Below are 281,423 nucleotides of genomic sequence, written 5' to 3'. Positions count from 1 at the left end.
ATGCACTTCTAAAGTACTATATGGTTGTAGATTCATGATTTTTTGTGTGTTTATGTTTACTAGTTCTGAGTTAGTTTTTGTAATTCTTTTAAAAAGTCATGTTATTTGTCTTAAAATGGAAAAAATAAGTCACATTTATTAGGAGGAAAAGATCATATACAAATACGTTTTCTATGTTTGAAAATTAATCTCTGTACTAGTTTGATATGAAATTTTATTCAATATTGTTTGTGAATTAAATTGTAGAATACAGTAAGTAGAAAGTAAAAATGATACTCCCTCTGCCCCCGAGTAAGAGTTACATTTTTTCATTTTGACCCGTTCCTAATTAAGAGTCACTTCATTTTTACCATAAATAGTAAGTAGATCCCAAATTCCACTAACTCAATCCACTTATATTTTATTATAAAACTAATATAAAAAATGAGTCACACATTCCACTAACTTTTTTAACCAATTTTTCTTTACGTTTTTTAAAGCTTATGTCCGGTTAAAGTGTGACTCTTAATCGGAGACGAGGGAGTACTACATGATATTTATGTTTTGGAAAAATATATGTGAGACGTCTAAAAAAAATGAGTTACTCTGTTACTTTATAATTGAAGGAGTATATATTTTGGTTTTGTCTACTAAAACTAGTTCATACTCTTATGTTTCTCTCGGATAAGTGTGGATCTTATTTTTTTTGTACTCCTACTATCTTTTACTCCATTTTATTAATTTAGTATTTAAACATGCGTCTTTTATGATAAGATTATTTTTTTGGAAGGTGGAAGTATGAATGATTTTAAGTTTGGAATTTAGATGGAGTTTATTATTGAAATTGGAAAGGGTATGTACATATATATATCAGTAATCCACTTTTTGAATTAGACAGTAGTGGATCAAACAGTCAATGATTGATGTATCTAATCCTACGTGTTATCAGATAAGATTATGATTAGTGATTTGACTAGTTTGCCCTGCACAGACCATGGAAGAAGCATCTGGATTATTTGACCAAAATGGGCAAAAGTAGAAAAATATAAAGAAAAATGCAAAGGTCTAAACTGCCCTTCCCCCAAACCGAAACCTATTTCTTCCGTCCGTCAACAATTTTGCAGCTGTCTCCAAATTTCCGAACACCTCCTCAGCAATGTCTCGCCACAGCCCTCCGGCCGGCGCCCTTGCTTCCTTCACTCAAACTCTCGCCGCCGACGCCTCCATGAAACCGCCGCCGCAGAGACCGATTGTGTTGGCTGACCTCAACGTTGACCCGCCTGACTCCGAAAACTATGCTTTCGCTTCGCCTTCACTTCCTATTTCAAGGTCTCAATTTAGCGCCTCTGAAGTGTTTCAACGTTTCTTCGAATTTCAAATTCAGTTGTGTGTGTGTACGATTGAGCTGTGTTGCGCACGAATTATATTGAGATAGCTGTTTCAGGTTTGAATTGAGGTTATGTGTTTCGGAGTAGCGATCTCATTGTGTCGATATTTTTGTTATTTCGCCTTTTTAGTTTTGATGCATTGCTTACGTAAATTCGTGCAAGTGTCAGTTAATTGGGATAATGATTGGTAGAGTTAGTTACAGTGAGAAGATTGGGAATGGTGGCTTTGTGATGTCTCTTCGTCTTCAATTTTGGCTCCTGACGGATTATATTTTGACTCTTCGTGTTTAGTTTTTGTTTACGAGGTCTTATGTTATGGTATGACTGGAAATGTTGTATTGTATGTTGTATGCTATGTCATAACTTGAATACGGTTCATAACTTTGCTTTAATCTGATCCAGTGTGATCTGATTAGTGATGTGTGCCTTGGATTGTTCTGCTATTCCAAGAGATTCTAGAACCATTTACTGACATTATATGGAATAGTGATTGGTGAACAGTAAACTTGGGTTTGTCTTATGAAAAGTTCTTGTTGTCTCTGATTACCTGAAGTGTGTGCTTTAAGAATGTTTGTGTAGTATCCTTCATCAGCAAGAAAAAAAGAATACTCCGAATGCTCTTTGAAGTTGTGTGAGTGTTTACTATTATCTTGTGTCTTAAGGCTCTGTCAGTTGATACGACGAATGAAGTACAAAGAAGTAAGAATACAGTTTTATGATTTGAGGCTAAGCTGTCAACTCAATAAAAGAATACGTAGTACATCATAGCATCAACTTTTTGCAGTTTTTTGAATTCCTACTGACGGTTCTTTTGGTTTCTAGGATAGCTATTGATGAGACGGTTGTAGAAAAACCGGCCTTTATGGCCAAAGATGCTGATGCACTGGACATGGAGACTTCCTCGTCGAAGAAAGTCGGGAGGAGCCGCACGAAAAATATTAAGGTGGAGTTCCTTCCAGATTCCGTTGGAGCAGACACAGATGCTGACCAAAGTGGTCAAGGGGTCACTACCCGTGAGGAAAAAGTTAGCAGCCTTAAGACTGTAAGTTCTTTCCTCATTCTCATTCTCATCCTATTAATTGTCAACCATTGCATAAAAGACATAGATTGCAAGATACAAAAGCAGCTGGACTACATTGAGGAATACTCAAAACTGTTATGTTTCACATTTAAGATGACTCAGGTTTTTTTGATAAAATATACATGCAGCACCGTTAATGAGTTCACAATGTCCCTTCATCTCATCTTTAGAAAAGAGCATAAGACAAGAGACTTCGCGGATTGGTTTGGCTTTTCCCCTTAATGGAACTCTTTTAACGAAGTAGAAGGGCTCTTTCATGACTATGCCAGTTTCACTTAGATGCATCTTGATAAGCTTATAAGTTTTCAGGGTTTGGTACATGTTGCTCGAAAGATGACAAAGAATATGCATGCTCATTTCATACTTGGCTTGATGTATCAAAGGATGGGTCAACCTCAAAAGGTACTGATTTGGGACCATTGGTCATGTCCATTCGTCCAATTGATTGTATCTATTTTATATCCACTTCAATGACTATCACAGGCTATTTTGGCTTACGAAAAAGCCGTGGAGATATTACTTCGTTCTGAAGAAGAAATCGATAGACCAGACTTGCTTTCTGTGGTGCAGCTTCACCATGCTCAGGTGAATAAAGTTTCATTTGATGAATATACAATAAGCATCATGTAGAATTATTATTCCTGTCACAAAGTAACTTTGATTGACTTCACATTACATCTTGAGATTTTTTTGTGTTCAACACCTTCTTTGACTACTTTTCTCTTTGCTGATACTTGTTTATTTCCTTGTTGCATGCACAGTGTATACTTCTAGAAAGCCTGGAGAATTCTAGTTCAGATAAAGAACTTGAACCTCACGAACTTGATGAAATCTGTTCCAAACTGAGGGAGTCCATTGAATCAGATGTTAGGCAGGCATCTGTCTGGAACACGTTAGGTTTAATTCTTCTTAGAACTGGTCGCTTGCAGGTGCAATTTGTGATAAACTGTTTGTCAAATGGGATGTGTATTTGAACATAATGGCATTGTATATCTAACATGACTTGTGGTCTTCCTAGAGTGCTATATCTGTATTTTCTTCTTTGTTGGAGATTGTCCCTGACTACTTGGATGGGCTTGGAAACCTTGGAATTGCATATCTTCAAGGGTAAGAAGGAATATGTCGGGATATTCTGTTGTCTTTGGTGTATATTACAAATATGCAATATACCAATACTTGATGGTATATTAGTATAGTTGTTTTGCTACTTCTTCTGTCATCTCCAAAGTCAACAGGGGTCATATGTGTGCACATGAATTTTTCCAGTTTGCTGATACAATATTTGTTGCAATGTGTGCTGCAGTGGAGATTTGGAACTTTCAGAGAAGTATCTCCAGGATTTGATTTTAAAGGATCAAAATCATCCTGCAGCTTTGGTGAATTATGCTGCCCTCCTTCTAATCAAATATGGGTCAGTTATTGCAGGTATCACTTTAAATTTCAACTTAAATCAGCACTTTTATATCACAACCTTGACGTAAAAATGAAATATTAATTATTCCTTCTGCTATGTATAGGTGCTGGGGCTAATGCTGATGCTCAAACCTCTATGGATCATGTTTCAGCAGTCTGCATTGCTAAGGATTGTTTATTAGCAGGGGCACAATCGGACCCCAGAGCAGCTCATATTTGGACTAATCTGGCCAATGCGTATAATTTAATTGGAGATCATAGAACTTCTGGAAAATGCTTAGAAAAGGTACTTTTAGCTCATTGCAATTTTTGAACAGAATTTTAGAACTTCCATACTTTTACAGCGGCCTTCTGCAGAAAAAGGTACCATTGTTTTGTTTCTCATAGGTAGGAATATTCGATAATGGAGGATATAGTGTCTCCTTTTCTCCAGATGTTCCGTTTAGTGCATTATGGAGAATATTCAGTAAAGCTATTTGAACTTATTTTAACAATCCTACACATACTATGGCTGTTCCTTCTTACACTAGGCCGGAAAACTGGATCCAAATTGTTTGGCCACACGATATGCTGTTGGAGTTCACCGAATCAGAGATGCTGAAAGATCCCAAAATCCTAATGAACAGCTTACTTGGGCAGGAAATGAGATGGCTTCAGTAATAAGAGAAGGAGATCCGGTCCATATTGAACCTCCAATAGCATGGGCAGGTCTTGCTCTGGTCCACAAGGCTCAGCATGAGATTGCATCAGTGTTTGAAATTGATCCTAGGGAATTGTTGGAAGTTAAAGATCGTGCCATGAGCAGTCTAAAACAGGTTGTTATTTGCACCCTTACTCATTGGTGGTTTTAATGTCTCAAATCTCAATATGAATGTGATATTAGAACTTTAGAAGATTGAATTGGAATAGTTCACCTTATCTTTCCTCTTGTTGATTAATGAATGAAAGTGGTTTATGAAAATTAGGTATTTGCGTGGGCCACTAAAGAAGGAATACAATGCTAATATCTATTTTCATGTCCTGACATCAGGCTATAGGAGAAGACCCTGATGATGCTTTACAGTGGAACCAAATTGGGCTTCATTGTCTTTGTACACAGCAGCTTAAAATGTCTCAGACATACTTCAAGTCTGCAGTCACTCGTCTTAATGACTGTGTCTATACATGGTCAAATCTTGGTAATCATGCCTTCTGGCTTTTGCCTCCGCAGAATGCTGCTTGCAGTCGATTAATTCTTCCTTTCTTCATATCAGGCATCTCTCTTCAGCTTCTTGAGGAATCTACCCATGCTGAAGAAGTGTATAAGCACGCCCTATCATTAGCTACATCTCAACAAGCGCCTGCTATATTTTCCAACCTCGGGAACTTTTGTCGCCAGATGAGAAAATATGAAAGCGCAAAAGCAATGTTCAGCAAGGCTCTTGAACTGCGGCCTGGTTATGCTCCTGCCTATAATAATCTCGGTCTCGTGTTCATAGCTGAGGGTCAATTAGAAGAAGCTAAGTTCTGCTTCAACAAGGCTACTGAATCAGATCCATTTTTGGATGCTGCGAAATCTAACATGATTAAGGTGGCTACCTTGTATAGAAAGGATGTGAGCTAACATTCAGCCTGATATTTGATTAGGTAATGTACTATCAATCGATTTCCAGTTATCGTATATAAAGCTTGGCATCAATATACTGCAACGACACAACACTTGAATTATATAATAAATCTGCAAAATTATGTTCTTAACTCCTCTGGTTGCAGGTGATATGGAGTCGGAGATCCTCAGAGATGACCAGCAACTGGGGAAGTACAGACCCTTTTGTTTGTGCGCATCAACTATGTGCCTTTATCTCACCTTCATTGAGATCATTTATGCGACTGTATGCAAATCACTGTTCACGGCAGCTTTAAATGTGTTAACTACTGGCCGTTCTATCTTCTGCAATATTTGCCTCGCTTTCCGTCTGGATATGTTCCGGTCTGTGTTGTTGGTCTATTCAGATCGTCCAATTTGCTGTCCAACTTCAAGTTCATGCCCTAGCTTACTCTGCATTCACTGGCTTCTGGAATGATGAAATGGAAGTGTTGCTCAGGGAATTTCATTGACACGAAGAGATCAGACTACTGTCAGGGAAACACTGTTTCATTCAGCGACGGAGCCAGCTTAGGCCAAGCCGCCGCCGCTCCAGTGGGGTGCTGGACCACAATTGAGTGTGGGTGAGGTCGGGCAAAGAAGGAATGGAGCTTACGGAAAGTTTCAGTCATTATGGACTCTGATGAAGAAGAAAGAGAAGCAATAAATAACATCTTTAACATTTTTCACACTGTGAAAGTGATGTGTATTCTAGATAATCAAGGTAGAAACTCGACAAATTCGTGTTAATATTAATTCTTTATTTTCTATAAATATTCTTCTTTCTTTTTATTATTTTTTGTATAGATTTACTGTTTTAGACTTAAATAATTGTATTATTAAATCAACATATTTTCTTCTATATTATGATAGTTTGTACTTTGTACTCTTCTACGTCCGTTGTTAAAAGTCCTATTTCTTGGCGGCGAATTAGTGGAATTTTAGATCCTATTACTATTAATAGTAAAAATGAACCGGGACTCTGATGGATTAAAAAAAAATACATGACTCTAGACGGAGGGAGATAATTAGGTGTACAAATATTTCATTTAAATATATATTGATCTATTGATTATTTGATATTAACTTAATGGCGTAGTTAATTGACCGCTAACTTAATTATAAAATAAAGGTCATATGCCTAAAGATTCAATAGGTAATTAAGTAATTTTAGGTTTGTCTTACGCTTTTCAAAATTTATCAAATAAATTAGTATAAAGTTTCAAAAAATTATTAATTGTTCTTTTTGATGAATTTATATTTATATTTTAATTTTTTAATTTCTTAGACTGAAAAGTCGTTTAATTTTCCATATCATCGTATTAATATACTTTATATTATTATTCATAAACATTATTAGAATTTTATGTGTTCATCAAAGTTGGTGTGTTTGTAAGCTATTAACCCAATAAATAATTTATATATGTTGATTTTGTTGGAATAAAAGAAAGGTTTGATAAAAGTAAAGAAAATCTAGATATTTATGATAAATGTATCCAACTTTTTATAGAGAAAAATCTAGATATAAAATATAAGAATAAAAAAAAATCTATAATAGGAAAACAAGACCTATAAATATGTGTTGTAACCATTTTACTATATTGACAAGTTAAAATAAAGTGTTGTTGGAGAAAATTAGGGGTGTTTAACCGACTGGTTCCAGTTCTATCCGATTCGGTTTGATCGGGTATCCGGTTATAAATTTTCATGAATCCCATAATTGGAATCCGTTCCGGTTCGGAACCGGCCGATTTCGGTTACGAATTAGATCCGATTTATAGTTTTCATTTTAATTTTTTTAAATAATTCAACATCTAGAAATATACAATTAATATCTAAAATTCAAATAAACACAAAAAAAATACAAATCAACTAGATAACAATATTTATCATCCAATATTCCAATCCTTAAAAATAATAATTCAATTTAAACTTACAGTAAGATACTAAGATCCTATAAATATAATAATTATTATTTTTTAGGAAAAGTTAAGTACCATATTTATATTTGATATTCGAGGGTCTTATTCTAATGCTTATAGCATCCTAATCCAAAATCAAGACTAAATCTTCACCCTTGAATTTTAAAATGAGTGGATGAGATTAAAGTTCACAAATCTCAATAAATAGTAGACAAAATATCAACAAAAGGGTAATATCGTCATTATGTTATCATATGATAATTTTCGTGAGTGTTTTTTTATATCAACATTGTGTATTACAAATATCAACAATAAGACATTAGAATATCAATACAAGGACAAGAAAATATCAACACATTTTTATTGAGATTAGACATGCATAATATTGAGATTTTGCCTACAATATATTGAGATTTTTTGTTGCATTTGTTGATAAAAGCTGCTTATCAACATGTACGAAAATTGAAATATAATTTATCAAATTTCATCACTCGAACATCGTCGGAAGATATGCAATTGAGATCTCGTTGGAATCCTTATTAAATTATCTTTAATTTGATATATTTTTTGCGAAAAAATAATTTAAATTGAGAGAGTTACGTAAATTTAAAGATTTGAGATGATTTTGAGGAGAGAGAAAGTAGTTAGTTATAATTACTACGTATTAGATTTGACATTAATACTCTTTTAATTTAATTAATAATTATTTAAATTTAAAATATATTACACTTGACATTATATTAACCACAAGATCTTCTAATCTAATGGTTGAAAATTGGTCTCAATTTGTGATCGGTAATTAGTTAGCAATTGATTACATCCCTGATATTCGATTATTACTTATGAATATTATAAGGAAAAGGTTATGTATTATTAGGAAAAGTTATGTACTATATTTATATTTGATTTTCGTAATATTATTAGAATCTAATATTGATTTATTATTCGGTTCCGGGTAAGAACCGATCGGTTCTGGGTAGAACCGGAACCGGAACTTTTTAGAACATTAGAACCGGTACTGGTTTTTCGGTTCCCGGTTCCTTAATTATCCAGCCAATTTTGGTTCCGATTTCGGGTACCCGAGAATCGGAGAACCGATTAAGCTGGCCTAGAAAATATCAAATCTCTTAAATCCATTTCATATACTACTCAACTAGTCCGTCCTATCAAATACAGCAGTACTTTAGAAAAGTGAAATGTGTTTTGCTTATAATAATATAAAAAATTCAACATATTTCTAGTTTGTCATTGGTCATTTGGTACGTTGTTGCATTTTCAAAATTTTGGAGAAAAATGTCTATGCTCAATTTGAATAAGATACCATGTCTTGCTCAATTCCTACTACTATAATAATTGGTTTATATCGAACTATCATTCATCGCTCAATTTCTATGTTCTTCAACTTCTTTGATTCTGCCTGGTAGAATTATTAGCATATGTCTAATCTTTTAATTCTTGTGGGTAGAATTATTATTTCTAATTTCTGTGTTCAATGAATTTTTTGTTTAGCAATTGTGGAATTATTATCAAATTATGAATTCGATTTGTACCATATATTCCTTATGAACAAATAGTCTATAGGTTGTCTGTAATTTGTGGAAACTTCTTCACCGAAACAAAGAATCCCTCGTTTCATCCTGACGTTAACTTTGTCATGCTTTTGTAAAACTATTCTCAACTTTTGATAGTCCTATAACTTGTATTTTCATTTGATTGTTGAATGGATAAAATTTAAAGAAATAAATAACAAATATTGGCTATTATATTACTATGAATCTATGATTTTGTCTTGAATTTAGTAGAGGGGATTAATTTTGATTGCTGGAATATGAAGCTATTGTTTTATTTGAGGAAGTCAATGTTCTAATTCCTAAAGTTTATGGATCCAACATTTTGGTTAGATGACCCGATAAAGGGGACATTCAATTTCTTCATAACTGCAATTAGCCCTAAATAAACTAAATTTAATGCAACAAATATGCCTCTCCCAATTGCATACTATGGACACTATTTAAAAATAAATTACTATGCTCGTGTGATAATATATATGCAAATTGAATGTTTCATCCTCTAAATAGTCAATGTATTAATTTAAGGATAATTTCAATTTTATCCAAAACTTTGGTGAGAAATTTAAAATAGTAGTGTCTAGTATTATCTACTAATATTACTTGCAAACCATAATATTGAAACGTTTAAATTGATATAGTAATAAAGTGCATGAAAAAAATAAAATATTCACCCGAAACCACACCCACCAATAAAAGGAAAATAGAAGGAGTAGCAGGATTTAATTGAAGAAAATATGTATTGAAAGAGAATAAGAGATGGAGAGTTGTGTATACAGCTGGATGCAATAAAATCATGTTGGAATGCATGTGAAGACTTTCTTAATCTTGGAATAATTATTGTGTTTGCTCTATGATCTTATTATTTTTAGCCTTTTTATTAATGATTTGTTTAGTTTGCTTCCATGTGGAAACGACTAGAAATAATTCAAAATCATCAACCCATTGACCTACTTTTCTTATAATTTAGCTACTTTTGATTGGAAAATTATTAAATTAATTGTATTTATTTTTAATGCTCGAAAATTTTAAATCTATCCTTTTTAACGAAACTTAAATTATAAAAATTATCTAACATCTTAAAATATCTCAAAATCTAATCCATCTTAATAAATATAGAATGAGCTTATATTAACTTTATCTTCTAAATTAATCCCCAATAACAACCGGCACCATAATACAGTATTGTACTTATATGCTAAAGCTAGATTCATTTAATATATAGTAGTATAAAAATATTTCAATCGAGCTTCTTTGAAAGTCCAGAAGCTTGTAAATAATACTCCACCACCACTGCTATAATAATAATAATAATAATATTAATATTATTATTATTATTATTATTATTCCATCCGTCCACTATTAGGAGTCTCATTCCTTGGCAGCACGAGTTTTAAGAAATGTTAAAAAAAGTGGGTAGAAAAAAGTTAGTGGAATAGGAGTCCCGCATGTATATATTAGGTTTAAATGAAATGTGAGTGGAATGAGTTGAGTGAATATGAGACTCTATTACCATTTATAGTAAAAATGAACCGAGACTCTTATTTGTAGACGAACTAAAATGAAAAAACGGGACTCTTATTCACTGACATAGGGAGTAATACTTAATTGGGCCCATTTCACCACTTTCTTAATTGCCCCTTTCTTAGTGGTTTAAAATATTTAAAAAATTATGTAAATTTCAATCGAACTTTCTTGTGAAAGTCGAGATGCATGTAAAATATATATTGCTCTGTAATAATTATCACTCTTATTATGGGCATGATAAAGAATATGGATCCACTTTTTATGCTATTGGTGTTATAATAAAATTTGAGTGAAGTAAGTTAGTAGAATAGGAGACCTATTTATTATTTATGATAAAAATAAAGTGTGATAATTATTGTGGGAAGTAACAAAATAAAAAAGAGTGACAAATATTATGGGAGGAATGGACTAAATAAAATTAGTAGTACTACACAACTGTACAAGTCAAACTTATAATAATACTTGTGCTAGTGGAGTATTAAATAGTACTCCCTCTCTCCGTCCCTGAAAATTTGTCACTTGTTTTCTTTTTTGTCAATTCCTTAAAATTTGTCATTTTTCAATTTTTATTATTTTTTTAGTAGACCTCATATTCTATTAACTCATTCCCACTCACATTTTATTTTAAAATTAATATATAAAAGTAGGATTTACATACACTAACTTTTTCAACCAACTTTCTATTACATTTATTAAAACCTGTATTGAATCGAATGGTGCCAAATTTTAAAGGATGAAGGGAGTAAGGGTATCCACAATGGTGGCCTTCTTGGGCATGCCCAAGCCACCATTTCTTGGGCATGCCCAACAAACTTGGCCTTGCCCATGAAAACTTGGCCACCACAATGGTGGCCCTCTGGCCACCAATTAAAATTATTTTCTTATATTTTTTATTATATTTTAATTTAGCTAGAATAAAAATTATTGGACTATAATATTAAAAAAAATCTAAATTAGTTTTAAAAAATTTGACAATTACAAGTATATATATTTATTGAAAATTTGAATTTTAATTATTTCCGTAATTAGGATGTGAATTGAAATCACAATCCTTAATTAAAAAGTTGACCAATTTAATAGGGATTTAATTATTGAGATTGATTTTTTCCTAAATTAATGCAAATTTTTTTGAAAACTACTAGTATCATTTAATTTTCGTCTCATACAATCTCTCTCTCTCCACTTCATTTTCTCCAAAATCCTAAAATTAACACAAAAACTAAAAAAATAAAATAAAATTAAAATCGGTGGCCAAGGGCCGTGGCTCTCGGCCGTTGCAGTGGCAAGCCGAGTCGCGTGCCCAAAGGCCTCGGCCTGGCCGAGAGCTCGGCCCTCTCTCGTCCACCCCCCATGGCCCCGTCCACCTCTCGGCTCAGTATGGGGGCCACGGCCCTCCCACTGTGTACACTCTAGTAAACCACAATATCATTTTCTTCACGCAATTGCTTTAATTGGGCCCATTTCCTCCACTTTCTCCCTTTTCCCATCTTTAGATAATTATTTTTTAAAATAATTAATTTAAAAATACGTTACTGTTATCTGCTTGTTTTCCATTTCTATATAATCATCTCTCACACACACACACACACATACTCTCTCTCTCTCTTCTCTCTCTCTCACACACACTGAGAGATCACAGAGAGACACGCAAAACACACACAAAAAAAAACACATAATTTTCCATCAAAACGCGTATTTCAAATCGAAAATCCTGATTTCCCAATTGAGAGAGCTCCATGCACAATAACAAACCCTAACCAAAATCCCCAAATCACTCATGAAAACCGATCTCCAAAAACTCACCTTCATCATCCTCAAACCCTTCATCCTCTTCATCATCCTCTCCCTCTCCATCTTCGCCTTCCTCTCCATCCAAGCCACCACCCGCCGCCCCCCTCCCTCCCCCGACCTCCCCTCCGACCTCAAGATCCGCCCCGGCTACTCCTCCTACGACTCCTACCTCCAGCGCCAGCTCAACAAAACCCTCAACCCCAAGCTCCGCCACATCTGGACCACCCGCGATTGGGACCGCAAGGTCTCCAAATTCGCCCAATTCTTCTCCGATCTCCAGCGCCGCGACCTAATTTCAAACTCCTCCAGATCTCTCTGCATCGGCGCTCGCGTCGGCCAGGAGGTCGCCGCGCTGCAGCGGATCGGCGTTCAGAATTCGATCGGGATCGATCTCGTGCCCTATCCTCCCCTCGTGATTAAAGGCGATTTCCACCACCAGCCGTTCCGCGACGGCAGCTTCGATTTCGAATTCTCGAATGTTTTCGATCACGCGCTCTACCCCTGGCAATTCGTGGGCGAGGTCGAGCGCACGCTGAGGCGCGGCGGCGTGTGTGTGCTGCACGTGCTGCTCTCGCGGCGGGCGGATAAGTATTCGGCGAATGATCTGTTCAGCGTGAAGCCGCTGGAGGAGATGTTTAAGAAATCGGAGCTGATTGAGGTGAGAAGCATTGATGGATTTGGATTGGATACAGAGGTTGTGTTTAGGAAGATTAGGAATTGATTTCGATTGAATCTGTTTTTCATTTTTGATTATTCTTTTTTGTGATTACGAAGATTATGCTCTTCGATTCTTTCAAATTTTTACACACTGTTTAAAGATTATTGTATCAATCAATCAAAAGCTGGAATTCTAATGGTAAAAGAGGATTCTTCTTGTTCTTGCTCTGAAATTTTTTTAATTATTTTTTTTTTATGTCAAAAGATTCAGTTTTGATGAATGAAGCTTTAGGAATAGCTTAATGATTTAAACCAAAAATTAATACTCCATTGGAGTAATTATTTTGTATTTATGAAGTAGATGAAGTTAGATAGCAATCCAACTGTGGTGCATGAAAGAATGAAAATAATTTATGTAATCAATCAAAATAAGTGTAATTGTGATGATATATCAAGATGGGATGAATTTGGATTGGCGTGACAACTAATGTCACAAGGAATTTGGATTTATTCGAAAAGTCATGAGAAATCGATGTGTTTGGGAATTTTAAATTAGAGTTTTATGAAGAAGAGAATATCAAAATTAATTCCTCTATTGGACCCACTGTCACGGGAGAGATTGAATATATACTTGTATTTTTCGCTTTTGGAGAGAGAGAGAAAGGGACAATATTTCTACTATAAGAGAATAATGGAGTATAATATATAAGGCAAAATGAATTCGGCCCACATATTTAAATTTTCTGGTTTTTATATGTTTTGTCGTCACACTTTCTTGGAAAATGATTGTATTATTTGTTGTCTACATCTAAAAAATAAAAATACACGTACAACGGTTGGTTGCAAAAATGCTTTAATAATAGTCATTAATCATAAAACAATATCGTAGCAGCATATTACATTATCTTTCTCATAAATTGAAGGGCTTAATTAGACCATTTAAATTGAATGAAATAGTAGTAACTCACTTTTATAAACATTCCATAATCTACTTTAAATAATTTCACACATGTATATGTGTATATCTATTGAATAAAAGAGCTGGCAGTAACATGGTTCATTATCAATGCCAATCCATCCACTCTTTACGTCAACGGCAAACCTATCCAATTTAATGCCAGTTCGAAATTCGATGTCGGTATGCTTCCTTTGGCCTTCCACATTTAATTCTTCAAAATCTATTAAACCAACAATTTAATTAATTTTATATGCCTTTTTAAGTTTAGTCAAATTATCAAAATAAATCCTAAATTTTAGTCTACAAATGGGCACCTACCACATTAGGTAGAGGAATCAGTGTCGGGCCGGGCTGTCGGGCGCCGAAAATCCACATAGCCCATCATGTCCCAAAGCCCATCATGTGTCTTTATTGGGCTGGATAGGCCCACATGCCGAAGGAGACTTTGACATTTTTTTTTCTTTTTATCTTTTCCATTCCTTTTTTTATTGACACTTTTATTTCATAAATCTCTGGGATCATAAAAGTAATTATAAATTGCAACCAAATCTAAATAGCTGAAAACAGTCACAATCATGTAATGTTATAGTCTTGAACATGTAAATCTATATTAGATTATGCTATTTTTTTAATTCTATGTATTTTGTTTAAAATTTTAATAATTTATTTTTATATTGTGAAACATAATTTAAATAAATGTATTTAATTAGAGATGGATAACAAAATGTATAGACTATGAATAGGTAAAAGTCCGGTCTTGTTTGTGGTATGTAGTCACGTGGATTATGAGCGTTCGTGCTCTCGCCTTGAAATATGATGCGACACGTGAATAGTATAGGTCTGACCTGAATTTATCGTTAGAATAACTTAGTAATTTCCCTTCATCTAAAGATTTAGTTACAAGCCCCAAACATATAAATTAAACCCCATTGCTTTCCACCAAAACAATTATTACAACTCGGCCATGTTTATGTTCAAGAAATACAAACTCAAGCAATGAATGAAGAAGACTTTGAGTTTTCTTTAACTAACATATTGTTTCTCAAGGAGGCTTCCACAGAATGCCAAGTCAAACCGCTCCTCCGGCGGATCTCCGATGAAGTCGAAAACGGCATCCGCCTTCTCAAAATCCTCGTCACCCGTGTACCTAAAAAGCACACGGGTGTTATTATTGTTTATTTCAAAAACGCGTCAAAACAAGGCTACGTTATTTCAAAATACCGTGAAAAAGAGTCGAGCTTACCCGCTCTTAGTCACGATACACGTCATTCCTGCAGCTTTGGCAGCTGCAAGGCCAATCCCACTGTCTTCAATGACAACACAACTACAACAACCACACCACCATTTTCGTAAATTCGATCAAATCCAACAATTTCAAGGCTCATCTTAGATGATGATGCGACAGCGCGTTTTTAGAGCGAAGGAAGTTGTCCGTTTTACCTTGAAGGTTCGACGCCTAATGTCTCTGCAGCTAAGATATAGATTGCCTAAAAAAATGCCATGGGTTAAAAGCTACAACACACGAGCTCGTGGCAGTTAAGTTGCCTTATGATCGAGTGATGAAGGGATGAGACGAGAGGCTTACTGGATCCGGCTTCTTACGAGGAACCACGTCTCCAGCAAATATCTGAATCTGCTCTGCTCTCTCAGCTCCTAACAAGAATGAAACTACAGCAGACACCTAAAACTCACCACATATATATATGTTTGATCATTAGTCACACATCAAAATTTCCTAACAAAATTAGGCCAAATTCCAAAACAAAATTTCAAATATCACATTTTCTTGTCATCTCAATAAATGAAACAGAACCGAAGAACCTGATAGTGCATACCGCCTTCTCATTCGATGTGCTGCAAACAGCAACCTTCACTCCATTCCCGAGAGCCTGGTCTACTAACCTGTCGGTTCTTTGAGTTCAGTATACGAATCTTGAAAAAGACAGCAACTAAAATGCTCCAAACTCGAACTTTGCACTATCAAGACTTGCTAATAATAGAGGAACCTTACTTTGCAACACCAGGTCGAAGAGGGAGCAGTTTCTTCTCGATCAGTGCCATAAATAGCTCAGTTTTTCGCTTGTGAAGAGATGCGATGAAGTCCTTCCTGTCCTGTTCAGTCGTTGGTGCCTTGTCTGGCCACCCGACCTTATTGAAGTAGGCCGTCATCCTGGATTCCAAGAACCACAAAAACAAGCCATTCATACCAATGGTTGATGATCACAGTCTTGAAAAATAACATTATTAGTGAATGTACCTCTCTTTTCCTCCCCCGATTTTCAGCAACTCGCCGTACAGATCCACGTCCCATGTTACTCCCAACTCTTTCTGCACAATCAAGAATCTCTTAATTCCACACCCTAATTTTATGGAAAGTTCCCAAATGAATAAATAGGAGTAGTAGATAAATAGCAAGAAAACAATGATCTTTCATCACTGATATCAATTCATGAAACAACACAACCATTTTTATCACTGTCTCCCTGATATGGGGAAGCCCCATTTAGTCATATAAGCAAATTGACATGATTCTCAATCCATTGAACTTAGAGAAACCCAATTCACCTCCTCTCTTCACAAATAATGAAAGATCCCACTCACACACACACACACAATAATTGAATTTTAAACATCAACAATGAAGTATCCAAATGAAATGGAGACAAATACAGGCTAACTAGCAAGAAATCAGTTGATCTTCCACGACACTGATATCGATCCTATGAAACAACACTACAATTTTAACATTGTTTTCCTAAAACTGGGAAGCCCTAATTAGTCATCACTACAACAAAACTAAACTTCTTTTCAAAAATAATGCAAGTATAATGGAGAAAGTGATATAGCAGCAAATACTTCAGCAAAAGTGTCGTTGAAAGAAACGCGATGGCCATCTTTCTCGGTGTCAACCAAGACACCATCACAATCGAACAAGAGGGCTTTTGGAAGAACAGACGGTGCAGCAGATGCCATGCATTTCACCACTCCCAATCTCTCGCAGCTTCTTTTCTTGATCGATATGCCAAATTTCGAAGCTCCCATTACAGAACATGATGCTGATGATGGTAAAAATGCAGTCTTTTTTGCAAAGATGAGATTTTTCGACGAAGATGATGATGAGACTGAAGTTGTGAGTGGAGGAGAACAGATGGCGTTAGCTGCCATTTCAATTGCAACTTCTCCCTTCCCTTTTCCTTGTCTTTGTTTGTTTCCTTTGTTGGTTGAGATTTAACGGCCATTTCTTTTGTTTTCATGTTTCAAAGTGTTATCCAATTCCAACCATGTTTGAGGCCTTGAGCTGATCACTGATGATAAAAGTTGGAGGGTATAATAGAGATTTTATCTGCTGCATGGATTACAATTTTGTGGGTCTAAGAAAAATCTCTACTTGTCAAGTCTTTCATACTAATCACCAAAACAGAACTAAACAAGATCACTAAAACATTAAAGCTTTTCTTGGCAGTAAACACTAAAACCAGAACTCATTTTAATCTCTCTCTACCTTGTAATGACAGCCTTGCTCAAGAATCTATGCAGTGTGCTCAAGAATCATCTTTTCAAGTGAGCTCCTCCTCATCTGGAGTTCTTCATCCACCACTCTTCCATCTTTCCATAGGTAGAAACTCGGGATGCTTTGGATTTGCCACTCTGCTGCTGCATCGAGCGCCTCATCAATGTCGAGTTTCAGGAACACCACCTTGGGGTATGTTGAGGCTAGGTTTGTGAATATCGGACCAATGTGAACGCAGGGGCCGCACCATGTTGCAGTGAAGTAGACTATTGCAAGGCGAGACGTCTTTGCAGCAGCATCCAGCTTGATCTTCAGGTCCTTAGCAGAGGCGACACGAATCACTTGCCCTGTAACACAAAATTATCAAATAACTAGAACTTTTTTTGCAATTTTCCTCTTGAGAAAGTACTGAACTGTAACACGAAAACCAGTAATCGTACCATCCTTAAGCAGCGAAGCAAATTCATTTTCAGCTTCCTACACCAAAACAGATCAATCTCATGATGCCAAATATGCTGCATTTAATCAACATATATATCAGTATATATACCTTCAACTTTCTTAGCCTTTGAAGCTCAGCCTTTATCTGCTCCCTTGCTTTATGAAGCTTTTCGTATTTTTGGCCGTGTTCTGCAATCTTCTTGCGATTGGATTCCACCTGAAAATGTTATAAGCAGCAATTTTCACCTTCATAATCCTTGAGATTATGGAAAAACTTTGCCATATTATGAAAATCACCTTCTTAAGCATCACAGTAGCCTCTCCATCGAAATCGAACTTTGATGCCATATGCAATCTCTTGTAGCATCTTCCCACAAGCCCAACATCCCTTTCGCCATACCTCGAGCTTTATATCCTTTACCTAATTCATCGTTGATCTGCCATAACATCGAATACATTAAAACAGATTATCCTTAAGAAACAATCCTAAATGTTCTATCCAATTCCTCATAACAGATATACCTTCACCGCAGCATCAGCATCACAGATTGCAGTAACGAACATACTAGCTGAAAAAAGAAACTTCTCAGATGATTCAACTTCACCCATGTTTGGACGAAAATGAGCTGTATATTGAAGGCACAACTGAGAAACTCTAGCCATCTGTTTTTAAATCAAAGCATCAGAATGATGAAAATGTATGAGACTCGACAGACAAACAAGTTATTTACCTTCTTTACTGCCTCGGACAGGTAGTCTGCTGCTTTAAATCTACCATCCACAGCCTTGTGTACCTTGTCTGAATCTAGCTGTGGTAATGCCTGGTGCAATATTGATGAATCCGTGCAGTGGAAGAGCCGCCTGATCGAAACATCGTCTGTCAACTGAGTTGGATTGCAACTAGAGGCTGCAAAAGCATTACATACAATACACACACTAAAAATGAATTCAAAATCATTCTCTTTCAGTTGAAACTGTTATCAATCATAAATGAGCGGTGTTGCTGAGGAAACATAGCTCAATTTTGATAATCATTGCAAACTAAGTAGTAGGAGTACTATTTTTGCGACGCCAATTTGCTTAATCGTGCTGTCAACGTTATCACTCTCCCAAAAATAAAACAAATGAAGCAATCGGCACATATCTTATCTTGTCTTCCTGCTTCAGCAATTAGCTGATTTACTATAGTAACAAAAGGACTTTTATCATTTTCCAGCAACTGAAAGTTGGATATGCAACACAAAATTCAAATAGTGAAGATCATAAATGAAGAGATATCATATTCTGAGGCATATATATACTACAGTAATAAGTCCATTTTCAGCAATCATTTACCAAATATACCTTTCCCAATCACACATTCAATTCACCACTTAAATCGTCTGAAATAGTTTCATAGTTTAAGTAACATTGTCATTTCTCTACGAAGAAAGGAAACAAAATCCAATGAAATGAATTGGAGCAAGCATGAAGAAATTTCCCTCATATACAATCTCAGTTGATTTCAGCTCCGTGAGTGTTGTGATTTGGTTTCACGAAGGCAAAGCTTGAGATCTTGTTCAACTTCAACCATCTTTGGACGATAATCTTCTTCATCTTGAAGGCATGATTTAGCAACTTTAGCCATCTGCTTTTAAAAGAAATCATTATAATCATGAAATCAAATGCAAGAAACTTATCAGATAAACAAGACATTTACCTTCTTAACTGCCTCGAGTGGGTAGTCTCCTTTTAATCTACCATCCACAATCTCGTGTACATATTCTAAATCCTGCCATCTCATTACCTGGTGCATATTATTTTTAAAACATCACAAGTAATATACACGAAACTAAGACACATAATGAAAGAAGTTGTACTGCATACCCTTGACGCAGACCTCCACTCTTCTTGTACCTTGTTATAAACTGTTTGATTACCTGTCAAGAGCTCGAAGAGAATATTACCAAAGTTGTAAACATCATTTTTCTGAGTGTGATTATGCAATAGATTAGGATGACACTCATCCACTTTCAAAACTGCCTCACACTCGGGGCATTGATTCCATAGAAAAGGATCGATTATCTTAGCAGTTCCATCATCACAAAGTAAAACATTCCTGGATCTTATGTTATCATGCATTAATCCCGTGCCATGAATGTAGCATAATCCCCTTGCGACATCAAGAGCGATTTGGGTTCTTTGGGACCATGATAGTACCGGATATGAGTTTGAGCTTGAGCTTGAGCCAATGCCCTGCTGGTCATGAAGAATGTCGTGTAGGGAGCCTCGTGGAGCAAAATCATATGCCAAGACCTGCTGATGGCCATCCAAATAGCAAACAACTAGTTCGACCATGTTCTCATGCTTCAACCTAGAGAATGGTCTTGAAACCTACAAAATCATGTGTTACAGCAATATTAGTCATTCCCTAATACTAAGCATTATCATCCAGACAAGGAAATATGTAATATAGCTATTCAAAACCTTAGCTACAAATTCATGCTTTGGCATGTAGTTGAGCCTTTCAATTGATGCATACCCTCCATATATCAAGACTCTTCTGAATCCATTAGACATAGGGCTTAAAAAATAATCAAAACAGCTCCGGGATTCACTGAACTTTGTTTCACCAAATAGAATGAAAGGAACATCTCCTTTCATGGCAGTGGCAGGGATGGCCTTTGGCAGCTTATCATCTTCAACCTCAGTTCGATCCTTTTCTGTTGAACCTGTGTCACCATGATTAACAAACACAAAGAATATCAGCTCATTCATCACAACTTCAGCATCCAATATTTGTGAACTATGTACACATACAAAGAATTCACATTTACCAGATGGCATATCTCTATTCCAAAATGGCCAAATTCGTAATCTTTGTGTTGTCGCCCCTTTCCTCTCCTGTTGTTCTAGGGCTAACTCAAGCTGCGCCACAACTCGAGTCATTGTGAGTCGTTTCTTCGGATCAAGATGCAAACATCTTTTTACAACCCCAACAAATGTCTTAAGGCAATCTTCCGAGATTTCTCCCTTCAAATTCGAAGCTACAATCTGATCAGCTTTTCCATTTCGAATATTTTCTTGAGCCCATATGCTCATACACACCTCATCCTCTGCAAGCCTTCCTTCAACAGCTGGTCTCCCACTCAATACCTCCAATAATATTATCCCAAATGCATAAGTGTCACATCCCTTTGTAAGTACACCCGTGGTAAAATAACTTGGATCAAAATACCCAAATGTACCCTTAACACCTGTCAAGACATGGCTGTGTAAGATATCATGCCCTAAATGTTTGGCCAACCCAAAATCCGAAACCTTAGCAGTGAAATTTTCATCTAAAAGGATGTTAGTAGGCTTGACATCACGATGTATTATGGAACAACCCGAGTGAAGATAGTCCAGACCTCGCCCAGCTCCAATGCATATCTTAAGCCATTCATTCCACGAGAGTGTCGACTTATTGTAGAGGTGATCAGCTAGCGTTCCATTAGACATGTAGTCATAAACAAGAATCATCTCTCCCTGTTCATCACAGTAACCGATTAGAGAGACTAGATTACGATGTCGGAACTTACTTAGTGTTTCAATCTCCGACGCAAACTCCGCCTGCCCTTGGCTGGGATCTGATGCTAGCCGACGCTTTATGGCCACAGCAATAGACTCATTATCAAGGAAGCCTTTGTATACTTTACCAAATCCACCCTTTCCAATCACATGCTCGTCGTTGAAATCTCCAGTGGCTAAGTAGAGTTCAGCAAGTGAAAATCGACGGCAGAGATTCTCAGACGTTGATGAATTCATCTTTTCAGCTCATGTTTTGCTTTACCGATAGAAAGTAGATGAAGGAAACGTAACAATAACCATGGAAGGTTGACTTGGTAGTCGAACATTTTCAACATAAAATTCAAAATTCAAAATCGACGGCACATGTTATGTATACTAGTATACCCCCGTGCTATGTACGGGCCATATATTTTTCACGTACTGATTAACCATTCACAATAAAATTATTGGAAACGTTTTTCTTGTTGGATTGTCCCATTAAAAATGAAAGGTTTCTAAAATGGGATGGTGAGAGTATCTAACATTTTACTCTCATACTTAACTCTCTCTGCATCAATTCACAAAACATCATTGCATAAAAACATGTGCCGATTTTCAAATATTGCATATTTAATAGGACGGAAGGAGTACGAAAAAACATTTTATTAGATAAACTAAAATCAAATTTTAATTATTTAAATACTTATGTACATTTGAAATAAAAAAAAATGAAAAAACAAATGCCGATTTGAACAAAACACGGGGTATATAATACAAACAGATGAATAACACTACAACCAAATACCAATACTAAACCACCGCCAAATTGATAGTTATTAAGATGAGTAATAATTTGATTGTAAAAAAAATATTGATAGATGTGAAAAATTAAAATGCATATAAACTATAAGCATCTATAACTATTTTTTCGTTAATAATTGTGAGTTTTAAATGCTTTAACCCCTAAAAGTATAATGTATTTCATTTTTAGTTCATTCCTTTAAATTATAAACTTTAATTTAGGAATTTTTTTTAGTGAAACTCATTCATTCATTAATAATACTCTAATCATTTTTTTATTTCATTAAAACTCATGATTTTTTAAAAGTTCATATTTTTCAGGAACAGATGAAGTACTATAATAAACAATTTCAAACAATATACTCATAATGTGATCTACATTTACAGGTGGGGATAAATACTGAAATAATAGACTTATTTTACCGAAAATATCAAAATATCAAACTTTTAGTGTACTATGATTTCATTATAGTATGATATATTCAGTGAGATAACATACATGAATTATTATACATCAATAGAATCATGAATTTTTTTCTAAAAAAAAAAGAGAAATTCATGATTTGTCAGCATTAGGTTGCATCGCCCTACGTCTTATATTATTAATATTTTTAAAATATCTATGTATTATTAATGTTATATGCAAAAAATAACACTCACTTCGTCCCTAAAAAGTATGCACTATTTTCTTTTTAGTTCGTCTCTGAAAAATTGAACATTCCAATTTTAGAAACTCTATTCTCTCTAATGAAGTAAGATCCATTTTCCACTAACAACACTTAAAAATTTTCTTTATCTATCTTTTTTTATATTACTAATTATGTATTAAAACTCGTGCAGAACATATTATATTCTTTAGAGACGGAGGGTGCAAGTAAATAAAATCCCCATTCTCGCCATCCCCGTTACAAATAGCATGTCAATTTGTAGCATGGAGAAAAAAGTATGGTCTTCTTCTTCTCCGTCTCCATTTTGTTCTTTTTGTTCTTCTAATAACATTTTGGCTTTTTCTGGAATGCAAGCACCATATTTGTGTAGTCTGCCATGAGAAATCGATTCTTCGATTCCTACATTAACTGATTTATTTTTAATTTCAGGATTTATAAAAATTAGCAGATTTTTTGGATGGATTATAACCTTAACCAGTTGAATAAGCATATGCCTATTCAAAAGACACCAATATGAAATTATTCAAAAAATATTTTAATACTCCAAGTTTTATGAGAATTGTTTATTTTGAGAAACTATCGCATATCATATGGAATTATGGACAGATCTTAAAGTATAAATACTTGTTAAAGTAGTCCATGATAATTGAATGGGCCTAAATCATGTTGGCTTAATTCCAAAATCACGGTCCATTAGGCATAAGAAAACAAAGCATTCGGACCACTCATTCTAAGAGCATTCCCAATGGAGGTGGCGAATTCTCGGCGATAAATCGCCGGTTATCGCCGAATTATCGCCGGCCATTGTGGCGAAGTCGGCGATAATTCGGCGATAATGTTGCCGTTGCTTCGCCGAGTGGCGTTCTAACGCCGGATTATCGCCGAGCGATCGCCGGCCACTGTGGCGACGCTCGGCGATAATCGGCGATAATTAAAATTTTTTTTTTTTTTTTTTGAACCCAACGGCTATTTTACATTCCACCCCTATAAATATTTCCTCCACTTCCTCCATTCATCACCCACAATCTTCATTCTCTCCATTTTCAATCTCTTCTCCCAATCTTCAATTTTCATCAAAATTATGAGCTTTTGGAAGAAAAGTTCCCGATCGGGTAAGGATAAGGGTAAGGGGAAAGAGTCGAGTTCACAAATTCCCAACACGGATGAAGCAAACGAGCAGTGGATGCAGTCGTTGTTGGCGATGGGTTCTCCTCCCGGCCAACTTCCATACGGGGGTCCGTCTCCTTTGCAGACTCCTCCGGCGCGGAGACTTTCTCCGTACTTCAACTCTGCCGGCAGAATGCCCTTTCCAGCCGACGATGTGTATCGGCCCCAGTTCGACACCCCCGGATCAACCCCAGGCGACCAAGAATCTCAGGCCGCGACACTGAGCGCGGAGGACTTCGAGGTGGAAGAAACGCCCACCGAGCCGCCTTCTAGGAGCGGGAGGGGGAAGGCGCCGGCGTCGTCGGCTGCGACTGATACGGGTTCCGATGAGAGGCCGAAGCGGGTAAGGACTACTTACACTCTGCAAGAGTCCGAGCTGATAGCCGACTGCTGGGCGGACACGTCACAGGACGCGGAGCGCAGCAACTACCAGACTGAGATCATATTCTGGGAGCGGATTGCCGCGAAGTACAGGAGCCACAAGACTGCCTCAATGAAGGACCATGGCAGCGAGGCGATCCGTCGGCATTGGGAGCGCCTCATGAGGGACTGCGGGCACTTCAACGGTATTTATTCTAACTTGATGACTCACATGACGAGTGGCCAGAACGAGCACATGGTCCGAGATGAGGCCATCCGGATGTATAGTAGCCAGTACTTGTCGACGAAGGGCTTCAAGTATTGGAACATCTACGATAAGCTGAAGGATCTCCCCAAATTCCGGACGGGAATGCACGACGCGCTGCACGGGAAATCGGTGCGCTCGCGACTTAGCGTTTCGGAGAGCGAGGGGAGCGCGGCCCACATCGACTTGAGTGGGGATGGTCCGCACGAGCGCCCGGAGGGAGTGAAGAAGGCGAAGGGGAGGCGGAAGGGGAAGGGCGCAACGTCGGAAGTCGCGTCGGAATCCGTCATCGACTTAGAAAAAGCCACTTATTCGAGCAATGTCGCCAATCTGACCCAGATGTACACGCTGTACTTCACCGGCGGCGGGACCCCTGAAGAAAAGGCGGCCCTCTGGAAATGCATCCAACACCTGCAGAGTACGCTGGGGCTCGATCCCGACGCCCCTCCGGCCCCTCCGTCTTAGATTTTTTTTTTTTAAATCTTTGTTTATTTGCGTTTTTTATTTGTAGTTTTTTTTTTCTCGTTGTATTATATTTTCCAATGATTAATACAACGATGAATTGTTCATTATTAGTCTATTTATTAAATACATTTGTAGGGAAAATTAAATAATATAAAAAATAATGATGTAAAAATGAAATGTTGAGTTAGGGAGAAATAAGGGAGAAATAAGGGAGAAACCAATGTAGCACTTGGCTAAAAACTGGGGATAAATTTTGGTGCTGATGTGGCGCTGATGTGGCAGGAGTTAGGGAGAAATAAGGGAGTTTTTAGGGAACTCCATTGGGAGTGCTCTAAGGTTTTAGTACTACCCAACATATCAACGCGCTGCACATTTTCACCGCCCCTCGCCCCCAAATGATCATTGTCGACGTCATGTTGATTTTATTATAGTGGTAGGAGTATTTATTAATTTACAAATATTATATTTATAATTTATAGTACTGTATATAACAAAACTTTAAATTAAATGAAATTAATAAATATTTATTGCTAGAAGTAAATAAATAAATTAACAAATAGTATTACTCCGTATTATTGTAATTTATTAAACATAAAATGATACTATTTCCTAGGCTAACCACGCGCTGCTTAATTTTATTTTCTATTGTCTCCATTCTCCATTTTTCATCTTTTCTAAAATTTTAAATTCTGCTCCACGGTGAAGTACTGAGATAGTAGTATGTATCGAATCTCTTTTACAATCCCACATAGGAACATTCTGCAAGTAATCTTTTACAATGGCATCTGTAGCATCAGTTTACATTTTCCACAATTGCGCATTTAGGAGGATGAAAGATTTTCAAGCAAATCGATGAAAGTGGGCATCGACCCAAACCGCCGTGGCTACCAGCAGTCGACCTCAGCCGCCGATGAGTTGGCATGGTTGTCCTTTTCCTCTTCTTCTTCAATTAAAGTTATCAATTTTATCTCTACATATCTTTTGATGAGCTTGATAAACCAAGTTTTATGGCTTTTTCTGGAATGCCTGCACAAAAGAGTAGCTCAGTTTCTTAGTATTGGACTCACAAAAATTATAGTAGTAACAAAATAAAAAAAATGAATATAGGTAAGTAAGAACATGAACATGAGTATCAAAGCTCATCAGAATATCCAATATTGTGAGAGAAAATAATAGCGGAGTACCAAAAAGCAGCTTACGTATTTTGAAGCTAACATAATATTATAAAAAAATACAATTAAAGAAAATGTTGTTGAAGCTACTCAATGCCTCAATCCCTGCCCAACATCTTGCAAACACGCAACACAAAACAGAGAAAGAAACAATATGTTCCTATGAAGAAGAAGAAGAAGAACGTTTTTCAAACATGTGAACATTTCTCATATTTATTGTTTGCTGAACATTTTCATCTTGTCAGTTCTCCTTTTAACCACTTCTTCATCTTCCTCTCTTTCCAAGTTCATGCTTTCAACATTCTTCTAACCTGTAAATCTTGGGAACCATTAATTTTTCCTACACCAAATTGAGAGAAAGGTATTTGATTTCTGATTTTCAAAATAGTGTATCTGAAAGCTGGTATTTATAGGTGAAGATTTAGTTATTTTACTTCTATTTTGATTTTAAATTTGATAAATCCAATATTTTTTCTGATAAACTTGTTATAATGATTGATATGAAGTTGCTCAGACCAGATACAAAGCACGTAGCTCAATATTGATATTTACTCATAGTAATCAATGTATTATCCGGGTGTTAATAGTGTATGCACATAGACTGCTATTTTTTTGTATTGATTTGACATATTTCTTTGATGTCAAACCAAATAGAAGCCAACTTTTTACATTATCAAAGAAGCCAACTTTTTATCCACACACGTTATCACAACCTGATTCCACCACAAATCTTTCCAGAAACATTAAAGAAATATTAAACTAATACATGAACAAAACTTTTTACCGCATGCATGCAAGCATATTTTATTAAACTGGGCGCCAAAATTAGCAAACTACTGTAGCTTTATATATTTATAGATTATACTCCATCCATTCTAAAGAAGATGACATACATGGAGATGTTACGAGATTTTAGGATATGTTGTTTTGTGTGTTAAGTGGTAAGAGATAATATAAAAGCATGACATTTTTTTTAGAACAATCTGAAAAGGAAAGTGTGACATTTTACATCTATTATGGTACGGAGTGAGTACTATTCACGTAAAATGATCTCTCTTCTCATTTATGTCGGATTAAATATTAGCAATTTTCAACTACAAATCATAACTTAAAATTGTTAGAATTTCCTTTTGACGTTGATGATTTCATCTTTTCAGCTCAAGTTTCCTCAAGTAGATTGATCATTTTCAACATAAAAATTCAAAATTTACAACTCTAACGGCCCACATTATGTATTATGCTATATATTCACATGAAAATGATGTTGTCGCAATATGACAATTTACAACCTTTTCTTTTCTTTATTAATCTCATTCATGTAAGATTAAAACTTAACGTGTTTTAGCTAAAAATAAAGGTAAAATTGTTAGAATTTCAGGTTTCTATCTGTCTAATTTAGTGTATGACTATTTTTGCATCTGGCCAACGAAAGTGATCCATTAGAGATTAAAATAGAGCGTATTTAATTACCATGTGGAAATTAATTTTTACATATTAATGTACTTATGAGTTATGATGTATCTGCTACATGGATTACAATTTTGTTGGTCTAAGAAATATCTCTACTTTTCTAGTCTTTCATACTAATCACCAAAACACAACTAAAAGAACACTAAAACATTAAACTTTTCTTGGCAGTAAACACTAAAACAAGAACTCATTTTAATGTGTATTTACCTTGGTAAACAAACAAATCAAGAATGTTATTATAACTAACAAGTTTGAAGATCTAAGCAGTGTGCTCAAGAATCATCTTTTCAAGTGAGCTCATCCTCATCTGGAGTTCTTCATCCACCACTCTTCCATCTTTCCATAGGTAGAAACTCGGGATGCTTTGGATTCGCCACTCTGCTGCTGCATCGAGCGCCTCATCAATGTCGAGTTTCAGGAACACCACCTTGGGGTATTTTGAGGCTAGGTTTGTGAATATCGGACCAATGTGAACGCAGGGGCCGCACCACATTGCAGTGAAAAAGTAGACTATTGCAAGGCGAGACGTCTTTGCAGCAGCGTCCAGCTTGATCTTCATGTCCTTAGCAGAGGCGACACGAATCACTTGCCCTGTAACACAAATTTGTCAAATAAACCAACTTCAGAAATCAGAACTAGAACCTTTTTTTTGCAATTTTCTTCTTGCGAAAGTACTGATTGTAACGCGAAAACCAGTAAACTTACCATCCTTCAGCAGTGAAGCAGATTCATTTTTTCAGCTTCCTGCACCAACAAATCAATCTCATGATGCCAAAACTGCTACATTTAATCAACATATATATGAGTATCAGTATAAATACCTTCGTCTTTCTCAGCCTTTCGAGCTCAGCCTTTCTCTGCTCCCTTGCTTTTTGAAGCTTTTCGTATTTTTGGCGGTGCTCTGCAATCTTCTTGCTGTTGGATTCCACCTGAAGATGTTAAAACCAGGACTTGTTTTACAGAGTTTTCACCTTCATAACCCTTGAGTTTTGGAAAAACATTGCTAGATTATGCAAATTACCTTCTTAAGCATCACAGTAGCCTCTCCATTGAAATCAAACTTTGATGCCGTATGCAAATCTCTTGCAGCATCTTCCCACAAGCCCAACATGTTTGCCATACCTCGAGCTATATATCCTTTACTAATTCATAGTTGATCTACCATGACATCAAATACAATAAAACAGATTATCCTTAAGAAACAAACCGAAATATTCTATCCAATTCCTTATAGCCTTATCACAACAGATATACCTTCAACGCAGCATCAGCATCACGGATTCCAGCATTTAGTTTCTTCAACTTAATGAACATACTAGCTGAAAAAAGAAAATTCTCAGATGATGCAAAACTATCACATAAAAACAGAGTTCAACATTTTTGGAGGTCAGGCACCTCTGCAAGCATACAGCATTGCTGATTTTGGATTCAATTACCGCTTCTGTCAGGAGACTTATAGCTTTATCGAGATATCCTAATCTTCGCAAGCATGAAGAGGTTAAACTCTAATTTTGTAATAGATCTGTGCAAAAATAACTACACTAATGTTGAAAAGGCACCTACCTTCAAGAAATGCTGCTTCCATTGCCATTGCTTTTTGCACTAGGGCGCCTTCCCGATCTGCTTCACTCACTTCAACCGAAGGATCGCCCATCTAGAACCACAACGAGAAAATGAACTCTATGACTAAATAACCATTAAATACCTAACATGCCTTTGAGTCGCTAACCTGAAGCGGAGGGTCATAGTCCGGCTCCACAACATCCGATCATCCAATTCAACATCAGATTCGATAATTTCCATCTCCAACGAATGCGCTTTGTCTTCATTAGATTCAACAGTCTTAAGATGCTTAGATCTCAACATTTTTGCGTTTTATCAACACTTATATACCTTGCAAAAAAATCTGATAAAGTAGATTTAGGATCAGCACATACGTAGAGAAGAGAAAATACTACAACACATAAAAATCGATGCTACTTACCGCACGAGCCAAAATCTAGGAGGAGCAGCGGCGGAAGGCTCAAGTGACGAAGAAATGTCGCGCACCCCTAACCCTAAAGATCATATATATATCCCGAAGTTGTCCATTGAATAAACGCAGACACTTGTCATACTAAGCCGAATAGGACAAGATTCGCGTAGCTCGGATTTAAGATGAGCAGGATTACATAAATCCATGCATATAATTATCGTATTAATGCCATAATCCAGCAAAGTTATTCCATTTCAACTAAATCAAAATGGCCTAGAAACAGAAATAAGTTAAGTGAACGTTTTCAGATTGCAAATGATCAGCAAAGCAAGTAGTATTACGTATACCAATTTTTCCCCTTTCACACAAAGATCCTAATTCTTTCCTAATATGCTTAGCTTAAGCTTAGATCCATTAACGGAAGTAAATGCTGTTACCTGAACTGATTAACTGAGAAATGAAATCAGTGTTGTTATCAAATTGCTCCAATAATTGTAGGGTTTACACACACACACACACACACACACACGAAGAGAGAGAGAGGATGTACTTTTTAATTGCAAATGTTACCCGCGTCTTCAACTCTCCAACTAACTTTTAAAAAGTAGTGCCTCTGCAATACGGTGTCGTTTGGGCAACTTATTCCTTCCAAAGTTATAAAATGATGAACACATATGTTCAAATTAGAATAGAGCGCATCAGATTTGGAGCAAAAATTGATGGGGAATCTGACCAAATACACATCCAAACCCAATTAGTAGTAATAGATGGAGCAATTAACTCGGGACCAAATACATATGCCAATTTCATGAGGCATACTGAGCAATCTTCTGCTCGAGCGCATTTTTGTCCACCGTGACGAGCTCATCCACCTCCTCACCATTTCTGATGATGATGAATGTTTCTGATGTCCCATTCAGCAGCAACCTCTCTAGTCTCGTCGATGTCCACTTTCAAGAAAACGACTTTGGGGTACTTACCAGCCAAGCTAGTGAAAACAGGGCCGACGTAACGGCAGGGCCCACACCACGTTGCGGTGAAGTAGAGAACTGAGAGCCGAGATGCCTTTGAAGCAGCATTGAGTTTCTCATCCAACTCGCTACCAGAATGAATCAGGATGACTTCTCCTGCAAGCAAACGTGACGAAATTGGCTAAGACGCGTATCGAGGCTAAGAGTTTAAGAACACTAAAGGGCTTGAGTTTTAGGCCGTAAGAGAACTTGAATAACAGAACCTAATGCAATTCATACAGACCGATCTTTATCATATGCCTAAGATCAGTCGCAGATGAGTATACGAAGAAACAAGATATAAACGAATCAGTATGAGAATATAACCACTGAGAAGAACACATATTCATTGATTAACAGTTGAAACATAATTACTTAAAACGAAAAAAAATTAGACAAAAGTAAATTGAATATACCATCTTTTAAAACAGAGTCAGCTTCAGCGATTGCTTCCATAGCTTTTGCTTTCGATAACTGAGCAGCTTCTTGATTATCTCCAGACTCAGCAATGTCGTCATTTGAGATATCCTCCATTGGTGCATTGCGCTTCCTTGAAGCAAACAGCGTTTTATCTTCATGGTCATCACCGTCATTGCTCTGCATCAGGTTTTACGTCATCAGTGAATATAAAATAACCACAGGTCATGTATATAGGAAACAACCGAGGCAATAATGTTAAGATGTGGCCTTCCAAATTTGTCAGATTATCGTCACTCTCTGATGTTACCGTGTATCTTCCAATATTAGAAACACATAAACAAACCCCGCAAAGATCATCAACGACTAGAGTCAAAAACTGCAACTAAAGATACTAGCAATCATGATTCCAATAGAGATATTTAATGAGACACGAAACATGTTCATTTATTAAGAGTAAGAATCAGTCTTCCAGCATCCACAGCATCACACGCTGCTTAGCTCGCTAATATGATAATTTTTTTATGTACTTTACACGTGGCTCTTCCACGTTGTCACCAACATAAATATCGAGCCAGTACGTATATAAACCTCATGCCATTTCCAATCTAATGATGAATAAGAATATAACTACTGCTCAATTTATCACCAATGAAATCCATATGCTCAGAGATTCAACAAACAAATTGGAAGTCATCAATGAGGATAACATTAAAGAGTACATTCGACTTCCGATTTTCACAAGTGAAAAAACCATCAAACCCTATTGTTAATAACATTAAAGAGTTCATTTCATTTCAAGTTGGCAATTCAATGTTTCAATTTCATCTAACATCAAACCTCAAAAAAATAAATTTAAACCAAACTTACTCCAAGATCCAATCCAACCACATAACTTAACATCCAAAATCCACAAACAAGTTTCCATTTTTAAAACTTAAAACACACACAACAATCAAGAAGTATTCTTTCAAATGAGCTTGATCAACTACAGCTTCATCAATACAGAAATAACAAAAAAAGGATGCTCATGAATCTAGCTCACCGATCCTCCAAACGCCGGAATTCGAGCTCCAAAACTGAAACAAAAACAAAAGAAAACAATGAAACCCTTAAACGATTCCTCAATTTACAGCAAAGTTAAAGTTGACAAACAAAAAAGTTTGCATCTTTGCAGAAAATTCTTGAAAAATACAAGAGATGGAGTGTGTAAGACATGTGGGTTTAGTTTGCAGAAATCCACCAAACCTTTCAATTCCTGAATCCTTTCCGCCTCCATTTTCTCTCCTTAGCTTGCGGAGTATGATAATCTTTTCTCCTTCAAAATGCATAGATTCCTATACACTCTCCATTTTTGTAAGTGTTGCCAGTCACTTGCCACAAAGCGGGTCTTCGGGTTGTCCGCTATCGGGCCATCGGGTAATTACCCAACTGTATCGGGTCTACTATTTTATTTTCAAAATAGATGAACTACAAAAATAGTCCCTGGACTATGCGTTTATCTCACCAATGAACCATGGACTTTAAAAATATCCCCAGACAACCCCGGACTAAGCGTTTATCTCGAAAATGGTCCTTTTTCACTGTTTCGTGACGAAAATACCCTTTTAGGGGGTTTTGGAGGGTTTGGGCAATTCGGTCTTTTTACATTTTAAATCTGATATTATTTCAATTATGTACTAAATCTGATATTATTTCAAAATTATCATTCTTCTTCCATTTTGGCATCCTTCACTTTGTTTCTTTATTTCAATATTAGATTTAATTTTATAAAATTATATTTTAAATTTTGATTTTTAAATATCAATAAATTTTTTTAATTATTAAAATTACTATGAAATAACAAATTAATAGTTTTAATCAATATTTGATAGTGACTAATATTTAATCAATAAGGTACGACACCTTAGATTTAATCAATATTTAATAGTTATAATCATAAATAGATCATATAACACAATTTATTCCGAAATAAATATGCATCTAATGTATATGAGAATTTGACTAAAAATATTATGAAGTTGACTAAATCGTGTTATATGATCTACTCCCTCCGTCCCAGATTTGTAGTAACATTTTGCCATAAAAGTCCGTCCCACATTTGGAGTAACATTTAGAATTTACCATATTTGCACATAAAATTTTACCCCATTATTCACTAAAATTACACTCAAATGCCATTATCTATATTAAAATAAATCAAAACAAAAATAAAAAACCAAAAAGTCAAAGAGGGACCCACCTTCAACCAACTCACATCATTTATTACACACTCCATCATCTCACTTCATTTATTACACACTCCATCATATCACTCTACCATCTCATTTCATTTATTACACACTCCACTCTCACTTCATTAATTACACACTCCACCAATTTCTTAAAACCCGTGCCATAACTAATTGTTACTACAAATGTGGGACGGAGGGAGTATGTAACGACCCGCCCATTTAGGGTATAATAAATGCGGCGTTCGTTAACTAGGTAGACATAAATGCAACAAATATCAAAGACTAGGGTTTCATTTTAAAAGAGGTTTTGACCAGAGCATTTAAAGAACAGTTAAGTAGAGAGAAAATAAAATAGCGCCTTAGCAAAAGAACTTTCATAAAAGATCATCGAACAAGACCTATCAATATTTTCTCAAAAATATTCTCAAATATTTCCCAACAATAAATATTTCTAACTGTTCATCATCCAAAATATACCCACAAACTTAAAAGTATTTATCCCAAACAAAGATCAATAGTTTTCATAAAAGTATAGCGGAAGCGACCAAGAATGAAGTGAGGCTGTGTATGAAGACACAACGACACTTAAGTACCAACATTTCATCATTTTTTTATATTCCCTTGCTCAACACCGCCGCCGCTCGTCACTGCTCAACCTGCACATAAGGAAAACACATGCAGGGCTGAGTACGATAATTCATACTCAATGGGCTCATTGCCGAAAACAGTTTTATCAAAATATAGTAGTTATCCATGCCATTTTCAGATGTCCATCGGGGTTTTAACTTTAGAAAGACCCGAGGCATCAAAATATCTTTCTTTCTTTCTCAAATATCACGGTCGCGCAACCATTTTTTTCTCATAGACGTTTACCATATCCTCATTCTACATGACAAGGAATGCGGCCGCAATCCAGGTCACTAGACCGGCCAACCCGTACGCTGACTCTCGGTCTAACATTGGTGTACACTAACCCAAGTAGAGTTTGCGGCTCTACAAGGATCCGAATTCGATTATAACAATAGTGGCATAGCCACGAGGGATAGGCACGACAAAACAAATCAAGGCATGATAACACATCTTTCATTCTCATCAATATCATTTTAGGACAATGTCCTTATTTTAAAAGAAAGCCCACCTCGTAGGTTTAGCTCGAAAGATTTCTCTTCTCCTCGTCTATCACGCTGAGAGCGCGTAGTATCACCTTTAAATTAGGCGTATCACAAATCAGTTTCAATCATGGATTTCAAATCATGCATGATCTCTCATTTTCCCTTTTTCCCATCGATTATTTTCAAAATCATAATATCAAAATCAAAGTATGATCAACATACTATTTTCATTCACATAATCATTCCAAAATCATCAATAATTCGTATCACACATGAGTGTTCCACATACACAACACATGCACACGATCACAACACATGTGCACGCCGATCGAGGCATGCACACACACACACGATCACGCACACACACGCATATTTCACACACATCCATGTATTCCCAAAATTCACCGATTAAAAACCCCTTTCACTCGTTCTAGATGCATGTGGATGCATGAATCACCGATTAATCGGTAGAAGAAGGAGAGATCAATAATTAAAGTACCTTTTTTCACAAAACGAACGGTAGAAACAATGAACTAGACTTGATTCTTCAATAAACTCTTGTATTTGGCTTGAATTCTTCTCAATTGATGAAGAAATCTTGAAGAAACTTGAAGAAAATATGGAGAGAGTGGGGAGAAGTAGTTTCGAAAATTTGGAGAGTGGGGAGGCGCCGATTTTTCTTCTCTAGGGTTAGGTTTCTCTCTTATTTATAGAGTCACCAATAATAATATCCAAATAATTAAATAAATAATTAATTGGAAGATATGGTAGAGATTTGAGGAGAATTTGTTGAGAAGTGGCGTTAATATTGTTGAGAAGAATGTAGGAATTCGAAATTTATAGGCTATTTAATTAGCCTATAATTAAATTCAAATATTTCACGGAGTAGAATAATATATCACGGAGCAAGAATAAAATAAAATACTCCCCAATTAAATAGGAGAAGTGGCGTGATTTTCCAATCTTCCAACAAGGAATAAATTCAAATCCTAATTTAATTAGGATATGGCAAGATATGGTAGATATATCAAGATATGCTAGGATATTTTAGCATATTTATATTTATTCATGGAATAGAATAAATAAGGGATCAATAAAATAATCAAAATAAATCCTTTCCTCAATATTTGAGATTTTCGAAAATCTCAAGGATAAATCAACATATATATTTCGAAAATTCCATGTAGGAATTAGAGTATTTGGACTTTGGATTTAATTTGGATAATTATCCCAAACAAATAATTAAATCCAAGAATAATAATATTTCTTCTCCAAAATAGCAATGGCCGAAAATTTCCACATGCATTAAAATAATATTCCTATTATTTTTCTCACTCATCCCTTAGGAAAAGAAATAATAATTTCCCCACAAATTTTATTTCTCCACCTCAAATATCAACATATTCAAATCAATCAATTCTCCACTTCCACATCACTTCCTTTTCTCATCGCATTGACCTTTCAACGGCCACGTCATTTTTCCACATCTTTGACTATTCAATAGCCACGTCAACATTTCAACAAGTTGACTATTCAACTCAATTAATATCCACATACGCAATTAGGTCACATAGACACTATGCAATTAATCAATCATCAAATAATTCACAATTCATAGCATTTAAGGCATTTAATGCAAAATTTCCACGTCACTAAAATTAGGGTTTGAAAAAGTGGGGCGTTACATTACACCACCCTTAAAAGAAATTTCGTCCCGAAATTTGGTACCTCATGAAAAAAGTTCCGGGTACAGTTCCTTCATCTTGTCCTCAAGCTCCCATGTGGCTTCTTCATACTCGTGGTTCCTCCAAAGCACTTTCACGCTAGCAATGGATTTATTTCTCAAATTCTGAACCTTCCGGTCCAAGATCATTTGGGGTTTCTCTTCATAGCTCAAGTCGGAATTCAACGCGACTTCTTCGTAATGGATCACGTGCTTCGGATCAAACACATATTTTCGCAATTGCGATACATGAAAGACGTTGTGCACGTTTGCAAGACTTGGCGGTAGCGCCAATCGATAGGCTACGGGTCCTATTCCTTCTAGAATCTCGTAAGGCCCGATAAAACGTGGTTTCAACTTTCCTTTAACACCAAAACGTGTTATCCCTTTCGACGGGGACACTTTAAGAAAGACTTTATCACCAATTTGGAATTGTAAGTCAGTTCGTCGGACGTCAGCGTATGACTTTTGTCTATCCTGAGCTTCCTTTATCCTCGCACGAATTTGTCGAACGACTTCTATCATTTCCTCGACTGCATCGGGTCCTAGCACCCGTCGCTCGCCAACTTCATCCCAGTAGAGCGGCGATCTACATTTTCTTCCATATAAGGCTTCGTAAGGCGCCATGTTGATTGTTGCTTGGAAGCTATTATTATACGCAAATTCGATTAGCGGTAGTACGGTCTCCCAACTTCCACCGCGGTCGAGTATTACGGCTCTTAACATATCCTCGAGAGTTTGAATCGTCCTCTCGGATTGCCCATCCGATTGTGGGTGAAATGCCGTGCTGAAATTCAATTGCGTTCCCAACTCGCGCTGTAGACTAATCCAAAATTTCGATGTGAACTTCGGGTCACGATCGGATGTAATTGTCTTTGGAATTCCGTGCAATCGCACAATCTCCTTTATGTAGATACGAGCCAACTTGCTCGATCCATGAGTTACCGGAATCGGTATGAAATGCGCACTCTTCGTGAGTCGATCTATAATCACCCAAATTGCGGTATTCCCACTTAGGGTCTTCGGCAAGGCCGTCACAAAATCCATGGCGATATGCTCCCATTTCCACTCGGGTATCTCCAGTGGTTGTAATTTTCCATGCGGTCGTTGATGTAGTGCTTTCACCTGTTGGCAGGCTAAGCAACGTTCCACAAATGCTGCGATATCTCGCTTCATTCCATTCCACCAAAAGGACTTTTTCAAGTCTTGGTACATCTTCGTACTTCCAGGGTGAGCAGTGTATGGAGTTTCATGAGCTTCACTCATAATCTCGTTCTTGAGTTCCTCGTTGTTTGGTACACACAACCTTCCTTCAAAGGTGAGGGCGTTGTCGGACTCCTCACTGAATTTTCCGGATTCGCCGGTTCTCACTTCAACTCGGATTTCCTCGAGTTCCGCATCCATTCGTTGCGCTGCAACGATTCTCGTCTTCAAGTCTGGTTTAACCACCAAAGTGGCAATTCGTCCCTCCACTGTTTCGGGTGCTCTTATCACTTCTAATCGCATTTTGCTAAATTCTCGTATCAAGCTCTCCTCTTCCGTTAGGAAGGTAGCTATTTGCGAATGATCTCTTCGGCTCAAAGCATCTGCCACTACATTTGCTTTGCCGGGGTGGTAGTTGATACCACAATCATAATCTTTCACTAATTCGAGCCATCTTCGTTGTCGCATATTCAAGTCTCTCTGCTCGAAGAAATACTTTAAACTTTTGTGGTCCGTAAAGATTTCACATCTCACTCCGTAGAGATGATGCCTCCAAATCTTTAGGGCATGTACCACTGCTGCTAACTCCAAATCGTGTGTTGGGTAGTTCAACTCGTGTGGTCTTAGTTGTCGCGACGCGTAGGCGATCACTTTGTTATTTTGCATCAAAACACATCCTAGTCCAACCTTTGAAGCGTCGGTATAGACTACGTAATTCACTCCTGACTCGGGCACAGCTAGCACTGGCGCGGTTGTCAACTTTTCTTTTAAGAGTTGAAAGCTTGCTTCACACTCCGGTGTCCAATTCACTTTGACTCCTTTCTTGAGTTGTTGCGTCATTGGTCTCGCTATCTTGGAGAATCCTTCGATAAATCTTCGGTAGTATCCTGCCAAACCTAGGAAACTCCGAATTTCGTTTGGTGTAGACGGCGTCTTCCACTGTTGCACCGCCTCAACCTTGGCGGGGTCTACTCGAATTCCTTCAGCTGACACAATGTGTCCTAGAAAGTTCACTTCTTTTAGCCAAAATTCACACTTGCTGAATTTGGCGTATAGCTTCTCGTTTCTCAAAGTCTCTAAAGTGATCCGTAGATGCTCTTCGTGCTCCTTCTCGTTCTTTGAATAGACTAGCACGTCATCGATGAATACTAAAACGAACTTATCCAAGTACGGATGGAATATCCGATTCATCAAGTCCATGAATACCGCTGGGGCATTCGTTAAGCCAAATGGCATCACCACAAACTCGTAGTGTCCATATCTCGTACGAAAAGCAGTCTTCGGTATATCCTCTCTTCGAACTCGTAGTTGATGATATCCGGACCTCAAGTCCATCTTTGAAAAGACTCCTGCTCCTCGAAGTTGATCAAACAAGTCATCTATCCTTGGCAGCGGATATTTGTTCTTAAGAGTCAACTTGTTTAACTCCCTATAATCGATGCACATCCTCATCGATCCGTCCTTCTTCTTCACAAAAAGCACTGGTGCGCCCCATGGCGAAACACTAGGTCTAATGAAACCTAAGTCCATAAGCTCCTGGAGTTGTATCTTTAACTCCTCCAACTCTTTCGGCGCCATTCTGTAGGGTGCCTTGGATACGGGTGCAGCTCCCGGTTCAAGATCAATTGTGAACTCCAATTGCCGATCTGGCGGTGGTCCAGGTAACACTTCCGGAAAAACGTCGGGAAATTCGTTCACAACAGCAACGTCTTCCATCCTCTCTTCGTTCTTCTCCTCTCCATGGAGGTAGACAAGATAGGCAGTTCGCCCTTTTCTTATCATTGCAGTCGCCTGAAGTGCGGATATGATGGCGGTTCGTCGATTCATCGCGATTCCGTGGTATACTGTGGGTTCTCTTCCCGGAGCTTGTAGAGATATTTGTCTCTCTTTACAACGAATCGTCGCATAGTTCGTTGCCAACCAATCCATTCCCAAGATTACATCGATATCCTCCAACTTTATGACTCGTAAGTCATGAGCAACTATCTTAAGTTCTCCCATAGCCATTTCTACGTTCAAGCATGTTCTAGATATTTCTATCATTCCTCCTACTGGTGAGGACACCATCATTCTACGTTCAGATTCGCTAGTAGGCAAGCTCAAAGTATGCACACATAGTTCAGATATAAACGAGTGCGACGCACCCGTGTCAAACAACACAACAACAGGGGTGTTGAGAATTTCGCCCATACCTGTCAAGTTCCCTTTTTCACGATCCTCTTGCTCTTTCTTCGGTTTCTTTTGTTCCAACGCAAATGCTCTAGCTTGGGGAGGAAGTCTGGGGCGTTGAGGTTGCGATTGTCGCGATGATGAGTCGCGATTTCCACCAACTTCATTTTGCGGTGCCCTCGCTGGCTGACGGGATCCCTGATCGTTCTGCCTCGATCCCGATCCTCTCTTGTTATTCGGACACTCCCTAGAGAAATGTCCGTTTCCTCCGCAAGTGTAGCACTTGACTACATTCTGATATCGGCATTCTCCGAAATGGTACTTAGAGCACACATTGCACTGCGGTGCCCTAGGTCGGTAGTCTCCTCTCTGGCTAGACGTAAGCTGTCCTCCTCCGTGCTGGGTTCGATGCTGACTCGATTGGTGTCGCTTTCCATCGTGCGAACTTCGGTGTTCATCCCACTTCCGTTTCTCTCTCGAGTAGTGCGGTGGGGGCAACGATGAGGTAGCGGTCTCCTTAGCTTTCTCCTTAGGCATTGCTGCCTCAATGTCCAACGCGAGTGCCAAAGCTTTGGCGTAGGTGAGTCTCCCTCGACTAGCCAATGACATCTTTATCTCGGACCTTAGTCCCTCACGGAACTTGTCCGACAGCTTCTCGTCTGTGTCAACTTGTTCGGGGGCGTATCGGGTCATGCTGTTGAGCGCTCGATCATACTCGGTCACCGTCATGCGTCCTTGCGTCAGGTTGTTGAACTCGGATGCCTTCGCCTTTCGGTAGCTTTTCGGCACATACTTGTTGTACAGCTCGGTCTTGAAATCGTTCCACGTCATTGCTTCCACTTGGCCTTGTGTCAAGGTCTTTATTCTCGTATCCCACCAAAAGTCGGCTGCTTCAGTTAGCTGATGAGTAACGCAACTCATTCGTTCTCTATCATTGCATCCCAAGATTGCGAAGATACGTTCTATCGCGCGGATCCAAGATTCGGCTTTTGCTGGTTCTCCAAGTCCATCAAACACTGGCGGTTTCTGTTCCAAGAACAGCTTTACTACTTCCCTATTAACCGGGGGTGGGGGAGGCGGTGGTGCTGGAATCGACTGCGTCACACTTTCCTCACTCGAAGGTGGAGGCGTTGGTTGACGGTTTCGGCGTCTTGGCGGCATTCTGATTTATCAACATACGAAATATTTCCATGATTCCAACAATTGTCACGTGGCATAGTTGAATAACAAGGTTCATGGGTCAATTGTCTTTGAGTATATGGCCAAGCACAAGATATCAAATACTCGCCACGTAGACGGATTTTCAAAGAGTAGTGTCAATCATGACTACAAACATTTGGTTGCATCAAGGTCAATCAAAGGTTCAATGTTTCATATCATCAAGGTAATGGCATTTATGAGACAGTTGCATAATTTCAAGTGGCAAGTACTGGGCATCATAAGGTACTCAAAAGTGGTGGTACGATAATAGGCATGATGGCATAGTTATAGATAATTTGTACCATGTACGATAGGCAATCCATTGAAGCAAAATAATATCTCCCCATGGCATAAAAAAAAACGTTGCCTCATAGAGGACTTAGTATCAAAACGGCAGAAACAGAGTAGCAAAAACATAAGGTAGGGAAAATCAACAATCAATCCAAAAACATGGGGGAAGCCAAAACAAATATCCCACGACCATCACTTCTAGTCGATGTCGTTCATGTTCTCCTCGGGATCGTCGTCCTCATCCATCTCCAAAGCAGGTCCTTCCTCGTCCGGTCCCTCATTCTCGCCATATTCATCAACATCCGGCGGTGGCGGGGTGATCGCACGCATATCTCCCACGTTCTCGTGGATAACCAAAGGATGAGCCACATTAGCCTTAAGCCTTGGCCTATTAGGGACACGGTCCACGTGCGGCTCCTTATCGCGTCGATACCTCCATCGGCGAGCTTGGCCTGGCGGATACTTGTGCGCCGGGGGACTAAGCGGCGGTCCATCCCTAGCAAGTGCCATGGCTGGGAGTAGCACTCCAATCAGCCCGATTATATCGCCTCGCGGCTTGTATTCCGGCGGACTAAACCATGTATATGGCAATGCAGCTTGGGCAGTCCATTCGCTCCAAGGACTCGGCAGAGTGTGGATCAGTCTAGAGATCCCCGCGTGATGGGTAACCCCTCCATACGCGTACGCATCCATCCACCGGTCGTAGAACTCGGTGACGTAGGTTAGGAGAAAGGACTTGCCGTCCCACTCGAACTCTTGATAGGTTTCAACGGGGAAAACCTTATTCTTAGCATAGCGATCGCGCATCGGTGCGTAGTAGTGATTAGTCATCTACAAAAGAAATCTCAGCATCAGAACACGGATCGAAGAAATATCAATAGTGTATAGGATTTCAAACTGATGCTGGGAGTACGATGGATATATATGTATATATGTGTGTATACGTCGAACGACGAAAGTATGGAGATAATATCATATCAAGAAATAACGGAATCTCTTTTCCGTGCCAAAAGGTGTATATATATATTTTCGCGTCTTAACGCTTCGTAATTCGTTCCCATATATAGCTCGCCTCGCATTCGGCGTTTGGTATCTCCAAGTTCGATATTAGCACACAAAATTTTCATTCACGACACGTCTTACAACTAAGTATAGCAGCGTGCTCAAGTTCATTCTCATAGATATCGTTCAACACATAATACGCAAAATCACAATCACATAGAAATTTTCATAGAGTTTTATTGTTCAACTCATAACAATCTCATCATATAATCAATCTCATAGCAACATTTATTTTTGCATAATCACATTTCGCAAATTTCCCATGCAAGCATAATCATCACAATTTCCAAATATATCAACAATCTCCCATTCGCTTCAACTTTCATATAATTCATAATTCATATCAAATATTCAAGAGATACTTGTTACCTCTTTCTTCGTGGTTGAGCGGAGACGAGTCGCGGTGTTGAGTCTTCGACGATTATCCATTAATCAATTTTATACGACTTTCAAATTTTATTTCAATAAGACTCTTGGGTCCAGAGCGGAAAGAACTGAGGCTCTGATACCAACTGTAACGACCCGCCCATTTAGGGTATAATAAATGCGGCGTTCGTTAACTAGGTAGACATAAATGCAACAAATATCAAAGACTAGGGTTTCATTTTAAAAGAGGTTTTGACCAGAGCATTTAAAGAACAGTTAAGTAGAGAGAAAATAAAATAGCGCCTTAGCAAAAGAACTTTCATAAAAGATCATCGAACAAGACCTATCAATATTTTCTCAAAAATATTCTCAAATATTTCCCAACAATAAATATTTCTAACTGTTCATCATCCAAAACATACCCACAAACTTAAAAGTATTTATCCCAAACAAAGATCAATAGTTTTCATAAAAGTATAGCGGAAGCGACCAAGAATGAAGTGAGGCTGTGTATGAAGACACAACGACACTTAAGTACCAACATTTCATCATTTTTTTATATTCCCTTGCTCAACACCGCCGCCGCTCGTCACTGCTCAACCTGCATATAAGGAAAACACATGCAGGGCTGAGTACGATAATTCATACTCAATGGGCTCATTGCCGAAAACAGTTTTATCAAAATATAGTAGTTATCCATGCCATTTTCAGATGTCCATCGGGGTTTTAACTTTAGAAAGACCCGAGGCATCAAAATATCTTTCTTTCTTTCTCAAATATCACGGTCGCGCAACCATTTTTTTCTCATAGACGTTTACCATATCCTCATTCTACATGACAAGGAATGCGGCCGCAATCCAGGTCACTAGACCGGCCAACCCGTACGCTGACTCTCGGTCTAACATTGGTGTACACTAACCCAAGTAGAGTTTGCGGCTCTACAAGGATCCGAATTCGATTATAACAATAGTGGCATAGCCACGAGGGATAGGCACGACAAAACAAATCAAGGCATGATAACACATCTTTCATTCTCATCAATATCATTTTAGGACAATGTCCTTATTTTAAAAGAAAGCCCACCTCGTAGGTTTAGCTCGAAAGATTTCTCTTCTCCTCGTCTATCACGCTGAGAGCGCGTAGTATCACCTTTAAATTAGGCGTATCACAAATCAGTTTCAATCATGGATTTCAAATCATGCATGATCTCTCATTTTCCCTTTTTCCCATCGATTATTTTCAAAATCATAATATCAAAATCAAAGTATGATCAACATACTATTTTCATTCACATAATCATTCCAAAATCATCAATAATTCGTATCACACATGAGTGTTCCACATACACAACACATGCACACGATCACAACACATGTGCACGCCGATCGAGGCATGCACACACACACACGATCACGCACACACACGCATATTTCACACACATCCATGTATTCCCAAAATTCACCGATTAAAAACCCCTTTCACTCGTTCTAGATGCATGTGGATGCATGAATCACCGATTAATCGGTAGAAGAAGGAGAGATCAATAATTAAAGTACCTTTTTTCACAAAACGAACGGTAGAAACAATGAACTAGACTTGATTCTTCAATAAACTCTTGTATTTGGCTTGAATTCTTCTCAATTGATGAAGAAATCTTGAAGAAACTTGAAGAAAATATGGAGAGAGTGGGGAGAAGTAGTTTCGAAAATTTGGAGAGTGGGGAGGCGCCGATTTTTCTTCTCTAGGGTTAGGTTTCTCTCTTATTTATAGAGTCACCAATAATAATATCCAAATAATTAAATAAATAATTAATTGGAAGATATGGTAGAGATTTGAGGAGAATTTGTTGAGAAGTGGCGTTAATATTGTTGAGAAGAATGTAGGAATTCGAAATTTATAGGCTATTTAATTAGCCTATAATTAAATTCAAATATTTCACGGAGTAGAATAATATATCACGGAGCAAGAATAAAATAAAATACTCCCCAATTAAATAGGAGAAGTGGCGTGATTTTCCAATCTTCCAACAAGGAATAAATTCAAATCCTAATTTAATTAGGATATGGCAAGATATGGTAGATATATCAAGATATGCTAGGATATTTTAGCATATTTATATTTATTCATGGAATAGAATAAATAAGGGATCAATAAAATAATCAAAATAAATCCTTTCCTCAATATTTGAGATTTTCGAAAATCTCAAGGATAAATCAACATATATATTTCGAAAATTCCATGTAGGAATTAGAGTATTTGGACTTTGGATTTAATTTGGATAATTATCCCAAACAAATAATTAAATCCAAGAATAATAATATTTCTTCTCCAAAATAGCAATGGCCGAAAATTTCCACATGCATTAAAATAATATTCCTATTATTTTTCTCACTCATCCCTTAGGAAAAGAAATAATAATTTCCCCACAAATTTTATTTCTCCACCTCAAATATCAACATATTCAAATCAATCAATTCTCCACTTCCACATCACTTCCTTTTCTCATCGCATTGACCTTTCAACGGCCACGTCATTTTTCCACATCTTTGACTATTCAATAGCCACGTCAACATTTCAACAAGTTGACTATTCAACTCAATTAATATCCACATACGCAATTAGGTCACATAGACACTATGCAATTAATCAATCATCAAATAATTCACAATTCATAGCATTTAAGGCATTTAATGCAAAATTTCCACGTCACTAAAATTAGGGTTTGAAAAAGTGGGGCGTTACAGAGTATTTATGATTAAAACTATTAAATATTGATTAAAACTAAGGCGTCGTCGTACCTTATTGATTAAATATTAGACACTATTAAATATGGATTAAAACTATTAATTTGTCATTTAATAGTAATTTTAATAATTAAAAAAATTTATTAATATTTAAAAATCAAAATTTAAAATTTAATTTATAAAATTAAATCTAATATTGAAATAAAGAATCAAAGTGAAGGATGCCAAAAGGGAAGAAGAATGATAATTTTGAAATAATATCAAATTTAGTATATAACTGAAATAATATCATATTTAAAATGTAAAAAGACCAAATTGCCCAACCCCCCAAAATCCCCTAAAAGGGTATTTTCGTCACGAAACAGTGAAAAAGGACCATTTTCGAGATAAATGCTTAGTCCAGGGTTGTCTGGGGATATTTTTAAAGTCCAGGGTTCATTGGCGAGATAAACGCATAGTCCAGGGACTATTTTTGTAGTTCACTCTTCAAAATATAATGTACTCCATTTTCTAAGATTTATTATATTGATTGAAATTTATAGTGCAAAATTAATACTCCATTTAGCACAAATACAATAGAAATTTATTTATTAAACCAATAGTCTAAGTTCTAAATTTCACCCACGAATTATATTAACAACTTTTTTATTACTGTCTGATTATGTCTTATCGGGCCAATTCAATAAAAACTCGATGGCTCTCGGTTCGGTCGGGTTAGGTCCAATTTATCCGTTAAGAAATAAAATTAACACCTCTGTCTAAAAATAAATAGACTAGTTTTACTATGTTAGACAATCTATCAAAATTTGATCAATTTAAAAATGGAAAGTTTTTACACTATTAACACTATTAATAATGTAATTATTATTTTAATTATTTTTATTAATTAATAATATATTATACTTTAATTTATTATTTAGAGATACATCATGATAAAGATTTAATCATCTTATAAAGGTTTTAATTGTGTAATATCAGGACTTTAATAGTTTAAATCGTGTAATACCATGTTACACAAAATTGGTCTTCGGGTGGTCTGCAATCGGGCCATCGGGTAATCATCCATATTGGGTCGAGTCGGGCCTTGCATAATCTTTTAAAAACTTCAGTCATGTTTGATAGGAGTAATAACTCATCTAGGGATGGAAAACTATGAACAAAAATATCACTTTTGTTCATTAATTTCCATCCCTAGATGAGTTATCATCCCTGCCAAAAATGTCATTTTTGTAACTAAGGTTTATCACATTAATATTTATCATTAATCTTCTAATCAAGAATTTGATATGGAAGAGCAAGTCTAAACGAAGGTTTCTTCAAATTTGCTGTAAACACTCTATATATAAAAAGGAGTAAAGGCCAAAACTGGTCCTGAACATATGCCTATTTTACGATTTTGGTCCTAAACATTATCTTTTAAATTTTTTGGTCCTGTACATTTCAAATCGGATCACAATTGATCCTCCGTTAACAATTTCATTAATTTTATGACGGTCAACGGGTTTAACTCAATTTTGACCAACTTAAGCTCTTAATTATGATATTTAATTCACTAATTATATCCTTAATTATTTTTAATAAATTATCATTTACTATATAAAATAAATAATATTAAAAAAATTAAAAAAAGAAAATGAATTTGCAGAACCAAGCTGAAGCGGCCAGAGGTAGATTGTGAATACTGGAAGAGAGACTTCACAAGGAATTACAAGAGCTGAGAGCTCTCAAGACTTCGAATCCACATGCAACTCCCTGCCACCACTCTCACCATGTGGCTCTTGTGAGAACGTGGTGATGAGCCTGGTTTAGCTGAGCCACCAGTGGTGCATCGTAGCTCGCGCACTATCAGACCAACTTGGAAGTTACAGTAGTAGCAAGCAGGTGGATGAAGTGGGCAACGTGGGAAGTGGATGCAAGAGTTGTTATGCTTTAGTTATTTTAGACTTTGTTTATTTAATTTTATTTGAGTAGCAGTTATAGAATAAAGGGATTGTGGCTTCAGTTAGTTTCTTTGCTTATAAGTATGTGTAATCGTCATTTTGATATCTTCATCTATCAAAATTATCAATACAAAAAAAGAGTCTTGGCAAGAGTTTTGCTGAAATTCATCTCGCTCCTTGTTCTTGATGTTTCAAACGATTACGTTCGACTAGTTCGATCCCAACACGTGGCCTCCACCACCACCACCACCGCCGCCGCTGCCGCTCCGCCCGCCGCTGCAGCGAAGGCGGAGTCTATTATCTCCAAGGCTATTCCGTTTCCGCTGGCGAGGCCCAGATTTTGCCCTTTTCCACAAGCGGCGGCGGCGGTGCATCCTTATCAACCGGCGACGTCTTGATTTTTTAGTGATGCAGATTTGCTTGTATATATACAAGAGGGGAAAAAGTAAATTAGATCTTGTTCTTGTTTTTTTTTTTTTGTTGTTTTGTGTTTGGTGTTTGGAATGAGGGGTTTTGTTTTGATTGTTTGATGGTGATGAATCTCTGCATCTTGACCAAATTTTTCAGTTCATCCTATGTTGATTTTGTGGAGAATGCAAAAATTAGTTTGGGACGGTGGAAAAATAGTTCTATGATTGATGTTGTTTTTTTGAATTTCTCATTTTTTTAATATTATTTATTTTATATGTTAAATGATAATTTATTAAAATAATTAAGGATATAATTAGTGAGTTAAAAATCATAATTAAGAGTTTAAGTTGGTCGAAATTGGGTTAAATCCGTTGACCGTTATAAAATTAACGGAATTGTTAACGGAGGACCAATTGTGATCCGATTTGAAATTTATAGGACCAAAAAATTCAAAAGATAATGTTTAGGACCAAAATCGTAAAATATGCATATGTTCAGGACCAGTTTTGACCTCTACTCTATAAAAAGCATATTTACTTCCTAAAGAGTCTTGAATGGAAGGTTTCTTGCATTAATAATAAGCATCATCGAATTCTTAAAATGCACTGTGACTAACAACTTTAAAGATCTAAGCAGTGTGCTCAAGTATCATCTTATCAAGTGAGTTCATCCTCATCTGGAGCTCTTCATCCCTCGGGATGCTTGCGATCTGCCACTCTGCTGCTGCCTCGCGTGCCTCATCAATATCGACTTTCAGGAACACCGTCTTGGGGTATTTTGAAGCTAGTTTTGTGTATATCGGACCAATGTGGACGCATTATGTTGCAGTGAATTAGACTATTGCAAGACGAGACATCTTTGCAGAAGCATTCAGCTTGATCTTCAGATCCTTAGCAGAGGCAACATGAATCACTTGCCCTGTAGCACAAATTTCCAACTAAATCAACTTCAAGACTAGAACTTTTTTTTTTTTTGCAATTTTCTTCTTGAGAAATTACCGAGGGTCAGTTCGTTCGATACACAGAATAAGAATTGTATTGAAATTAGCATTCTACGGGACTGAATTTGAAGGATTATAATTCAATTCCGAATCCTTTGTTCGGTAAAAATGATAGTATAATTATGGTGAAGTTTGTGTGTGCAGTTTTTGAGTTTAGTGTTTGTGTGCATGTGCAGGTTTTGTGTGTAATGTGTGTGTGTGTGTGCGCATTTTTTTTGTGTGTAGCGTGTGCAATTTTTGTGTGTAGTGCGTGCGTGTGCAGTTTTTGTGTATGATGTGTGTGTGTGTGTGCAGTTTTTGTGTGCAGTGTGCATTTTTGGTTTGTAGTGTGTGCAATTTTTGTCTGTAGTGCGCATGTGTGCAGTTTTTTGTGTGTAGTGTGTGCAATTTTTGTGTGTAGTGTGTGTGTGTTTGCAGTTTTTGTGTATAGTGTGCATTTTGTGGGTGTTTGTGTGAAGTTTTTGTGTGTTTGTGTGTCTAAAACCTGTAAACGTCCATCCTTCAGTATATATACCTCATCTTTCTCAGCCTTTCAATCTCAGTCTTCTCTGCTCCCTCGCTTTGTGAAGGTTTTTGTATTTCAGGCAGTGTTCAATAATCTTCTTGCTATTCGATTCCACCTGAAAATGTTATAAGCAACATTAGTTTTACAACCATTGAGATTATGGGAAATCATTGCAAGCTTATGCAAATCACCTTCTTAAGCATCACAGTAGCCTCTCCATCGAAATCGAACTTTGATGCAATATGCAAATCTCTTGCAGCATCTTCCCACAAGCCTAACATCCCTTTCGCCATACCTCGAGCTTTATATCCTTTAAAAAACTCATCATAGTCCGGCTACACAACATCCGAATCATTCAATTCAACATTAGACTCGACAATTTCCATATCCAACGAATGTGCTTTGTCTTTGTTAGATTCAACAGTGTTCACAGACTTAGATCTCAACATTTTGCCTTTCATCAACACTTATATTCCTTGCAGAAATAAGCTGATAAATTAGAATTAGGATCAGCACATATGCGGAGAAATCATTACAACGCAGAAAAAGAAAAATCCATGCTCCTACCGCACAAGCCAAAATATACGAGCAGCAGTAGCATCAGCAGGTAGAAGCCTTATTTGCTATGACAAAGAAATGTACGCACAGCCTAACCCTAAAGCACAATAAATTTCCCCAAAATGTCCATTGATTGCACGAGGACACTTGTCATACTAAGCCGAACATGACAAGATTGGCATTGCTCGGAGGATCATCCATTCTTCACTCACTTCAACCGAAGGATCGCCATTCTTGTGCGCCTCTTCAATGTCGACTTTCAGGAAATTTTGAAGCTAGTTTTGTGTTGTGTATATCAGACCAATGTGGACGCACCATGTTGCAGTGAAGTAGACTATTGCAAGACGAGACATCTTTTCAGCAATATTCAGCTTGATCTTCATATCCTTAGCAAAAGTGGAACGAATCACTTGCCATGTAATACAAATTTCTCAAATAAATCAACATCAGAACTAGAACTTTTATTTTTGCAATTTTCTTCTTGAGAAATTTTAGTTACTAAATACAGTAATTATGTTATTTTTAAATATAATGTAGTATCTTCTAAGATTTATTATTGATAAAAATTTTAGTACAGAGTACATGAGATCAGACTGGAGTAAAACTAGATGGAACTTAAGAAAGAAGTAGGTCTAGGAGGTATTGGAATCTCGACAGTTCCCTCCAACATAAGCAGAACTTTCTTCATAGTTGGACGTAGTGACGGATCATATTGTACACACCATATCCCTATCTTCACCATCCTCTCCACTTTCCTCTCCTCCACCATTTCATCCCTCACCAGACTCCCAATCTTCCTCGTTGCATAACATTCGTAAACCCATTCCTCAAGAACCGCCTCATCCTCACTCCCGCTCGAATCAACACACTTCCTGCAGCATATGATCTCCAGCAGCATCACTCCGAAGCTATACACATCTGCTTTCACCGTGATAGCCTGCTTGTGGTACCACTCTGGCGCAACATAGCCCTTAGTGCCTCTTATCCCAGTATAAGTATTAGTCTGATCCTGCTTCAGGAGCTTCGCCACCCCAAAATCTGATATCTTAGCGCGCCAATTCTCGTCCATGAGTATGTTCTCAGGCTTTATATCACAGTGAATGATCTGCGTCTCGCACTCTTGGTGCAGATACAATATCCCTCTAGATATATCACGGGCGATCTCCATCCGTTCCTCCCAGCTCGGCCGTTTCTCTTGATTGAAAAGTATGTCCGCGAGGGATCCGTTGCTCATGTACTCAAACACCAGCAATCTGTTGCCACCATCGAAGCAGTAGCCTAGGAGGCGGACTAGGTTCCGGTGATACATCTTCCCAATCGTCTTCAGCTCTGTCTGAAACTCTTTCTCTCCTTGTGCAAATTCCTTCTCCAACCTCTTCACCGCCACCATTTTCCGGCCATTCTGCATAACACCTTTAAAAACCGTGCCAGATGCTCCTCTCCCCACCTCTTCCTTGAAGCCGTTTGTGGCTTCTGACAAATGCTCGAACGTAAACACTTGCAGCGAAATGCCCTCCACAAAGCTAGCTCCATCTTCCTTACTGATCTTCATGTAGTCCTTCCGCTTCCGGTGAACAAAGATGAGAGAAATTGACAAGGCGAAGGCGCCTACGGACATGAGGACAACGCCGATGATGAAGTTGTCTGTATGCCGCTCTTTCTTGATGATGATTATATGGTCGGAATCGCCTCCCGAATCTGGTACCGTGTTGGTAGTGATGCGAACGAAAGCCACGTTTCTGCTCCCCAATGACCATCTGCCGAATCTCAGCGGAAGCCTCTGTTTTCTGCATTCGCTGCCTACATACATGGCTGCCTCGCAGTTGCAGTCATCCAGGCATGCTTTGCTGCACTCTTCTTCTCCACTCATTACCGTACTCTCATACCAGGTATCATCCCATTCGGTGATATCGACTCTTAACATTTCAGATTTCAATCTACCATCATTTTGGGGACAGCCCTCGACCGTGAAGTTTCTATAACACGGGGCTGTATTGTTTCCAGACTGAACGGAGACGAAACCCGGAAGACACTGACATGTGGGTGCATTACCCATTATAGTGCAGTAGGCGTTAACTCCGCAGAAACCTTTGGGTTCACACTCGTCAGCCGTGGAGGACCAGCTCCTGGCCAAGGTCATGTGATCACCGAGAGAGAGAGAGTAGATGCGGAAGATTCCTCCGACGTCCAGCCTCATGAAATTGATGGATCCCTGCGTAGGGAGTCCACCAGTGGATATGTTCCGCAGAGTCACTGTATCGTTGTGCAGCAGATAGAGTCGGCCGTCGCTGTCGAGGTTGAGAGAGACATTACTACCTACTCTGTCTGTGTCTGTTGCAAAGTAAGCATAAGGCCTTGTGTCGGGCGTGTTGATAGGATACTGCACCAGGTTTCCATCCTGCTGCATCTTTAGCCTGAAAATCCCTCTCCCGTAGTCGGTCTCAGAGGCGCTGGAGAAGAGCTCTGTAACAGGGCGGATGCGCTGGCCGGGGAGGAGGGTGTTGGTCGGGTGGTCGAAGCTCTGCCAGATGATTCTTGAATTGGAATCGAAGAGAACAAAGTTGCCGTTGTCGAGCATTGAGGCCGCAGCGATGGCTGTGGAGGGGTTGATGACGTCTTCGTCTTGGCCTTGCCTCCGGCGGAGGACTAGACGGCCCTCGTGGGATAGTACAAGGGAGACGGTGTCGTTGGGGACGGTTGGATTGGGGTCCCTATTTGCTGTCCAGACGACGGTTTTGTCGGGTAGAAAGATGCCGACGGCATAGTTGTTGATGTGTTGGGGGATGAATCCGAAGGCGTAGAGGCCGGAGGGGGAAGACCATGTGGAGTTGGAGTTGGGAGTGAGGGAAGAGCCTATGGTGATGTTGGAGGGTCTTCTTTGAGATTCTGCTGGTGTGTAAACGAGGAAGAGAAACAAGATTGTAAGGATGGACATTTTGTCGATGAATGCTAATAAGGGTTTGGTATCTTATAATAAAAAATTATAAATATGGGACTCAGAATTGTTTACTACTAGTATATATATATATATTTTTTTATATTCAGACTCAAACTATACATATGTTAATAAATTTTCTTTTTTTTTTACTTGGATACAGATAAACAGTATAGAGTTTTATTATTTTTTTTTTTGGGGAGGGGGGATTTGAAAAAAATAAGGCATATGCAATTACTTAGAGCATCTTCAAAAAAATAAGGCATATGTATTTACTTATAGGATCTTCGAAGGAATACGTAAATGAAGAGGTAAAATCATATAACTACTATATTTATTTATGAAAAAATCATTCTTTAAAGGGAGAGGTATTTGTGAAGAGGTATCTTTGCCCCTCCTTCAATGAAAGGTTATAAGATCTTATAACTATTATATTTTCCGTCTTTTCATGGAAAACCATTCTCGAAAAAGGTATTTGAGAATGTATACATTTTATATTTTTTTAATGCATTTTGCACTATTATTTTATTTGTAAAAAATAATTTACTTTTCTATATACCTTTTTTCTTTGGAATGTGTTACTTTTTGTAAGGGTATATTTCAATTTTTGAGAAAGTATATAGATGATATACACTCTCCGTTCCATAGTAGTAGAATCATTTTGTCATTTTAGTACGTTCCATAGTAGTGGAGTCAATTCCTTTTTTAGTAAAAGTCAACTCATTTATTCTCCCTTACTTTATTTTCTTTTAATCTATCTCTCTACCTTTTTCCTTTCCTACTTTATCATTTAACATAATTTTTTTTAATCTTCGTGCTGAAAAGAAATGCTCCCACTACTATGCAACAGAGGGAGTATATCTTTCATTTACCTTTCCTTGTTGGAGATGCTCTAAATGGAGAAGTAAACTAATATAACTACCATATTTACCTTTTTTTCATTAAAAATCATTCTTCAAGGGGAGAGGTATTTGAGAATGTATTATACCTTTTCCCATTTTGAAGAGGTATCTTTACCTCCCCATCAATGGAGAGATAAAATCTTATAACTATCATAATTACCTTCTTTTCATAAAAATATTCTCCAAGGGGAGAGGTATTTGAGAAGATATTACACTTTATGTATTTAATGCATTTTGTATGATTATTTTATTTAAAAAAAATTAATTTGCCTTTCTATATATCTTTTTTCCTTGGAAATTTATTACTTTTTGGAAAGATATATTTCACTTTTAAGATATGCCTTTTCTATATACCTTCCTACATTAGAGAAGTGAAAGTAACGTTTAACTTTCACTTTCATGAGTGGATTGAGAGTCTATTGCTGTCAATTTCAGTTAAAAGACTAAAACTATATTCCATCTGTTCAATACTAATAAAGTCATTTTTTTTTTCGATAAAAAAAGTAACATATTTATTACTCTTACTTTTTTTTTCTATCCTATTTTATTTCCTTTTTATTTACTATATTATATATATTTTTCTTAATCCCCGTGTCGTAAAAAAATACTTCCAGCATTATAAAACGGAGAAAGTACGATAATAGTATCTTTTAGCATTCATATGCGGTATTTATACATTTACCTGAAAGACAGCTTTATTAAATTTAAAAACTGATTCATTTATTATATAATCCCTCTATTTCAGCCTAAGTGATACATTTTTATTTTGACATATGAATTTAGTTAGTGGTGTTTAGTGAATTAAATACTTCCTACGCCTCCCATTATATGTCTAAGTTTTTCCTGTTCATTATTAATTGTTCAATTTCATCTTAGTTCAATTCTTTATTAATGTTTCATATATATTGAGACAGAGAGTATAAGTTATTGTGCTTTAAAATAAGTTAGCATTAATAATTAATACTACTTCGTATTAATTTCTTTGTTTTATACTTCATTTGTCAATGAATATATGTCTCTTTTTGACTCGCTCAAGTTTTGAGAAAGGTAGAGAAATGAAGTTGTAAAAAGTTAGCACTCCTAGAATATTAATTTTATAATGAAATAAACTAGTACTAGAATCTAAAGACCTATTCCCTCCGTCCCCAATACGTGTTCCACTTGACTTGGCACATATTTTTAAAAATATAAAGGAAAACAAGTTGAAAAAGTTAGCGGGATATAAGTCCTATTTTTATACTATATTATTGTAATAAAATGTGAATAAAAATGAGTTAGAGGAGGAATGTAGGGTTTACTATTAAAAGTAGTAAAAATAAAGTGGAACAATTAGTAAAAGACTAACAAAAATGAAAACTGATACACAAAATAAAGGATAGAGGGAGTATAAATTAGACGTGTAATACATGAAAGATGAAACACATATTCGAGGATGGAGGACAGGGGCGCATGAGAGAGTGTCACATAAGGACAGAATCAACCATTTTGACGGGCCAAAGAAAATATGAACAATTGTGGACCAAGCTTTTATGGAAATTTGTGTTGTTAAATTTGTATCTCATGGCTTGGCTTCTAAATCAAAGTAGACGTAATAGACATGAGTACGTAATTATATTGATAACAAGAACTTAAATAATTTTCATGACCCAACTATTTGCCATTTTTTTCAAAATTACGGTCTATATTTACGAGCGGGGGAGTGGAATCCATAAATAAAGCATGTAAACCATTAGATAGAGATAGTAAGGAGATGATTCGTCCTCCTTAATAAGTTTCAAAATTAAATTACACTAAGATTTCTTCTTTTTAGACAATTTATATATTTAAACAAACGTCAACAAGAATATGTACAATTATGGACCAAGCTTTCATGGAAATTTGTCTTGTCAAATTTGTATCTATTAGCTTGACTTCAAAATCAGAGTAAATGAAATAGACACGAGTAAGTAATTGAATTGATAACAAGGACCTAAATAATTAACGCGACCCAACTATTTATTCCAATTTGCGGTGATACTTACGAGAGGGAGAGCGAAGTCCATAAATAAAGCATGTAAACCATTAGATGGAGATAATATTAGAGGAGATGACTCCTCCTCCTTGATAAGATCCAAAATTTAATTACACTATGATTTCACAATTTCATGCCTATATATTTAATCAAATGTCCAACAAAAATATGTACAGTTGTCAGTTGTGGAAGCTTTCATGGAAATTTGTCTTGTTAAATTTATATCTATTATCTTGACTTCAAAATCAAAGTAAACGTAATAGACCAGCGTAATTAGTTGAATTGATAACAAGGACCTAAATAATTAACACGACCCAATTATGTGCCATTTTTTCTTCAAATTACGGTCTATACTTACGAGAGGGAGAGTGAAGTCCCTAAATAAAGCATGTAAACCATTAGATGGAGATGGTATTAAAGGAGATCGGCTCCCCCTCCTTGATAAGTTCCAAAATTAAATTACACTACAATTTCTCCTTATTGGATGATTTCATGCATGTATACTTAAACAAATGTCCAACAAGAATTATGTACAGTTGTAGACCAAGCTTTCATGGAAATTTGTTTTGTCAAATTTGTATCTATTAGCTTGACTTCCAAATCAAAGTAAACCTAATAGATTGGAGACTGATAACAAAGACCTAAATAATTAACACGACACAATTATGTGCCATTTATTTTTCCGAATTACGGTCTATACTTACGAGAGGGAGAGTGGTGTCCATAAATAAAGCATGTAAACCATTAGATGGAGATAGTATTAGAGGACATGACTCCTCCTTGATAATTTCCAAAATTAAATTACACTACGATTTCTCCTTTTTAGACGATTTCATGCTTGTATACCAAACAAACGAGGTTTCATGGATCTTCACAGCTCTTGTTTTGTCAAATTTGTACGCATCTCTTTGCTTGACTTCCAAATAGAAGTAAACGTACCAGACATGAGTAAGTAATTGAATCGATAACATGAACCTAAATGATTAACACGACCCATCTATGTGCCATTTTCCCCCAAATTCATGTCCTACAAATAAAATGCGTGAACTACGTACGGCCTATACTTACGAAAGGGGAGTGTAGCCTAGGCTTGTCAAAACGGGTATCAGGTGATATCCTACCCTACCCTATGCCTATCGTGTATTGGATACCCATTACCCGCAAAATCTTGTCGGGGTCGGGTACTATAAAAAGCAAAAGATCGGGTAATATATCCGATTAAATAGTAATTACCCTATTCATACTTAATTAAAGTAGGAATTTTTTAGTAGAATTTACTTTCATTTATAATTTCACACTTAAAATAAAACTCAATATTCACACCCTACATTACTAACACACAAACTTAAACCACCATCCACTGACTATCCAAGTGGCCGGGACAAACACTAATTCAGACTCACGTTTTTCATTAATGCGTATATAGAAATTTTTAATCTTCACAATAGAGAAGTCTACCCAAACATGAAACATGCATTTCCATTCTGGCTGCGAAATTGCATGGAAAAAGTTGCATGTTGAATTCAGTGTCAAGTGATGATTATCATCATGATATGAGTGACATAGTCTCGTATAAACGCACAAAAAATGAATACTCCCTCCGTCCCAGAAGAATATGCACTCTTTACTTTTTAGTCTCTCCCACAAGAATATGCATTTTCTAATTTTGATAATTATGTGACTCATTCTCTACTAACAATGCTTTGATTACTTTTTCTCTCTATCTCTCTCTTATTTTATCAATTTTGTATTAAAATTCGTGTCGAACCCAAAGTGCATATTCCATAGGGACGAGGGGAGAGTAATATTTATTCCAAATTTCTTCCAAAACGTTGATAAGTGAAATATCAAAATAAGTACACAGTTCATAGCACCAGTTTTTTACTTTATTTTTAAGTTGGTATCGCACTCTAAGTTGTGAGACGTGACATCTAATTTAACTTGAACTGGCATGAGTGTAAAAATACTCATAAATAAAGCATGTTAATCTTAGATACTCACTAAAATGAATACTCACTATTCATAGATAAATAAAAATAGTACTCTTTTTGTTCCATAGTAATAGAATCATTTATCTTTTTAGTAAAAGTTAACACATTTTTCCACATTTACTTTACTCTCTCTTACTTTATTCTCTCTTCATCTCTCTACCTTTTTCATTTTTCACTTTACTCTCTCGTTACTTAACTCACCTAACACAATTTTTCTTAATCTCCGTGCAAAAAAGAAACGCCCCCATTACTATGGAATGAAGAGAGTAGTAAGTATTGGTTAATATAGGAAGGTGAAGTCAATGCAATATCCCTTTAAATTGGTAAAAGGAATCATCTAATCTAACCAATACTCAAACAAAGAACAATGTCCAATATCATCACAGTCTTGTTTCTCCTTGTCATTTCAACAACAGCAGCAGCTAAAAGTAGATCATCCAACATCACCTTAGGCTCTTCCCTCACACCCACCTCCAACTCCTCCTGGCCTTCCCCCTCCGGCCTCTACGCCTTCGGCTTCTTCCCCCAACACGTCAACAACTATGCCGTTGGCATCTTTCTACCCGACCAAACCGTCGTCTGGACAGCGAATAGGGAAAGTAATCTGACCGTCCCAGAGGACGTCGTCTCCCTTTCACTAACCCCCGAGGGGCTAATCCTCCGCCAGAGACAAGGCCCGGACATAGTCGTCACCGGCCGATACTCAGCCATCGCGTCGGCGTCAATGCTCGACAATGGCAACTTTGTTCTCTACGATTCCAATCACACAATCATCTGGCAAAGCTTCGACCACCCGACCAACACCCTCCTCCCTGGCCAGCGCCTCTCTCCCGGCCAAGAGATCGTTTCCAGCGCCTCCGACACCAACTACAGCAGAGGTAGCTTCAGGCTGAAGATGCAGAAAGACGGTTACCTCGTGCAGTATCCTGTCGGAACAGAGGACGCAGCGACTTACGCTTACTATGCTGAGAATCCAGAAGGAGCAGTAAACGTCTCTCTTAACTTTGACAGCGACGGCCGCCTTTATCAGCTGATCAACGGCAGCTTGCCTCTGCGGAACATATCCAATGGCCGACTCCCTACAGAAGGATACATCAACTTCATGAGGCTCGACGTCGGAGGAATCTTCCGCATCTACTCTCTGTCACTCGATAATATGACCACGGCCAGGAGATGGTCCTCCATAGTCGACGAGTGTGCTCCCAAAGGCTTCTGCGGAGTCAACGCCTTCTGTATTCTTATGGATAATGTGCCGGAATGTCAGTGCCTTCCCGGTTTCGTGTCCGTTCAGCCCGGTAACAGTACAGCCCCCTGTTCTCGAACCTTCGCGGTTCAGGACTGCCCCAACGTTGATGATGGGTCGAGGTCCGAAATGTTAAGAGTCGAAAACACGGAATGGGACGAAACCTGGTATGAGAATAGAGTCATGAGTGAAGAAGAGTGCAGCAAAGCATGCCTGGCTGACTGCAACTGCGAAGCAGCCATGTATGTAGACAGCGAATGCAGAAAACAGAGGCTTCCGCTGAGATTCGGCAGAAGGTCTCTTGGAAAATCAAATGTCGCTTTCGTTCGTGTCAGTAGAACCGCAGTACACGGCTTGGGAGAACATAAAATCATCGTCGAGAAAGAGGGGCGGATTAACATCCTCGTCATCGGCATTGTTCTCTTGTCTGTAGGCGTCTTGGCGTTGTCCATTTCTGTGATCTTTGTTCGCCTGATCAAAAGGAAGGACTACAGCAAGATCGGTAAGGAAAATGGAGATAACTTTGTCGAGGGTATTTCGCTGCAAGTTTTCACATTCAATCATCTGTCCGAGGCAACAAACGGCTTCGAGGAAGAGCTGGGGAGAGGAGCATCTGGCACAGTGTTCAAAGGGGTTCTGCAGCAGAAAATGGTGGCAGTGAAGAGGTTAGAGAAGGAATTTGCGCAAGGAGAGATAGAGTTCAAGACAGAGTTGACGACGATTGGAAAGATGTATCACCGGAACCTAGTCCGGCTCCTAGGTTACTGTTTCAGCGGAGACAACAAACTGTTGGTGTTTGAGTACATGAGCAACGGGACCCTTGCAGACATACTTTTCAATCAAGAGAAACGGCCAAGCTGGGAGGAGCGTATTGAGATTGCTCGTGATATATCGAGGGGGATACTGTATCTGCACCAAGAGTGCGAGACCCAGATCATTCACTGCGATATAAAGCCTCAGAACATACTCATGGACGAGAATTGGTGCGCTAAGATATCAGACTTTGGGCTGGCGAAGCTCCTAAAACAAGATCAGACTAATACGTATACTGAGATAAGAGGGACTAAGGGCTATGTAGCGCCCGAGTGGTACCAGAAGCAGGCGATCACGGTGAAAGCAGATGTGTATAGCTTCGGAGTGATGCTGCTGGAGATCATATGCTGCAGGAAGTGCGTTGATTGGAACAGGAGTGAGGATGAGGCGATTCTTGAGGAATGGGTTTACGACTGCTATTCATCAAGGAAGATTGGGAGTCTGGTGGGAGATGAAATGGTGGAGGAGAGGAAAGTGGAGAGGATGGTGAAGATAGGGATATGGTGTGTGCAATATGATCCATCACTACGTCCAACAATGAAGAAAGTTTTGCTAATGTTGGAGGGAACTGTCGAGATTCCGATACCTCCAAGTCCGAGTTCTTTCTTAAGTTCAATCTAGCTTAATTTACTACCACAATGTTCTAATGTATTTCCTTCATCCATGATTAAATGTACCATAGTTAACTGGCTCGAGTTTTAAAAAATTGTTTGACTTTGTGAAGAAAAATGGATTGTAAAAGTTAGTGGATTGTGTGGACGCACCATGTTGCAGTGAAGTAGACGATTGCAAGACGAGACGTCTTTGCACCAGCATTCAGCTTGATCTTCAGATCCTTAGCAGAGGCCACACGAATCACTTGCTCTGTAACACAAATTTCTCAAATAAATCAACTTCAGACTTAGAACTTTTTTTTTTTTTTTTTTTTTTTGCAATTTTCTTCTTAATAAATTAGTGAGGGTCCGTTCATTAGGTGCACGGAAATAGAATTGAATTGAAATTAGAATTCTACGAAATTGAATTTGAAGGATTATAATTCAATTACAAATCCTTTATTTGGTAAAAATGAAGTAATTCATGTGAATTGTCTTTCAGTTTTTAAGTTTAGTGTGTCTCTGTGTGCAATTTTGTGTGTAGTGTGCAGTTTATGCGTGTAGTCTGTGCAGTTTTTGTGTGTACCTTCAACGCAGCATCAGCTTTACGGATTGCAGTGTTTGGTTTCTTCAACTTAACGAAAATACTGGCTGAAAAAAGAATGCGCTTTGTCTTTGTTAGATTCAACGGTCTTCAGATGCTTAAATCTCAACATTTTTGCCTTTTATCAACACTTATATAGCTTGCCAAAAAATCTGATAATTAGATTTAGGATCAGCACATATATAGAGAAATCATTACAACACATAAAATTCCATGCTCCTTACCACACGAACCAAAATCTAGGAGGAGGAGCTGCGGAAGCCTTATTTGCTATGGCTTGACGAAGAAATGCACCCTAACCCTAAAGAACATATATATTTCCCCAAAATGTCCATTGAATACACGCGAACACTTGTCATACTAAGGCGGACAGGACAAGATTCCCATAGCTCATATTCAAGATGGACCGGATTACCAAACATTGAATTTTCTCAAATATATCAACTTCAGAACTAGAACTTTTTTTCACAATTTTCTTCTTGAGATATTACTGAGGTCCCTTCGGTACACGAAATTGAAATTAGAATTCTACGGAATTGAATTTGAAGGATTATAAAGGAATTGAAATTGGATTCATTTCTCTGCTCCTTTGCTATGTGAAGCTTTTCGTATTTTTAGCGGTGTTCTGCAATCTTCTTTTGATTGTTATAAGCGGCACTGTTTTACAGTATTTTCACCTTCATAATCCTTGAGATTATAGAAAAACATTGCTATAAGGAAATCACCTTCAAGAAAAGCTGCATCATTGATATGCAGCAAAATTCAATCACTTGGGGGGAGCAGTGGCCTAATAGTAGAGAAGCCTTACTTTGCAACACCAGGTCGAAGAGGCAATAGTTTCTTCTCGGTCAGCGCCACGAACAGCTCAGTCTTTCGCTTGTGAAGAGATGTGATGAACTCCTTTCTGGCCACCCGTCCTTATGAAGTAGGCTGTCATCCTGGAGTTCAAGAACCGGAAAAAACAAGCCATTCATACCAATGGTGGATGATCTTATTCTTGAAAAGCATAGATAATACTTCATTTAGTATCAATCAAAACAACATTATAGAAAACTCAAACAAGTGCAGATAAACTTCACAAAATTAGTAGTGAATGTACCTTTCTGCACAATCAAGCAATTCAAGAATCTCCCTTAATTCCACACCCTAATTTTAAATCTTAATCCATCAACAATGGAAAGTTCCCAATTGAACAGACACACATACTAGATAACTAGCAAGAAAACAATTAATTCAGTGATCATTCACTACACAGATATCAGTTCATGAAACAACACCACAGTTTTATCACTGTTTCCCTAATATTGGGAAGCTCCATTTAGTCATAAACTACAAGAAAAGTTAACCTAATTCCCAATCCATTGAACTCAAAGAAACCCTATTCACCCCCACTCTTCACAAACAAACAATGAAACATCTCTCTCTGTCACTCACACACAAACACACACAATAATTAAATCTTAAACCATCAACAATGAAGGATCCAAATGAAATAGAGACAACAACAGGCTAACTAGCAAGAAATCAGTTGATCCCCACTCCCAACCTCTCGCCGCTTCTTTTCTTTATCGATAACTTGATAATGATGATGATGGTGGTGGTAAAAATACAGTCTTTTTTGCAAATATGAAATTTTTCGACAAAGATGGCGATGAAGATGATGAGACTGAAGTTGTGAGTGTAGGAGAACAGATGGTGTTAGCTGCCATTGCAATTCCAACCATGTTTGACGCCTAGAGCTGATTACTGATGATAACAGAGTATAATGGACATTTTACGGATTGGTCTATGAAAAATCTCTACTTTTCAAGTCCATTATAGCTAATCACCAAAGCACAACTAAAATGAAAACCATTTTTCCTCCCAACATTTATTGGCAGTATACTCGAAACAAGAACTCATTTTAAACATAATTAAGAAAGACACTGAAAATGTACTTTTACCTTCATAAACAAAAACCATTATGTTTCTCTGTCAACCTAAAGTGAAGGGACAAGAGGGGGTTTCTGGTGGAGAGAAGAAAAGGGTGTCTATTGCTGTTGTTTCTTTCAAGATTGCTGTAAATTTCTATAAAAAGCTAATTCATATCCTAAAAAGTTTTGAAATGAAGGTTTCTTGCATAGAATGTACTTCTTAAACTGCACAGAGACAACAAAATCTGAAGTTGTGACTAACAAGTTTGAAGATGAACTATGCAGTGTGTTCAAGAATCATCTTTTCTAGTGAGTTCATTCTCATCTGGAGCTCTTCATCCACCACTGCTCCATCTTTCCACAGGTAGAAACTCGGGATGCTTTCGATTTTCCACTCTGCTGCTGCCTCGCGTGCCTCATCAATATCAACTTTCAAGAACACCGTCTTAGGGTATTTTGAAGCTAGATTCGTGTATATCGGACCAATGTAGACGCAGGGGCCGCACCATGTTGCAGTAAAGTAGACAATCGCAAGGCGATACATCTTTGCAGCAGCATTCAGCTTGATCTTCAACTCCTTTGCAGATTCGACACGAATCACTTCCCCTGTAACACAAATTTGACAAATACAACTTCAGAAATCAGAACTAGAACTTTTTTTGCAATTTTCTTCTTGTGAGAGTACTGAATTGTAACGCGAAAACCAGTAAACATACCATCCTTCAGCAGTGAAGCAAATTCAGCCTTTCTCTGCTCCCTTGCTTTGTGAAGCTTTTCGTATTTGTGGCGGTGTTCTGCAATCTTCTTGCTATTCGATTCCATCTGAAATGGTTATAAGCAGCATTATTTTTACAGTATATTCACCTTCATAACCTATGGAAAAACATTGCTAGATATGCAAATCACCTTCTTAAGCATCACAGCAGCCTCCTCATCATAATCGAACCTCAATGCCATATGAAAATCTGTTGCAGCATCTTCCCACAAGCCCAACATCCCTTTTGCCAAACCACGAACTTTATATCCTCTAATTGATTCATCGTTGATCTAGCATAACATCGATTAAATTAGAACAAATTATCCTTTAGAAAACAATTCCCTATCAAAACAGATATACCTTCAACGCAGCATCAGCATCACGGATTGCAGCATTTGGTTTCTTCAGCTTAACGAACACACTAGCTGAAAAACGAAACTTCTCAGATGACACAAAATCTGTTGCATAAAAACAGAGTTCAACGTTTCGGGAGGTACCTCTGCTAGCATACAGCATTGCTGATTTTGGATTCAATACAATTGCTTCCGTTAGAAGACTAATAGCTTTATCGAGATTTCCTAATTTTAGCAAGCACAAAGGGGTCAAACTCTAATTTTGTAATAGATCTAACTACATCGATTTCGAAAAGGAACCTACCTTCAATAGATGCATCCATGGCCATTGATTTTTGCACTAGGGCATTTTGTTCATCTTCTTTACTCACATCAACCGAAGGATCGCCCATCTAGAACCACAACGAGAAAATGTAAATCCATGATTAAACAAACATTAAATACCTAACAAGCCTTTGAGTCACTAACCTGAAGCGGAGGGTCATAGTCCGGCTCCACAACATCCGAATCGTCCAATTCAACATCAGACTCGACAATTTCCATATCCAACGAATGTGCTTTGTCTTTGTTAGATTCAACAGTCTTCAGAGACTTAGATCTCAACATTTTGCCTTCCATAAACACTTATATTCCTTGCAAATATAATCTGATAAAATAGAATCAGGATCCCATCACATATGTGGAGAAATCACTACAACACAGAAAAAGAAAATTCCTTGCTCTTACCGCAAAAGCCAAAATCAACGAGCAGCAGCAGCAGGCGGAAGACTTATTCGCTACAACTTGACGAACATTTATACCCGCAGCCTAACCCTAAAAGAACAATAAATTTCCCCAAAATGCCCATGGGATTGCACGCGGGAACTTGCCATAAAGCCGCACAGAAGATTCGCCTAGCTCGGATTCTAGATGGACAGGATAAACGATTCAAGGCATATAATTATCGTAAAAACGCCATAATCCAGTTGAAATTTATTCCATTTTAACTAAATCAAAAGATCTAGAAACAGAAACAAGTTAAATTGACGGTTTCAGATTGCAAATGATCAGCAAAGCAAGTATTGCATACCAATTTTTCCCCTTTCACACAAAGATTCTACCTATTTCCTAAGATGCTTAGATTAATTATCAGATGCAGAAGAAATTGTTTCGATAGTTTCTCAATTAAGCTTAGATCCACTTTAACGTTAGTAAATGTTGTTACCTGAACTGATTAACTGAGTAATCAAGTCAGTTTCGTCATCAAATTGCTTCAATGATTGTAGGGTTGCGGAGAGAGAAGTTTTCAATTGCAAATGTTGCCCGCGATTTCAACTGTCCAACTAACTTTTAAAAAGTACTAGTACCTCAGCAATACGGTGTCGTTTTGGGCAACTTTATTCCTTCCAAAGTTATAAAGTAACGAACAAATTGATAGGAGTATTATGTTTAATTTAAAGCACATTATATTTGAAGCAAAAATGCATGCTGTGGAGTACATCACTACCTTAGTTAAAGAAAATATTTAAGTGACCAAGTCCTAATGAGGCTACATCTGAACCCAATTCACTCGATATTTAAGTGGATATTAAGATCATATTTTCGATGTAGGACAAGACTGTGAGTCTTTCATATTTATTAATATTTGAACAGGATCACCCATAACCCGTCACTTTAAATGGCACATTCAACTCGAGGAGGAGGCATGCTCTGATATCCGATTTATTTAAGCATACCTGCTACATGAAGGGTGACAAGCAGGACTTTAATGAGGTTCCATTCGAAATTTATTTGGTAATAGAAAAAGAATGGCTCAATTGGTATGTAATTAATTTCTTTTTTCCCTTCACATTTGTAAGGTGAGACATGTCACCACCGCACTTTGCTAAGGATAGCAAGCGCGGTTTATTGCGACTAGGGGAGGATTAAAGAAGCGGGGAGGAAAGGGGAATCTCCTCTTTCCTCTCTTTCTCCTCTTTCCTTCCCTCTCTTTCTCTCTCTTCACCGCCCCTCCGACAGGTAGGGTGGTCAACATATTTTGTTCATCTATTTTGTCTCTCTCTTTTTGTTTATTCACAAAGATTATATTTTTGATGACAAAGCTTTGTTAATTAAATTCAAATTTTTCAGATTCTAAGAAATGAAAACAGACGGATTTTTGGAGTGTCGAGCTTGCTGCCGGAAGTCTCTCAGGCAGATTTCTATGTCATTTGAAGCTAAGTTCCTATTATCCTTTGAGAATCTGCCATTTCTATGTTCTTGAGAGGCTATAGCAACTATGTTCTTGAGGTGCTAAATTTGCCTATATGCAATATCCGTTGGATGCTAAGTTGGAAATATTATTTTTGGGCAAAGGCTATGTTTTGCCTATATGAAACTGTTGCAATATGTGGAAGTATTTAGGCAGTATGTTGAAAAAGTGGGGTGTTGACGGTACTCACCTTTGTGTGACTGTGAAAAGGACTTGCTGAATTTGTCTCTTTTATGATATGAAGGTCTTGTTGGATTGCTTCCTCCTCCTGGGAGAATATTGTAGGAGTTATTGTTTATGTGGGGTGGAGGCATGAAAATGATTGGTGTACATATATGTGAGAAGGCAGCAATTTGGCTGACAAATCTCCCTCCAAATATTCTTATTAATTGCAGCATTTAATGCTTTGGCAGTCACTTGATCCTTCCAGGATACGCCCAATTCATTTTTATTTTTATGTATATTAGTTTAGTTATTTGGGAATTTATTCATCTACTCCATAAAATGGAATACACATGTTTGCGGAACGGACGAAAATGAAAAGTGTACATATTTTTATGGGACGGAGGGAGTAGTTATATAGAGCAAATGTAGATAGTTGTTCCAACAGAATCAATCAAGCATGATGAGCAATCTTCTGCTTGAGCGCGTTTTTGTCCACGGTGACGAGCTGATCCACCTCCTTACCATTTCGGATGAAGAAGAAGGTCGGGATGCTACTGATGTTCCATTCAGCAGCAACCTCTCTAGCCTCGTCGACCTCCACTTTCAAGAAAGCAACTTTCAGGTATTTACCAGCCAAGCTAGTGAAAACAGGGGCAACGTAACGGCAGGGCCCACACCATGTTGTAGTGAAGTAGAGAACTGAAAGCCGAGATTTCTTTGAAGCAGCATTCAGTTTCTCTTCCAACTCGCTATCAGAATGGATTAGGATGATTTCTCCTGCAACCGAAAGTGACGAAATTGGATAAGACGTGTATCAAGGCTAAGAATTTCATAACTTGAATAACGGACCTAATGCAACTCATTGATCAGTAGTTGAAACATAACTACTTGAAATGAAATACATTAGACAATAGTTAAGTGAGTATACCATCTTTTAAAACAGAAGAAGATTCAGCATCCTGCAACAAGAATTTTGAAAAAAAAGGAATTACTCATTCAGAACTAAGAGAATTAAGATGAATGAAATCAGGAAAATATATGTGAGGATTTAGGATGATAAACTATTAAATGGAGTACTAAATAACCAAAAAGTTTAGGACTCACTCGACGCATCTTCCTCTCAAGCTCGATTCGTCTCAATTTCTTCTCTTTACGCAGGCGTTCATATTTCAAAAAATAGAAAACGACGTCACTGAGATACAAGGGATAATTTACCTTCTTGGGCGCCAGTGCTACCTGAGCGTCAAAATCCAACCTTGATGACGCACGTAAATCACGAGCTGCCTCTTTCCACGAGCCCAACATTGCTTTTTCCAGCCCTTGTGCTTTGTATCCCATTTCCGAGACTGAGTTGATATATAAAAACATCACACAATAGTCTTCTTAAAAGGTGAGGTTTTAACCCTTGAAAGCATAACAAGTCGAGCTAAAAGTCACACGTACCTCTAAAGCTGCATCAGCATCTCGTATCGCAGCATTTGGTTTCTTCAATATGATAAAGACACTGGCTGAAGACGAGAACAAGAATATAGTTATTAAACAAGACACCTCCTATGAAAATCTCTACCGGTCACAAGCATGAGAGTTACCTCTACTTCCATAAAATATTGCCAAGTTTGGATTCAACGTGATTGCCTCAGTTAGGTAATCTGCGCCCTCACTTACCTTTCCTGAATTCAGTATAATTAATATGCAACAGTTATTCTCCTAGAAAATAGACTATCGACAAAAAAATAGTAAAAGAATTTCCATAAACTACATACCATCAATGATTGCTTCCATAGCTTTTGCTTTTGATAGATAAACATGCTTTCTATTTTCTTCAGTTACTTCAACGGAAGGGTCCCCCATCTGTAATAATAAAGTAAGCAATCGTGTAAAAGGGACAAATCAGACAATATGAAATCGGAGTTTTTTGAGCTACTCACTTTCTGTGGAGGATCATTGTCCGGCTCCACAATCATCCAATTACTCAACATCAAGTTCAACAATGTCGTCAGTTGAGGTATCGTCCATTGGAATATCGCGCTTCCTAGAAGCAAACATTCATCAATACAGAAAAACAAAAAAAAGGAAGCTCGTGAATGTATCTCACCGATCCTCCAAACGCTGGAATTCGAGCTCCAAAACTGAAAACAAAAAAGCAATGAAACCCTTAAACATTTGCTCAATTTCCAGCAAAATTGAAGTTGATAACCAAAAAAGTTTGCACCTTTGCAGAAAGGTCTTGAAAAATGCAAGAGATGGAGAGTGTAAGACATGTGACTTTGTTTGTGGAACTCCACAAAACCCTTCAATGTCTGAATCTTTTCCACCTCCATTTTCTCTCCTTAGCATGCTTGAGTTTACTTTGAGTATGTGAGAATCTTTCTCTCCTTCAAAATGCTTAAATTCTACATATGCTCCAGCTTTATAAGTGTTGGCACAAACGGGTCTTCGGGTTTGTCCTCAATCGGGCCATCGGGTAAAAATTATAGTACTATAATTAATGTGAACTGTGTGTGCAGTTTTTGAGTTTAGTGTGTGTGTGCAGTTTATGTGTGTAGTGCGTGCAGTTTTTGTGTAGTGTGTGTGTACAGTTTTTGTGTGTAATGTGTGCAGTTTTTGAGTGGTGTGTGTGTGTGTGCAGTTTTTGTTAGGGCTGACAATTTTTGATCCGACACGATAATCCGACACGAATCCGCACGAAGTTAACCCGACACAAACACGCACGTTTAAGATTTGGGTCCTTATAGGGTCGACCCAATAAGAACCCGAAAATTTTGGGTTGGGTTGGGTCGGATGCGGGTCGGGTTGGGTAATCCGTTAAGAAAAAAAAATTTTATTTTGATTATTTTTATTAATTAAAATAATATATTAAATTTTAATTTTAATTATTTTTATTAATTAAAAAATATTATAATATTAGTTTATTAGTAAAAATATGATTAAATACTATTATTAATTATTTTTTTATGATAAAAAAATATTACTGCATACTTATATTTTATTCAAAATTAATTATTGTAATTATTTTAACTTTATTTGTTATATTTTAATTTTAATATAATTTAATTTTATTATTTTGATTTAAATATTATTTAAATTAATTATTTTAATTTTGTAATATCTTATTTTATCGTGTAATATCAAATTTTAATTATATAATATCATATGTCGGTCGTTATCGTATAACATTTATATTGTGTAGTAACTTTCTAACATTAAAAGATGACAAATATTTTTTTGGATGACACGAAACCCGCACGAATCCGACACGACCGATATTTTTTTGAATAACACGAAATCCGCACGAATCCGACACGAATCTGTTTGGGTCGAACCCGATAAGAACACGATGATTTGGGTTGGGTTGGGTTGGGACCCGATAAGATTGGGTCGATATTGGGTTGACCCGATAGCGACCCAATCCGCACGATTTGTCAGCCCTAGTTTTTGTGTATAGCATGCATTTTTTTTTTTGTGTGTGTGTGTACAATTTTTGTGTGTAGTTTGTGCAGTTTTTGAGTGTATGTGTGCAATTTTTGTGTAGTGTGTGCAATTTTTGTGTGTATGTGTGCAGTTTTTGTGTGTAGTTTGTGCAATTTTTGAGTGTATGTGTGCAGTTTTTGTGGTAGTTTGTGCAGTTTTTGAGTGTGTGTGCAATTTTTGTGTGTAGTGTATGTGTGCGCAAAACCAGTAAATGTACCATCCTTCGGTATAAATACCTTCATCCTTTTAAGCCTTTCTCTGTCCCTTGCTTTGTGAAGCTTTTCGTATTTTTGGCAGTCTTCTGCAATCTTAGTGCGACTGATTCCACCTGAAAATGTTATAAGCATCACTGTTTTTACAGTATTTTCACCTTCATAACTTTGGAAAACATAGCAAGATTATGCAAATCACCTTCTTAAGCATCACAGTAGCCTCTCCATCGATATGCAAATCTCTTGCAGCATCTTCCCACAATCCCAACATCCCTTTTGCCATAACTCGAGCTTTATATCCTTTACCTAATTCATCGTTGATCTGCCATAACATCGAGTACATTAGAACAGATCTGAAATGTCCTATCCAATTCCTCATATCCCCTTATCACAACAGATGTACCTTCAACACAGTATCAGCATCACGGATTGCAACGTTTGGTTTCTTCAACTTAACGAACATACTAGCAGAAAAAAGAAACTTCTTTGATGATACAAAATCTGCAAGCATACAACATCACAGATTTTGGATTCAATACCACCGCTTCTGTCAGGAGACTTGTAGCTTTATCAAGATTTCCTAATTTTCGCAAGCATGAAGAGGTTAAACTCTAATTTTGTACTAGATCTGCGCAAGAATAACTACACTAATGTTGAAAAGGCGCCTACCTTCAAGAAATGCTGCATCCATTGCCATTGCTTTTTGCACTAGGGCACCTTCCCGATCTGCTTCACTCACTTCAACAGAAGGATCGCCCATCTAGAACCACAACGAGAAAGTGCAACTCTATGATTAAATAACCATTAAATACCTAACACGCCTTTGAGTTGCTAACTTGAAGCGGAGGGTCATAGTCCGGCTCCACAACATCCGAATCATCCAATTCAACATCAGACTCGACAATTTCCATCTCCAACAATTGCACTTTGTCTTTGTTAGATTCAACAGTCTTCAAATGCTTAGATCTCAACATTTTTCCTTTCATCAACACTTTATATTCCTTACAAAAGTAACGTGATAAATTAGAATCAAGATCATCACATATGTGGAGAAATCACTACAACACAAAAAAGAAAAGACAAATCCATGCTCTTACCGCACAATCCAAATTCTATGAGCAGCAGCAGCCTAACCTAAAAGAACAATAAATTTCCCCAAAATGTTGCATCCATGGCCATTGCTTTTTGCACTAGGGCACCTTCTCAATCTGCTTCACTCATTTCAACACATAAAAATCCATGCTCCTTACCGTACGAGCCAAAATCTACTAGCAGCAGCGGCGGAAGCCTTATTTGCTATGGCTTGGCGAAGAAATGTACGCTCATCCAAACCCTCAAGCACAGCCACATATAAATTTCCCCAAAATGTCCATTGATTGCACGCGGACACTTGTCATACTAAGCCGAACAGGAAAAGATTCGCAAAGACCGGAGGATCGCCCATTCTTCACTCACTTCAACCGAAGGATAGCCCATTCTCGCGCGCCTCATCAATGTCGACTTTCAGGAACATCATCTTGGGGTATTTTGAAGCTAGTTTTGTGTATATCAAAGCTAATGTGGATGCACCATGTTATAGTGAATTAGACTATTGCAAGACAAGACGTCTTTGAAGCAGCATTCAACTTGATCTTCAGATCCTTGCCAGAGGCGACACGAATCACTTGCCCTGTAACACAAACTTCTCAAACAAATCAACTTCAGAACTGAACTTTTTTTCGCAATTTCTTGAGAAATAACTGAGGGTCCCTTCGGTATACGGAATTGGAATTGAATTGAAATTAAAATTCTACGAAATTGAATTTGAAATTATAATTCAATAACAAATCTTTTGATCGAAAAAATGATATACTTAATGTGAAGTGTGCAGTTTTTGAGCTTAGTGTTTGTGTGTGCGCGTGCAGTTTTTTAGTGTAGTATGTGTTCAGTTTTTGTGTGTAGTGTGTGCAGTTTTTGTGTGTAGTGTAGTGTGTGAAAGTGACAATTTTATAACCAATTGGAATTCCAAATTATCTACTTTTAATATGAAATTAAAATTGTGGAATTGATAGAAATTGACATTTTAATTCAATTTCAAATCCAATTTTTTTGTGGTACCAAACATTGAATTTGGAATTGAATTCAACACCAGGTCGAAGAGGCAATAGTAGAGGAACCTTACTTTGCAACACCAGGTCGAAGAGGCAACAGTTTCTTCTCGATCGGCGCTATGTACAGCTCGGTCTTTCGCTTGTGAAGAGATGCGATGAACTCATTTCTGGCCACCCGGCCTTTTTGAAATAGGCCGTCATCTTGGAGTTCAAGAACCGGAAAAAAACGAGCCATTCGTACCAATGGTGGATGATCTTATTCTTATAAAGCATAGATAATACTTCATTTAGTATCAATCAAAACAACATTATTGAATCCTCAAACAAGTGCAGATAAACTTCACAAAGTTAGCAGTGAATGTACCTCTCTTGTATAACTCCCAACTCAAGCAATTCAAGAATATCTCTTGATCCCACGCCCTAATTTTAAATCTTAATCCATCAACAATGGAAAGTTCCCAATTGAACAGACACAAATACTAGATCTCTAGCAAGAAAACATTGATTCAGTGATCATTCACTACACTAATATCAATTCATGAAACAACACCACAGTTTTATCACTGTTTCCCTAATATTGGGAAGCCACATTTAATCATAACTACTAGAAAAATCGACCTAGTTCCCAATCCATTGATCTTTCACTACATTGATATCACTTATATGAAACAACACCACAATTTTAACAATGTTATCCTGAAATTAGGAAGCCCCAATTAATCATAGCTACAACAAAAATGAACTACTTTTCAATCAACTGTCAACTGATCCAAAAGAAACACAATTCACTTCACCTTGAGAAAAAAAATCCCTCTTTACACACACACACTGCTATCAATTCTATAAACAATACCATATTTTTATCACTGTTTCCCTAAAATTAGGAGGCCCCATTTAGTCATAAGTACAAGAAAACTTAACTACTACTACTACTGAAACAACTGAATTTAAACCAAAAGAATCTCAATTCACCTCACCTTGAGAAAACAATCACTCTTCGCAAACACAATGCAAAAACCTCTCTCTCTGTCACATACACACATACTATAATACAAGTATACTGGAGAAAGTGATATAGCAGTAAATACCTCAGCAAAAGTGTTGTTGAAAGAAACCCGATGGACATCTTTCTCGGTGTCAACCAAGACACGATCACAATCGAACAAGAGAGGTTTCGGAAGAAGACACGGTGCAGCAGATGCCATGCATTTCACCACTCTCAATCTCTCGCTGCTTCTTTTCTTGATGCCAAATTTTGAAGCACCCGGAACATGATGAGACACAATTTTTTGGTAGTAAACACTAAAACAAGAACTCATTTTAAACACAATCAAGAAGAGACAGTGAAAATGTATTTTAACCTTCATAACAAATACCATTATGCTTGTCTTTCAAGTTTGCTGTTTACTTTCTGTGAAAATATAATTTTACTTCCTAAAAAGATTTCAAGTATTCTTGCATAGAATGTAGTAATAAGCATCATTGAATCCTTAAAATGCACAGAGAAAACAAAACAAAACAAAAGTTGTGACTAACAAGTTTGAAGATGATCTATGCAGTGTGGTCGAGAATCATCTTATCAAGTGAGTTGATCCTCATCTGGAGCTCTTCATCCACCACTCTTACAACTTTCTACAAGTAGAAACTCGGGATGCTTGGGATTCGCCACTCTGCTGATGTCTCGCGCGCCTCATCAATGTCGACTTTCAGGAACACCGTCTTGGGGTATTTTGAAACTAGTTTTGTGTATGTCAGACCAATGTGGACGCACCATGTTGCAGTGAAGTAGCCTATTGCAAGGCGAGACGTCTTTGCAGCAGCATCCAGCTTGACCTTCAGGTCCTTAGAAGATTTGACATGAATCACTTGCCCTGTTACACAAATTTGTCAAACAAATCAACTTCAGCTAGAGAAATTACTGAATTGTAACACGAAAACCAGTAAACGTACCATCCTTCAGCAGCGAAGAAAATTCATTTTCAGCTTCCTGCACCAAAACAGATCAATTTCATGATGCCAAACATTGCTGCATTTAAACAACATATATATCAGTAACAGATTAAATACCTTCATCTTTCTCAGGCCTTCGAGTTCAGCCTTCCTCTGCTCCCTCGCTTTGGAAGCTTTTCATATTTTTGGCGGCGTTCAACGATCTTCTTTGTGAAGCATCAGAGTAGTCTCCTCATCGAAATCGAGCTTTGATGCCATAAGCAAATCTCTTGCAGCATCTTTCCATAAGCCCAACATCCCTTTTGCCATACCTCGAACCTTATATCCTTTCAATATTCATCGTTGATCTAGCACTACATCAAATAAATTAGAACAAATTATCCTTTAGAAAACAAGCCCTCATCACAACAGATGTACCTTCAACGCAGCATCAGCATCACGGATTCCAGCGTTTGGTTTCTTCAACTTTACAAAAACACTAGCTGAAAAAAGAAACCTCTCAGATGACAAAAAATCTGTCACATAAAGACAGAGTTCACCATTTTGGGAGGTACCTCTGCTAGAATACAGCATTGCTGATATTGGATTCAATACGACCGCTTCTGTTAGAAGACTTATAGCTTTATCGAGATTTCCTAATTTTTAGCAAGCACGAAGGGGTCAAACTCTAATTTTGTAATAGATCTAACTACATCGATTTCGAAAAGGAGCCTACCTTGAATAGACGCATCCATTGCCATTGATTTTTGCACTACGGCATCTTTTCTCGATCATCTTCACTCACTTCAACCGAAGGATCGCCCATCTAGAACCACAACGAGAAAATGTGATTAAACAACCATTAAATAAATACCTAACACGCCTTTGAGTCGTTAAGCTGAAGCGGAGGGTCATAGTCCGGCTGCATAACATCTGAATCATCCAATTCAACATCAGACTCGACAATTTCCATCTCCAACGAATGCGCTTTGTCTTTCTTAGATTCAACAGTCTTCAGATGCTTAGATCTCAACATTTTTCCTTTCATCAACACTTTATATTCCTTGCAAAAGTAATGTGATAAAATAGAATCTAGATCATCAATATGTGGAGATTATAAATCACTACAACACATAAAAATCCATGCTCCTTACCGCACGAGACAAAATCTACTAGCAGCGGCGGCGGAAGCCCTATTTGCTGTGACTTGACGAAGAAATGTACGTGCAGCCAAACCCTAAAAGCACATTAAATTCCCCCAAAATGTCCATTGAATGCACACGGACACTTGTATACTAAGCAGAACAGGACAAGATTCGCATAGCTCGGATTCAAGATGGACAGGATTACAGAAATTAAGGCATATAATTATCGTAAAAACACCATAATGCGATTGAAATTTGTTCTCTTTCAACTAAATCAAAATGATCTAGAAATAGAACCAAGTTAAATGGACAGTTTCAGATTGCAAATGTTATGTAAAAGCAAGTACTAAAACATATACATTTTTCACCTTTCACACGAAGATTCTAATTCTTTCCTAATATGCATAGGTTAATCATCAGATCCAAAAGAAATTGTTTTGATAGTTTCCCAAATAAGCTTCTATTATCATTAACGGAAGTAAATGCTGTACCTGAACTGATTTACTGAGTACTGAAATCATCTTCGTCATCAAATTGCTCCATCTGCTGTAGGGTTACATCCGACCAAATCAACTCGATCAAATCCTAGTGAGGCTACATCCGAAGTCGATTAGTGCTAGATGGAGCAACTCACTCAGCATATAAGTTAATTATTTAGATCATATTTTCGATATAAGACAATGATATATAAATATTTCAATAGGATCACCCATGTCCCATTACTTTTGATGGCACATTAAGCTCGACTCGAGGACGAGGCATGCTCTGATACCCTAGATACAGTCCGGTTTATTGAATCATATCTGCTGCGTGAAAGGAGACCAACCAAACTTTATTATATTCCATTCAAAAAAATTGGTGATGAAAAGAGTGGCTCACTTGGTATGTATTGATCTCTTTTTCCTTTAAATTTGTAATGTGAGACAACTCACATGTATTATCCCAACATAATAACACAGGAAAATTATTTTTAATGCATAGTTCCAAATATGTAGTTCTATAGGGATGTAAAGAATGTTTAAAGGGAAGAAAAATCACTTTATACTTTCTCTTCTAATGCTAAACACTCAAGAAATCAAGATTTATCAGCATGCTGAGCAATCTTCTGCTCGAGCACATTTTTTACCACTGTGACCAGCTGATCCACCTCCTCACCGTTTCAGACGAACAAGAACGCCGGGATGCTACTGATGTTCCATTCAGCAACAACCTCTCTAGCCTCGTCGATGTCCACTTTCAGAAAAAGAACTTCCGGGTATTGATTTTCTCTTCCAACTCGCTACCAGAATTTATTTCTCCTTCAAGCAAATGTAACGAAATTGTATAAGATGTGTATCAAGGCTGAGAATTTTAGAACACTAAGGAGAACTTGAATAACGGAAAGTAATGCAATCCATTCAGACTAACTTTTATAGTATGCCTAAGTCCGGTGACTTAAGTCGCAGTTGAGTATACGAAGAAACAAGATATAGACGAATCAGCAAATGTCCTGCAATAGTTGAAACATAACTACTTGAAACGAAATATTGGATAATAGTTTTGTGAATATACCATCTTTTGAAACAGAAGCAGCTTCAGCAACCTGCAACAAGATTTAAAAAATGGAATTATTCATTCAGAACTAAGAGAATATGATGAATGAAATCCAGTTAATCTACGAGAAGTTTTATGTTTTGATATATCTCGAGGAATGTACATGTTTAATACTCGCTTGTGTAGAAAAAAACCGTTGAGATTTCATGGACTATTAAATGCTACTACGATAAACAAAAAGGTTAGGACTCACTGGACGCCTCTTCCTCAGGCGCTTGATTCGTCACAATTCCTTCTCTTTGCGTAGGTGTTCATATTTCTGGTTGTGCTCTTCAATTTTATTTACATTGCGCTCAACCTAAAAAGTTTTAAGTAAAAATCATCTAAGGTAACTCTGCTTTAAGATTGAAGGCCAAAAATATAGAAAGCGGCGTTACTGAGATACAAGGGATACATTACCTGCTTGAACTTATCAAAATCCAAAATTGATGCAACATGAAAATCACGAGCTGCCTCTTCCCACAAGCCCAGCATTGCTTTTGCCAGCCCTCGTACTCTGTATTCTATTACCCCATGTGGGTTGATCTATACAAGAAATCGCACAATGCATGAATTATCCAACTCAACATCAGATTCTACCAATGCAGAAGAAATTGTTTCGATTCTACCAATTTTTCCGTTGAAGAAACAAGTTACTTCAACGGAAGGGTCCCCCATCTGTAATAATAAAGTAAGCAAACGTGTAAAAGGGCCAAATCGGGCAATATGAAATCGGAGTTTTTTGAGCTACACACTTTCTGCAATGCATGAATTATCCAACTCAACATCAGATTCAACAATGTCGTCATTGAGATATCGTCCATTGGTGTATCTCGCTTCCTTGAATCAAATGGCTTTACAAGATAAATTAATGCAGTTCATTGCATTTTAAAGTTGGCAACTCAATATTTCAATTCATCTAACATCAAAGCTCAAAATAAAAAAACAATTAAACTAACTTACTCTATGATCCAACCACACAACTCAATATCCAAAATCAACAAACAAGTTTCCATTTTTAGCTTAAAACACAAACAATCAAGAAGTATTCTTTCAAATGGGCTTAATAAACTACAGCTTTATCGATACGAAAAAAAAAGGATGCTCATGAATCTAGCTCACCGATCCTCCAAACGCCAGAATTCGAGCTCCAAAACTGAAACAACAAAAAAAATACAATGACACCCTTAACACTTGCTCAATTTACAGCAAAATTGAAGTTGATAACCAAAAACGTTTGCACCTTTTGCAGAAAGGTCTTGAAAAATGCAAGAGATGGAGAGTGTAAGACATGAGGGTTTTGTTTGTGGAACTCCACAAAACCCTTCAATTTCTGAATCTTTTCTGCCTCCATTTTCTCTCCTTAGCTTGCTTGAGTTTACTATGTAAGAATCTTTTTCTCCTTCAAAATGCTTAAATTCTATATATGCTGCAGTTATATAAGTGTTGGCACAAACGGGTCTTCGGTATTGTCCGGGCCATCGGGTAAAAATGATATATAATTAATGTGAAGTGTGTGTTCAGTTTATGAGTTTAGTGTGTGTATTTGTGTGCAGTTTTATGTGTGGTGTGTGTATGTGTGTGCAGTTTTTGTTTAGTGTGTGTGCAGTTTTTGTGTGTAGTGTGTGCAATTTTGTGTGCATGTGTGCAGTTTTTGTGTGTAGTGTGTGCAATTTTGTGTACATGTGTGCGGTTTTTGTGAGTAGTGTGTGCAATTTTGTGCGTATGTGTGCAATTTTTGTGTGTAGTTTGTGTGTTTTTTGAGTGTATGTGTGCAGTTTTTGTGTGTACTTTGTGCAGTTTCTGTGTGCAGTGTGTGCAATTTTTTGTGTACTTTGTGCAGTTTTTGTGTGTAGTGTGTGCATTTTTTTGTGTGTAGTTTGTGCAGTTTTTGTGTGTAGTGTGTAGTGTCATAGTGTGTGTGTAAAACCAGTACATGTACCATCCTTCAGTACAAATACCTTCATCCTTCTCAGCCTTTCTCTGCTCCCTTGCTTTGTGAAGCTTTTCGTATTTTTGGCAGTATTATGCAATCTTCGAGCTTTATATCCTTAAGAAACAATCCGAAATGTCCTATCCAAATCCTCATAGCCCCTTATCACAACAACAACAACAACAGATATACCCTCAACACAGCATCACGGATTGCAGCATTTGGTTTCTTCAACTTAACGAGCATACTAGCAGAAAAAAGAAATTTCTTAGATGATGCAAAATCTGCAAGCATACAACATCGCTGATTTTGGATTCAATACAACCGCTTCAGTTAGAAAGACTTATAGCTTTATCAAGATTTCCTAATTTTCGCAAGCATGACTAATTTTGTACTAATGGTTCTGAGCATACTAATTTTATTTTGAAGAGGCACCAACCTTCAAGAAAATTTGCATCCATGGCCATTGCCTTTTGCACTTGGGAACCATCTCGATCTGCTTCACTCACTTCAAACGAAAGGATAACCCATCTAGAACTACAACGAGAAAATGTGATTAAAATTCATACTCCCTCCGTCCCACAATTGTCCCTATTTTCCATTTCGGTTTGTTCCACAATAATTGTCATACATCATTTTTACATAAATGGTAAGTAGGTCCTACATTTCACTAACTCACTTCACTCACATTTTATTATAAAACCAATACAAAAAAGTGGATCCCACATTCCACTAACTTTTTCAACCAACTTTTCTTCACATTTCATAAAACCCGTGCTCACAATAAGAGTGACAATTATTGTGTGGCGAAGGGAATATTATATGAAATTTAGAGCACATTATGCTTGAAGTAAAAATGTACTATGTTGTGGAGACTCCAAAATGGAGTGCATCACTACCTTAGTTATGCAAATTATTGAAGTGAATTAAGGAAAAATCGACCAAATCCTATTGAGGCTACACCCACACCCAATTAGTGACAGATGGAGTAACTCACTAGGCATTTAAGTTAATAAATCATATTTTCGATGTAGGACAAAAATGTCAATCTTTCACATTTATTAATAATTCAACAGGGATATCCTAGGTAGAGTTTAGCTCAAATATCCTAGGTAGAGTTTGATTTATTGAAGCATACCTGCTACATGAAGGAAGACTAGCCAAACTTTAACGAGGTTCCATTCGAAAATTAATTGGTAATAGAATAAGAGTGGCTCACTTGGTATGTAATTGATCTCTTTTTTTCCTTCACATTTTTAAAGTGAGACAACTCACATGTAATATTCCAACATAATAACACACGACAATTATTTCATGGATAGTTCCAAAAAATGTACTCTGTCGGTCAATCAAGCATGCTGAGCAATCTTTTGCTCGAGCGCGTTTTTGTCCACGGTGACGAGCTGATCCACCTCCTTACCATTTCGGATGAAGGTCGGGATGCTACTGATGTTCCATTCGGGAGCAACCTCTCTAGCCTCGTCGACATCAACTTTCAAGAAAGTAACTTTCAGGTATTTACCAGCCAAGCTAGTGAAAACAGGGCCCAAACCATGTTGTAGTGAAGTAGAGAACTGAAAGCCGGGATGTCTTTGAAGCAGCATTCAGTTTCTCTTCCAACTCGCTATCAGAATGGATCAGGATGATTTCTCCTGCAACCGAAAGTGACGAAATTGGATAAGACGCGTATCAAGGCTAAGAATTTCATAACTTGAATAACGGACCTAATGCAACTCATTGATCACTAGTTGAAACATAAATACTTGAAATGAAATACATTCGACAATAGTTAAGTGAATATACCATCTTTTAAAACAAAAGAACATTCAGCATCGTGCAATAAGAATTAGAAAAAGGAATTACTCATTCAGAACAAAGAGAATAAATAAAATGTGAATGAAATCAGGAAAATATATGTGAGGATTTAGGGATGATAAACTGTTAAAATGGAATACTAAAATAACCAAAAAGTTTAGGACTAACTCGACACCTCTTCCTCTCAAGCCCGATTCGTCTCAATTTCTTCTCTTTACGCAGGCGTTCATATTTCCGGTTGTGCTCTTCAATTTTCTTTGCATTGGGTTCAACCTAAAATGTTTTTAAGTAAAAATCATCTAAGGTGACTCTGATTTTAAGATTGAAGCCCAAAAAAGTAGAAAGCGACGTCACTGAGATACAAGGGATAATTTACCTTCTTGAGCGCCAGTGCTACCTGCGCGCCAAAATCCAACCTTGATGAAGCACGTAAATCACGAGCTGCCTCTTTACACGAGCCCAACATTGCTTTTGCCAGCCCTCGTGCTTTGTATCTCATTTCCGAGACTGAGTTGATATATAAAAACATCGCACAATAGTCATCTTAAATGGTGAAGTTTTTACCCTTGAAAGCATAAACAAGTCATGCGTACCTCTAAAGCTGCATCAGCATCTCGTATCGCAGTATTTGGTTTCTTCAATCTGAGAAAGACAGTCGCTGAAGAAGAGGACATTGATATAGTTATTAAACACGACATCTCATACAAAAATCTCTACAGTTCACAAGCATGAGAGTTACCCCTACTTCCAAAAAATAATGCCGAGTTTGGATTCAACGTGACTGCCTCAGTTAGGTAATCTATGGCCTCGCTTACCTTTCCTGAATTTGGAAGAATATAATTTGCAACAGTTATTCTCCTAGAAAATACTATCGACAAAAAAATAGTAAAAGAATTTCCATAAACTGCATACCATCGACCGTTGCTTCCGTAGCTTTTGCTTTTAATAGATAAGCAGCTTTTTTATTTTCTTCAGTTACTTCAACGGAAGGGTCCCCCATCTGTAATAAAGAAAGAAAACGTGTAAATGGGACAAATCGGGCAATATGAAATCCGAGTTTTTTGAGCTACTCAATTTCTGTGGAGGATCATTGTCCGGCTCCACAATGCCTGAATTATCTAACTCAATGTCAGATTCAACAATGTCATCGTCTGAGATATCGTCCATTGGTGTATCGCGCTTCCTTGAATCAAATTGCTTTATATCCTCATGGTCCTCATCGTCTTTGCTCTGCATCAGGTCTTATATCATCAGTGAATATAAATAACAGTAATAACGTCAGGTCGTGCATATAGTAAACAACCAAGGTAATAATGTCCCATCAATGATTGCTTCCATAGCTTTTGCTTTTAATAGATAAGCAGCTTTTTTATTTTCTTCAGTTACTTCATCGGAAGGGTCCATCAACGTCAAATTCAACAAGGTCGTCATCTGAGATATCGTCCATTGGAACATCGCTCTTCCTAGAAGCAAATGGTCTTGAAAAATGCAAGAGATGGAGTGTAAGACATGTGGGTTCACAAAACCCTTCAATGTCTAAGCTAAGGAGTTTACTTTGAGTATGTGAGAATCTTTTTCTCCTTCAAAATGCTTAAATTCTACATATGCTCCAGTTTTATAAGTGTTGGCACAAAACGGGTCTTCGGGTTTGTCCGCAATCGAGCCATCGGGTGAAAATGATACTCCCTCCGTCCCACGTTACTTGAGGCATTTCTTTTCGGCACGGGATTTAAGTTGGGAGAGTTAAATAAAGTAAAATAAAGTAGAGGAGTGAATAAAGTAAGAGAGAGGGGAGGGAATAAAGTAGTTTTGATTAGATGTTTTGTTTTTAGCCAAAAAGAGAAATGAGTGAAGTAACTTGGGACAACCCAAAATAGAATACAACTCAAGTAACGTGGGCCGGAAGGAGTATATAATTAATGTGAAGTGTGTGTTCAGTTTTTGAGTTTAGTGCGTGTATTTGTGTGCAGTTTATGTGTGTAGTGTGTGTATGTGTGTGCAGTTTTTGTGTAGTGTTTAACACATGCGGGTTTTCTCCGCAAAAGTTTGCACCTTTGCAGAAAATTCTTGAAAAATGCAAGAGATGGAGTGTTAACACATGCGGGTTTTGTTTGCAGTACTCCACAAAACTCTTCAATGTCTGAATCTTTTCCACCTCCATTTTCTCTCCTTAGCTTGCTTTAGTTTACTTTGAGTATGTGAGAATCTTTTTCTCCTTCAAAATGCTTAAATTCTATAATTGCTCCTTTTGTAAATGTTGGCATAAAATGGGTCTTCGGGTTGTCTGCAATCGGGCCATAAGGTAAAAATGATGTATAATTAATATGAAGTGTGTGTGCAGTTTTTGAGTTGTGTGTGTGTGTGTGTGCAGTTTTTGGGTGTAGTGTGTGTGTGTGCTGTTTTTGTGTATAGCATGCAGTTTTTGTGTGTAGTGTGTGCAATTATTGAGTGTATGTGTGCAGTTTTTGTGTGTAGTGTGTGTGTGTAAAACCAGTAAATGTACCATCCTTCAGTATAAATACATTTACCTTTCTCAGCCTTTCGAGCTCAGCCTTTCTCTGCTCCCTTGCTTTGTGAAGACGAGCTCATCAACCTCCTCACCATTTTTGATGAAGATGAAGGTCGGGATGCTTCTGATGCCCCATTCGCAGCAACCTCTCTAGTCTCGTCGATGTCCACTTTCAAGAAAACTACTTTCGGGTACTTACCGGCCAAGCTAGTGAAAACAGGGCCGACGTAACGGCAGGGCCCACACCATGCTGCGGTGAAGTTAGAACTGAAATCCGAGATGCCTTTGAAGCAGCATCGAGTTCTCTTCCAACTCGCAAGCAGAATGAATCAGGATGATTTCTCCTGCAAGCAAACGTGACGAAATTGGCTAAGACACGTATCAAGGCTAAGAGTTTTAGAATAATAAGGAGCTTGAGCTTTAGGCTGCAAGAGAACTTGAATAACGGAACCTGATGAATTTCATTCAGACCAACTTTTATCGCACGCCTTCAATCGCAGATGAGTACACGAAGAAAAAAGATGTAAACGAATCAGTATGATAATATAAAACTGAGAAGAACATATATTCATTGCTAAATAGTTGAAACATAATTAATTAAAATGAAAAATATTAGACAATAGTTATGTGAACATACCATCTTTTAAAAAAGGAATTCCATAAACTGCATACCTTCAGCGATTGCTTCCATAGCTTTTGCTTTCAATAACTGAGCAGCTTCTTGATTATATTCGGATTCAGCAATGTCGTCATTTGAGATATCCTCCATTGGTACATCACGCTTCCTTGAATCAAATGGCTTTTTATCCTCATGGTCCTCGCCGTCATTGCTCTGCATCAGGTTTTACGTCATCAGTGAATATGAAATAACCACAGGTCATGCATATAGGAAACAGCGAAGCAGTAATGTTAAAATGTGGCCTTCCAAATTTTTCAGAAAACCGTTCCTCTCTGATGTTAGCATGTATCTTCCAATAGTAGAAACACATAAACAACCCCACAAAGATCATCAACGACAAAAGTGAAAAACTGCAACTAAAGATAATAGCAATCACGATTCCAATAGAAATGATACACGAAACATGTTCATTTATTAGTAAGACTCAGTCTTCCAGCATCCACAGCATCACACGCTGCTTAGCTCGCTAATTTGATACTAATTTTTTTCATGTACTTTACACGTGGTTCTTCCACATTGTCACCAACATAAATATCGAGCCAGTATATAAACCTCATGCCATTTCCGGTCTAATGATGAATAGGTATATAACTACTGCTCAATTTGTCACCAATGAAATAAATTATGTATATGCTCAAACATTCAATCAATTGGAAGTCACCAATGATGAAATCATATAGGCAGTGTCAACCTTACTCGATATTAAAGAGTTCATACGACTTCCAATTTTCGCAAGTGAAATCACCAAATCCCTATTCTTAATGACATTCTTTTGAAACTATAAGATAAATTAAAGCAGTTCATTGCATTTCAATTTAGCAATTCAATATTTCAAATCATCTAATATCAAAGATAAAAAAAAAATTAAACCAAACTTACTCCAAGATCCAAGATCCAAAATCCACAAACAAGTTTCCATTTTTAAACTTAAAACACAAACATTCAAGAAACATGGCTTAATTAACTACAGCTTCATCAGTACAGAAAAACAAAAAAAAGAATGCTCGTGAATGTAGCTCAACGATCCTCCAAACACCGGAATTCGAGCTCCAAAATTGAAAACAAACAAAAACTAATGAAACCCTTAAACACTTCCTCAATTTACAGCAAAATTAAAGTTGATAACCAAAAAAGTTTGCACCTTTGCAGAAAGGTCTTGAAAAATGCAAGAGATGGAGTGTGTAAGGCATGTGGGTTTAGTTTGCAGAAATCCACAAAACCCTTCAATTCCTGAATCTTTCCGCCTCCATTTTCTCTCCTTAGCTTGCTTTGATTATGTGAGAATCTTTTCTCCTTCCAAATGCTTAAATTCTAGACCTTTATAAGTGTTGGCACAAACGGGTCTTCGGGTCGTCCGTAATCGGGCCATCGGCTAATTACCCAACTGTATCGGGTCGGGCCTTGCACAATTTTAGGTTAATAAATAAGTATTTTATTTTTAAAATATAATGTACTAGTAGTACTTTCTAAGATTTATTATATTGATTAAAATTTATACTGCAAAATTAATATTGGATTGGATTTGAGTTCTGGGTCCATTCAATAAGAACTCTTTGAGTTGAGTCGGGTTAGGTCTAGTGTATTTATTGAGAAATAAAATTACTATCTTTGTCTACAAAAATAGACAAGTTTTACAATTTTGGGGCGTCCATCAAAAGTAGACCTATTCAAAAATGCAAAATTTTAAATAATACTAAGAGCATCTCCGGTGGCGGACTTCCCACTAGGACTTTCCACAAAAAATTCATGTCACGTCATCACTAGGAATTCCCCTGCACTAGGACTTCCCGCAATAAAATTAAAAATTCACAATTATTCAATTTACGGAATTAAAATGTCGACACGAAATACAGGATAATTTGAATACTTCATTAAAAAAATTACATAATACTTTAAAAAAAACATAATTAAGTTAAAAATTACATAATCATAAAAAGTCGAGAAATACAACCCTCGGCTCTCACTCCTCCTCGTCCACATCTCCCGTGCCGCTGCCGCCTCCGACGTCCCCGCCCTCAATCTCGACGCCATAATCATCAATGGGTGGCATTCCTAAATCGCGCCGACATGCGTCGATCACATCCTTGCACATCCTTTTGTATGCAGGATCGTTCGTGCTATACCACCTATGCATGTTCTGACTCAGGATCTTCGGTAGCTGCGCGCGGGCAAGACGGTCGTACTCATCTGGGGCCTCCGATTCGACCTCGAAGGACCGGCTGCGGCTGCCGCTTCCCCTCGCCATCCGTTGCGCAGCCTTTTGCCCCATCGGGCGACGACGACGGCGAGAGTCTGATCGTGGTAGCGGGGACACTTCCTTGGCTTCGGGGAGCTAGTGCAAATCAGCACTGCTGTTATACTCACCGGAAGAGTTGATCTTCGTCCGCTTCCAGCCCGAGTCGACACCGCACAAAACTTTTGCGAACCCCTGACCACGAGAAGGGCCTCCCATTGGTCAAAATTTTTGAACTTCAATTCTTTGTCGGGGTACTGGGACAAGGCCCAGTTCTTCACATCCTCCTCAGACATACCGCTGGTTGCCATGTGCAGGTTGTTTTGGTAGAGGGCGGCAAAACGACTACACCGACCCATCCATTGTTTCCGGCATTGCTCGGGACTGCGAGGCTTCGCCCCAGCCGGTTTGTGTGTGAGGAAGGTCTCACTACTGCGATGCCACAATCGGTCAATATACTGGTTCGCCCGGACATAGGGATCCTCGACTACACAGACCTAGGACTTCGCAAGCGCAGCGTTTTCCCACACGGTCCAGATCGACCTCTTCCCCCGCTCCTCCTCACCCTCCTCCTCCTCCTCCTCTGCCCTCGTTTGGGAGAAAGAGCTCAGGTCTTTCCCCTTGCCCTTGCCCATACCCCCGCCCCTACCCCTGCCCCTGGCCTTGCCCTTGCCCCTGCCCCTTGCAGCAGGCTCCGCCTCATCGGGAGTCTCACGGATCGGCGATAGCCCCAACTCCTCAAGAGAGAAAGTCTCGATGCCGGCGTACTGAGTCTCCGGAACAGTACTAGGGGAATCATCGAACAACAAATCTATATATGAGCGATAGACAGATTCCCTAGGTGTCTGAGGGCTCCTGTGCTGCATCATTCCACCCATCCCCGCCATATTTGGTGTCATACTCCCCATCCCTGAGGCACCGGGCATCATCCCACCCACCCCCGCCATATTTGGCGTCATACCGCCCATCCCCGCTGCCCCGGGCATCATCCCACCCATCTGACTCATCCAATTGTACATATTGTAGAATATTTGGGGAGTAATCCCCGCCATCCCTGCCATTTGGGGATTCATCCCCGCATTAAAGTTTCGCTCCATTCCGGCGGGAAACGTGGTTGTGTTTGATCCGCTCGTAGTGGGGGAGTTCCTATTGTACTCCATTTATAGTAGAAATGAAACTTGTAGATTAGAGAGGTTAACTTGTCAGCACAAGTGGCGTGAATGAAATGAAGTTCAACGAGCCGTATTTATAGAGTTTTAAAAAAAATTAATTTTAAGTCGGATGTCCGACCCTGACGTCCGACCCTCGCCACAATGGCGGATGTCAGTCGGCTCGTCGCGCGGATATCCGAGGATATCCGACATCCTCACGGGACGTCCGTGTCCAACGTTTTCTTTCACAATGGCAGACGTCCGATCGGACTTCCGCGACGTCCTACCGGGACGTCCACCGGTGGAGATGCTCTAACAACGTGTATTTCACAATCTTCTTACACTACTTCCACCACTTCTTCCCTCACTCACTCTTACTTTACCAAGCGCGCATGAAAATCCGTACCATCTACAATTTTATCTATTTTTTGTGGACGTAGGTAGTATTATTTTAATTATTTTTATTAATTAAAGAAGTATTATACTTTAAATTTATTACTCTATTTAGTTATAAATCATGATAAAGTTTTGAAAATGTTCTAAAGGTTTTAATCATGTAATATCAAGTTTAAATTGTGTAATATCATGTTCTAGTAAGTACTCTCTCTGTTCATTCCACAATAGTAGAGTCATTTCATTTTTTGCATTCGTTTTGAAAAAATAATTAAAAATAGTTAAAGTAAAGAAAAAGTAAAGAGAGAGAATACTATAGAAGAGTTTTATCTACATAATTCTCTCTTTTACTTAACTCTTTCTCTACTTTAGCTAATTATAATTATTTTTTCAAAACGAGTGTAGAGGGAGTACTTAATATTTACACAAAATGGGTCTCCAGGTCGTCCGCAGTCGGGCCATCGGGTAATCACCCAAATTGGGCCGGGTCGGGACTTGAACAATATTTGTTTAATAAATTTATTTTATACTGCATATTATTTTTAAAAAATAGTGTATTTAAATAAGGTTTGTCAGATTAATATTTATCACAAATCTTATAACAAGAATTTGATATGGAAGAGCAAGTCCTCAGCGAAGGTTCCTTTCAAATTTGCTGTATTTACTTCTTGTAATGAAGGTTTCTTGCATAGAATGTTAGCATCATTGAATCCTTAAATTGCACAGAGAAAACAAAAGTTGCTGTGAAGAATGTATAATTTGGATTGAGATCATGGAGAAACCTCCATTGGAGGAAAAAGAAGACGTCGGTAGAGAGAGACGAGAAAAGGGAAAGTTCATTTATGGACTATATTTTGTAAAGTGTCAATGCAAAATACAATGGAAAGCCTTATATATAGGCACAAAATAACAACTAATAAATCCTAAACTAATTCTTAATTCTATTTTTATTTTCAATTCTAATAGTTGTGATTAACAAGTTTGAAGATGATCTATGCAGTGTGCTCAAGAATCATCCTATCAAGTGAGTTCATCCTCATCTGGAGCTTCATCCACCACTCTCCCATCTTTCCACAAGCAGAAACTCGGGATACTTGTGATCTGCCACTCTGCTGCTGCCTTGCGCGCCTCATCAATGTCGGCTTTCAGGAACACGGTCTTGGGGTATTTTGAAGCTAGTTCTGTGTATATTGGACCAATGTGGACGCACTATGTTGCAGTGAATTAGAATATTGCAAGACGAGACATCTTTGCAGCAGCATTCAGCTTGATCTATAGATACTCAGCAGAGGCGACACAAATCACTTGCCCTGTAGCACAAATTTCTCAACTAAATCAACTTCAAGACTAGAACTCTTTTTTTTCTTTTTTGCAATTTTCTTCTTGAGAAATTACTGAGGGTCAGTTAATTCGATACACGGAATAAGAATCTAATTGAAATTAGCATTCTACGGGACTAAATTTGAAGGATTATAATTCAATTCCGAATTCTTTGTTCGGTAAAAATGATAGTATAATTATTGCGAAGTTTGTGTGTGCAGTTTTTGTATTTAGTGCGTGTGTGCAGTTTTTGAGTTTAGTGTGTGTGTGCATGTGCAGTTTTTGTGTGTAGTGTGTGTGTATGTGTGTGCAGTTTTTGTGTCTGTGTTATTTTTTTTGTGTGTAGTGTGTGCAATTTTTGTGTGTAGTGCGCGTGTGTGCAGTTTGTGTGTGTAGTGTGTGTGTGTTTGCAGTTTTTGTGTATAGTGTGCATTTTTTGTATATTTGTGTGCAATTTTTGTGTGTGTGTGCATTTTGTGTGTGTGTGTGCAGTTTTTGTGTGTTTGTGTGCAATTTTTGTGTGTGTGTGCAGTTTTGTGTATAGTGTGTGCATTTTTTGTGTGTGTGTGTGTTTGCAGTTTGTGTGTGTGTGTGTGTGTGTGTGTGTGTGCAGTTTTTGTGTGTTTGTGTGCAATTTTTGTGTGTGTGTGTTTGTGTGCAGTTTTTGTGTGTTTGTGTGTCTAAAACCTGTAAACGTCCATCCTTCCGCATATATACCTTCATCTTTCTCAGCCTTTCAATCTCAGTCTTTCTCTGCTCCCTCGCTTTGTGAAGCTTTTCGTATTTCAGGCGGTGTTCAATAATCTTCTTGCGATTTGATTCCACCTGAAAATGTTATAAGCAGCATCAGTTTTACAACCTTGAGATTATGGGAAATCATTGCAAGCTTATGCAAATCACCTTCTTAAGCATCACAGTAGCCTCTCCATCGAAATCGAACTTTCTTGTTGGCTCCACAACATCCGAATCATCCAATTCAACATCAGACTCCACAATTTCCATCTCCAACGATTGCGCTTTGTCTTTCTTAGATTCAACAGTCTTCAGATGCTTAGATCTCAACATTCTTCCTTTCATCAACACTTGTATTCCTTGCAAAAGTAATCTGATAAATTAGAATAAGGATCAGCACATATGTGGAGAAATCATAACAAGAAAAAGAAAATCTACGAGCAGCAGGCGGAAGACTTATTCGCCATGACTTGACGAAGAACTGTCCTGCAGTCTAACCCTAAAAGCACAAAAAATTTCCTCAAAATGCTGCATCTATGGCCATTGCTTTTTGCACTAGGGAACCTTCCAAAATCTACTAGCAGCAGCGGCAGAAGCCTTATTTGCTATGGCTTGGCGAAGAAATGTACGCTCATCCGAACCCTCAAAGCACAGCACATATAAATTTCCCCAAAACGTCCATTGATTGCACGAGGACACTTGTCATGCTAAGCCGAACTGGATAAGATTCGCATAGCTCGGAGGATCGCCCATTCTTCACTGATCACTTCAACAGAAGGATCTCTCATTCTTGCGCGCCTCATCAATGTCGACTTTCAAGAAACTTTGAAGCTAGTTTTGTGTTTTGTGTATATCAGACCAATGTGTTGCAGTGAAGTAGACTATTGCAAGGCGAGACATCATTTCAGCAGCATTCAGCTTGATCTTCAGATCCTTAGCAGAAGCGGCACAAATCACTTGCCATGTAACACAAATTTCTCAAATAAATCAACATCAGAACTAGAACTATTTCTTTTTTTTTTCAATTTCTTCTTGAGAAATGACTGAGGGTCATAGTCCGGCTCCACAACATCAGACTCCACAATTTCCATCTCCAACAAATGTGCTTTGTCTTTGTTAGATTCAACAGTCTTCAGATGCCCCGATGCTCTTGAAACCTCAAACAAGTGCAGATAAACTTCACAAAGTTAGTAGTGAATGTACCTCTCTTGTATAACTCCCAACTCAAGCAATTCAAGAATCTCTCTTAATCCATTAACAATGGAAAGTTCCCAATTGAACAGACACACGTACTAGATAAATAGTAAGAAAACAATTAATTCAGTGATCATTCACTACACTGATATCAGCTCATGAAACAACACCACAGTTTTATAACTGATTCCCTAATATTGCTGGTGCAGAGAAGAAAAGGGTGTCTATTACTGTTGTTTCTTTCAAGTTTTTTATAAACTTCTATGAAAAGCTAACTCACATCCTAAAGAGTTTTGAAATGAAGGTTTCTTGCATAGAATGTAATAAGCATTATTGAATCCATAAAATGCACAGAGACAACAAAAACCAAAGTTGTGACTAACAAGTTTGAAGATGATCTATGCAGTGTGCACAAGAATCATCTTACCAAGTGTGTTCCTCCTCATCTGGAGCTCTTCATCCACCACTCTCCCATCTTTCCACAAGTAGAAACTCGGGATGCTTGCGATCTTCCACTCTGCTGCTGCCTCGCGCGCCTCATCAATGTCAACTTTCAGGAACACCGACTTGGGTATTTTGAAGCTAGTTTTGTTATATCGGACCAATGTGGACCCAGGGGCCGCACCATGTTGCAGTGAAGTAGACTATTGCAACGCTAGACGTCTTTGCAGCAACATTCAGCTTGATCGTCAGGCCCTTAGCAGATTCGACATGAATCACTTGCCCTGTTACACAAACTTGTCAAACAAATCAACTTCAGCTTGAGAAATAATTGAATTGGTGGTGTTCAACAATCTTGTGATTAGATCAATGTTCACCTTCAAGAACATTGCTAGATTATGCAAATAACCTTCTTAAGCATCAGAGTAGTCTCCTCATCGAAACTGAGCTTTGATGCCATAAGCAAATCTCTTGCAAGGTTTGCAGCATCTTCCCAAATAAGCCCTACATCCCTTTTGCCATACCTCGAACCTTATATCCTTTCAATATTCATCGTTGAAAACAAGCCCTTATCACAACATCAAATAAATTAGAACAAACTATCCTTTAGAAAACAAGCCCTTATCACAACAGATATACCTTCAACGCAGCATCAGCATCACGGATTGCAGCATTTGGTTTCTTCAACTTTACAAATACACTAGCTGATAAAAGAAACTTCTCAGATGACAAAAAATCTGTCACATAAAAACAGAGTTCACCTTTCGGGAGGTACCTCTGCTAGCATACAGCATTGCTGATTTTGGATTCAACATGACCGCTTCTGTTAGAAGGCTCATAGCTTTATCAAGATTTCCCAATTTTCGCAAGCACAAAGGGGTCAAACTCTAATTTTGTAATATATCTAACTACATTGATTCTGAAAAGGAACCTACCTTCAAGAGATGCATCCACGGCGATTGATTTTTTCACTAGGGCATCTTCTCAATCGTCTTCACTCACTTCAACAGAAGGATCGCCCATCTAGAACCACAACGAGAAAATGTAACTCTGTGATTAAACTACCATTAAATAAATACCTAACACACCTTTGAGTCGCTAAGCTGAAGCGGAGGGTCATAGTCCGGCTGCATAACATCTGAATCATCCAATTCAACATCAGACTCGACAATTTCCATCTCCAACGAATGCGCTTTGTCTATGTTAGATTCAACAGTCTTCAGATGCTTAGATCTCAACATTTTCCATTCATCAAGACTTTATATTCCTTGCAAAAGTAATGTGATAAACTAGAATCTAGATAATCAATATGTGGAGAAATCACTACAACACATAAAAATCCATGCTCCTTACCGCACGAGACAAAATCTACTAGCAGCGGCAGCGGAAGCCCTATTTGCTGTGAGTTGACAAAGAAATGTACGCGCAGCCAAACCCTAAAAGCACATTAAATTCCCCCAAAATGTCCATTGAATGCACGCGGACACTTGTATACTAAGCCGAACAGGACAAGATTCGCATAGCTCGGATTCAAGATGGACAGGATTACAGAAATTAAGGCATATAACTATCGTAAAAACACCATAATCCGATTGAAATCTGTTCCCTTTCAACTAAATCAAAATGATCTAGAAAGAGAAACAATTTAAATGGACTTTTTCAGATTGCAAATGAGCTATAAAGCAAGTACTGAAACATACCCATTTTTCACCTTTCACGCGAAGATTCTAATTCTTTCCTAATACGCTTAGATTAATCATCAGATCCTAAAGAAATTGTTTTGATGGTTTCTGAATTAAGCTTCTATTAACATTAACGGAAGTAAATGCTGTTACCTGAACTGATTTACTGAGTATTAAGAGAGAGAACATGTCGTTTTCAATTGGAAATGTTTCCCGCGTCTTTAACTGTCCAACTAACTTTTATAAAGTAGCGCCTCTGCATACGGTGTCGTTTTGGGAAACTTATTCCTTCCAAAGTTACAAAAATGATGAACAAACTTATTCCTTCCAAACTTATTCAGATCACATTATATTTGGAGCAAAAATGTATGTTGTGGAGTTAATATTTAGATCATATTTTCAATTTAGGTCTATGATATATAAATACATTTCAATAGGATTTATCGATGACACATTCAGCTTTATTATATTCCATTCAAAAAATAAGTGGTGATGAAAAGAATGGCTCACTTGGTATGTATTGATCTCTTTTTTCATTCAAATTTGTAACGTGAGACGACTCAAATGTAATATGCCAACATAATAACACAGGAAAATTATTTTTAATGCATAATTCCCAAAAAATGTAAATAGTTCCAAAAATGTAAAAATATATCAAATGTAATATGCCAACATAAACACAGGAAAATTATTTTTAATGCATAGTTCCAATTTCCAAAACAATGTACGTAGATAGTTCCAAAAATGTAATTCTATAGGGATGTAAAGAATGTTAAAAGGGAAGAAAAATCACTTTATACTTTCTCTTGTAATTCTATACACTCAAGAAATCAAGATTTATCCGGCATGCTGAGCAATCTTCTGCTCAAGCACGTTGTTGTCCACGGTGACGAGCTGATGATCCACCTCCTCACCATTTCTGATGAAGAAGAAGGTCGGCATGCTACTGATGTTCCATTCAGCAACGACCTCTCTAGCCTCGTCGATGTCCACTTTCAAAAAAAGAAGTTTTGAGTCCTGGGTACCTCTTCCAACTCACTATCAGAATGGATCGGGGCGATTTCTCCTGCAAGCAAATGTAACGAAATTGGATATGACGCGTATCAAGGCTGAGAATTTTAGAACACTAAAGAAAACTTGAATAACGGAACGTAATGCAATTCATTCAGACCAACTTTTATCGTATGCCTAAGTTCAGGAAAAAAGATATAAACGAATCAACAAATGTTTTGTAATAGTCGAAACATAACTACTTGAAACGAAATATTGGATAACAGTTTTGTGAATTACCATCATTTGAAACAGAAGCAGCTTCAGCAACCTGCAACAAGATTTAAAAAATGGAATTACTCATTCAGAACTAAGAGAATATGATGAATGAAATCCGGTTAATGTACGTGAAGTTTTATGTTTAGATATATGTCGAGGAATGTAACATGTTTAATACTCGCTTGTGTAGAAAATAACCGTTGAGATTTCAGGGACTATTAAATGCTATACTGCGATAAACAAAAAGGATAGGACTCACTCGACATGTCTTCCTCAGGCGCTTGATTCGTCTCAATTCCTTCTCTTTACGCAGGCGTTCATATTTCCGGTTGTGCTCTTCAATTTTCTTCACATTGCGTTCAACCTATAATGTTTTATGTAAAAATCATCTAATGTAACTCTGCTTTAAGATTGAAGCCCAAAAAAAAAATAGAAAGCGACGTCATTAAGATACAAGGGATACTTTACCTGCTTGTACGCGTCAAAATCCAAAGTTGATGCAACGTGAAAATCACGAGCTGCCTCTTCCCACAAGCCCAGCATTGCTTTTGCCAGCCCTCGTATTCTGTATTCTACTTCCCCGTGTGGGTTGATCTATACAAAAAATCGCACAATAATCTTCTTAAAAGGTGAGGTTTTTACCCTTGAAAGCATAAACAAGTCACGCGTACCTGTAAAGCTGCATCAGCATCTCGTATCGCAGCATTTGGTTTCTTCAATCCGAAAAAGACAGTCGCTGAAGAAGAGGACATTAATATGGAGTAGTTATTAAACACGACATCTCATACGAAAATATCTACAGTTCACAAGCATGAGAGTTACCTCTACGTCCATAATATACTGGCGAGATTGGATTCAACATGATTGCCTCAGTTAGGTAATCTACGGCCTCACTTAACTTTCCTGGTATAATATAATTTGCAACAGTCAGTTTCCTAGAAAATAGACTATCGACAAGAAAATAGTAAAAGAATTTCCATAAACTGCATACCATCAACGCTTGCTTCAATAGCTTTTGCTTTAAGTAGATAAGCAGCTTTTTTATTTTCTTCAGTTACTTCAACAGAAGGGTCCCCCATCTGTAATAAAGTAAGCAAACATGTAAATGGGACAAATCGGGCAATATGGAATCCGAGTTTTTTGAGCTACTCACTTTCTGTGGAGGATCATTGTCCGGCTCCACAACGCCTGAATTATCCAACTCAACGTCAGATTCAACAATCTCGTCGTCTGAGATATCATCCATTGGTGTATCGCGCTTCCTTGAATCAAATGGCTTTATATCCTCATGGTCCTCATCGTCTTTGCTCTGCATCAGGTCTTATGTCATCAGTGAATATAAATAACAGCAATAACGTCAGGTGGTGCATATAGTAAACAACCGAGGCAGTAGTTACCAAAATTATCATAAAAGTGTTACCATTAGCTTTCAGTAGCAGAAATACACAAACAAACGTCGCAAAGAACTTCAATGACAAAAGTTAAAAAGTGCAAAACAAACTTAAAGATGCTAGCAATCACGAGACAAATAGCGATTAAATGATACGCGAAACATGTTCACTTATGAAGAGTAAGACTCGATCCTCCAGCGTCCAACGCTGCTTAACTCGCTAATATGATAATTCTTTCATGTACGTTACACGTGGCCCTTCCACGTTGTCACCAACTTAAAACGAGCCAATATATAAACCTCGCGCCAGTTCAGATCAATGATGGATGGGAATATAACTACTGCTCAATTTGTCACCAATGAAATACATAACAAATTGGAAGTCATCAATGATGCAAGCATAGAGACAGTGTCAACAGTGGATAACATTAAAGATTTCATTCGACTTCCGATTTTTGCAAGTGAAAAACACCCTCAATCCCTATGTCTTAATAACATTCTTTTGCAACTAGATCCAAACCATCAAAAACCAGACATGATAAATCAATGCAGTTAGTTCATTGCATTTCAAGTTGGCAACATCAAAGCTAAAAAAACAATCAAACCAGACTTACTCCAAGTCCAAGATCCAACCACACAACTCAACATCCAAAATCCACAAACAAGTTTCCATTTTTAAACATAAAAACACACAATCAAGAAGTATCCTTTCGAATCAGCTTGATTAACTACAGCTTCATCAATAAATGAAAACAAAAAAAGATGCTCATGAGATCTAGCTCACCGATCCTCCAAACGCCGGAATTTGAGCTCCCAAACTGAAACAAAAAACAAAAAAGGCAATGAAACCCCTGAATACTTCCTCAATTTACAGCAAAATTAAAGTTGATAAACAAAAAAAGTTTGCACCTTTGCAGAAAATTCTTGAAAAATGCAAGAGATGGAGTGTGTAAGACATGTGGATTTAGTTCGTAGCACTCCACAAAGCCCTTCAAAGCCTGAATCTTTTCCGCTTCCATTTTCTCTCTTAAGCTTGCAGGAGTTTACACTGAGTATGCGAGAATCTTTCTCCTTCAAAATGCTTAGAATAAAGATTCTATATATGCACCACTTTTATAAGTGTTGGCACAAACCGGGTTATCGGGTTGTCCGCAATTGGGCCGGGTTTGGATTAAATTCTATATATGCTGAGTTCTTTCTTATTGGGTCAATCCAATAAAAATTTGATAACTTTAAGTTGGTTTGGGTTAGGTCCAACTTATCTGTTCAGATATAAATTAATGTTTTTATTATTTTTTAAATTAAAAATATTATATGTAGATATAAATCATGATAGAGTTTTAGTATGTTATGAAAGTTTTAATTGTGTAATAGTATGATGTTTTAATCATGTAATATCATATTTAGATTGTTATCGTGGCATGTCAAGTTAAATTGTAGTAGTAATAGTAGTAAATTACTAACGTTAAAGATGGAGCTGATAATTTTTGACATGACACGAAAATTTGACATAAACTCAAGCTCTATCAAAGTCAAGAGAATAATTATTTTGTGGAAAAGCTCTATCAAACTCAAGCTAAAAATAGTAGGAGTAATAATTATTGATGATAAGAATTCTTCCATTTTTGTTGCAAAACTTAAAATCTACACAACGTTTTTCTGACTACATTCTTTAAACAGTTCAGCAATATAACAAGACTATAACAATGTTCAACAGACCAAAAACAGAACATAAAAATTCATACTAATATACACAAAGGTATAACACAAGCTGAAACTGGTTGTTTTTTTTTTTTTTTTATCTTGAACTGGACAAATATGTAGTGTATTTTAATTTATGATAAAATTAATGTAATAAACCTTAGAAGACTACATTAAAATTAGGGTAATTACCCATGGCCCAATTGCGGACAGCCCGAGGACCCGTTTTGTGGCAACCCGAAGACCCGTTTTGTGGCAACATATAAAACTGGAGCTGTGGAGCATATTCAGAATCTAAGCATTTTAAACCAGAAAAAGATTCTCATTTCTCAAGCAAGCTAAGAAGAGAAAATGGAGGCGGAAAGGATTCAGGCTTTGAAGGGTTTTGTGGATTTCTGCAAACTGAACCCACATGTTTTACACACTCCAACTCTTGCATTTTTCAAGAGCTTTCTACAAAGGTGCTAACTTTTTTGGTTGTCAACTTTAATTTGGCTGTAAATTGAGGAATTGTTTAAGGGTTTCATTGTTTTCTTTTGTTTTTGTTTCAGTTTTGGAGCTCGAATTCCGGCGATTGGAGGATCGGTGAGCTAGATTCATGAGCTTCTTTTTTTGTTATTTCTGTATTGATGAAGCTGTAGTTGATCAAGCTCATTTGAAAGAATACTTCTTGATTGTTGTGTGTGTTTTATGTTCTAAAAATGGAAACTTGATTTGTGGATTTTGGATGTTAAGTTATGTGGTTGGATTGGATCTTGGAGTAAGTTTGGTTTAAATTTGTTTTTTTGAGGTTTGATGTTAGATGAATTGAAACATTGAATTTCCAACTTTAAATGCAATGAACTCTTTAATGTTATTAAGAGTAGCGTTTGATGGTGTTTTCACTTGCAAAAATCGGAAGTCGAATGAACTCTTTAATGTTATCCAATGTGGACATTGTCTAGCTCTATGCTTTCATCATTGATGACTTCCAGTTCGTTGAATGTTTGAGCATATGTATTTCATTGGTGATAAATTGAGCATTAGTTATATTCTTATTCACCATTAGATATATAGATTGGAAATGGCACGAGGTTTATATACGTACTGGCTCGATATTTATGTTGGTGACAACGTGGAAGAGCCACGTGTAAAGTACATGAAAAAATTATCATATTAGCGAGCTAAGCAACGTGTGATGCTGTAGATGCTGGAAGAGTGAGTCTTACTCTTAATAAATGAACATGTTTCGTGTCTCATTAAATATCTCTATTGGAATCATGATTGCTAGTATCTTCAGTTGCAGTTTTTAACTTTTGTCGTTGATGTTCTTTGCGGGTTTGTTTATGTGTTTCTGCTGTTGGAAGATACACGGTAACATCAGAGAGTAACCATAATCTGACAAATTTGGAAGGCCACATCTTAACATTATTGCCCCGGTTGTTTCCTATATGCATGACCTGTGGTTATTTTATATTCACTGATGACGTAAAATCTGATGCAGAGCAACGACGGTGATGACTATGAAGACAAAAAGCCGTCTGCTTCAAGGAAGCATGATGCACCAATGGAGGATACCTTAAATAAGGACATTGTTGAATCTGACAATGATCCTCCACGGAAACTGGGTTGCGTTGAAGTAACCGAAGATGATCAGTTATCAAAAGCAAAAGCTCTGGAAGCACTGGCTGAAGGTATGCAGTTTATGGAATTCATTTTTTAAATCTCATTGCATGATGCTGAAGCTGCTTCTCATTACATACCTATTATCTAATATTTTTCATTTTAAGTAATTATGTTTCAACTATTGATTAATGAATATGTGTTCTTCTCAGTAGTTATATTCTCATACTGATTCGTTTATATCTTTTTTCTTCGTATACTCATCTGCGACTTAACTTAGGCATACGATATAAGTTGGTCTGGATGAATTGCATTAGCATCCGTTATTCAAGTTCTCTTACGGCCTAAAACTCAAACTCTTTAGTGTTCTTAGACTCTTAGCCTCGATACGCGTCTTATTAGCTAATTTCATCACGTTTGCTTGCAGGAGAAGTCATTCTGATCCATTCTGGTAGCGACTTGGATGAGAAGCTCGATGCTGCTTCAAAGGCATCTCGCCTCTCAGTTCTCTACTTCACCGCAACGTGGTGTGGGCCCTGCCGTTACGTCGGCCCTGCTTTCACTAGCTTGGCGGCTAAGTACCCAAAAGTCGTGTTCTTGAAAGTGGACATCGACGAGGCCAGACAGGTTGCTTTTGAATGGAAAATCAGTAGCATCCCGACCTTCTTCTTCATCAGAAATGGTGAGGAGGTGGATCAGCTCGTCACGGTGGACAAAAACGCGCTCGAGCAGAAGATTGCTCAGCATGCTTGACTGATTGTGTTGGAAAAAGTATCTACATTTGATCCATAGAACTACATTTTTTGGAACTATGCATTACAAATAATTTTCCTTTGTTAATTATGTTCGGATATTACATGTGAGTTGTCTCACGTTATAAATGTGAAGGGAAAAAAAGAGATCAATTACATACCAAGTGAGCCACTCTTTTTCTAATACCAATTAATTTTCGAATGGAACCTCATAAAAGTCCAGCTAGTCGTCCTTTAATGTGGATCGAAGCTTAATTGAGAAACTACCAAAACGAAGAAACTTAATTGTCGAGTCTGATGTTGAATTGAATGATTAAGATGTTGTGGAGTCTCGAGGTATGGCTAAAGCGATGTTGGGCTTGTGGGAAGAAGCTGTAAGAGATTTGCATATGGCAAGAAAGTTCGATTTGGATGAGGAGGCTACTGTGATGCTTAAGAAGGTGATTTGCATAATCTAGCAATGTTTTTGCCTAGTTCATGAAGGTGAAAATTCTGTAAAAACAGTGCTGCTTGTAACCTTTTCAGGTTGAATAGAATCGCAAGAAGATTGCAGAACACCACCAAAAATTAGTACTTGATGATAAATTTTTAACATAAATTAAAATAGATAATAAAAAACACTGGTCTAAGAAATGAAGTTACTGGTTTTATATAGTTAATCCTAACTCTCAAATTTTGATATTTTTATTATCTTCTTGGGAAATAATTAGTTAGTAGTATAACGTTAATGCAACCTGATTTGTAAAATAGTCTAACATGCCGAATAAAAGGTAAAATACTCCATTAGTGTCTTTTTCATGATAAAAATAGGCATGTTATTAATAATGTGTTGTTGCATTTTCTTTTTAAAATGCTGTTCATAATATAAGTGTATCTTGTTTGTTGGTAAAATTAATTGGTAAGACATCTCCCCTTTGAATAAAAAAAATCAAAGGAAAGTTTTGAAGAGAGAATTCCTAGCATTTTTCTACAAAGCAATTCTACCGGGATAGTTCCTGCATTTGATTGGATTGCACATGGACCTCAATAGTAGTGGATTCAACTTGCAGGATTCAATCGTAGAAGAAAACAACACAACAAGTTAGATTTAGTTTCGTTGTGTTTTACATGCTCAACTTGCAATATAATTATAAATCTAGAACTGTTATTCTTGTATGCAATTTCCGCTGCGCTCATTAGATGAATACAAGAATTCCTAACACAGTTTTCGTGCGTAGTGTGTGCAATTTTCGTGCATAGTGTGCAATTTTTGTTCAGTGTGTGTAGTGTGTGTGTGTGTGCAGTTTTTGTGTGTAGTGTGTGGAGTCAGTGGCGGAGTCACAGTGGGGCCAGGAGGCCCCTGGGCCCTGTTGGAATCTATGCCCGGTCAATGGACTTTGACCAATTATAATTTCAACGAGACATTTAATTTTGTAAAATTAAATGATATAGCGTCAATCTACGTTCGGAGTAGATGACCGTGGTATATTTATTTTCTCAAATCCGATTCCCGGTGAGTGAGAAATAATTGTTTAAAGTTGTGCAAAAATTGCAAACTTAATGAGCTATGAGATTAGGGAATAATTAAGAGAGTTAATTATCCCACATTGAAAGTTTCAACCTTATTAAACTAGTATTTAATAAGAAGGATTATTACATGGAATAATTATAGTGGACTAAGATGGGTTGTAGAGCCCACACGCGCGCACACGCGCGCGCCGCCGCCGCCGCCCGCCCGCCGCGAGCCGCGAGCCGCGTGCCGCGAGCCGCGAGCCTCGAGCCTCGAGCCCGAGCCCGCGCTCGCGCTCGCGCTCGCGCTCGTGCTCGTGCTCGTGCCCGTGTCCTTGTCCTTGTCCTTGGATCTTGGATCTTGGCAATTGGTCTTTGGGTGGTCTTTGGGCTGTTCTTTGGGCTGTTCTTTGGGCCTGGTCGTGGGCTTGGTCGTGGGACACCTCGTCAGTATGACGCGGTAAGCCAACGTGGCTGACACGTGACAGTCCACGTCATGGACGAATCTAGAAGCTTCTAGATTCAGACTCAGCTCTGTAACGTTTGTAACGCTTCGTAACCGACGACCGTTACGGTATGCCATTGATGACAGCCATCAAGGCTGGGTTGACCCCTGCAGTGGACTAAGCCTATAAATAGGCTAGCCATTCTAGCATTCTACACGCCAGAAACTAGAATACACTCTCTTCTCCCTCTGCATTGTTCTTCTGTCGAAGCTCTGCCCTCTCCTCCATCCAGTTCGCCGGAGCTCTGCTGATAGCGGTGCTGCTTCACCAGAGACGTAGCCGTTTTATCTTTGGGGACGAAACGCCAATCCGAAGAGCACTACCGGGGCGTATCTCGTCTTGCGGAAAGAGGACTCCTCGACTCGGCTCTTTATTCCTGTTCTAAAGTTTATAGTTTCGATTTCCGTTTGTAATTTTCATATCAGTTTTCTACTGTATTCCTTCTTGTAATCTCTAAATCTCTAACAATCGCAAGACGAGATATAACTTGCTTTTGAAGGAATTTGGACAAAACTGAACCTAAACCTTTCGAAACTTTAAACACCTTTGCTGGAGATGTCGACTGAATCCAACACCGCCGCTGCCACCACTCCGGCCACCGCCGCCGCCATCATTTCCTCCACCATGGCATCCACCACTATGATGCCTACTCCCGGGGTCTATCCATCTTCATCAACAACCCCTTGGGTGTATACTAATACCCAGGGGCTCACTGGTGGATCCACTTCGAGTGGGTCGGTTGGTTCCACTTTTAGTGGTTCCTTCGGATCCTTTAATGGATCGAGTGTTGGGGCCTTCGGGTCTCACACGAATGCGGGGAACATCGAGTCTCACGCGACTGCTGGGGCCTTCGGGTCTCATGCGAGTGTTGGAACCTTCGGGTTCAACACGGGCTTTGGCTCCTTCGGGACCAATGCGACCATGGCGGGCTCTATGCCCAACATGAATGGTGGGGGCCCTATGCCCAACCATGTTGTTGGCTCCTTCGGGGGCAACATGAATGGTTCCTTCCAAGGACCAAGTGCGGCACCTTTGGCACCAAGAATGATGCCACCCGCCGAAAAACCACCTAAGTTTGGAGGAGCTGACTTCAAGAGGTGGTACCAAAAGATGTTGTTCTACTTGACAACATTGGGCATCGCCAACTTCCTCACGGAGAACGAGCCGCCCGCGCCAAGTGATCAAGAGACAAGTGTTGAGGTCATGGCGGACTATGAAGCATGGCGCAAAGGAGACTATCTTTGTAAAAATTTTATTCTAAGTGCATTAGATGATAGTTTGTACAATGTATACTCCCTTGTAACCACATCAAAAGAGATGTGGGAAAGCCTACAAAAGAAGTATAGCATAGACAACGCTGCCGGTACGGAACATGTTGTAGTATCCAAATTCATGGACTACAAAATGGTCGATTCTAAACCGGTCATGGAACAAGTCCAAGAGTTCCAAATGATCATCCATGGACTCGCGGCTGAAGGGATGAATTTGCCCGACAACTTTGTGCGGTGCATACTCATTGAGAAGCTTCCTCCTAGTTGGAAGGACTTCAAGCACTACCTCAAGCACAAGCGAAAGAAGATGAGTCTTGAAGACTTGATAGTGAAGCTGCGCATTGAAGCGGATGTGCGCAAGATCGATCAAAAGGCTAAGGGCTTTAGCCCACTTGATGCAAAAGCCAACTTGTTGGAGCGGGGCGGTCCCTCCAACAAACGCCCTCGCCCAAATCAGAAAGACAAGGGGAAGGGAAAGCAGCCTACAAAGAAGTTTGAAGGCGAATGCTACAAGTGTGGCAAAACTGGCCACTTTGCCAAAGACTGCCGAAGTAAGAAGAAGAGGCCGGCAGCCCACGTCGTTGAGAAGGAGTTCAAGGACTGGAATGAAGATGACCTCGTTGCCGTGGTCACTGAAGAAGTCAACATCGTTGACAACAAGGGCGGCTGGTACATCGACACCGGCGCTACTGCTCATGTTTGCTCCGATAGGAGCAAATTTGCCTCCTACACTGCTGTTGAAGGGAGGAAGATCAACATGGGGAATCAAGCATCATCCGAGGTCCTCGGCATTGGCAACGTGATTCTCATGATGACCTCCGGCGTCACTATCACTTTGAAGGACGTGCTGCATGTCCCGGACATCCGCAAGAACCTAGTGTCAGGATCAATACTAGTTAATAAGGGGTTTAAACTTGTATTTGAGTCTGATAGGTTTGTTTTGTACAAGTTTGGGAAGTCCCTCGGAAAAGGTTATGTAACCGATGGACTTTTCAAGCTTAGTGTGGCTACGCGCCTTGTTCCAAAGCCTTTGGCTAACAATAATAATAAAGCATCTACTTCCTCTTATTTGACCGAGTCTTCAAATTTGTGGCATTGTAGATTGGGACATGTAAATTCAAAAGCCGTGAAAAGATTAGTAAATTTAGACTTACTAAAGGCAATTGAAGTAGATACCCAAGACAAATGTGAAATATGTCTTGAGGCAAAAATGACTAAGTTACCGTTTCACTCAATTGAGCGGAAAACGAAACCCCTTGAACTAATTCACACGGATGTATGTGACTTAAGGATGGTGCAAACTAGAGGCGGTAAAAAGTACTTTATCACTTTTATAGATGATTGCACAAGATATTGCTATATTTATCTTTTAAGAAGTAAAGATGAAGCAATCGAAGCGTTCAAAAATTATAAGAACGAAGTTGAGAATCAACTTGGTTGTAAAATCAAAGCGATTCGAAGTGATAGAGGAGGCGAGTATGTAGCCCCGTTTGAGGAGTTATGCAACGCAAGTGGTATAATTCATCAAACAACTGCTCCATACTCACCACAATCTAATGGTGTAGCGGAACGCAAAAATCGAACTCTAAAAGAGATGATGAACGCGTTACTACTAAGTTCAGGATTACCCCAGAACATGTGGGGGGAGGCTATTTTGACAGCCAACTATATCCTAAACAAAATTCCACTCAAAGGAAAAGACATCACTCCTTATGAATTGTGGAAAGGTAGGAAACCATCCTACAAATACCTCAAAGTGTGGGGGTGTTTGGCCAAGGTGATGGTTCCCCCGCCCAAAGAAGTTACAATTGGCCCTAAAACAGTCGATTGTATCTTCATTGGATATGCACTTAACAGTAGTGCATATAGATTTGTCGTTCACAAGTCTGAAATATCTACTATTACAGTAGGAACAACAATCGAATCAAGGAATGCCGTATTTCTCGAAAATACATTTCCTTGCAAGGACAAAGAAGAAGTCCCAATCAATTCCGAGACAAGAATTGAAAATGAGGCCACTAGTTCTAAAACAGTGGATGAAGCCACCAGTTCTAAATCCGCGGATAAAGAGCCTAAATCGCGCAAGCGAGTGAGGCATGATCCAAGTGATGAAGTACTAAGACGTGGTAGTAGGGTCAGAACACCAAAAACATTTGGTCCTGACTACATTGCTTTTATGTTGGATGAAGAGCCAACGTCAATAAAAGTAGCATTCGATGGCCCAGACGGGTTACATTGGAGAGAAGCTGTTCAAAGCGAAATCGACTCAATTTTGCTAAACCACACTTGGGTGTTGGTTGATTTGCCCGAAGGTGCCAAACCTTTAGGGTGCAAATGGGTGCTTAAAAGAAAATTTAAGGCCGATGGAACAGTGGATAAGTATAAAGCCCGACTAGTTGTAAAGGGTTTTAAACAAAAGGAAGGACATGACTTCTTCGATACCTATTCACCTGTAACGAGGATTACATCTATCCGAGTGCTTCTCGCGATTGCTGCATTGCACAATCTCGAGATTCATCAAATGGATGTCAAGACTGCGTTTCTAAATGGTGAACTAGAGGATGAAATCTATATGGAACAACCCGAAGGGTTTGTAGTGCCCGGACAAGAGAAGAAGGTATGCAAACTGGTTAAGTCCCTCTATGGATTAAAACAAGCGCCGTTGCAATGGCACTTGAAGTTTGATAATGTGATGTTATCAAATGGGTTTAAAATCAACGAGTGTGACAAATGTGTCTATATTAAGAGCACAGATAACGGGTACGTTATAGTGTGTCTCTACGTTGATGACATGTTAATCATGGGTAGTAACACTCAAGTGATTAACGAGACAAAAGCCATGTTAAAGAGAAACTTTGACATGAAAGACATGGGTCTAGCCGATGTAATTCTTGGAATGAAAATTCTAAGAACATCCGATGGAATCATCTTAACCCAATCTCATTATGTTGAGAAGATATTGAAGAAATTCAATGCCTATGATGGCGCGCCGGTCAAGACTCCAATTGAACTCAATGTTCACTTGAGCAAAAACAAGGGCGAACCCGTTGCACAAGAAGAATATGCACGGGTCATTGGGTGCATTATGTACTTAACTAATTGCACTAGGCCGGACATTGCTTGTGCCGTGAACAAGTTGAGTCGCTACACTAGTAATCCAAGCAAAGAGCATTGGAGAGCTCTTGTAAGGGTTTTGAGATATCTAAAACATACTCAAAATTATGGGCTACACTTTTCGAGATACCCCCCGGTACTTGAAGGGTACTGTGATGCAAATTGGATATCCGACAATAAGGACTCACTTTCAACAAGTGGATACGTCTTTACTATTGGGGGCGGTGCTGTCTCGTGGAAATCCACGAAACAAACATGTATAGCCCGTTCAACTATGGAATCAGAATTCATAGCTTTAGATAAAGCTGGGGAAGAAGCCGAATGGCTTAAGAACTTCCTTGAGGATATTCCAGGTTGGTGTAAGCCAGTGCCTCCCGTGTTGATTCACTGTGATAGCCAAGCCGCTATCGGGAGGGCGAACAATGGCTTCTATAACGGTAAGTCTCGACATATTCGTCGACGACATAATACCGTAAGACATTTGATCACAACAGGAGTGATTACAATTGACTATGTGAAGTCAATAGATAATCTAGCGGATCCGCTAACCAAAGGGTTAAACCGTGATCAAATGAATAAGTTGCTAGAGGGAATGGGTTTGAAATCCACAAACTAAAGAATTGTCATAGTGGTAACCCAACCATGATGACTGGAGATCCCAAGAACTTGGTTCAATGGGAAAACTAAGCTATGAGAGTTCGAGAGAAACACTCATCTACATCTATTCCCTAGAGAGCAATAGAGTGTTTGAAAACTTGCCTTGTGGTGAGGATAAGTCTATGACTTTTAATGATTCCTAAGGATCTCAAGGAGATTGAGTTCTCAAAGAGACCGAGTAGGGCAAGATACTCGAGTAGGAATCACCTATGTAAGTGTGAAGTGTGGCCGCTTCAAATTACACACTTATGAATCCAAAGTGGTGTCCAAGGCCGCAAAGGACACAAAACGTGAGAACGGATGAGGTTGAGGTGTTTAAGTGTTAACACCATTGTCTCGGTGCACGTCGTGGGGGACTAGTTCAAAGCATCGCGCTACTAGGCCGCCTGTGTATCCGATGGCGTTGACTATGGAAGGTTCAAAGCTAAAAGCTACCTATCCTTATGCTTATATACCTCTCGAGGGTTGAGCTTGTGTCTGCATGCATTTGCATTTGGCTATTTCCACTCATGTGGGGGATTGTTGGAATCTATGCCCGGTCAATGGACTTTGACCAATTATAATTTCAACGAGACATTTAATTTTGTAAAATTAAATGATATAGCGTCAATCTACGTTCGGAGTAGATGACCGTGGTATATTTATTTTCTCAAATCCGATTCCCGGTGAGTGAGAAATAATTGTTTAAAGTTGTGCAAAAATTGCAAACTTAATGAGCTATGAGATTAGGGAATAATTAAGAGAGTTAATTATCCCACATTGAAAGTTTCAACCTTATTAAACTAGTATTTAATAAGAAGGATTATTACATGGAATAATTATAGTGGACTAAGATGGGTTGTAGAGCCCACACGCGCGCACACGCGCGCGCCGCCGCCGCCGCCCGCCCGCCGCGAGCCGCGAGCCGCGTGCCGCGAGCCGCGAGCCTCGAGCCTCGAGCCCGAGCCCGCGCTCGCGCTCGCGCTCGCGCTCGTGCCCGTGTCCTTGTCCTTGGACTTGGATCTTGGCAATTGGTCTTTGGGTGGTCTTTGGGCTGTTCTTTGGGCCTGGTCGTGGGCTTGGTGCCTGGGTCTATTTCTTTTTAGACCACCACCGTTTCCACGTCAACGAGCCAAGCGGGATGACACCTCGTCAGTATGACGCGGTAAGCCAACGTGGCTGACACGTGACAGTCCACGTCATGGACGAATCTAGAAGCTTCTAGATTCAGACTCAGCTCTGTAACGTTTGTAACGCTTCGTAACCGACGACCGTTACGGTATGCCATTGATGACAGCCATCAAGGCTGGGTTGACCCCTGCAGTGGACTAAGCCTATAAATAGGCTAGCCATTCTAGCATTCTACACGCCAGAAACTAGAATACACTCTGCATCATACACTCTCTTCTCCCTCTGCATTGTTCTTCTGTCGAAGCTCTGCCCTCTCCTCCATCCAGTTCGCCGGAGCTCTGCTGATAGCGGTGCTGCTTCACCAGAGACGTAGCCGTTTTATCTTTGGGGACGAAACGCCAATCCGAAGAGCACTACCGGGGCGTATCTCGTCTTGCGGAAAGAGGACTCCTCGACTCGGCTCTTTATTCCTGTTCTAAAGTTTATAGTTTCGATTTCCGTTTGTAATTTTCATATCAGTTTTCTACTGTATTCCTTCTTGTAATCTCTAAATCTCTAACAGGCCCCTCACCATTTGACGTATTCCTATATAAAATCTATGTATGCAAAGATTTTCAATTGTTCTGGTAGCTGAGTTGGTGGGTGTTTCAGGCAAACCAATCTAACTGATATCGGTTTAACTATTTATTCTCTCTTTTATTTTATTATTTCTCCACTTTAACTATTTATTACTCCCTCCGTCCCAGATAATTCGTCTCAGTTTTCCATTTCGGTCCGTCCCACATAATTTGTCCCACTTCACTTTTACCATTTTTGGTAGTGGACCTCATATTCTACTAACTCATTCATACTCACATTTTATTATAAAACTAATATATAAAGATAGGACCCACATTCCACTAACTTTTTCAATTCACTTTTCATTACAATTCTTAAAACACGTGCCCGGTCAAAGTGACCCGAATTATCCGGGATGGAGGGAGTATCATTTTTACAAAACGAGTGCAGAAAAGTCAATGGGACTGCTAAAGCGGGACGGAGAGAGTAGCTAATAATTTTAGTTTATATCATATAGAAATTTTCATGTTAATTTTCTCTAGGGAGTAATTTTTAATCTTATACGTAGCTATTAATTTGTGTAATTACAATTAAATAATTTTCATTATTTAACAATATAAATGACTCCTATCTTTTTAATTCCATGAATATATAAATATTTCATATAATATTATTTAGAAATCACTTTTAATCATATCTTTTATAAAAATATAGATTAGAAGAAAATAATTCATTAATTAAATAAATACATAGATATATTATAGTAAAATCAATTTGAATTGTATGGCTTTGTTATAAAAAATCTATTCTTTAATTTTTTTAATTCGATGTTGTTACTATATTTTTAAATTTTATTATTCATGCTCTAATTATTTATCTCATTATCCATTTCTAGCATACACTACCACTTATGTCGGAGTTGTTTCTGTGTCGTTGACATAGAAAACACTCAACAAATTTTAGCAGTAATTTGCGCCTCCAGGATTAGAATCCTGGTTACGCCACTGTGTGCAGTTTTTGTAATTTTGTAATAGAACTAACTACATTGATTTTGAAAAGAAACCTACCTTCAAGAGATGCAATTGATTTTTGCACTAGGGCAACTTCTGGATCGTCTTCACTCAATTGATTAAACTACCATTAAATATTTAACACGCCTTTGAGTCGCTAACCTGAAGCTCAACAACATCCAAATCATCCAATTCAACATCAGACTCCACAATTTCCATCTCCAATGAATGCGCTTTGTCTTCGTTAGATTCAACAGTCTTCAGATGCTTAGATCTCAACATTTTGCCTTTCATCAACACTTATATTCCTTGCAGAAATAAGCTGATAAATCAGAATTAGGTTCAACACATATGTGGAGAAATCATTACAACATAGAAAAAAAACCATGCTCTTACCGCACAAGCCAAAATCTATGAGCCGCAACGGCAGGCGGAAGCCTTATTTGCTATGGCTTGACAAAGCAATGTACACGCAGCCTAACACTAAAAGAACATAAAAATATTCCCAAAATATCCGTTGAATGCACACGGACACTTGTCATACTAAGCCGAACAGGACAAGATTCGCATAGCTCGGATTCAAGATGGACAAGATTACAGAAATTAAGGCATATAATTATTGTAAAATCACCATAATCCGATTGAAATTTGTTCCCTTTCAACTAAATCAAAATGATCTAGAAAGAGAAACAAGTTAAATGGACTGTTTCAGATTGCAAATGAGCTATAAAGCAAGTACTGAAACATGCCCATTTTTCACCTTTCACACGAAGATTCTAATTCTTTCCTAATATGCTTAGATTAATCATTAGATCCAAAAAATATTGTTCTGATAGTTTCACAATTATGCTTCTATTAACATTAACGATAGTAAATGCTGTTACCTGAACTGATTTACTGAGTATTAAAATCATTTTCGTCATCAAATTGCTCCAATAATTGTAGGGTTAACACAGGAACAAGAAGAGAGAGAATATGTCGTTATCAATTGGAAATGTTTCCCGCGTCTTCAACTGTCCAACTAACTTGGTTTAAGATAGTTTCGGCTGCTGCTTTTTATAGTTGAGATAATGTCTTTGGTTGGTTTTTTTGTATGGTTTGATTTTATCTTGTCTTGGTTTCCTTATTGTACGATTTCTGGAGCAATCCACTTTTGGGATTGTTGAATGTAATAATGTTTTGAGAAGATGATATATATGGGATGAGGGTCCTACTTAACCTTCCGCCGGGAAGGCGTTAACTAAAAAAAAAAACTGTCCAACTAACTTTTATAAAGTAGCGCCTCTGCAGTACGGTGTCGTTTTTGGGCAACTTATTCCTTCCAAAGTTATAAAATGATTAACAAATTGATATTATCTTCAAAAATGTATGTTGTGGAGTTAATATTTAGATCATCTTTTCAATTTAGGTCTATGATATATAAATATATTTCCATAGGATTTATTGATGACACATTCAGCTTTATTATATTCCATTCAAAAAATAATTGGTGATAAAAAGAAGGGCTCACTTGGTATGTATTGATCTCTCTTTTCATTCAAATTTGTAACGTGAGACAACTCAAATGTAATATGCCAACATAAACACAGGAAAATTATTTTTAATACATAATTCCAAAAAATATTGTAGATAGTTCCAAAAATGTATCAAATGCAATATGCCAACATAAACACAGGAAAATTATTTTTAATGCATAGTTCCAATTTCCAAAAAAATGGACGTAGATAGTTCCAAAAATGTAATTCTATAGGGATGTAAAGAATGTTAAAAGGGAAGAAAAATCACTTTATACTTTCTCTTCTAATTCTATACACTCAAGAAATCAAGATTAATCCGGCATGCTGAGCAATCTTCTGCTCGAGCACGTTTTTGTCCACGGTGACGAGCTGATGATCCACCTCCTCACCATTTCTGACGAAGAAGAAGGTCGGGATGCTACTGATGTTCCATTCAGCAACAACCTCTCTAGCCTCGTCGATGTCCACTTTCAAAAAAAAGAAGTTTCGAGTCCTGGGTTCCTCTTCCAACTCGCTATCAGAATGGCTCGGGGCGATTTCTCCTGCAAGCAAATGTAACGAAATTGGATATGATGCGTATCAAGGCTGAGAATTTTAGAACACTAAAGAGAACTTGAATAACGGAACGTAATGCAATTCATTCAGACCAACTTTTATCGTATGCCTAAGTTCAGTGACTTAAGTCGCAAATGGGTATACGAAGAAACAAGATATAGACGAATCAGCAAATGTCCTGCAATAGTTGAAACATAACTACTTGAAACGAAATATTGGATAATAGTTTTGTGAATATACCATCGTTTGAAACAGAAGCATCTTCAGCAACCTGCAGCAAGATTTAAAAAATGGAATTACTCATTCAGAACTAAGAGAATATGATGAATGAAATCCGGTTAATATAAGCGAAGTTTTATGTTTAGACATATCTCGAGGAATGTAACATGTTTAATACTCGCCTGTGTAGAAAAAAACCCGTTGAGGTTTCAGGGACTATTAAATGCTACTACGATAAACAAAAAAGTTAGGACTCACTCGACGTGTCTTCCTCAGGCGCTTGATTCGTCTCAATTCCTTCTCTTTACGCAGGCGTTCATATTTCCGGTTGTGCTCTTCAATTTTCTTCACATTGCGTTCAACCTATAAAGTTTTAAGTAAAAATCATCTAATGTAACTCTGCTTTAAGATTGAAGCCCAAAAAAAATAGAAAGCGACGATACTGAGATACAAGGGATACTTTACCTGCTTGTACGCGTCAAAATCCAAAGTTGATGCAACGTGAAAATCACGAGCTGCCTCTTCCCACAAGCCCAGCATTGCTTTTGCCAGCCCTCGTATTCTGTATTCTACTTCCCCGTGTGGGTTGATCTATACAAAAAATCGCACAATAATCATCTTAAAAGGTGAGGTTTTTACCCTTGAAAGCATAAACAAGTCACGCGTACCTCTAAAGCTACATCAGCATCTCGTATCGCAGCATTTGGTTTCTTCAATCCGAGAAAGACAGTCGCTGAAGAAGAGGACAATAATATAGTTATTAAACACGACATCTCATACGAAAATATCTAGTTCACAAGCATGAGAGTTACCTCTACGTCCATAATATACTGGCGAGATTGGATTCAACATGATTGCCTCAGTTAGGTAATCTACAGCCTCACTAAACTTTCCTGGTATAATATAATTTGCAACAGTCATTCTCCTAGAAAATAGACTATCGACAAATAAATAGTAAAGGAATTTCCATAAACTGCATACCATCAACGCTTGCTTCAATAGCTTTTGCTTTAAATAGATAAGCAGCTTTTTTATTTTCTTCAGTTACTTCAACGGAAGGGTCCCCCATCTGTAATAAAGTAAGCAAACGTGTAAATGGGACAAATCGGGCAATATGAAATCCGAGTTTTTTGAGCTACTCACTTTCTGTGGAGGATCATTGTCCGGCTCCACAACGCCTGAATTATCCAACTCAACGTCAGATTCAACAATCTCGTCATCTGAGATATCATCCATTGGTGTATCGCGCTTCCTTGAATCAAATGGCTTTATATCCTCATTGTCCTCATCGTCTTTGCTCTGCATCAGGTCTTATGTCATCAGTGAATATAAATAACAGCAATAACGTCAGGTGGTGCATATAGTAAACAACCGAGGCAGTAATGTTTAAAGTGTGGCCCTTCCCAAATTATCATAAAGTGTTACCATTAGCTTTCAGTAGCAGAAATACACAAACAAACCTCGCAAAGAACATCAATGACAAAAGTTAAAAAGTGCAAAACAAACTTAAAGATGTTAGCAATCACGAGACAAATAGCGATTAAATGATACGCGAAACATGTTCATTTATGAAGAGTAAGACTCGGTCCTCCAGCGTCCAACGCTGCTTAACTCGCTAATATGATAATTCTTTCATGTACGTTACACGTGGCCCTTCCACGTTGTCACCAACTTAAAACGAGCCAATATATAAGCCTCGCGCCAGTTCAGATCAATGATGGATGGGAATATAACTACTGCTCAATTTGTCACCAATGAAATACATAACAAATTGGAAGTCATCAATGATGAAAGCATAGAGACAGTGTCAACAATGGATAACATTAAAGAGTTCATTCGACTTCCGTTTTTTGCAAGTGAAAACACCATCAATCCCTATTTCTTAATAACATTCTTTTGCAACTAGCTCCAAACCATAAAAAACCAGACATGATAAATCAATGCAGTTAATTAGTTCATTGCATTTCAAGTTGGCAACATCAAAGCTAAAAAACCTATCAAACCAGACTTACTCCAAGATCCAACCACACAACTCAACATCCAAAATCCACAAACAAGTTTCCATTTTTAAACATAAAAACACACAATCAAGAAGTATCCTTTCGAATCAGCTTGATTGACTACAGCTTCATCAATAAATGAAAACAAAAAAAGCTTCTCATGAGATCTAGCTCACCGATCCTCCAAACGCCGGAATTTGAGCTCCCAAACTGAAACAAAAAAGGCAATGAAACCCTTGAACACTTCCTCAATTTGCAGCAAAATTAAAGTTGATAACCAAAAAAGTTTGCACCTTTGCAGAAAATTCTTGAAGAACGCAAGAGATGGAGTGTGTAAGACATCTGGATTTAGTTCGTAGCACTCCACAAAGCCCTTCAAAGCCTGAATCTTTTCCGCTTCCATTTTCTCTCTTTAGCTTGCTGGAGTTTACACTGAGTATGCTAGAATCTTTCTCCTTCAAAATGCTTAGAATAAAGATTCTATATATGCACCACCTTTATAAGTGTAGGCACTAACCGGGTTATCGGGTTGTCCGCAATTGGGCCGGGTTTGGATTAGATTCTATATATGCTGAGTTCTTATTGGGTTGGAGTTCTTATTGGGTCAATCCAATAAAAATTTGGAAACTTTAAGTTGGTTTGGGTTAGGTCCAACGTATCTGTTAAGATATATATATAAAATTAATGTTTTTACTTATTTTTTAAGGTAAACAATATTAGGGTCATATTCTAATGCTTACAGCACCCTAATCCAAAATCAAGACCAAATCTTCACCCTTAGATTTTAAAATGAATGGATGAGATTAAATCTTACGAATCTCAATAAATAGTAGAAAAAATATCAACAAAAGGGTAATATCGTTATTATGTTATCATATGATAATTTTCGTGAATGTTTTTTTACATCAACATAGTGTATTACAAATATCAACAATATGACGTAAGAATATCAACACTAGTACAAGCAAATATCAACACATATTTATTGAGATTTTTACATGGTTTTATTAAGATTTTTTTATCTATTTGTTGATAAAAATCTGCAAATCAACATTTACGAAAACTAAAATAAAAAATATCAAATTTCATCATCCGAACGTCGTCGGAACATATGCAATTGAGATCTCGTTGGAATCCTTATAAAATTATCTTTAATTTGATATATTTTTTTGCGAAAAAATAATTTAAATAGAGAGAGTTACGTAAATTTAAAGTTTTAAGATGATTTTAATGAGAGGGAATCGACATTAATACCCTCTAATTTTATTTATTAATTTTCTTAATTAAAAATATAATCCATGTGATATTATTTCAACCACTAGATCTTCTAATCTAATGGCTAAGATTTAGTCTTAATTTGGGATTGCTAATTAGTTAGCAATTGATCACTCCCCAACAATATTATATTTTAATTTTATTATTTAGATATAAATTATGATAGAGTTTTATTATGTTACAAAAGTTTTAATTGTGTAATAGTATCATGTTTAGATCGCTATCGTGGCATGTCAAGTTAAATTGTAGTAGTAGTAGTGGTAGTAAATTACGATAGAGCTGGCAATTTTTGACATGTCAAGAAAATTTGATACAAACACACACGAAGCTTGTAACAGCCTGACATTTCTAGGGTATAATAAATGCGGCGACTGTTAACTAAGCGAACTTAAGTGTAACAAGAACATAGACTAGGGTTTCAATTAAAGAGATTTGACCAAGAATTTAATGAAGCATCAAGGCAATAAGTCAACGACTAACTCACGAGAATCAAGACTTAATAGAATAGGCTCAAAAGTCAAAGGTTTAGCATAATTCCAACAAAACGCAATAATTCCCCTCATTCCAAAACAAAGAATTAAGTTCACCACAACCAAAAATAATAGTTTCAAATATTCAGCGGAAGCATTTCCAAGAGGAAGCGAAGCCATGTATGAAGACACGACTACACTCAAAAACCCAACCATCCATATTATTCGATTCAATCTTCTCAACACCACCGACCGCCCATCGCCGCTCAACCTGCACATAGGGAAAACACATGCAGGGCTGAGTATTTTAAACATACTCAGTGGACTCATGCCAAAACGTTTTATAGTTATGCCACCCTTACCATAGTGAACTCGAGTTTTGCATTTATTTAAAGATAAGCATCGAGTATCACAAAAATATATCATGGACTGGCCAGTCAAATAAAACCTCCCATTTTCTCATCAATCATCATTTCATAGTGCGACGAAAGTGTGGCCACACTATTCGCCCACGAGATCGGCCGACTAGCAAGGACGGCTCCCGATCCCACCGTGTACACAGCCTGGTAGGGTTTGCGGCCCATACTCAGACCCGAATTCGTTTAATCATAGCCACTGTAGCCTAATGGAGAGTACTCACAATCTAGGCATCAGGCAATCACAATATCCAAAATAATTCATAGGCATGGCATAACAGTTTAATCCACCCTTATTTCTCCAACATCATATATTTGCTCATAGAAGAGAGTTTAGAATAAAGCCCACCTCGATTTCTTTCGAGTTCAACAAAAATGCACTTCTTCTTGATATCCCACCGGGAACGCGAACTATCACCTTTAGTTCATATTTTTTTCAAATAAGTCTCAAATCATGGATTAAAATTATGCATGATCTCACGTTTCCCTTTTCCCTTCGGTTATTTCTAAAATCACAATCAGAATGAATGTACGATTATCATATCGTTTTTATCACACAACAACTCCAGATTTATCATCAAATCGTGACACGCATGAGTGTTTCCCACACACAACACACGCACACACACAAACACACATACACGCCTACCGAGGCGTGCACACACCCACACACACACGGTTATACACACACATGCATCCAAATTCACCGATTAATTTCCCCCTTCACTCGTTCTACATGCATGTGGACTCAAGAACACCGATTAATCGGTAGAGGAAGAAAAGATTAATAATAGAAGTACCTTTTCTTGCAAAAACAAACGGTAGAAACAAGTAGAATCTTGATTCTTCAATGAATTCTTGAATTGCAGCTTCAATTCTTCTCCAAAAGATGAAGAATTAATGGAGAAAGTAGAAGAAAAATTTGAGAGAGTGGGAGAGAGAAGCGATCGAAATTTTGGGATGTGGGGGGCGTGATTTAGTGATGCTAGGGTTAGGTTTCTCACATGTATTTATAGAGTGCCAACATAATATCCAATAATTAAATAAATCAAGATTTGGAAAATTTGGAGAGATTTGATAGTTGAATCTGGCGTGATTTACTAGGAGAAAAATAGGGGATTTCAAATTCTAGGCTATTAAATTAGCCTATGATTTAATTTGAATATTTCACGGAGCAGAATAAAAATAATAAAATCCCCCAATAATAGCCAAAAGTGGCGTGTGATATCAAATTCCTACAAGGAATTTAATATAAATCCTAATTTAATTAGGATATGGTAAGATCTTCTTAGATTTGGCAAGATATGCTAGGATATTTGAATTTATTTATGAAAGAGAATAAACAAGGGATCAAATAAAATAATAAAAATAATCCCTTCTCCCATAATAAGGGAATTTCGAAAATCCCTCTAGACCAATCATAGGTTTCGAAATTTTCATCAATTAAATAGGAATAATCGGACTCTGGATTTAATTTGGATAATTATCCCAAGCAATAATTAAATCCAAGAAAAATAGGATTTCTTTCCAATAAATAGGAGGGTCGAAAATTCCACATGATTAAATAATGTTCCTATTAAATTCTCACTCATCCCTTAGGAAAATAATTCACCACAAATATTATTTCCTCCCACATCAAAATATCCACATATTCGGATTTCCACCTCCACTTCACATTTTCCAACGACTTTGACCATTCCACGGCCACGTCATATTTTCCACCAAATTGACTATTCAATAGCCACGTCACATATTCAACATGTTTGACTATTCAACTCAAACTCGACTCCATATCGCAATTAGGTCACAAGAATATTGCAATTTATCACTTATCAATTAATTCCACATATCATAGCATTAAAAGCATTTAATGCAAAAATTTCCACGTCACAAAAATTAGGGTTCGAAAAAGCGGGGCGTTACAAAGCTAGTGGGTTGAGACTCAATAAGAACCCAATGATTTCGAGTTAGGTTAGGATTTGGTCTTATTGGATTTGTTCGATATCATATTGACCCAATAACAATCTAATCAGTATGATTTACCAGGTAACCACCGGCTGCACTGGTCTAAGAAATGATTTCATATTGTTAATTCTAACTCTCAAATTTGATACTCCCTCTGTCCACAAAAAATAAGCAATTAGTGTATGGCACGAGTTTTAATTAGAATTGGTAAAGTAAGAGAGAAGGAGAAAAAGTAAGTGAGAAGTAGTGTTAGTGCAATGATGTGTACGGTTGTTATTTGTTGAAAACTTCTCATAAATGAATGTGCTCTATTTTTTATAGACGGCCAAAAATAGTAAATGTGCTCTATTTATTTTGGATGGAGGGAGTATTATTTTCTTCTTGGAATCTAATTAATTACTATTCCGATATATAATGTATAATCAACCGAACTGGTAAATAATCTAACATGCCTAATAAAATAGACATGTTACTAAAAAATGTATTGTTGGATTTAAAAAAAATGAAGTTCATGTAATAAATACTTCCTCCGTTTCATAAGAGTATGCATTCTTTCCTTTTAATTTGTTTTACAAAAATATGTACTTTTTGCCCGCAGGGGGTAGCGCAGTTGGCAACGGAGGGGCAGATCTTGCTGCAATAAGCCAGGGTTCGAATCCCACTGCTGTCGTGTAGTTGCTTCCATTTCTCAGGCACAGTGTGTGGCCTTGGGAGATGGGCTTCTGGTAGCTAGTCGGTTAAGGCCTCCTTCTTAACGGACTACTGCGTACCCTGATTTAACCCCCTCATGTGATGTCGGGCCGGAGTGTGGGGGCCGCCAAGGCGACGGACTCGCCTTTTTCTTGCTGCAACAAAAATATGTACTTTTTAAATTTGAAAACTATTTTCTCTTTTAATGGGATGAGACACATTCTTTACTAACAATACTTTAATTACCTTTTCTTTTTACATCTTTCTTATTTTATCAATTATACATAAAAACTCGTGCCCAACTAAAAGTGCATATTCTTGTAGATTATAGTAATTCAGTGTAAAATTTCGATCGAACTCTAGAGAATAATACTACTCCCTCCGTCCCACTTTAGGAGTCCCGGTTGAGTTCGGCACGGGTTTTAAGAAATACAAAGGAAAGTTGGTGAAAAAAGATAGTGGAATGTGGGTCCTACTTTTATATATTAGTTTTATAATAAAATGTGAGTGGAAAAAGATGAGTGGAATGTGGGGCCTATTACCAATTATGGAATATTCCAACCGGGACTCCTAAAGTGGGACACCCAAAAGTAGTACACCGGGACTGCTAAGTGGGACGGAGGGAGTAATAATTATTGATAGTAGTATTCATATTGTGGAAAATCTCTATCAAACTCAAGAGATCATAGTAATAAATATTGATAATGTTATTAATTTTGTGGAAAATCTATCAAACTCAAGAGAATAATAATTTTGTGGAAAATCTCTATCAAACTCAAGAGATCATAATAATAAATATTGATAATGTTATTAATTTTGTGGAAAATCTATAAAACTCAAGAGAATACTAATTTTGTGGAAAATCTCTATCAAACCCAAGAGAATAATAATTTTGTGGAAAATCTCTATCAAACTCAAGCGAAAAATAGTAGGAGTAATAAACCTTAAAATTAGGCCCAATTGCGGACAGCCCGAGGACCCGTTTTGTGGCAACCCGAAGACCCGTTTTGTGGCAACATATAAAACTGGAGCTGTGGAGCATATTAAGAATCTAAGCATTTCGAACGAGAAAAAGATTCTGACATACTCAAGCAAGCTAAGAAGAGAAATGGAGGCGGAAAGGATTCAGGCTTTGAAGGGTTTTGTGGATTTCTGCAAACTGAACCCACATGTCTTACACACTCCAACTCTTTCATTTTTCAAGAGCTTTCTACAAAGGTGCTAACTTTTTTGGTTGTCAACTTTAATTTGGCTGTAAATTGAGGAATTGTTTAAGGGTTTCATTGTTTTCTTTTGTTTTTGTTTCAGTTTTGGAGCTCGAATTCCGGCGATTGGAGGATCGGTAAGCTAGATTCACGAGCTTCCTTTTTTTGTTATTTCTGTATTGATGAAGCTGTAGTTGATCAAGCTCATTTGATTGTGTGTTTTAAGTTTTAAAAATGGAAACTTGTTTGTGGATTTTGGATGTTAAGTTGTGTGGTTGGATCTTGGAGTAAGTTTTGTTTAAATTTATTTTTTTGAGGTTTGATGTTAGATGAATTGAAACATTGAATTTCCAACTTGAAATGCAATGAACTCTTTAATGTTATTAAGAGTAGGGTTTGATGGTGTTTTCACTTGCGAAAATCCGAAGTCGAATGAACTCTTTAATGTTATCCAATGTGGACACTGTCTAGCTCTATGCTTTCATCATTGATGACTTCCAGTTTGTTGAATGTTTGAGCATATGTATTTCATTGGTGATAAATTGAGCAGTAGTTATATTCTTATTCATCATTAGATTGGAAATGGCACGAGGTTTATATATGTTCTGGCTCGATATTTATGTTGGTGACAACGTGGAAGAGCCACGTGTAAAGTACAGAAAAATTATCATATTAGCGAGCTAAGCAGCGTGTGATTCTGTAGATGCTGGAAGAGTGATTCTTAGTCTTAATAAATGAACATGTTCCGTGTCTCATTTAATATCTCTATTGGAATCATGATTGCTAGTATCTTTAGTTGCAGTTTTTAACTTTTGTCGTTGATGTTCTTTGTGGGGTTTGTTTATGTGTTTCTGCTATTGGAAGATACACGGTAACATCAGAGAGTAACGATAATCTGTCAAATTTGGAAGGCCACATTTTAACATTATTGCCTCGGTTGTTTCCTATATGCACGACCTGTGGTTATTTTATATTCACTGATGACGTAAAATCTGATGCAGAGCAATGACGGTGATGACCATGAAGATGAAAAGCCGTCTGCTTCAAGGAAGCGTGATGCACCAATGGAGGATACCTTAAATAAGGACATTGTTGAATCTGACAATGATCCTCCACGGAAACTGGGTTGTGTTGAAGTAACCGAAGATGATCAGTTATCAAAAGCAACAGCTCTGGAAGCACTGGCTGAAGGTATGCAGTTTATGGAATTCATTTTTTAAATCTCATTGCATGATGCTGAAGCTGCTTCTCATTACATAACTATTGTCCTAACATTTTTCATCTTAAGTAATTATGTTTCAACTATTGATTAATGAATATGTGTTCTTCTCGGTAGTTATATTCTCATACTGATTCGTTTATATCTTGTTTCTTCGTATACTCATCTGCGACTTAACTTAGGCATACGATAAAAGTTGGTCTGGATGAATTGCATTAGCATCCGTTATTAAAGTTCTCTTACGGCCTAAAACTCAAACTCTTTATTGTTCTTAGACTATTAGCCTCGATACGTGTCTTATTAGCCAATTTCATCACGTTTGCTTGCAGGAGAAGTCATTCTGATCCATTCTGGTAGCGACTTGGATGAGAAGCTCGATGCTGCTTCAAAGGCATCTCGCCTCTCAGTTCTCTACTTCACTGCAACGTGGTGTGGGCCCTGCCGTTACGTCGGCCCTGCTTTCACTAGCTTGGCAGCTAAATACCCAAAAGTCGTTTTCTTGAAAGTGGACATCGACGAGGCCAGACAGGTTGCTTTTGAATGGAAAATCAGTAGCATCCCGACCTTCTTCTTCATCAGAAATGGTGAGGAGGTGGATCAGCTCGTCACAGTGGATAAAAACGTGCTCGAGCAGAAGATTGCTCAGCATGCTTGACTGATTGTGTTGGAAAAAGTATCTACATTTGATCCATAGAACTACATTTTTTGGAACATGCATTACAAATAATTTTCCTGTGTTAATTATGTTCGGATATTACATGTGAGTTGTCTCATGTTAAGGGAAAAAAAAAAAGAGATCAATTACGTACCAAGTGAGAAACTACCAAAACAATTTCTTTTGCATCTGATGATTATCTAAGCATATTAGGAAAGAAGTAGAGTCTTCGTGTAAAAGGGGAAAAAATGGTTAATTTGCAATCTGAAACCGTCAATGTAACTTGTTTCTGTTTCTTAAGCATTTTGATTCAGTTGAAATGGAATATATTTCTATAGTGTTATGGTGTTCTTACTATAACTATATGCCTGGATTTCTATAATCACGTCCATCTTGAATCCGATCTACGCGAATCTTGTCCTTTTCTGCTTAGTATGACAAGTGTCCGCGTGCAATCAATGGACATTTTGGGGGAATTCATTGTGCTTTAGGGTTAGGCTGCGCGTACATTTCTTTGTCAAGTCATAGCAAATAAGGCTTCCGCCTGCTGCTGCTCCTCGTAGAATTTGGCTTGTGCTGTAAGAGCAAGGATTTTTCTTTTTCTGTGTTGTAGTGATTTCTCCACATATGTGATGATCCTGATTCTATTTTATCAGATTATATTTGCAAGGAATAAAGTGTTGATGAAGAGTAAAAAGTAAAATACTCCATTAATGTCTTTTACTTGATAAAAATAGGCATGTTATTAATAATGTATTGTTGCATTTTAAAAAAAAATGATGTTCATAATATATCTTGTTTGTAGAATCAATTGGTAAAATTAATTGGTAAGACATCTCTCCTTGAATGAAAAAAAATCAAGGAAAGTTTTATTTACATTTGTAGTTTTCAATTGGAAATGTTGCCCGCTGTCTTCAACTGCCCAACTAACTTTAAAAAGTAGTGCCTTCGCAGTACAGCGTCGTTATAGTCAACTTATTTCTTTCAAAGAGTTAGTACTAATAATGAACAATTTGATGAACATAATTTTTTTAAGTAGTGTAGTATTCCAAATTTTGTTTAATTTAGAGCACATTACTACTTAAGGGAAATGTTGAAATGAATTGAAGAGAAAATCGACCAAATCCTCGTGAGCATGGGTGGTTCCATTACAACAGAATCAACCATATCCCATCACTTTTGTTGGAACATTTAGCTCGAAAACAAGGCATGCTCTGCTACGATACTTTGACTCGAACATTCACGAAGTTAATCCAATACAAGCATACAATTTTTGGATTTAGGTCCTTAGAGGGTCGACCTAATAAGAACCCGATAATATCAGGTTGGGTTTGGGTTATTCGTTAAGAAATAATTTTTTTATTTTAATTATTTTTATAAGTAAAAAATTAAACTTTAATTTTATTATTTAGATTTAAATTGTGATAAAATTTTAATCATATTGTAACATGTTTTAATTGTGTAAAAAAAAAATTTTGCATGACACGATAACTTGCACGAGCACGCACAAAGTTATTGGGTTAGGACCCGATAAGAACAAGATAATTTCGGGTTGGATTAGGTCAATATTATTATTAGGTTAAACCAGTAACTACCTAATCTGCACATTTTTTTAATGAAGTTTCATTCCAAAATTAATTAGTGATAAAAAAAAAAGTGGCTCACTTGGAATTTAATTTGATATCTTTTTTACTTCACATTTCACATTTCCAACGTGAGAAAGCTCACTTGTAATAATATCCCAACATAAATAGCATCGCAATGTAATGAAGGAAAAGTATTTGTAATGGATAGTTCAAAAATGTAGTTCTATAGGTCAAATGTAGATAGTGCCAACACATTCAATTAGCCTGAAGGGGATGTCAAGATTGTTAAACGGGAAGTAAAATCACTCTGTATTTTCTCTTCTAAACATCGAGAAATCAAGATTCATCAAGCATGCTGAGCAATCTTCTGCTCAAGCGCTTTTTTGTCCGCCCCGACGAGCTGATCCACCTCCTTACCATTTCGGACGAAGAAGAAGGCCGGGACGCTACTGATGTTCCATTCAGCAGCTGCATCTCTAGCCTCGTCGATGTCCACTTTCAAGAAAACAACTTTCGGATATTTACCAGCCAAACTCGTGAAAACAGGGGAGACATAACGGCAGGGCCCACACCATGTTGCAGTGAAGTAGAGAACTGAAAGCCGAGATGTCTTTGAAGCAGCATTGAGTTTCTCTTTCAACTCACTACCAGAGTGAATCGGGATGATTTCTCCTGCAATCAAATGCGACGAAATGGAGGAAGATGCGTGTTAAGACTTACTACTATAATTTTAGAGTACACTAAAGATCTTAAGCCTTAGGCCATAAAAGAACTTCAATAGGAACCTAATGCAACTCATTGATCAATAGTTGAAACATAACTACTTGAAACGAAATATAAGACAATAGTTGTGTGAATATACCATCTTTTAAAACAGAAGCAGCTTCGGCATCCTGCAATAAGATATACAAAAAAAATGAATTACTAATTCAGAACTAAGGCTCCATTCGGTATCATGGAATGAAATTGGAATTGAAGCTTTCAATTCCAAATTCAATATTTAGTACCACAAAAAAAATTGGATTTATAATTGAATTACAATTCCAATTCCAATTCCAATTCCAATTCCACAATTTGAATTCCATATCAAAAAGTAGATAATTGGAATTCCAACTAGTTATAAAATTGGGCACCTTCAAACACTGCACACACACTACACATACACTGCACACACTACACGCACACTGCACACACTGCACACACATGCTGCACACATATTGCATATCAATTCCTTCGAATTCAATTCCTAGTATCATTTTTACTGGATAAAGGATTTGGAATAGAATTATAATACAATCCCTAAGAGAATTTGATGAATGAAATCGTGGAAATATTTGTGAGGTTGTGTTTAGATATATATAACTCGAGGAATGTAGCATGTTTAATACTCGCTTGTGTAGAAAAATCCATTGAAGTTTTTGGGGTGCCGGGTGATAAAAAACTATCAAATGCTAAATAACCAAAAAGGTTAGGACTCACTTGACGCCTCTTCCTCTCAAGCTCAATTCGTCTTAATTCCTTCTCTTTACGTAGGCGTTCATATTTCCGGTTGTGCTCTTCAATTTTCTTTGCATTGGGTTCAACCTGAAAAGGTTTAAGTAAAAATCATATAAGGTAACTCCAGTTTAAAATTGAAGCCAAAAAACTAGAAAGTGATGTTTACCTTCTTGAGCGCTAGTCCTATCTCCTCGTCAAAATCCAACTTTGATGCCACGTGCAAGTCACGAGCAGCCTCTTCCCACAAGCCCAACATTGCTTTTGCCAGCCCTCGTGCTTTGTATCCTTTTGCCGAGTCTGGGTTGATCTATACAAAATAACGAAGAAACAAATCAATAATCTTCTTTAAAGGTGAGGTATTTTACCCTTGAAAGCATAACTAGTCAAGCTCAAAGCCACACGTACCTGTAAAGCTGCATCAGCATCTCGTATCGCAGCATTTGGTTTCTTCAATTTGATAAAGATACTCGCTGAAGAAGAGAACATTGATATAGTTATTAAACACGTCATCTCCTACGAAAATCTCTACAGTTCACAAGCATGAGAGTTACCTCGATTTCCATATAATATTGCCGAGTTTGGATTCAACATGATTGCCTCAGTTAGGTAATCTATGGCCTCACTTAACTTTCCTGAATTGGTAGAATAGAAATTGCAACAGTTATTCTCCTAGAAAATAGGCTATCGACAAAAAATAGTAGTAAAAGAAATTCCATAAATGGCATGCCATCAGCGATTGCTTCCATAGCTTTTGCTTTCGATAGCTGAGCAGCTTCTTGATTTTCTTCAGTTACTTCAACGGAAGGGTCCCCCATCTGTAATAATAAAGTAATCCAGTGTGTAAAAGGGAAAAATCGGGCAATATGAAATCGGAGTTTTTTGAGCTACTCACTTTCTGTGGAGGATCATTGTCCGGCTCCACAATGTCTGAATTATCGAACTCAACGTCAGATTCAACAATGTCATCATTTGAGATATCCTCCATAGGTACATCGCGCTTCCTAGTATCAAATGGCTTTTTATCCTCATGGTCCTCACCGTCTTTGCTCTGCATCAGGTCTTACGTCATCAATGAATATAAAATAACCACAGCTCGTGCATATAGGAAACAACCGAGGCAATAATGATAAAATGTGGCCTTCCAAACTTGTCTGATTATCTCTCTGATGTTACCGTGTAGCTTTCAATTGCAAAAATACTCAAACAAACCCCACAAAGATCAAAAGTTAAAAACTGAAAAACAAAGGCCATGAACCTAAAAGATGCTAGCAATCACGATTTTCACAAGCGAAAACACCATCAATCCCTATTCTTGATGACATTCTTTTGCAACTAGTTCCAAATTATCAAAGCCATACATGATAAATTAATGCAAATCAATTTTTCAATCCATCTAACATCAAACCTCAAAAAAGCAATTAAACCAAACTTACTACACGATCCAACCACAACTAATTCAGCATCAAAAACCCACAAAAAAGTTTTCATTTTTAAACTTAAAACACACACAATCAAGAATATTCTTTCAAATGGGCTTAATTAACTACAGCTTCATCAATACAGAGAAACAAAAAAGGATGCTCATGAATCTAGCTCACCGATCCTCCAAACGCCGGAATTCTAGCTCCCAGACTGAAACAAACAGCATAATAACAATTAAACCCATAAAAACTTCCTCAATTTACAACAAAAATAAAGTTGAAAACCAAAAAGTTTGCACCTTTGCAGAAAATTCTTGAAAAATGCAAGAGATGGAGTGTTTAACACATGTGGGTTTTGTTTGCAGTACTCCACAAAACCCTTCAATTCTTGAATCTTTTCCGCCTCCATTTTTCTCTCCTTCGCTTGCTTGCTTGCTTGCGTTTATTTGAGTGAGGATCTTTTTCTCCTTTAAAATTCTTAAATTCGAGTACTAGAATAAATTCTCCAGTTCTAGAACTATTCACAAAATGGGTCTTCGGGTCGTCCGCAAACGGGTCGGGCCTTGCACAATATTTGTTTAATTGGTAACTATTTTTTTTTTAAAAAAGATAATATTTAATTGGTAACTATTTTATTTTAAAAAGATAATATATTTTCTTAGATTTATTATATTGATTAAAGTTAATAGTAACAAAGTACTTATAAAAAATATATAAAATAAACAATAAAAAGTATTTATTAACTTAATAGCCTACGTTCTAAATCCACCCACGAATTATATTATCAAGCTTTTTCTAAATTTCACCCACGAATTAAATTATCAAGCTTTTTTACTGGAGTAGTTGTTAGTAATGCAAGTTTATAGTATTTTTTTAAAATATTGTTCATGTAACTGTAGAATCAATTGGTAAGACATCTCTCCTTAAATAAAAATCAAGCAAATTTTAACAGTAGCACTGCATTTGAGGTTTGTGGGTCTTTGGAGATCATAGTACAGTATTAATTTTTATGGAAAATCCATATTAAGCTCAAGAGAATTGATAATAATAATTCTTCCATTTTTGTTGCAAAACTTAAGATTTATACAATGTGATTCTGATCATAAGACTACTACAATCTTTAAACAATTCAGCAAAAAAATGTAACTACATGACTACAGCAATGTTTAACAGACAATAAACAGCATATATAACACAAGCTGACACTGGAATTCTTTTTTATCTTGCATCTTAATTATCTCTATAACTTATTTGCAGCTTCTGCTAAAACCATCCCCTCAATTGGCTGCTGGTACTGGACAAGACCCGGACGAGTTCATTGACAAGCTCGTCCCACCAGATCCGGCCGCCCCGTAATCCCTAGACTGACTGATGTGAATCAAATAATGTTAGTTTTACTCCATAATTTCTCCTATTTTGTACATTAAAATCGTCTATCAATTAATCATTAAAGTTTGATTATTATATATTAGTCTGATTGAAACTGTTCATTGCCTATTAAGACGGTATCCAAATTCTTTTATCTTACCACCGTTATCTTCGTCTTTGAAATAACTCGGCGTGGGTACCTTGTACGCCTCAATCGGAGCTCAGATGAAGAAGTTACGAACATTTGAAAAAGGTTGCGCCGGGTCAGGCGTTTTCCTCGAAAACTGCCGATTTTTAGGTTTTAAATTGGTTACTGGGCGGTTTTTGGAGTCATTCATACATATTCAGACACGAGAAAAGGGAGAGGAAAAGAGAGAAAGAGAGGTGGAAGAAGAAAAGAAAGAAATTCCAGCCAACATTCCGACAATCCATCTCCAAATCCCAATTCCACTCAACGAGAGCATGCTTCTTATGATTTTTGTTGCAAATTCCACCATGTGTTTAGGCTAAACTCTCTATGTTGCTCCAAGTTGTAATCTAGGCTTTGTATGGATGTTTCTACATCATTGAATTCATGTGTTTGTTACCAACAATGTGTTTAATGTTTATACACTATGTTTTTGGCTAATAATGTAGTGTTGTTCTTTCATTTGCTATAGTCTCTTTAACATAGTTTGGGAATGTTTGATTGTTGGTATGCTATTAAATAAGAATTGTTCAGAGGATAATTTAATAGTGGATTAAGTAGGTGATTATAGTAGGTGTTTATTTCTCCAGTTCCGCAAGAGTTTATAGACATCGAAGATTGCTTCATAGGTTGTGTTCAGCTAATTGTGAACTACTCATCGTGTACATGTTCAGTGTATGTGATTAGGTTGATGTTTTAATCCCTTCATATTTTTCGTTGTTTTCGTTGTTATAGGTGTAGAACAATACAAGCCTAGTGAGCAACTTGGCACGGCATATTCTCTTGTTTGAATAGTCTTTCTTTAGGTAACTTTTAGCTTTATTTTATCAACATCTTTCAAAACCAAAAATCAAATCTTTATGCTACATCTTTTTAAATTTTTAAGCTTTAAACAATCTTCTACCTCGTGGATCGGCACTTGAAATACTACTAACGACGTTGTAATCTTGCAGTATCGTAGTATTATTAGAATTAATTAATTAAATTTGATATGCTGAATCAGATACTCTAAAATACACATCAGTGACAATCATCATAAGGTGAAACACTGATGACCCTACAATAGTGAGAGCAAGTATTTTTAGGCACTAAACAGATCACTTTGCAACATTTAAATCAAAAATCGCGGATTTTGAACGTCTAGATAGGTAGAACCATAGAAGAGTGCATTTACGTGCAATATGGAATGACGATAGGAAAGGAATGGAAATTTAATGTTTCAATCAAAGGCATAGCACAAAGAAAGCATATCTCCTATCATGAAAACGAAGACGAGACAATTGGACTCAAGCAATAACCACTCTACCGATTGAACAAGAATTTCACAGCCAATAAATGCAATCTAAGTTCAAATGAGGCTAGAGATCTACCTCTCCTTGCGCTTCTCCAAGAACCAGGCTAGAGATTTTCTGCGAAACTGAGCACAGTGTCTGAAAACAACACGACGCGGAAGAAGATATTTAACGACTATTTTGTTGCCGTGTTGTTATCGATATTTTGCCCTGCAAATTTTGGGCAATGAATGGATGCTTAAACTCAAGCCAACAATCAAGCTCCCAAAGATCATCCAAAACTATGAGACATCGCTTCTCTCTTTGTATCTCACGTAGTCTCTCTATCAATTCAGAGTCGCTCAGACTTGGAACCTCCACCCTTATTCCTGGCTCATCGTTCAGAATTGAAGTTGAAACACTCTTCTTCTTCTTTTGATTCTCTAGTTGCCTCAAAACATCCTCCCAAACTGATCGACTCTCACATTGCTGAGTAATGCAAACCCACTTTTTGAAGTAATGTAATAACAAAGTGATCCAGTGTGTAAAAAGGAAAAATCGGGAAATATGAAATCGGAGTTTTTGAGCTACCCACTTTTTGTGGAGGATCATTGTCAGGCTCCACAATGTCTGAATTATCCAACTCAACGTCAGATTCAACAATGTCTTCATTTGAGATATCCTCCATTGGTACATCGCGCTTCCTAGCATCAAATGGCTTTTTATTCTCATGGTCCTCACCGTCTTTGCTCTGTATCAGGTCTTACGTCATCAGTGAATATAAAATAACTAAAGGTCGTGCATATAGGAAACAACCGAGGCAATAATGATAACATGTAGCCTTCCAAACTTGTCTGAAAATCTCTCTGATGTTACTGTGTAGCTTTCAATTGCAAAAATACACAAACAGACCCCACAGAGATCATCAGCGACAAAAGTTAAAAACTGAAAAACAAAGCCCATGAACCTACAGATCCTAGCAATCATGAAACGGATAGAGATTAAATGATACAGAAAATGTGTTCATTTATGAAGAGTTAAACTCAGCATCCACAGCGTCACACGCTGCTTAGCACGCGAATATGACACGTTGCTCTTACACATTGGCCATTGCCACCAACTTAAAATCGAGTTAGTATATACACATCATGCCATTTCCGACCTAACGACTATAAGGAATCTAACTAATGCTCAATTTTTCAGTAATGAAATACATAGATTGGAAGTACCGTTGATGAAAGCATAGAGACAGTATTAAAGAGTTCATTCGACTTCCAATTTTCACAAGCGAAAACACCATCAATCCCTATTCTTGATGACATTCTTTTGCAACTAGTTCCAAATTATCAAAGCCATACATGATAAATTAATGCAAATCAATTTTTCAATCCATCTAACATCAAACCTCAAAAAAACAATTAAACCAAACTTACTACACGATCCAACCACACAACTCAGCATCAAAAACCCACAAAAAAGTTTACATTTTTGAACTTAAAACACACACAATCAAGAATATTCTTTCAAATGGGCTTAATTAACTACAGCTTCATCAATACAGAAAAACAAAAAAAGGATGCTCATGAATCTAGCTCACCGATCCTCCAAACGCCGGAATTCGAGCTCCCAAACTGAAACAAACAACAAAATAACAATTAAACCCATAAAAACTTCCTCAATTTACAACATAATTAAAGTTGAAAACCAAAAAGTTTGCACCTTTGCAGAAAATTCTTGAAAAATGCAAGAGATGGAGTGTTTAACACATGTGGGTTTGGTTTGCAGAACTCCACAAAACCCTTCAATTCTTGAATCTTTTCCGCCTCCATTTTCTCTCCTTCGCTTGCTTGCTTGCGTTTACTTTGAGCGAGGATCTTTTTCTCCTGTAAAATTCTTAAATTCTAGAATAAATTCTCCAGTTCTAGAACACAGAATGGGTCTTCGGGTCGTCCACAAACGGGTCGGGCCTTGCACAATTTTTGTTTGATTAGTAATTATTTTATTATAAAAAGATAGTGTGTTTTCTTAGATTTATTATATTGATTAAAGTTTATAGTAACAAGATACCTATAAAAAATATATTAAATAAACAATCAAAATTATTTATTAATTAAAAGCCAATTTCACCCCCTAATTATATTAGAGCATCTCGAGGGGAGAGGTAAATAGAGAGGTAAATTAATATAACTATCATATTTACTTTTTTTCATAAAAAATCATTCTCGAATGGGAGAGGTATTTGAGAAGATATTATACCTCTTCATCAATGGAGATGTAAAATCTTATAACTACCAAATTTATCTTCCTTTTATGGAAAATCATTTTCTAAGGAGAAAGATATTTGAGAAGGTATTACACTTTTAATTTTAATACATTTTGTATGATTATTTTATTTAAAAGAATTAATTTACCTTTTTATATACATTTTTCTTTCGGAATATGTTAGTACTACTTTTTTGAATGGTATATTTCTAAGAAGGTAAATATATGACATTGATACGCCTTTTTTTATATATCTTCCTTCGAGATGCTCTTATCAAGCTTTTTACTAGAGCAGTTGTTAGTAATTTATGTTTATATTTTTTTAATTATTGCTCATGTAATTATAGAATCAATTGGTAAAACATCTCTCCCTAAATAAAAATCAAGTAAAGTGTAATAGTACTAGTACTGTTTACATTTAAGTTTTCTGAAAATCCATATTAAGCTCAAGAGTATTGATAATAATAACTCTTCCATTTTTGTTGCAAAACTTAAGATTTATACAATGTGATGCTGATTATAAGACTACTACATTCTTTAAACAATTCAGTAAAAAAAATGTAACTACAAGACTACAGCAATGTTTAACAGACAAAAAACATAATATATAAATTCATAGTACTAATAAACAAAGGTATAACACAAGCTGAAACTGGAATTCTGTTTTATCTTGCATCTTAATTATCTCTATAACTTATTTGCAGCTTCTGCTAAAACCATCCCCTCAATTGGCTGCTGGTACTGGACAAGACCCCGACGAGTTCATCGACAAGCTCGGCCCGCCTGATCCGGCCGCCCCGTAATCTCCAGACTGACAGTCACCATAAGGTGAAACACTGATGACCCTACAATAGTGAGAGCAAGTCTTTTTAGACTAAACAGATCACTCTGCAACATTTAAATCAAAAAAATTGCAGATTTTGAACGTCTAGCTAAGCAGAAGAGTGCGTTTACGTGCAATATGGAATGACGATAGGAAAGGAATGGAAATTTAATGTTTCATTTAAAGGCATATGCACAAAGAAAGCGTGTCTCGTATCATGAAAACGAAGACTAGACATTTGGACTCGAGCACTAACCACTTTACCGATTGAATTTCCCAGCCAATAAATGCAATCTAAGTTCAAATGAGGCTAGAGATCTACCTCTCCTTGCGCTTCTCCAAGAACCGGGCTAGAGATTTTCTGCGAAACTGAGGCACAGTGTCTGAAAACAACACGACGAGGAAAAAGATATTTAATGCCTACGAAGATTATAGAAGTAAGATAACAACAAAAACACAAAAACGGCTAAGAAAAGTACCTGCTGATATGAAGCTTACAGATCCTGGAGGAGTAACTGTTTTCAGAGGCTCAGCATTGATAGGAGGCGACATACGAGATCCAGATGGCCTAGCAGCGCTCGCCTCAGTCCTCAGAGCAGCCCATCCCAGAGACGGGGAGGTGCTAACAGGGGTCACTGGGATGGGGCTGGAAAGGCGTGGCGTGGTTGCATAGGGCTGGCTTATGGTTAGCCTCTCGGGAACTGAAGATCTAGGAACGGCCGCCTGAATGTGAGATGCGGAAGGGGTGGCCGCCTTAGGAGTCACCGGTGGTGCATTTCCAGCCAATAGCATAATAGCTTGAGCCTAAACCCATCGATGAACAATGTTATAGGCTTATAGTAAGTGGACTAATGAGGTAGTCAGTGATAACAGAGGAAACAAGCATGTTCTGTACCTTCTCGGGAGAAATGTTGTCGAAGACACAGACTGAGCCGTTGTAGAAGATGGTCAACTGAGCCGGCGCGTTGGAGATCTTGGGTGAGTTCCTACACAATTTTAGCCTCATAGTTTAATCATCACCTCTCTTGATAAGGTTTTTGGTTCCTAATTTTCACGAAAAGGTACCTGAAATCAGTGGTTCCAACGACAGCGCTGTTGGAAGGCTTGGCCATTGGGACTACGGCCATGGGAGGAGCATAGGGCTGGTGGTGAGCCACACCCGGTGAAGTGGTGGTGATTGGACGACGGATGTTGTGTGATTCTCCATGCTGAGTCGGGTAATTTGTCACCGTGTAACGGACCCCACCTTGCTTCTCAACAGCATTGCTTTTCTGCACATCAAAATGGATCAACAAAAGGGATCCAAATCAATCAATAATCAAAAGTAATCACAACCAATTAAGCAAATAAATCAAACAAAAGGGATCCAAATCAATCCAACAACCAACTAAACCAATCAAAGAAACAAAACAGTTAAATAAGTGTCATCTAATTCATGAAAAGCAACAAAAGGAGGGCCATAACCAACCTGTGAGGCAGGAAACTGGCTGTGACTAGACTCGAAAACATCAGTAGTCAAGGTAACCAAACCAGATGATGCAAGAGAGTTGAAACCAGTCTTAGGTTGCTTATCTTCTTGACCACCTTGGAAAGACAAGAGATTAGGAAGGGCAGAGCCCTTGTTTGAGAATGACCACTGCATTGGTAAGCTTCTCACAGGAGCTACAACACAATGAATGAATATGAGATGAAAATATGAGTCAAGAATGGCTGAATATAGGGAACAGAAGCAATAGATTTTCTAGGTAAGAGAGGCCTTATTTAAGGACTTAATCACCTAATGATTAACAACTAATAAGTAATTTGGTGAAGTGTAGTTTCAAAAAAGCTGCATAAAAAATCACTCAGCTGCAGCCCTCTTACTATTTTAATCTAATAATAGCTAGGAATCCAAGATTAAATTAAATTAAAAATTTAAACTTGCAGCTGTATAAAAGGGGTGTGAACATAAACATTTTTATTAAAGGGAAGGGTTAATGGATTCTGCATCTCATGCAGATTATAATAAAGTTATTATTGTACTAGAGGAAAATAAATAAAGAATATGGCGTTCCATCTAGTCAAACAGTTCAAATAGACAACCTATTTTTTGGAATAATCAAAAAATTATTTTGAGTATTTTATTCCTCTTTTAAAGAGGTGGCAGGAATACAATATTTCAGCATGTGGGTGGGGGTGGTGAGTGGTGACTTCTTGGAGAGCACAACTTATATTAATTTAATTATAATAACAATCTCTATATAATAATGAAGGGGCTCACGAGATGCATGTTAGCATTGAACAAGTCTAAAACACAAGAAAGTGGAATATGAATAAAAAATTGTGAGAGATTTAAAAATTAAAAACAGGAGGAAGACTTGCACAATTAAGACCACAACCAATAAAAATACTATAGTGTAGTAGTTCTTATTTTAATACCCATTTTGATGATTTCTCACGAAACGTGAAGAATCCACCTCCCACATCATGACATAAAGAATAGCAATATTTAATTTAGCTACAGTTGACAGCTGGTGGCATGCCAAAAAAACTTATAACTAAATAATTTCTTTTTAAAAAGAAATGGTCCCTTTATCCTTACAAAAATAATCATTCTTGGATTACCATGTTGCACCCTCTAGTTGTTGTTTGCACTTTGCAATAAAGAAGAGATGAACTTATAAGAATGCAAAAATGATATAAAGCCATATGCAAATTTTCAATTCAAACATAATAAATAAATAAATAAAAAAGTTTCCTTTTTTACAAGCTTCATAGATTCTCATCTTCAAACAATCAAGAAACTAAAAAATTCTACAAAAAAACAAAAGAAAAGAATGATTACCAGCATCAATTATTTCATCAGGAAGCTCCTGTTTCACAGACAAGCCCATGAAATCTCTCTCCATCTTCAAATTACAGCAGAAATCAAGAAAAAGATCACTTTTTTATTATTGCAAAACCTGTGATTCTTGGAAATCAACCAGAGAAGGGGAAGGGTTAGAATTTTGGCAGTGAAGAGTGACAAAGGGCTGTTTGTTTGTTTGCTGCGGATGGCTTTTCTCTCTCGTGAATGAGAGAGAAATTGAATATTTGAGGATTTGAGAGAGAGAGAGAGAGAGAGGGTGTAGAACTGTTGAGGCTTTGGATTAGATGTGTAATGTAATAACTGTATATCATATACAGAGGTGTGATTGTGACGTTTTTCTGAATTTTATAATGTTAAACACTGCTTCTCGTGGTAATACTAATATACCGGCAACCTCCGGTCATCCAACATAGACTTTTTGTGAACCAAGAATTTTAGTATTTTAATTTTTATTTGGTGAGATAATAGTTTTTAGAAGTAGAGTAGGAGTATATTTTATAGTGGAGATATTATTATTTTAATTCGGTTAATATTTTAAAATCAGGATATTGGAGAACGGAATACTTAAATGGGGGGTAATTACTGTTATGAAGTCAATGCTAACGTATAAGATTAATAGTTTATGAGAATGAAAAAGATTAATTAGCTTTACGTTTATTATCTTCATCCACATGAAAAATAATTTTAGTAATAAACGATATGAGTTTTATCGTAAAATTAATCAAAACAAGTGAGTAATTGAGATACGAAGTGGTTGAAGTATTAATACTGAAAAATGTGACCTACATCGGATAGAGTTGCTACAGATAAATAAAGAGATAACGGTGGACGACCTAAAATGATAAAACATGACTATTTTTCGTAGAACGAAAGTAGTAATTTGCTAAGAGAACTATTAAACGTAAATCGCAGATACATATGGTTAAACATGCGATTTTTTAAATTTTTATACACAAAAATCAAATGTAAAAGGTAAATATTTTTACAAGATAATGGTTGTAACCAAAGCCAAAAGATAAGATCAGTAGTCCTCAATAAAGTAGATGTATGTAAGTGTGGCGTGATTGGTTAAAGCATAAATCGTAAAACTCGTGACATACGCAAAGACGGCGTGATTGGCCAAAGAATGAAATATAAAACTCGTGTTTTTATCACGAGTAGTATGTTTATCATAGAATCATGCAATCTATCCGAAAGGCCACTAACATTTTCATCATGATCAAAAGTTATCTGTCATCAGCAATGAGTCAGAAAATAATTTACTCTCATAAATATCCTCTTTTCAAAGTGCGATGTGGAGTAATACATTTGTAAAAATAATTTATTTAAACATAAGGTAGAATACTAAATACTCTTTTCGTCTCACTCTAAATGACACATAAATTATAATCATTTTTGAAATGTCTCACTTTAAATAATACTACATTTTTTACTATAAAAACATCACTCTATCTATTTTTTTTTTATCTCTTTTACTTTATTTCTCTACTTTATTCACAGAACAACATTATATAAAATCGTATGCCGAATTAAAAATACTCCACTTTCTGGGACCGAGGAATTAGTACTATATACTTGCAACTAAATGAGAGGAAGTAGGACTATATACTTGCAACTAAATGTGTCAAAACTTGCTAGTTGATGTCCAAATAAAAGATTACTATTTGATGATTTTTTTGACCATTTCAACCACAATTAGATTCGACCTTTCTTTAATTGAACAATTTTCGTTAATATTATAATTAGCATAAAGAAGAATATTTTTAAAGTGCCATCTTTTTAACCACTACCAAATTCCATAATTTAGATAAATTATGTTTTAAATTTTATGAAGAGTATCAGAACAAATTTTCAAATCATAAATTTTTAGATTTTTTTTTTTCAGCGCTATAAAAAACTATAGTAGGAGTACTACTAAAAAATTAAAGTTCTAAAATATACTGAAATTTGTAAAATAATTAAATACGGAATAAATACATAGGCAACCGGCTAAAGGAGTAGCTGTGATAAAACAAACACCACGTGAGACAACATGTTCCGTGAATCACGCTTTTAATGCCACGTGGTGAAAACGTGACAATTCTCGTGCACATTTATACTCCCGCAACCCACCTGATTATTATCCGCCACATCTCAAAACTGGATATGATAGCGTGACCGTTTGGTGACACGTAGTAGCCCCTCTTCTCCAAGTGTCACAAATATATTGGGCCTTCACTTGAACGTTAACCAATCTTCCTATCCTGTTTAATAATCTTACTTAGTGCTAAAGCAATTATGTTTACTAATAATAAATTTATTAAGTTAGTGGGACACATAAAATGTACTACTACTAATATTTATTTAATTAAAATAAGTTCTCTAAGATTAATAAACTTTGACGACTTTCATCTCATAATTACTTCAATGAGTTATTAACCTCAATATATGTGTTTCACATTTGAAGAAAAAATATCTCTTCTTACATAAGCATTGAAAGTTTGAAACTATTGTTATAGTATTAGGAAACTCAAATTAAATCCAATGGATAAGACTATATGGAAAAAGTCAAATTAGCTCTAAATTAGGTGATGTTATAAATATTTAATTTTATGCATTTCCAATATGTGAAAAATGAAAACTAGTGTTAAGTGGTTAGTGAATGTTCTAATTGGATACGTCTTTTCCACTTTATTTATTTAGTCATGTGAAGCATGATCTTATGTGAATAAAGAAGGGTCCCACTTCTAGTGGTCCTTTGTGAGTTTTTTAAATTGGTTTTAATAGTGCCATGGTCTTTAAATCTTTATTAGTTATTACTACAAAAATATTGTGAAAAACTAATAATTTTGAATTGACATAACACCAAGATTTTTGATTTATTATTGTTTGCTTTACATCTTTCATTCAAAAGCTAGAGTATCTTTCTAAACAGCTGTACAAAATTATGGGAGTAGTTAACTAACTAAAAAGGATGTTAGTAACAAGCTTTAAGTATCAACAATGGTGTTAAGCATTGAGCACTTCATGTAGTGTGCAAGCACTTTGTATAATGTGCAGATCAATAAAATATACAGATCAATTTTTTAAATAAGAATTGAATTGGCATTAATACTATACCATGTAATAAACTTGTAGTGTATGTGTAAATTTATGTGTTATTTATATCAACGTGTAACTTTTTATTTCAATTATATAATTTATATTTAATTATAATTTATTGTTTATTTGTAATTTAATTTAATCGGAATATATAAACCATAATGAAATTGAAAATGGTATGTAAAACCTATGAATAAAAGTGTAAGTAAATACTTCCTCCGTTCCGGAATATGAGTCTTATTTATATGGTACGAGTTTTAAGAAATGTAAAGAAAAGTGTGATTAATACATTAATGGAATATGGGTCTCGCTTACATATAGTATAAGTTTTATACTACTATAATATAATGTGAGCGAAATAAGTTGGTGACTTGGTGGAATGTGGGGCATACTTATCATTTGTGATAAAAGTAAAATAGAACTCTTATTGTGGGACAAACCGAAATGGAAAAATAGGACTCTTATTGTAGGATGGAGGGAGTATATTTCCAGTGTCGAGGCCTGTGGGTAGGGATGTCAATCGGGCCGGCCCATCGGGTTTCGGGCTGGCCCTACTCGGGTTGCGGGTTAATCGGGTTGTGATTTTTTTCGAGTTATAAAAGTTCAACCCTAACCCTAAAAGCTCGGATTTCGGGCTAGCCCAACGGGTTAATCAGGTTACTACCGATAAGATTAACATGCGATCAATCAAATAAATAATGATGAAAATTAGTTATATTCGTAAAGTATAAAATATTTAATTATGATAACTTTGAGATATATGCTTAAACTCAATCATAAACATGATAAAATACTAATTTTTGAGATATTTCGTGAAATTTTAATGCATGTTTTAGGAATTTAAATATTTTAAAGTGAATTTGAAGTTTTTAATTATTTATTAATTATTATATTATTAAAGATTTAATATATAATTTTTATATTTAATACTACAATATTGAAAGGTATTTTTTTAGTTATTTTTACTCTAAAATTAATCAATGAAGTGTCGAATTAGAAGTACGAAAATAGAATAATATAAACTTTATCGGGTTTTCGGGCTAGCCCATCGGGTTTTCGGGTCCGACCCTAACGGGTCGCGGGTTAATCGGGTGCGGGCTAATCGGGTTTTAATTTTATCGAGCTAGAAATTTCTAGCCCTAACCCTACAAATTTGACGGGCTATTCAGACCAGCCCACGGGCTACGGGCTACATTGACATCCCTACTTGTGGGCATGGAATTAAAGTGCTTATAAGTACCAGTGCATGATTTATGAATAGTAATACTTATTACTCCAAGATTTATGAATAGTTTTGAGATGCATTTATAATTTGAAGATTTTTATGAATTTAAATTAACTTTTGTAAATTTATAAAATCCTCGAGCTAGCCTATCTCGCTCGGAACGAAGTTGAATTCGATCAAATGTCAAACAATGTGATATCCCACAATCTTATTGAATCTCTAAATATTTATATATAAATAAATGATAAATTACAGGAGTATTTAAAATTCGGATACTAATCAAATTTGTCTAGTTGGAATCCATAGTTTGTCCGAATGAACTAGGCTGATTCAAATTTAAAAATTAGTTCCAAATTAAATACTGTAGCAAATTAAAGAAGTCATCACCCATGACGAAAAAAGCACAGAAAAATGAAATAAATATATGAAGCTTTAGGTCAACGTACAATAATTGAAGATATATCCAATGTAAACCGCTCTCCAACCCACAGAAATAATCAATATAAAATACTAGTAATGAGTATTTAGCAAGAGAACCCCGCATAGTTAATTTACTTATGATTATGAATTTAATATTTGATTTTTTTAGTTGGGGAAGGGGGGACAGCATTTTTTAGCACAAATGACGTTCATTGCTTGGATGCTTGGTAATAAACGATTTAATACTTGTTTAGGCTAATATCAACTAATAGGCCCAAAGTCAACTTTTGATTTTTTAATATAGTTTGGTATTTATTTCATATAAAATGTTTAGATAATAGTATTAAAATTTTATTATCATGATACTTTTATTTACTACTCCTGTATTTTTCGAATTTTCCATGCTTTAATTATTTCAATATTAAATAATCGCACGCCTATCGAATTTTAATACCCTAGAACTACTCCAACCATAACAATATCCATAGGCACCAAGTTGAAATAGAAAATTAAATCAAATGTATTTTTGGCTATATTTATAAATATCACCATCAAAACTAGATAATTGTCGAATGTATATTTTATATAAAGATAACTTTCAATATTAAGTCATAGCTATATCACCCTGTATTCCGACATACGAAGAAGAAGATAAGACTTGTTAGCTCCGCATATTAATTATAAGATTTTTTTTTTTATAATATGAAAAGTATAATAACATTACGAACTATACAATGTAGTACATATGAATAATATATAAGAAGACGATGGAATATCCATATCACAATTGTCAAGTTGCTTGATAGTAGTACAATTTTATTTGAAAATTGCTTTTATTTGGGGAAATAATTAAGTAGTTAACATAAATAAATTTGATAGATGAGAGCGACAATTGCTAGAAAGAGATAAGAAGGCATGTGATTGGCGGATCGGAATTAAAATCTGTTTTTGCGGTTTGGTCCCAATATTCTAAGGTATTACTATATTTTACCACAATTGATGACGTCACGGATGATATATTAAGCTTTCTACTTTAAGCACGATACATGAACGTGTCACGTCTGTTTCTTATATTAGCAATATTTATAGATTTACTTCAATCATGCCACTTAACTAAATGATAATACTATAGGATATTTTGGCTAAAGGATTATGTGATTTTGATACTACACGTTTCATTTTATTACTCAAATCTAATGGTCTATTGTTTAATCTGTCACTCATGGAGTATTTACTATATATTGGAGTAATGATCCAATTCAAATCCACCTATTTACACACACGTAATGTAGGTTGGGAAATGCCAAAAAATCAAATTATATTGGTTTGGGTTTGATTTTGTTGGCTAAGATTGGTAAGTAAATTAAAAAATTATGCAAAAAAACACAATATATGTCTCAAAATCACGACCCACTTTTATTATATATGGGTGAAACTCGTTCTTACTCGCAAGAGGAACATGATTTAAGATTTTATAATTACTTAAAAATTTAAAATTTGAAATTTGAAAACAACAAAACATATTTTTAATTCACATATATAAGCATGTGGTCCCTTAATTTTACACTTCGCCATGATCAAGATTTTTATAAAATATTTCAAACAAAATGTTATAATATGCTTATGTGAAAATAATCCTCGACTCTTGAGCATCATTCTCGTTTAATCCACATTTTCATTAAAACCAAATTAAACATATAAAATAAAAAAATAAATATAAAAGAGTGATATTCACATATGATACTCATGATAGACGTATGTAATTCTATTACATTTCTCTCTCTTTATATATAATGTTAATGCTGTCAATAGTAGATTATGAGGTATAGAATTGAATTAGATTTATAAAATAAATAATTTTAAACATGAAATAAATTAGAGTGATGCTCACAAATAGTCCTAATTAAATTAACATAATGTAAGTACTTAACATATATGCAAATGTGGAGTGCATGAAAATTTTAAAACGTAATCGACTATTCTTTAAAAAAGATTATGATATTTTATCACCTACCTAAACATTGCTTGAAATATTAAAAGTACTACCTCAAGTCCTCAACACATAAGTTTCTTTAGTAATATTGAAATGGCTCATTTTGAATATTTTTGTGGCTGGATAAATAATCTATATAACCAACCGCATATCATTGAATTTTTTTAGTGGCTAGTATATTTTGAAAACTCTAAAAATGCACTCATGTACACTCATAAAAGAACGTAAAATTAAATATTGACTATGGTGAGAATCTTAATTATAGTACTATTTATAGCTTTAATTAGCCTTAAGCATAAGTTAAAACTCAACATATATGTATATGCAATAGATCCAATATGGAGTATTATTTTATTCTCGTGTTTTCTTGTCACACATGCGTGGTCCTCAATTGGAAAATGTGACAAATTATTTTTCTAAAAATGATTCTACATGTGTGGTTGGTAATTGCAACTGTTTTATTAAATAATGAAGAGTGATTAAGAAATCGATAGCAACAAAGGATGTGTCCATGTCTCTGCCATAAAATATGCCTTTCAAGGACATTGAAAATAATTTTATAGTGAAATTTTAAAATAATTTTTATTAGAAAGTTATTTTAGTAGTATCATATTATTGTATATTAAATCTATATGAATCTTTGGACAGCTCGACGACTTTTTATTTAATTCAAAATATTTAAGTGGTTGATAAAATCAACGCGGAAGGGCATGTGTGCATGTTCTACAAAGCAATAAAATGTTTTGGTTTTTAAATTATGAATGAGACATTTTATTTAATTTGTAAATTAAATGTCTTATTAGTTATTAATAATCATATAATTGGGATTTAATTTGGGGCACTCTGAGTGGCATTTTATGTGTTTGATTAAACATTTTGCTTTTTTATTTAGGGAGACCGAGAGTTACAACCAATAAACTATTGGAGCTCACGAGGAGTTCAACTGATAATCATGTTTCTTGGAGACTTTGTAAACGGACGCAAGTTTTAATGCAAAATTGATAGAAGAAATATTAAAAGAGAAGTGAACAATTATTATTGAAATATAGAGTCTACTTCATTAGAGAGAAAACTTATCAAAAATAGTAGTAGACTAATTTAAAGGAACTAACCAAAATCGAAAAAAGTATACTACAGTGTGAAGACAAAGGACAGAAGGTATATGCAAATCAGATCTGATTAACTGTCTAGAACGCTAATAGAATGACGCTAATTAAGAAATTAAACAACATCTAGTATGCTTATACATAGAGTTCGAATGTTCGATTAATACTCTTAAAACACGATTTACAATACTAACGCTTCTCGCAAATCAATTACAACTACCCAATGTGTACTAATAATGAGTTACGAAATCTCAGCATTTTCTTATACAACAATGCAATGCATACATGCAACATATAATCATTGTTACTTACATATATAGTCGTTAATTAAAAATAAAGAGGGAATATCTGTTATAGTCCACGAACTTTGCCAAAGTATCATTTTAGGTCCGTGAACTTTGATAATATCATTTGAGGTCTGTCAACTATGAGTTAATATCATTCGAAGTACTTTTTTACTATTTCCATGATTTTTTGGACAAAAATACCCTCAATACCTTGAATGATACATATTTTTAAATAACTTATCACATACTCATATTTTTCGACGAATTTTCTAAATATAATTTGGCCTTTAATATTATCACTTAATTTCGTGACATGCAAGAAAAGTTTCTTCAACATTTTATAATTAAAGAATTTTAAAATATTTTTGAGGTATGGATACTCGTAAAACATCAAGGTCACGGTCAATAGACTATACTTGAATGTTGATATATTATTTAAAAATAATATCAATATATCAATATTCAAGTATCATTTATTGACTGTGACATTAAATTTTACGAGTATTCATATCTTAAAAATATTTTAAAAATTTTTAATTATAAAAAGTTGAAGAAGGAACTTTTCTTGCATGTCACAAAAGTGATAATATTGAAGGTTAAATCATATTTATAAAATTCGTCAAAAACATAGAGTAAAGATATTTATAAAAAATATGAGTATATGATAAAGTTTATTAAAATACCCTTCAAGGTATTGAGGGTATTTTCGTCCACAAAAATTTGGAAATAATAAAAAAGTACTCCAAATGATATTAACTCATAATTGATGGACCTAAAATGATATTTTCAAAGTTCACGGACATAAAATGATACTTTGACAAAGTTCGTGAACCAAAAAAGATGTTCCCTCAAATTTTTTTTATCCATATCTATCTAGTATGTGAGTAATCTTCTCGGATCATCACCATCGTCTACAATGTGATATCCTTGTTTTCATATAACGTAATCAATATAATAGATCAACTTACATAAATTGAATGAAAGTATTGAACGTGTCATGAGTTTATTCACCCATACCAAAAAATATCTCATCCAAAATGGATATAGGAGTATTTAATTTTTGTATGAAGGTTTAGGTAAATAGATGCGCTTTGCTATTAACGTTATTTTGGAATTCGGCCTAACCGCCTAATTCAACGATTAAACTATGGCACAACATCATCCCATCATTTTCAACTCAATAAATAATGAATCTTGCCTTAATTTTAAATTGCATCTAGGAAGTAACATTTGTTATGTAAAGTTGTCTTTAACGTGGTGTTAGTTTATAGCTAATGACAAAAACAATATTTCAGCTATACATGTCATGTTGCTTCTGAATTGTTGTTTTCTTAACTAATACTATTATAAATTGTACTTATTCATTCATAGTTAATTCAAACAATTTTGACTTATTTAAATGTAGTTGAAAGTATCAAAATAGGCTAGATCACCGATGGGCCAGACAACATTTTGGGCCTAATATCAACCCGGAATCTCACTAGCGGGCTCGAGCCGACCCATAAAGACCGGTTAGTCGAGGTGTGCTAAGGGATAGTTTAGGTTCAAGCTCCTCCATTGGGTCCAATGGGCTAGTTTATATGGACTTTGCAAATGGTGTGTCGCAACTTTTTTTATTTTATTACATGTTGTAATAAAAAAATCTTGATAACTTAAAAAGAAAGACGTGGATATCAGTACTATTTTGAAACGAAAGTAAGATCAAAGATAATCAACTGATTGCAATTAAAGAATCTCGGTAGAAAAAGTAATAATCGAATCAAATGGACTATTCTTCTATCTTTATCCCAATTTTCGTTATTATATTATCTCCCATAAAATAATTGACTTCCCCTTTCCCCACCATTAATAGTCGTATACATACAAATTTAAGATTTCATCTGGAATATTATGACTTAATTTCCATTACTCCTCGAATAGAAAGTCATGCAATGTTTATTAGATTCCTTTTTATATAACATTAGGGTCGTATCAATTCACGCTCTTGCTAATAATTAAATAAATATAGTTGAAATAAAAATGGTTTCCAGTTCCTCTTAATAATTATCTATAATTTTATATTCATTCTTTTGATAAGAGAAAAAAGGCCCAAATCGCTTAGAGATCGGTGAGCAAAGGAGCCAAAGTTACAGACAAACTGAGATAGTACCATATTTTTTAAGGGCATTTGCTTTCGTAATATTATAGTAGATTGATAAAATACACGATTACTTGTTTAAAAGATAATATGAATAGATAAACACAAATTTAGTTAATTCATCAAAGTAAATAATGAAGTAATTGAGATTTTTATATCAATTTCTAGTAATTGAGATTCATGTTTGTATTTGGGGCCAAGAGAAAAAGTAGTACTAGTATATCTCGGCGGCTGAAATCGTAGATCAAAACTCAATTTGACATTTATAATTATTACTTGTAACTTTATACTCTTATATTGTATTAGTATTAATCTTATTCACACACATTATTCAAATTGGACGTGCTAATGCAATTCGGAATTCAAATTTGCGTGCTTCTGAAAATCGCGAGCCACATATATAAATAACGCACCTATAGATATCAATGTTCATCCACCAAATTGGTATTTTCAGTATAGTTCATAATTTTGCATGCTACAAAAATCTTGCCAATTAATTTTGAGCAATAGCTAATTAATTAAAAAAAGATGGTTGTTGGTGAAATATTGTTGAATTCCGGCCATAAGATGCCGGCGCTCGGGTTCGGAACGGCCGCACTTCCGGCGCCGACTTTGGACGAGCTCACCGCCATCCTAGTCGACGCCATCGCGGCCGGTTACCGCCACATTGACACCGCGGCCATGTACGGCCAGGAGGAAGCGATCGGGCGGGCGGTGGCGGAGGCCGTGGAGCGCGGCCTCATCAAGAGCCGCGGCGAAGTGTTTGTTACGTCTAAATTGAATGTTAACGACAATCATCGTGATCAAGTGCTTCCTGCCCTCAAGGAAACTCTTAGGTACGTATGCAATAGTAGTATATAATTAATTAAAATTTATATTCTCTTTTTCTTTATTCTTTTATTTTTTGTCATTTATTTATTCTGTTTTAGGAAATTAATATCGATTTATTTTTGGACTGTTGCTAATATATCTAGGATCTAACTAAATCATTTCATTATTCTTAAGATCGTTATAATTTTAATTTGTAGAAAATATTACTAGTACTATAAAAGTAGTAATTAAATAAATAAAAATGAATAAATGCAACTCCAAATTAGTGAAGACATTTCTTTTCGACACAAAAATTTATAAAAATAATATTTAGTGATATAAGTACAAGAGTGATTAAAGTAAATAATTAAAAAAGGAAATATGTAAAAAAAAGATTCAAAAATTGATTTTTGTCAAAATAGGGACTCATTTAATTTGAGATGTCTAAAAGGAATAAAAATCAGAGTAGACATGTTCGTAGTTGAATCTAAGAATCGACTGAATTTCTTATTATAATATGTGGATAATTATGAAAAAATACACTAGTTCAGGCTCATAAGTCATAATAGTAAGAACATTTTATATATGAATGGTTGAAATAATAATATTATCAAATTAAATTCACTTGTTCATAAAAAATGTAAAACCGTTTCAGACTAGATTGTTCACAATCCAATTTACTAATCTTGATTCATGATTTAATGATTAATTAAGCTCAAAATCACAACATTTCACACAAGCATTAGACATAAACTGAAAATTATGAGTACAATTTAATGATAATTTTGTACTACTACTTGATTTGCAGCAAGTTAAAGTTTGATTACGTGGATCTCTACCTTATACACTGGCCACTAAGAATCAAGAAATCTGGTGACGTGTACAATCTGAGAGCAGAAGACTTGCTTCATTTTGATGTGAAAGGGGTTTGGGAAGCCATGGAAGAGTGCTATAAGTTGGGATTGGCTAAGTCTATTGGTGTCAGCAACTTCAGCTCTGCTAAGCTCTCTAAAATCTTGGAATTTGCCACCGTTCGACCATCGGTCAATCAGGTTTGTCGGATCAGACTATCATTTTTACTCACAAGCACAATCGTTTTGTCAGATCGAACAATAATTTTTATATAGTTATTTTCAATTTAAAAAAATTAGACCAAGTTTCTTGTTGTTGAATTAATTAGGTGGAGATGAACGTAGCATGGCAGCAACGAAAATTGATTCAATTTTGCAAAGAGAAGAATATCCATGTCTCGGCATGGTCTCCTTTAGGAGCAAACGGTGCGTTTTGGGGAAGCCTCGCTGTTATGGAAAGTCCGATCCTCAAAGAAATCGCAGCTTCCAGAAACAAGTCCATAGCACAGGTACATAGTCGGGATCGTGTCGATTGATTTTTTTTAGGAGCTTTTATCAGAATAGCCCATATAAAAAGTTTTCACTTTCATTACTATTTGGTTGTTTATATTCTATACTACTACTTAGTAATTCATCATCTTTTTGGTTTGAGCGTTTTGTAATACATGACTGACTTAGTAAATCTCGAATTGAATGCTGAAGGTGGCATTACGATGGATAGTTGAAGAGGGTGCAACTCCCATAGCTAAGAGCTTCAACAAGGAGAGGATGAAGCAAAATCTTGAGGTTTTCAATTGGCAACTAAGTGATGAAGAGATCTGTAAGATTCAAAAGATTCCACAAGCAAAAGGATTCTCAGGAGATATATTTGTTGTTCAAGATCATGGAGATTACAACTCAGTTGAAGAGCTTTGGGATGGAGAAATTTAATGAAACTTGAATTTTCTGTAACTTAAGCATAATGCCACATGAATAAAAATTTCCTATACACAAATACTTTTCCCTACCACAGTTTATGTACAATCAGAGAGATATTGGAATAAAAGTAAAACATATTTTCCCATCTAAAAGAGTAATTTGGATCTGAAGAAGCTTAAGCTCCAAGATGTCGAGGCAGTTTAGCTTTTGTCGTGTGCAGAGCGATATACCCGAATCTGAAGGCAAAGAGTTGAAAGAGATATACTTTGAATTAGGGAAGAGTAGTCTATGTGTGTAACTATTTTCAGCAATTCATAAAAGTACGACTTTCATGGATTACCTGAGCTATTGCGTATATGGCTCGCAAGATCCGTGCATAATCAGTTCCGAGCATTTGAATGAAAACATCCGCCAACAAGGTACCCCACATGCTACATGAAATAGGAACATAATTGGTGAACACAATACAGATTGAAGCCCAAGCAGAAATTAGATGCCGACTTGACATGAATATCACGTGTGAGTATAGTAAATCGCCATAAGGGTCAAGTTTCGAAAACAAAATTGGTCAAGGATTTGGCATGTATATGGACTGATCCCGGGATCAGTGAATCTAAAGATAGGTTACAAGTCATATTAATATCCATGTTCCTCGTATCAAATAACACGAACTTTTATCCCGTTGAGCCTCAGTAAAATAAAGCCAGACCCTGCTTCTTTCATAACTAGTAGTACCATGTTTTAGGTTGATGTCGAATCAATGAAGATCAAAGAAGTCATGACTCTGAGATGTGGAGAGGTAATAATAAAGAGTTCAAATGAAGATAAATGGATATTGTAAGCGTGAGGCAAGCCCGGACTCCATGACCTAAAGTAAAAGTTGAGTAAAGTAGAGTCCTTACAGTGGGCCAAATAACTGTGTTATACTCCTGAGCCCCAAATACCGAGCCGCAGCAGCTTTTAGACCCTGACAAGTGACAAGTATGTTTAAGGCGAAGAATACTTTTTTTATGACAATCAAACAAATTCACGAACCATATAAAAGTAACTACTAACATGAACGAAATGAACACGTTAAAATTTAGTTTTGAAGCAAAGTCAGCTTTCCATTAATAATTCAAATGAGCAAAATATGTCACCTGTCTAGCAGCAAGAAAGGCCACTCCAGTTTCCAAGTTGATAGCTGCCAACTGCCCGCCCTGCAAACCAAATCCAATGAATTTAGAAAGCCACGTTCGGATAAGTTTGTGTTCTAGCCTCTCAACATGTTAATTTGGATAAAAAGACTCTCATCGAGGACCTTTCTGATTAATTCTTTCTTCATCGTATATTTGGCAGCTTCCACCGAAACTTTCCCTCCCAACTACAAACAATTGGATACCGCGTCAGAATTACAACAAGAACACATATTAAATAAAAAGACGGACAATTCCTTACCAATTCCAACAGTTTCTCCAATGTAAGCATCCCACCACCCTAAGAAGAAACAGTACAGGTGAACCAAAGTAGCAAACAGAAACGAAGTCAGGCAAAGAGTGACAGCAACCATCATACCTTTAATATAATTGAGCGGATATCTGTTGCTCCAATCCCAAGAGCTGCAAGTTTCTGCACCTTCCAGCTGCTGAGTCCTTGCTCGAGAGAGTTAGGCCCATCATTTTTTGAGCTTACTTTTGAGCTTGAAAAGCTTTCTTGTTCTTTACTATGGAGAGTAAAAACAAGTAAATGAAGTTAGTTTCAAGGTAAACGAGGAAGAGACTTAACAACTCCAACTACACAACAGGTTTTAAAATCATGCAAATACTTTTTTTCTCCGGAGACTGAACATAAATAGCCACAATCTGGAAGCTATCGCTTTGAGTGTGTGTGTGTATAAATTTAGAAAGCTGAAACAGGAAATAATAAATATTTGACTGCCAATTAATCTTTTTCTGAAAACAAGAACACTTATATGGAGAGATGAAGTGTTAGGACCGCCAAAGCAATGATACAAACCAAAATTGTCAAAAAGTCAATCCTAATGCAGTTATGCAACTAAACAAATTGATCGTCTTTGCTCTTGAAGTAAAAGTAATAAAGTATAATACAATTTTATAATCACCTTGAATATTCATGTAAGAGATGAAGGAAAATCTCGACTTCTAGATCTTCAGCCGATAATTTAGCTGAACAAGGAACTTTTAACTTTTTCCTTACTCCAAGCAATACACTTCTATACGAGGGCCTCCAGCCCCTGCTACGAACAAGATTCAAACCTTGAAAATTTGAGGCTATTTCGACAAATCTACAATTCTGCGTTTAATTGAGACAATGCTTGCTGTCTCTAATAAATTCTAGCTAAAAGGATGAGCATTAATAGCTATGCATATGATAACCTCAGTGTTGACCGTGCATCAGCAGCGAGAAAGAAAAATCGAGATTCAAGCATAGAGATATAATCTTCCCTCTCATCCGGATCTTCTCCGGTCATAAAATGGTCAATTTCATCCCTTTTCAAAACTGACTTCAACAGTGGACTGAAGAAACTGAAATGATGAACATATAAAGGCAGATTATAAGAAATCAATCTAACTCCAGCCAAATCACTAAATTGCATAACATTTCTGCAGCTACAAGCATTTCATCAAGCAGCTAATAGGTGAATGAAAAGAGAAAAATACCTTCGCCCAAATAAAATCCTCTCGAGTTCATATAATTCAGAATCAGACGCGAGCTCAAGCACTCTCCGGAGCTCTGGATCATAGGCGCTGCTTTCACTATCCTCTGGGAAGAAGAAAACAAACAGTAATAAATTGAAATCCGAAAACCTAAAACCATGAAATCAGCAGCATTGTGGTACTCACCATATGGATATCCCGAAATTGAAGCAAAAGCGGGCCCTAACACGAGCCTCAATTGCAGGCCACGATTCAAAGGATTCTTTTTGGGGTTGAAAATCAGCTGCGAGATTGAGAAATTATCTTAATTAATGCCATATTAATTGTAATTGTGCGCTAGTGATTGAGTGATGGTGTTTAGAAGTACTCACTGGAAAAGTGTGACGTTGGGAGATAAGTGTGTGGTATTGGTGGGAGAAGTGGGTTGGGAGGGCGGGGTTCACCGAAGAGAGCGGTGGCGCTGTGGTAGTCGACGGCGGATACATGGGTGGTCGACGGCGGCGCTTACAGCAACACCACTCTGCGGAGGAAATAATACTAGTAAATTTTTTGTTTAATACATTATTTTTATTTTTTTTCACTAAGATTTACTCATAAAACTTATAGCTAAAATATTCCACCTATTTAGGCTTTAGCTAACTAAAATATAAACATTTTATGAATTGAAATTGACTTGGTCATCTCATAATATTAGTATCAATATTACCAGTAAATAAATAAAATGTACGTAAAAAACTTAATGGTCAATGAAGCACAAATTTTTATAAATCGAGTTATTGAGTAAAATTATCAAAGAATATTTACAAATTGGGAAAAATATTATTCCATACTATTAGGAGTTAGGACATTCATTAAATTAAAAATCATTTAAGTATAAAATACAATGTTTTAAGGCGGTTAAGCTACCATCGTGAGTTGGGGGTTAAGTTACCAAAGTTAAAAATAATTACAACTTGAAAAAACATTACTCCATATCAAGCAAATTATATTTCACCAACAAATAATAAGTAAATGCCAATTGTAAAATGGAATAATTTGGCTGAATTATAAGCACAAAAGAATTCATTGAACTACATCATTTTCCAAAACCCTTTTGCTATTTTACTAACACTAGAGAAAATGACATACATTAACATTACAACACTAGCCAATATCTAAACATCACACAGCATTTTAATTTCAACACAATCTCAAGCGTCAAGGCTTCAACTAGGACCGCTGCTGTCACCGTCACGCCCTCTTCTTCGTCTTTGATGGATGGGCATCTTAAAAGCATTCAAGAAATCGAATTTGCAGAGACGGTAGGGCAACTCGATCACGGGATTGGGAAAGAATACAAAGAATATTAAATGTGATAGGAAGTAATAAATGGCGGAATTGAGGGATGATGTCTGACTGCAATCACAGGCCAGCAGAGACCAACCCATGCAACGTGACGATACCAATCACGACGTTTTCATCATTAATGACGGGCAAGAACTGCACTGGTGACGGAGGAGACTCCATCTTCTGCATTGCCTCAACAGCCATGGCTTCGGGGCCAATGGTCCTCGGGTTCCTGGAATAAACAGATAAAGAGTTGTTGAACTTTCTCTATTGAAAATCAAGAAGCAAATGCATATGGTCTCGAGAATAGATCACTAGATGATCAGCACGTAGTAGCTGATAAACCAAACTATCTTACATATAGAGTTAAAAGTATGAGGAAGGGTGGAAGATGTTAGAGCCAGTTTCTATGCTTCAACATGCCCTTGCCATGTCAGTATGTTCGGCTCTGTGAACTAGAAACATGTTCCTATAAAATCTGGTCTCCGTTAAACAATGCCTAAGAGCCAGAAATGGCAATAAAACCAATAGCAGCACTACCCTGCCTCCCCCCCCCCTCCTTCTCAGGCCTATTACCGAGCCACACCCTTCGCCTTTTTAATTCATCCAACAAATGGTCAAGGAAGAAAATATGATCAGAAACAGAGCACCATGATGCAAAATAGGCTGTAAATTAATTAGGGCATAGCTCATATAATTGTTTCACCAATTGTTTAGTTTTCATAAGAGTAACATCAGCCTCACAAACCAAAACCTAGATTTTATTACAAGAAACCGCAAATTTCCTTCAGAAATACATAAATAAAGTTTTCGCCAGATCACAAGAAAACATACTAATGTATAAGCATTATGGAAGGTGGTTCTAAGTGGCTTACTCACAAAAATGAGAATCTAAGTTGAGTACGGGGCGGGGTAAGTTAGTATTTGTGCCGACTAAAAAGTTAAAGAATCTTTGTATAACTCCATAGCAACCATAGGAAACTTTTGGATTCTCAAATGCATTTAGTCTTGATGACATTTTCCAAGAAAAGATGTTTTACTTGCAAACACAGCAACTAAAAGGCATACAATCATGAGCCAGAACAATGAAATCGGGAGAGTAAACGCACCTGTTACACATCTCTCCCACAGTGAGCTTGAAGATCCCCTCGCCACTGGCTTTCAATGTGCGTCGCAAGTCACCATCCGTGAAAGTACCAAGCAGATGGTAATCGTCGTTTATCACAAGAAGGCATCCGCAACCTTTACTGGTCAGCTCTACGAGCAGATCCATGATCAGATCTTGCTCCCTGCACACTGGAAGCTCATCTTTCTTCTTCATAACATCCTTCACCTACAACCAACATGGGACTCATTCACAACGAATCGATATAATACGGGAAATTCACCATTGCACATAATTTCAAAGGAGAGGCAATGCAATCTAAGAATGCAACAGAAAAAACAGAGACACGGATAAAAGATCCACCAAAAATGAATCTTCTTCCACCGGTTTTCATGAAAAATCATACTCCAAGAAACAGATCCCACCAACCTTCAGATACAACTTACACAACTCATCTCAATTTTCTAAACAATCTAGTTCTTACCACACCAACCCCTAAAATAAGAAACCGCAGCCATTAAAGCTACATTATTACTTGAAAACTTCATTTCAATTCAACATCTTTCACCACATTCATATCAAGCTTCAAAACCCTAAATCCTTCAATGTTCCCTCCAAATCCACATCACAAATTCACACACACACACACACACAAAAATAAAAATAAAAATCAAGTACAGTAGATAAAAAAATCCCCAAAATTCACCTTAAAAATCAAGCACTTCCCAATCCTCCCAGCAGGATGATTCGACGCGTACTCCTCCTTGCTCAAATTCCTCGCCCCCATAAGCGCGATCGCCACCGTATCCCCAAAAACCATCTGGATCGCCGTCGACGTCACCGGCGCCAGATCGAAGGGGCACAATTCCCTCTCCAGCGGCAAATGCACGTTCAAATCGCACATCCGCGTCAGCCCATTCGGCGCCACCGACGTCACCGACACCAAATAAACCCCTTTAGCCCTCGCGCAGGGCGCCAGCTTGAGCAGCTCCTCCGAATTCCCGCTCTTGCTGAACAGCACCAGCAGATCCTCCGCCGACAGAATGCCGATGTCGCCGTGCAGCGCGTCGACGGGCGACAGGAAGCCCGATTTGATGCCGAGCGAGACCAGCGTCTGCGAGATCTTCTGCGCGACGAAGCCCGATTTGCCGACGCCGGAGAAGAAGATGGTGCCCTGGGCCTTCAATAGAGCCTCGGTGAAGGCTAGGGTTTGGGAGATGTCGAGATTGTGGAAGAAATGGTTGAGGTAATTTTGCTGGCATTTGAAGAGATTGAGCAAATGGGTTTTGTCTAATTTCTGGGAAGATATGTTCATTTCTTGAGGTTGGGGGTCGGTGAAAGAGAGAGAAAGAGACCCCATTTTTCCCGGGTTTCTTGCTCTACTGAGCTTGCTGAATCTGTGATTGAAGGAATGAAGAAAAAACGCGCTGAATTTTTTAGTGATTGCAGATTTTTGCGCGGATGCCAGAACCTACTATTTTATAGTAACAACATCCTATCGTTATATTCTTCCTAGTAAAACAAAGTTCCAAAACTAATTACTCCTACAACTACATTTTACCTAAGTTGCAAACTTCAATGTTAATTTGACATTATTAACAATTATGGGAAAATGTAACATAATTTAAAATTGTATATTTATAAGCATAAGTTTTAAACTTTTAAGTTATGTGTAAAAATGAAATTGATAAATGTGAAATCGAGTACTTTATGAAAGTATAAAATACTTTATGAATCGACATTGCAGCATATAATTCCATAATGGTGAACAATTGTCAAGGTGCATCATATAACTATCTATAGGGAAAAAAGAAGTGCGCTCTAAATTATTAGAATAAATTATTTTCGTAGGCCCCAATATAATTTAATTTGACATCTATATAGATATGCGTGTTACTTAGGTGACGTGGCATTAATTAGCTTTCTTATTTATGCCACGAATTGATTGGCGAAACAAGTAGTACTACAACTACATGTGAGGTTTAACTACATCATTATTTGTTTTGGCTATTACTACTACAAAGGTTGAAGTGCCTTTGAATAGGTGCATTACAAAAAATGATGTGATTGTGAATCACAACCACTTCACAAGCATTCATGCGCCATCCACACGCTTCTATACGTATGTCATATGCAACCTTGTGTTCGACACATTCAATATGGAGTGGTAATTTTTTGTAGTCATAGATTATGGAGCAAATAGTAATAATTACAAAGATGTCGGTGGGGATCATAAGGGCATAAATTTGAATGTTTTTTCTATGTTAAAATAGGCGAAAACGAAGCTTTGAGAATACAAGATGAGAGATTGTGTTGATGCTAGGATGCAAGGAGACTACCCTCAAATGGCAGTTGCAAAGGTATACTACTATACTATTACTATATCAGTAGTGTATCTTAGAGATGGTAATCGAGAGAGGCGACATAAAGAAGATAAAACATGGTGGCAAAAGACTTTGTATAGAAAGAGTTTGTATAATTTTTTTTTGATTGATTGTAAAGCTTACATGGTACCCACATATATAGGGTGGATTACATTATGGGAACTCTCCTAGTTCTAGGTACTAGTAAACATTAAAGTCTTAGTCTAGGAACTACCAAAGTACCTTTAATGTAAAATGATTTCCCAATGTATTGGAAAGGTTTACTAGCCGTTGGGCTATTGTTGACACTCCCCCTCAAGTTGAGCAACGGTGTTTCCGATGTTCAACTTGGCCAATATTTCTTTGAAGTTCTTTGGACTCACTGCTTTGGTTAGGATGTCCGCCAACTGTTCCTCAGATCGGACAAACGGGAACTCGATAATTCCCTCTTCAAGTTTCTCTTTAATGAAATGGCGATCGACCTCAACATGTTTAGTTCTGTCATGCTGAACTGGGTTCTCGGATATGCTGATTGCTGCTTTGTTGTCACAAAACAACTTGCTTCTGCGGCTTGGAGAAAAACCGATCTCGGTGAGCAATCTTCTAAGCCACATGATTTCCGTAAGTCCACTTCTGATGCCCCGGAATTCAGCTTTCGCACTTGATAGGGCCACAACATTCTGTTTCTTGCTTCTCCAAGTAACCAGGTTTCCTCCGATAAAAGTGAAGTATCCTCCTGTAGATTTTCTATCAACTGGGTTGCTAGCCCAGTCTGCATCCGTATAGCCATCAATTTCCAGATTTTCTCCCCTTTTCAAGAAGATTCCATAGCCAACTGTTCCTTTAAGGTACCTTACTATCCTCAGGGCTGCATCCATGTGTTCTTCTTGGGGTTGGTGCATGAACTGGCTCACAACTCCCACTGAGTATGCGATGTCTGGCCTGGTATGTGAAAGATAGATCAATCTTCCCACTAATCTCTGATATTCTCCTCGATCTGTAGATTTCGTTCCCTCGACAATTTTTAACCCATGATTTGGTATCATTGGAGTTTCAGCGGGCTTGCAGTCCAGGAGTCCAGTCTCTGCCAATAGATCCAGCACATACTTCTTCTGTCTCAGAAATATTCCACGCCTTGATCTAAGTACTTCTATTCCCAAGAAGTATTTCAAGGAGCCAAGATCTTTCATGTCAAATTCCTTGAACAAGTTTACTTTGAGACTGTTGATTTCTTCGAGGTCATCCCCTGTGATAATCATATCGTCAACATAAATGATGAGACATGTTACCTTATCTCCTCTGCGTTTGGTAAAGAGCGTGTGATCGGAGAGACTTTGTTTGAACCCGTGCTTGATCATTGCTTGACAAAATCTTCCAAACCATATCCTCGGGGATTGCTTCAGTCCATAAAGTGTTTTCTTCAATTTGCATACTTGTCCCGGACCAAATTCTGCATCAAACCTGGTGGTACTGCCATGTAGACTTCTTTATTTTTCTCTAATTCCCCGTGAAGGAAGGCATTTGTAACGTCAAACTGGTATAACGGCCAATCCTTGCATGCTGCAACAGATAGCAAAGCTCGGATAGTGCTGAGCTTGGCAACTGGAGAAAAAGTTTCATCATAATCAATTCCATACACTTGGGTGTATCCTTTGGCCACCAATCGCGCCTTGTACCTCTCGATTGATCCATCTGCACGTCTTTTGATGGTGAAGACCCACCTACACCCAACTGGTTTCTTTCCGTCTGGTAAGGTGCATTTTTCCCAAGTTTCATTCTTCATCAATGCATCTATCTCTTTCTTCATTGCTTCTCTCCAGTGTTTATATGTAACTGCTTCCTCAAAAGATTGAGGAATTTCTTCTTCTTCATATAGGGCAGCCTCAAATGCTCGAGCCATCTCTGTGAGGTGTCCTTGGGCTATGTTCGCCACTGAGTACCTTGTTCTTTTTCCTTTCCATTCTGGAGAGTATCTCTTGGGAGGTATTCCCCTTGTGCTTCTGAGCGGTAGCTCATACGGCTTTGGGGTCTCACTGTCTCCGTTCTCCTCGTTCCTGATATCGTCAGTGATATCTAAAGAAAGGGTATGAGATTCAGATTCATTTACCTCAGGATTCGAAGTCGGGGATGACGGTTGGTCAGTAGCTGTGAACTCAGCGGCCTGCTCAGTGGAGTGAGATAGCCTGTTGATAGATTCATGTGGTTCAGGTTCGCTTGCTGGATTGGATTCTCCTATTTGGTTTTCCCCTGACGGATGATTGATCTCTTGTGGGATGTACAACCATTTTAGCGGGTCATTATCCTGTTGACTCTCCCCCTGACCGCTATATTGGTTGTAGTAGTATTCATTCTCCACAAAGTCACAGTTCATTGTAGTGTACAGCCGTTTGGTTAGGGGGTCGTAGCATCTGTATCCCTTCTGATTGATTCCGTATCCGAGAAACACACATTTGACAGCACATGGGGAAAATTTGGTCCGGTCCTGTTTTGGAATGTGAACAAAAACCGTACAGCCGAAGATTTTTGGATCGAGGGTAAGGGTGGTCGGTTTTTGTATGGTTTCATGGTTGATAAAAGTGTCTATAGGGGTTTTGAAGTTAAGGATACCTGTCGGTAGTCGGTTCATAAGGTAGACAGAGGTAGCAACGGCTTCTGGCCAGAAGGATGTGGGAACTTTGGAGTCTATGAGAAGGGCCCGGGTAATTTCAAGGATATACCTATTTTTTCGTTCTGCTACCCCATTCTGTTCAGGTGTATAGGCACATGAAGTTTGGTGAACAAGCCCCTTTTCCAAAAAAAAGTTTTTCATATCTGAGTTAACATACTCACCCCCATTATTGGATCTAAGAATCTGGATATTCTGTTTGTACTGTGTTTGAACCAGACTGTAGAACTGAGTAAATTTTTCAAAAACTTCTGACTTATTTTTTAAAAAATATACCCAAGTCATACGAGAAAAGTCGTCAATAAAGAGCAAGAAATATCTAAGACCTTGGCCCCCATTGATTGGAGCAGGGCCCCAAACATCCGAGTGAATCAAAGAAAACGGGGTAAGCACTCGAGTATTATTTAATTTGAAAGAATGACGATGGCTCTTAGCCAAATGACAAGTTTCACAATCAAAGGAATGCACATTCGAAGTGATTTTAGGGAACATTAATTTAAGATATCCTATAGAAGGATGCCCTAACCGACGATGTAACAACCAAGCCTGTCTGTCAGTCTGCCCATGAGTCAGGAGTGTTAAACTTTGTTGGGCTATCTCATCCACGTAGTACAGTCCACTTCGTTCAGTGCCACGCCCAACTATCATCCCCGTCCTGATATCCTGTAACATACAAAAACGGGGTTGCATTAATAACTTGCAATTGAGCTCCTTTGTCACATGACTAACAGACAATAGTTTATGAGATAGTGTAGGGACAAAAAGACAGTTTGAGAGTCGAAGGGTCGATGAAATATTAATGGTCCCTGCTCCCTCTACCCGGGCTAGGTCCCCACTGGCTGTTTGGACATAGGATTTAGTGGGTTTGGAAATGTGGATGAAATCGGAAGGGTCAAAAGAGATTGTGTCAGTAGCTCCGCAATCAAAAATCCATTTTTCCTCTTTTTCACCAATTTGGGCGGATGAGGAGTAGGCTAAGGCTTTGAAAGAATTTTGACATGGTATATTGGGGTGAAAAATGAAATTCTGGATTTTTTCTTGGGTTTTTTCAGAAATTTCGGATTTTCTAGGTGGTGTTTGAGTGGGTCTGTTTTGAGATTTAAGGAATTTGGGGGGGTGCTTAGCGAATTTTAAAAAATCCGGAGTATATAAACTCCCCCTCTCCCTTTTTTCCTTAACCCTAGCCGCCTTCCCCCTTTCTTCTTCCCGTCTGATGCTCCGACTACCCCTCTCCCCCGTCGCCTCCGCACCGTCTCCGGTCACAATCGCCGGCGAATCGGTGATTTCTAGCTTTTCTTTACCTTCTGACCAAACACGAGCGACCGAGACGGAGGCAATTGCCTTCTCTTCTCCGTTCTTTCCAGTTGCTTTTCCGTCACTACCTCCGGTGCCGCATCGGTCGGTGCTGCCCGCTGAGTTGTCGGCGATGGTAGCTCCAGTTGATGCTGCTGCTGTTGCTCTGTTCCCTCCGCCTCGGTTTTTATTTTGTCGTGGCCGCTTCATTTCCTCCCACCATTCGGGAAAGCCGTGGAGGTGAAAGCAATTTTCGGCGGTATGTCGTTTTCCTCCACAGTGGCTGCATGTCAATTTATTCTTGTCGGCCGGAGTTGAGGAGAATTTGGGAGGCGGCGGTGGATATTGGGATCTGCCTCGGTGGATAGCTGCCAGGCCGGCTCCAATTCCGGTTGCTTGTTGGTCGTCAGAGGGTTTAAGGACCTTTTCGTTGGCGGACTCGCGTCTGACCAGTGCGTATGCACTCCTCACAGTTGGTAACGGGTCCTTGTTAAGGATTTCTCTCTTTAATGCATCAAATTTTTCATCCAGAGCCCATAGAAACTGATATAATCTATGTCTCTGTGTGTTGTTGTTGTATTTCTCGATTGCCGCCGGTGTATCCATGGGATTCGGATCCCTTTCATCTATGGAGATCCAGAGCTTCTGGAATTTACTCCATAAGCTCTCCAGACTCATACTCCCTTGTTTCATGTTGTATGCTTGTCTGTGAAGGTCAGACACTTGAAATGGATCGGCTCCGCTTCCATACGTGATGGCCAGGCCTTCCCATAAGTCCCGAGCCGTCGCGTATTGGGATACCTCATTGACGAGGTTGGATTCCACGTTGTTGATTATCCAATTGAAGCAACAATGATCTCTCTGTTGCCACTTTGGATAGTGAGGTTCTCCAATTTGAGGGGGGGAGGGTGTAACTCCTGTAATGTGAGATGACAGCCCCTTTCCCCCAATTGCTCGCTCCATCAGGTTCCTCCAAATGGGATAATTATCCCCATTTAGCTTGCTTTGGACATGTACCTCCCCCAAGGATTCTGGTTGGTTTGAGGGTAGAGGATGTTCTTCATCTTGTGTTTTCGGTGGGACATTTATCTGCCTAAGAAGCTCTACTAGTTGGGCAGCAAACTCTCCAGGGAGATTGGCTAACTGTTGGTTTGTTTTTGGGGTTTCTGAATCCGTTTCTGACATGGCTTCTTTGGGTTTTTTTTCAGGTTTCAAAACTGGCCGGGAAAGGTATATGGGACAGTGATGAAATTTTTCTGAGTCCCCACGATTTCAACCTGCTCTGATACCATCTTAGAGATGATAATCGAGAGAGGCGACATAAAGAAGATAAAACATGGTGGCAAAAGACTTTGTATAGAAAGAGTTTGTATAATTTTTTTTTGATTGATTGTAAAGCTTACATGGTACCCACATATATAGGGTGGATTACATTATGGGAACTCTCCTAGTTCTAGGTACTAGTAAACATTAAAGTCTTAGTCTAGGAACTACCAAAGTACCTTTAATGTAAAATGATTTCCCAATGTATTGGAAAGGTTTACTAGCCGTTGGGCTATTGTTGACAGTGTAAATAAATCATACTCCTACTAAATGTTAGCAGACTTTCATGTTTGGATTGTTGTGATGTGGTTGACACAGATGGCTGAAGTCGCAGCTTCGTGCTTGAGAGACGAAGCCGCCTCTCATCCACACATGAGCTCTGTAGTTGAAGCTCTCCACCCTCTGTTGGATTCAGACTCCTTACCATGATTTTTTTTTTTATCAATTACGATCTCATCAAACTTAATGCTATGTGGATAGAACATAGGTTGAAGTTTAGATGTAATTAATTTGTCACGACCCTAATATAAACTTTATTTATAATATTAAAGCCAATGGAACCTTAACTCAGCACAAACTCCAGTAGCTAACATTTACTGGAGCTTGAATATCTGATGAATGAACCAACAATTTAGAGATAAGAAGCATAATATGATGATACCTAGAAATTTTCTTGCAAATCATAGTAAACTAAGAAACAAGATCGTCAATTTTTTAATTATTAAAATATGCACAATCTCACACCTATATATATGATCACCTCTTTTTTGTTTATAAGTTTTGCTAGTACAGAATAGGGATTGCTTTCTTTCTTATAAAAAAAATACTCTATTTGATATCAATCTTTCTTCTCTATTACCCGTTATTTAATTCATTTATTATGGCTCTTGTCCAATTCTTTTTATATTGTTATTCTCTTTGTTCATAAAAAATAATCTTTTCTATATATTTTAGTATGTCTATTAAAATTATTTTGAAAGAAATATTTTCACCAAACTTTCTCTTTCTCTCCTTTACTATATTGATTGTATATTAATTATGTATCATAGGCAAATATGACTATTTTTTATGAGACATAAGTATTAATCAGTTTTCTTGCACGCAACTCTAATTGTAACTTTTTACGTACGGACATAGAGCCACTTATATTCGAACATAGAACTAAAGAAGTGTGTATTTTGACTGTTTGTACGTACGAGCTAAATTATCTAATCCTTATAAAGTTTTGGTTAGGTCGAAGGCAAACATCAAACAATGATTCAAGAAACATAACTCGTAGGGTCGGATATACTGAACAAGGTCGTTATCTATATCAAATAGGCAAAAGCATTAGGACGAAAAACGAAAGTGAAACCTAATCTTAAAGGTTTGAACCGGACCATGGGTTCGACGTCATCTCAAAATACCGAGTTTAATGGAATTTTCTGACCCATGATTCCAATTGGATTTGCCATTATCGAACGACAAAGCCACAACCTCAGGAAATTCTAAAACCTACAAGAAAGACCTTGCATTCTCCAAAAACATAGAGAAATACATACAAATTTAACAACATAAATACCTATACATAAACATAGAGATCCATATAACCTAGTTAACAACGTCTCCATTTTGACTTTTGTAATTGTCACTTAAATAAGAAGACGAAACACAAATCTTGAAATGTCTCTCTATAAAAGAAGCACCGAACCATATAACCCTAACCATGAAAAACAAGCGCATTGGCTCGATGGCTAAGCGCTTCGCCAAGCACCAAATCGAGCCACTGAAGGCGGCTTTCGCAGCATCCAGCCACCTAACTAGAAAGACGAAGATGGAATTAGCCACGGCTACAGGACTGGACGTGGAGCAAATAGCCAGCTGGTTTAACCGGAAACGAGCTCGGACTAGGGCTAGAGACGCCCTGGCCAAGCTCGAGGCGGCTCATGTTCGGCTCCAACAGGAGCTGGAGCTGAGCCGAGTGAATGAAGCCGAGCTGCAAAGGGAAATTCAAGAGAGCCGGAGTAGAGAAGCTGAGATGGAAGAGGAGAACCGGCTCTTGAAACAAAGGGTTGCGATAGCGGAAGGCGATCGCCAGCTTGTTTCGTTGATGAGGTTTTTAAACGGGTAGAGCGATGATGAATGAGTCGAGTCGAATAACATAAAGTTTGAAGTTGTTTTGGTACTAGTATATGATAAGCTATTAAATAAATTTGAATGAGTTTGCTTACTTACTACGAGCAAGATTCGAATCCAACTCTTACATTCGATATTCATGGTAAAACGATTTCATGTAGTATCCAATTTTTTTCATGTATGTGTGTATATGTCTATTGGAGAAATTGTATATTTGTGATATGAAACATGATCTATTGTTCTTATAAAAACTAAAAACACACTCTATACTAATATTACTAAAATAAATAGAAATCTATTTGTGATTACATGCTGATTATTAGTAAAGAGTTCAACTATGTTCCATAGTTTTATACGATTATTCGAATACGTCATAATCTTTAGGTGATCCCAAAAAACCACTCAACATATCATTTTCAGATTAAAAATATTCGGCAAAAATTTCAACGACTTTGACAATCAAAATTACATAATACTAGTAGCTTCTATATGTCAACCGGCGGAGATTTTGAACGAAAAAATTGGCAACACGAACTCGATAACTTGACAGCAGCCAAACAAAACCTAGTTTAACAACCCATATATATTTATACATATATAGGAGTTTTGATCATATGTAAAACCCATTCTTAATAAAAAAATATAAAACCAAACATACATAGGTCATTTTTAGGTTATCGTAAGCTTATTTTTATGTCATTATAATGAGGATGACATAAAAGGATCTTCACATGACCTCAAACCCAAATTTTATAATATGACCTAAAACTGCTTTATAATGACCCATTGTGTTTTTCTTTAATTATTGACCATTAGATTGAAAAATCTCATGGTCAGGATTTGGTCTGGATTTTGTATTGAGATGCATTTTTGTATTGATCATTTTCCAGGGATATACTAATATGCTAACTAATTTTAAAGTGCTAACGTACATCCAATCACGTGCTGCCACGTGTCATGAAAAATGCAATATTGTAGTATACAGAAAAATGCAATACACATTTGTAGAAGCTATAAATGAATTTCAGCAGATTGCATTTTTGTTATGTGCAAATTGCATTTTTTATTATTGAGTTTTGCATTTTAGATATTGAGTGTTTAATTTGCATTTGATATCTAGACGGATTGCATTTATATATGTGAAAATGCAAAACTTAACAATATAAAATGCAATTTATGTGAAAATGTGAAACTTAACAATATAAAATGCAATTTATCTATAACTAAAATGCAATCTGCGGAAATGCATTTACAACTTGACAAATGTGTATTGCATTTTTCGTGCCACATGACAGTATGTAATTGAATGTATGTTAGCACTCTAATTAAGGATGCGCCATGGTGCTCCCCAACATACATTATCCTTAAACAACGTATCTTTAGAGAGAACAAAATCAAATAGATTCTTATGGAAAAAGGCCAAATCTTAAGTCATTTCCTCCTCAAGATGGGCTAATTATGATGCCAATTGCAATACCACATTTTTCCACCTCAAAAGGTCTAGCTAATAAAACATACGAGTACATCTATAAATAATATAGCTGACCCATTTGATTACCTTTGTAAGTCATACCTATCATTATCAAGAACATAATATTATTGGAATATTATATTCTAGTACCCACTTGAGCCCAATCCTCAACCAATTATATTCAAGATAAAATAAGAGTAAAAGTAAAAAAAAAATTATTCACATAGGCCCTACCTTTTTTTAGCCGAGTCAAAAATCGAATGTATGTTTCCACATAAATTTAATGTGACATGCCATTTAAGATACTACTAGTAATATAGTAACCTATCCTATGGGTTTTCTTTTATAATTTTACATCATGTGCAAATGTATTTATGTATGAGTCAGTCACTTATTACAAATACTATAATTTATGTTGCCCATATTGATTTTATAAATTAGGTAAATGTCATTTATATGAAGAATTTATAGTGCTACATACCCATTAAACCTGACATTGTTCAATTTCTTTTACTCACATTCTAAAAAAATCTAAACGGTACAAAAAAAGAAGAAGTAAATATGTAATTTAATTTATATAAAGTAGTATTTTTTATCATCCAATCACATCCCAAGGTAGGAAAATTTGCAGGCCTTTGTAATGTTAGTATATTTATAATATTAAAAAAATATTTAATTTCCGATCCAACCACAGCATGCCCCCACAAACCCACCCCTGTAACGTCTAAAATAATGAAAAAAAGAAAGAAATAAATATCTACAAGATTTATTTTCCCCTCAAAAGTTTAAACTAAAAATTATGAATTTTATATTCGAATTAACATATTCTTGATAATGTAAGTATTGCTTACTCAGAAAAGTGAAGAAGTGTTTGAAAATTTGTTTACTCAGATTTCTAAATAAGTTTGGGCGATGGATTCAATACCACCATTTTTGGCTTCTCGAATAGCATCTCGTCGATCTGTAAGCTTATTTCGCCACTCATTTTAATTCGAATTCGAATTCTCCCCCATTTTGCTCTTGATTCGTTGGGACAATCATTCCCGTCCAAGGGGAGTGTTCGTCCTTTCTAGGGTTTCGTTAAAGCGCAGATCTTTATGAAATATCGCTTAGGTTTTGGTGTTCAATCCCAAGGAAATTCACTACTTGTAGCTCGGGTATTGTGAATGTTGATAGAGTTTGCGTGTTGGGATCCATTAAAAATGTCATAGTAGTATTTTTTTTATGAATCTATTCTTAGCTCGGTTATTGTGGTTTTAGTTTGAATTTCCCCTTTTTGGTTTTGATTTTGAAAGTTTTTGGTTGTAAGATATGGTGAAAAATGTCATGTTTTTTATGATTCTATTCTTAGCTCTGCTTTAGGAGTGTGGTTTTAGTTTGAATTTTCCCTTTTTGGGTTTTGCTTTTGTAAGGTTCTGGTTGTAGGCTATGGTGAAAATATGAAACTTCTGTAGCTGGTTTTATTGTTTATGTCTTTTTGATAGAGTAGGGAGAGGAAGGTTCATTTTGAATAACGGGTTTCTGCTTTATTCGTTTATGTCATTTTTCAGGTTTAGGCTCGTAGAGTTTCGAGTACTTGGTCTGGATTGCTCGGATTGTGTATTTTCGGATGGCTGATTCAGGTTCTGTAGATGTTATACTGGAGTTTCTGAAAAGGAACAAATTTACTAAGGCAGAGGCTGCATTGCGGAGCGAATTGGGTAACAGACCTGACTTGGTTGAGCTTCTTCAGAAGCTTATGCTTGATGATAAGGAGTCAGGTACATCGGGAAAAGAAGTGAACGGGGGTGTTTCTGGAGAAGAAGATAAAAGCACAAAAAGTAGCAGTAGACATGGTGGGGAAAGTCTTAAGGGTTCATTTACCCCGACTATTGTTGAGGCATCTAAGGAGCTAATTGTAAAAGAGGTAGATAGTGGAACTGGAAGAAATGGGCCAGATAACAAGTGGAAAAATGCTGGCACTATCAGCAAGCAGGGAATGTTCGGTGAGAATATTGCAGGAAGCGAGAAGAACTTCGTCTTCTCTAATGGTTTGGATGATACCGTGCTTGATTTGTATTCGTGGAAATATGGCACAGGCAATGGTCCAGTTGGCAGCGCTGATGAAAGCAATTTTTTGGGATTCCAGGTTCCTGGAAATGCTAAGATAAATTCAGCTGAGAATCTCGAGAGTGGGCAAGTTCACCGCAAATCTGGGGATGATGCCAGTGTTTCTGGTGAAAAGAGAATTACTTGGCCTGGTAGTGTTAGTAGTGTCAGTACAGATTTGACGTATGAGAAGAATAATGATCATAAGGAAGTTGATCAACAAAGAGTGTCAAGTATCAAATGCTCGAAGGATGATCTTGTTGATAATCTCTGGTCCAGAAGCGATGTATCTGACCATCCTACGTCTGAGCTCCGAAAACAGTGTCCTGCGAAAACTGTTTTCCCATCTTCCGGAGGAGATACATCTACCAGTAATGATAGTGCTATTGCTGTTATTGATAAACAGGAGGGTAAAAGGAAAGCAGAAGTCAATAATGTTAGAGCAGTAAAGGAACAAGTAGATGAGGTGGGTAGAGCTCCTTTCTTTGGGAAGAATCAGGGAGCCGAGCCCAAAGAATTTGGTCCATTAGAATTTCATCTTGCACCCGAGAACCAAAGGGAAGAGTTACCAAGGCTACCACCTGTGAGACTCAAGTCAGAAGATAAGCCTTTCAATATTCACTGGGAGGAGAAATATGAACGTGATGCGCCAAAGATCTTGGAAACTGACAATACCTTTCTTATTGGCTCATTTCTGGATGTACCTATTGGCCAAGAAATTAATACTATAGGTTTGTATGTATACTTTAGAATGTCTTCTTTCCACCATATGCGCAACTCTCGCAGACCTGCTAATATAGAATATAGATATATGATATAAACAAGAACATCATGGAATCACTCAAATTGGTTACACATACTGATATTTTTGAATTATGAATTGTTCAACCTTGTGAATATACTGAATGTGTGATATAGAGCCACTCACTATTACTTGCTAGATTGCTTTTGTGGAACTTGTGCACAGACCCACTCGAGAGAACAGTTTGGTTTGCTTAACCTCATGCTTAACTCTTACTGGCAGAGAGGAACATGGATTATATGGAATAATGATGAATTTTATTTAATCTCCTTCACTTTCCAGTTTGTTTCTTTTTTCAATTTGCTTATAATGATTTTTCTTCTTATCCTTCCATTTAGCTATTTATCCATTATGACTGCTCTAGTTATTTATTGCATTTCTATTTGCATAATGATGATTCGCAGGAAAGAGGCTAGGAGGAGGCAATTGGTTGTCTGTGAGTCAGGGTATCACCGAGGATACTTCTGACCTGGTTTCTGGTCTTGCAACTATCGGTGATGGAATGAGTGAATCCATAGACTACCCTAATGAATATTGGGACTCCGATGAATATGAAGATGATGATGATGTTGGCTATATGAGACAACCTATTGAAGATGAGACCTGGTTTCTGGCTCATGAAATCGACTACCCAAGTGACAATGAGAAGGGGACAGGACATGGGAGTGTTCCAGACCCTCAAGAAAGGAGTCAGAACAAAAATGATGAAGACGATCAGTCATTTGCGGAGGAGGATTCTTACTTCTCTGGGGAAAGGTATATCCAGTCGAAAACTGTTAATGCTATTGTACCTGCAGATGACCCTATTGGGCTGTCAGCCACTGAGCTGTACAGGAGAGACACAGATCGTGATTTGATTAGGCAATATGATGGACAGTTGATGGATGAGGAGGAGCTCAAGCTGATGCGTTCGGAACCTGTTTGGCAGGGTTTTGTCAGTCAGACAAATGAACTGATTATGTTAGGGGATGGAAAGGTTATGAATGAACTGGGAAGGCTTCACGAAGATATCTGCATGGATGATAATCAACATGGTTCGGTAAGATCTATTGGTGTAGGAATCAACAGTGATGCTGCTGATATAGGCAGCGAAGTGCAAGAAACTTTAGTTGGAGGCAGCAGTGAAGGTGATGTAGAATACTTTCAGAATCGTGATGTTGGTGTTCAAGGGTCTAGACACTCACAACATGAGTGGGATGAGAATGCTGGGGAAAGATCTAGGAAAGACAATAACAGATCAAAGACTCATAATACTGAGAAACATATGACGAGTAATGATATAGCAAAGAATCAGAGAGATGGACCTTTCTCATTTCCTCCTCCTAGAGATGGACAGTTGGTGCAGAAAAGCTCAGGCAAAGCTTTGTGGTCAAATCAGAGTAAGACCATTTTGGGGGATGAAGCTTATGGCCATGGCATGGCGAATGATGACATGCTTGCATCATGGAGGCCGAAAAGTAATGACTCATCGCCAACTAAGAGTTCAAGGGATGAACATGCTAATGCTGGGGAATCAGCAAATTCAAGCCCATCATCTCTTTCAAATTATGGTTACATTGATAGGGAGCTTGTAAAGAAAGAAGCAGATGCAAAAACAACAGGTGTAACAGAAGAGGATCCAGTGGCTTCCCTTGAGGATGAAGAAGCTGCTGCTGTTCAAGAGCAAGTAAAGCAAATTAAAGCACAAGAGGAGGAATTTGAGACCTTCGAGTTGAAAATTGTCCACAGGAAAAACAGGCATGTATATTGTCCATATTTTTGTCACATCATCCTGTGAATAGTTTGGTTCACTAGTTTTTAGATTTTGTGATACTTCTATGGGACTGGGGCTGTAACGGCTGTGTAGATTTCACATCACCCCCACTTTTTTTGCTTTACTACTCCTAGCTGTGGTATTAGAAATGGCTTCCTCAATTTTGCTTCTGTTTTTGTTTGTTTAGGACTGGCTTTGAGGAGGACAAGAATTTTCATGTTGTTTTGAACTCTGTCATTGCTGGTCGTTATCATGTCACTGAGTATCTTGGATCAGCTGCATTCAGCAAAGCTATTCAGGCACATGATCTGCACACTGGCATGGATGTGTGTGTGAAAATTATAAAGAACAACAAAGATTTCTTTGATCAGAGCCTTGATGAAATAAAGCTGCTCAAGTATGTAAATAAACACGATCCCGGTGACAAGTATCATCTTCTTCGGTTGTATGATTACTTCTACTATAGAGTAAGTGAGCAATTCGTCCATCGATTTGATTGGCACAGATTGATCAGCATTAAATGCTGTTAGCACTTAGCTTCATTCCTCCTGGCTAGCTTCTTATTTAGTGTGCATTGCTTTAGACAACATTGTATTAATCTTATTATCGTATAGAGGCTATATCAACACTATGCACAACGTGATTGAATCAAATGCAATTTTCAAATCCAGCTAAGAGTTAATTAATGAGTATTGGCATAATTAGATGTTAGCTTCGGATATAATTAATACGAGCTTGTGAATTGTGATCATCAATCATAGTTTGATCTGTGAGTGAAAAGGGACACTACTGACAATTATTCATATATGCAGGAGCATCTATTGATTGTTTGTGAATTGCTCAAAGCAAACCTGTATGAGTTCCATAAATTTAACCGGGAATCAGGGGGAGAAGTATACTTTACAATGCCAAGGCTACAGGTTATATGTCCTAAATGCGTTATGTTATTGCTTGCTTATTATAATATTTGATGCTGACTAGAATTTCGATTGCTGCAGTCAATCACGATTCAGTGTTTGGAAGCTCTTCAATTCTTGCACAGTCTTGGCCTCATACATTGTGACCTGAAGCCTGAGAATATATTGGTCAAAAGTTACAGTAGATGTGAGATTAAGGTTATCGATCTAGGAAGTAGCTGCTTTGAGACCGACCATCTTTGTTCTTACGTTCAGTCTAGGTCATACCGAGCTCCAGAGGTCATTTTGGGACTCCCATATGGAAAAAAGATTGATGTTTGGTCCCTCGGTTGCATCTTGGCAGAACTTTGCACAGGCAATGTAAGTTTTGCTGTTAACGACTTGTTGAGTATTTTATTATGTAGTTGAATTACTCTTTGAATAACCATTCAACATAGGCTTCTATATATAAATAGTTTCTTCTTCCTCTGTTTTCGATGTTATTTACTCATGAACTCTATGTATATTCAACACAATGTTTTTTCCTCTATAGGTACTCTTTCAAAATGACTCTCCTGCCACCTTACTTGCTCGAGTTATCGGAATCATAGGCTCTATTGAGCAAGGGATGCTTGCCAAAGGACGCGACACATACAAATATTTCACCAAAAATCACATGCTTTATGAAAGGAACCAGGTACCTCATGTTACTCTCCACCCCATTTTATGTGCATTTCACGTTGTAGTGATGCATAACGAAATACTAAAATGGTTTCTTCCCTGACCTATCAGTTACTCAACTCCAGATCTCAGTCTAAAACTGTGGTCGAATTAAATAACGTGATAATATTACCACTAAATGCAAAATTACATCTTTCTCTACTTAGATGCATTCACAGCTAATATCACATCTTGTCACGAGAGAGATCAAATTAGCCCTCTTCTTATTTTTAGCACATTATTTCACTGCACTGAACGTATCAAATTACTGAATTGGGTTTGAATCATGGACGAAGTAAAAGTTTCATTTTCTTAGTGCAGTAAACTTCACAGCAAATTCGGTTATTTTGTACGTGTGGTACAGTGGACCTATCTTGCTACTCGACGTATAAACTGTATGCGTTCATTACTATTTTTGCGCGATCCATCTACAGAAAATGATGTATTAGCTCCTCTTTTTTCCTGCAGGATAGTAACAGACTAGAATACTTGATACCCAAAAAGTCATCCTTGCGGCATAGACTGCCAATGGGCGACCAAGGCTTCATCGACTTCGTTGCTCACCTGCTCGAAGTGAACCCAGACAAGAGACCTTCTGCATCCGAGGCTCTGAAACACCCTTGGTTACAGTACCCTTACGAACCCATCTCTTCATGAGAACGGAGGTTAGTCTTTGATCAGACGCGTCTCCAAATTATTCCCACAAATGCTGGCCCTCTGCCCGTTGATACAAATCATTCTTCAATGTGGCTGTAACGTCGGAGCACCTGCACAATATTAGAAGGTGTGATTGGTTTTAACCGATGATCGAATCTTCCCCTACCCTTTACCAAAAAATGTATCTGATTATTACAAAAACAGAATGTTATCTTGCACACGAAGTGTATTGATAGGATCGATCCTCTGTTGTTCTCTTCTTTTCTTTTTTGGCCTTTGCATTTTGTGTTTGTGGGCAGGAAAAGGAAGTGACCACTCTTGTTGTAAATGGTGTGTGATTATTCTTTTAGGTAATTTAGTTATAATAGCTTGTGAGAAATAGTATCTTATCCAATTTTGATTGTTGTACCACTTTGATTAATCATCGATATTAACCCAATCTTCTCATATTAATTTTTTTGTGATTCTTAATCATGGTAGTGGTGCATAAATTTGATTTTTCAGTCCCTTTTCTCAATCCTTACTGATTTGTTTTATTGTTTTTGTTTTTGTTTGGTTATATCAAAACTTGTAGTACTATAGTAGTAGGATAAAATGGTGAAGTTTGAATTTATTAAAGGGAATTGTCATTTAAACATATATTTTCGATTAATTTTGGTCAATTTTATAATTTTTTCAATTGTCCCATAATGGTTAAATTCGGAATAATATGACCGAATTAATATAATACGGTAACAAACGACACTATTTTTGATAAAACGATATCACTATATTTTGAGTGTTGAAATATGCCTATGTATCTAAAATGAAGTAGTTTTGTTGTTATGGAGTATTTGATTTTGCCATATTAGTTTTGATTTTTGCTTTTATGGGATAATAAATGCGAAAGATTGAAAAACTGTAATATTATACTTGAGCATAAGAAATTATGGGACTGACAAAAATCAACGTAAAATTATGATTTAAATCATTAAATGGTAATTATCTATTTGTTTACTAATCTTATCTTTTTAAAGTACATTTAATCTTATATTTTATCAATTATTAACTGGTCTAATTAATTTTATATTATGACAAGTATGGTGAGCATTCGGATTTCATATAAAATCTTTGGTCAATCTGATCCAATCTAAAAGTTCCAAATGTTATTAAAAATGAATCCGATGTGATTAGAATTGTCCCAAAATCCAAAATTGCATATCAAAATCCGAAAACTAAACACTAAAAATCTGAAAAATTTAAAAATCCAAACAAGGGGTGAATTAGTAATTACAGAAAACAAACTAGTAACACTAATACTATATATTTGCCCCAAATTAAAAAGTACCTAAAATTATTTCAGAAGCTCTACTGAATTTGGATATGGCGGAAAAGGAGCAAACTACCAAAACGACGCCGCTCTTCGCTGCTTTCGGCGGCGAATCGCTCCCCTCCGCCGCTGATAGTAGTAGCGACAAAGCCACAGCGCAATGGCTGCAGAACTCCAGCTTCAACACCGACCTCTCCGTCATAAATGACGCCGTTAGCAAATACAAACTCACCTACGACGAGGAATCGGAGGAAGAAGAAGAAGACAACGCGGAAGGAATTGATGCCAGGAAACGGCCACCGCAGTACGAGATGGTGCCTTCGGAGGCCAGCGCTTCTTCCGACGAAGATCGCGGGAGGAAGAGTAAAAAGAAGAGGAAAAGGAGAAAGGGGGAATCGAGCGGATCGCGTGCGTCGTTTAGCTATGCGGCAACACTATCCTCTAATTCGAGGAAACCGGGAGTTGAGAAATGGGCGGCGTCTTCTTCTACTGCTAATGAGAAAGAGTACTACTTTGATTCCCGTGGAGACCGCGACAATTTAGCCTTTGGTAGCATCTACAGGTTAATTGAGCTACTCTTCGCTTGATTTTGTGCATTTCTAGTGTTTGATGCATTAGTTTGGGGGAATTTTCATTATTGGCTGCAGCTTGTACTCTATATCTCTGTATTTGCATGTCTATAAAAGAGTGTTTTGATTGTATAAGTGTATGGTCATGTTTTAGAGCTTTTACAGTTTTATCACTCACAGAGTTATTGAAGATAGGTTTATTAGAGTTCATGTTCTTTCTTTGAGTTTCTATGTGGATTAAGGTCTTTATTTTGGAAAATGATACTGTTTACATTTCCGGACTAATTATAAGTGTGCGATGATCAAATGCAGAATGGATGTTGCTCGTTACAAGCTTTGCAATTCTAAGAAACTCTCTGAACAGAACTTTATCCAGTGGAATAAAAGAGCTCGTCGGCTGGAGGGGGATAATGACGTTGATGCGTTGGATAATAAACTTAGGTCTGGGGGGCGCTATTGGTCGGCTAAATATGCTGCTATTGAGCGTCATAAGGACTTGAAACGGATGCGGGTTCTTGCTCCTAAAAGTAACATGAAGAGCTCGGTTGCTGATTATATCCCTTTAGTTGATGAAGGTTCAGACAGTGGACTGGCATCGAGTGCCGAAGTTGTTCAAGAGTCCTGGGAAGATGAGGTCTTGCGGAGAACAAGGGAGTTCAATAAGATGACGAGGGAGCATCCACAGGATGAGAGTCTATGGTTGTCATTTGCGAAGTTTCAAGACAAGGTGGCAAGTAAGCAGTCTCACAAAGGTGCTCGTCTTCAGATCCTCGAGAAGAAAATCAGTATTCTGGAGAAAGCAACTGAGATTAATCCAGAAAGTGAAGATTTACTTATTTCTCTTATGAAAGCTTATCAGAGCAGAGATAGCACTGATGTGCTGATTAGGAGATGGGAGAAGATACTTACATCTAATTCTGGAAGTTGCAAGCTGTGGAAAGAATTTTTACGGGTTCTCGGGGGTGAGTTTTCCAGATTCAAGGTTTCCGAGCTAAGGAAAATGTATGCCAATGCTATCCAAGCCTTGGCTGGTGCTTGCATAAAGCAGCAGAGGCAGGTTCTCACTTTAAAGATCCATACTTTTTCCCTTTGCTTGTATTAATGAGTTAAAACAGAATTACTCGCAGAACACATAAGAAGAGGAAAAAAAGCATGTCACACACTCACATATTTAATACTAGTAGTGAAAGTTTAGTCTTATCTGGCCATTAATTTGAGCATGAACTAGTTCCAAATCTTATGTTTCTTTCTCTTGCTAGTCATAATGCATTAGATTCAGTAGCTTATTTCCCCTAATTAGTTAGGATTTCTGAAATATTGATCCAGCCTCCTCCTTGTGCTGGATGCAGGCTCATCCATCCGACAGTGCAACATCAATTGATCCGGCTATTATTCAACTGGAGCTTGGTTTGGTTGATGTTTTCATTGGTCTTTGCCGCCTCGAGTGGCAGGCAGGTTACCAAGAACTGGCAACTGCTTTATTTCAAGCGGAGCTTGAGTATAGTTTGTTTTCTCCATTTGTTCTCTCGGAACAAAGTAAGCAAAGATTGTTTCAGCACTTTTGGAGTAGTAATGGTGCCAGAATCGGGGAGGATGGAGCCCTTGGATGGTTAACTTGGATAGAGAAGGAGGAAGAACAGAGGCAAATGCTTATCCGTGAGGAGGAGGCCTCAGATGCAGTTGAGGAAGGTGGTTGGACAGGTTGGTTTGACCCATCATCTGAGACTACAGAAATCGAATTGCCAGGAGCTACTACTGAGGAACAGAAGATTGGTGAGGAATTGAATGATGAATCTGATACAAATGATGTTGAGCAGAAGGATGATGTTGAATCTCTGCTTAAAGCACTTGGCATTGATGCCGCTGCTGAAGCTGATGTAACGATTAAAGATACAGAAACATGGACTAAATGGTCAAAGGCCGAAACGACAAGAGATTTTGATCATTGGATGCCTCTTCGTGCAAATTCTGGTTTGTCTCCATTCATGTGCTGTTTCTCCATCAATCATACTTATGGTTATTGGTTACTTAAACTGAAAACTTAAGTTATTGATTGGACCCAAATGAGATGGTTGAGTTGTATGATTAGTTTATGTTAACCTGCAATTTATATTAATAACCATGGCCTTGCATTCTCAGTTCATTGGAAATGATCCTGTGGCCTTTTCTTTTTTACGCTTACTGCAGTGTTTCTCCATGTAGTTTTAATGTCATATATTTTGAGTTTATCTACAATTTTGTGGTGAAAATGACTTGGCTAAATTGGCCAAACAGATCAGGTTTCTCGTGATGTTGTCACTGCCGAGGCTGAAGATGATGAACAAATTTTGAGTATAATAATGTATGAAGATGTGAGTGATTACTTGTTCTCACTCAAGTCCGAGGAAGCCCGATTTTCTCTCGTGTCCCAGTTTATAGATTTCTTTGAGGGGAGGATAGCTCAGTGGTAGGTATTATGGCAATTACGATACCTATACGATATCTACTGCTGTTTTCTTTTGTTCCCTGACCACCACTCATGTTCACAGGACTTGCACAAACAGTTCAAGTTGGGTTGCAAAGACACTTAGTTTGGAAAGTCCCCCTTATTCTCTTCTAGAGGATCTAGGAAAAGTGCATGATGTTCTGGTGAGGAAGTCGACCAACCTAAGGAGTTTTAGTTTGGAGCTACTTTTAGAAAGTTCAGATGACTTGAATATGAGGACTAATATGATGAAATTTCTCCGAAATGCTATCTTACTTTGTTTGAAAGTGTTTCCACAAAACTACATCTTGGAGGAAGCTGCTCTTGTTGCTGAGGAGTTATCAAATACAAGGATGAATTCAACAAGTTATTCTGTGACACCATGTCGAGCTCTGGCAAAGACTTTACTGAAAAATAATAGGCAGGTATGTGTTATACATCTATAATTTGACATCGAGTTCATGAGAACTGGAAATCCTTTTCCCTTACACCCATCCCCAGTCAATGTTAATCTCACGTAGAAATGCTGCTTAGTCTTTTTAGATGCTTATTGGAGAGAATGTCGTTTACTTTAGAGATCCACTGCAGGGTAAAAGCATATGATTTTACATGTGTTTAAAAAGGATCTACTATGCACTCTCACCTTCTCAAGAGGATCTATACTCTAAATATTCTATCAAGATTTACACTTGATTTGATAACCATCGTCTATTTAATCTGTTGTCAAACTAAACCGAAAACTGGCCTGGAAGTGGAATTGATGTTTTATACTAACTTTTTATGTGCTTCTTTATTATAGGATGTATTGCTATGTGGAGTTTATGCTAAAAGAGAAGCTTTCTATGGGAATATTGAGCATTCCAGGAAGATTTTTGACATGGCCCTATCATCGGTTGAGGGGCTTCCACCGGTATGTATTAATCCACAGTTCGGTTATTTTGTTACAGTTTGGACTAGAGTTGTCATATTGTAGGCTGTATGCTCTGAAAAGTTCACATTTCTTCTAACAAATATATTTTGCTATTATATTGAGTTTGAGGCAGTAACTGAACAGGCTGTGGATTTTTGTCCTCTTTTCTCTTACCATGATTTACCAACCTTTTCAGTTATCCTGCAATTATTTTCTAATGCCAGCATCTCTTTTCCATGGCTTAAGCTAAAATATTCTCTTATTTTACGTTCGGGTTTGTTGCTATTGTGGATTTTAAAAAACTTAGGATAGTAAGAGAGTAAAGTTCTCGAAAATATTAAGAATTCCACCAGAATCAACAAAACTGTTTCAAGATGTTGAGAAGGATGATGTTATTTTTTATTTTCCATGGTCACTCCATGTATGCTGTAATCCTACCCATTTTGGGTCCATGTAAAGCTGAAACCTAATGTGTTTGTGCTTAACCAAACAGGAACTTCGGTCAAATGCATCTCTGTTGTACTTCTGGTATGCAGAAGTTGAGCTTGCGAACAATTCTTCCAAAAGTTCTGACTCCTCGTCCCGTGCAATACATATCTTATCTTGCTTAGGCAATGGAGCAAAATATACTCCATTTAAAGGACAACTGTCAAGTGTCCAACAACTTAGAGCCCGCCAGGGGTTCAAAGATCGTATAAGAATGTTGAGTTCAACATGGGCACATGGTGTCACAGATGATCATTCTGCTGCTCTTATCTGTTCAGCAGCTTTATTTGAAGAGTTGACGTCTGGATGGGCCTGTGCGTTGGAAATTCTGGAAAACTCTTTTACAATGGTGCTTCCAGGTGAATATGCTTCTTCTGTATGTATTTTATGGTAGTAACAAACCTCAACAATTGGCTTCTCTTTTCCATATGCATTGTTTTAAAGATAATCCCTCGGAGTTTGTATTTTAATTGCAATCATTTTCTTACTGCAGAGAGGAGGAGAAACAGCAGGCAACTTGAATTCTTGTTTACCTATTATGTGAGGATGCTCGACAGAAATCACATGGAACTTAAGCTTTCAGGAATATGGGAATCTATTGTGAAAGGATTGCAGTTATATCCTTTTAGCCCGCAACTTCACTATGCTTTAGTTGAAATCAGCCATCTCTACACATCACCCAATAAATTGCGGTGGACTTTTGACGATCACTGCCGAAAGTATAACTCACTTTTCATCATTTGCTAAGTATTCTTATTCTCTAGTTCATTGTTTCTTGAGAAGGATCTAATTACTGAATTGATCAAAAATCAGAACCCCGTCTACCATCACATGGCTCTACGCATTGGCATTTGAGATGAGCACCGGAGGTTCCCAGCATAGAATACGCGGACTTTTTGAAAGGGCATTGGAGGATGACAAATTGCACAGTTCAGTGATTCTCTGGCGTTGTTTCATCGAATACGAGAGGAGTGTAGCATGCAATATTCCGGGAGCTAAAAGAGTGTTCTTTCGTGCAATACATGCATGCCCCTGGTATGACTTCTCTGACATTAGTAAAAATACTTTGTGTATCGAGGAGAATATACCTTTCAAATTAGCTGGAATTATTAAGGATCAGGAAATTAGGAGTAATAGAATTTTCACCTAGACTTGCACCAGATGATAGTACATGGTATTTGTAATTGTAGTTACTGAAGAAAATATCAGGCAAGATCTTACAGCTTTGGGATATAATGAAATTAATTTTGTCGGTTTTTTAATGCTGCTTACGACTACCTGAAATTGCTTGATCCTTTGCAAAGGCTGTCTTTTTTCTATTTAAGATTTTCCCACTATTTTGACGGGTGACCTTTCTTCCAACTTCCAGGTCGAAAAAGCTGTGGCTTGATGGTTTTCTCAAACTGAACTCAGTATTGTCTGTGAAAGAGCTGTCGGACCTCCAAGAAGTCATGCGAGAAAAGGAACTCAATCTGAGGACTGATATATACGAGATTCTATTGCAAGATGAGATGGAGGCTTAGCCCTGTTAACTCACGTTGTCTGATGCTGCTGTTTCTTCGTCTTGAACCACCCATACACCACGTGCTATCAAGCTCTCATTGTCTGCTGCTGTTTCGTTTTCTTGGACTACTCACACACTGCGTGTTGAAAGATTAAGGAGAAGCTAAGCTAATGGCTGAATGATCAGAGATAGTAGGATGTTGGCTGGTGGAGCTCTTTTCTCCATGAGTATGTTGGTAGACAATTTGTGAAAAAAATGGTCAATAAAAGGTATGGTTACTGTCCAACTAAAAAAAAGAAAATTGATGGCTACTGAAAATATGAATTTTTGTACAATTGTACTACTCCATAGTCTCCATTACTTAACAGAATTTGATAGCTTTTGTGATAACTTTCTTTTCCCAATGCACACAATACATTAAACTACCTAATATTTCCATATGGGCCACATTTCCAAAAAAAATTAAATAAATAAATTCCGGCCTAGTATTTTTATTACGTACGTTGTGTCAAAAATAAATAAAATTTGAATCTTTTCGGCATATGGACCACATTTCCAAATGCTTATAATTTTTGTATATTAAGTTTTTACCAAACTTTGATTATGATTTAAAACTATCTATATATTTAAATACATGACCTTTCAACTTTTCTTTTTATTTTAACAACTATGAATTGTCTCTAAAGCTAAATCAGCACTCCTATAGTGCATACTTGAAATGCCTACATGATTTATTCGTCGAAAATTGATAACCATGGAGCATTGAAATATAGATCAATATTAAAATCTCTATATTCGAAGTCATAATTTTAATTCCATATATAAAATCAGAATATAAACACATTCATTAGCATAATAAATGAAAGGGGCAAAAGTTAGAGAAATTTAAGGAAATCATTTACAAAATACTCCAAGGAATTAAAGATATTTAATCGCCCATGCCCTGACCCATGCACGTGACAGTAAAACGGGACCAGATTCATAATTCTCCCACTTGGAAAATAAGTAGAGTACAATTAAATGATAAGATTTGGTGACTTTAATAAATGAATTAGAATTAAAATTAAAAAAGTGATAATAAGTGAGTGAAGCAGCTCTCACAACCAATAATTCAATCAGCAATGGCATCGACCAACCCGGCGCTTGAAGCGGATACGGACTCCCCGGCGGATCCGGGTCTGGAGCTGGCCCAGTTCGCGGCCGGCTGCTTCTGGGGGGTAGAATTGACTTTTCAGAGGGTTGAGGGCGTCGCCAAGACGGAAGTGGGCTACTCGCAGGGGCACGTCCACGACCCGAATTACCCGCTGGTTTGCACCGGATCCACCAACCACGCTGAAGTGATTCGGATCCATTTTGACCCGACTGTTTGCCCCTATACGACTCTACTTCGTGTATTCTGGGGAAAACATGATCCCACTTCTCTCAATCGTCAGGTATTATTTTATTATTTCTATTTGTACTATATATGTTGAATTTCGTTTTATGTTTGTTTAATTGATTTTTTTGTATAGCTATATAAAAATATAAATATAAATATTAATTTTATCCTCAACTATATCTATACATATTCTTTTGTTAAAAAATTCATTGATAATAATCGACCATAGTTTGTGATTTTAGTATTCAAAACTACATAGGCTATTCGTTGCTAAAATCACGAACTGTGGCAGAGTAATACTCAAAACTATGTCATCTTGGTAAATTCAATTGCCACGTGAATTCAATTTTGTTAGGTTAGTTTTAATTTCACCATAATTCTAAATTGTGGGAAATTGGCAACAAAATCAAAGTTTATGATTTTTTGATCACCTTTTAAGTTATTCGACCTTAGTTCGTGATTTCATCCACCGATAGCCATTTATTTATAAGCTTGCTCGAAATTTCCAGCTAATGTGTCTTCAAGAAACACACATTGAATCCAATGATATACATATGAAAAATTCTCTTATCATTTTGACTCAAGGCTATTAAGTGAACAACATAATTACTATAGGGCCATAGGCTATTTTTATAATGTTTATAATTTGAGAATAAAACTATGTACAAGTATACTTGTATGAAGTTCTAGGCAGGATGACTGGATGAGAGATTGCATCATGAGAAATTTGTTAATCACATTTTGCTTTAAGGTTTGGACAATTTTGTTGTATGATTCACAACAACATTAACTAACACAATTATTATGTAATGTTGCAGGGAAATGATGTTGGGACACAGTATAGGTCAGGAATATACTACTACAATCAAGAACAAGCAAAACTAGCCCAAGAATCACTAGAAGCAAAGCAGAAAGAGGTGGAGAAGAAGATAGTGACTGAAATACTTCCAGCCAAAAGATTCTACAGAGCTGAAGAGTATCACCAGCAGTATCTCGAGAAGGGTTCAGGGAAAGGCCCCGCACAGTCGGCTGCCAAGGGCTGCAACGACCCCATCCGTTGCTACGGTTGATGCACCCTCTTTCGTATATTCAAATAATACCGAGAAAACACTTGTGTGAGACCATCTCTCTGGTGACTTAAGTTTATGAATAATTGAGTATGGACTAGTGTTTATTTATGAGGATGTGACAACTATGTTTATGATATTTTTCTTCATCTGCATATATTGGATAATATATGTTAATTTCAGAAGAAAATTCAATTTGATTGAGGCAAATGTGAGTAGTAATTACATATAGTCATATGGACTAGTTTTGTTCAAGTTTAAGTAACATTATCGTTTCAAAGGCCTAACTAAACATATTGAAACAAGCCAAAGAAATATTTTATTAAATTTATGATAGATATAACTCAATACATTGAGCACACGCACACTCAAACTACACAATAGCAATACATAGAAATCAATTTGTGTGGCATCACAAAATAAAACATAATTTAACAATAGAACAACAGTCGATGGCAAATGCAAAATCAAACTAGAGTTCATCCTTATTCGTCGTCGATTCACCCTCATCGTCGCCGGGATTGCTGGATGATTTTTTGATGGCATAAGATGCTTCCATCGCAATGCCACACTGTCCATGCTTTTTAGCAATCCCGCGTTGCATTCTAACATAACCCTTTTCACCCCAATCGGCTCCCCACGAGTTCCTCACGATCCAGTATTTTGTCCCATCGAGGGTCGTGCCGTACCCAACAATCGCCACCCCGTGGTCTAGGTCAGTGCCACATTCCCCTGCATATACACCCTGCCACATTAAAATGAAAAAATTAGTTAAGTTTGGAATTATACTATTCCATTAAATCTGACTAGAGATGTCAATCAGGTCATATCAATTTCAAGACTAATAAATATGACACTAGGCCATCTCAACGTAAGACGATTAAATTAAATTGATTTTCTTAGAGATTGCTAACTTGGTCTCAATTATTACTTGAGACCAAGTTAGGCAGGTTGATAAGATCGGACCAAATTTGATAGCTCTAATCATAGCGAATTTGTGAAAAAAAAATGTCCATGTTGTGTGGGTTAGCATTGGAACTACCTCTGAGTAAAACTGGAAATCAGGGCCTCCGGCTTCAATTGCCACCGAGACGGGCTGGTTAACTACCGCTTTCAATAGTGCATCTTCGTTGTTCACGGGTACATTTTCATGTCCATCTATGGATACTACCGGAGCATTCACCTGTAGTAAATAAAGGAACAAGATTAAGTATAAAGAAAAATATAAATTGCTCTCTCTAGCTTTGTTAAAATCACGCTTGGCCTCTTGGGGCGCGGCTACAATCGCCCCGAGGTGGCTGGGCCATCTAGAGGCGCAGGTGGGGCGCGTGGGGCGCCCCATTTAGTCATTTATGCCTCTTTAAAATCTCTACACTCTTTAATTCATTTAATTTAATTCTCACTTATGATGCTTAACTGCTCCATTTATATCCATAACAACACCATACACATAAAAATAGTCCTAAAAGGATGCGATATGACATGACTATAGTGGTAGGTTTGTAATAAAAATGTTAAATAAGTAAGTGAGAGTATGATAATAATATGTTGTATGACAATTCCTATAAAAGAAACGAAACTATTTTTGTTGGATGATAAAGTACATAGTAAATTTGAATAGAAATTAGAAGTGACTGTTTATTTTTACCTTTTTCTTGTCACATTTCCCATCTTTAGCCGTGTAGGGATAGATACTCTCTGTTGTTAATCCTCCATTTTTTTGAATAAAATCAAAAGCTGCTTCCATTAGCCCTCCATTGCACCCTTGGTTCTCGTCGGTGTCGCAATCAACAAGCTCTTGTTCGGACAGAGACACTAATTTCTTCGTCTTGATGTAGTTTATCCCCTCTACCGCCACAACAGTCGAAAACGCCCAGCAACTACCTGTTTTCTCGTAAAACACGAATTATAAGCACAAGGGCGGAGGCTGAAAAAAATTCTTATAGAAGCTAAATTTTTTAAATTTTATGTTTGAGATTTTAAAAAGACAATTTTCTTATTATTTGATCCGACAATTAAAATATTAAGATAATAATAAAAAATTGTTTGGTAGCGGCTTAAGCCCCTCCTAGCTTATTCAATGGAATAAATGTCTTACCACAATTTCCTTGATCTTTGACTGGGGTGACGGCGCCTTTCTTCCTCCAATCAACAGAGGTCGGAGCATCATGTACATCCTCGTACATGAAGCTTCCATTCGCATGTGGGGCCCCTTGGAACATTCGATTATGGCTCACCTTTGAACCGGCATAGACGCTCTTGAACTCGTGGTTGGTCATGTCGGCGAACTTGTTGAGTTTGAGCTTGTAGGGCTTGTCCATCTTGTTGAAATCATTGATGTAATGGGCATTGGCCTTGAAAACGTTGTAGCGCTTTTGTTTGTCATGGATGCTCCTCGACACGGTGTGGTGGCTCCTCCACCGCTCGTAGAGGTCCCACAGGCGCTCCTCGGTCTCCAGCTCGGCCTCGTGGAAGTCAAAGCACTCCACGAGACCGATGATCACGAGGAGCGAGAGCGTTGCTAGGAAGAATTTGTTCATTTTTTTCTTTCAAGAATGTGATGGGATTTTTGTGATGAGAAATTGTGTTTTAGTTAGGGGTTGAAATTCTCCTTTTTATAGAGCAACATTGGTCTATTGTGTGATGGGATAAGCAACTTTTTTTGGATGCTTTTAGCTTCTAATAACTGAATTTTATTATTAAAAAAACACCTAAAATTTGTTATCATGAAATGTGGAGGTGGAGAAGTCAGAAAAGGGAAAAGATAGATTTAAGAAATAAATTTCATGGCACTACATTTCTGGTTTTATTTTCATTTTTGATATTGATTATTTTGTGGACTAATTTAACTGAAGAGTGTACACATGAAGCTCCATCTAATTAAGGTTTATCCAAAATGAAATTTTTATTACTAGATGGTAGTTTTCAACCATCGAATTATTATTGTGTGTATTTGGAGAACACCTTAACTTTTGCTAGTAAGTTTGTCAGTGTCAAATTATTATATATCTCATATAAAACTAACAATTGAAATAAGAGACACCTTTAATATATATCATCGACAACTTTGTAGTATAATTCATATGCTTCGTGCAATAAATAATTTTTATTATCTTTTCAAAGTCTTGTTTACTAAAAACGAACAAAAACTATTTTTAGCTTTAATAATTTTTTCATCACTTTAATCTCTTATGTTTTAGTTTTTTAAAATTGTATGTTATATTTAATCAATTAAGTTAGGTTCTACAAAAAATTACTAGTAACATTTATTTGCAATTTTTATTCATAATTAATCATTATTGTGAATCGTTGTGTAAAGACTGTATCATTGCAACGAACATAAAAATTTTTGAACTCGAAACATATAGCTTCCAATCAAAATAAATTGCTGCATCCGCTCCTAACAATCAGAATATAAATCTTTTATTTTTTTAGAATTGATTATGAATAATTATATAGTAAATTTTTGCTATTAAAGAACAGGATACATAAATTAAAATAAAGAGTGCAAATATACCTTTATATATAATGTAAACTAAAAAACAATAAATTCCCAATTTCTCAAGCACTTGATTGAAAATGGGACGGTTATGCATATATCATCAAATTCCCTTTTCTAAATGAAGCAGCTGTTTAATTTCTCAACCACTCGATGCATCATGATGTCGAAAATAACAGCTCTTTATTTTCCAGATTTGAAATAAAACGTTGCTTCTAAAACTATTATTACTTGTGCATTTCGTATCTATAGTTTGCAGTTACAAGAAACCAGAAAACCCATATTTTCAACTTTATCAAAACACTAGACAATAAAACATAAGTAACTTATTTTGTCAGACGTTTCTCTTTGATTAATGGAAATGAATGTGAAAGTAACAGCAAAATCATATACAACATCCCACTATTAATTTTACGAAGTAGTATTATTTTAAATAATATTTGCTACAAAATAATGTTTCACAATTAGTATTTATTACAAAATTTTGAAATTTTAACATGTACCAACATGCGATATAGAAATTGAGTCATATATAGGTCACTATCTTTGTCACGTGCCATTAAAATATAAATTTCAAATTATAATTATACAAATCTATGATTAGCCTTAAAATGAACTTCATTTCAAAAGTAAAAATTAACATAATATCTAACGATTTGTAACTGACCGTGTACAAAATGATGGCATTTTAGGAGTCATACGAAATCGAAGAGGGATAGGTTGTCTCTCCCCATCACCCCATAGCGCGTACGCTTCCTCTCCGTGTGCCGCGTCGTCTCCAATTTCGAGCCCGTCTTCGTCCATTCGAAGAGGGACGATTCTACTTATCACTATACATATCAAGCTTGTTACCACCACGTTCCAAACCGTTATAAAAAGGGCTCCTAGAACTTGGAAGCCCATTTGGCGAAGCCCGTTATTGAATTTGTGGTTGAATACTCCGTACAAGAAGCCCGGGCCAGGATGATCTCGATTGTAGAACATAGCGAGGAGATCGGGCTTAGCGAAAAGGCCGGAGAGAAGCCCACCGAGCAGGCCCGCAACTGCGTGGGTGTGGAAAACTCCGAGCGTGTCGTCTACTTTTTGGAGGAAGGCTGATTTTTTGTGTAAAACCATCATTGTGTACCAAGGAATTAGGCCCGATAGGATTCCCATTATAATTGCGGCCCATGTATCCACAATTCCTATAAATCCAAACTCATTAGTAATTTAATTTAGTAGTGTAACAAAATTGTCACATTTTTTTTATGAATGATTATAGTTAGGGCTGGCAAATCGTGCGGATTGGGTCGTTATCGGGTTGACCCGATAACGACCCAACCCAATAAGGCCAAACCCGAACCCAACCTGTTAAGGAAACCTCAAACCCGAACACGAACCCAACCCGCCACCTTCAAACCCGGACACGACCTGGACACGACCCGAACACGATAACGACACGAACCACTTTGGGTTGACCCGACACGATAAGAACACGATATCGACCTGGACACGATACCAACACGAACCACTTTGGGTTGACCCGACACGATAACAACACGACAACAACCTAAGCACGATAACAACACGATTACATATTGCTTCAAAAAATGATCAAGACTTTAAAAAGCCATATAGCATGAAGATGTTCCATTTTAAACAACAAAACTCCAACAAAATCCGAAAAAACCCAACAAAATACATAACTTTTGTTCCAAATACATAACTTTTGTTCCAAAACCCAACAAAAAAATTTGAAACAAGATAAAAGAACTAAAGAAGTAAAAAGAACAAAACAAAAAAGAGTGAAAATACTAAAAATTAAATTAAATTTATTGAATCAAAATAAAAAGAATATAATAGTAAAATAAATTATATTATAAAATTATTTGTTGATTAGTTTTGCTAGTACATAATATCTGAATTAACGTTTTGTATCTATAAGTATAAACTTATTTTTCATAAATTTATTCAAATTATCCTTTTATTCTAAACACTAATTGATTTAGTTTTATTTTTCACTTGGATCTCTCACGTACATTGTATTATTTCATTTCTTTCGACTACTTTAATTTTTGTAATTTGAAATATAATTTGAAGCTTGTAATTTCAAATATTTTCTATATATTATAACACATGAAGAAATATGCAAAGTAGGGTCATTACATGGTCATTTAATATTATTATCCAAAATTACATGAATGAAGACATAATTATATATTTTGAATATATTAACTAATATACTTGAAGTGTCACACGCCTAGACGTTGATAGCAACAACCTTCTATCGTCGAACTAGCTCTTATGTATCATTTGATGCACTATAATATATAACAGATTATTAATTATAAATTAATTTTATAATATGGGTCTAAAATTTGTTTTGGTTTATCATAATATTTAAATATATCAATTTATATAGCAGTCATATAATTAAAGGATATGTTACAACTTACATGCTGGGTTCCACATGTTATCATCATACCATCTCTATTATGATATTATTACGGACTATGAATATAATTATAAAAGTAATATTAAAATAATACAGTAAATGAAATATTAAAAATATTGTGATTTATCATATAGTAATACTAATAATTTTTCATGATCTTATCAATTTTTGGAGCAAGTGCTATACATTTGAATGTTGTATTACTATTATATGTGTTGAGTCCAACAATGTCTCATCATTGAATGACCCATATTATAATGTTAATAATTTTAGATAGAATAATCAACCAATATGTATAATATTATTTTCAAAATTAAAAGTTAGAAATTAATGATAAAATATCAATGGTTTCAAAAATAATATGAGAGAATTTCCTAACAAAAGAGTGTTTTCCTAATTTATACTTTGTAAAAAAAAGCAATTTATTTATCTTTATATCATTGTGATAGTTAAAATAAAATGAATAAAAAATTATTCCATTATTATTCCATTAAAATACTATGGATGGTTATTCTCTCTAAAATTTTATCTTTTAATAAGGGTCTTGGTACATATTGTACAACAATACAAATGAAAAATGAAAAATTATAAATAAGGTCAAATTAGTCACAAAAATATGTAATTAATGATGCTATCTAATCAAAATAAATTAATATTATCCTTTTTAAAATTTGAAGGGCATTTTGTGTATACAATTTTTGCAAATTTATCTTTACTCAAAATAAAAATAATAATATTAATTTTTAACGGGTTACCCGACCCGACCCGCATCCAACCCGCATCCGACCCGATTTTTTCGTGTTCTTAGTGGGTCGATCCAATAATGACCCGCATCCAATAAGACTTGATCCAAACCCAATAATTTCGTGCGGATTCATGTCGGATTATCGTATCGTGTCAAAAATTGCCAGCCCTAATTATAGTACTCCCTAAAGTATGAGCTATTTATTTACTATAAGCTATAGCCATTTTACATCATATCAAACAAAATTGCACGTTACATATAGTTTAGTACTACATCCAAATAAACTTTTATTGATATATAGTAGGAGTAGAAAATATGACAGTCAAACGTATCAAATTTTATCCCATGTTAGAACACTAAACAAGTCCTTAAGTATAAATTAAGAAAATTATATTTAATGAAGAGATCTTTAGTTCGATCCATATGTAAATATAGATAACTTTTTGAATTTTATCTAGTTTCTATATGCTCTGTCATGCATCAAAATAATAGTCTCTTTTTTCATTTTAGTTTATCCTAAAAAATTAATCCACTTCCGTTTACGATAAATTTTTATCTATTATAAAGCGAGCTTCTTTCTTCACTAAAAATATTCAGTTACTTTTTCTTTTTACCTCTAGACTCGCATTATCGAAGTTACTATTTATATGATATATAGAGAGTTTTAAAGTGGGTATTAGGTGTACTATTGTCTTACAAAGTGTTTACACAGGTTGTAATAGAGATATATAATGAGGGAAAATTTACCGGCGGCGGGAGTGATGCAAACAAGGCCGGTCATCATCCCCTGCACGGCTCCGACGACGGAGCTCTTGAGGTATACGGCCACGTCGAGCGACAGCCACACGAGGATGCTCGTGGCGGTGCAGACGTGGGTGTTCAGCACCGCCAGCGAAGTGATTTTGCTCGCTGCGAGCGGCGCTCCGCCGTTGAAGCCGGTCCAACCCATCCACAGAAACCCAGCGCCACCAAGCATGTTTATAATGTTGTTAGGCGGGAAATGCTGCCTGTCCTCCCTATGCCTTGGCCCCACCTATCAATCAATATTACAAATACTAATCAATTATATATGACCATTCACACCTTTTCTCCTTTATAATAATAGTGAAATTAAAATCTGGACATCATTTTCAATTTGTTCCACTACTATGTAAATTTCTATATTTTTTTCAAATTCTGATTTTGCATAGTACATTTTAAAATTTGGCTACAAATTTTCAAATTATGATTTATTCTTATTTTGCGTCCAAGTGAGATTTTCACTCTAATATGGTTCAATATAAATCATAATTCAACAAATTTAAATATTTGATGTAGTACTCCCTCCGTCCTATAAAGATTGTCCCATTTTTTTTATTTTCGTCCGTCCCACAAAGTTTGTTTCATTTAATTTTTTTTTACCATTTTTGGTAGTAGACCTCATATTCCACTAACTCATTCTTACTCACACTTTATTATAAAACTAATATATAAAAGTAGGACTCACGTTTCACTAACTTTTTCAACTCAATTTTCATTATATTTTTTAAAACCCGTGACGGGTCAAAGTGAGACTATCTTTGTGGGACGGAGGGAGTATAATTTAGTATTATACTATGTTGTTTAGTGCCTAAAATATGATGTCGTTCTAATTGACATTCAATAGTGCCTCGTAAGTAGAGATATCAATCGGGCCAATCTACTCAAATTATCAGGCTATTCGGGTTAGCCCACTTGGATATATATATGACCCTAACCCTATGACTTTTCCGAGTTATTTAGGTCGACCTATGAATTTCGGACTGGATTGACATCGCTACAAGTATGTAATAAAGAAATTAATTACCCAATAAGCCGCAGTCAAACCAGCCACTCCTGAAGACAGATGAATAACATAACCCCCAGCATAGTCAATAATCCTACCCGTCAAGAATCCCTTCCCCCAAATCGTGTGCGCACCCACGGCATACGATAGCGTCGTCCACAGCGGCACGAACATCATCCACGCATAGAAATTCATCCTCCCAAGCAACGACCCTCCAAGAAGTATCACCGTGATGGCCGCAAACGCAAATTGATAGAAAACATAGTCCGCGGTCGGAATGAACCCCCCGAGCTCGTTCCGGCTCAGGAGATAACTCTCGGCCGTGCCCTTCGCGTCCGGCTTCCCCAAAAAAGGGACCTTTTTGGTCCCGAACGACATCTCGTAGGCCCAGAGGACCCAGCAGAGGAGCACGGCCGCGAAGGCGTACAGGGCCATGAACGCCGAGTTCACGGCCCACTTCTTCTTGACCATGCTCCCGTACAGGATCACGAGGCCCGGGACGCTCTGGAGGCCCACCATCGCGGCCGAGGTCATCTGCCATGCGTTGTCGCCCTTGTTTAGCCAATCGGGCGACGCCACGTCGGAGACTAGGCCGCTTGGGAGGGATGTGTAATTAGTCGTGGACATTTTATTTTTGGACCATGATTTGGAATTGGATGTGACATAAATAGGTGATGGGGATTGATGAATTCTATGTTTCTTGTTTGGAGAAATGACAGGCGGATTCCAACGAGGAATCAGGAATAGCGATGGTAGCAAGATTCATTTTTTTTTATTGATTTAGCTATGATTGTTGCAGGCTAGATTCTCGTTCAATTCGACCACGTTTTTCTTGGATTTGATTGGAGCAGGGCAGGGTGACAGTACGATTCTAGTTGTTTTTATTGATTTTGTTATTTTCTTACTCCCGCTCTAGAAGATGACCCCTTATGTATTTTTATAGAGAGAATAAAGTAAAAGAAATTAAATAAAGTAAAAATAAAAAAAATTTTAATTTCAATAATGTGACATGTGTTGGTTGAGACAAATTAAAAAAAAAAATGAGTCATCTTGAGCGCGAACATTGATGTTGAATTGTTTTGATTTTGGGTTGTACTATATATCCATAATGTTTCGAGCATTTGTTTTAGTTAGTTACTATTTCCGTTACCATTAGTTAGTGTATTAATTCATTTCATGTAAGTCCAATTTCCACAATCAACCCAGGTAACTCAAGATTCAAGATTCTTCGATAAATAACAAACTGTGGATTAGAGCATCCACACTACTAAACTAATTTATTATAGAGAGAATTTTACATTATTGTAGAGTAATTTTAGAGCATCTCCAATGGTCGGCTAGCGACCGGCTAGCCGATTTTTCGCGCTGACCGATCGGCTAGTCGAACCATTGGAGTCGGCGAGAGCGAAATCGGCGAGCGCTTCGGCGTGGGCTGGCCGATCGCTCGGTGCTGGGCCGATCGGCTAGCCACCATGGCGGCCCGATCGGCCAGCGCCGATTTTTGTTTTTTTTTTAAAAAAAAAAAAACGTATATAAACGCGATTTTCGTTTCATTTTCATTTGCACCACTTGTTTTAACGAGTTTTCTCTCTCCCTAACTTTCTGTACAAAAGCATCATCGAGCGATGGATCACAACAACGAGTCCAGTCCAGCGACGAGTGGATCTCAGACTCCCACGGTACCTGTGGGATCTGGATGGGGGCAGATGGGCCCGGGGTTTAACATCCCTTGGAATCAGATGATGGGGATGATGGCCGGTGCGCTAGGGGGGTATGCCGGGGGGTATGCCATGGGGGATGCCGGGCGGCGGGCAGTCAGCGCCCGGGTGGGGGGGTATGCCCCAGATGCAGCAGCAGATGATGGGGATGATGTGGCAGGGCGGGATGCAGGGGGGGATGCAGCACGGTATGCATCCCGGGATGCAGGGGGGGTGCAGGGGTCACCGGGAGGGGACACGGTATATCGGCCCTCGCTTGATTTTTTGACGGCTTCGTCTCACACGTCGACCCCAGCGGAGACGCAGTTCACTAGCGATGACCTTCTGTCATTGCATGATATGGGGATCGATCTCGAGGATCCGGATACTCCCGTTCCAGCGAGGCGGGCCGCGCCGAAGAAGAAGACGAGGGGGAAGGCCAAGGCGGTCGGCGAGTCATCGCAGCCCGCTGTTGACGACACCCCTGGCCGGAGGAAGTGGACGGAGGATGAGTACGCCGGGGTGGCCAGTGGGTGGTTAGAGGTGTGCGACGATCCGCTGGTTGTTCGATCGTCAACATGTGGGCGAAGATCAGATCTGCCTATAGGAGGCACTGCCCGCACGGGAAGGACTTCAGCCCGGAGGAGGTCCGGAAGGGGTGGGAGCGCACCAGGGCCGCGGTGGGCCGTTTTGCAAATTTGTACGCCAACACCCTCCGTCAGCTCGGTAGTGGGCAGAATGAGGACGACGCCCGGAAGATCGCCGTGAGTCAGTTCCCCTTGGCGGGGAAGTATAAGGAGTTCACCTACTGGGAGTGCTTCTTGTTGCTGAAGGACTCTGAGAAGTTCCGGGCGGGGTGCGACGCTGGGTGGCCGAAGAAGCAGCGATTGAACTATAGCGGCGACTAAAGCGGCAGCAGCGGCGGATCCCACGACCTCCCCCCGGATGCTGAGGAGTTTCCATCCCCTCCTTCATTTACTGGTCGCCCCCGCCCGGTTGGACAGAAGCGGGCGCAGCGGGCTGCGAGGGGCGGATCCCCCCTATCGCCCCGCGAGGTCCAGTCCTCCGCCCTCCCACCCGCCCCACTCGAGTACACTCTCTATTCGCGTATCCATACGCGGGATCAGATGTACAAGGTCTTGCAAGAGTGGAGGGCCGCCACTGACCCCACGGAGAAGATGTTTCTTCACGAGATGCTCGAGAGCATGCGGGTTGATTTGGAAATCGCGAGGGCACGGCTAGCGGGTTCCGACGTGGGCTCAGATACCACGGGCGGCGCCGGCGACGGCGAGGACGACGGCGACGGCGATGAGGAGTAGAGAGTGGCGGGGCTCGTTTTTTTTTAAAAAAAATCATGTACTTTTTTAAAAATCTTTGTACTTTTTTTTAATGGAATGGATTATTTTTCCCGTATATGTCTCGTAAATTTAATTCCGTATTTTAATCGTAATTTTAATTCCGTAAATGTAGTATATTTGGAATTATTTTTATTGCGGCTGGCCTATGGCTGGCCTAAATCTGATGTGGCAGGTGGATTTTTTAGTGTTGCTGACGTGGCAGGGGAGAGAATGGCTGGCCTATTGCTGGCCTATGCACCATTGGAGATGCTCTTATTTTCACTTCTAACATATAACTCCACATTTCACTCTACAATGGAATATTCGCTTTTTCATGTTTTTACTAATATTTAATTAATTTTAAAATCTAATTACTTCATCCGTCTCACAAAAAAGTACTCCCTCCGTCCCGCTTTAGCAGTCTCATTGACTTTTCTGCACTCATTTTGTAAAAATGATAATAAATAGTTAAAATGGAGAAACAATAAAGTAAAAAATAGAATAATGTAGATAAGACTCTTCTCTATATTATTCTTTTTTTTACTTTATTATTTCTCCACTTTAACTATTTTTTATCATTTTTACAAAATGAGTGCAGAAAAGTCAATGGGACTGCTAAAACGGGACGGAGGGAGTAACATTTTGCCATTTTGGTCTGTCCGACAATAAGAGTCACATTTCACTTTTACCATAAATAATAAGTAGATCTCACATTTTACTAACTCACTTCACTAACATTTCATTATAAATCAATATAAAAGTGTGTCCTATATTTCACTAACTTTTCCAATTACTATATTTTATATTTCTTAAAATCCGTGCTTACACCAAATGTAATTCTTATTGTGAGATGAAGAAAGTATTATCAAGGAGTATATCATATAAATTTTGATGTAAGTATTTATATACCCCTATGCCCAATAACATTATTGTAGAAAAATTATACCATGCGGATAAATATATAAAGTACTCCCTCCGTTCTCTCATAGTTGAGGCGGAACTTTTCGACACGTAGTTTAAGAAATGAATGTTGAGTGTGTTAAATAAATAGATAAAAGTAAGAAAGAGAAAAAAATAGAGAGAATAAAGTAAAAAGTGAATAAAGTATAGAGAATAAAGTAAGAGAGAGTAAAATAAGAAAGAGAAAAAAGTTACTATATATGGAAATGACTCAACTATGAGGGAACTTCCCAAAATGAAAAAAATGACTCAACTATGAAGGAACGGAAGGATTATACTAGTGCTATGTAAATGGCGAATATATGTACCATTAGAATTTATTTCTCCATCTCATAACAGAAGTCACACTTGAGGAATGACACATTTTTTAAAAAATGTTCTTTTGTGTGTTGAGTGAGGAGATAAAATAGTACTCCCTCTGTGCCATAGCAATGGATATGTTTCTTTTCGGCACGAAGATTAAGAAAAATTATGTTGGTGAGTTAAGTAAAGGGAGAATAAAGTGAAAAATGAAAAAAAGTAGAGAGATGGGAGAGAATAAAGTAAGAGAGAGTAAAGTAGGTGTGAAAAAATGTGTTGACTTTTACTAAAACGAGAAATAAATCTATTACTATACCAAAATGGTAAAATGACTCTATTACTATGGAACGGAGGGAGTATATATTTATATTAATGTTAGAAAACTTTTTCCATAAAAAGAAACGTAACTTAAAAGGTAAGTGCGATATCATTTAATATGAGACGGAGGGAGTATAATTTATAGGTATAATTGAAAGAGTAGATAGATGGGTTGAAGCAATGTTTTAAAAATCGGATCGGCCGGTGAACCGGTGAGGCCACTGGTTCACGGTTCAACCGGTCCGACCGGTTCAATCACTGGGCGAACCGTTTTACCTTACAAATATATATAATTAAATATATCCTTACAAAGTATATTAAATTTAATGAGTGATAAATTATAATTAGTACTAATATATAACAAAAACATATACTATTAAACTTTGAATATAAATTAAATATGAAGAGCATTTAAAATAAGTGAATAATAAAATTTAAATAATAACTAAATACATAAACTATTAATTAGAATAACTAAAAAAGTACAATATTTTTCATATATAAATAAATAAAATTTATATTAATTCAAAAATGTTTACGTGGTGAAATAATATTATAGACAATATATAGAAATAAATATGAATTTTTAGTTAATTTGGATAAATATATACTATATTAGTTAATACATAAATTAAACATGATCTATTAATAAGTTTGGAGTATTATTTAGTAAATATGGAGTAATAAACTATGTTAATAATATATATACTACAATATTAAATCTTAGGTAAAATCTATTATTTATATACATTATACAAATAAAAGTAAAATTTAGTGAGGGATAGTTAATATTAAGCATATCACAACTAATAGTAATTATTTAAAAATATAAAATTAAACACAAATTATTAATTTGTAAGGACAAAAATTTACAGGTTTAATGTATAACAATAATTAATGCTCATAATATTTAATTCAAGTACATGTGGTGGAGTGGTAGAGATGTTTGTCTTGACTCATAGGTCATGAGTTCAACTCCCACCAAACTCAAATTTTACAAAAATTTTAAAAATCTAGAAAATCGGTTTTCGGTTCCCGGCCGGCCGGTTCCGGCGATTTGATACGCTACTGGTTTTATAGTGCAAACCGGACCGGACTACGCACCGATTCGCAGTCCGACCGGTCAACCCGGCCGGTCCGGTCCAGTTCTTACAACACTGGTTGAAAGTGGCCCATTAATAACGCCATTATATTGTTTCGCAATTTCGAAAACAGCCATATAATAATTCACCTACCCATTTTCACCACATTTCAAAATTTAAATTTGTACTCAGTTAGAAAACAAAGTGATTGAGATTCATAACTTTATCACACATCTCACAAAAAAATGAATACCTATAAGCTAAAATATTCAAGTTTAAAATAGCCACTTCACCTTTACCTCTCACTTCATACTGATTTTTAAAAACTTTTTCTATTTCTGTTCTAGCTAATAAAAAACATTTCCAACCATAGCATCTTTTTTAGCCAATTCCAATTAAAGAAAACAAACGAAACAGTAACACACACCATGCCCCTATGCACTTTCCATGTAAATGAAACTAAAGTAAAAGTGCCAATTTTTTAAAAGATAAAAATATCATTTTATCCAATTAGAATAAAACAGGGGAAAAGAAAAGCATAAATTAAAACATGAAAAGAATCTTTCTTTTTTCCTCTCCCTTTTCTTTTCTCATTAAAAGTGATCCAATCAATTTACACCAAAGTTACAACTCACCATCCCTAAACTAGAAGCCACTCAAATTACAAGGATCAAGATGCAAATAAGGAAAATAAATAGCACTGCAACAACAAATTAGCCTAAAAGCCCCTAGATTACCACTCTTCTTTCAATTAAGCCCCTACAGAAGCAGTCGCCGCCGGCTTAACCTTCGGTGGCCTTCCACGTCCACGTGGCGCTCCCTCGGCGGCCGGAGCCGGAGCCGGAGCTGGAGCCGAATCCACATCTGCATCAGCCGGCTTGGCCTTCGGTGGCCTTCCACGTCCACGTGGCGTCGCTCCCTCGGCGGCCGGATCCGGATTCTGAGCCGGAGCTGGAGCCGAATCCACATCCGCATCAGCTGGCTTGGCCTTCGGTGGCCGGCCACGTTTTTTCCCGGAGAGAGAAGGAGCCGCGGCGTTAGGGCTCTTCGGCGGCGGCGGGGGAGCATTGGGGTCGTGAGACTTGGGAGGGCGGCCGCGGGGGCGGGGAGAGAGCGGGGCAGCTCCGGGAGGAAGCGGCGTCTTCGGCTTGGGAGGGCGGCCGCGGCCGCGGCGCGGCGGCGAGTTGGGATCGGGGATGAGGTAGTTGTTTTTGAGGAACATCAGCTGGCCGGACGACTTCATCTTGTTGAGGTGGTGGTTGAGCAGCGCCGAGTGCGCCGGCGGGATCGGGCCGTAGGTCGCCTCGATATCCTTCGCGATGTGCTTCGAGATCGCCGATTTGTTCGAGCCGTTTTCCTCGTTCAACGCTTGAATTGCCGCCAAAATCATCTATACGAAAAAACAAATCGAGAAATTTTTCCACGAAATTCAGCGATAAATCTACGAGTTTCAGATGCATAATTATGAAATTCAGTGACTAATAGATGAGTTTCAGATGCAAAATCATGAAATCCAGAGACGAATCCACAAGTTCCAGAAACAAAATCACGAAATTAACGAGTCCACGAGTTTCAGATGCAAAATCACGAAATTCGGTGACGAATCTACGAGTTTCAAATGCAAAATCACGAAATCCAGTGAGAAATCTATTAATTTATCGGATAAAAATTAACTGCTAACAACATGCAATTCACAGCTGAGGATAAGTAACAAAGTTGAAAAGAGCTGCATTCTACCTCAGGATAAGGAGGCAACGGAGTCGGAGCTGGCGCAGGCGCCATTTGAGCTTGATTGTGAAGATCGCTGCCTTGTAATTCTTCGCTTGCCATGGCCACGAACAATCTCGATCGATCTTCAAAACTTCAAGCAGAATTGGAGTAAATTTAGTGATTTTACCCTAAGGTAAAAGGAGTCAAGAAGAAGAAGCAGCAAATTCAATGGATAATTTTGGGTGAGAACGAAGGTTATAAATGGTTTAAGATCATTAAAGCTAGATCGGAAATGGGAAAAAGGAAATGCTGGAAATAAATAAATAATAAATGTTTTAATATTTGAGTAAAAGCTTATCGAGTGATCTACGGCTGGGGTTTGTCTAATTGGTTCTGATCCAAAGGATGGATTTCTTTTGCTGTATGATACAAGGATCAGTGACATGGCTGTGCTATTTCCTTATCTTTTTTTATGCTCCGCCGTCGAAAACTAAAATTACAAATATACCCTCCGAAGCTCAGCTGTTTATCGCTTTCAGCTTGAACATTGGAGTGTGTGTGGGCAGAGTTGTCATGTAACCTGCGTGTTGTGTGTTCATTGGTCATTTAAATATTTCATTTTTTCGTTAAACTTTCTAATTATTCGGGTTTGATTAATGATATGTATTTTAAGAAATATAAAGAAAAGTAACGTTGAATAAGTTAGTGGAATATGAGTCTTACATATAAATATTAGGAGTATTAGTTTTATATGAAATATGATTGAAATAAGTTAATAGAATGTGAGACATATTTATCATTTATAGTACGGAGTAAAAGTTAAATAAGACTCTTATTATGTGACGGACCGAAATGACAAAACAAGATTCTTATCGTGGGATAAAAGGAGTATCTAGAAAATGAGGTTTGTACCTTGTCAATATCCAATATCTATAAAATTACATTTTCAGCTAAATTTTTTTACAAATTCCAAATTTAGTCATAATTTTGGAGTATTATCTATCATTTAGTCCTTAAGGGGTATATTTGTCCATTTAGTTTGATTTGAGGACAAAATTTGTAATTTTTGAATGTGGTGTAGTACTTCTTTTGTAATTTTTAAGGTCCAAAAATCTTTGTGATATTATTAAATTTTGCATATTATCTCAAAACAAATTATTTAAATTTTGTAGTGTCATCTAAAAATGAATTACTTAAATCTTTGTAGTATTATTTAAATTATTGCATTACAATAAGGTAATTAATATGTATTCGTACTATTATTTAGAAAATATTGAATGATTATTTTTAAAGCATTCCATTTTTAGTTTAATGCTTGATTGCAACGATAATTTAAATAAAGTCATTTAAATAAAATAAACTACATTACATCTCAATTCAATTTAAGTCATAATAAATTGCAACTTGATTCATCTAGACAAATTGGTATCCAAAAAATTATAAACCATTCAATAATTTTAAATAATACTACAAATACATATTACTTTCTCGATTGTAATGCAATAATTTAAATTATTCTACAAAGATTTAAATAATTCATTTTTAGATAACACTATACAGATTTAAATAATTTATTTTGAGATAATAAATAAAAATAATAATACTACAAAGATTTATTGTTGCAATCAAGCATTAAACTAGAAACTGATCCTTTAAAACTAAACCATTCTTAAACAATAGTACTACAAACACATACCCCCCTCCCTCCTCCATAACAAATATACTACAAATTTTATCAGTTCGGAGCGTTCACAAAAATTAGACTAATAAAATACTAAATTGAATTTGAAGGAATATTGATATGAAGTGTGTGCAATGTGTGTAGATAAAATAGATGAGAGAATAAAGTAAAAGAAAGAAGAGAGAGTAAAGTAAAAGAGAGAATAAAGTATGTGAGATTGGATGTTTTATTTTTAGTCAAAAAACAAAATAACTCAAGTAACTTGGGACAATCTAGAAAGGAAATGACTCAAATAACTTGGGACGGAGGGGGTAACTATTTGTAATTCCAATGATCTACTTTTGATATAGAATTTAAATTGTGGAAATAGGAGGTAATTCAATTCCAAATAAAAAATTGTTTGTGGTACGATATATTGGATTTAGAATTGAAAGCTCCAATTATAATTCCGCAAGCCCAATTCCACTTCCAAACATCAACATGGCCCCACCGTCCATGTCTCATGTTCCTGTGGCTATGCCGTCAGCACCACTGCCCGTCACACGCCAGGAACTGTTGACGGCATGCATGCATTGCATCCTCTATTGCCACTATTTATGCGTGTACAAACAAGCCCACCACTACATCCCAGCAACTCAAAACTAGGAAAAGCAACACAAAAACCAAAAAGAAAAACCATGGTGAATAGTAGTAGTATTACAAAAAATGAAATATCAATATCTGAGCCTGAGGCATATACTACTGAGTCCATTTCCAGCCATCATTTACCAAATCCACCATTTTCAATTACACAAACGCCACTTAAATCTTCCGTGGCTAACTGCATTACTGATTCTATGAGAAATAAGTTACATTTTCGTCTTAAAATATTCTCAGTTGATTTCGCGAATGCCGAATGATGAACTCGAGAAATTTTACACTTGCATTCATGGGTGGATGAGAATCAGCTTCACCTCGAAGGCACAGACGAGCAAGATCAGCCACCTGCTTTTGAAACAAATCATCATAATCATGAAGAAACATATCAGATAATTAAAATGAGTTATTTACCCTCCTAACTGCTTTGCGTGAGTAGTCTCCTTTAAATCTAGCATCCACAATCTTGTGTACCCTGTAATCCAGTTGTGGCAATGCCTGGTTTCATATTGTTTTAAAACATCACACAAAATATACACAAAGCAAACACGCATTAAGGAATAATTTGTTGCTAGATCTGCTGCATACCCATGACACAAGGTCACGCTCACGCAGCCCTGCTTCTCCTGTCAAAAGCACAAGGAGAATCACAGCAAAGTTGTAAACATCGTCTCACGTGTGACTATACCATACATCAGGAAGACATATATCCGCAGTGGAATAATCCAAACTGCCACATGGAGTCCATAGAAAAGGATCAATTATCTTGGCAGTTCCATCGTCACAAACTAAAATGTTGCTGGATCTGAGGTTGTGATGGATTATTAATTTGTCATGCATGTAACATAATCCCTTGGCGACCCCAAGAGCGATTTGCATTCTCTGGGACCATGATAAGGCCGGATACGGATTTGCGTTTGAGTCTATGCCTTGTTTTTCAAGAAGAATGTCACGTAGAGACCCTCGTGGAGCAAAATCATACGCTACAACCTGCTGACGGCCATCAAATTTATAAACAACTATTTCGACCACGTTCTCATGCTTCAACTTAGTTAATGATCCTGAAATCTACTGATAAGGCTAATTTCATGCATCGGTTATGTGGTGAAAAACACTTTATTTTGCTGGGTCTAACACAGTTTTTAAGTCAGGTGTGTGAAGGAGACGCTAGATCCAGGAAGAGCTGGAAGCAATGGACTAGCGAAGGAAACGGAGGAAAGTGATCAGAGTTGAAGAGGAAAAAATGGCTAGACGAAGGAAGTCAATAGCTGAGGGCAACAAAGACTATTCATACCTCGCTGGACCCACTTCAACGCCTATAAATAAAGGAACATGCAGCACACGCCACATACATGATTTTGCTCTCAGCTCACACACACACTTGGGAAAAATGGAAATTCTGGGATAGTAAGGGTTTCTAGGGGTTCATCTTTGGCGAAAGTTAGTCGTAACACCGTCCTCACGGAGGGCGAAGAAACAATATGTTTACATTCAGCTTTTCGTACTTTTATTCCGTCGAACTTCATCGTTTTGGAAGTCGATTTGGTTGCTGGCTACTTATCGGTTATCTATGCATTTAGTTTATGTCATGTTGGTGTTTATCTTGTGTTGATTTACGTTGATTCTGTGTTTTTGAGGTTTAATTTTGGAAGTTGAATGTTATTCTCTGTTTTGGATAATTCTGTGCTTGATCTGGGAAAGAGGTTGTGGATCTGTGTTGTTGTTGTTGATCGGTGGTTGTTTGGCGAATCTGTAGCTATGGGTATACTTTTGGTCGGAGTTGTGTCGGATGCTTGAATCCGGAGTGGATTTAGCATCCGAGGTTGGATCTGAACAGGGGAATCAAGTTGTGCATGGATTTCGAACACTTTGCTCTCTTTTCATTTTACTTCGTCTAGTAGTCGCAGATCTGCTTAGTTTTAAATTGTTCTTCGTTTAATTGCTTTAATTTCAGTCTGCTTCGTTTCCGATTCACGTTCCATCTCTGTTTCTACTGAAATTTTATGCAAATTGATTGGAGAAGATGATGTCGCTGTTAGTTGGTACTTTAGTTAGTTGTTTTTCAGCTTTTCATCCGTACTTTACCTTTTCAGCAAATGGTCCCCACCGTCAGTTCATTTCCCAGGTCTAGGTAATTTAGAAAATAGTTTCTTAGATCTAGTGATTGTCTCGTTTTCCAGTTTACATGCATGATTTATGTTCTGCCTAGATCTAGCTATTAGCGTAGCAGATTTCAACTCCAAGTTTAGTTTAATTTCCTCAACCCAAAAAAAATGTGTGGCAACAGCCAACCCAAAAATAGTCCCGAATCCTTAAGCATGTTTAATTGCGCATTCATCTCTGATCCCTACTTCCCTGTGCTAATTTTAGTATACGTGGTTGAGGGTTTTGAAGCGATATTCTGTGTGTCCGACGACCGAGATCTTCCAACGTTCCGTGAGTTCCTAGACCCTGTGATCTAGTGGATTCGCTGGACCTATGAGACTTGTTATTCCTTTCTATGCATGCAGTCTCTAAACTAAACTGAAAACAAGAAGGAAAAATTTTCAACAGCTTCAAATGGCGCCGTTGCCGGGGATGGATGGCGTTAATTGTTTATGCGTTTGAGGATTTGGTGTAAATAGTTTAATTTCTGTTATTTTGTTTTTCTTGACAGTTTATGAACACGGGCTTCCATTCTGGAAGTTGGGCTAGTTCATCTGGGTCAGGAAACGCCCGATACAAGTGGCAAGTCAAGGAGTCTACGTCCACTGTCACTACCAGATCAGGGTTAAGGACAGTAGACCCGTTTCCGTTCGAATCAGAAAGTGAGAAGGAGTGGAACTCGTCAGGAGAAGAGGACCCGAAGTCGTCCACAGAAACAGAGCATTCCGAGACTGAGGAAGAGGAAGACGTGAATATGACACATTTAGTGGATCCCGATCCGGAGATAGGTTCACTCACCGCGCATCTAGACGGTGAGCCCGCCCATGCCATAGTCTCAAACCCGCGTCGGAGGTCTATCGATATCAAGACAAATGTGCTCGGGGTTTTGCCCACATTCTCTGGACGAAGGAACGAATGTCCTTACGAATTCCTAAACGAGTTTAGTAAGCTGTGCAGCATTCAAAAGAGGCCCAACGAGGCGACTGAGGAGGTTTACCGTTTGCGTGCAGTCCCGTTTGCCCTCAAGGGGGAGGCTAATACTTGGCTATTGAGGCTCCCACCAGACTCGATCAACACATGGAAGGACTTCAAGCTGGAGTTCTTGGACTATTTTTTCCCGTCCAACAAGACAAACGCCTTGAAGAAGGAGATCCAGGAGTGCAAGCAAGAATATGATGAGTCTCTGAGCTCTTATTGGTCCCGGTTCAAGGGACTGTTGGATGCTTGTCCGAACCACAGGATGATCGAGGCAGAGACTTAGTATCTGTTTTACGAAGGTGCAAACTCTGAATCAAAAGACTTGATGAATTCCTCGAGCGGAGAAATTTTACCAAGAATAAAGCAAGTGAAGCCAGAGAAACTTTGGGAAGATTGATCGAGGCGAAGAAGGCCTATGATAACCCGCGGAGCATTTTGAGAAGAGGATCAGCCAATGTAGTAACGGAGCAAGATGACAAGAAAGTGGAGGACAAGATAGATAAATTGGAGAAAGCACTGCTGAATGCAATTGAGAAGTACAACCCTCATGCTCCATCGGAAAATGAGAAACCCCGTGGTCCGGAGGAAAGGCAACTTCAACCTTATTACATTCCACCGTGTGAAGGGGAGTGCCAGGCCCAGGAAAATTCGATGGGGAGCTGGAATCCGGATGGAAGTTGGAACCAAGGGAGACAAAAGGAGGCCCCATGGAGGACTCACCCCAATTTTAGATGGACTGATAATGATCAAAGTCAGCCGCCCCCACTGAAGCTCACAAATTATGCACACTCTCCGGAGAGGCAGTCCAACTGGTCAGGGAGAAATCAAGAGGGGCAATTGCAACTGGGGTACAGGAATCATGACCATACTAATTGAGCAAACAGGAATCAGAACAATCATGGGTGCTCCTATGTGCCACCTCACCAGAGGAATAACCAATGGAACTATCAGAATTTCCAACCAAATCACCAAGGGAATCAAGGGTCTAGCAACCAGTACAATAACCACCAAGGAAATCAGGGGAACTATCGACAAACCCAAGGACAGAACCAAGGTCAAGGATCAAATTCTAATCAATTCAACTCCAGGCCACAAAAGAGTTTGGATGACATGGTCCACGACCTAGTGAATTCACAGCAGTTCATGCAGAATAACTTGCATTCCAACAACGACGTGGTGCACAAATTGCAAGACGCTCAGTCGGAACACAAAGCCGCCATGGACATGATGGCAAAACAGCTGTCCCAGATCGCGATTTCTTTGAATGAGATGCGGGGAAATGAAGGAAAACTTCCTGCCACGGTCAAGCCACCTGACCGAGCAAACATTAGTCACATCACCTTGAGATCCGGGAGGGGCTATGAAGGACCGACGCTGGAAATCAACGAAGAAGTACCCGCGCAAGCAAGTAAGGGGAAGGAGAGTTAGGGAGATAGCCCTAGACCCAGAGAAGTTCCTGTTCAGGATGACCTCCAGAAAGGAGATTTAGGGGGATCTCTACCTCGAGCAGCTGAACCATATTTCCTAGATCCAGAGTCTGAGTTAGTAAGTAAGGAAGGAAGCAGGGAAGCTGGCGAAACCCCAGCTGGGAGTTCCACAAATGCGGTAAAGCGGGCAAAGCCGTTTCCATACCGAGGGGAAGCAAAGAAAAAGAAGGATGATACAGAGGACCTCATGGAGATTTTTAGCAAGCTGGAAATCAACCTGCCCTTCTTGCAAGCCCTGAAGATGCCTGCTTTTAACAAGTTCATCAAGGAATTCATAGCTAGGAAGACCAAGCCGGACGAGAAGATTGTGATCGGAGAGAACGTGTCTGCTGTGATTCAAAAGAGAAGGATGCCTTCGATATGCACAGACCCAGGTATGTTCACATTACCCATTTCTCTAGGGAATATCAAAGTCGAGCATGCTATGTGTGATCTAGGGGCGTCTATAAATGTTTTACCGCTTTCAATCTACAAGAAACTGACAGGGGTTTGGATGGTCGCCACCAAGGTGGTAATCCAGTTAGCAGATAGAACTTGCATATGTCCTAAAGGTGTGTTAGAAAATGTCATAGTCAAGGTGCATGATTTTCTATATCCTGCTGATTTCTATGTTATCAAAATGAATGATAATGAGTCTGCTGAGTCTAGTGGCGTGCTCTTAGGGAGACCATTCTTGCGCACTGCTAAGACCATTATCGATGTTTTCGATGGAACAATTTGCTTGGATTATAATGGGGAAAAATATACATTTAGCATAGATGAGGGAATGAAAAGACCATTAGATGTTGAGAATTTGTATGCTATAGATGTTATTAACCCCTTGGTCCAAGAATATCTTGAGACAAAATTGATACATGAACAAATTGACAACTCGCAGTTGAGCCATTTAATCGATCGAGAAGTTGTAGGGTGGTGTGCAACAATGAACACAACGGAATTGACAGATGAGGAACTAACAGAGGCCATCATGGAGTTTATCATAAATCCCGAGACAGCTAGATCAAGGGGATCAGCCCATGTGGAAGGAAACATTACCTGATATTGCAGAGAAAAATCCCATGCCCTAGGAAACGAATAACACAAGGAAGGAACTGAAGACACTCCCACCAGGCCTCAAGTATGCTTATTTGGAGGAGGATGAGGCATTCCCAGTAATAGTCAACAGTAACTTGACTGAGGAGCAGGAGAAGGAACTGTTGGAATTGATCAGGCGGAACAAGAAAGCAATAGGGTGGACCCTCTTTGATTTAGTAGGAATCAGTCCTGATCTCTGCATGCACCACATCCGTTTAGAAGAAGGCGTGAAGGCTCACCAAGACGCACAACGGAAACTGAATCCGAACATGCGAGAGGAAGTTCTGAAGGAGGTGTTGAAATTGCTCTCTCTAGGGATCATCTACTCCATTCCGGACAGTGAGTGGGTCAGTCCTGTCCATATGGTGTCCAAAAAGTTTGGAATACAGGTTGTCAAGAATGATAAGAACGAATTGGTGCCCACTAGGCTGGTGACGGGGTGGAGGATGTGCATCGACTACAGGAAGCTAAATGAAGCCACAAAGAAGGATCACTTCCCCCTACCCTTCATTGATCAGATGTTAGAAAGATTGGCTGGAGAACAGTATTTTTGCTTCCTTTATGGATACAGTGGCTATTTCCAGATCTACGTTAACTCAAAGGACCAAGGGAAAACCACGTTCACGTGCCCTTTTGGTACATATGCATACCGAAGAATGCCGTTTGGATTGTGTAACGCACCAGGAACATTCCAGCGGTGTATGATGAGTATTTTTTCAGATTTGCTGGAAGTATGCATTGAGATATTCATGGATGATTTTACCGTATATGGGAATGCGTTCGACAGTTGTTTAGCCAGCCTTGACCTAGTATTAAACAGATGCCAGGAGAAGCACCTAGTTTTGAACTTCGATTCCAGAGTTAACAACGCTGCCTGGCCACCACCACCACCGCCCAAGCGTCGTCCAACCTGCTGGGATCTGCCATCCCGAACACACGGTCGCCGTGTTGAAGAGATTCGCGCTCCTCCATTGCCGGAGCCACCACCACAATACACGCCTACACCGTCTCAACATCCAGCGCTTGTGCAGTCCCGCAGGTCTACTTACTGGGACTTTCCTGGCCAGCGGCAATCACGAGGAATCCCGACCCATGATCAGCCCTACGGTGTGCCCCCTTATGAACAACCACGATCCCCACCGGAGGTGTATATTAGCCGGCAGCGAGACTGCCAGCAGCCCCAGAAGCGGAACCAACACTTCACGTTCCCAAGCTCCCATACACCAACACAACCGCAGCTCGTGCTTGACCAAAAGCCACCCCCCGCTGCTGCTGCACCGCCGCATACCGCCCCGAGACCTTGTCAGCCCTTGCTACCGCTATCTGTGAAAGATCCTATATCGGCTTCTACTCGTCAACTGCAAGGTGATGTCTCAAACTCGAGGAAAAAGGAGTTGTATACAGATTATCACGATAGTGAAGAGAAGAGGGAAGAGAAGATGATCGTACTTAATAATGTGGGGAATCAAAAAGAGATAGAGAAAGAGAATGACTCTAATGCCAAATGAAAAGAAGAGGTCAACAACACTTTTCAGAATTTGATCGAGAAAGGGATAAGACCTGAAGCTCTTGGATGCAGTTTAGAGACAAAAGAAAAAGATTTAAGTATGCTTCCTAAGAAGCAGAGCAAAATCGAGAAGATGTAGATTTTAAGCCGTGTTGAAGAGGGCAAGACTGCATTTGAGATTCAAAAGCATGACCTTGAAGGGGAAATGGAAGAGAAGAGAGGGTTGTTTGAGAATGAGATTAGTGCCACGACTGCAAAATTGGTTAGGAAGAAGACTGCCATCAGCAATACGATGAAAATATTAAAAAAGAGAGGGCAGTCTTGTGCGTTTGATCCTGGAGGGACTCTTCGTCGTGTCGTGGTTTCCACCTTGAGGACAAGGTGGATTTTAACCATGGGGGAGTTGTTACGAGCCTTCATTTAGTTAGTTTAGATATATTAGGGTTTTGCATATCTTTTCATATATTTGTTTTCTTGTTCCATAAGCTAGTATTTCACTATTATAAATAGGGATAAATCGTTATCATTTTATTCATTCAATGAATACATTATTTTGGCCAAGTTCCATGTGTGATACGTTGAATCCTAAATTCCATACGCCACTGGCTGCCCGACGGAATCTCTCCGCGCACAGCCAGAAACGTATATCTGATCTGTAGTCGTTGCCCGGCGGGTTGGAACCCACGCACAGCCGCCCAGATCCTTATCCCCGCTGACCCTCACGGGCGCCGGATTCTCTTATCTTTTTATTTTCCGTTTAATCGGTTCGTTAGGAATTTAGGTTCCTAACACCAACCCAAAATCCGAAACCTTAGCAGTGAAATTTTCATCTAAAAGAATGTTAGTAGGCTTGACATCACGATGTATGATGGAGCAACCGGAGTGAAGATAGTCCAAACCTCGGCCAGCTTCAATACATATCTTAAGTCGTTCCTTCCAAGAGAGTGTCGACTGATTATGTAAGTTATCAGCCAGCGTTCCCTTAGACATGTATTCATAAACAAGAATCATCTCTTCGTCTTCATCGCAGTACCCAATAAGAGAGACTAGATTACGATGTCGGAACTTACTTAGTGTTTCAATCTCGGCAGCAAACTCCGGTTGGCCTTGGCTGGGATCCGACGCTAGCCGCCGCTTTATGGCCACAATAATTGAGTCATTATGAATGAAGCCTTTGTAGACTTTGCCAAAACCACCCTTTCCAATCACATGCTCGTCGTTGAAATCTCCGGTGGCTAAGTTGAGTTCACCAAGTGAAAATCGGCGGCAAAGATTCTCAGACGTTGATGAATTCATGTTTTCAGCTCAAGTTTGTTTGACGGTTTTACCGATAGCAAGTAGGCCCCAAGAATTTGGCTTTGCTACTCATCATTCTCCATTATTTTGAATTGTACACCTTTTATGGCCCACATTTTGGTACTATTATATTTCCTCTGTCTCAGCTTAAACGGTTTTTGTCACAAACACTAACTTGTGAAAGAAAATGGGCTAGATTAGATTAATAGGAAATAATTCTATTGGGCTTGGCCCAATGTTACAATTATTCTATTATATATATGCTCTATTGTAGAGAGCATGAGAGATACAAAACCTAATTCAGACCTAATTCTCTAAGAGAGAAAGTGGCGCAAGAGTACGTACGTACGTTCATCAAGAGATTTCCTAGCTTTCTCTATAGAATGATTGTACTGAGGAATTGTTCCTGCATCGGATCAGAATACACGTGGACCTCGATAGTGGTGGATTCATCTTGCAGGATTCGTACAATCAATGGAAGATAACGACACAACAAGTAAGATTTAATTTCATTGTGTTTTACATGCTCAATTTGCAATGTGATTATGAATCTAGATCTGCAATTTTTGCTGCGCTCATTAAATGAATACAAGAAAACTCAACCGGGCTCGATTCTTAATTATTTTGTGTGATAATTATTTTGTGGATTGTTTTGATATCAAATCTCTGTAATTGGGATTCGCATAGAAATTGGATTTCAAACATGTCTTTGGAACTGAAATTAGATTTCACTTTTTAGAGTCAGTTTGACGGGTGAAGGTTCTGGGAACCAACAATGATTTTGAAATTGGTATTCTAAATATTTTATTTCTGAAAAACAAATTTTTGCGTAAAATTCGATTTCAGGTAAAATCTCAGTTGGAAAAGAAATCAAAATTTCAAATTACCTTTTCAAAATATATTCTTCCGCAAGAAAAGAATTTTTTTCAAATTCTTCTTCAAACTTGGATTTCGGAAATCCATTGTTTATCGCCGGTTACAATGCGAGGCTGTCGCCGGCATGGCCTAGGGTCGAGACTGACTAGGTCTGAACCGTCGGTATGGCTTGATTATTTTGTTGATCGGCTGCTGTAGAGATACGTTACTGGGCAACGGAAAATCGGCAGTTAGAAAATAAAAGGAAGAAGAAGCGGCGTGGCCGTAAGTTTATTCTTCTGAGTTTGACTCAATTTTAAAATTGAGCCGTTCATTCCTACAGCATGGTTACAAAATTTTCAGAAACCAAAAGTTAGACTTTGAAAATTAAACAGGATTTTTGAGATAAAAAAAAAAAATCTTTTGAAACTGTTTCAAAGGAATGATATTTTGAAATTTCCAAAGCCACCTGCCGGTTGTCTCCGTCGCGGTGTGCTGCCGGAGAAGGTGTAGAATGGAGGGAGCAAGAGGCTAGGCCATCGTCCTGCCCAATTGTCAGATTTCTCATTCCCGACGGGAATCCAATTGCAATTCTCCTCTACTTTGCCTCTCCTTCAAAGGAGAAGGCGGCTGGTTGTCAAAAGAACCACCGTCAATCGGCGTAAGACGTCGAATGATAGGGCCCTCGATCTAGCAAATCTCGCTAAAGATCTTCCTCAATATTCCTTTCTTTATTTTAGCATATCTCTTATTTTAGTTATTTATCTTTAGTTATTTTGCATATCTTCTGTAATCTTTTATTTTAATTATCTTGCTTGATTAGCAAGATAGGTCTAGGATTTAGAATTCTATAAATAATAGAATTCTATAGTATTTTGCTCTATTGAGAATTAAGAAATAAAAAAACTTCTTTTCTCATTCTTGTTCCAAAACCCTAGAACTTCAACTAGGTGTGTTTATCATATTTTCCGATCAATCTCTATCGTACGCGTGCTCTTTTTGCATCGATAGAACCTCACGTTCTATCAATTGGTGCTTTCCATTGATTACTCTTCCTCCATCAAAATTGATCTCTCAAAATACCTCGACTCACGCCAGTTCACAAAAATCTTTCTCCAATCTGTCAAAAACTCAATGCACCTAGGATTTTCTCTACATACCATGCCTCTTCTCAAGGAATCACAACAACATGCACTCCAGGATGTCAAGGATTTGCTCGTGGAATTACAGCAGCAACTCAATGCTCACGGCAAAATTTTAGCAAAGTTTGGGCAGCACTCGCTGACCGAGGAAGCACCGATCAGCCTCGACGCGTGCTCGCCTCAACTTTCGACGTGGCATACTCGGCCACCCGATGTGAACCGTCAACTTCGCGCACTTCCCTCTGGCAGCAGCAACTCATCAGTCCAACCGCCGCAGCCAAAGGTCGCTTCATCAACTCGGACTTGGAGACCTCCGCCGTCACGCACCATTGGAGAATTTGTCCCCACCCGTGTTCGAATTGAAGCACCTCTCTTCAACGGGGATGACCCGTTAGGTTGGATTTTTGGTATTCAAGACTATTTCAATTATTTTGTCACTGATGAATCGGTTCGCTTGGCCGTGGTTGAAAACATTATTGAACAACCGGCGTTGGATTGGTTTCATAATTATCAAAAGTCTGACATGAAGGGTTCGTGGGAGGGTTTCTTGGTGGCAGTTCGTTACCATTTTGCTCCGGAAGTAGACGACGAAGAGCGATTAGGTGGCAGTTCATTGTGTGCTGGCATTCCCAATGAGGTGTTGGACGTCGTTAAGCCCACAGAGACTGGAGGCGGGGTATCCGATGATTGCCATACTTTGGATGGAAAATTAGAGGATGCACGCGTGCTTCCGATGTGCAACAAGCATCTTCATGGCGCCACTCCTGTTGAGAACTCAGAGGGCCGTGAGAATTTTATGGAGGTGGCTTTGTCTAATGGACTAGCTGCTTCTATGATTTTTGAGGAATCTGCAGCTATGTTAAAAGAGGATGTGGCTGCCCTTGTTCCATTTGAATCTGAGCAACCAACCGGATCTTTTGAAATTAAGGAGTTAAATGAGCTCAATTCATTCCTTTGCACAGATAGATCAAAGTCATACTCTGTATTGGAATTTTTGGGCATCAATACTGAGTTGCAACCCCAAAATTGCAATGTGATTAATGGTAAATTGCGTGTTTTGTCAGGAGATATACAAGGTGATTTCGGAGATGCAACAGTTGTTCTTGATCGATATGGTGATGCTCGCACTATACCACCGAGCAAGATTCCCGATGATGTAGTTGTTCTTTCTGTTGCATCGAAACTTGTAAACGTTGTCTCCCATGGAAGTGATGCCAGAATTTACATAGATGGAGCAACTCTCACACTATCTTATAGTGATGATATGAAGGCGTCCTTTTGTGGAGATGCCAAATGGAGCCGAGCATCCCTTCAGTTTGGTGCAAACAACGGCGTTCTTATATTTGATCCGGGAGCTTTTGTGCCAAATGATAGTCGTAATCCGGCGTCATCCAATTTCTTAGTGATAATTTGTCATAGCTTGACACAGGAATTAACTCTGGAGGAGGTGGTCGATGTTTCAATATTACCTCGAGCAAGGATTTTCAGTGAGTACGCCAACCGGCCTTTCAACCACAACTCTGCTGACCACCATTTCGGCAGCGCCCCAGCCCGTCGTAGATTCTATGACAATCTACCAGCTGTTCGGCACCATTTCCATGCAGGAATGCGAATCCCCGCACAGCAGATCAGCAAGCTGCCGGTTAGGCCTCAGAAGAGATGGTCTCGCCCCTCTTTTAAGGGGCATACAGAGAAGAAGCAGTTCTCCATCACTCAAGATCTCGAACCCGGCAACGTAGGCAATGAAGATGATTACTCACCGGAGACCACGGATGATAAAGTAGGAACGGAGATGAGAATGGCTGTTGATTTGGCCACCACTCTTGTACGTGTAGAGAACAAAAAGGTTATCACTTCTCTAAGCCTTCTTGGTAATCATATTGTTTTTTATTCTACTAGTTTCCTGGAGTTGACAGAAGATAGTAGAGAAGAGTTCTTGGGTAGAAATTGCAGAGTAATGCAAGGTCCGGCAACTGATCCGTCAAGAGTTCGAATGGCGAGAGAATCCTTTGAGAACAACCATTAGAACTCATTTAATCTACATCCTACGTGTGATCTAATTGGGAGAAATGCTTTGGAAAGTGTGTCTGTTATTGGCTGTCTTGAAGACACTAATGTGGACCGGGTATTGCAAATTTTGAAGGAAAGAAAGATCTTCTCCTGCTACATTGAATCTACGAAGGCAGGATACGAGTTTGGTTGTTCTTATTTTGCCTTCCACCTTGAGGGCAAGGTGGTTTTCAACGGTGGGAGAGTTGATAGGGCCCTCGATCTAGCAAATCTCGCTAAAGATCTTCCTCAATATTCCTTTCTTTATTTTAGCATATCTCTTATTTTAGTTATTTATCTTTAGTTATTTTGCATATCTTCTGTAATCTTTTATTTTAATTATCTTGCTTGATTAGCAAGATAGGTCTAGGATTTAGAATTCTATAAATAATAAAATTCTATAGTATTTTGCTCTATTGAGAATTAAGAAATAAAAAAACTTCTTTTCTCATTCTTGTTCCAAAACCCTAGAACTTCAACTAGGTGTGTTTATCATATTTTCCGATCAATCTCTATCGTACGCGTGCTCTTTTTGCATCGATAGAACCTCACGTTCTATCATCGAAATTGGCGAAAAGAGAATTTGAAGGATCTGTTAATGGTGAACAACGGATGAGTTGTGGGAATGAAGAAGATGAAAAGCTGCCATCATGTTTTAATTTGGGCTGACATTTTAAATAGCAATTGGGTTGCCCATTTAATTGTTTTTTAAAATAAAAGGGGTCTAATTATTATGTAGGTAGATTAGTTTCAATTAGCAACCCACTAAGGGTTGTTACGTGTAAAGTATCCCAATTACATTAATAATTTATTAATTAGATTAATAAATTAAAATTTAGACTGATTCATTTATTAATTGAATAAATGAATTTGTTATATTAATTTAGAATTAATATAATTTTAAATCCACATTTAATTAGAGAATAAAATTTGATTTTATTTGTTGAGCATTATTTGATATCTTATGTGATAAGCATGCTATTTGATTTATGCTTATTTTAACTATAGTAGTTAGAGACCGTGTTATATTATGTCTGGGTAGGCGGCGCCCAGTATTTGTAGTCCGTGTTATACTATGTTTGGGTAGGCGGTGGCCAGTAATTGTTTGAGATTTAATATTGGATATATATTCACATAACTAGTATCACACATTTTCCCCATAAAATATAAGTCTTGGTTTTGAAACAAACGCGTCGTCCATCACGATTGTTTGATGTTCCTAGCCTTTTCGACCATGAGTTTTACGCCCTCGCGTTTACTCTAAATCCACAAGGTTCAGGCTCATTCATAGATGCATGGTTGGCATCGTGTGATGGGGTTGACTTGCTTAAATTATTTTGTGTGGCCCTCGCAACCAAAATAATTTATGGACGTATATTAATTGGATTAATAAACCAAGAATTGTAAAATTGTTGTTACAATTGGCTTGGAGGCCTACCTAGTGATATTATTATAGTCATCAGCCCTCGCAGAGGCTACAACTATATAGACTTGGATCTTGGACCACTAAAATTTATATTTGATATAGATTCGTATTTTATGTTTGGGGGCATAATATATGTTAAAATTAGTGGGAGCTAATCAATACAATAAACCCTTGTTTGATTAGTGATGCGAATGTGATTTTTGTATGCTTTTCTAATTTGCTTTTCGTTTTATTTTCTGTTCAGATAATATGTCAAACTTATCTTATGAGTGTAAGATGGAAACAAACAAATTGACTAGATCAAATTTCACGGAGTGGCAGAGAGACTGCCCAAAACTCAAGGCATAAGGTGCAATGAGTGGGAGCTCAGCTATGTTTGTCATTGAGATAAATATGTCTATGAATAACTCACAATCATGGGTATTGGATACCGCTTGTGGTTCACACATTTGTAATAATGTGGAAGGTCTAATAGACAGCAGGAAAGTGAGATCTGGGGAAGTAGACCTACATGTTGGAAATGGAACAAGAGTTGCTGCCGAACGCGTGAGAACTTATAGATTAGATCTCCCCTCAGGACATAGACTAGATTTACACAATTGTTATTTTGTTCCAGTTATTTCAAAGAATATTATTTCCATTCCGATGTTGGACATCGAGGGTTTTTCCTTCCATTTTGCAAACAACAGATGCTCGTTTTCGAATAATGGATTGTTTTATGGAAATGCCTCTTTAGAGAATGAATTATATATGCTTGAATGCAAACAAAATATTTTCAATGTGCAAAATAAAAGACTTAAGCTATGTAATACGGATAATGCTACTTATCTTTGGCATTGTAGACTTGGTCATATTAATGAGAAAAGGATAGCGAGATTGAAAAAAGTTAGACTATCTAAATTCATTTGATTTTGAATCATATGGTGCTTGTTAATTCTGTCTCAAAGGAAAGATGACTAATAAGCCACTTTCTGGGAAAGAGGTACGTGCTAATGATGTGCTAGAGTTGATCCACACAGATGTGTGCGGACCGTTTCCAACTCAAGCAAAAGGTGGTTATTCGTACTTCATTACTTTCACTGATGATTTGACAAGGTATGGATATGTGTATCTTATGAAACACAAATCTGAGGCCTTTGAGAAATTTAAGGAGTTTAAGTGTGAAGTTGAGAAACAACTTGGAAAAAGTATCAAAAGTCTTCGATCAGATCGAAGAGGGGAATACTTGAGCCGAGAATTTCTTGATTACTTGAAATCACATGGAGTTCAGTTAGACTGGAGTATCTGAAAGGAGAAATCGAACATTATTAGATATGGTTTGATCCATGATGAGTGTAGCTAGTCTCCCTTTATTTCTCTGGGGTCATACTTTATTGACTGCTATTTATATTCTGAATAGAGTTCCATCTAAATCAGTTGAGAAACACCATATGAGTTATGGTATGGCAAAAAGCCTTGTCTTAACTATATGCGGACCTGGGGTTGTCCAGCTTTTGTTAAGAAACAAATGACTGATAAGTTGGAATCTAAAAGTGAGAAGTGTTACTTTGTGCGATATCCTAAACAAACTAGAGGATATGAATTCTACTACCCTGGAGATCACAAGGTGATAATCTCTAGGAGTGTGACGTTTCTTGAAGACAATTATGTCTTAAAGGAACAAGGTCACAACATTGTAGATCTTGAAGAAATTCAAGAACCACAAGATACCATTGAGGATGAGGTATTGTCAAATGGTTTGAACAATAACTCTGTGAGAGTTTTTGATGATCTATTGGGAGGGGAAATTAATATTAGAGGAGACCTTAGAGGGAATCTCGAAGATCCTCCTCAAGACAATGAGATGCATCAAAGACAAGATGATACAATAGTTGCATCACCTCTACCTCAAGAAGATCATAGTGATGTTCCTGAACCTACTCACATTCAGAATGAACAGCCCGAGCCAGAAGAAAAAACCAACTCAATAGGCCTAGAAGGATTCGTCGTCCACCCGAGAGACTGGATCTAATGGTTGAGAACCAAGATGATGAAGTTGATTTAGATGACGATGAGCCTAAGACCTATACCGAAGCGGTGTCAGGCACCGATCGAGAGAAGTGGCTTGAAGCCTTGATATCTGAAATGGACTCGATGTACTTCAACTTGGTCTGGGAACTAGTTGACTTACCAGATGGGGTTTACCCTATAGGCTGCAAATGGATCTTCAAAAAGAAGAGAGATGCAGATGGCAAAGTACAAACCTACAAAGCGAAGTTAGTGGCAAAGAGTTATAGTCAACGCGAAGGTATTGACTATGATGAAACCTTTTCGCCAGTTGCTAAGATCAAGTCCATTAGGATATTACTTGCAATAGCTGCATAATACAACTTTGACATTTGGCAAATGGATGTCAAAACCGCATTTCTCAATGGAGAATTAAAAGGCGATGTCTATATGACACAACCTGAAGGTTTTGTATCGAAAGAAAGGCCGAATGCAGCAAGCTAAAGAAGTCCATTTATGGACTTAAGCAAGCTTCGAGGAGTTGGAATATTTGTTTTGACATAACAATCAAATCGTTTGGTTTTGTCAGAAGCAAAGAGGATCCATGTGTTTATAGTAAACGCGAAAATGGAAACGTCGTATACCTTATCATATATGTTGATGACATCTTGATTATGGGAAGCGATCGTTCCATGATCCAATCCATGAAAGAATGGTTGTCTAGTTCCTTTATGATGAAGGATCTAGGTGATGCTTCCTACATTCTTGGAATCAAGATCTATCGAGATAGACCGAATAGGATGTTAGGATACAATCCACTTACATAGACAAGTTGCTAAGGCGCTTCTCAATGGAGAATTCTAAGAAAGGTTTTCTTCCTATGGAACATGTCATTGTATTGTCAAAGAAGGATTGTCCTTCTAATGACAAAGAAAGAAACAACATGAAAATGATCCCATATGCTTCGGCTATAGGATCTATTATGTATGCCATGATATCTACTAGGCCAGATGTGGCCTATGCGCTTAGCATGACAGACAGATTTCAGCAAAATCCAGGTGAGTAACATTGGAAAACTGTTAAGACTATTCTTAAGTACCTTAGAAGGACTAAAGAATATTTCTTAGTCTATGGTGGATAGGGATGTCAATGTAGCCCGCAACCCGTGGGCCGGCCCGAATAGCCCGCCAAATTTACAGGGTTAGGGCTGAAAATTTCTAACCCGATAAAATTACTGCCCGATTAGCCCGCACCCGATTAACCCGCAACCCGGTAGGGCCAGGCCCGAAAACCCGATGGGCTGGCCCGGAAACCCGATAAGATTTCTATCGTTCTATTTGTTTGACTCTAATTCGACAATTCATTGATATTTTATAATATAGATTACTAAAAAAATAACTTTCAATTTTATATATTAAATATATAAATTATATATTAAATTTTTACTAACATAATAATAGATATATAAATTAGAAACTTCAAATTCATTAAAAAATATACTTTTAAATTTCTAAAACATGCTTTAAAATTTCTTGATTTTATGTTTTATTTTACATAAATCTCAAATATTAGTATTTGGTCATGTTTATGTTTGAGTTTAAGCATATATCTCAAATTTATCATAATTAAATATTTTACATTTTATAAATATAACTAATTTTCACTATTATTTATTGGATTGAGCGCATGTTAATTTTATCGTTAGCAACCCGATTAGCCCGCTGGGTTAGCCCGAAACCCGAAATTTTAGGGTTAGGGTTGAACTTTTATAACCCAAAAAAATCACAGCCCGATTAGCCCGCACCCGATTGACCCGCAACCCGAACAGGGCTGGCCCGAAACCCGATGAGCTGGCCCGATTGACATCCCTAATGGTGGACAACCAGAGTTATCAGTTACTGGGTATACTGATGCTAGTTTTCAAACAGACCATGACGACTATAAGTCTCAGTTTGGATATGTTCTTATCCTCAATGGTGGAGCAGTAAGTTGGAATAGTTCCAAACAAAGTACAACTGCCGATTCCACCACCGAAGCCGGGTATATTGCTACATCTGAAGCTGCCATAGAAGCTATTGCTTTGTTAGAGTTCGGTAAAGAACTGGGTGTCGTTCCGAGTGCTAGCAGTGCAATACCTTTGTACTGTGACAACACTGGGTTGTTGCACAAGCAAAAGAACCCAGAGCTACGAACAGAAACAAGCATGTTCCTAGAATATATCATCTGATTAGAGAAATAATTGAAAGAGGCGACATAAAGTTAGAAAGAATACCCACTGATGATAATTTGGCTGATCCTTTCACCAAACCATTATGTATAGCAAAACACAACAAGCACTTTGAGAGCTTAGGTATTAAGCATATTGGTAGATGGCTTTGAATCAGTGGGAGTTAAAGTTTTATATGTCTTAGAAACATTTTGTATTGAGACAATAATAATTGATCACATTCTATGAAAGTTTTATTTTCTATGGGTTTTGTGCACTTATTGGAATAATTGTTTAAATGTTTATCTTTATTCTAAATATTTGTTCCCTGGAATTATGACTGTCGTTAATGGTGTGAGACATTAATGATATAGTATAATTCTAAAATAGCCCTAACCAATGATCATCAAGAATGAGATATTGATGATATGTTATATGTTAGCATGGGGTTTGCATCACATTCTACGAGAATGTAGTTGTTCTCACAACTATGAGATATTTGATACTCGTGATGGACACATAGTATACTTTGGAGAGTATTGGTATACCCTACTATTAAACTGTTTTGTAAGTGTCTACAGTTTATTAGTGCATGAAGTATGTACTAGTCCTTAGATCTGAGGTCATTACACATTTTATTTATTGACTGGTGTGCTTTGACCTTGTACAACGCTTTGCCTCCCCTCGGAGGATTAAGACACGGACTTGTGTTGGGTACATCATAAGATAAAGAAAATGATAGTTGAGCCAAGAGTGAGATTCATTCCTCGATTATAATTTCGAGAGAACACTCAAATTCTCTATATTACTTGACCACTAAGTCATTGGCCAATGCAAAAATATATTCGATTAAAGTAATTGAATATGATCGAATGAGTCATTTAATAAAGATGAGATAAAGTGATTGAGCTATTTGGATGACACATGACAAATCTTAGGCTCAATCGGGTGATTCGTGAATGAAAGGATATTACTATAAACTTTGTGTAAAGGCTTGTTTACCGAATTCACGTAAACCTCTTTCATATATCGAGCTACGCTGCCAACGCCGTCTAGGAGTTTTGTGCATACTTCGGTTTGATCGTCGTCGATAATGGGGGCTTAAAGGGTCACACTTTCAGTGTATTGTTGATTCGCTCAAGGGTACAAAGTTAGAGCTGCGTATTATATCTAATGCTAGTCCAAGTGGGAGATTGAAAGAAAATGGGCTAGATTAGATTAATAGGAAATAATTCTATTGGGCTTGGCCCAATGTTACAATTATTCTATTATATATATGCTCTATTGTAGAGAGCATGAGAGATAGAAAACATAATTCTCTAAGAGAGAAAGCGGCGCAAGAGTACGTACGGTCATCAAGAGATTTCCTAGCTTTCTCTATAGAACGATTGTACCGAGGAATTGTTCCTGTATCGGATCAGAATACACGTGGACCTCGATAGTGGTGGATTCATCTTGCAGGATTCGTACAATCAATGGAAGATAACGACACAACAAGTAAGATTTAATTCCATTGAGTTTTACATGCTCAACTTGCAATGTGATTATGAATCTAGATCTGTTATTCTTGTATGCAATTTCCGCTGCGCTCATTAGATGAATACAAGAAAACCCAACAACTTGTTCATCTTGATTTCATGATTATGATGATTTATTTTAAAAATGGACGAAGCTCGTTTTCGTCCAAAGATGAGTGCGGTTGTGTACAATCTCGAGTTGTGCCTTAGAGAAGCCACATCACAACACTCAGAGTTGAAGTTAACTTAGATTGCAACTTATTATACATGAAAGTAGGGAGCTGAAATGAAAGAAATTGCTTCATGATATTATATTTGATTGGTTTGGTTTTCCTTCTTAGAGCAACTCCAAGGGGAGGGGTTGAATAAAAATGGTATATCATGTTTATACCTTCCCAAAAAGTACAATATACCTTCCCAAAAAGTAATCAACTCCAAGGATAAAAGGGTTATTTTCTAAAATGTTAGTTTCAAGACTTCATTCAACACAACGACGATATTTTAAATACTATCACTATGCATCAAAATAAACTTCTAATATAGCAACAGTAATATTTTTAAATAGAATGATATTTAGGATTATATTGCAGCAACAAGATGAGTTAATGGACAATTGATTTTCTACTCAAATGTTTCCTTTTCCAAATATTTTAGATTATATGAACAATGATTCGGATGATGAATTTGATGCCATTATAATGGCCGCACAAGAGGAAGAGATGAGTCGTCGGCGGACGAGGGGCCATCGCGGCTCCATTCCGGGACATCGAGTGATTAATCGTGGTAGGCAAGAAGGTCATGAAAGACTCTATCGCGATTACTTTTGTGAGCATCCCGTGTATCCTGTAAACTTATTCCGTAGAAGATTCCGCATGAGTCGTCCTCTTTTTAGCCAAATTGTTGAAGACGTGGTATCTCACAATGCATATTTTCGCCAAAGATGTGATGCTACCGGTCTTCCCGGTTTGTTCTCTCTTTAGAAGGTCACGACATCCACGAAGATGCATGCCTATGGCCAACTAGCGGATTCTGTAGATGAATATGTTAGAATTGGAGAGAGTACTACATTAGTTTGTTTGAGAGAGTTCGTGAAAACAGTTGTAGAGGTATATGGCCCACAATACTTGAGGGCTCCAAACAGCAATGATATAGCTTGACTACTAGCACTTGGCAAACAACGTGGGTTTCCAGATATGTTAGGAAGCATTGATTGCATGCTCTGGAAGTGGAAAAATTGTCCAACTGCGTGGCAAGGTATGTATACTGGCCATTGTCAAACTCCAACAATAATATTAGAAGTATAGCATCATTTGATCCTTGGATATGACATGCTTTCTTTGGGATGCCGGGATCTCTTAATGGCATTAATGTTTTGGATCGATCCCCTATGTTTGACACCATTGCTTCTGGTCGTGCACCTACAGTTAATTATCAAATTAATGGGAATGATTATTCAATGGGATACTATCTTTTCGATGGTATATATCTTGGATGGGGAACATTTGTGAAAACTATATCATTTCCTCAAAGCTTAAAGCATAAACATTTTGCTAAAATGCAAGAGGCAGTAAGAAAAGATACAGAGAGGGCTGTTGGCGTGCTCTAAGCTCGCTTTGCTATCGTGCGTGGGCCTGCCCGTCTTTGGGATCTAGAGACACTGTCAAATATCATGAAAGCTTGTATTATAATGCATAATATGATAATTGAGGATGAAGGGGGGTCGGTTGATACTGACTTTGATGAAATCAACATAAACTCTTTTAGTCTGGTGTTATACGGAGACCTAAATGTTGCTGATGAGCTTTGGGAAAGGTTGGGTCGGATAAGAAGCAACGAAACTCATTCTCAATTGAAAGAAGATCTAATTGAGCACCTATGGAAACTACATGGCAGCTAAATGTTGTTGATGTCCTTTATGATGTGTTTTGTTTAGTTTTTGTTATTTGTGAAACCTCTGTTTTGGTTTAATTTTTTTATTTATTTGTGGAACCTCTTTTTTATTGAATTTAGAACAAGCTCAAGAATATATTTTTGTTGTTATTGTGGACTGTAATATCATATTTATGCTTAATGCCTACAAATGTTAGTTTATATAGGTTATTGACAGCAAGTGCATGCACTATTTTTGTACTCCACAATCCTGGCCTTAGATATACATGAATATCTTTGATCATTAGTTGTAGTCTTTGTAATCTGCCTTCAGTCCATTTAGTGAAAAGTAGAAATTTTGATGCACAATTCAACTTGAACACTTAGAAAACTCAATCACAAAATTTAATACGTTTGTGTTTTGATGAAATGAGTAATCACCATGACTGCACAACCATATTGCTGGGCGCAAATGAAAATTTAGATTAAAAATATGAAACTGTTGATATCATCTCAAATGCTCGATCTAAACTAAAAGATGCAGGGGAGAGGACTTATCAACTGAAAACAAAGTTGACAAAGCTACACAAGAACAACTAATTTTTATTTCCAAACCCCCATCTTTTTTAGAATTTCTTGCTTAATACTCTCAAAATATGCAGCTTCTTGAGGGCTCATGCTAGTAGTGTCCCGACCAATAATTTGCATCTCGCAACAAGCTTGCTGGAGATCAAGTTGTTATTGATGTTGTAGCAGCTTTCTCTCTTGTCGTTCAGCTTTTTCTCGGTTGACTTTTTCTTTTCGTTCGAAAAATTCCGGAGTAAGAATCGAACTTAAGCTCCCAACAACACTTTTTCCTTTGTTTTTAGCAATTCTTTCGCAGCTTTCCTTCACATAGGCCTATCTTGATTAACTCCGTCTTCAAGATCCAAATTTGCATCGGTGGTTGGATTTTGTCTCTTGTTTGGCAAAGTTGCTTCCCATTTGGGATTGAGAATCAAAATTTCCCAACAATGTTGACAAGTAAATGACTTTCCCACTTGCCTCTTGTATTCCTTGTATGCAGCTTGAAGCTAAAAACATGAGCATAAAAATGTTAGGCAAATATGTGGTTTAAAGCTACATAATATTTACAAATTGTACAAATTTACCCTTCCTTGTTCGTTTTGTCCACTTTGATTTAGCTGCTCGATTTGACCGTAAACTCCAACGAATTTGGCGCATTGTATGTTAATATTTCTCCAACGTGTTTTGATTGTAGATAAAATACGTTGGGTGGAAAAACCTCCATTGTCATCAATATATTTTTTATCCTTCCCCAAAATGTAGTAGCATTTTGTCCGCTTCCAGTAGCTGGATCTTTGCTTGTATGATGATACGCCGCAATCAAAAGTTGATCATCTTCACGGGTAAAACTTGAAATTCGTTGCCCTTTTTTTCGTGTTGTAGGAGAAACAACATTTGAAGTGTCGATTTCGAAGCTTGCCCCAAAATCATCATAGTCATCGGCTAAGTCAACGGAATGTTCTCTTGTCAATAAATCTGTGAGAGACTCAGAATCATTGTATGAAAAATCCATCTACAACAATTAAAAGAGATACTGTATTAAAGAATAGATATTGTATTAAACAATAATCTAAACATAAAATATTAAATATTAAACAATCTATTTATCAAATGATATAAAATATTAAATGAAATATAAGAAATCCCTGCACAAATGTTTGTTTATAAAGGCGACACCATCCTCTGCATAAACCCATTACATATAATCCATTTAACAAAAGAATGCCTTCTGTTCCACAGAAGCGCAATTCTTCAGGCAAAGAACACAAATCTCTTTCTCCTATCTTCTTTTCTAGGTTTATACCTTTGATTTTCTTTTGCCTGATATTGAAAGGGATTGCTTGGCTTTGGAGTAGAAGTGAATAGGTGAAAAATCTATTCTTGATGTCTTTTTTTTTAGAAAATTAGGGTTAGAATTTAATGGTATTGTTTCTTATTGGTGGAATTAATTTCATGAAACTAACAACCAATTTCAGAGAATTCAATACATGCTTAATTTTATTGTTGAGATTTTGCTGCTTCTATCTCCCACCATCATTTTATTGTTGAGATTTTGCCGCTTCTCTCTCCCGCCAATCTCAAAAACAGTTATTTCTATTTTAGCTTCTCTTCCATAGTGAGGTAACCTCAAAATTGGAGAAGGTTTAATAACTTCCCATTTACCTTCTCCCTTGGAGAATGTTTTTCCATCGAAAAGAGGTATATTTGGCAGTTATAATGCTTTACCTTCTCATTTACCCTCCCCCTTGGAGTTGCTCTTAGGGTATCCGATGCATCGGGCGGACTATCGTCTGCCACTGTAGCATAGCGGACGATGGATTAACCATCGTCTGCACCCGATAGATCGTCCGTGGACGATCTGCCGCCCGATGTCCATCGTCCGCGCTTTCATCCGCCCCACTGTGGGCGACGCGGACGAAAGCGCGCACGATGCGACACATTTTTAAATTTTTTTATTTTTTTGAATTTTTGTTATATTTAAACACCCAATTTATTCTCTCCCATCTCTCAAAACTTTCCAACTTTCTCACTGAAAAAATGAACCTCGACAACAACGACTGGAGTACATCGAAAGACATTACTCGGGCCTTGACTCGGGCCTTATTTGATTGCGTTAATGATGCTGCGGTGGAATTCTTGGGGGGTGGCGGTCCCTCGGCCGATTTGGCGTATGTCCGCCGTGAGCACAATGTAGCTCACCAACAATTCAACGACTATTTTGCCGAGCAACCACGGTGGATTTTGACCATTTTCACCGCCGTTTTAGAATGCAGCGAGATCTTTTCTCCGCATTGTCCAGACGTTGGAGGCACGTGATGAATACTTCCAGTATCGAGAATATGGCGTCGGTAGACCAGGCCTTACACCGTCGTAGAAGTGCACGGTTGCGCTCCGGCAGTTGGCCTACGCCGCCACAGCAGATATGTTCGACGAGTACCTTCACGTCGGGGAGACAACCGGCCGCGATTACCTGAAGAATTTTTGTAGGGAGTTGTGGAGGCTTTTAGCGACACATATTTGCGAAGGCCGACTGTTGAGGATTGCCAGGCCCTGATGAAGATGCACGAGACGGCATGCGGCTTTCCTGGAATGCTAGGGAGCATCGATTGTATGCACGGGAGTGGAAGAATTGCCCGACGGCGTGGAGAGGCCAATTTACCAGTGGATACAAGGGCAGCCACCTGACGATGATCCTCGAAGCCGTCGCTGACCATCGGCTTTGGATCTGGCATGCTTACTTCGGTGTAGCCGGGTCGAACAACGACATCAATGTCCCCAACTCGTCCAACCTCTTGGCCGATCAATGCAGGTGTCGCGGCCCGACCATCGAGTTCACTGCCAACGGACGCCGATATCATATGAGGTACTACTTGGCCAATGGCATATACCCAAGGTGGCCTGTTTTTGTGAGGACGATCATCTGCCCAATGAGTGACAGGACTGTGTTATTTGCGGCAAAGCAGGAGGCTGTGTGGAAGGATGTGGAGCGGGCTTTTTGTGTGCTCCAATCGCCGTGGACAATAGTGAAAGGTCCGGCGCGTTTCTGTTCAAGGAAGTCATCGCCGATGTCATGTATGTGTGCATTATCTTGCATAACATGATAGTCGAACAAGAAGGTGGAAGTGTCATCGATTGTGGCGATGATGAAGGTGGATCTAGGTCCAGCACGACGACCCCGCCTGTCACTCGAGGATTACCAATGGGCTTCAATGAGGTTATAGCTAGACAGACCTCAATGCGCAGCCAACAAGACCATGCTCAGCTCATGAATGACATGATTGAAGAAGTTTGGAAGCGTAACAGGCATTGGGAATTTGTAGTTTTTTTTCTTTCGTACTGTAAACGAAATGAAGCCGTTTTTTCCAATTTTTGTAGTGTTTTAAATATTCAAATAAATAAAAAAAGCTGAGGGCGGACTTTAAGGCACCCCACTGCAGGTGGAAGGGTAGGAGGATAAAATACTGACGTCGCGGAGCATAGGACGCCCTTTAAGGCGGACCTTAGGACGACCCATTGTGGATGCCCTTAAAGAAATGACAATGTCACTCAAAACTATAAAATCATTTCAGACGAAAATGTAACTTATTTTTTCGTGGCTAACTGAACTACAGATTCTATGAGAAATGAGTTACATTTTCGTCTGAAAATAATTTTATAGAAACACATTCCATATAGTAAAAACAGAAACATCATCTGGTGCCTACATCCCCGTTTCTCAGTTAGTTTTGCGAAGGCACAGCTCGAGATCTCGTACAACTTCACTCATCATTGAATGAACTTGAACTTTATCTTGAAGGCACAATTGAGCAACTCGAGCCATCTGTTTTAAAAATAAATCATCATAATCATGAAATCAAATGCAAGAGACTCATCAGACAAACAAGTTATTTACCTTCTTAACCGACTTGAGAGAGTAGTTTGATTTTAATCTACCATCCACAATCTTGTGTACCTTGTCTGGATCCAGCTGTGGAAATGCTTGTTGTCATATTATTCAAAACTAATTACAAATAGTAACATGAAGCAAAGACACACTGCTCAAGAATTTATTATTGCGCTGCATACCCATGACACAACGTGATGCTGCCTTGCTTGTCGTGTGTTATCAGTTATTTTACTACCTGTCAAAAGCTCAAAGAGGATCTCACCAAAGTTGTAAACGTCAATGTTAGGATTGTGATGATGCCATAGATTAGGAGTAACAGCCCGGCATTTCTAGGGTATAATAAATGCAGCGACTGCTACTTAGGCGAACTTAAAAACAACAAGAACAGAGACTAGGGTTTCAATTAAAGAGATTTACCCTAGCAATTAATGAAGATCAAGGCAATAAGTCAACGGCTAACTCACGAGAATTAAGACTTAATAGATTAGGCTCAAAAGTCAAAGGTTTAGCATAATTCCAACAAAACGCGAAAATTCCCCTCATTCCAAAACAAAGAATTAAGTTCACCATAACCAAAAATAATAAGTTTTCCAAAAATATTCAGCGGAAGCATATCAAGAGAAAGCGGAGCCATGTATGAAGACATGACTACACTTATAGTTCCAAACATCCATTTTATTCGATTCAATCTTCTCAACACCACCGACCGCCCATCGCCGCTCAACCTGCACATAGGGAAAACACATGCAGGGCTGAGTATTTTAAACATACTCAGTGGACTCATGCCAAAACATTTTAATAGTTATGCCACCCTTACCATAGTGAACTCGAGGTTTTGCATTTATTTAAAGATAAGCATCGAGTATCACAAAAATATATCATGGACTGGCCAGTCAAATAATACCTCCCAATTTCTCATCAATCATCTTTTCATAGTGCGACGAAAGTGTGGCCACACTATTCGCTCACGAGATCGGCCGACTAGCAAGGACGGATCCCGATCCCACCGTGTACACTAGCCTGATAGGGTTTGCGGCCCTACTCAGACCCGAATTCGTTTTTATAGCCGCTGTAGCCTAATGGAGCGTACTCACAATCTAGGCATCAGGCACACACAATATCCAAAATAATCTATAGGCATGGCATAACAGTTCAATCCACCCTTATTTCTCCAACATCATAAATTTGCATATAGAAGAGAGTTTAGAATCAAGCCCACCTCGATTTCTTTCGAGTTCAACAAAAATGCACTTCTTCTTGATATCCCATCAGGAACGCGAACTATCACCTTTAGTTCATATATTTCAAATAAGTCTCAAATCATGGATTAAAATTATGCATGATCTCTCGTTTCCCTTTTCCCTTCGATTATTTTCAAAATCAACAATCAAACTCAAAGTACGATTAATTTCCCCCTTCACACACGGTCACACCAACACATGCATCCAAATTCACCGATTAATTTCCCCCTTCACTCGTTCTAAATGCATGTGGACTCAAGAAATACCGATTAATCGGTAGAGGAAGAAAAGATTAATAATAGAAGTACCTTTTCTTGCAAAAACGAACGGTAGAAACAAGTAGAATCTTGATTCTTCAATGAATTCTTGAATTGCAGCTTTAATTCTTCTCCACAAGATGAAGAATTAATGGAGAAAGTAGAAGAAAAATTTGAGAGAGTGGGAGAAAGAGAGAGACCGAAAATTGGGAGAGTGGGGGACGGTTTCTGTAGTGTTAGGGTTTTGATTTCTCTCCTCTTATTTATAGAGTGCAAGATATACTCCAATAATTAAATAAATAAAGATTTGGGAGAGATTTGTTGGTTGTAGAGGCCGACAATTTGGAGAGAAATATTAGGGAATTCGAAATTCATGCTTATTTAATAGCATATGATTTAATTTGAATATTTTACGGAGTAGAATAAAATATCACGGAAGTGGCGTGACTTTCCATTCCTTAGAAGGAATTAGATTTAAATCCTATTTAAATTAGGATATGATAGGATCTTCTTAGATTTGTCAAGATATGCTAGGATATTTAAATTTAATTATGGAAGAGAATCAATAAGGGATCAAATAATAGAATAAAAATTATCCCTTCTTCCATAATAAGGGAATTTCGAAAATCCCTCTAGACCAATCATAGGTTTCGAAAATTTCATGAATAAATAGGTATAATCGGACTTTGGATTTAATTTGGATAATTATCCCAAGCAATAATTAAATCCAAGAAAAATAGGATTTCTTTCCAATAAATAGGAGGGTTGAAAATTCCACATACTTAAATAAAATGCTCCTATTTAATTCTCACTCCTCCCTTAGGAAAATAATTCACCACAAATATTATTTCTTCCCACATCACAATATCCACATTTTCGAAAATCATTTCCACTTCACATTTTCAAACGACTTTGACCATTCCACGGCCACGTCATATTTTCCACAATATTGACTATTCATTAGCCACGTCACATATTCAACAAGTTGACCATTCAACTCAAACTCAACTCCATATCGCAATTAGGTCACATAGAATATTGCAATTTATCACTCATCATTTAATTTCACATATCATAGCATTAAAAGCATTTAATGCAAAATTTCCACGTCACAAAAATTAGGGTTCGAAAGACGGGGCGTTACAATGACTCTCTCCCCATGATATTAGCCTACAAGGTTGGCATTCAGTCCATAGAAAAGGATCAATTATCTTAGCAGTTCCATCATCACAAATTAAAATATTGTTGGATCTGATGTTATGATGGATCAATTCCGCGTCATGATCATGAATGTAGCATAATCCCCTTGCGACCCCAAGAGCGATTTGGATTCTTTGAGACCATCTTAAAGGATATGGCTTTGAGCTTGAACCTATCCCTTGCTGTTCATGAAGAATGTCGTGTAGGGATCCTCGTAGAGAAATATTATACGCCAAGACCTGCTGACGCCCATCCAAATTGCAAACAACTAGTTCGACCACGTTCACATGCTTAAGGTTAGATAATGGTCCTGAAACCTACAAAAACCAAGTGTTCCATAGTACTACTATTCTATTTCATCCAGATAGGCAATTATATAGCTATTCCAAACCTTTGCTCTTAATTCAAAATCATGCTTTGGCATGTAGTGGAGCCTTTCAATTGTTGCATTTTCTCTCCATTTTTAAGGACTCCTGCGAATTCAAGGTCCTTTGCTTCACCAAATAGAATGAAAGGGATTCCATCAGGAATGGCCTTTGGCAGCTTATCAACTACAACCATATTTTGATACTTTGATGTTGATCCTGTTTCATCATAACCAACACAGAAATATGAAAATCATTCATCACAACTTAAACATCAAATATTTATAAAGTATTTGCACATAGAAAGAATTCACTTTCACCAGATGGTATTACTCTATTCCAAAATGGCCAAAATTGTATTATTTGTGTTGCTGTCCCTTTCCTCTCCTGCTGTTCAAGGGCCAGCTCAAGCTGCGCCACAACACGAGTCATTGTGAGTCGTTTCTTCGGATCAGGATGCAAACATCTTTTAACAACCCCAACAAATGTCTTGAGGCAATATTCCGAGATTTCGCCCTTCATATATTAGATGCTACAATCTGATAAGCTTTTCCATTTCGAATTTTATCTTGAGCCCATATGCTCATACACACCTCATCCTCTGCAAGCTTTTCCTCAACCGCACGTCTCCCACTCAATACCTCCAATAATATTATCCCGAACGCATAAGTGTCACTTCCCTTTGTAAGTACACCGGTCATAAAATAACTTGGGTCGAAATACCCAAACGAACCCTTAACATTTGTCAAGACATGACTATGTAAGATATCATGTCCTAAATGTTTGGCCAACCCAAAATCCGAAACCTTAGCCGTGAAATTTTCATCCAAAAGGATGTTAGTAGGCTTGACATCACGATGTATGATGGAGCAACCAGAGTGAAGATAGTCCAAACCTCGCCCCGCTCTAATACATATCTTAAGTCGTTCATTCCAAGAGAGTGTCGACTGATTATGCAGGTGATCAGCCAGCGTTCACTTAGACATGTATTCATAAACAAGAATCATCTCTCCGTCTTCATCGCAGTACCCAATAAGAGAGACTAGATTACGATGTCGGAACTTACTTAGTGTTTCAATCTCGGCAGCAAACTCTGTCTGCCCTTGGCTGGGACCTGATGCTTGCCGTCTCTTTATGGCCACAGCAATTGACTCATTATGAATAAAACCTTTGTAGACTTTACCAAAACCACCCTTTCCAATCACGTGCTCGTCGCTGAAATCTCCCGTGGCTAAGTTGAGTTCGGCAAGTGAAAATCGACGGCACAGATTCTCGGCTGCTGATGATTTCATCTTTTCAGCTCAAATTGGTTTGACGGTTTTACCGAAGGAAATAGGCTAAAGAAACATAACTGTTGCGAATCAATACTTTGGATTTTACAACGTTTACGTCCCACATTATGGTATTGTAATCATCTTTCATTTGGAAACGTTTTTTTTACCATGGATATTAGTAATGAAAAAAAGATTAGTGAGTTAAGTGAAGTGTAAATAAAAAAAAAAAAAAAAGTAAGAGAATTGAAGAAATAAACTAAGGAAAAATAAAATATTTAAAAAATTGAAAACAAAGTAAAATTAAAAAGATAATAAATTAAAAGAGATTAATGGTATTAATTTAAGGATAGAGGGAAATGCTCTCAACTATAATGACAGTGTTAAAAAGGAATGATATAAGTATAACTAATGAGACTTCTGCAATATTAATAACTCTTAAAAGTTTAGTGAGTTAAAGTGAAGTGTTAAATAAAATGAATAGAGAATAAATTAAAGTAAGAGAATAGAAAAAATCAATTAAAAGAAATAAATAAAAAATTAGTAAAATTAGAAAGATACTCCAATAAAATAAGAAAATTTAAGCATGTTAAATTTAAGGATAGAAGGAAACGAGACTCATCTATAATAGTATCGAGATATTCATAAAAGGAATACGATATGACGACTGTAACGAGACTTCTGCAATTTTAATATACCCCTCAATATTGGTCCAAAATCCAAACAATGAAAATGAGACCAATTGTTGAAGTAAATAAATAATTAGTCTGATTAACAACAAAGGATCAAAATGAAATTCATTCTATTCGGTGAAACAAATGACATTGTTGATGATATGTATAACTTCTCAAGAATCCTGAAAAATGGAGAGGATGCAACAATTGAAAGGATCCACTACATGCCTAAGCATGCATTTGAATTTAGAGCAAAGGTTTGTAATTACTATATTATATATTGGCCTATTTGGATACAAAAAGTTAATCAATTTGAAATGTCTATGGCTTTGTAGGATTCAGAAACATTATCTTTCAAGAATGAGAACGTGGTCGAACTTGTTTACAGTTTGGATGGCCGTCAGGGGATTATGCTGCATTCATAGCTACGGATGGGTCCATCATAACATCAATTCCAGGAATATTTTAGTTTGTTGTGATGAAACTGCTAAGATAATGCATCCTAATCTTTGGGCTCAATGCTACTGTCTGATTATTTTTCTGAGAATATAAGCCATCCTAAACTAAAGGATGATCACGGGCGAGGTGATGTTTACAACTTTGGTGTGATTCTCCTTGAGCTTTTGACAGGTGGTAAAATACTAGGAGAAGAAGACCTTGTGACATGGGTATGCACCATAGCAATAAATTCTTGTTTCTCAGTGTATACTATTACTATGTATGATAAGTTTTGAATTAATATGACACCAGGCATTACCACAGCTGGATTCGAACAAGGTACACGAGATTGTGGATGCTCGGTTAAAAGGAGAGTACTCGCTCGAGGCAGCTAAGAATGTAAATAACTTGTTTATCTCTGATAAGTTTATTGTATTTGATTTCATGGTTGTGATGCTTTGCTTTATAACAGATGGCTAAAGTTGCGCAATCGTGCCTTGAAGATGAAGGATACTATCGTCGAAAGATGGTTAAAGTTGTACAAGATCTTGAGCTGTCCCTTGGCGAAACCAAATCAACTGAGACTCAGATTGCATCTTAATATATCTGCATGAATGCAGGGGAGACGCCATCCGAAATGAGAGAATTTACTTCATGCTTATTTCATTTTTCTTTGGATCACAGTACTTCCTTTTTTCTTAGAGAAATGACGATGTTACTTAAACTGTAAAATTATTTCAGACGATTTAAGTGGTGAATGTGTGATTGGAAATTGGATTGTTGAAAATGGATATGCTATTTTGAATTATCTCAAACTATATGAATATTGTGTTGCATATCCAACTTTTAGTTGTTGGAATGGGGAGAAAATTTTGGGTATTTTATTTTCTTTTTGAATGTCAATATTAAATAATATGGTAATATTCTGTTTTCAGTTAAGTAAAAAATGGGTTTCTACTTTCTAATGAGTAATGAATCACAGTCTAAATATCTATATCCAAATATATCCAATAATATAAAGAATTGTGATGCTTGACTCTACATCGAATTAGTCATGCATTTTGCTGGCAATCAAAACTTTCATTTGCAGCAACACACCTACTTCTCGAATATATGTCCATAGTTAATCTTCACATGCCATAGTTGTTCTGTTTAGATTAATAAATTATTCCAATTGGCCGTTTTAAAATCTCGGATTGGAGCTATTTATCTGGAAAGAATGATTAGGCAAAGTCAACTAGCTTTTCGTGCCATGGACATTCTTATATTTTGCCCCAACTACTTGATATCGTGACAACCAGATTGAGCTCAAAATATTACTCCACATCATCAATGGCTGAGCGACTCTGCCGTCAATTCTCACTCGCCGAAATCCAGTCAGCCACAGGAGTTTTCAGCAAAGAACATGAGATTGGAAAAGGAGGATTTGGGAAAGTCTACAAAGGCCTCATTCATAATGGGTCAGTCTATGTGGCCATAAAGCGGCTGTTAGCCTCAAATGCGAATCATGGAAAAGGACAGGGACAGACAGAATTTGCGGCGGAGATTGAAACACTGACTCAGTTCCGACTTCCGACATCTTAATCTTGTCTCTCTGATTGGGTACTGCAATGAGGAGGGAGAGATGATTCTTGTTTATGACTACATGTCGAAGGGAACGTTGGCTGATCACCTCTACGACCAGTCGACACTCTCATGGAATCAACTACTTAAGATATGTATTGGAGCGGGGCGAGGTCTGGACTATCTTCACTCGGGTTGCTCCATCATACATCGTGATGTCAAGCCTACAAACATCCTTTTGGATGATAATTTCACAGCTAAGGTTTCGGATTTTGGGTTAGCCAAACATTTAGGACATGATATCTTACAGAGCCAGGTCTTGACAAATGTTAAGGGTTCGTTTGGGTATTTTGATCCAAGTTATTTTACGACGGGTGTACTTACGAAGGGAAGTGACACTTATGCGTTTGGGATAATATTGTTGGAGGTATTGAGTGGGAGACGCGCGGTTGAGAAAAAGCCTGCGGAGGATGAGGTGTGTATGAGCATCTGGGCTAAAGAGAAAATTCGAAAAGGAAAAACTGACCAGATTGTTGCTTCAAATTTGAAGGGCGAAATCTCAGAAGATTGCCTTAAGACATTTGTTGGGGTTGTTAAAGGATGTTTGCATCTTGATCCAAAGAAGCGACTAACAATGACTCATGTCGTGGCACAGCTTGAGTTAGCCCTTCAACAACAAGAGAGGAAAGGGGCGAAAACACAAAGATTACAGTTTTGGCCATTTTGGAATAGAGGTATACCATCTGGTAAATGTGAATTCTTTCTATGTTTACATACGTTACAAATATTTGAAGTTTAAGTTGCGATGAATGATCTTGATATTGTTTGTGTTGGTTGATTATGGTGACACAGGATCAACACCAAAGGATCAAAATGAGATTGAAGTTGTTAAAGTTGTGATGAATGATCTTGATATTCTTTGTGTTGGTTATGGTGACACAGTATCTACATCAAAGGATCGAAGTGAGGTTGGAGTTTATAAGCTGTCAAAGACCATTCCTGCGACTACCATGAAAGAAGATGATGTCCCTTTCGTTCTATTCAGTGAAACAGATGTCATTGTTGATGATTATTTTAGTCCCATGTATAATGGATTCAAAGGTGTCCTGAAAATTGGAGAGGATGCAACAATTGAAAGGATTCATTACATGCCTAAGCATGAATATGAATTTAAAGCAAAGGTTTGGAATAACTATATACCTATATTGGTCTATCTGGATGAAACTGTTTACTTCTATTAGGGAATGACTAATGTAGATGTAAAACATGTTTTTGTAGGTTTCAAAACCCTTATCTAAGCGGAAGCATAAGAACGTGGTCGAACTTGTTGTATACAATATGGATGGCCTTCAGCAGGGGGTCCCTTCATGACATTCTTCATGAACAGCAAGGCATAGGTTCAAGCTCAAACCCATATCCGGCTTTAACATGGTCCCAAAGAATACAAATCGCTCTTGGGGTCGCCAAGGGATTATTCTACATCCATAGCAATGAATGGGCCCATCATAACATCAGATCCAGCAATATTTTACTTTGTGATGATGAAACTGCTAAGATAATTCATCCTAATCTATGGGCTGTATGCTACTGTACGGATTATTTCGCTGAGGATATAAGCCATCCTAATCTACGGAATGATCACAAGCAAGACGATATTTACAACTTTGGTGTGATTCTCCTTGAGCTTTTGACAGGTAGTAAATTATTTGATAACACACGACGAGCAAGGCAGCAACACCTTGTGTCATGGGTATGCAACACAGCAATAACTTTTTTCTCAATGTGTCTTAGTTTTGTGTATACCATTACTATTTATGATAAGTTTTAAAATAATATGACACCAGGCATTACCACAACTTGATTCAGACAAGGTACACAAGATTGTAGATGCTAGATTAAAAGGAGACTACTTACGCAACTTCACGGCAATTAGGAGGGTAAATAATTTGTTTTATCTGATATGTTTCTTGCATTTGATTTCATGATTATGATGGTTTGTTTTAAAAAACAGATGGCTAAAGTTGCTCAATTGTGCCTGCGAGATGAAAAATATTGTCTTCCAAAGATGCTTGAAGCTATGCTACATCTTGAGTTGTGCTTTCGTGAAACCAAACCACAAAACTCTCGGAGCTGAACTCAACCAAGATTATGCATGAATGCAGGAAAGCTGAAGTTAGACGAAAGCCGAAATGAGAGAAATTACTTCATGCTTATTTCATTTCATTGGATTTTATTTCCTTTTTTCTTTGATCAAACTATAAAATTATTTCAGACGATTTAAGTGGCGCATGTGTGATTGGAAATGATTGCTGAACATGGACTCATTACTCTAGTATATACCCTATATCGAGTAGTACCTCAGGAGATTTTGGTATCTCTCATATACTCCATAATCTTCAGTATTTGAATTTTGTGTTGCATATCCAACTTACAGTTGTTGGAAAATAATAAAAGACCTTTTTTATTCTAGTAAATCATCTAATTGTTGAAGCTATGTGCCGATTGCTTCATTTATTTTATTTTTTTGGAAGAAGAGAGTGATAACGCCTAGCCTAGCAGCCGATTGAGAGAATTGGCGTCGCAAAAGAGTGTGGTCAAATTTTTTGTTTACAATTTGGATGTCCGTGAGCAGGTCTTGGCATATGATTTTGCTCCACGAGGGTCCCTGCACGACATCCTTCATGAACAGGAAGGCATAGGTTCAAGCTCAAATCCGAATCCAGCTTTAACATGGTCTCAAAGAATTCAAATCGCTCTTGGGGTTGCCAGGGGATTATGCTACATACATAATTATTGCTGGGATTTAGTCCATCACAACATCAGATCCAACAATGTTTTACTCTGTGATGATGAAACTGCTATGATAATTGATCCTTTACTATGGACTCAATGTCAATCTTGTAGGACAATATCATATAAAGAGTGTCATCCTAATCTATTGAATGCTCACAATCAGAAATGTGATATTTACAGCTTTGGTGAGGTTCTCCTTGAGCTCTTGACAGGTAGTAAAATAGTTGATAACACACTACGAGCAGGGCAGCCTGACCTTATGTTATGGGTAAACAGCTATACAATAAATTCTTTATCAGTGTCTCTCTTTGTTTCAAGTATACTATGTATAATTTGTTATAAAAAATATGGCAGCAAGCTTTTATACAGCTGGATTCAGACAGGTACACAAGATTGTGGATGCTAGATTAAAAGGAGACTACCCACCCGAGGCAGTTAAGAACTTGCATTTGATTTCATGATAGATGCTTTGCTTTAAAAACAGATGGCTCAAGTTGCTCAACTGTGCCTTCAAGATAGAGCTCCAAACATGCGTGGAGTTGTACGAGATCTCGAGCTGTGACTTCATGAAACCAAATGACAGCAGTCAAGGAGCCAAAATCAATTGAGAGCTGAAGATAGACGCGCCGAATTGAAAGAAATTGCTTCATGATTATTTCATTCATTTGTCATATAATATCTAATTCAGTTACGCATGAAAGCAGCGGAGCTGAAGATACATGCCGGCCTAGATGATAGAAATCACTTCATGCTTATTTGCTTTCTTCTTAAGAGAAATGATAATGTCACTCAAACGATTTCAGCCGATTTAAGTGGCGCATGTGTGACTGGAAATGTAGATTTGGTAAATGATTGCTGAAAATGGACTTATTACTATAGTACTACTATATATATAGTACTCTTTTGCAGGCCTCTAATTGCACAGAGGATAGAACGAAGCGTATAGATTGGAAGAAAATTTTGGGCAGTATTTTATTTTCTTTTTGAATGTTTATGCTATTTTAAATAGTAGTGCTAATATTTCTGTTTTCACTACTCCATATGAATCACACTCCAAATATCTTAATCCAAATAATATAATATACTTTCTTTTGGTAAAGCAAATTTGAGTTGAAAAGATGAAATCATCAACGTCTGAGAATCTCTGTCGTCGATTTTCACTTGCTGAACTCAACTTAGCCACCAGAGATTTCAGCGAGGAGCATGTGATTGGGAAGGGTGGCTTTGGTAAAGTCTACAAAGGCTTCATTGATAATCAACTGCGGTGGCCATAAAGCGGTGGTTAGCATCAAATCCGAGTCAAGGGGAGACCGAGTTTATGGTGGATATTGAAACACTAAGTAAATTCCGACATAGTAATCTAGTCTCTCTGATGGGTACTGTGATGAATAGGGAGAGATGATTCTTGTTTATGACTACATGTTGAATGGAACACTAGCAGATCACCTCCACAAGCTATTGAGTGATAGCAACGGCGGTTCTACTCTCTCGTGGAATGAAAGACTTAAGATATGTATAGGAGCTGGGCGAGGTTTGGACTATCTCCACTCTGATTGCTCCATCATACACCGTGATGTCAAGCCTACTAACATCCTTTTAGATGAAAATTTCATTGCTAAAGTTTCGGATTTTAGGTTGGCTAAACATTTAAGGAATGATATCTTGCAGAGCCATGTCATCACAAAGGTTAAGGGTTCATTTGGGTATTTTGATCCAAGTTATTTTACCACGGGTTTAGTTACAAAGGGAAGTGACACATACGCGTTTGGTAAAATATTGTTGGAGGTATTGAGTGGGAGACCCGTGGTTGAGGAAAAGTTTGCAAAGGATGAGGTGTGCATGAGCATATGGGCTCAAGAAAATATTCGAAATGGAAAAGCAGACCACATTGTAGCTTCAAATTTGAAGGGAGATATCTCGGAAGATTGCCTCAAGACATTTGTTGGGGTTGCTGAAAGTTGTTTGCATCCTGATCCGTTGAAACGACTCACAATGAGTCGTGTTGTGGCGCAGCTTGAGTTAGCCCTTGAACAGCAGAAGAGGAATGGATCAGCAACACATATATTACTATATTGGTCATCTGGTAAATGTGAATTCTTTCTATGTGTATATGTACTTTACAAATATTGGATGTTTAAGTTGTGATGAATGATCTTGATATTCTTTGTGTTGGCTGGTTATGGTGGCATAGGATCAACAGCAAAGGATCATAATGAAATCGAAGTTGATATGCTGTCAAAGGCCTTTCCTACCACTGCCATGAAAGAAGACGATGTCTTTTTCTTTCTATTCGGTGAAACAAATGACATTGTTGGTAATTGTTTTAATGTATAATGAATTCGCAAGAATCCGGAAAAATGGAGAGGATGCATCACATAAAATGATCCACTGCATGCCTAAGCATGTATTTGAATTTAGAGCAAAGGTTTGGAGTTACTGTATTACACAATGCTAGCAACAAACTACAGTACAAAAATATGAAACAAGAGAGAGATTTGTAATTTCCAACTAGTAAACAAAAAACACTGTTTCTCAACCCTTTTGATTAAGTTAAAGCAGAATAAGAGCATCCGCAACGCATGGAAATATAGGAATAGATTGTATTAATATTGTTAATTTAAGTAATACTACTAATGATAAAAAAAAAACTTCAATTTGATAGTAATTACATTTGGACAATTTTTGTTCAAACTTAAGTAGCATTATAATTTCGAAGGCATAGAGCAAAATCTTAAGGAAAAAATAGATTTCAGTTGGATACTAGTAAGTTCGAAAATATTAAAACAAGCCAAAGAACTATTTTTATTAAATTAATAATATATATAACTGAATACATTGAGCATACACAAAATCAAACTACACAATAACTATACATAGAAATCAATCTGTGTGACATCACCAAATAACTCCTAATCTAACCATGTCTTTTAGAATTTAGTCATCCCGCGTTGCACTCTAAGTTTCTAACGTAACCCTTTTCGCCTCATTCGGCTCCCCACGAGTTCCTCAATATCCAATATTTTTGTCCCATCGAGCGTTGTGATTTGGTTTCAGCTCCGTGAGTGTTGTGATTTGGCAGCGCAAAAGGCACAACTCGAGATCTTGAACAACTTTACCCATGTTTGGACGAAAATGAGATGTATCTTGAAGGCATAATTGAGCAAGTCGAGCCATCTGTTTTTAAAACAAAGAATCATAATCATGAAATCAAACGCATTAATAGACATATCAGACAAACAAGTTATTTACCTTCTTAACTGCCTCGGGCGGGTACTCTCCTTTTAATCTACCATCCACAATCTCGTGTACCTTTTTCGAATACAGCTGTGGTAATGCCTGGTGTCATGTTATTTTATTAAAACTTATCATACATAGTAATTGCATACACGAAATTAAGACACGTTGAGAAAGAAGAAGTTGTTGTGCTGCATACCCATGGCACAAGGAGATGCTGCCCCTCTTCTCGTCGCGTGTTATCATATAATGTACTACCTGTCAAGAGCTCAAGGAGAATCTCACCAAAGTTGTAAACATCGCCTCGCCTGTCATCAATGTGTAGATTACGATGGCTTATATTCACAGCAGAATAATCCATACAGTAGCATAGAGTCCATAGACTAGGATGAATATCTTAGCAGTTTCATCATCACAAACTAAAATATTTCTGGATCTGATGTTATGATGGATCAGTCCGTTGCTATGAATGTAGCATAATCCCCTGGCGACCCCAAGAGCGATTTCGATTCTTTGGGACCATGTTAAAGCCGGATATCGCTTTGAGCATGTGCCTATGTCTTGCTGTTGATGAAGAATGTCGTATAGGGACCCTCGTGGAGCGAAATCATACGCCAAGACCTGCTCAAAGCCATCCAAATTGTAAACAACAAGTTTGACCACGTTCTCATGCTTCACCCAGGATAATGATTTTGAATCCTACAAAGCATGTGCTATAACTAAATTAGCTGTTCCAAATTGATGGTAAAACTTTTTTTCATCCATATATGCCAATATATTATATAGCTATTCCAAACCTTAGCTCTAAATTCATGCTTAGGCATGTAGTGGAGCCTTTCAATAGTTACATCCTCTCCATTTTTCAGGACTCCTGTGAATTTATTACGCATGGGACTTTCATCATAATCAATAATGTCCTTTTTTCACCGAATAGAACGAAAGGGACATCATCTTCTATAATGGCTGTGGCAAAGATGGCCTTTGACAACTTATCAACTTCAACCTCATTTTCATCCTTTGTTGTTGATCCTGTTCCACCATAACCAACAAACACAAAGATTATCAATAGCATTCAACACAACTTAAACATCAAATAATTGTACACAAAGAAGGAATTCACTTTTACCAGATGGTATGACTCTATTCCAAAATGGCCAAAATTGTAATTTTTGTGTTGCAGTCCCTTTCGTCTCCTGCAGTTCAAGGGCCAACTCGAGCTGCGCCACAACTCGAGTCATTGTGAGTCGTTTCTTCGGATCAGGCTGCAAACACTTTTTAACAACCCCAACAAACGTCTTTAAGCAATCTTCTGAGATATCCCCCTTAAAATTTGAAGCAACAATCTGGTCTGCTTTTCCATTTCGAATTTTGTCTTGAGCCCATATGCTCATACACACCTCATCCTCTGCAAGCTTTTCCTCAACCGCGCGTCTCCCACTCAATACCTCCAACAATATTACCCCAAACGCGTAAGTGTCACTTCCCTTTGTAAGTATACCAGTGGTAAAATAACTCGGGTCGAAATACCCAAATGTACCCTTAACCTTTGTGAAGACCTTACTCTGTAAGATATCATGTCTTAAATGTTTGGCCAACCCAAAGTCCAAAACCTTAGCTGTGAAATTTTGATCTAAAAGGATGTTAGTAGGCTTGACATCACGATGTATGATGGAGCAACCCGAGTGTAGATAGTCCAGACCTCGCCCCGCTCCAATACATATCTTAAGTCGTTCATTCCACGAGAGTGTCGACTGATTGTATAGGTGATCAGCCAACGTTCCTTTAGACATGTAGTCATAAACAAGAATCATCTCTCCATGTTCATCACAGTACCCAATAAGAGAGACTAGATTACGATGTCGGAACTTACTTTAGTGTTTCAATCTCCGCCGTAAACTCAGTCTGGCCTTGGCTGGGATCTGATGTTAGCCGCCGCTTTATGGCCACAACAATTGAGTCATTATCAATGAAGCCTTTGTAGACTTTACTGAAACCACCATTTCCAATCACATGCTCCTCGCTGAAATCTCCGGTGGCTAAGTTGAGTTCAGGAAGTGAAAATCGACGGCAGAGATTCTCAGGCGTTGATGAATTCATTTTGCTCAAGTTTGCTTTACCAATAGAGTGTAGATGAAGGAAAGTAGGAAACATAACAATAAGGTTGACTTGGTAGTTGATCATTTTCAACATAAATAATCAAAATGTACAACTCTAACAACCCTCTTCATCGTACTCCCTCCGTCTTCCATATAAATAGAATATATTTTCTTTTTCAGAATGCATATTTGTTTATATAAATCTTTTTTACTTTATCATTATTTTTGTTAGATTTCTTTTACTTTGTCAATTAAGATTAATATTCGTGTCATTCTCAAATACTCTATTGTTGTGGAATAGAGTGAATATTATATATTCACATGAAAATGAAGAACAATTTTATGTACTAATTTACAAGCTTTTCTTTTCTTTATCACGCTCAATTATGTAAGATTGAAAATTAACAATTTACTTCTAAAAATCATAAGTCAAAATGTTAGAATTTTGGACTGTAATTAATTTTATGAGTATAACTATCTTTTAGTTGGTCAATAAAAGTGATCCATCAAAGATTAAATTTGAGCTAAAGGGTCTTATATTCTCTATAAATATAAGATCGAATAGAAAATATATGATCCTATGTTTATTCTTTATAAATGTAAGCTAGGTTTATTATCCGTCGACGTCAGAATAACGTTTTCATATTTCTGTATTCTATCTACTACATATAAAAAAAGAAACGTGTTTGATCTTATGGAACATCATATCAATTTCACCATTCAAATCTATATGATCAATGTACACTTCCGCTCTATAGTTTATACTTTTCTTCGTTGTTTTCTTGTATTAATCATCATAGAAAACTTTATACTCCATCTGTCCCGCTTTAGCAGTCCCATTGACTTTTCTGCCATCTTTTTGTAAAAATGATAAAAAATAGTTAAAGATGAGAAATGGTAAATTAAGAGAGAGAATAATATAGATAAGAGTCTTATCTATATTATTGTCTCTCTTACTTTACCATTTCTCCACTTTAACTAATTTTTTTTATCATTTTTACAAAGAGATGGCAGAAAAGTCAATGGGACTGCTAAAACGGGACGGAGGGAGTGTAATACTAGTTCGTACAATAATTCAACGATCAAAATAAGTAAAAAAATTTTTAAAAAAAATACTCCATTATTTAGTGAATCAAGTAATGAAATAGTAGAGATTGAAATAAACTAAATAAATCAATTATATAGTACTATGGAAGAAAATAAAGTAAGAGAAACAAAGATAAGTGAATAAAGAATAATGTAGGGGTTCGTTCGGTACACAGAATTGAAATTAGAATTTAATTTGGAATTTAACTTTTATTCAATTTTAAATCATTTTTTTTAGGTAAAAACGCAATACAAAATTGAATTCGAAGGAATTGATATACATTGTGTGCGTGTATGTGTATGTGTGTGTGCAATATATGTATAGACTTATAGTGTATGTGTAGTGTGTGAAAGTGTCCATTATTACTTTTGATATGAAATTCAAATTATGGAATCAAGAGGAGTTAGGCACATAACTCAATTCTAAAAAATCAAATTTTTTTTGTGGTACCAAACATTGTATTGGAATTATAAAGCTCCAATTCCAAACATCGGCCCCACCGTCTATGTCTCATCATGTTCCCGTGGCTATGCCATCAGCACCACTACCCCGGATTCCCGTCGCACGATAGAAATTGTTGTTGCCACCATCTTCATCCGGCATGCATACTTCCTCTCTTGCCACTGTTGATGCGTGTGTACAAACAAGCCCACCACCACATCCCAGCAACTGAAACTGGAAATGCAATACAAAACCTAAACGAAAACCATGGTGAATAGTACTCCCTCCGCGCACCAATAAATGTCCCATTTGCTATTTTTGTCCGTGCATCAATATCCCATTTGCTTTTATACTACTTTTAGTAATGAAGCCCACATTCTACTAACTTTATTTCACTTACATTTCATTATAAAACCAATATAAAAAAGACTAAATGTCCTTTTTGATCCTTAACATATGGAGATTTTATGATTTTGGTCCAAAATATTATCTTTTGAATTATTCGGTCCTTCACAAATAAAAACGGGTCACATTTAGTCCGAATTGGACGGAAATGGTTAAATTTAACAGTCAACGATGATTAATTGAATTTTGACCGGATTAGGTTAATAATTAAGTTAATATTAAATTAAAATTATTCTGACCGGAGCTGGTCCCCCCTCCTCCGCCGTCGGAGCCGGTCCCCTCTCCTCCGCCGCCTCCATACGGTGTCAACCACTGGCTCAATCTCCCTCCTCTTCTAGCAAAATCAACACAATAGCGAGCCCATTTCCTCTTCCTCCTCTTCATCTGCCTCTCATCTTCCTCCTCCATGAAACTCTCCAAATCGATCCTCAGCCCCCGACCACCACGTCCGCCCTAACAAGGCCTCCCCTTTCCTCCCCAAGAAACGCCTCGAAACCCCGAGCCATCCTCCCCCAAAGTCACCTACATCGGCCAAGTCAGAGTCAAATCAAGGAAGAAGAAGAAGAAGAAGAAGAAGAAGAAGAAGACCAACCGCAACCTCTCTGTTAAGGACCTAAATCCCTAACGATCCGATAAAACGGAAAATAACAAGATAAAGATAACCCGACGCCCGTGAGGGTCGGCGGAGGAGATAAGGATCTGGACGGCTGTGCGCGGGTTCCAACCCATCGAGCAACGGCTATAGATCAGACATACGTTCCGGCTGTGCGCGGAGACCTTCCGTCGGGCAGCATGTAGCGTAGGAAATTATGGATTCAAAGCATTTCGCAAGGCATTTGGCCAAAATAATATATTCATTGATTCATTGATTAGATGATTAAATATGATAACAAGCTCTCCTATTTATAATACTAGAATACTACCCTAACTTATTGAATAAGAAAACAAAGATATGGAAAAGATATGGTGACATAAAAGATACTAAATAATAAGGAGATATGATCGTATCAACTCCCCCACGGTTAAAATCCGCCTTGTCCTCAAGTTGGAAACCACAAACCGACGACGATAGTTGAAAGCAAAAGCTTTAGCGAGGCATCTCCTTCTGGATCAAACACACACCGAACAGCTGAACGTCTCCCTTTATCACCTACATCAAAAATCAACAAAGGAGACCCAATGTTGTCGGCAAAATTCCATGCCAAAACGAAAAGCTTGTCCATGCCTCTCAGAATGCTCAAACATGGCGTGTCATTGCGTGGAGGGATCATCCTTGCATCGGTGTCGAGCGATGTTAATTGAAGATTCAGACTTGGGACATTACCGACATTCAAATCCACATAGACACAATGTCACGCCCGCATTTTCTAAGGATAGAAAATACGGTGGATCGCGACTAGGGGAGGATTAAAGAAGCGGGGAAGAAAGGGGAAAAAGGGCACAACTCGACTATAGCTTGGAATAAATGGGATAGCCCGAATAAAAATCAGAGTATCATTTCAACAATCAACAAATCCAAATGGAAATATCTCAACAATACACAAACTCAAAAGAAACAACATTTAGCGGAAGCATTTCGAGAGTAGAATAATGCTATGTATGAAGACACAACATATTCCGACCATTTGATAAACATCTTCTTCACTTTTGTACTCAACACCCACCGCGCTCGTCACTGCTCAACCTGCACATTTTTTAAAACAAATGCAGGGCTGAGTACTTGATGCACTCATCGGACTCATGCCGAAAACATTTTTATAAAAATTGTTTATCATGCCATTAACGAGTGACCTCGGGGTTTTAACTTTGAAAGGACCCGAGTCACTAAAACATTTCACCAACATCATCATCACCATCAACCTCAACATCATCAACATCACCATACCATATCTGAACTACATGACAAGGAATGTGGCCACATTCCAAGTCACTAGACCGGCCAACTCAAAGAGATAGCGCACGATCTACTGGGTGTACACCAGCCTGAGTAGGTACTCACTCCCTACTCAGACCCGAATTCGATTAACCATACATGGCAAAAGCCACTTCAGATAGGTCCCACATCAACACAAAAATATGGCATGACAAACATATTTTGCACCATTTAAAAATGAACATACTTAGGACATAGTCCTTATTTAAAAAGAAAGCACACCTCGTTCTATTAAATCCTTCACTTGTCAATCCTTCCCGTTCTCAAATATTATGCAAAAATCATCCTTTTTAAAAGAACATAATATGCAAAAATTATACTTTAAGAAGATAATTTAATTTCAACAATGCATACATGTATAAATCTTACCCTTCGGTCTCTCTTTGGAATTTCTAAAATATATGTGATGTTAGCACATTGTATTCATCCTTCTATTGACTCCGTCCGAGCTCTCGTCATTCTTGTATTCCAATTCCAGTCCGACTCAAATAAACAAGCAGCCTAAGTCTCCTAATTAACTCATTAGCCGACATCTGTAAATATAACCCCATTCCGTCCTACTATTTATCAATAATGTTTGAAATCATATCTTATGGCCAAATATGTTAAATAGTAAAAGTGGCCATACTTATCTCTCTCTTTCTCATTACGCAAATTCCAAAAATGGCATTTGAAAAAAATGTCCAGTTCCTTCTTATGTCATCCAATTCCATCTGCATTCTCTCCCGCCGTCTCCGTCGCTCAGCTCTACCAAAGCTGATGATTCCCTCGACCTCTCGGTCTCTCATCCATCTCCGTCGCTCCAGCTCGGCTTTCGTCATCGCCGTTCAGCCGAGCAGCCGCTGTCCGCCATTCGCTGCTGCTGTCATGCCCTGAGCTGCCTGCCCGGTTTATCCAGCCTCGGCTGTTCACGGAGAGCGTCGCTGCTGTCCTTTATTCGTCTCCTCTTTCTCTCTTTCTACCGTCATACATCGCCATCTCCCTTCCTCATGCTCGCAGCCTCTCTGCCGGTCAGAACGCAACGTCGTTGCTGTCACGGTGGAGTTGAAGCCTCCCGCCTCAACATCTGCCGGAGTCTAAGAGTCATTGAATCCATCTCATTCCACTCTGCTCCCTGCCATCGCTGCCGAACTGCACCGTTGCGAGATCAAGACCGTCGCTGTGTGTACAGGAAACAGATCTATCGTCGCCTTGCGCCACCACTGCTAATTCGGCGTTGTCGTCACGGCCAAGGATCAGTTGCTATCGCGCCCTCTGATTGCTGTCGCTGCCTCGGTGTGATTCACTGTCATCACAGCTGCTGTCCGTCGCCGCCCTCGCAGCACATCCGCCGCTGCATTTCCACCGCCTCGCACCCTCTCTCTTTTCCTCTCTCGGTCGAAGGTAAGGCTGCACTTCCCCGGTCAGAATGCAGCGCTGCTGTCATCACCCAACGCCGGTACTGCTGCTTTGCTCCCTCCGTCAGCCAGTCTCTCCTCTCTTTACGTCATTCCCCGATCGGGAACTGAAAGCCATCGCCTCTCCGTCGCAACCGATCGCCGCTGCTGTTCGTAAGCAAGTTCGCTGCTGCCGCTGCCGCCCCGCTACAGCCGCTGAGATCGCCAACGTTGTTGCTCCGCCGGGACAGCCTGCAGCTGCGCCTCCGATTTCTCTCCTCTCCCGTCTCCTATTTGATTCCATTTTAACTGTAGGATATGGATTCCACTGCTTTCTCTCAATTTGCTTTCAATTTCAGCAAGAACCGACGCCTTCATTCTCTTATCTCTCTCTACTTTCAGTTAATATGATCGCGAAAAAATACAAGACTCCAGAGTGAACGTGGATAGTGGTATGTATAAACTGAACGTCAAGTCTTCTGTTGAGATTTAGCAGGGATTTGCTCTTAGCGTTAGCATCAATTGTGGTAACCGAAAAGGAAGTGGCGAAGAGCTCTAACTTGAAGAAATAAAAGCTAACTCAGTCTTCTCAAATATTGGGCTTCGAAATAAAATTTCATTAAGGAAAATTGGGCTTGGACAAATAAATAAATTGGTGCGGAAAAAGAATAATAGATATAGACCCAAAATGTAATATTCTTCTCTCGATAAAAGAAACAAAGGCGAACAAATTTACAGATGCACAAACGACGTCTTTCGTTGACAAATAAAAAGCCATAAATGTAACATCCCGAATTTCCGAACCCTAATCTTAGAGCCCTAGAATTAATTATTGATGACGTGGAAGATACGAATTACTCCCTCCGTCCAGCAATAGTAGTCCCATTTCTCCAAGGCACGGGTTTTAAGAAAGTTTTGGAATGTGTAATAAATGGTGTGTGATAGTGGAATTTGGGACCCAACTCAATTGTGTTAAACATTTTTGCTTCATCTTGCATTCAAGATTGAAAAAGAAGCTGCCAAATTTTTTTTTTCCTGCATTGCATACCATTTCAATGAATCCAACACATAATGAAATTTATTTCAAGCTGCCAATATATTCATGTACATAAATTAAAAACTGAATTTAAAAAAACCCTCAACTTAAACAAAATGTCTTCCATTACTAGCAAAATGAGTGGAAATCTGCTCCAAATCTGAACCAAAATTTCAAATCAACCACCATCCATGGCATAGCTTTCAGATCTGGAATTTTCCATCCGAAATCCGAATCTTAACCCATAGAAGGGGGTTAGGGTTTCAGAGTGTACTGGGGAAGAGGAGGAGGCGGCGTTTGGGAGGAGGAGGAGGAGTAGGTGGCGGTGGCGGTTGGGAGGAGGAGGAGGAGGCGGCGGCGGCGATGACGATTGGGAAGAGGAGGAGGAGGCGGCGGCGACGGTGGCGATTGGGAGGAGGAGGAGTAGGCGGCGGCGACGATTGGGAAGAGGAGGAGGAGGAGGAGGAGGCGGCGGCGACGGTGGCGATTGGGAGGAGGAGGAGGCGGCGGCGATTGGGAGGAGGAGGAGGAGGGCGGCGATTGGGATAGTGAGATGAGAGTGAGAGAGAATGAGGGAGAGAATGAGGGTGAGAGAGTGAAATTAAAGTTGGGTGGGGGGTGTTTTTTATGGCAATTCTGTAAATTAGTGAGAATGGGGAGGGTAATTAAATTGTCCAAATATGGTAAGTAGAACCGGGACTCCTATTCCCGGACGTCCCAAAACGGAAAAACGGGACTTCTATTGCTGGATGGAGGGAGTATTTTGATGAGTGAATTTATTGCACGAGTTTCCTTGACCGGGAAGTTTGAAAAGTCAAATTTGTTGACTATGTGATGTGGCATGTGATTTATTGAATTATGAGATTATGTGGTAAATTAATTGTTTAAGGGTGAATGAGAATATTAGAGAAAATTTCCATAAATACTTGCCACCCAATTCTTGAGATTTTCGACCCCCTTGAATTTTTGAAGAAGAAATTCTATTTTTCCGATTTAATTTAATTCTTGGGATATTTATCCAAATTAAATCCAAGACCCAATTATTCCTTTTCTCTAGGAGAAAATCGAAACCCCCTCCCCCCCCTTATTTTATTAAGTGATTTTCGAAAATCACTATAGTTGGGAAGGGAAGAATTATTTTATTTGATCCCTTAATTGATTTCTTTCCATACCTAGAATTTAAAAATTTTACCAAATCTTTCCATACTTCAAGAGATCTTGCCTTACCTTATTCTAGGCAATATTAAAAATCCATGCCTTATTTAAAGGACATAGGAGACGCCACTTTCTACTCCAAATTGGGAGAATTCTTATTTTTATTTTGCTCCGTGATATTTTATTCTACTCCGTAAAATATACCAAAACAAAATCTTGGCTAAATAAATAGCCTAATTTTCGAAACCTTCATGATTGTGCCTTAGGGCATATTTTTGGTATTTCTTCTTCCCTACTCTATAATATTGATTATTTAATTGTGGAGAATAACATCTTACCAAATATTCTAAAGATCTCATTGGACTCTATAAATAAGAACCAAAACCCCTAACCCTAGCCCCCATAATTTCGAAACCCCCTCCCCTCACTCTCTCAAATTTTTCTTCTTGAACTTCGTCACCGATTTCTATGGTCATTGGTTGGACGCTTACGCGTACGGGACTACCCATTACGAGGGAATCATGCGACTTATCCACATACTGCCTTCCCCTTGGAGCGAGTGGACCGCTCAAGCCTCAGTATCCTAAACTTGGTTTAGCCTGCCCAAATACACGCCTCGAGGAGACTTCGTTGGCCTAATAGGATTCTTACTTCCGGCCATGTCTGCCGCCGTTGACGGACCTCCACTCCATCCGCCAACGCAGAGGTACTCGCCAGGAGCAGCACGGCAGATGAAGTATCGCGATGATGAGGAACCGCACGTTGCTCGCGTTCTCCGTAAAAGGACCCTTAGGATGCGCGTTTCGGCCCCTCGAAGGATCATAAGAGAGGCCGAAGAGATGCTTACCTCGATTCCTTCGCCCCTAAGCGACGAGAAGAAAGACGAAGAGATGGGACCGTTCGAGAAGGGAGAGAGTTCGAACGCGGAGAGTGTTGGAGAGTCGGAAGAACCCGAAGAGGACGAGGGCGGAGATGTCTAGTGCTCGGATAGTGATTTTGTTTTTCCTTTCCCCATGTTTTTGAATTCTAGAACTTCTATTTACGTTATTATTTTCTTCCGCGATTGTACCGCTCCTTTTTCATTCATTGTACCAAGACCTTTTGGGATCACTTTTTGAAATTTAATGGGGAATTCGTACCTTTCATTCTATTATCTGGCAAAGAGCCGTCTTCACTCTGTTCTATCTATATGGCGTGAATATACTTGCTCGTTCTATTATCTTCCAAGTGTTTTCCACCTTATGGTGCAACCTTACTATGTTCTCTCTTGCACGACTGTTTTTCCTTACAACTGCTATTGTGTGGTCTTTCTTTAGACCCTGCTTGTGAATGAGTTAAAAATTTCTTTTTCTTTTCTTTCAAAGTACCCTATCGCTACCTTGAGTTTTAAATAAGTGGGCTAACAACTCGAGTGTGATGAATCAGAATGCCGCCTAGACGCAACGCAAGGAACGAGGAACCTACCTCCCAGGCTTCGGTGGAAGAAAGTGTGACGCAACCAAGGCCGCCGTCACCACCACCACCACCTCCACGAGTAGATAGGGAAGTCGTGAAGCTGCTCCTTGACCAAAAACCTCCTACCTTCGACGGGATGGGCGAACCTGCAAAAGCTGAAATCGGGATACGTGCCTTAGAGCGCATCTTCAAGACATTGGTGTGCAACGATGCGGAGAAGATGATCTGTATGACGCATCAGCTGACCGGGTCCGCCGATTTTTGGTGGGACACTAAGTTAAAGACCATGCCCCAGGATCGCATAGACGAAATGACTTGGGAGGAATTCAAGACTGAGGTTTACGACAAATACGTACCCAAGAGCTACCGCAAGGCGAAAGAAGCCGAGTTTCACAACCTCTCCCAAGGACGTCTGTCCGTGACTGAGTATGACCGCGCACTTTGTGACATGACCCGTTATGCGCCTGAGCAGACCGATACCGACGAGAAGCTGGCCGATAAGTTTCGAGAGGGCCTTAGGCACGAGATTAGGATGACATTGGCAGTCCATGGAACCCTTACGTACACCGAGGCGCTAGCCCTCGCACTGGATGTAGAGGCAGCAATGCCAAAGGAGAGGAGTGCGGGGAACGCCACAATGACATTACCCCCGCCACGTCCTAACCATGATAAGAGGAGATGGGAGGAGAGTAGGATTCACTATGACAACAAACGATACCGCCCCACTCAGAATAGGCCGCCGTACGGAGGAGGACAACCTTCGTTCAATCCGAGGAGCGACCACCGTGCCAGGCCACCCCAGTGTAACGTTTGCGCCAAGTACCATTTCGGGGAGTGTAGAGGACCGAACCCGAATAGGTGTTTCAACTGTGGAGGGAACGGTCATTTCTCGAGGGAGTGTCCGAGCAAGAATATGGGAAACGGGTCGAGGCAGAACCATCAGGGTTTTCGTCAGCAGCCGAGGGCGCCACCTACGGGCTCGGGAGCAAACCGGGATCAGCCACTGCGGCTGCAGCAGCCTGTTCGCCCAAGACTTCCCGCCCCGGCTAGAGCGTACGCTATAAGTCAGAAGCAGCCCAAGATCGAGCAAGGGAAGCCTGAGAGTGGAAATTTAGCAGGTATAGGCGAAATCCTCGATACCCCTATTGTTGTTTTGTTTGACACGGGCGCATCTCTTTCGTTCATCTCTGAGTTGTGTGTGCATACCCTAAGCTTGCCTACTAGGAAGTCTGAACATAGGATGATGGTGTCCTCACCAGTAGGAGGAATGGTAGAGATCTCTCGATTTTGCTTGAACGTAGAAATCATACTAGGAGAACTTAAGTTAGTTGCTCACGACCTGCGAGTTATGGCGATGAGAGATGTCGACGTAATCCTAGGAATGGATTGGTTAACCGCGAACTTTGCGACGATTCTCTGTAAGGAGAGGCTAATAACCCTACAAGCTCCGGGTACGGAACCCGCCGTGTACCACAGAATCTCGATGAACCGACGAATCGCTATAGTCTCCGCGTTACAAGCCACCGCCATGTTGAAGAAAGGACGCCCGACCTACCTTGTCTATCTCTACGGAGAAGAGAAGGAGGAAGCGAGGCTTGAAGACGTTGCTGTCGTACGAGATTTTCCCGACATTTTTCCGAGGAGTTACCTGGACCGCCGCCAGATAGGCAGTTAGAGTTTACGATCGATCTTGAACCTGGAGCCACACCCGTATCGAAGGCATTGTACCGCATGGCGCCTAAGGAGTTAGAGGAACTGAAGATACAGCTGCAAGAGCTCATGGATTCAGGTTTCGTGAGGCCCAGTGTTTCGCCATGGGGCGCACCGGTGCTCTTCGTTATGAAGAAAGACGGGTCAATGAGAATGTGTATCGACTATAGAGAGTTGAACAAGTTGACCCTCAAGAACAAGTACCCTTTGCCGAGGATAGACGACCTGTTCGATCAACTCCGAGGAGCCGGAGTGTTCTATAAGATGGATCTGAAGTCCGGATACCACCAGCTGAAAGTGCGAAAGGAGGATATACCTAAGACCGCATTCCGTACCAGATATGGTCACTATGAGTTCGTCGTGATGCCGTTCGGTCTGAGGAACGCCCCAGCCGTGTTTATGGACTTGATGAACCGAGTTTTCCACCCGTACCTAGATACGTTCGTCTTAGTATTCATAGATGATATCTTAGTCTACTCGAAGGACGAAAAGGAACACGCGGAGCACCTACGAATTGCGCTGGAGACGTTAAGGACGGAAAAGTTGTACGCCAAATTCGGCAAGTGTGAATTCTGGCTGAAGGAAGTCAACTTTTTAGGACACATCGTGTCAGCAGAAGGAATCCGAGTGGACCCCGCCAAGGTTGAGGCGGTGCAACAGTGGAAGTCGCCATCGACACCGAACGAGATTCGGAGTTTCCTGGGCTTGGCAGGATACTACCGAAGGTTCATAGAAGGGTTCTCTAAGATAGCGAGACCGATGACCCAGCAGCTCAAGAAAGGAATCAAGGTGAACTGGACGCTGGAATGCGAAGCGAGTTTCCAACTCTTGAAGGAGAAATTGACCACCGCACCAGTGTTAGCTGTGCCAGAGCTTGGAGTGAACTACGTAGTTTACACCGACGCTTCGAAGGTCGGATTAGGATGCGTGTTGATGCAGAACAACAAGGTGATCGCTTACGCGTCGCGACAGTTGAAACCACACGAGTTGAACTACCCCACCCACGATTTAGAGTTAGCCGCAGTAGTGCATGCCCTAAAGATTTGGAGGCACCATCTCTACGGAGTTAGGTGTGAAATCTTTAAGGACCATAAGAGTTTGAAGTACTTTTTCAAGCAGAAGGATCTGAACATGCGACAACGGAGATGGCTCGAGCTAGTGAAGGATTACGATTGTGGCATCAACTACCACCCTGGCAAGGAAAACGTAGTAGCAGATGCTTTAAGCCGTAGAGACCATTCGCAACTCGCTGTTTTTCTGACATAAGAGGAAAGCCTAGTACGAGAGTTGAGTAAGTTGCGAATAGAAGTAGTTAGGACACCCGAAACCGTGAAGGGTCGAATCGCCGCGTTAGTAGTAGAACCTGATCTAAGGACAAGGATCGTTGCAGCACAACGGCTAGATGTGAGATTGGAGGAGATTCGAGTCGAAGTGAGAACCGGTGAATCCAGAAATTTTAGCGAGGCTTCCGATAACGCTCTCACCTTTGAAGGGAGACTGTGCGTGCCGGACGACGAGGGACTTAGGAATGAGATCACGAGCGAAGCCCACGAAACCCCATACACTGCTCACCCCGGGAGCACAAAGATGTACCAGGATCTGAAGAAGTCCTTTTGGTGGAACGGCATGAAGAGAGATGTCGCAGCTTTTGTGAAGCGCTGCTTAGCCTGCCAACCAACAGGTGAAAGCCTTACACCAACGACCGTACGGGAAGCTACAATCGCTTGAGATACCCGAGTGGAAATGGGAGCACATCGCTATGGACTTCGTGACAGCATTACCAAAGACCCTCAAAGGGAACACCGCGATCTGGGTGATCATAGATCGACTTACCAAGAGTGCACACTTCATACCAATTCCCGTAACCCATGGATCGGATAGGCTAGCTCGGATCTACATTCAAGAGATCGTGCGATTACATGGAGTCCCAGTGACGATTACGTCTGATCGTGACCCGAAGTTTACCTCGAAATTTTGGATTAGTTTACAGCGCGAGCTTGGAACACGCTTAAACTTTAGCACCGCTTTCCACCCACAGTCCGATGGACAATCCGAAAGAACGATACAAACTCTCGAGGATATGCTAAGAGCTTTCAACAACAGCTTTCAACAAACTCTCGACCGAGGCGGAAGTTGGGAGACCGCACTCCCTTTGATCGAGTTCGCCTACAACAACAGCTTTCAAGCAACGATCGGGATGGCGCCATATGAAGCACTTTATGGGAGAAAGTGTAGATCTCCGCTCTACTGGGATGAAGTTGGCGAACGAAGAGCGCTTGGACTCGATGCAGTCGAAGAGTTGGTCGAAATCGTTCAACAAATCCGCGCGCGAATGAAGGAAGCCCAGGATCGAAAAGATGGACTCGACCGCGCCAACACTCGAACAAAAAAAAAAAAAAGAAGCAAGACCTCTTTGTGTTGATTTTGTTCGAAAGGTCCTTCTTATTCTCACGACCCGGCATGGTCAGTACCTAGCCGGGCTCTTTTTTTTGTTCCAAAAAATTATAGAGAAATAATGATTTCTCTTTTTTGAAAACAAAAAAATACTTTTATTATTATAATTATATTCAATTGAATATAAAATATTCAAGCAACGACAAAAAGAAAAAATACTATTTAAATTATTTTCTTGTTATATTTTACCCGAACTAAAAAAAAAACTATCGATTATTCTACAATACATTTTTTGTGTTATGATTTTAATGTTTTTTTTGATCCATATCTAACTTCTTCAGTGACAACTTTAGTTATTTAATAATTTCAATTAAATTCTTTTTTGGAGCCTCTTTTCCGAATCTCATTAAATTTTGATCTACTTGTGAAAAAGTAAAGTTAAGCACGGTCCTTTTGATGATTCTTTGATAATCCTATCTTGATTATGTTCAATTAGCTTGCTCGACAAAAGGTCCATTTGTATACAATAATCATATTGTAGCGGGTATAGTTTAGTGGTAAAAGTGCGATTCGTTCTATTAACCCTTATATAGTTAAAGGGTCTTTCGGACAGAAGTCGTACGCCGACGTTCGACGGACGGACTTACAGTTCCACGCTGGTGATAAAGTTTTCCTCAAATTATCCCCGTCGAAAGGGATAACGCGTTTTGGAGTCAAAGGCAAACTGAAACCGCGTTTTATCGGGCCGTACAAAATTCTAGAAGGAGTAGGACCCGCATCTTATCGTTTAGCGCTGCCGCCCAGCCTTGGGAATGTGCACAACGTTTTTCATGTCTCGCAGTTGCGAAAATACGTGTTCGATCTGAAGCATGTGATTCGTTACGAGGATATTGCGGTAAGCCCGGATCTGAGCTACGAAGAGCAACCCCAGATAATCTTAGATCGAAAGGTCCAAACCTTGAGAAATAAAACCACTGCCTTCGTGAAAATTCAATGGAAAAACCACGGGTCCGAGGAAGCCACGTGGGAGCTCGAGGATAAGATGATGGAACTATACCCGAAACTTTTTCCATAAAGGAACCAAATTTCGGGACGAAATTTCATTTAAGTATGGTAGGATGTAACATCCTGAATTTCCGAACCCTAATGTTAGAGCCCTAGAATTAATTATTGATGACGTGGAAGATACGAATTATTTTGATGAGTGAATTTATTGCATGAGTTTCCTTGGCCGGGAAGTTTGAAAAGTCAAATTTGTTGACTATGTGATGTGGCATGTGATTTATTGAATTATGAGATTATGTGGTAAATTAATTGTTTAAGGGTGAATGAGAATATTAGAGAAAATTTCCATAAATACTTGCCACCCAATTCTTGAGATTTTCGACCCCCTTGAATTTTTGAAGAAGAAATTCTATTTTTCCGATTTAATTTATTTATTGGGATATTTATCCAAATTAAATCCAAGACCCAATTATTCCTTATCTCTAGGAGAAAATCAAAAACCCCCCCTTATTTTATTAAGTGATTTTCGAAAATCACTATAGTTGGGAAGGGAAGAATTATTTTATTTGATCCTTTAATTGATTTCTTTCCATACCTAGAATTTAAAAATTTTACCAAATCTTTCCATACTTCAAGAGATCTTGCCTTACCTTATTCTAGGCAATATTAAAAATCCATGCCTTATTTAAAGGACATATGAGACGCCACTTTCTACTCCAAATTGGGAGAATTCTTATTTTTATTTTGCTCCGTGATATTTTATTCTACTCCGTAAAATATACCAAAACAAAATCTTGGCTAAATAAATAGCCTAATTTTCGAAACCTTCATGATTGTGCCTTAGGGCATATTTTTGGTATTTCTTCTTCCCTACTCTATAATATTGATTATTTAATTGTGGAGAATAACATCTTACCAAATATTCTAAAGATCTCATTGGACTCTATAAATAAGAACCAAAACCCCTAACCCTAGCCCCCATAATTTCGAAACCCCCTCCCCCCACTCTCTCAAATTTTTCTTCTTCCACACTCCAATATTTTTTCATCCTTTGAGAAGAATTAGAGTTTGAACGCCAAGATTCTTGAAGAACCAAGTCTCTACTTTGTTTCTACCGATCGTTTTCTTAAAAGGTATTTTGTTTATGAGTTCTTATTCTTCTTCTTCTTTTTCTTCTTCTAACCGATTAATCGGTCTTCTTGAACCCTCATGCATCTTGGTTGAGTGAAAGTGGGATAAAAGGGATTTGGGAATATGTTCATGTGTGTGTGTGTGTGGCGTGTGTGTGTGTGTGTCGTGTATGTGTGTGTTGTTGTTTTGTGTAGTGTGTGTTTGATGGCTAAATATTCTTGTGTGATAAACATGATCTTGATTAATTAGTAATGATAAGATAAATAGATGGGAAAAGGAAAAAGGTATTGAGACATGCATGAGTAAGAGTAGTATTGAACCTAATTTGTGATATGTGCTTATGTGATTAAAAGGTGAAACTTTGGTTGCGAAGCCAGATAACGGAAAAGCGAAACTACTTGAAAACTAAGCAGTCGAGGTGGGCTTTACTCTAAAAACTCTCTTTTATTTTATCAAAATATTGTTTGGTGTTATAAGGGTGGTTTAACTGTTATGCCATGCCTATGTCTGTTTTATTGTGATATTGTGCGTCCGATGCCTAGTTTGTGAGTTCGCTCCATTGGGCTAGGGCTATGGATATGTTTATACGAATTCGGGTCTGAGTATGGGCCGCAAGCCCTACCAGGCTGTGTACACGATGGGATCGGGAGCCGTCCTTGCTAGTCGGCCGGTCTCGTGGGCGTAAAGTGTGGCCACACTTTCGTCGCACCATGGAATGATTGTGATTATTGATTTTGTTGAGGAAAATGGGGACTTATTTTGACTGGCCAGTCTATGAAAATATATATTTTGTGATACTCGTGATATTTCTCTTGTAACTGCTTAAAACTCGAGTTCACTTGGTAAGGGTGGCATAACTTATAAAATGTTTTGGCAATGAGCTCACTGAGTATTTCAAAATACTCAGCCCTGCATGTGTTTTCCTTATATGCAGGTTGAACGATGACGAGCGGTGGCGGGTGTTGAGCATGATAACTAATTAATATGGATATGTTGAACTTCAAGCGTAGTTGTGTCTTCATACATAGCTATTCTTTCTCTTGGTCGCCTTCTGCTGAATCTTGATACACTTTAGAATTTGTTTTGGGATATTTGCATCTTGCCTTCGGTTTGAGGCCTTAGCCTTTTTCTTGTGATTTTGTCTTGGATATTATGTCGTACTCTTAAGATGGTTGATCGTCATTTATGATACCTTTCTTCTTTCTTTTAAACTTCTAGGTTAAGTAGTTGTTTTAAATGCTCTGATGATTCCTTTAATATTTTGGCCAACACTCTTTTAATGAAACCCTAGCTTATGTTGAATTCGTTAGAGTCGGTTTTGGTAGCAGCCGCCGCATTTATTGTACCCTAGGAAGGCGGGCTGTTACACACAAGCAAGTGCATGCGAACCGGTGTGAACATCCCCTTTCTTACCCAACTCTTCCACTTTTAATTTAAGCACATCCCTAAACAACCTTCACTTCTCTTCCATTTCCTCTTGATTGTCCTGTTTTTTCATATCAAATCCAGCCTGGATGTCATTAACACCCTAGCTCGGCTTCTCCGTCAACACACTAAAATCTTTCCCTTTCGGCTCTAAACTAGATCGAAGGGATTCGACTTTATATTCTTTCTCCAGCAAAGTCTCTGTATCTTCTCTCATCTCCAAATCCTTATGTGTTGGAACACTAAGATCATCAATCTTCTCATCATATGCCCGTACGAGCACTTGCCGCGGCGTATTGTCGGTCTTGACGATCTCTTCGAGGGACTCGTCATTTGGTACAACAAGATTAGCACCCCCATTGTGAGCGGCATTGTTGGGAACATCCTCAACTAGATTTTCGTCAACAATATTCTCCTCAAATTCGCACTTCAACCGGGCGAGGAGGGCAGCTTGCTCCAATCTATAAACACGCAATTTCTCGTTGTAATCATTCACGGCAGCTAGTTGGGCCGGGCAAGGCGAACGGACCTTGAGACTGGGAGCAACAACAGGCAACGACGCTGTGCGGTTAGAGGTGCCCACGGTTCAGGAACCGGAAGTTACGGTTCGGAACCGCCGGTTCCAGTTTTAGAATTGTTGAACCGAAACCAGAACCGAACCGCGAGGGTATTTCGTGCCGCGAGGGTGTTTCATGATTCCGGTTCCAAAACCGCCGGTTTCGGTTTCAGTTCCGAACCGGCGGTTTTTTACGGATTTTCACGGTTCCGAACCGTCGGTTTTTTTTGCAGTTCTGGCTTGATTTCACGATTTTTCGACGATTTTTTGCGGTTCCAGTTTGGAACCGCCCGGAACCAGCGGTTGTGACACGGTTTCGGTTCAAAAATGTTTGAACCTGAACCGAACCACGGTTCAAAAATCGACGGGTTCGGTTCGGGTAAATTCTCACGGTTTTGGTTCGGAACCATAACCGGCGGTTACAGTTTCGGTTTTAACAGCCGGTTCGGTAAACCTTGGGCAGGTCTATGTGCGGTGACACAACGATCGGTCGCACTTTCCGAGAGTCCCAATAGGTAGACGAGCGCGGAGGCTGGTCCGGAGTTTGACTGGTCACACGCGCGAGCTGATTGTACAGGTCCGGCGGTGGCTGTTCGGCGGAGTAGCGGGGCAGGTGGGATGCGGCCTGGACTCACATCGCTCTCACCTCCTCCTGAGGATGAGGTAGGTCCCAACACGTCTCCGAGTGCCGGGGCCGGTCAAAGGTCGGGTAGTTGCGGTCCTGCTGTCGCGCCGGTGAGTCCCAGCTCGTCGTCGGCCTGCCCCTGTTCTCTATGCGATCCCGATCATCAACGCGACGATCGCGCGGTCCATAGCTAGGGTTTTTGGGGCAAGACCACCTCTCCCAATTACGTCTTCGCGTGCCCCATCACCATTAGAATCGTCGTCGTCGTCGTCCGTTGCATCCCTCCAAGAATCAAATTTATCTAGTCTATCCAACAATTGATCCAGTTTGCCGCTAATGGAGTCGTTGTTGTTGCTGTCATCCAGAGGCCGAGTAGACGGCTCCTCATCCAAGGGTGGTCGCTGAAGTCCCAGGTAGTCACGACGGACACCGACGTTGTTGCGGCGGGAGGAGCCGTTCGGAAAAGTGCCCTGGCGGTGGCTCCCCCAACTTCCATTCCCGTTATTATGAAAACGGGACATGAGTAAACCGATGAAAACACCAGTTGTTAAGGACCTAAATCCCTAACGATCCGATAAAATGGAAAATAACAAGATAAAGATAATTCGACGCTCGTGAGGGTCGGCGGAGATAAGGATCTGGGCGGCTGTGTGCGGGTTCCAACCCGTCGGGCAACAGCTACAGATCAGATATACGTTCCGACTATGTGCGGAGACCTTCCGTCGGGTAGTAGGTAGCATAGGAAATTATGGATTCAAAGCATTTCGCAAGGCATTTGGCCAAAATAATATATTCATTAATTGGATGATTAAATATGATAACAAGCTCTCCTATTTATAATACTAGAATACTACCATAACTTATTGAATAAGAAAACAAAGATATGGTGAAATAAAAGATACTCCCTTCGTCCCGGACAATTCGGGTCACTTTGACCGGGCACGGATTTTAAGAATTGTAATGAAAAGTGGGTTGAAAAAGTTGGTGGAATGTGGGTCCTACCTTTATATATTAATTTTATAATAAAATGTGAGTAGGAATGAGTTAGTGGAATATGGGGTCCACTACCAAAAATGGTAAAAGTGAAATGGGACAAATTATGTGGGACGGACCGAAATGGAAAATTGGGACGAATTATCTGGGACGGAGGGAGTGCTAAATAATAAGGAGATATGATCGTATCACTCTCCAACCGAAGGGCCGAGGTCATTTTCAGGAAAATCGAGGCGGCGCAGGGATGAGTCATTTGCCGGTGTCGATCTATGACGCGCTGCGGACGTGCTTCGCGGTGGAAGGGAAGAGGAGGGAGATTGAGCTGTGGACTTGCTGAACCACAATGTATATGGAGGAGGAAGAGGAGAGGCAGAGGAAGAGGAAATGGGCTCGCTGCTGTGTTGATTTTGCTGGAAGAGGATGGAGATTGAGCTAGAGGTTGACACCGTATGGCGGCGGCGGAGGAGATGGGACCGTCTCCGGCGGCGGAGGAAAGGGGACCAGCTCCGGGCAGGTTAATTTTAACTTAATATTAACTTAATTCTTAACTTAATTATTAACTTAATCCGGTCAAAATTCAATTAATATTCGTTGAACGTTAAATTTAACCATTTCCATCCAATTCGGACTAAATGTGACCCGTTTTTATTTGTGAATGACCGAATAATTCAAAAGATAATGCTTTGGACCAAAATCATAAAATTTCCATATGCTAAGGACCAAAAAGGCCTTTAGTCTATAAAAAAAAATGACCCACGTTCCACTAACTTTTTCCACTTTTTAGGATACCTTTGAATCTAGTACACATGGGACTAACATCATATCCAATAATGTCCGCTGTTTCACCGAATAGAACGAAAGGGACATTATCCTGTTTCATGGCTGTGGTGGAGATGGCCTTTGACAGCTTATCAACTTCAACTTCATTTCGATCATTTGCTTTTGATGGTATAAGATCATCCATCACAACTTCAACATCCAATATTTGTAAAGTATATATACATAAAATGAATTCACTTTTACCAGATGGTATAACTCTATTCCAAAACGACCATAATTGTAATCTTTGTGTTGCTGTCCCTTTCAAGGGCTTACTCAAGCTGCGCCACAACACGAGTCATTGTTTGAGTCATTTCTTCGGATCAGGATGCAAACATCTTTTAACAACCCCAACAAATGTCTTGAGGCAATCTTTTGAGATATCGCCCTTCAAATTTGAAGCTACAATCTGGTCAGTTTTTTCTTGAGCCCATATGCTCATACACACCTCATCCTCTGCAAGCTTTTTCTCCCACTCAGACTCAGTACTACTTTCACATTGTAGAAGTAAAATTAGGTACTCATAATTAAGTTTGTTATGTTCATCCCTTATCTAAATATTATGCTCTAAATTACACATCAAATGTAATCTTTGTTGCAACGCTGGTGGGCTTTATGGCTGATCATATGTAATCAACTACTGGGCTTTGTATTGTTTGGGCCGTATCAGTTATGATTTGTTTTCTGGAAGGCACAGCTCTGAGATCTCTTACAACTTCACTCATGTCATTTTCAATTCGAAGGCATGATTGAGCAACTTGAGCCATCTGTTTTTCAAACAAATCATCATAATCATGAAACCAAATACAAGAGACTTATCAGATAAGTAAATTATTTACCTTGTTAACTTCCTCTAGTGGGTAGTCTGCTTCTAATCTAGCATCCAAAATCATGTGTACCTTGTCTGGACCCTGCGCTCTTAACGCCTGGTGTCATATTATTTTAAAGCTTATCATACATAGTAAAAGTATACACGAAACAAAGACACATTGAGAAAAACTTTATGGCTTCATACCCATTGTGTGACATCAACTGTTTCACTACCGGTCAAGAGCTCAAGGAGGATCTCACCAAAGTTGTAAACATCGTCTCGCCTGTGTCTATTCGATAGACTAGGATGACATATATCCGCAGAATAAATATTTGTAAAACCACATTGAGTCCATAGATTAGGATCAATAATCTTAGCAGTTATATCATCACAAAGTAAAATATTCCTGGATCTGATGTTATGATATTCATTGCATTGTCATGAATGTAGCATAATCCCTCAGCGACCCCAAGAGCGATTTGGAATCTCTGTGACCATGATAGGGCCGGATACAGTATTGAGCTGTGAAGAATGTTGTGTAGGGACCCTTGTGAAGCAAAATCATATGTCATGACCTGCTGACAGCCATCCAAATTATAAACAACAAGTTCGACCACGTTCTTATGTTTAAGCTTAGATAATGGTCTAGAAACCTACAAAACCATGTTACAACAACATTAGTCATTCCCAAACTTTTTCATCCAGATAAGGAAATAGTATAGTAGTATAATTTAGCTATTCCAAACCTTTGCTCTAAATTCATATTCATGCTTAGGCATGTAGTGGAGCCTTTCAATTGTTGCAGTATATCCATTTTCCAGTAATCCTGTGAATCCAATAAAAATATTGTCCTTTGTTTCACCAAATAGAATGAAAGGGACATCATCTTCTTTCATGGCAGTGGCATGGATGACTTTTGACATCTTATCATTTTCAACCTTATTCTGATCCTTTGGTGTTGATCCTGTGTCACCATACATACACAAAGAATATCGAGATCATTCATCGCAACTTGAACATCCAATATTTGTAAATTATCTCTACGTGGAAAGAACTTATAAATACCAGCTAGTGAAATAGATTCTTTCATGGTAGTGGCATGGATGGCCTTTGACAGCTTATCAACTTCAACCTCATTTTGATTCTTTAGTGTTGATCCTGTTTCACCATATAACAAACACAAAGAATATCAAGTTCAATCACCCCCAATATTTGTAAATTATGTACTATAACATAGAAATAATTCACTTTTACCAGATGGTATAACTCTATTCCAAAAGGGCCAAAATTGTAATTTTGGTGTTGCTGTCCCTTTCCTCTCCTGCTGTTCAAGGGCTAACTCAAGCTGCGCCAAAACTCGAGTCATTGTGAGTCGTTTCTTCGGATCAGGATGCAAACATTTCTTAACAACCCCAACAAATGTCTTGAGGCAATCTTCCGAGATATCTCCCTTCAAATTTGAAGCCACGATCTGGTCTGCTTTTCCATTTCGAATATTTTCTTGAGCCCACATGCCCATACACAACTCATCCTCTGCAAGCTTTTTCTCAACCGCGGGTCTCCCACTCAATACCTCCAATAATATTACCCCAAATGCTCAAGTGACACTTCCCTTTGTATGTACACCGGTGCTAAAATAACTCGGATCAAAATACCCAAATGTACCCTTAACATTTGTGAAGACATGGGTCTGTAAGATATCATGTCCTAAATGTTTGGCCAACCCAAAATCCGAAACCTTAGCAGTGAAATTTTCATCCAAAAGGATGTTAGTAGGCTTGACATCACGATGTATGATGGAGCAACCCGAGTGAAGATAGTCCAAACCTCGGCCAGCTCCAATACATATCTTAAGTCATTCCTTCCAAGTGAGTGTCGACTGATTATGTAAGTTATCAGCCAGCGTTCCCTTAGACATGTAGTCATAAACAAGAATAATATCTTCGTCTTCATCGTAGTACCCAATAAGAGAGACTAGATTACGATGTCGGAAATTACTTAGTGTTTCAATCATGGCAGCAAACTCTGTCTGGCCTTGGCTAGGATCCGAGCCGCCGCTTTATGGCCACATCAATTGAGTCATTATCAATGAAGCCTTTGTAGACTTTGCCAAAACCACCCTTTCCAATCACATGCTCGTCATTGAAATCTCCGGTGACTAAGTTGAGTTCAGCAAGTGAAAATCGGGGGCAAAGATTCTCAGACGTTGACGAATTCATGTTTTCAGCTCAAGTTTGTTTGACGGTTTTACTGATAGCAAGTAGGCCCCAAGGGTTTGGCTTTGTTGCTGATCATTCTCCACTACTTTGAATTGTAAACCTTTTATTGCCCACATTTTGGTAGTAATATATGTCCTCTGTCTCGGTTGAAACGTTTTTTGTCACAAAGACTACCTGGCCTATTTAGTTGAGAAGGTAAATAACTTGTTCATCTTGATTTCATGATTATGATTAAAAACGGATGGCTCGAATTGCTTAATTGTGCCTTCAAGATGAAGCTCGTTTTCATCCAAAGATGAGTGCGGTTGTGCACGATCTCGAGTTGTGCCTTAGAGTCAGAGAAGCCACATTAGAACACTCTCAGAGTTGAAATTAACTGAGATTGCATCTTATTACTTCATGATTATTATATTTGATTGGTTTGGTTTTCCTTCTTATAACAATGACAATGTGACTCAAAACTATAAAATTAAATGTAACTTATTTTTCTGTGGCTAACTGAATTACAGATTCTATGAGAAGAGTTACATTTTCGTCTAAAATAATTTTATAGTTAGAGTGACATTGTCATTCTATTAGAAGAAAGGAAACAAAATCCAATGAAATGAAATAACTATAAGCATGAATAAGATGCAATCTCAGTTGATTTCAGCTCCAAGAGTGTTGTGATTTGCTTTCGCAAAGATACAGCTCGAGATCTTGTACAAGTTTCCCATCTTTGGACGATAATATAATATACACCAGGCATTACCATAGCTCGATTCACACAAGGTACTAAAGATCGTGATGGGTAGATTAAAAGCAGACTACCTGCCCGAAGCAGTTGAGAAGGTAAATAACTTGTTTGTCTGATAAGTCTCTGGCATTTGATTTCATGATTATGATGCTTTGTTTTAGAAACAGGTGGCTCGAGTTGCTCAACTGTGTCTTCAAGATACAGCTTATTTTCGTCTGAATGTGATCTGTTTTTCAAAGCAAAGCATCATAATCATGAAATTAAATGCAAGTGACTTATTAGACAAACAAGTTAATTTGATTGGACTGTGATTCATTATTCATTAGAAAGTAGAAACACTTTCCATATAGTAAAAACAGAAATATCATCTGGTGCCTACATCCCTGTTTCTCAGTGTGTTTCGCCAAGGCACAGCTCGAGATCTCGTACAACTTCACTCATCTCTGGAAAATAATGAACTTTATCTTGAAGGCACAATTGAGCAACTCGAGCCATCTGTTTTAAAAATAAATCATCGTAATCATGAAATCAAATGCAAGAGACTTATCAGACAAACAAGTAAGTTACCTCCTTAACAGCTTCGGGCGGGTAGTCTCCTTTTAATCTACCATCCACAGTCTCGTGTACCTTGTCTGGATCCAGCTGTGGAAATGCTTGGTGTCATATTATTCAAAACTAATTACAAATAGTAACATGAAGCAAAGGCACATTGCTAAAGACTTTATTGTTGTGCCGCATACCCATGACGCAACGTGATGCTTCCTTGCTTGTCGTGTGTTACCAGTTATTTTACTACCTGTCAAGAGCTCAAAGAGGATCTCACCAAAGTTGTAAACGTCAATGTTATGATTGTGACGAATCTGTAGCTTACGATGAGACCCTCCCCATGATATTAGCCTACAAGTTTGGCATTCAGTCCATAGAAAAGTATCAATTATCTTAGCAGTTCCATCATCACAAAGTAAAACATTGTTGTATCTGATGTTATGATGGATATATAACCCGACATGATATTCATCATGAATGTACCATAATCCCCTTGCGACCCCAAGAGCGATTTGGATTCTTTGACACCATGTTAGAGCCGGATATGAGTTTGAGCTTGAGCCTATGCCTTGCTGTTCATGAAGAATATCATGCATGGACCCTCGTGGAGCGAAATCATACGCCAAGACCTGCTCAACAAGCTCGACCACATTCTCATGCTTCAGCATAGATAATAATTTTGAATCCTACAAAACCATGTGTAACAACTACATTAGTCATTGCCTGATAGCACATATATAATACAAGTATTCCAAACCTTTGCTCTTAATTCAAATTCATGCTTAGGCATGTAGTGGATCCTTTCAATTGTTGCATTCTCTCCATTTTTCAGGACTCCTGCGAATTCATTACGCTTGAGACTAAAATAATCAGCATCAAGGTCCTTTGCTTCACCAAATAGAATGAAAGGGATTCCATCTGGGATGGCTTTTGACGGCTTATCAACTTCAACCTTATTTTGATACTTTGATGTTGATCCTGTTTCATCATAACCAACACAGAAATATGAAAATCATTTATTACACTTAAACATCCAATATTTGTAAAGTATTTACACATAGCAAGAATCCACTTTTACCAGATGGTATTACTCTATTCCAAAATGGCCAAAATTGTAATATTTGTGTTGTTGTCCCTTTCCTCTCCTGCTGTTCAAGGGCTAACTCAAGTTGTGCCACGACACGAGTCATTGTGAGTCGTTTCTTCGGATCAGGATGCAAACATCTTTTAACAACCCCAACAACTGTCTTGAGGCAATTTTCTGAGATTTCGCCCTTTAAATTTGAAGCTACAATCTGATCAGCTTTTCCATTTCGAATTTTGTCTTGAGCCCATATGCTCATACACACCTCATCCTCTGCAAGCTTTTCCTCAACCGCGCGTCTCCCACTCAATACCTCCGATAATATTATCCCGAACGCATAAGTGTCGCTTCCCTTTGTAAGTACACCGGTGCTAAAATAACTTGGATCGAAATTCCCAAATGAACCCTTAACCTTTGTGAAGACATAGCTCTGTAAGATATCATGTCCTAAATGTTTGGCCAACCCAAAATCCGAAACCTTAGCAGTGAAATTTTCATCCAAAAGGATGTTAGTAGGCTTGACATCACGATGTATGTCTTAACAATGGTAATCGAGAGAGGTAGGGCAAGAAAGGCTAAACATTTTTGTGTGTAGAGAATGATATATTGTTATGTTATTTTTTGTATATAAATTCTGTACAGTAGGGCTCCTTTTATAGGAGAAGAATGTATCTAAGTAAGGAAGAAATAAATCTATTCTAGGCTATACATTGTGATATCAATTATTTGTATCAATCACGTAATTTCCTCTGATTCTCTGCCTTGAGATGATTTTCTTCCTTCTATAGTTTGACACTCCCCCTCAAGTTGAACAACGGCATCCCCGATATTCAACTTGCCCAGAACTTCTTTGAACACCTTGGGATTTACGGCCTTGGTAAGTATGTCTGCAAGTTGTTCTTCTGATCGGACAAATGGAAACTCAATGACCCCGTCTTCAAGTTTTTCTTTGATGAAGTGACGATCTACCTCCACATGTTTCGTCCTATCATGTTGCACAGGATTTTCGGAGATACTAATTGCTGCCTTGTTATCACAAAATAGTCTACTTTTCTGTTTTGGAGGATAGCCTATTTCTGTTAGGAGTCTTCTTACCCACATGATTTCCATCAAACCACTCTTCATCCCACGGAACTCGGCCTCTGCACTGGATAGTGCAACAACTTTCTGTTTTTTGCTCCTCCATGTGACCAAGTTTCCTCCTACAAAGGTAAAGTATCCTCTAGTTGATCGTCTGTCGATGGGATTACTTGCCCAGTCAGCATCAGTATACCCATCAATCTCCAGATCTTATCCTTTTTTAGGAACACTCCATAGCGGTGGTTCCTTTCAGATATCTCACAATCCTTAAGACTGCAACCATGTGGTCCTCTTGCGGTTGGTGCATAAATTGACTCATTACTCCAACAGCATAGGCTATGCCTGGCCTTGTGTGAGAAAGATAAATCAACTTCCCTACCAACCTTTGATACTGTTCTCGATCTGCTAGTTTTGCTCCTTCTACAATTCTCAATCCATGGTTGGTCATTATGGGTGTTTCTGCAGGCCTACACTCTAGTAGGCCTGTTCCTGCCAACAGGTCTAGTACATACTTCTTTTGTCGCAGGAAGATTCCTTGTTCTGATCTGAGCACTTCTATCCCCAAGAAATATTTCAGTGCACCAAGGTCCTTCATTTCAAATTCTTTGAATAGATTCTCCTTTAACTTCTTGATTTCCTCTCTGTCATCTCCGGTAATGATCATGTCATCGACGTAGATAATCAGGCATGTCACCTTGCCTTCCCTTTTCTTCACGAAAAGTGTATGGTCGGAGTGACTCTGCTTGAAGTCATGTTTGAGCATAGCCTGACAAAACCTTCCAAACCACACCCTTGGAGACTGTTTCAACCCGTACAAGGTTTTTCTGAGTCTGCAGACTTCACCACTTTCAAACTCCCCGGCATACCCTGGTGGAGCCTCCATGTAGACCTCTGTTTTCTTATCAAGCTCTCCGTGCAGGAACGCATTCGTAACATCTAATTGATGTAGGGGCCAATCTCTACTGCGGCTACAGACAGCAGTGTTCGGACTGTGCTTAGTTTCGCCACTGGAGAGAATGTCTCTTCATAGTCAACACCATACACTTAAGTGTATCCTTTGGCTACCAATCTTGCCTTGTATCTCTCGATTGAACCATCCGCTCGCCTCTTGATAGTAAACACCCAACGACATCCCACAGGTTTCTTCCCTTCAGGCAGCATACACCTTTCCCAAGTTTGATTAGCAATCAGTGCGTCCATCTCTTTTCATAGCTGCTCTCCAATGCTTATGTCTCATTGCTTCCTGCACTGACTGGGGTATTTCTTCTTCCTCGTACAGGGCAGTCTCAAATGCTCGTGCCATCTCTGTATGTTGTTCTTGAGCCATGTTTACAATTGAGTATTTGGTTTTCTTCCCTTTCCAGTCTGGGGAGTATCTTCTCGGTGGTATGCCCCGTGTACTTCTTGGTGGCATTCTAAATTGCCCTGTATCTCCATTCTCTTCTCTTCCCTCAACAACTTTTGTTTCTCCAGTTAACTGTAGGATCTCATCCTCCTGTCTTATGTTATCCATGACAGTTGGATTAACTTGAGGAACAGTATTACAGTCAGAATGCCTTACCTCAGGATCCGAGAGTGGGTTTGACAATTCCGGATTGTCACTTAACTCCTCGTTCTGTATACTTGGATTTGGTGTCTCGGCGGTACCGCTAACTGTCTCGGGTGGACCGACGGTAGAGACAAGACCTGGATTTGGTTGGCAGTTTTCACTATCCCGACAGGCTTCTCCCCTTTGGTTTTTCTCCCCCTCAATCGAACTATGGTTTAGTGTGATAGTGGGTAGCCAATCAGGTGAGTCACCTTCTAGATTAGTTGGTTGATTCTCCCCCTGACTCCCGGATTGGCTATAAAAGAATTCCCCCTCGACAAAATCACAATTCATGGTGGTGTAAAGAGTTCGGCTCTTAGGGTCATAACATCTATACCCTTTCTGGTTTTTTCCATACCCTAGAAAGACACATTTGATAGCGCATGATGAGAATTTAGAGCGTTCTTGTTTTGGGATATGGACAAATATGGTACACCCAAAGACTTTGGGTTCGAGGGTAAGTGATGATGGTACAGTGGTTTGAGTGGATAGAATTTCAAGTGGGGTTTTGAAGTCAAGTATTTTGGTTGGGAGACGGTTAATAAGGTAGACGGAGGTGGCAATTGCTTCTGGCCAGAATGATTTGGGAATATTAGATTCAATGAGAAAGGCTCGGGTGATTTCTAGAATATACCTGTTTTTCCTCTCAGCTACCCCGTTTTGTTCAGGAGTGTGTGGACAAGTAGTTTGGTGGACTAGCCCTTTCTCTCTAAAGAAATTTTGCACGGAGTTGACAAACTCCCCCCCCCCATTATCGGACCTTAGGATTTGGATGGTCTGTTTGTATTGAGTTTGTATGAGCGTATAAAATTGAGTGAATTTTTCAAAAACTTCTGATTTTGTTTTTAAAAAGTAAACCCAAGTCATACGCGAATAATCATCCACAAATAATAAGAAATAACGCAAGCCAAAACCCCCAATAATAGGTGTCGGACCCCAAACATCAGTATGAATCAAAGAGAAAGGAGTTTTCACTCGAGTTCTATTTAAAGGAAATGAGTGTCTGTGGCTTTTGGCCAAAAAACAAGTTTCACAGTTCATAGTAAATGATGAATTGATTTTAGGAAAAAGCATGCGAAGATATCCTATGGATGGGTGCCCTAACCGGCGATGCCAAAGCCAAGCCTGTCTTTCGGTCAGTCCGTGAGACAGCAACGCAGTACTCTGTTGAGCCACCTCATCCACATAATACAGCCCGCGTCGTTCAGTGCCACGCCCAACTGTCATCCCCGTCTGGGTATCCTGTAATAGACACAAGTGAGGTTGCATCAACAATTTGCAATTAAGTTCTCGAGTAGCATGACTCACTGATAGTAATTTATGAGACAAGGATGGGACATATAGGCAGTTTGACAGACGGAGTGTCGAAGATATATTAATGGTACCCGATCCCTGAACAGGTGTTAGTTCCCCATTGGCAGTTTGAACAAACGATTTCTTAGATTTAGACATATTTAAAAAATCAGCTGAATCAAAAGACATTGTGTCCGTTGCCCCACAATCAAATATCCAATTATGATCCCGTTCCCCAGTTTCGAAGGTCGATGAGTTGGTTAAAGCCTTAAAAGAGTTATGACAAGGTAAGGATGGGCAGATTTCGAAAAACTTGGGCCCAAATTTGGAGTCATCAACACTAGAGGGACTGATTAGCAATTTATTAGCAATTTATTAACAGGTTGAGGGGGGAAAATGGTATTATTTATGAAATGGGGTAAAAAATCGGAATTTAGAGAGATAGAGGGATTCAAATTGAATCCCTCTTTACCTTCTTCCCAAACCCTAGCCGCCCCATTTCGGATCTCTGAGTTTCCAGCCCTCGCCTTGCCGCCCGTCACCTCCGTTCCCGAGCTCCAAACCCTAGCCATCGTAACTACTGCCTTCTCCTCATCTCGCATAGTGTTGGTGTCTGAGGTACCGATGCTTCCCGATGTGGGTGTAGCTCGGTCTCCGACCATCACGGCTGCCGAGGCTCGTCCTCCCCCACCGCGATTCCGCTGCTGTCGTGCCTTTTTCATCTCCTCCCACCATTCTGGGTAACCATGGAGTAGGAAACAAGTCTCTCGGGTATGTTTCTTCCTGCCACAGTGACTACACACAAGTTTGCTCTTGTCTTCCTCTCCCCTTCGGTTGGCCGGAAAACGAGACGGTGGCATGGTGACTGGTGGGCGGCCTCGGTCGAACGCTCCGAGGCCGATTCCGACTCCAGATTCTTTGGACTCGTTGGTTGTCTTCATGACCTTCGAGTTGGCTGACTCTCGCCTTACTACTCCGTAAGCTTCCCTCACCGTGGGTAAGGGCTCCTTGTTCAATAGTTCTCTCTTGACTGCATCGTATTTTTCATCTAATGCCCACAAAAATTGATACAACCTATGCCTCTGTGTATTCTTGTTGTATTTCTCTATTGTGCTAGGGGTGTCCATTGGATTCGGGTCCCTTGCATCGATTGAGATCCAGAGATCCTGGAATTTGACCCAGAGAGCCTCCAGGGATAAGTTCCCTTGCTTCATACCATATGCCTGTCTGTGTAAGTCGCTGACTTGGAACGGGTCGGCGCCACTTCCGTATGTAATGGCCAGACCCTCCCATAGGTCTCGGGCCGTTGCGTACTGGGACACCTCGCTCACCAAGTTGGTCTCGATGTTGTTGATGATCCAGTTGAAACAGCAGTGATCTCACTGCTTCCATTTGGGGTAATCTGGGTTGTCGGTTGGAGGAGGGCCGGGAACTCCATCGATGTGAGATGCTAAGCCCTTTCCTCCGATAGCCCGCTCCATCAGATTTGACCAAAAAGAGTAATTGTCTCCATTTAGTCTGGTTTGTAAGTGAACTTCCCCAAACGACTCTGGTTGAGGGGAGATTCGGCTTGGTGGTTTCGATTGTTGGCTGTTTTGCCATTTCACAAATTCTGCAAACTGTGCAGCAAGATCTGTATTCATATTGAATAGTTGGGAGCTTTCTGTGGTTTCGAGTTTGGTTTCGTCAAATTCTGACATCTTGGTGGTTTTGCAGGGATTTTAGGAAAGGTCGGGAAAGGTATGCCCGGGACGGTGATGAATCTGTTCTGAGTTCCAAACCTGCTCTGATACCATCTTAACGATGGTAATCGAGAGAGGTAGGGCAAGAAAGGCTAAACATTTTTGTGTGTAGAGAATGATATATTGTTATGTTATTTTTTGTATATAAATTCTGTACAGTAGGGCTCCTTTTATAGGAGAAGAATGTATCTAAGTAAGGAAGAAATAAATCTATTCTAGGCTATACATTGTGATATCAATTATTTGTATCAATCACGTAATTTCCTCTGATTCTCTGCCTTGAGATGATTTTCTTCCTTCTATAGTTTGACAGTATGATGGAGCAACCCGAGTGAAGATAGTCCAAACCTCGGCCAGCTCCGATACATATCTTAAGGCGTTCATTCCATGAGAGTGTCGACTGATTGTGTAAGTGATCAGCCAGCGTTCCCTTAGACATGCAGTCATAAACAAGAATCATCTCATCGTCATCGTCACAGTAGCCAATAAGAGAGACTAGATTACGATGTCGGAACTTAGTTAGTGTTTCAATCTCGGCTGCAAACTCTGTCTGTCCTTGGCTGGGACGTGATGCTTGCCGTCGCTTTATGGCTACAGCAATGGACTCATTGTCAATGAAGCCTTTGTAGACTTTACCAAAACCACCTTTTCCAATCATATGCTACTCGCTGAAATTTCCGGTGGCTAAGTTGAGGTCAGCTAGTGAAAATTGACGGCAGGGATTCTCGGCTGCTGATGATTTCATCTTTTCAGCTCAAATTGGTTTGATGGTTTTACCGATGGAAATAGGCTAAATTATTGCGAATACTTTACTTAGGATTTTACAACTTTTACGTCCCACATTATGGTATTGTAATCGTCTTTCATTTGGAAACGTTTTTTTTACCATGGATATTAGTAATGAATAAATGATTAGTGAGTTAAGTGAGGTGTAAATAAAATTAAAAAAAAAAGTAAGAGAATTGAAGAAATAAACTATATAAGGAAAAATACAATATATAAAAAATTGAAAACAAAGTAAAATTAAAAAGATAATAAACTAAAAGAGATTAATGGTGTTAATTTAAGGATAGAGGGAAATGCTCTCAACTATAATGAGAGTGTTAAAAGGGAATGATAAGTATAACTAATGAGACTTCTGCAATATTAGTGAGTCTTAAATGTTTAGTGAGTCAAAGTGAAGTGTTAAATAAAATGAATAAGAATAAAGTAAGGGAAGAGAAAAAAATAATTAAAAGAAAATAAACAGAAAATAGTAAAATTAGAAAGATAATAAAATAAGAAAATTTAAGCATGTTTAATTTGAGGATAGAAGGAAACGAGACTCAACTATAATAGTATTGAGAAAGTCATAAAAGAAATACTATATGAAGAAAGTCATATTCTAATGCTTATAATATTCTAATGCTTATAGTACCCTAGTTCAAAATCAATATTAAATCTTCGTTCTTAGATTTTAAAATGAGTGGCTGAGATTAAATCTTACGAATCTCAATAAATAATAGACAAAATATGTAATATCGTCGTTATGTTATCAAATAATAATTTTCATGAATGTTTTTTTATATCAACATAGTGTCTTACAAATATCAACAATATGGCATAAGAATATCAACATTAGTACAAGAAAATATAACACATATTTATTGAGATTTTTATATGGTTTTATTGAGATTTTTTGATAAATATCTGGTTATCAACATTTACGAAAACTAAAATAAAAAATATCAAATTTCATCATCCGAATGTTGTCGGAACATATGCAATTGAGATCTCGTTGCAATCCTTATAAAATTATCTTTAATTTAATATATTTTTTGTGAAAAAATAATTTAAAACGAGAGAGTTACGTAAATTTAAAGTTTTAAGATGATTTTAATGATAGGGAATTGACATTAATACCCTCTAATTTTATTTATTAATTTTCTTAATTAAAAATATAATCCACGTGACATTATTTCAACCCTAGATCTTTTAATCTAATGCTTAAGATTTAGTCTTAGTTTGGAATGGCTAATTAGTTAGCAATTGATCACTCTCCTACGGAGTATCATATAAATAATTGATAATAAACCAATCTTTAAGATCCCCACAGGCTACAATTTTGTTATTTTGATACACACTTTGCATTTTTATGTAAAATTGAAAATTAACAATTTTTAAATATAAAAATTTAAAATAAGTTTAATTTGATGGTCGAGGAATCAGTATAAAACATAACAAGGAACTTATCCCAACTATTTCTGTTTTAATAATATTACTAACACTTTCAATTTCTCTTACACTTTAGTCTTTATTTACATATCTATATTTCTCTTACTTTATTCTCTTTTTATTCATTTTATTTCATTTTACATTTTTATTTATTCTCTATTTAATTCACTGTAGTCTTTTCTTTAAAAAAAATTTAAATTTATGTACTTATTAAGAGTATAGTTTTTAGTTGAAAATTGTTAATTTTTAATCTTACATAAATGAGCGTGACAAAAGAAAAGAAAAGCTTGTAAATTGTCAAATTGCGATGTACAGATAATTGCAGACATCATTTTCATGTGAATACAATAGCATAATGTGGGTAGTTAGAGCTAAGTATTTTAATTTTTTTTTTGTTGAAAATGATCAACTACCAAGTCAACCTTCCTTTGTTATTGTTATTGCTAAGTATGTTTCCTTCATTCACATACTTTCTTTTGGTAAAGCAAATTTGAGCTGAAAAGATGAAATCATCAACGTCTGAGAGTCTCTTTCGTCAATTTTCACTTGATGAAGCCACCGGAGATTTCAGCGAGGAGCATGTGATTGGTAAATGTGAATTCTTTCTATGTGTGTATATACTTTACAAATATTGGATGTTTAAGTTGCGATGAATGATCTTGATTTTCTTTGTGTTGGCTGGTTATGGTGACATAGGATCAACAGCTAAGGATCAAAATGAAATCGAAGTTGATAAGCTGTCAAAGGCCTTTCCTACCACTGCCATGAAAGAAGACGATGTCCCTTTCATTCTATTCGGTGAAACAAATGACATTGTTGATGATATGTATAACTTCGCAAGAATCCTGAAAAATGGAGAGGATGCAACAATTGAAAGGATCCACTACATGCCTAAGCATGTATTTGAATTTAGAGCAAAGGTTTGGAATTACTATATTATATATTGGCCTATTTGGATGAAAAAAGCTAATCAATTAGGAATGTCTATGGCTTTGTAGGATTCAGAAACATTATCTTTCAAGCATGAGAACGTGGTCGAACTTGTTGTTTACAGTTTGGATGGCAGTCATCAGGTTTTGGCGTATGATTTTGCTCCACGAGGGTCCCTACACGACATCCTTCATCAACAGCAAGGCACAGGCTCATGCACAAACCCATATCCGGCTTTAACATGGTACCAAAGAGTCCAAATCGCTCTTGGGGTCGCCAGGGGATTATGCTGCATTCATAGCTACGGATCGGTCCATCATAACATCAATTCCAGGAATATTTTAGTTTGTGGTGATGAAACTGCTAAGATAATGCATCCTAATCTTTGGGCTCAATGCTACTGTCAGGACTATTTTTCTGAGAATATAAGCCATCCTAAACTAAAGGATGATCACGGGCGAGGTGATGTTTACAACTTTGGTGTGATTCTCCTTGAGCTTTTGACAGGTGGTAAAATACTAGGGGAAGGGAACCTTGTGACATGGGTATGCACCATAGCAATAAATTCTAATTTCTCAGTGTATACTATTACTATGTCTGATAAGTTTTGAATTAATATGACACCAGGCATTACCACAGCTGGATTCGAACAAGGTACACGAGATTGTGGATGCTAGATTAGAAGGAGAGTATCCGCACGAGGCAGTTAAGAAGGTAAATAACTTGTTTAGCTGATAAGTTTATTGCATTTGATTTCATGATAATGATGCTTTGCTTTATAAACAGATGGCTAAAGTTGCTCAATCGTGCCTTGAAGATGAAGGATACTATCGTCGAAAGATGGTTAAAGTTGTACAAGATCTTGAGCTGTGCCTTGGTGAAACCAAATCAACTGAGACTCAGATTGCATCTTAATATGCAAGAAAGCAGGGGAGCTGAAGATAGACGCCATCTGAAATGAGAGAAATTACCTCATGCTTATATCATTTTCTTTGGATTACAGTATTTCCTTTCTTCTTAGAGAAATGACAAAGTCACTTAATAACAATGAGAGAAACAACTTCATGCTTATTTCATTTCATTGATCATTGGAGCTTGGGACGTTGTGGTGTTTGGGCAGTATCAGTTGTGATTTTTTTTCCGGAAGGCAAAGCTCGAGATGTCTTACAACTTCACTCATATGATCAATTTCATTTTGAAGGCACCATTGAGCAACTTGAGCCATCTGTTTTTAAAACAAATCATCATAATCATGAAACCAAATGCAAGAAGTTTATCAGACAAATAAACTTAGTATACTACCTTGTTAACTGCCTTGGGTGGGTAGTCTGCTTTCAATCTAGCATCCACAATCTTGTGTACCTTGTCTGAACCGAGCTGTGGTAATGCCTGGTGTCATATTATTTTAGAACTTATCATATATACATAGTAGGGAGTAACAGTATTTATAAGAGAAAAAAAATAGTATATTGTTATACTTATCATACCCATGACACAAGGTGACGCTGCCCTGCTGGTAATGTGTCATCAACTATTTTTCTACCTGTCAAGAGCTCAAGGAGAATCTCACCACAGTCGTAAACATCAATTTTCTGAGTGTGAGCAATCAATATATTAGGATGGTACTCTTTAAATGATATCATCCTACATACATGGCATTGAGTCCACAGAAAAGGATCAATGATCTTAGCATTATCATAATCACAAAGTAAAACATTTCTGGATGAGATGTGATGATGGATCAATTCATCGTAATAGTGAACGTAGCCACCATCATGAATGTAGCATAATCCCCTTGCGACCCCAAGAGCGATTTGGATTCTTTGAGACCATGTTAAAGCCGGATATGGCTTTGAGCTTGAGCCTATCCCCTGCCGTTCATGAAGAATGTCGTGTAGGGACCCTCGTGGAGCAAAATCATACGCCAAGACCTGCTGACGCCCATCCAAATTGTAAACAACAAGTTCGACCACGTTCTCATGCGTCAGCTTTGATAATGGTCTTATAACCTACAAAAACCATGTGTTATAGCTACATTAGTTATTCCCAAATCGTAAACCGTTTTCATCTAGATAGGGAATATATTAATATAGCTATTCCAAACCTTTGGCCTTAATTCAAATTCATGCTTTGGAACGTAGTGGAGCCTATCAATTGTTGCATCCTCTCCTTGTTTCAGAACTCCTGCGAATTCATTATGCATGAACAGAAAATGACGAGAACTAATGTTCTTTGCTTCACCAAATGCAATGAAAGGGATAACTTCGGTCATGGCATTGGCAGGGATGGCCTTAGAAAGCTTATCAACTTCAACCTCATTTTGATTCTTTGGTGTTGATCCTGTTTCACCATAACCAACACAAACAATATCAAGATCATTCATCAATATTTGTAAAGTATATATACATTCAAAAAATTCACTTTCACCGGATGGTATAACTCTATTCCAAAATGCCCAAAATTGTAATTTTTGTGTTGCTGCACCTTTCCTCTCCTGTTGTTCAAGGGCTAACTCAAGCTGCGCCACAACACTAGTCATTGTGATTCGTTTCTTCGTATCAACATGCAAACATCTTTTAACAATCCCAACAAATGTCTTAAGGCAATCTTCCGAGATTTCACCCTTCAAATATGGAGCTACAATTCGATCAGCTTTTCCATTTCGAATATTTTCTTGAACCCATATGCTCATACACACTTCATCCTCTGCAAGCTTCTCCTCAACTGCGCGTCTCCCACTCAACACCTCCAATAATATTATTCCAAACGCATAAGTGTCGCTTCCCTTTGTAAGTACACCTGTGCGAAAATAACTTGGATCAAAATATCCAAACGAACCCTTAACATTTGTGAACACATGACTCTATGAGATATCATGTCCTAAACGTTTGGCCAACCCAAAATCTGAAACCTTAGCAGTGAAATTTTCATCCAAAAGGATGTTAGTAGGCTTGACATCACGATGTATGATGGGGCAACCCGAGTGAAGATAGTCCAGACCTCGCCCCGCTCCAATACATATATTAAGTCGTTCATTCCACGAGAGTGTCGACTGATTGTATAGGTGATCAGCCAGCGTTCCATTAGACATGTAGTCATAAACAAGAATCATCTCTCCCTGTTCATCACAGTACCCAATAAGCGAGACTAGATTACGATGTCGGAACTTACTTAGTGTTTCAATCTCCACCGTAAACCCAATACAGCAGTTGGCCTATTATTATTAATTAAGCCTCTGTAGACTTTACCGAAACCACCCTTTCCAATCACATGCTCGTCGCTGAAATCTCCGGTGGCTAAGTTGAGTTCAGCAAGCGAAAATCGTCGGCAGAGATTCTCGGCTGCTGATGATTTCATCTTTACAGCTCAATTTTGTTTGACGGTTTCACCAATAGCATTGTAATACTTCGGAATGTACAAGTTTTATGGCCACATTATGATATTATATTTTCATATTAAAATGAAGAAGTCCCCTGTCTTATTGTAATTGAAACGTTTACTTTGGTTAAAAAGATTATGTAATGGAGTAAACAGCATAGTAAGTTTTTAGACACGGCTATTTTGGAATAAATATTTAGTGATTTAAGTAGGTATGGGAATACGGATATTGGTTATTAGATTTACCTGTACCCAACCTGATATCCGCCAGGTTTTGGATACCCAATATTCAATTTTATGGGATTGGGTATTGAAATATAAGATAAATTGGATATTGGATAACCGTATCGGGTATTACCCGAATATCCAATTTATTATTTAGAGCATATTTTAAATTAGATTTAGTCATTTTGGGCTTTTTAAGAGTTGGGATAATTTATTTACTAATTATAACTTACTAGGTTAACTTTCTCTAAACTTATATAAATAAGTCAATCTCCGTCTTACTCTAGGTCACGACTTTTATATTTTAGTCAATTATTTTACGTATTGCATAACCAACTCATGTGGTTTTTATGTTTTAGTAAATTATTTTGACTTTTGAATTATATGTATAACCAATTCCCATAAATATAATCTTATACTTTGTAATCTATTTTTTTGTAGTTTTATACTACAAAATAAATTAAACATTAAAGATATTAGTCAATTTAGATATTTATATATTTCTATTAATATATAAAATTTTTTTTTTTAATTAGTTATTAACACATGTCACGAGTCGGGTATTTGGGTACCTGATACGTCGGTTATGGATACCCGGGGCGGATATTAGAGTACCCGAAAATATATCGGGGCGGATTTTGGATAGACATTTTGATGATTTTCAGGTTTGGATATTCGATTTTTTCGGGTCAGGTATCCACGGATACCCGTATTCCCATCCCTATATTTAAGTGAGACGATCAGAATAAAATAGAAAATAAATTACTCAACTATAATGAAATAGGTTAAAAAAAATATAATTCAATTGTTATGGGATGCGGTGAAGTACAATTGTATATTAAATGTATAACTTTTAACAACTCATTTAAAGTTTATTACTACCTCCGTCCCCCAAAATTTGCTACACTTTGACCCGACACGAGTTTTAAGAAATGTAATGGAAAGTGAGTTGAAAAAGTTGGTGGGAGGTGGGTCCTACTTTTAAAGTATTAGTTTTATAATAAAATGTGAGTAGGAATGAGTTAGTGGAATATGAGGTCCACTACCAAAAATGGTAAAAGAGTGAAGTGTATCAAATTTTCAGGGACGGACCGAAATAGTAAACTGTATCAAATTTTCAGGGACAAAGGTAGTAGTTCTTTTCTCCAATGTATGTGCATATTTCTGTAAGATTGAGAATTAAAAAAACACTAAAAAACAAATTTCAAAATAAGTTTGATGGTTACATTAAATGGAATGAGTATAAAACATAGCCCTAAACATAAACGTTCAATTTTTAGTCTAGTGGATTTAGTGAATCCAAATTAATATTGATGATGAAATCAATAGGTTGAGTTGATCTAAAGAATTTTAATGATCTAGTACACTTGTAACATTGGGTTATAACTGATAAGGCCCAAATAGGAGAGTTATATGGGCTTAATTGGCGTTATCTAGCAATGATAGTATTTGTGGCCCATGTTTCATCATTGGCTCGACCAAAGCCCGCCCAATTTGGTGTGATATGGAATGTTCTTGGTGAATAGATCTCGTTTTTTACACCGCATCTTGGTGAATAGACCAAAGCCCCCTAAGGATCACCTGTATCTCCTACTATACACACAAATATGTTAAGTGATAGGTGATCCTGATTGGCATTTTTGGTACACCTTCTACGAAGGGTCGCAAGCGAATATAGTACTTAGTAGTACATTTTTATGTAGATGAAGATGACATAACGCCAAATGTCTTCTAAGTATTTATCATATAGCAGCAAAATTTTTATTTCTATTTTTATACTCCGTCTAAGGAAGGTCGCACGCGATTAACAAAATCCTACTATTATCATATGGACTTATAATTTCCTAAGAATATGGTTTCAAGTAGAAATTTTCATATTTAGACCAATTTTGTGGAAATCATCTACTACCCGTAGTTTCAGGAAAAATTGTTAGTTGTAATTAGCACTTAGTCATTTTAAAGTACTACTTTCTCCGTCCCATAATAGATGTTGCAAGACGATTATGCTACATACATGACACGGGATTGACTCATCATAACATCAGATCCAACAATGTTTTACTTTGTGATGATGAAATTGCTAAGATAATTGATCCTTTTCTACGGACACTATAATCTGTGAGAGAGTGTCATCGTAATCTAATCCATAATCACATTCAGAATGATGATGTTTACAACTTTGGTAAGATTCTCCTTGAGCTCTTGACATGTAGTAAAATAGTTGATAATACAATAAATCCTTTACCAGTGTCTCTTTGTTTGATGTATAATTAGTTTTAAATAATATCACCAGGACTTTCTATATCTGGATTCAAACAAGGTACACGAGATTTTAGATGCTAGATTAAAAGCAGACTACCCACTCGCTGCAGCTAAGAAGGTAGATACTTACCTTGTTTGTCCGATAATTCTCTTGCATTCGATTTCATGATTATGACACTTTCTTCAAAAACAAATGTTTCGAGTTGCTCAATGGTGCCTTCAAGATCAAGGTTATTTGCTTCCAGACACGGGTGATGTTGTACGACATCTCGAGTTGTGCCTTAGCTTAACCGAATCACGACACTCTCAGAGCTGAAATCAACTGAGATGACACCTTATTTTGCATGAAAGCAGGGGAGCTGAAAAATGATCATTTCATTGTTATGATTTATTGCATTTCTTTGTGTTGCATTTCCAACTTTCACTTGTAATGATTTATTACTTTTCTTTGTTAAGTCATCATATTAGGTGTGATTTAAACTACTTTCTTCAAAATCTCGAATGATAGATTCACTTTTCCAGCCAAAGTGCATCTACGAGCTAAATTTGTTAAAAATTCAATTTATCTTTTTGTTCCCAAGTACATTTGAGTTTTTCATTGCTGAGTGATAGTCCTCAGGATTACGGGTCTCGTATTGTGTTAATTTAAGAGAGGTGCGTCCAACTGATCAGGATGAAAGTCCCAACCCAGCTGAGTCGTTGGCACGACAACCGGAACCTGGTGTATCAAACAAATTCTTCAACCCTCTTCTACTGGCTAGTATAGTGGAGGTAAGGGTCGAATCCTAAAGAGATGGACATATTCGAAAAATGCGGTGATAATCTGGGAAGGTTTTGGTTAGCTACCACGCGTTGGGTTGAGATTCTACCTAGACGGAAATTAAAGATGGTACTCTACTGACTAGTGGGCGTGAAAGTGGTTGTGTACGTGAAAGTAGGGGACAAGGTATCTCAGAGACATGTCGAAAGTAGACAGTTACTAAATGAGGAAACTTAGACAACAGGGTATATTTGGTGGTTGGGTGGTTACTCTGACAGGTCTGGAGGGTACAACAGAAAAGTAAAAGACAAAAGCAAAAAGTAACTAAAAAGCAAACGTGGTCCAAAGCAAAAGTAGATTGTGATGTTTTCTTCCTCAACAAGTATCAACAGAAATTACATGAACTCAAACTACATGGATGAACTCAGATCAACAAATTGAGACACAAGATCCATCGATTAAAAAGCTTAAACTTAAAGATTAACGACTAAACTGTAGATTACTCCTACTGGCTAACATGCAAGATGGTGATGACAACGCAAAACAGGAAACTCATGCACGATAACTTAAACTGAAACATGAACTTGAAATTTCGATCAACAACTCCAGATTTAGCCTACTCAAACGAAAACATGCGTAAACACTTAGAAAATAAAAGCGGTAACTAGATCTAACTTTCCTAGGTAGAATGAAGCAGATTCAAACCAAAGAGAGATGCGATGATAAGGATCCATGTATTTTATGATCCATTTCCCAAGGATTACCCATTTAATGATGTTTGATCTAACTATTTTTGTGAGATTTATTTTCAATTTATCAACACAAGGCAAAAGATAATAAAGATCCAACCAACAAAAATTGAATCTAAACAAGAATGGATGGAAGATTAGGAATGGAAAGCATGTGTATAAAGATGAGATAAGAGAGCTACAACCATAGGACCTTAACCAAAAAGATGGAGACAACCCTAGGCAACTTTCAATAGCTCTATCACCCCTTGGCTCCACTACTCAATGGATACACTCCATTGATTCATACCTCTACTTGAATCAATCTATGAAATTGAGACAAGCAACCTTCAAGGAAGGAATTGGATACATTCCTCAAAGAGGAAAAACTCACTAGGGAGATAACTTCAATCACAATCTTATCTAAATCCAGAATGAAAAATGACACCAAAAGATATTTATACTAAGGGCCCAAAATGTGGAAAAAGGCCCTCAAAAACTAAGTCTCGGGTGATTCACCCGGTCGGGTGAATTGTGCGGTCCAAAACACCCGCCCGGGTGTTTCTTCTGGAATCTGGAAATGCTTCACATCACTTTCACCCGGTCGGGTGATTTTCATGGTGAAAACACCCGCCCGGGTGTT

At 37.9% G+C, this 281,423-nt stretch overlaps 30 protein-coding genes, 2 long non-coding RNA genes and 12 pseudogenes across 54 annotated transcripts; 13 read left to right on the top strand and 31 right to left on the bottom strand.

The window, feature by feature from the left end:
• Window positions 1–1,055: 1,055 nt before the first annotated feature.
• LOC125201530 (tetratricopeptide repeat (TPR)-containing protein) lies at window positions 1,056–6,373 on the top strand. Of its 2 annotated transcripts, XM_048099683.2 has the most exons (12): window positions 1,056–1,308; window positions 2,190–2,409; window positions 2,758–2,850; window positions 2,932–3,033; window positions 3,210–3,377; window positions 3,467–3,555; window positions 3,752–3,873; window positions 3,966–4,147; window positions 4,392–4,676; window positions 4,892–5,039; window positions 5,115–5,487; window positions 5,614–6,373. In XM_048099683.2, exons 1-11 carry the CDS (start codon window positions 1,136–1,138, stop codon window positions 5,462–5,464), a joined length of 1,932 nt encoding a protein of 643 aa, XP_047955640.2. In that variant the 5' UTR covers window positions 1,056–1,135; the 3' UTR covers window positions 5,465–5,487; window positions 5,614–6,373. The 2 variants fall into 2 exon arrangements, with proteins under 2 accessions (XP_047955640.2, XP_088921956.1); XM_089065830.1 differs by lacking the exon at window positions 1,056–1,308 and having other exon boundaries at window positions 2,280–2,409; window positions 2,577–2,850.
• Window positions 6,374–12,098: 5,725 nt separating this feature from the next.
• LOC125206232 (uncharacterized) lies at window positions 12,099–13,167 on the top strand. Its single transcript, XM_048105518.2, has one exon. The coding sequence runs from the start codon at window positions 12,280–12,282 to the stop codon at window positions 13,012–13,014; it is 735 nt and encodes a 244-aa protein (XP_047961475.2). The 5' UTR covers window positions 12,099–12,279; the 3' UTR covers window positions 13,015–13,167.
• A 1,654-nt stretch (window positions 13,168–14,821) lies between these two features.
• LOC125202559 (Haloacid dehalogenase-like hydrolase (HAD) superfamily protein) lies at window positions 14,822–17,126 on the bottom strand. Its single transcript, XM_048101016.2, has 8 exons — window positions 16,765–17,126; window positions 16,166–16,236; window positions 15,920–16,078; window positions 15,744–15,810; window positions 15,494–15,589; window positions 15,349–15,395; window positions 15,152–15,232; window positions 14,822–15,055 (listed from the first exon to the last, which is right to left on the bottom strand). The coding sequence occupies exons 1-8, from the start codon at window positions 17,071–17,073 to the stop codon at window positions 14,932–14,934; spliced, it is 954 nt and encodes a 317-aa protein (XP_047956973.2). The 5' UTR covers window positions 17,074–17,126; the 3' UTR covers window positions 14,822–14,931.
• A 91-nt stretch (window positions 17,127–17,217) lies between these two features.
• On the bottom strand, window positions 17,218–18,958 carry LOC148932197 (TPR repeat-containing thioredoxin TDX-like; annotated as a pseudogene). The gene is made up of 6 exons (XR_016135393.1): window positions 18,592–18,958; window positions 18,383–18,486; window positions 18,158–18,297; window positions 17,970–18,077; window positions 17,860–17,896; window positions 17,218–17,766 (listed from the first exon to the last, which is right to left on the bottom strand). The product of XR_016135393.1 is annotated as a TPR repeat-containing thioredoxin TDX-like (transcript).
• A 232-nt stretch (window positions 18,959–19,190) lies between these two features.
• LOC125198276 (putative receptor-like protein kinase At5g38990) lies at window positions 19,191–21,743 on the bottom strand. Of its 5 annotated transcripts, XM_089064482.1 has the most exons (7): window positions 21,421–21,742; window positions 21,250–21,321; window positions 20,677–21,096; window positions 20,327–20,571; window positions 19,727–20,233; window positions 19,560–19,646; window positions 19,191–19,487 (listed from the first exon to the last, which is right to left on the bottom strand). In XM_089064482.1, exons 1-7 carry the CDS (start codon window positions 21,644–21,646, stop codon window positions 19,365–19,367), a joined length of 1,680 nt encoding a protein of 559 aa, XP_088920608.1. In that variant the 5' UTR covers window positions 21,647–21,742; the 3' UTR covers window positions 19,191–19,364. The 5 variants fall into 5 exon arrangements, with proteins under 5 accessions (XP_088920608.1, XP_088920606.1, XP_088920607.1 ...); XM_089064480.1 differs by having other exon boundaries at window positions 20,677–21,321; window positions 21,421–21,743; XM_089064481.1 differs by having other exon boundaries at window positions 21,250–21,742.
• A 6,272-nt stretch (window positions 21,744–28,015) lies between these two features.
• LOC148932196 (TPR repeat-containing thioredoxin TDX-like) lies at window positions 28,016–28,876 on the bottom strand. The gene is made up of 4 exons (XM_089065029.1): window positions 28,778–28,876; window positions 28,578–28,685; window positions 28,462–28,465; window positions 28,016–28,347 (listed from the first exon to the last, which is right to left on the bottom strand). The coding sequence occupies exons 1-4, from the start codon at window positions 28,874–28,876 to the stop codon at window positions 28,016–28,018; spliced, it is 543 nt and encodes a 180-aa protein (XP_088921155.1).
• On the bottom strand, window positions 28,208–32,520 carry LOC125192934 (TPR repeat-containing thioredoxin TDX-like; annotated as a pseudogene). The gene is made up of 12 exons (XR_016135395.1): window positions 32,407–32,520; window positions 32,204–32,237; window positions 31,158–31,338; window positions 29,741–30,858; window positions 29,486–29,662; window positions 29,320–29,410; window positions 29,152–29,230; window positions 29,011–29,075; window positions 28,778–28,914; window positions 28,578–28,685; window positions 28,462–28,500; window positions 28,208–28,347 (listed from the first exon to the last, which is right to left on the bottom strand). The product of XR_016135395.1 is annotated as a TPR repeat-containing thioredoxin TDX-like (transcript).
• A 1,201-nt stretch (window positions 32,521–33,721) lies between these two features.
• Window positions 33,722–35,135, bottom strand: LOC148932195 (uncharacterized). Its single transcript, XR_016135400.1, has 3 exons — window positions 35,004–35,135; window positions 34,531–34,596; window positions 33,722–34,048 (listed from the first exon to the last, which is right to left on the bottom strand). It is a non-coding gene; the product is annotated as an uncharacterized LOC148932195 (long non-coding RNA).
• A 6,026-nt stretch (window positions 35,136–41,161) lies between these two features.
• Window positions 41,162–44,222, bottom strand: LOC148932194 (uncharacterized). 2 transcript variants are annotated; one of them, XM_089064486.1, is made up of 3 exons: window positions 44,075–44,222; window positions 43,602–43,667; window positions 41,162–41,921 (listed from the first exon to the last, which is right to left on the bottom strand). In XM_089064486.1, exon 3 carries the CDS (start codon window positions 41,919–41,921, stop codon window positions 41,289–41,291), a length of 633 nt encoding a protein of 210 aa, XP_088920612.1. In that variant the 5' UTR covers window positions 43,602–43,667; window positions 44,075–44,222; the 3' UTR covers window positions 41,162–41,288. The 2 variants fall into 2 exon arrangements, 1 of the variants encoding a protein (XP_088920612.1); XR_016135394.1 differs by lacking the exon at window positions 41,162–41,921 and adding an exon at window positions 42,967–43,119.
• A 5,988-nt stretch (window positions 44,223–50,210) lies between these two features.
• On the bottom strand, window positions 50,211–52,640 carry LOC125202256 (G-type lectin S-receptor-like serine/threonine-protein kinase LECRK3). Its single transcript, XM_048100660.2, has one exon. It carries the CDS (start codon window positions 52,609–52,611, stop codon window positions 50,281–50,283), a length of 2,331 nt encoding a protein of 776 aa, XP_047956617.2. The 5' UTR covers window positions 52,612–52,640; the 3' UTR covers window positions 50,211–50,280.
• Window positions 52,641–57,863: 5,223 nt separating this feature from the next.
• Window positions 57,864–60,480, top strand: LOC125202163 (G-type lectin S-receptor-like serine/threonine-protein kinase LECRK3). The gene has a single exon (XM_048100553.2). It carries the CDS (start codon window positions 57,883–57,885, stop codon window positions 60,190–60,192), a length of 2,310 nt encoding a protein of 769 aa, XP_047956510.2. The 5' UTR covers window positions 57,864–57,882; the 3' UTR covers window positions 60,193–60,480.
• A 2,304-nt stretch (window positions 60,481–62,784) lies between these two features.
• On the bottom strand, window positions 62,785–66,303 carry LOC125203092 (TPR repeat-containing thioredoxin TDX-like). 2 transcript variants are annotated; one of them, XM_089064485.1, is made up of 9 exons: window positions 66,212–66,303; window positions 64,518–64,696; window positions 64,260–64,437; window positions 64,096–64,183; window positions 63,936–64,016; window positions 63,799–63,863; window positions 63,588–63,728; window positions 63,398–63,503; window positions 62,785–63,287 (listed from the first exon to the last, which is right to left on the bottom strand). In XM_089064485.1, exons 3-9 carry the CDS (start codon window positions 64,407–64,409, stop codon window positions 62,959–62,961), a joined length of 960 nt encoding a protein of 319 aa, XP_088920611.1. In that variant the 5' UTR covers window positions 64,410–64,437; window positions 64,518–64,696; window positions 66,212–66,303; the 3' UTR covers window positions 62,785–62,958. The 2 variants fall into 2 exon arrangements, with proteins under 2 accessions (XP_088920611.1, XP_088920610.1); XM_089064484.1 differs by lacking the exon at window positions 66,212–66,303 and adding an exon at window positions 64,996–65,075.
• A 251-nt stretch (window positions 66,304–66,554) lies between these two features.
• Window positions 66,555–68,507, bottom strand: LOC125192913 (TPR repeat-containing thioredoxin TDX-like; annotated as a pseudogene). Its single transcript, XR_016135570.1, has 9 exons — window positions 68,399–68,507; window positions 68,282–68,315; window positions 68,115–68,218; window positions 67,950–68,037; window positions 67,776–67,856; window positions 67,626–67,694; window positions 67,291–67,532; window positions 67,115–67,145; window positions 66,555–66,963 (listed from the first exon to the last, which is right to left on the bottom strand). The product of XR_016135570.1 is annotated as a TPR repeat-containing thioredoxin TDX-like (transcript).
• Window positions 68,508–73,495: 4,988 nt separating this feature from the next.
• On the bottom strand, window positions 73,496–79,891 carry LOC125192902 (TPR repeat-containing thioredoxin TDX-like; annotated as a pseudogene). The gene is made up of 15 exons (XR_016135392.1): window positions 78,978–79,891; window positions 77,849–78,699; window positions 77,728–77,761; window positions 77,026–77,151; window positions 76,820–76,924; window positions 76,585–76,615; window positions 76,441–76,522; window positions 75,525–76,331; window positions 75,043–75,125; window positions 74,625–74,951; window positions 74,464–74,544; window positions 74,327–74,391; window positions 74,027–74,256; window positions 73,910–73,946; window positions 73,496–73,830 (listed from the first exon to the last, which is right to left on the bottom strand). The product of XR_016135392.1 is annotated as a TPR repeat-containing thioredoxin TDX-like (transcript).
• LOC148932193 (TPR repeat-containing thioredoxin TDX pseudogene) lies at window positions 79,888–80,819 on the bottom strand (annotated as a pseudogene).
• On the bottom strand, window positions 80,148–84,821 carry LOC125202948 (TPR repeat-containing thioredoxin TDX-like). 4 transcript variants are annotated; one of them, XM_089064489.1, is made up of 12 exons: window positions 84,683–84,821; window positions 83,535–83,694; window positions 83,314–83,350; window positions 82,882–83,206; window positions 81,657–82,637; window positions 81,428–81,583; window positions 81,266–81,353; window positions 81,093–81,173; window positions 80,947–81,011; window positions 80,730–80,896; window positions 80,522–80,626; window positions 80,148–80,190 (listed from the first exon to the last, which is right to left on the bottom strand). In XM_089064489.1, the coding sequence occupies exons 6-10, from the start codon at window positions 81,518–81,520 to the stop codon at window positions 80,849–80,851; spliced, it is 375 nt and encodes a 124-aa protein (XP_088920615.1). In that variant the 5' UTR covers window positions 81,521–81,583; window positions 81,657–82,637; window positions 82,882–83,206; window positions 83,314–83,350; window positions 83,535–83,694; window positions 84,683–84,821; the 3' UTR covers window positions 80,148–80,190; window positions 80,522–80,626; window positions 80,730–80,848. The 4 variants fall into 4 exon arrangements, with proteins under 4 accessions (XP_088920615.1, XP_088920614.1, XP_088920616.1 ...); XM_089064488.1 differs by having other exon boundaries at window positions 81,428–81,831; window positions 82,406–82,637; XM_089064490.1 differs by having other exon boundaries at window positions 82,406–82,637.
• Window positions 84,822–88,171: 3,350 nt separating this feature from the next.
• On the bottom strand, window positions 88,172–92,726 carry LOC148932192 (uncharacterized). 4 transcript variants are annotated; one of them, XR_016135396.1, is made up of 9 exons: window positions 92,094–92,726; window positions 91,941–92,028; window positions 91,781–91,828; window positions 91,645–91,709; window positions 91,383–91,573; window positions 90,992–91,301; window positions 89,539–90,527; window positions 89,356–89,463; window positions 88,172–88,628 (listed from the first exon to the last, which is right to left on the bottom strand). It is a non-coding gene; the product is annotated as an uncharacterized LOC148932192 (long non-coding RNA). The 4 variants fall into 4 exon arrangements; XR_016135397.1 differs by having other exon boundaries at window positions 90,992–91,289; XR_016135398.1 differs by lacking the exons at window positions 91,941–92,028; window positions 92,094–92,726 and having other exon boundaries at window positions 91,781–91,858.
• Window positions 92,727–93,398: 672 nt separating this feature from the next.
• Window positions 93,399–96,392, bottom strand: LOC125192895 (TPR repeat-containing thioredoxin TDX-like). The gene is made up of 10 exons (XM_048090571.2): window positions 96,256–96,392; window positions 96,131–96,164; window positions 95,110–95,265; window positions 94,948–95,035; window positions 94,779–94,859; window positions 94,628–94,692; window positions 94,425–94,550; window positions 94,216–94,320; window positions 93,978–94,008; window positions 93,399–93,753 (listed from the first exon to the last, which is right to left on the bottom strand). Exons 1-10 carry the CDS (start codon window positions 96,363–96,365, stop codon window positions 93,683–93,685), a joined length of 867 nt encoding a protein of 288 aa, XP_047946528.2. The 5' UTR covers window positions 96,366–96,392; the 3' UTR covers window positions 93,399–93,682.
• A 972-nt stretch (window positions 96,393–97,364) lies between these two features.
• On the top strand, window positions 97,365–99,559 carry LOC125202736 (thioredoxin H1-like). The gene is made up of 4 exons (XM_048101217.2): window positions 97,365–97,508; window positions 97,599–97,632; window positions 98,531–98,720; window positions 99,077–99,559. The coding sequence occupies exons 1-4, from the start codon at window positions 97,399–97,401 to the stop codon at window positions 99,400–99,402; spliced, it is 660 nt and encodes a 219-aa protein (XP_047957174.2). The 5' UTR covers window positions 97,365–97,398; the 3' UTR covers window positions 99,403–99,559.
• Window positions 99,560–110,929: 11,370 nt separating this feature from the next.
• LOC125202638 (TPR repeat-containing thioredoxin TDX-like) lies at window positions 110,930–113,809 on the bottom strand. Its single transcript, XM_048101121.2, has 10 exons — window positions 113,700–113,809; window positions 113,583–113,616; window positions 112,550–112,705; window positions 112,388–112,475; window positions 112,219–112,299; window positions 112,075–112,139; window positions 111,872–111,997; window positions 111,665–111,769; window positions 111,428–111,458; window positions 110,930–111,174 (listed from the first exon to the last, which is right to left on the bottom strand). Exons 1-10 carry the CDS (start codon window positions 113,807–113,809, stop codon window positions 110,930–110,932), a joined length of 1,041 nt encoding a protein of 346 aa, XP_047957078.2.
• Window positions 113,810–119,275: 5,466 nt separating this feature from the next.
• On the top strand, window positions 119,276–121,601 carry LOC125202817 (thioredoxin H1-like). Its single transcript, XM_048101325.2, has 4 exons — window positions 119,276–119,440; window positions 119,531–119,564; window positions 120,429–120,618; window positions 120,976–121,601. The coding sequence occupies exons 1-4, from the start codon at window positions 119,331–119,333 to the stop codon at window positions 121,299–121,301; spliced, it is 660 nt and encodes a 219-aa protein (XP_047957282.1). The 5' UTR covers window positions 119,276–119,330; the 3' UTR covers window positions 121,302–121,601.
• Window positions 121,602–123,068: 1,467 nt separating this feature from the next.
• Window positions 123,069–126,285, bottom strand: LOC125202349 (TPR repeat-containing thioredoxin TDX). Its single transcript, XM_089066002.1, has 10 exons — window positions 126,105–126,285; window positions 125,983–126,016; window positions 125,277–125,432; window positions 125,112–125,199; window positions 124,936–125,016; window positions 124,790–124,854; window positions 124,551–124,691; window positions 124,367–124,471; window positions 123,750–123,780; window positions 123,069–123,559 (listed from the first exon to the last, which is right to left on the bottom strand). The coding sequence occupies exons 1-10, from the start codon at window positions 126,212–126,214 to the stop codon at window positions 123,234–123,236; spliced, it is 1,137 nt and encodes a 378-aa protein (XP_088922128.1). The 5' UTR covers window positions 126,215–126,285; the 3' UTR covers window positions 123,069–123,233.
• Window positions 126,286–128,547: 2,262 nt separating this feature from the next.
• Window positions 128,548–130,530, bottom strand: LOC125195889 (uncharacterized). 2 transcript variants are annotated; one of them, XM_089066003.1, is made up of 4 exons: window positions 130,351–130,530; window positions 130,229–130,262; window positions 129,227–129,382; window positions 128,548–129,138 (listed from the first exon to the last, which is right to left on the bottom strand). In XM_089066003.1, the coding sequence occupies exons 1-4, from the start codon at window positions 130,458–130,460 to the stop codon at window positions 128,821–128,823; spliced, it is 618 nt and encodes a 205-aa protein (XP_088922129.1). In that variant the 5' UTR covers window positions 130,461–130,530; the 3' UTR covers window positions 128,548–128,820. The 2 variants fall into 2 exon arrangements, with proteins under 2 accessions (XP_088922129.1, XP_088922130.1); XM_089066004.1 differs by having other exon boundaries at window positions 128,548–129,120; window positions 130,351–130,529.
• A 946-nt stretch (window positions 130,531–131,476) lies between these two features.
• On the bottom strand, window positions 131,477–134,846 carry LOC125202437 (protein TIFY 6B-like). Of its 2 annotated transcripts, none has more exons than XR_007173113.2 (7): window positions 134,541–134,846; window positions 133,185–133,378; window positions 132,782–132,987; window positions 132,612–132,702; window positions 132,196–132,520; window positions 131,973–132,099; window positions 131,477–131,738 (listed from the first exon to the last, which is right to left on the bottom strand). XR_007173113.2 is itself a non-coding variant. In XM_048100865.2 (7 exons), the coding sequence occupies exons 1-7, from the start codon at window positions 134,602–134,604 to the stop codon at window positions 131,618–131,620; spliced, it is 1,062 nt and encodes a 353-aa protein (XP_047956822.1). In that variant the 5' UTR covers window positions 134,605–134,846; the 3' UTR covers window positions 131,477–131,617. The 2 variants fall into 2 exon arrangements, 1 of the variants encoding a protein (XP_047956822.1); XM_048100865.2 differs by having other exon boundaries at window positions 132,039–132,099.
• Window positions 134,847–145,293: 10,447 nt separating this feature from the next.
• On the top strand, window positions 145,294–147,404 carry LOC125211037 (rhazimal reductase 1-like). Its single transcript, XM_048110718.2, has 4 exons — window positions 145,294–145,649; window positions 146,432–146,675; window positions 146,804–146,983; window positions 147,177–147,404. Exons 1-4 carry the CDS (start codon window positions 145,342–145,344, stop codon window positions 147,402–147,404), a joined length of 960 nt encoding a protein of 319 aa, XP_047966675.1. The 5' UTR covers window positions 145,294–145,341.
• Window positions 147,310–150,592, bottom strand: LOC125211029 (uncharacterized). Its single transcript, XM_048110705.2, has 12 exons — window positions 150,421–150,592; window positions 150,236–150,332; window positions 150,053–150,155; window positions 149,768–149,917; window positions 149,494–149,625; window positions 148,947–149,094; window positions 148,830–148,868; window positions 148,693–148,755; window positions 148,532–148,591; window positions 148,295–148,359; window positions 147,733–147,823; window positions 147,310–147,628 (listed from the first exon to the last, which is right to left on the bottom strand). The coding sequence occupies exons 1-12, from the start codon at window positions 150,532–150,534 to the stop codon at window positions 147,593–147,595; spliced, it is 1,098 nt and encodes a 365-aa protein (XP_047966662.1). The 5' UTR covers window positions 150,535–150,592; the 3' UTR covers window positions 147,310–147,592.
• Window positions 150,593–151,067: 475 nt separating this feature from the next.
• Window positions 151,068–153,946, bottom strand: LOC125201893 (putative arabinose 5-phosphate isomerase). The gene is made up of 3 exons (XM_048100184.2): window positions 153,187–153,946; window positions 152,485–152,708; window positions 151,068–151,607 (listed from the first exon to the last, which is right to left on the bottom strand). Exons 1-3 carry the CDS (start codon window positions 153,838–153,840, stop codon window positions 151,451–151,453), a joined length of 1,035 nt encoding a protein of 344 aa, XP_047956141.1. The 5' UTR covers window positions 153,841–153,946; the 3' UTR covers window positions 151,068–151,450.
• Window positions 153,947–164,515: 10,569 nt separating this feature from the next.
• Window positions 164,516–171,079, top strand: LOC125222525 (uncharacterized). 3 transcript variants are annotated; one of them, XM_089064681.1, is made up of 9 exons: window positions 164,516–164,673; window positions 165,261–166,529; window positions 167,005–168,337; window positions 168,541–168,820; window positions 169,166–169,273; window positions 169,352–169,630; window positions 169,803–169,946; window positions 170,286–170,364; window positions 170,438–170,577. In XM_089064681.1, coding segments are annotated over exons 2-9 (3,435 nt in total). In that variant the 5' UTR covers window positions 164,516–164,673; window positions 165,261–165,319; the 3' UTR covers window positions 170,440–170,577. The 3 variants fall into 3 exon arrangements, with proteins under 3 accessions (XP_088920807.1, XP_047981156.1, XP_047981148.1); XM_048125199.2 differs by lacking the exon at window positions 170,286–170,364 and having other exon boundaries at window positions 170,438–171,079; XM_048125191.2 differs by lacking the exons at window positions 164,516–164,673; window positions 170,286–170,364 and adding an exon at window positions 164,727–164,867 and having other exon boundaries at window positions 170,438–171,079.
• An 883-nt stretch (window positions 171,080–171,962) lies between these two features.
• LOC125201241 (uncharacterized) lies at window positions 171,963–178,258 on the top strand. The gene is made up of 10 exons (XM_048099277.2): window positions 171,963–172,497; window positions 172,817–173,561; window positions 173,854–174,475; window positions 174,779–174,950; window positions 175,033–175,393; window positions 175,768–175,878; window positions 176,372–176,723; window positions 176,858–177,083; window positions 177,178–177,399; window positions 177,734–178,258. The coding sequence occupies exons 1-10, from the start codon at window positions 171,989–171,991 to the stop codon at window positions 177,885–177,887; spliced, it is 3,474 nt and encodes a 1,157-aa protein (XP_047955234.1). The 5' UTR covers window positions 171,963–171,988; the 3' UTR covers window positions 177,888–178,258.
• Window positions 178,259–178,927: 669 nt separating this feature from the next.
• LOC125206896 (peptide methionine sulfoxide reductase-like) lies at window positions 178,928–180,468 on the top strand. The gene is made up of 2 exons (XM_048106114.2): window positions 178,928–179,301; window positions 180,065–180,468. Exons 1-2 carry the CDS (start codon window positions 178,990–178,992, stop codon window positions 180,314–180,316), a joined length of 564 nt encoding a protein of 187 aa, XP_047962071.1. The 5' UTR covers window positions 178,928–178,989; the 3' UTR covers window positions 180,317–180,468.
• Window positions 180,469–180,609: 141 nt separating this feature from the next.
• On the bottom strand, window positions 180,610–182,911 carry LOC125202092 (vignain-like). The gene is made up of 4 exons (XM_089064314.1): window positions 182,412–182,911; window positions 181,962–182,197; window positions 181,356–181,496; window positions 180,610–181,058 (listed from the first exon to the last, which is right to left on the bottom strand). The coding sequence occupies exons 1-4, from the start codon at window positions 182,851–182,853 to the stop codon at window positions 180,786–180,788; spliced, it is 1,092 nt and encodes a 363-aa protein (XP_088920440.1). The 5' UTR covers window positions 182,854–182,911; the 3' UTR covers window positions 180,610–180,785.
• Window positions 182,912–184,460: 1,549 nt separating this feature from the next.
• On the bottom strand, window positions 184,461–189,422 carry LOC125192878 (ammonium transporter 2 member 3-like). Its single transcript, XM_048090551.1, has 3 exons — window positions 188,817–189,422; window positions 187,739–188,024; window positions 184,461–184,996 (listed from the first exon to the last, which is right to left on the bottom strand). Exons 1-3 carry the CDS (start codon window positions 189,420–189,422, stop codon window positions 184,461–184,463), a joined length of 1,428 nt encoding a protein of 475 aa, XP_047946508.1.
• Window positions 189,423–195,032: 5,610 nt separating this feature from the next.
• On the bottom strand, window positions 195,033–196,499 carry LOC125205374 (HMG-Y-related protein A-like). The gene is made up of 2 exons (XM_048104268.2): window positions 196,227–196,499; window positions 195,033–195,879 (listed from the first exon to the last, which is right to left on the bottom strand). Exons 1-2 carry the CDS (start codon window positions 196,317–196,319, stop codon window positions 195,241–195,243), a joined length of 732 nt encoding a protein of 243 aa, XP_047960225.1. The 5' UTR covers window positions 196,320–196,499; the 3' UTR covers window positions 195,033–195,240.
• Window positions 196,500–206,484: 9,985 nt separating this feature from the next.
• On the bottom strand, window positions 206,485–207,003 carry LOC125192867 (putative receptor-like protein kinase At5g38990). Its single transcript, XM_048090539.2, has one exon. It carries the CDS (start codon window positions 207,001–207,003, stop codon window positions 206,485–206,487), a length of 519 nt encoding a protein of 172 aa, XP_047946496.2.
• A 13,940-nt stretch (window positions 207,004–220,943) lies between these two features.
• On the bottom strand, window positions 220,944–228,861 carry LOC125192832 (putative serine/threonine-protein kinase PBL25; annotated as a pseudogene).
• A 2,423-nt stretch (window positions 228,862–231,284) lies between these two features.
• Window positions 231,285–235,028, top strand: LOC125198188 (uncharacterized; annotated as a pseudogene).
• Window positions 235,029–235,426: 398 nt separating this feature from the next.
• On the top strand, window positions 235,427–236,642 carry LOC125192802 (receptor-like protein kinase ANXUR2). Its single transcript, XM_089065028.1, has 3 exons — window positions 235,427–235,540; window positions 235,701–236,391; window positions 236,500–236,642. The coding sequence occupies exons 1-3, from the start codon at window positions 235,427–235,429 to the stop codon at window positions 236,640–236,642; spliced, it is 948 nt and encodes a 315-aa protein (XP_088921154.1).
• A 1,021-nt stretch (window positions 236,643–237,663) lies between these two features.
• Window positions 237,664–239,643, bottom strand: LOC125192859 (putative serine/threonine-protein kinase PBL22; annotated as a pseudogene). The gene is made up of 4 exons (XR_016135568.1): window positions 238,669–239,643; window positions 238,546–238,571; window positions 238,340–238,462; window positions 237,664–238,241 (listed from the first exon to the last, which is right to left on the bottom strand). The product of XR_016135568.1 is annotated as a putative serine/threonine-protein kinase PBL22 (transcript).
• A 19,851-nt stretch (window positions 239,644–259,494) lies between these two features.
• LOC125192787 (uncharacterized) lies at window positions 259,495–262,214 on the bottom strand (annotated as a pseudogene).
• A 1,126-nt stretch (window positions 262,215–263,340) lies between these two features.
• On the bottom strand, window positions 263,341–264,164 carry LOC125192779 (pto-interacting protein 1-like). Its single transcript, XM_089065027.1, has 3 exons — window positions 263,691–264,164; window positions 263,518–263,592; window positions 263,341–263,445 (listed from the first exon to the last, which is right to left on the bottom strand). Exons 1-3 carry the CDS (start codon window positions 264,162–264,164, stop codon window positions 263,341–263,343), a joined length of 654 nt encoding a protein of 217 aa, XP_088921153.1.
• Window positions 264,165–264,208: 44 nt separating this feature from the next.
• On the bottom strand, window positions 264,209–271,028 carry LOC148932190 (receptor-like protein kinase ANXUR2; annotated as a pseudogene).
• On the top strand, window positions 265,410–266,069 carry LOC148932191 (uncharacterized; annotated as a pseudogene).
• A 1,905-nt stretch (window positions 271,029–272,933) lies between the features above and the next one.
• On the top strand, window positions 272,934–274,528 carry LOC125198098 (protein CYTOSOLIC ABA RECEPTOR KINASE 1-like). The gene is made up of 5 exons (XM_048096568.2): window positions 272,934–273,085; window positions 273,194–273,417; window positions 273,496–273,972; window positions 274,055–274,141; window positions 274,214–274,528. Exons 1-5 carry the CDS (start codon window positions 273,001–273,003, stop codon window positions 274,340–274,342), a joined length of 1,002 nt encoding a protein of 333 aa, XP_047952525.1. The 5' UTR covers window positions 272,934–273,000; the 3' UTR covers window positions 274,343–274,528.
• LOC125192772 (uncharacterized) lies at window positions 274,506–276,784 on the bottom strand (annotated as a pseudogene).
• Between the last annotated feature and the right edge of the window lie 4,639 nt (window positions 276,785–281,423).

This window comes from Salvia hispanica, chromosome 2 (assembly GCF_029641045.1).
Source record: "Salvia hispanica isolate PSC_SH4W2 chromosome 2, Shi_PSC_v1, whole genome shotgun sequence".
NCBI classification, from domain to species: domain Eukaryota; kingdom Viridiplantae; phylum Streptophyta; class Magnoliopsida; order Lamiales; family Lamiaceae; genus Salvia; species Salvia hispanica.
This window is presented reverse-complemented; position numbering and strand designations above follow the sequence as displayed.

Coding starts and splice junctions, on each gene's coding strand:
- LOC125201530 (XM_048099683.2), top strand. CDS start 1,136: ATGTCTCGCCACAGCCCTCCGGCCGGCGCCCTTGCTTCCTTCACTCAA. Junction 1,309..2,189: donor CCTTCACTTCCTATTTCAAG/GTCTCAATTTAG, acceptor TTTGGTTTCTAG/GATAGCTATTGATGAGACGG. Junction 3,556..3,751: donor GGAATTGCATATCTTCAAGG/GTAAGAAGGAAT, acceptor TGTGTGCTGCAG/TGGAGATTTGGAACTTTCAG.
- LOC125206232 (XM_048105518.2), top strand. CDS start 12,280: ATGAAAACCGATCTCCAAAAACTCACCTTCATCATCCTCAAACCCTTC.
- LOC125202559 (XM_048101016.2), bottom strand. CDS start 17,073: ATGGCAGCTAACGCCATCTGTTCTCCTCCACTCACAACTTCAGTCTCA. Junction 15,396..15,493: donor CTCGTAAGAAGCCGGATCCA/GTAAGCCTCTCG, acceptor GCATTTTTTTAG/GCAATCTATATCTTAGCTGC. Junction 15,056..15,151: donor TGTATCGTGACTAAGAGCGG/GTAAGCTCGACT, acceptor TGTGCTTTTTAG/GTACACGGGTGACGAGGATT.
- LOC125198276 (XM_089064479.1), bottom strand. CDS start 21,646: ATGAATTCATCAACGTCTGAGAATCTCTGCCGTCGATTTTCACTTGCT. Junction 20,572..20,676: donor GAATAGAGATATGCCATCTG/GTAAATGTGAAT, acceptor ATGGTGACACAG/GTTCAACAGAAAAGGATCGA. Junction 20,234..20,326: donor AGCATGAATTTGTAGCTAAG/GTTTTGAATAGC, acceptor ATGATTTTGTAG/GTTTCAAGACCATTCTCTAG.
- LOC148932196 (XM_089065029.1), bottom strand. CDS start 28,876: ATGGCAAACATGTTGGGCTTGTGGGAAGATGCTGCAAGAGATTTGCAT. Junction 28,686..28,777: donor CTACTGTGATGCTTAAGAAG/GTAATTTGCATA, acceptor TAACATCTTCAG/GTGGAATCCAACAGCAAGAA.
- LOC148932194 (XM_089064486.1), bottom strand. CDS start 41,921: ATGACTAATCACTACTACGCACCGATGCGCGATCGCTATGCTAAGAAT.
- LOC125202256 (XM_048100660.2), bottom strand. CDS start 52,611: ATGTCCATCCTTACAATCTTGTTTCTCTTCCTCGTTTACACACCAGCA.
- LOC125202163 (XM_048100553.2), top strand. CDS start 57,883: ATGTCCAATATCATCACAGTCTTGTTTCTCCTTGTCATTTCAACAACA.
- LOC125203092 (XM_089064485.1), bottom strand. CDS start 64,409: ATGGAAGGCAAAATGTTGAGATCTAAGTCTCTGAAGACTGTTGAATCT. Junction 63,729..63,798: donor ATGCTGATGCTGCGTTGAAG/GTATATCTGTTT, acceptor ATGTTATGCTAG/ATCAACGATGAATCAATTAG. Junction 63,504..63,587: donor CTGCTGTGATGCTTAAGAAG/GTGATTTGCATA, acceptor TAACCATTTCAG/ATGGAATCGAATAGCAAGAA.
- LOC125202948 (XM_089064487.1), bottom strand. CDS start 81,589: ATGCAGAGCAAAGACGATGAGGACCATGAGGATATAAAGCAATTTGAT. Junction 81,174..81,265: donor TACGGAAGCAACGGTCGATG/GTATGCAGTTTA, acceptor TTCCAAATTCAG/GAAAGGTAAGCGAGGCCATA. Junction 81,012..81,092: donor ATTATTTTTTGGAAGTAGGG/GTAACTCTCATG, acceptor CCTCTTCTTCAG/CGACTGTCTTTCTCAGATTG.
- LOC125192895 (XM_048090571.2), bottom strand. CDS start 96,365: ATGGAAGCGGAAAAGATTCAGGCTTTGAAGGGCTTTGTGGAGTGCTAC. Junction 95,266..96,130: donor TTCCGGCGTTTGGAGGATCG/GTGAGCTAGATC, acceptor GACCTGATGCAG/AGCAAAGACGATGAGGACCA. Junction 94,551..94,627: donor ATGCTGATGCAGCTTTACAG/GTACGCGTGACT, acceptor TTTTTTGTATAG/ATCAACCCACACGGGGAAGT.
- LOC125202736 (XM_048101217.2), top strand. CDS start 97,399: ATGGAGGCGGAAAGGATTCAGGCTTTGAAGGGTTTTGTGGATTTCTGC. Junction 97,509..97,598: donor TTCAAGAGCTTTCTACAAAG/GTGCTAACTTTT, acceptor TTTTTGTTTCAG/TTTTGGAGCTCGAATTCCGG. Junction 97,633..98,530: donor TTCCGGCGATTGGAGGATCG/GTGAGCTAGATT, acceptor AATCTGATGCAG/AGCAACGACGGTGATGACTA.
- LOC125202638 (XM_048101121.2), bottom strand. CDS start 113,809: ATGGAAGCGGAAAAGATTCAGGCTTTGAAGGGCTTTGTGGAGTGCTAC. Junction 112,140..112,218: donor AGTATATTATGGACGTAGAG/GTAACTCTCATG, acceptor CCTCTTCTTCAG/CGACTGTCTTTCTCGGATTG. Junction 111,770..111,871: donor ATTTTGACGCGTACAAGCAG/GTAAAGTATCCC, acceptor AAAACTTTATAG/GTTGAACGCAATGTGAAGAA.
- LOC125202817 (XM_048101325.2), top strand. CDS start 119,331: ATGGAGGCGGAAAGGATTCAGGCTTTGAAGGGTTTTGTGGATTTCTGC. Junction 119,565..120,428: donor TTCCGGCGATTGGAGGATCG/GTAAGCTAGATT, acceptor AATCTGATGCAG/AGCAATGACGGTGATGACCA. Junction 120,619..120,975: donor TCTGGAAGCACTGGCTGAAG/GTATGCAGTTTA, acceptor GTTTGCTTGCAG/GAGAAGTCATTCTGATCCAT.
- LOC125202349 (XM_089066002.1), bottom strand. CDS start 126,214: ATGGAGGCGGAAAAGATTCAAGAATTGAAGGGTTTTGTGGAGTACTGC. Junction 124,692..124,789: donor ATGCTGATGCAGCTTTACAG/GTACGTGTGGCT, acceptor TATTTTGTATAG/ATCAACCCAGACTCGGCAAA. Junction 123,560..123,749: donor TGCTTCTGTTTTAAAAGATG/GTATATTCACAC, acceptor ATTTGATTGCAG/GAGAAATCATCCCGATTCAC.
- LOC125195889 (XM_089066003.1), bottom strand. CDS start 130,460: ATGGAGGCGGAAAAGATTCAAGAATTGAAGGGTTTTGTGGAGTTCTGC. Junction 130,263..130,350: donor TTCAAGAATTTTCTGCAAAG/GTGCAAACTTTT, acceptor TGTTTGTTTCAG/TTTGGGAGCTCGAATTCCGG. Junction 129,139..129,226: donor ACAATGATCCTCCACAAAAA/GTGGGTAGCTCA, acceptor TACTTCAAAAAG/TGGGTTTGCATTACTCAGCA.
- LOC125202437 (XM_048100865.2), bottom strand. CDS start 134,604: ATGGAGAGAGATTTCATGGGCTTGTCTGTGAAACAGGAGCTTCCTGAT. Junction 133,379..134,540: donor TGATGAAATAATTGATGCTG/GTAATCATTCTT, acceptor ATTGTGTTGTAG/CTCCTGTGAGAAGCTTACCA. Junction 132,100..132,195: donor TGTAAGCTTCATATCAGCAG/GTACTTTTCTTA, acceptor TGTTGTTTTCAG/ACACTGTGCCTCAGTTTCGC.
- LOC125211037 (XM_048110718.2), top strand. CDS start 145,342: ATGGTTGTTGGTGAAATATTGTTGAATTCCGGCCATAAGATGCCGGCG. Junction 146,676..146,803: donor TTCGACCATCGGTCAATCAG/GTTTGTCGGATC, acceptor TGAATTAATTAG/GTGGAGATGAACGTAGCATG. Junction 146,984..147,176: donor GAAACAAGTCCATAGCACAG/GTACATAGTCGG, acceptor TGAATGCTGAAG/GTGGCATTACGATGGATAGT.
- LOC125211029 (XM_048110705.2), bottom strand. CDS start 150,534: ATGTATCCGCCGTCGACTACCACAGCGCCACCGCTCTCTTCGGTGAAC. Junction 150,156..150,235: donor AATTTCGGGATATCCATATG/GTGAGTACCACA, acceptor TCTTCTTCCCAG/AGGATAGTGAAAGCAGCGCC. Junction 148,869..148,946: donor TCCGCTCAATTATATTAAAG/GTATGATGGTTG, acceptor GTTTCTTCTTAG/GGTGGTGGGATGCTTACATT.
- LOC125201893 (XM_048100184.2), bottom strand. CDS start 153,840: ATGGGGTCTCTTTCTCTCTCTTTCACCGACCCCCAACCTCAAGAAATG. Junction 152,709..153,186: donor GGAAGTGCTTGATTTTTAAG/GTGAATTTTGGG, acceptor TGTTGGTTGTAG/GTGAAGGATGTTATGAAGAA. Junction 151,608..152,484: donor GTGGGAGAGATGTGTAACAG/GTGCGTTTACTC, acceptor TGTTTATTCCAG/GAACCCGAGGACCATTGGCC.
- LOC125222525 (XM_048125199.2), top strand. CDS start 165,320: ATGGCTGATTCAGGTTCTGTAGATGTTATACTGGAGTTTCTGAAAAGG. Junction 168,338..168,540: donor ATTGTCCACAGGAAAAACAG/GCATGTATATTG, acceptor TTGTTTGTTTAG/GACTGGCTTTGAGGAGGACA. Junction 169,631..169,802: donor CAGAACTTTGCACAGGCAAT/GTAAGTTTTGCT, acceptor TTTCCTCTATAG/GTACTCTTTCAAAATGACTC.
- LOC125201241 (XM_048099277.2), top strand. CDS start 171,989: ATGGCGGAAAAGGAGCAAACTACCAAAACGACGCCGCTCTTCGCTGCT. Junction 172,498..172,816: donor GCCTTTGGTAGCATCTACAG/GTTAATTGAGCT, acceptor GATCAAATGCAG/AATGGATGTTGCTCGTTACA. Junction 177,400..177,733: donor GCAATACATGCATGCCCCTG/GTATGACTTCTC, acceptor TCCAACTTCCAG/GTCGAAAAAGCTGTGGCTTG.
- LOC125206896 (XM_048106114.2), top strand. CDS start 178,990: ATGGCATCGACCAACCCGGCGCTTGAAGCGGATACGGACTCCCCGGCG. Junction 179,302..180,064: donor CCACTTCTCTCAATCGTCAG/GTATTATTTTAT, acceptor GTAATGTTGCAG/GGAAATGATGTTGGGACACA.
- LOC125202092 (XM_089064314.1), bottom strand. CDS start 182,853: ATGAACAAATTCTTCCTAGCAACGCTCTCGCTCCTCGTGATCATCGGT. Junction 181,497..181,961: donor GGAAATGTGACAAGAAAAAG/GTAAAAATAAAC, acceptor TATTTACTACAG/GTGAATGCTCCGGTAGTATC. Junction 181,059..181,355: donor ATTTCCAGTTTTACTCAGAG/GTAGTTCCAATG, acceptor TTAATGTGGCAG/GGTGTATATGCAGGGGAATG.
- LOC125192878 (XM_048090551.1), bottom strand. CDS start 189,422: ATGTCCACGACTAATTACACATCCCTCCCAAGCGGCCTAGTCTCCGAC. Junction 188,025..188,816: donor GTTTGACTGCGGCTTATTGG/GTAATTAATTTC, acceptor ATTGATTGATAG/GTGGGGCCAAGGCATAGGGA. Junction 184,997..187,738: donor TTGCATCACTCCCGCCGCCG/GTAAATTTTCCC, acceptor TTGGATTTATAG/GAATTGTGGATACATGGGCC.
- LOC125205374 (XM_048104268.2), bottom strand. CDS start 196,319: ATGGCAAGCGAAGAATTACAAGGCAGCGATCTTCACAATCAAGCTCAA. Junction 195,880..196,226: donor CGTTGCCTCCTTATCCTGAG/GTAGAATGCAGC, acceptor TTTTTCGTATAG/ATGATTTTGGCGGCAATTCA.
- LOC125192867 (XM_048090539.2), bottom strand. CDS start 207,003: ATGAATTCATCAACGTCTGAGAATCTTTGCCGCCGATTTTCACTTGGT.
- LOC125192802 (XM_089065028.1), top strand. CDS start 235,427: ATGAAATCATCAACGTCTGAGAATCTCTGTCGTCGATTTTCACTTGCT. Junction 235,541..235,700: donor GGAAGGGTGGCTTTGGTAAA/GTCTACAAAGGC, acceptor TGTGATGAATAG/GGAGAGATGATTCTTGTTTA. Junction 236,392..236,499: donor ATTACTATATTGGTCATCTG/GTAAATGTGAAT, acceptor ATGGTGGCATAG/GATCAACAGCAAAGGATCAT.
- LOC125192779 (XM_089065027.1), bottom strand. CDS start 264,164: ATGCTGAAGCATGAGAATGTGGTCGAGCTTGTTGAGCAGGTCTTGGCG. Junction 263,593..263,690: donor AGCATCACGTTGCGTCATGG/GTATGCGGCACA, acceptor GCATTTCCACAG/CTGGATCCAGACAAGGTACA. Junction 263,446..263,517: donor CGCCCGAAGCTGTTAAGGAG/GTAACTTACTTG, acceptor TTTTTAAAACAG/ATGGCTCGAGTTGCTCAATT.
- LOC125198098 (XM_048096568.2), top strand. CDS start 273,001: ATGAAATCATCAACGTCTGAGAGTCTCTTTCGTCAATTTTCACTTGAT. Junction 273,973..274,054: donor AAGGGAACCTTGTGACATGG/GTATGCACCATA, acceptor ATATGACACCAG/GCATTACCACAGCTGGATTC. Junction 274,142..274,213: donor CGCACGAGGCAGTTAAGAAG/GTAAATAACTTG, acceptor CTTTATAAACAG/ATGGCTAAAGTTGCTCAATC.